Consider the following 288358-nt stretch of genomic DNA (forward strand, 5'->3'; position numbering starts at 1 on the left):
TCATCAACTGGCATTTGAAACAGTGTTATGAAGTTTTGTAGAGATCGCCACTGTAGACAATGTATGTTTGTCTTATTTTTTTGGCATCTACATCAACAATACATACAAAACTATTATTATTATTTACCGTTATTATTTGTACGGTTTACTTATTCTCCCAAGATGTTTTCAGTTCTTCTTTAACTGGAAGAGTCTCAGTTTACCCCCTAAGTGAACACCAGTACTCAATCTTTAGGTGTTTTATATTTCTAAAGTTCTTCTGCATTTCCACTGAGACTGTGAATGATCATATCCTGAAGGCTCCACATCCTGTTCCTAAGGACTGATATTTTATTCGTTTTTCATTTCAAAGAAGACGATGTTGATGCCAAATTGTACACTATTCTGCCATTATATATTACTGGTCTTAGGACTGTGCAGTATACTATTTTCAATGTTTGTTGACTTTTGTTGCCATTTGTCTGTTATTTTCTTTACGAGTGTTGCATAATTTCCATCCAAACTCCAAGCATTGACCACAATCTTAATCAATTTTCTCTTCTGATCTCAAGCTATAGGCAAATGACTGAGAAAGCATCAATCTGAAGCTGCATTTTTATGATATCATCATGTAGATTTTTTACAAAGTATTTTACATTATTTTAAAAGTACTATTTTGTATTTGAAATACATGCATCTGAAATACCGCCCATAGGACACTCCATGAATTACACGTTAATCCTTTGGAGGTTATTCAATACAAAAAGCAACAAATCCAGTTGTGCAAATCATACTGATTTGAACTCTTCTTTGTATTTATTTATTTTAATTGTTAATCCAATTTATTCAGTATATTTTAATGTGCCTATTGATCTTTAAACCATATCATTCAAAGAACCATTCTATTGTAGAAAAAGATTCGTTTTAGAGATTGTTAAATCATTCTTCACACTAAGATGTCTTTAATTTTGTTCTTATTTCCTTTTTGAACTCTTTATTTTTATGATTGTGTCTCTCTTCTGTGCATATTTCTTAAGCAGACTGCGTGTTTTACAAATAAATATTGTTTCCTGTTCAAATGACACAGCAGTCACATTGTTGTTGCAAACTAACTAATGTGTAATTCATCTCTAGGGCAGGATCGTGCAGTCCATTCCTACCTGGGTCCTGCAGAGTGAAACATTTCAGCATCACTTTCAGGAATATGTGAAGAACAGGGACAGAAGATGAGAGATGGCATTCTCAGACTTTATACTGTATATAGTATTGCACATTTGATATGTGTGTTTCTTTGCACTAATTAAAACGAAGCTGTGTGTAAAAAAAAAAAACGTAAGACTGGAAAAGAAAAATGACAGGCCACTGTTTTTCCATGGTCCTTCAAAATATGCTAAATCAGTGTTGATAATGGAATCATTATTAATGGTAATCATATCAGCAGACTGGAGATAGAGGAGTAGTACTGACCTTGATAACATTAACGGAAGGTCAGTTTCACAAAGGCCAAATCACAGAGTCAGACATGTGACCTTGTTGTTGTTTTTATTATGTTTTCTTCCAGATTAGAACGTGTTTAGGCTTATATATTTTCAAACCATGGTTGCATTGGAAACAACATCCAAAAACACATATTTGGCGCCACGCAGTGGTTAAATTTGGTTAAATCATCTTTAAAAGCTGATGAAATGAAATGTAATCATTTTGTCATTACACTGTAAAAACAAAAACAAAACAAAAAAATAATAAAAATAAATAAATGGGTTCCACACAATTAATTTGTGTTGGGGCAAAATGAAAAAAAAATTAAGCTAAGTTATTATTATTTTTTTTTTAATTTTTTTTTATTTTTTTACAAATTTAAGTTAATTGAATATGAAACAATTAAGTAGCCAACCCCTCAAAAATTGTGTTGTTTAAGTTCAATTTAAATAGGTAGTATGAACAAACAGCAAAGTGAAAGCCAGTATTTTACTTTCATGTGATTAAATTCTCTGTAGCCACTTGAGGAAAATGCAAACCCTTTTTGTGTAGTTAATTATATTATTAATGTATACCAACATATCATAAAGGAAAAAAGGATTTGAAGAATGACATTAGAAAAAAGAAATTCTAAATCACTTGAAATTTTCAATGCTAAATAAATTTTATCTACATTTAAATAAATTGGCACTTTTAAAACACAACATTAATTATAACATGATAAAGTTAAATTCTGGCGATTCATTCCGTTGTGGCGACTCCTGATTAATAAAGGGACTAAGCCGAAAAGAAAAGGAATGAATGAAAGTTAAATATTAATAACATAAAAGTTTCCACCAATGGGTGTAATGTTGAAATATTCAGTATACATTCTGTTGTTGGCTCAAATATAAAGACTTTAATTTTTCTAGTCTTTGAAGTCACAGAATTAAATGACTTATTGATTCAAAATGTACGTTTCTTGAGTGATTTATTGTGGCATGTATACATATACATATATATAGAAGTCAGAATTATTAGCACCCATTTGTTTTTTCTTTTTTAAATATTTCCCAAATGATGTTTACTAGAGCAAGGAAATTTTCACAGTGTGTCCGATAATATTTTTTTTTCTGGAAAAAGTCTTATTCATTTTATTTCGGTTATAAAAGCAGTTTTTATTTTTTATGAACCATTTTAAGGTCAATATTATTAGCCCCTTTAAGCTAATTTTTTCAGAACCATTTCAGAATTTTCTTCAGAACCATCGTTATACAATAACTTGTCTAATTACACTAACCTACCTAATTAACCTAGTTAAACCTTTAAATATCAATTTAAGCTGTATAAAAGTGTCTTGAAAAATATCTAGTCAAATATTATTTACTGTCATCATGGCAAAGATAAAAGATCTTTAGACTATCAGTGTTGGGGTAACGCATTACACGGCAACGGGAGTCATATAATATTATTATTTTTCTAAGTAAGGAGTAAAGTAACACATTAAAAATAGTAAAAACATTTGAGGTACTTTTAAGTTTAATTAATTAGCTTTTAAAAAAAATTAATTGCTGAATTAAAATGGGTCACAAAGACTCACACAGTCAATCAAAGAATGTGTTCATTATTTTGAACGCATCAAAGAAAATGAAAGGGGAAAAGGGGATTGTCTCAATGGACCGTGATTTTACTTAAGACAAATAGTACAAAAGTAGCAAAAACATTGCTTTAAACTTTCAATAATCCTAAAAAAAATGTTTTTGATGTGTTTTTTTTTATTAATCTTTTATAGGGAGTTTTCACCTTTAATTTGGATAGGATAGTGGAGATTACAGACAGTAAAGTGCAACATGGCACAATATGTCTGCGCACAAAAACACTAGGCTAACTGAGAATCAGATTTATTGCTAAGTGTGCTTCACACACAAGAAATTAGTTTAGCCATCAAGCTTCCAGTGTATATAGTGACAACACAAAAATAAATATAAGAAAAGCCGATTAAACATGAATCATTGGACAGATATGCAATTAGACAAAAGCTCTGAATGTTGAATTGTATGTACAGATTTGTTATAAATATACAAGTTAAAAAGGTGCTGTGAACAAATGCATATGAAGAAGGTAACTTTAAAAAGTATCTTTCCCCAACAATGTTAACACTGTATAGCTTGTATAGCTTTTTTATAAAAAAAATTTTCTATATATATATATATATATAAAAACACAGGGGAGGTGGCGCAGTAGGTAGTGCTGTCGCCTCACAGCAAGAAGGTCGCTGGTTCGATCCTCGGCTCAGTTGGTGTTTCTGTGTGGATTTTGCATGTTCTCCCTGCATGCGCGTGGGTTTCCTCCGGGTGCTCCGGTTTCCCCCACAGTCCAAAGACATGCAGTACAGGTGAATTGGGCTGGCTAAATTGTCTGTAGGGTATAAGTGTGAATGAGTGTGTGTGGATGTTTCCCAGAGATGGGTTGCAGCTGGAAGGGCATCCGCTGCATAAAACATGTGCTGGATAAATTGGCGACCCCGGATTAATAAATCCATGGTGGCAGGCCAGATTGACCTATGGCCAGTCCGCCCCTGCCTGTCAATCCTGCCTGATCTCACGAGGAAAAGTAACTATTTTACATATTGTCAGGAAAGTGGCTAAGTTGCATTACATTTTTAAAAAGAGATATGCCCACAAATCACACAACGTCCTCTCACTGGAGGCTTAGAAAATTGTGCTAAAATGTCAGAATGAGATTGTACAAGTTAAAACAAATTAGCCACTAAATAAAATGTTAGGAATTGTTGTGAGATTGGATCGGTCAATCACATGTGAAGAGTTCATTTGGCATGACCCTCAGCATTCTCTATATTGTGTATCTGTTGAGTCTGCATGTTGAATGTTGCAGTGCAGTGCTGGAATAAACTAGTACACTTGATACTGTCCACTTTGGTTTCAGACACCGTTGCAAATTTCCAAAGTAGCTGATTTTGAACACAGCTTATAAATCCATTCAATCAGAGCAGGATCTCACAGTAGAATAATTATTACTATTTATATTTTGGGCAAACATTATTAAAGCACTTGAAAGTATAGCAAGTTTTACCTGGAACCATTTATTATGTTTGAATTTAGATGTGAAAATTTGTAAAGTACATACAGAACCGCCTTTAAGCTACCCTGCAGTTATTTATTAGGCAAAAGCAACTAATATTGTACTGATTGGGTATTTTCTGTCAGGGTGGTCAATCTACCTGAAACGGCCAAATACTGACCCTCTGTTTTGAATGTGGCAAACAATTTCCTTCTTGATTTCCTGTGAGAGTCAGGTAGGCCCAATTATATCTCATTTATCTATAAAAAAGTGGTCCGTTTTTTCTCTAACTGTGAGATCGTCCAGCAGAGGGCAGGTTTTTGACCGCATTGGTGAAGAAATTGGAGGTCTTCAGCTGTAGAGATTGAATCTGTGTGTGGCGTCTGGTTTCAAAGATGTGCAGAAGATGCTGAGCAGGTAAAGAACACAAACAAGTGCAGTCTTTTGGGGGATTTCCATTTCACATGTAGCCCTTAATAAAGCGGTTCACCCTTGAGCAAGCCGTTCTGACTGAAATACAGCTGACAGGATAACTATCAGTTTCCGCACTTATTAAAGGTCCTTGTTTTTTTAGGACAGGGAATTTCCACTGATAACTTATAATGCTACTGTCTGCAACCGCAATGACATTTATACGGAATAAGGCTAAGGCATTGTAATAAACATTAGGAAATTATTGTGCTCAACATGCATTTTATTTTCTCATCATTCTGTATTTCTGTAAGTTAAGTCAACTACATTAGAGATTTTTGAAAAATGAATTCCAGTTAGCTGAAAAAAAATCTAATCAAATTGCAGACCATCCCAAACCAACCTCAAAATAACTTCCTATAATTAACATATTTACAAACTTCTTTGTGATATAATCCTTTTTTCTGTAATTTGTAACCATTTTGAAACAAAACGGCAAACTATTTGCATATTGTGTCTTATATAAAGCATGCACACCAGAAAAATTTGAAAAGTATTTCAAATAAATGTTAAGTGGTAAAGAAAAGAAACGATTTGTCTTTCAGTTTTTACTGAACTGTCATGACAGCAGTTGAAATCTAGTTTTTTTTTTTTTTTTTTTATAAAAATTTGATTGTTTTTACTTTAAAGTTAATGTCAAACAATACATTACAGGCAGGGCTTGACATTGACTTTTTTGATCACCAGCCACTGTGGCTAGTAGTTTTCCAACGTTACTAGCCCCATTTTCACTGGCCATAATTTTGTTGTTATGAAAATATATTTTCTATGCATAAATTTGACTTTGACATCGTACAATTATTTGATTTAATGTCCACATGCCTTCTCATTTATTTAACTTTTTTATGTTGTGATCTTGCTCAATGAGGATGAGCAAATGCGTTGGGGTTTCATAGTGTTGCATTGCAATTAGTTTTATTTCACATGACTTTTTAGGGCTCAACGCTACGAATTACCAATTTTCTTACTAGCCACACTAAACTAATTAATTCCTTGACAAAATGTTTTAATAATGTGTTAAAACAAGCTAAATATAGCTGTACACATACACTTTTTATATAAAAAAAAAGTTCTGAAAAAAACAATAGACAAATCAAAAAAATTATACACTAAAACTATACACAGTAGTTGTCCAGACTAAAGGTCCCAGATCACCAGTAAACTATACATAGATGGGAGAGTTAATCTCCTATTAAAACTATGTTATTGTAAAGGACGATAATTAAACCATATTAAAAAAATAACTGCAAGTAAAAGAAAACTGAAAAAACATTCTGTGCAACAGTGAAAAGATGGTCAAGTGCACATGGTTAATGTTAGGAACATCAATAATCTGTTCAAAGAATGGTTAAAGCGAAAGCGGCAACCGCTGTTGCTTACACTGTAAAAAAAAAATAATTTTACAGAAAATATCCTTAAATTTTTTACAGTAATTTTTTGTCATTTCACATTATATTCAAAACTTAGTAAAATGACAACCAATCTCTCTAAATTAACCGTTTGACATTCATTTTAGGTACTTTATTATTAAAGACAAATTACTGACATTTGTGTTTTTTATACAGGGAAATTACAGTATTATTTATACAGTATTTTTTCTGTTATTTTAAATTATATTCAAAATTTCGTAAAAATTACAAAAAATATCTGTAAATTAAAGGCTTGAATGTTATTTTATGTACTATATAAGTAATGACAAATTACAGCAATTTGTCTGTTTTTTTACAAAAAAATTGACGTATTATTTACAGTGTTTTTTCCTGTTTTTTAAGTAAATTTAAAATTACGTAAAATTAAAGTAATAAATTGTAATTACTTGCTCTGTAAAAAAATAAAAATAAATCGTAAAAAAAGGTCAAATGACTGGCAGCTACGGCTGCCAAACAAAAAACATAAAATTAAGGTAAAATTTCTTTGTTGAAAAAAAGTGCAAAAAATAATAAATCTACAGATATTTTCATTAAAATGTTTACAGAGAAACACTTATTTTAAAGACTTTTCCTAGATTATTACCCACCATAGCTGAAATCTACCCGCATTTGGTGGGTTGGCGGGTGTTAAATTCAGGCCCTGATTACAGGTAAAATAAATATTTGTGCTTTATGTTTTGATGACACAAACTAGTACACTTCATTAAATGAACAGTATTGTTACTTGACGCTTATGCTAGTGGCAAGTAGCCCTCTGTTGTCAAGAATTTTTCAGAGATTACAGGTTTAGCTCGGGACTCTGGGCGGCAGGTATTATTTCAGCTTCAAAAGACCACTTTACCCAATTAGCTATATATATATATATATATATATATATATATATATATATATATATATATATATATATATATATATATATATAGAGAGAGAGAGAGAGAGAGAGAGAGAGAGAGAGAGAGAGAGAATGTTTTTTGAAGCTGAAATAAGGAAAAAGCCAACGAAAACGGTCTATTTTGCTTGTACACATCGCTATTCTTTAAGTAAACAAATAATGTTTGATAGTTAACTCCGTGAAAAAAAAAATCTAATCAATGTTAGACCATTTGCTTTTGTGTTCGGAGTGGTAGTCCTTCGTTGACGTTAGTTGACGTTAGACAGAATATTCTAAACCATGTCTTCCTAACTCAGGGGTGTCAAACTATAGAACTATGGAAACTAATAAAAAGTATTGTGACTAAACTGTGTAGGACCGTTAGTTTGCTACAATGGAATGTTGCGCAAAAAGAAAGCCGTGCTCCTATCCTCAATATTTCATTTCAGTTGGAAGTACAACATGCTGAAATAAACTGAATACAGAAATAAATTTCATTTTAGTAAATTTTATGTTGTTTTCTGTTTTTTAATCTTCTCTGTCTATGAAATTATTCTATTTAAAGTCATATTCAATTTACAGCTTGTGGCACCGCAGTCTAAGCTTTTATTTATCATTAGCGTTGTCTTGCTCATGAAGAGAACAAACAACAGGAACCAACATAAACCTGATACCTTTAAGACGGTTTAGCAAACATATAAATAAAACAATCAATATTATACAACATTATATGTTAAGGGTTTTGTTTACCAAATTCTGCTACGTTTAACAGCTGCACGTAGTCACAGACCAACAGTTTGTTTTCATGTAGTACATTTTCTGCTGAAAGAAAGGAGCACAAGGCTTGATGTTTATATCAACGATAAGAAGATGAAAGTGAGACGTCTGCATTGTCATCATTACATCTGACTGCTCGCAGTCTCAATAAGCTTTTGCTTGTGTGGTCCGTCTTCAAGCCCTTCGAGTCCCAACACACATAAACAGTGGACAGATGTAGAAGGGCCGCGTGTTTACCGAGCTCTCAATTCTCTAAACAATAGATCAAATGACGCTGAACTCTGGCAATCAAACAGAGAATCTGCCTCATTCCCAAGTGGGTAAATATTTACCCTAATATATCAAAAAGTCCCTTTCGTCTTCACTTGGGACAGACGTAACACGCACAATTTGAACCCAAACAGCCTTTTATTGTGTGTTTGTGTCATTTTGCTGTGTTTTCTGGTGTTTATCATCTGAAAACATCATTAATAACACTGTCTTGAAAGTGGAAACGGTTGTTTGCTTACTTCAGTATGCAGCGAAACACTTTAAATTAGGCCAAGTAAAGAAAGGAGCGTGTGGGAACTCTTTCAAGGGTCAAACCTTCATTTCAAGTTGAAGTTTATTGTTGTACTGAATTCTCCAATGGTTTTGTGAGGTGTGATGTTCAATAAGTTACTCGTGTTACAGCTAAAGCCTGAGGGTTCACCTTAATTACTCGTCACGATGGAAACCACAGCTGCAGTTTACTAATGTAATTAAGCAGAGGTTGGGTTTATGAACCAGATGAGGTTAAGTTCTAGTACTCCACACTCATACTCCCTAAGTGATCAAACATTTATTTTATTATTATTTATTTATTTATTTATTTATGACATTAAAAGCTGTGTACTATATTTTCATTCATCATTTTGTATTAAGGAGATTTTCCTTTAAATAATATTTATAATAATCATCATGTCCTCTATCAAATATTTCAAAAGCAACCCAATAAAAGATTACAGGTTTAGTTATTATTTCTGCTTCAAAAAAAAAACAAAAAAAACACCAATTTAGCTGTGTGGCAGGGCTCAATGGAAAAAAACCAACATCTGCATATATACTGTGCCATGTAGCTTTATAAGATGCGCCATTCCTACATCAAAAAATATCACCAACCATGGCACTCCTAAAATCACCATGTGCCCTATCAAATGTTTTAAAAGCAACCCAACAATGCCAAATGTTCTACATGTTTTGAATATTTGTAATTATTATTGACAATATGCATTCATTTTATAAAACAATTTAATCAAAACACTGAAAACTCTAATGTAGAAGTGAAAATAATGCATGGCTATTAGCTGATGCTGATGGTAAGCAGCACTGTTTTAATCATGATGAAGCACTCTGCCGTCAAAGATTTTTTCAGAGATTACAGGTTTAGTTCGTGACTCTGGGCTGGCCATTTCATTATTTTAGCTTTAAAAAACTACCCAATTAGCTGTGGCAGGGTTTATTGCTAAAGGAAAAAAATAAACATCTGTATATATACTCTGCCTTGTAGCTTTATAAGAAGCTCCATTCCTACAGCAGAAAACACCACCAAACCATGACACTTCTACCATCATCATGTCTCTTATCAATTGTTTCAGAAGCAACCCAACAATGCAAAATGTCAAAAAAAAATTATATTTGTATTTATTATTGGCAATATGCATTAATTTGATAAAACATCTGAATCAAAACACTGAAAAATGTAATGTGGAAGTAAAAAATAATGCATGGATATTAGCTGTGGGACATAAACAAAAGTGTTACATTTGCCCCCTCAGGAACTCTTGCCATTTAGACTTGATTTAATTTTAAACTGAAAAAGATTGCAATTTTAAGGATGTGTTATTGTACTAAATAACCTGATCATTACTGTGATGCATGAAAAGAGAAAGAACTTGTGATAAGAAAAAAAGAACCGCTACAATAATTTACTTGCTGCAATTAAAAAAATGAAATGAAGTGATATTTGGCACCTCTGTCAAGGGTTGCATACCTAATGCGCTGTTATAGTCTGGAGAGTTAAGAGAAAATCACTTTGTTACTTTCATTGTGAGTTACTTTTGTCCCCGCTCTCAACGATTTCAAGGTAAAATAGCATAAAGTTTAAACTGTACTTCTCAAAATTGAAGATTTTAACTTATAAACTCACAATCAAGACTTCTTTGGTGTTTGAGTGAAAACTGCGAGATATAAAGGCATCAATTGCAATAAAATATTGGGCTAAAAAGCATTAATTGCTTTATTTAATCATTTAGCAGAAATGAACTTCAACATAGACTAAGCCATAAAATTATATATTTTTTTCTCTTCCTCCCATCTCGAGATGGTAAAGAAAAAAAGAAGAAATGTGTAATGTTATTGTATAATGGTTAGACAGAGGCTTGGGAATTCATAGTTGTTTTAAACGTAATCCGTTTCTTTTTTCCATGAGTTTTATTAACATTAGATGTTTTTTCTTTGTAGTTATCATTTGAAGTTGGAACTTGCATTATGGAAAGCATTTCTTACCCAGTATTTGATTCAAAATATGATAAAAAATGCAGTTTTTCAGTGGTTTAGCTGTTTGTGTGTGTTGCAGGCAGATAAAGTGTTTTTTTACAAAGTAACTTGACTACTGGCCTGGCATACATGATGTATATTAAAACATTTTAGGTTATCGCCATGGTAATATACACTTTTGAACCACATTTTTACATGATTTGTTTTTGCCTAAAAGGAGAGTTCACCCAAAACTAAAAATTGTCATCATTGAACTGTTAAGACTAACGTTTATTTATTTATTTTTGTTGCCCACTGTATTGTGTCTTGTTTGCCCCGCCTTTTTGTGTTGTTTTTGTTATCCTATTAGCTCTTATCTTATTGTGGTCCAGGCACTAATTGGCTGCTGGTCGCGGAGAGCTATAAAACAGAATTTTGAGTTCGAGGAGCTCATTTTGGATGTGACGGTTGGTGGAGAGCTCCTGAATTTCCCTACCCCTGTGGCCGTATGTTTGTATGTTGACTGTATGTTTAGAGAGGATGGTAAGCTTGCTGTATTTTTTCTTTAAAGACTTACAAGTTATTTATTTACTTTGCAAGAAATGCTCGCTTAAATTGATACCTTTTACTACAATAAATCTATTCAATTACTCCCAGCTGAGTGTCTGTCCATATAAATTTGTTATAAAAAATTTGTTATAAAATTCGAAATTTTATTTGGTTTATTAAACCCAAAGTTGTATTTCCCTAGACTTGGGGCATTATATGGACACAAAACAAGTTATTTTGAAAATGTTGGAAACATCTAACCAATGAAAATGTAACCAAGTGACAGTAACAGACTGTTAAATGAAAATTAAATAAATTCCTTAGACTCCAAAAAAAAAATAAATCTTTGGAGGATTGTTGTTCAATCAACACTTTCCCTCATCAGTAGGATTGACGTGAAAATGAAAGCTGCCCTTTTCATTCGTCAGAAAAACAGAGATTGGGCTTGTTTGCACTCTCTCGGATATCAAATCAAAATGTCCGTCGCCTGATGACATCGAAAAATAAGCAAAGTAAATCAGAGTCAGCAGGCCGATCTCATACGTGACTGCAGCCTTGGTTATTGTATCAGGAAAAACAAACAGCTTGTTCTACCTGCCCTGCACTGAACTGCAGTGCTGATGGAGGTGCTAGTAAAACAAGCACATTTCTGAATATCTCATTGTGCAACATGGAGAAATGACAGGACGAATGGTGTTATGTTTAATGGAAAGCAGATGTCATATACTTTTAATTCCTGAGTTTGCATATGGCAGAAATTGATGAAAGCGTTTCATTTACAATAGATGACATTCAACGCCACGGTAATCAGGGGTTCACAATCTTTATTGGCAACAGAGACTGATCTACATTATTTATTTAACTTTTGATTTCCTACTATTCAAAATATAGAAATAAATATTCATGAATAATGATTAGATCAATTTAAAACATCAATGTCAAATTACTGTGTCCCCTCAATGCCAATAGCCTAGTGGTACTGTGCGTTGACAGATAGCTGTGCTTACAGCCTTTGCTGATCCTTCCCCCCTCTCTGCTCTCCATGCTTTCCTGTCTGAAAGTTCCACTGTCCTATATCATAATAAGGGTGGAAACCCCTAAAAAATTACTGTGTGCCTTTTATTCATTCAATATATTTTAAAGGTCGCATAAAGTGCTTTAGAACGTGCAGTTTTATTACATGTTTGACGTAATTTGTCTTTAACTGAAACATGGAGAGGGTGGGATGTAGAGTAGCTCCTCCCCATTTCAAAAAACATCCAATAGTGTTTAGTAGGCAAAACGAAGCACATTTTGGGGGTAAGGGACAAGTCAGATACTAGAGATCGTTTTATTGGTCAATATTTGAAGAGATACAGAAAAAAAGTTGATGATCCTTTTAGGAGGAACTGACAATCTGCAAGCGTATTTTGTTTCCGAGTAGCTATAGATATCCTAACATCTTAAAAACTTTAACAGACCTTTAAAATATATTCATCCTGATTCTGCATGCGTTAATTTTATATTCATAAATGTAAATGTTTCAAAATTTGTCAGGATTAGTAGTTTTTTTTAAGTAGAATTTTGTGATAAGTGAAGACATAAGATTATAATTAATTATTAAACAGAAAAGTACAAAAGCAACAAGTTTATCCTTTTTTAGAGAATTTTAGTTTTATATTTTCAGAACTTCGACTCTCCTATTTGTCTATTTTTTAAAAAGTTTTCATTTATTTTATTATCTCTTTTTTGTATTATTTTATTATTAACTTTAATGTAAAGACGGTGAATGTTAATTGATTGTTATCTCACTCTTATTGTATTTTTCTATTCAGGTTATTCAATCATTCATTTTCCTTCGGCTTAATCTATTTATTTATCAGGGGTCACCACAGCAGATTGAACCACCAACCAACCTTTCCAGCATATGTTTTACACAGCATATGCCCTTCCAGCTGCAACCCAGCACTGGGAAACACCCATGCACACTCTTTCACACACATACACTACGGTTAATATAATTTATTCAATTCAACTATATGTTTATATTCAACTATATGTTTCCAGAGGAAACCCACGCCATCAAGAGGAGAACATGCAAACTCTCCAGAAAACAATTGCTTTAATAGACGTCTAATAGACATCTAAACATAGACAGCTTGGCTAAAACAAGGCTAAACTTCAACTGTCAGTGAAAATCTAGCAGACATTTAAGAATAGCTCAAAACTAGACTAGTCTTCAAATAGGCCGATTAGACAGACTTTATACGTGTAGTCATTCAGTCCCTTATCTGATGACTTGTCTAGTTTTGGCCTATTCTTAGACGTCTATTAGATTTTCACTGACAGCCCAAATTAAGCCTTGTTTTAGCCAAGGCGACTTTGTTTAGAAGTCTATTAGATATCTTTTAAAAACAAAAAATGCTTGCTGGATCGACAGAAACTCCAGCTGAGCTTGCTGGGACAGTGGCAGCAATGCTAACCACTGAGCCATCGTCTCCCCTCTGTGTTATTGTAAAAAAAAAAAAAAAAAAACGCTAATCAAATCTACAAAGCGGATTGTAACGTCTTCCTGTGAAGGACTCATTCACCGATGGTGGAAACTAAGATGGCAGTTAAGTGTCAAACGACAAGCTCTTCAAGCAAGTCACAAGTGTGTGTATAACTACAAAATAATACTAGAAATTAATGACTAGAAAATACCACCTGCAACAAGCAGCAGCATAACGAGCTGTTACGGCTAAAAATCAATGGAAGTGAATGAGACTGAATGACTATGCCCCGCTTGTACGTGGAGAAATTACACGTCATTTCTGTTTGACCTCACAGAAGTTAAGCGTCTTAACTTCTGGGAAGTTTTCCTTTTGTAGCCCCAACTTGTCCTGATTCATACTGATACTTATCAACACTGGCTAATTTCTTCATTTAAAAGGAGACCAAGATTGAAAATCCTACCGGTGTTCTCCCGAGAGCCTGTGTTTACTTCTGAGCAACGTGAGACAACAGCTGCGGCTCACACGTGTCATTTCTCTTAAAGTGCCACCGCTAATGCATTGAAGACTGAAAATGCAGCTGTACTGAAGATCATAACAGAGTCACAGCCATTGAGATCCGCACGTGAGATGAAACGAGCAGAAATGGCCTTAAGCTTCTATGAAAGACAGGCTGCGGTGAGAGGGATTCATGCCACTTCATCAAAGTAATTACACCACTTCAAAACTATTTATGCCACTTTTTGGTCTGAGGTTCAAGACCACCAACTATTTAAGTCATGTAACTGCCTGAAAGCAAACGAGAGGCACAGCTGTGTGGAAACAAAATTGCAACTGTGTTTTCAATTTTTATAAAAATACTGTGAAAATATTTAAGGAAAAAACATTAACGTTCAATGTTTCAAACACCCCATCTGCTCACTAGAGCTGGTGGTTGTTGGTTTGTTTATGCCATTACTCTTTTCAATGTAAAAAAAAATCCAAGTATTTCAAGTTTTTAAAATCTCTTTCCTACAAACTTTAAAACTATATTAACTTAATATATTATATTAAGCTAATAATTGTTTTAAAATTGGTATTTGGCAACCTTGTTAGTGCGCCTGACTACCATGCCAGAAACTCCAGTGCTAATCCCACTTGGAGTGGTTTGAATCCAGTCCAACAGTCCCTTAATGGTGCATCCATCTCTAAATGTCGGAGACAGCGGTTCAAATCCCACTCAGACCAGTAGACCAGGAGGGTATAATTAGGTGCCGTTAGTTGGGATTGAGGTTTAGGAAGGTGAGTTTAACTGAGGACAGCTAGTAGGAGCCTCACTTATCAGGCCTCTACAGGTACACTGGCAACTGATGGCAAAAGTTGCAGTCTACAGCATTATTTTCAGTGCACCTTACACTCATGCCAGGAAGGTCAGTTCTAATTCCACTAGGAGCAGTTCAAATCCCCTGTTGGTGCATGATGACTGTTTGACTTATATTTGGAACAGAAAAATAGAATTGAATGGGTTACATTGGTGCCGTGACCCACTTGGGATTGAGGTTTAGGAAGCTGAGTTTAACTGAGGCCAGCTAATAGGAGTCTCACACTGTAAAACCCAACAGTCAACTTCATCAAATGAAATGACTGTAGTTAACTCAATTTCCTGAAGGTTAATTCTACTCAATTCTACTCAGTTTTGAACTCAGTGTTGACGGTAATGAGTTAATGAAATACCTCATTACTTCAGCTTAAATGGAGTAAGTTTACAGTACTCGTATAGATTAATTTTTTGAACCCAAATGGTTTGTTGTAATCGGTTTCATCAAACGGTTTGAGTTGCCTTAACTTATTGGATTTTACTGTACTCAGTTGGTTTGAGTTCTCTTCATTTGTTGGGTTTTACAGTGCTCAAAATGTGTTGTGTAAAATGGATTTAGTTCACAGTACTCATTAGGATTAGTTATTAAACTTAAATGGTTAGTTGCAAACGGTTTCCTCAAATGGTTTAAGTTACCTTAACTTTTTTGGTTCTACAGTGCACATCATATCAGGCCTCCAAAGGCACACTTGTGACTGATGCTTGAGGCTGCATCATCACCTGACACCCATGCTACAAATGCTCATTCTAAATTAGTGCATGCGCATCTCATGGCAACTCAAACCAAATCTGGAGTTGGTTACAGAAGTGCCTTGACCCAGTTGGGAGATCTAGTGAGAGATTCAACAGGGTAAGTGTAACAGAGGCTAGCTTATGGAATCCTCACTTTCCAGGTCTTTAAAGGTGCACTGGCAACTGATGACAGAAGCTGCAGTCTATAGCATTATGTTTAGTGCACCTTACTCACATGCCAGAAAGGTCAGTTCTAATTTCACTAGGAGCAGTTCCAATCCCTTGTTGGTGCATGACGACTGTTTGACGTCTATTTGGAGCAGCTTTCAGAATCAAAGGAGTTACATTGGTGCCGAGACCCAGTAGGGAATGAGGTTAGGGAGGGGAGTGTAACTGAAGCTGGGTAATAGGAGCCTTATTTCTCTGATCTCAGAGGTGCACTAGTGACTAATGGTAGAGGTTGTGGTTTTTAAGGTCCTTATTAGTGTACCCAAATCCTATATCAGAAGCATTGTTTTAATTCCACTTGGAGTGGTTTGAATCCTCTTTGTACATCTACTACTTATGCTTGAAATTGTGATTTGTCTCCCACTTGGAGTAAAGGACTGAAACTTATGTTGGTGCCGCGACCCAGATTGGAGGGAGATTTTAGGGGATACGTATAAAAAAATACAGCTAGCAGAGACTGAAAATTAAACATTTCTGGCCTCTAGAGGTGCACTAACAATGCACACTAAAGTTAGAGTCTTGAATATCCTTTGCAAACCATGATTCAATGCCAGAAATGGCCTTTCAGTGGCTTGTGCATGTAGATCTGGAGGGGTAACTGTTGCCACAAACCGGATGAAAGGCTTAGGGGTAAATGTAATGAAAGTTTTCTTTAGGTTTTCATTACTACCCTTAAAGTCTGTGTGAAATTACTTACATTTACATTTAGCTGATGCTTTTGTCCAAAGTGACTTACAATTGAGGAGGTATTCAGCAATTCAACAAGCGACAATACATATGAGAAGTGCTAGTTATTCAGAACTTGTAACTTGTTTGTGCTCAGAGAATTTAGAGCTAGAGTAGGATTTTTAAAATATTTTTTAGAGAGACAGAAGGGGAGAGAGAAAGTGCTTCAATAGCTGGTTTTGGTATTATTCACCGGGGTTCAGGTGTTCATGGAAAAGGTGGGTTTCTAGTTGTTATTTGAAGGATACCAGTGTATCAGCAATCCGAATGGGAATGGGAAGATCATTCCACCAGCATGTAACATTGAATGAAAAGGTTTTGGAAAGTGACCTATAGCCTCTCTGCTGTCCTGTAAGTAAGCATCAGTGGTTTGAACTTGATTCGAGCTTCAACCAGTAACTAATGAAGAGATATACAGAGAGGTGTTACATGGGCTCTCTTTGGCTTATTGAAGGCCAGATGAGCTGCAGCTTTCTGGTTCATCTGCAGAAGCTTGAGAGTGCAGGATGGGAGACCAGCTAGAAGAGCATTGCAGTAGTCCAGGCTTTAAATGACAAGAGCTTGAACTAAAAGTTGTGCCGTGTTAGCAATATACTAATTTAAGGACATATGATCATCCAGCATCACTCCAAGAGTCCTTACCGAACTACATAAGGTAATGGTGGATGATTCCAGCTCCCAAATCATGGCGCGCATTGTTATTTTTTGGGTGAACAGGTTATTCTACTGAAATAAAAGTTTGTTTTGATAATCTTTACTCAAAGTGCGACCATTTGCTTCCACATTTGGAGGCGCCGACCATCTTTGCTGACGTCAGTTTGGTGCTTCAGCCACAATATTCTTAATCCTGCACTTCTTATTGTTAGCCTGCTACGAGGAAAAGATGTGCAGAAAAAAAAACAATTTCTGCTTTATTTTAGGAAACTGTGGGTTGTTTACTGTCTTTTGATGTTCATTGTATTGATATTATACTATTAAAATACATATTGATATTCAATTGGGCACATTTCTATTCGCTATACTGGTTTAGTTTATGCAGACTAAAAGTGCACTTGACTCCCATGCAGGAAACACTCAGAGTGGGTTGAGTATAACCAGAAATGTTATACTCTATATAGACGGAGGCTGTTTCTCAATTCCAAGAACGCAGAGAACGGACTTGTGTTCTTGTGGAGACCGGTCTTGCCAGGTGTCCTCGGAAGAACGAACTCAGGAGACCGCGATGGCAGAGAACGCGTCCTTTGAGAATTGAGATGCTGCGTTCTTCCTGATGGTCACATGACCTTCATGTGTTTTAAATGGTAAATTATTTAAACATTACAGCATTCATCCAACGATTTATTGTTTTTCCCCTTTTCAAAATATATACTTTGCATAAAAACATTATAAATATACTCTGCACAATATAAATAAAACAGATTTTAATACGAATTTCAGCAAACAAACACCCTTAATGTGTTTATTCCTTTATTAAGATGTCCATGGTAATATTTACTTTCACCGTTTCATTTAGGGAAACTCCTGAGGTAAATAAGTCATATCTATGAACTTTAATAATAAATCTAGATAAAATGCAGCGCTTCCCACCTTCAGTCGCAATGACTTCTGGGACTTCCAGAGCAAGTTCGGTGCTCAAGTCTGCATCGGTGCGTCCTCGATATCAAGAACACATCCGGGAAGTTTCACGCGTCCTCCGTACTTGCGGTCTTGCGTATTGGAACTGAACTTAGGCAGCTGATGATGACGTTTCACAAGAACACGAGGACGCAAGACCACTGAAGAACGCATATTGAGAAACAGCCAATGATTTTCGAACTATACATTACACAGTGTGATTAAGAAACGTTTATAGTTTGAATCTATAGTTTCTTTAGATTTCCAAAATCTGTAATCAACCAACAATTAACCACCTTTTGGTCAATTTTTTTGTACTTTATTGTTTTTTCTTTAAACGTTTTCTGTTTAATTGAAATTTTATGGAAAAAGTCTGTTTTGTGCCTTTATCAAGATACACACTTTGATAGAATTAAAACAACAAGATAAAACAATTACATTAAATATCAGCTAATTACAGTGTGCACAAAGTTTTAAGCAATCAATCAAATCTTACCTGAGAAAAATACAAAAAAATTCTAAAAGAACAAGAAATAAAAACACTTAAATAAAAAGCCTGTGATTGCAATAAAAATAACATTGTAAAGAATTATAAAAACATTGATTAAGGAATTTTAAAAACTAGCGTTTCCACAGGAATTTCTCATTTTTCTTCCACAGTTGTGAGCTTTCAGTTTCCCCATTACTCTTAGGCTTTGCAGAGACACTGACACTGTTACAGATCTTCTCCACCTCGGTCAGATCGGTTAGTTTATTGATGCTCTCCTCATTCCCCTCATTCAAGATGTCCCAGAAGTCCTTTCCTCTTTTTGGTGCTCTTTCTGTGCATGCAGATGTTTTGACATCCCTCGGTTGGTCTACAACTTTCTTCTTTGTCTTGAACAAGTCGTTCAGGATGGATGTGTCACCTAAAAGGTCTGTGATTTTGGAGGAACTGCTGGTCTGGGATGAGGTTGATGCAACACAATCATCTGTGGAGACACAAGCTGATCGTGAGGTGCAAGGTTGTGAGGAACTAGTAATGTTGGGTATACATTCTTCAACTGGTGCACAGTTTATTTGGGGAATGTTTCCAGAACTTGATGATGGGGAAATGTCTGTGGATGACTTCTTCATTTCTGTTTTGGTGAGGTCTGTACTGCAGTGAAGGTCAATCTCAGAAGCTTCAGTTTCACTGGTTTTCTTTTTCTTTGATGTTTTTCTTCGATCCTCGGCTTCAGGGGTTGGCACTTCGACGAAAGAGTTTGGGTGGGCTCTTTTTGAGGTAGGTTTATGTCTGGCTGCAGAAAGTGGTGGTGCATTTGGTGGGTTAGGCTGGATGTTGGGTTTCGGAAAGGTCTTTTTAATGATGTTCATGAGTTCAGGGCTTTTTTGGCTGTAGAAGCTGCGCAATCGGCCCAGTCTCTGATCTGAATCGCTCTTCAGAATCTCTTCTGCAAAGTCACGCACAGAGTTGAATCCAAAGAATTGAGCCATTTCTTCCAACTGCTGCCTGTGAGACCAAATGCAAATCAGTTACTTACAAACAACTAGCAGCAACAGGTTTAGGTCACAATTCATGTTAATATTTAACGGCTTATCACCTGCCTTTTATTAAGATATTAGCTGTGCATTAGAAGTTACAAAGTATAATCCATTTTCTGCATTCCTAATCCAACCCAGTCCACTACTGTGCTTACTCTGCCCACTGCTGCCCCTGATTGGCTCTTTGACTTGTCCTTGCTGCAACCAATCTCGTTACTGCTGCTTTCTGATTGGGTTCTGCTTCACAACTCTGCTCCAGTCCCCGCCAATCCCTGCATACCATCTGTCCTTTAATAGGTCTTCAGTCTGGTAGTTCTGAAGCAGACTCTCTGATTGATTCTTTGCTCTTTGTATTTTGGCTTGTTTATTCGGTTTGCTTTTGTGTTTGTTATTTCATAGTTTGTTATCCCCATTTATTAGTATTGTTTGTCTTTAGTTGATTTACTTTTTGTTATTGTTGTTTAGGTTTGTTTCTGTCTGTTCTTACCTCTGTGTTGCCATGTCCTACCTTCTGTTTCCCCGTGAGTTTAGAAAGACTGGTAGGTAATTTTGTCATGTGACATACATGTCAGCACGTAGTTTAACATTTGTACAGATACACCAGGTAAGAGGGTGTGTGCCAACCCATGTATTGTTGCTTCATTTGATAGTCAGCGTAGATTAGATAAGACGTCATTGACGTTGAAAAATTTTTTTTCATACCTTTTGTTTATTAGAGGGAATTTGTTGTGAACATTAATACGACTATTTGGTTTAATTTGGTTCTTTTCCTAAGCACCACTCATAGCCAGTACTTTTAACATTTCATTGTTTATTGTCTTCGACATTGTATATATTGTAAATATCTCACTCACTTTTTGTTAATGAATCACCATTATTTTGTATACTAATTCTTGTTGTCCATCTTTACTTTGTAACACAAATAACTTTGAGTTTTTGCGTAACCAAAATCCTCAGTTCAAGTGTATAAACCCCTCTCCCCTATACTGCCAGGGGTTGTAGCAAAACCTAAACCCAAGGTCTACCTTACAAACTATTAATAAACAGCTAATTAGTATCTTAAGCTAGTATTGCTAGTTAATGATTTGTTAATAGAATTAAAGTGTTACCCAAATAACTAGATGTAAACTCATTAGACTTGTATGCAGTAAAATCAAAACTTTTACAATGCACGCCTACATTTAATATTAAGTACTCTATAAATACCTGTTAGTTTTACACAGTTAAAAAATACATAAAAATCACACTAATCATCATTTTAAAACCTGAACTAGCCTTGCCTTTTATAAAAAGGTAAAATTATATATATTTTTAATTGTAAGAGACTTCTTAATCTGCAGGGACCCTAATATGGGCTCCACATATAACTTTGTGTTGTTATTTTTTACTGAATGTTAGTTAAAGTTAGACCACACAACTTCCAATTTAAAAAACTAAGCCTACTGCAATGTATTAAAGATAATTTTATACTTGCAAAATGCAGGCAGGGAGCAAGTTTATGACATTCTGTATATTATATCATAAGACCACAGCCCATAAGTTACAGCATAATAAAAACCAGATTTGCTTAATGCTGAAAGCTACTTCTAACTCACTCTTAAAGGGATAACTCACCCAAAATGTGAATTCTGTCATTACTTTCTCTGCTCCAAATCATTCAGTAGCTATTCCAGGCAATGTCTTTCTCCCATGAAATATAAGTTAAAGCAGTGGTTCTCCAACCTTTTTCACCAAGTACCACCTCAGAAACAAATTGTTTTCACCAAGTACCACCATAATGACCAGTATTAAAATACAGTAGCGTAGCAGGCCTAATTAAGCAGATACAGCTCTGCACAGTTCAAAAACATGGGAGATTAATTTCTATTATTATGAAAATGTATTATTGTCAGCCACTTTAAACATAAATAGTTTGAACATTAACACTGCACAGTGCCTACAGGTAAAAAAATTATGTTTAAATTAAAATATGCTTAAAAATTAACTAAAAATGGCACTGTTCTTAAAAAGTAAAAAGGGAACTGCAGTACTTAAATGTAAAGTATTACCAAATAGTAGCCTATTCATCAAAACCTGGAAATGATCCTTGGACCTCATAAATATAGGCTGTATGTCATCATATTCATATATAAACACTTTTTGAAAAATTTTGAAATATATGTTGCATGTATATATTACTTATTTGTATATCATTAAAATCTAAACATTAACTTGTATTTTAAATATATTATTTGGATTTATTTATTTAAATTATAAATTCGATCTGTCACATTGGTGTTATCGTATGCGTCAAAGGGTTAAAAGTGTGTTATTTTTAAAATTTAATTATTCAGTGATTACTCCGAGTACTACTAGAAGGAAGCCTGCGTAGCACTAGTGGTACACGTACCACAGTTTGAGAACCACTGAGTTCTGCCACTGAGTTGCATAGGGTCACTATGCAAGAAAATTATTCTGCTTCTGGTAGCTGGCACCCTCTGACAACCCCTTTAAGTAACCTAGTAAAAGTAAAAGCATAAGCATCATAAGTGTAACAGGACACTGAATCCATTGAGTCTCTTTAAAAAATATCTTGTCCTCAAAATGAAGAGAGTATCATCCAGACTTTGCAAAGACAAGAGTCAAAACAGCATATTATATCATTCTTTTGTGTGTCAACTACCCCTTTAAGATTGTTCAAGCAAACCCCAGGTTCCTCATTTTAAAGCTTAAAACAAAAAGTTTTTGGATCTTGAAGGAAAACCACTTAGTAATTCAAAACTGAAAGAACGTATGGTGCAACTTCTAATGGTGGTTGCCACCCTTTGTGGTTTAAAACCAAAAACTATCTATGAAGCAAGACCCTTAAGTATCTGTCTGTGTACAGATAAATCACATAAAAGCAGCTCTTCAAAGAAAAGAGTAACCACTTATATGTGTGTTTTCACCATTACATGAGCAAACAGGACACTTGTGAGATTCTACTGAGAAGAAAATCAGAATAAAGCGTGTTTTTTTGCTTAAGACTTGGGAAATGGGTGGGTGAAAGGCTTCGGGGTGGTCTTTTCTCAATCCTAAGGGGCCAGGCGAACCATAGCTGTGGGGAAAACTGGCACACAGCCCTGCGCTACCAGGAATTTCCTCTCACTGGCTTGCTGTTCTAATGTTTGTGTTTTTAGCCCAACTGACAACATTATTTGCTTTGTATGGAGATGATGTGTGAGTGAATCTCAAGGGAATCTGGAGCAGACATTTGAGTTACCTGCACATGCTGCTGGGTGTTTCGCCCACTATGACGGTGAGATTGTTCTGGCGGTGTGAGGTTTTGATGGTGTGTGTGACCGGATGCTCTATGTGGGGTCCGCTGCGTGTCATTGGTGTTTGACCTCCATTGACGTGATCTGTGAGAATGGGATCCGATGACTCTGTCTAAAACACAATAAATACAAGGAATTATAGGATTGGACTTTTCCCCAACATTATCTTGGTATCTCTGGATCAAAAATTCATAATCGGAATTAAAAATGACTTGTGTATTATTGAGGAAGCAAATGCAGGGCAGACAATCATTAGTACAGATGAGTGATAATGCTGTGTGTAATGATGAAAAAAGCATTGTGGTGGGTTAACAGCCCAAACAAATAGGATTTTGAACAAAAAATGGCTGAACTGGTTTTATTTAAAAAAAATATTTTCAGTCAAAATTTGATATGAAGACTTTTTTGAAGAAAAACGCAAAACACTCAAAAAAAAAATGTTTTTTTTTTTAAAACTGTCTAAAATCTTTGAACAACTGAGTTTACTGAATTGTAGCAGTAGTTGATTTACTTAATTCAAAGAATTCATATTCAGTCATGTCTTACAACAAATCAAATAATCAAAAAAAAATCTCACAATTTGGAAGTTTTTTGCAATTTAGATTTGTTTAACTTAGAATTGTGAGTTTGTTTTTTGCAATTTTTAGTCATGTTTTGAAGTTTTGGAAGACTTTTTTCTTAAAAAAAAAAAAAAAATGAATAGACAAATAGGGTGGAGAAATGGTCATGCCCAACTGAGCCTGTTTTTCCTCAAGGTTTTTTTCTTTCGCCAATTGATGAAGTTTTGTTCCTCGTCATTTGCTATTTTTCCATCCAAAAACGCAAATTACATTTAAGCGCAAAACTGGAATATCGCATAAAAGACGTGCGAATAAAGCCGTGTTTCTTTCCAACGAGTTAAAGCAAACAAAATCATGACTTCCTGATTAACTGGCACCAAATATTAACAGAAAAAAATGGAGATTGCTGCGATAGGTGAAGCAGCATGAATCTTTTCTTTATTTAATAAATGACTTGCGCCTCAAAAGACAAAATGAATGCCTGGTGGCGTTTAAAGGCATAAAACACAGAGCACTTGACAGTTCTGGAGGTCATTAATAATATAATATCACTAATACTGAAACGGTTAAGATGTTTTAGAATGACCAAAACAACATTTCAGATGTTTTACAGTGTCCTCAGCCTGCTGCTTTGTACATTTACAGACATTTTTGTCATCACATGATCTTTTATAACAAAATCACATGACCCTTTTTAATGCGCATACTGGAATTAGTTTGGTAAAAGTGTTTTCATTATAGTTTATGCACATTTACAAATTATATGCACATGTTGGCGTTTCCATCAACCGATTTTTTTTTTTAAGCATGTGCAAAATGTGCATAAAATATGTAAATGGGAATGAAGCTGAAGTCACCACTGGCTTGCTTGGTTTGGAGCTGCGCAGCGATGGATTTGCTCTTCAGTGTTTGGACTTTCAGCAGTGAAATTTAAGCCACACTTAACTGAACTGAACTGAAATTCAACTAAAAAATTGACTAAATCAGTTTCAATTTACTAGTTCTTCTATGTTAAGCTGATTTGACACAATCTACAAAGTAAAAGCGCTGTAGAAGTAAAGATGAATTGAAGTAAGTAATTGAAAAAGTTTTCCCAGAGATGGGTTGCGGCTGGAAGGGCATCCACTGCGTAAAAGCTTGCTGGATAAGTTGGCGGTTCATTCCGCTGTGGCGACCCCGGATTAATAAAGGGACTAAGTGAATGAATAATGAATGAATGAATTGAAAAAGTCTGTTCAATACATTTTTTAAATATAATTGTGCAACAAATTCTATAGCAATAAATCTTTAAAGCATTCCAAATAACTGTTAGTTGCGCTGCACCCGTTATTGACTGTTTGAATAAATACAAATGTAAAATGTGGTAACCTCTGATATGTCCAGAATCTGATTTGCAGGAAGCTGTGAGTGTTTATGTAGCTCAAAGACTTCTCGCACAGCAGCACGGCTTAGACGGTCTTCTGCCCTGCTTGAGCCCACGACCGTCTGATTAGAGTGTGTGTAGCCCACCTGCTGAAGCCCACCTGACAGACAAGATAGAATATAAGACAGAGAAATGAAACAGGTTGAAACTGCCGCGTCGTCTCAAGAACTGTTACATGGTTATTGATAAATGCACTATTTGACTTAAGGCTGCATGATATTGGTAAAATCTGACAGAGATATTTTATTGTTCTGCAATCAATATTGCGATATGAATAAAGTTTCACCAAATGATTTAAATAGCTTTTTTTTTTTACTTTTTCTGAGAAGTCTAAAAGTATGTACAGAAATTGAGTAAACACAATGTAAATTTCTTTGACCCAAATATCTAAAAATATATATTTCTCTTCACAGAAATAATAACTCAAAGTCAATTGAGTTTTCCTACAATCAAGCAAAATAATCTTGTTTTAGGTTTGAAATATAGATATTTGGACAAGAAACAGTTAAAAAAAATTCTAAGAACAATTTTGTAAACGTGAGTCAACATTATATCATCTTCATTGTATAAATAATTAAATACAATTGATCTTTGTTACGTCTTCAAAAGTCATAATTTCCTGTGCTGAATGTTTTAAACTCTTGAAATGCTCAGTCTCAGGCCTTAAAAACACATGCAAATGATAAAAGATCACTCTTTTTATGGCTAAACTTTGCAGTGACTCTAAAAATCATGTGTTTTGTGGCTTCTGCTCAACTATAATTCAGACTCAACTTTGTGATGTGACTATTGCGATATCGATGCTGAACCGATATATTGTGCAGCCCTAGTTTGACTGCACTGTGATTTTTCTTTATTCATTCATTTTTCTTTTGGCTTAGTCCCTTTATTCATCAGAGGTCACCACAGCAGAATAAGCCGCCAACTTATCCAGCATGTTTTACACAGTGGACGCTTTCCAGCTGCAACCCAGTACTAGGAAAATATTCTTTATATATATTATTTAAACTCAATCCTAAATTTAAAAAATGTAAACATGTAAAAATTTAATTCTAAAATGACAATTCTGTCATATTCTAATCACACTTACGTCAGTACTAACTTATGTGAAATGTGTTTATCTTCTCAACACAATTGAAGAGTTTTAATCAAATCTGAGATCAAATTATTGAAATTAATGATCAAATTATTTGTAAAAGATTACAAAAATCAATGTGGAGTGATTTTAATTTAGACAAGTCTTCTGAAGAGACATGATCACTTTATATGATGAACACATTTAATTTTTATATTTATTCACAGAGTAGTGGTGAAATATAATATATATATATATATAAATGAATCGCAATTCTCTCTTGAATTAATTGCGAGCTTAATTTTTAACAGCAGAGGGCGCTGTATGCTATGAAAAAAGCTGTACTCTGCTTGCATCCAATTCCATGCAATTACCACTTGAACCTAAAAAAATCATTAAAGTAGCAAAAGGTTTAAACAAATTACAGTTCATATAGTGAGCGGTGCTTACATTGAGATAGCCGAATGCACAAGTGCTCTTTCTCATGAGTGTTTGGCTAGAGCGCCATGTGCTGTTAAAAAAAAAAAAAAATTTAAGAGAAAAACCAATGTTCAAGGGTAAATGAAGTTTGAAAATTTCAGAATTGATGCCGAATCGATTTCTCGAATGATTTGTCGCCACAGCTCTATCAGAAAACAATGATAATAGTATTCAAATGTGTTAATGAAAGCTCAAAGAAGCTTGATTAATGCATGAGAACTAATAAGGATTTATCTTGCATGCCAAGCAAATTCTGTTTATGGTCACTGTTCAAAAGTTGTTTAAAAGGCTAAATTGAACAATTTTAAGGCATCAGAGTTTTGGGTGACAAGACAATGTCTGCATAACTCAGAAGTTCCTCAGACTTTTATTTGAGTATGTTGATGTACTTCCAACTGAAAGAACTTCATGCAGACTTTAAGATCTCTATATCCTCAATCCTTTTTTGAAGATTATTTAGTTACTAATATATGTTGTGTCTGCTTTTTACATATCGTCACTTTAGAATTTTAAGGTTCTATCTTAAATTTTTGTCAAAATTGAGTTATTAAATGACAATTTATTTACATTATGGGATGCTTTTTTATAAGTTGTTTACATTGTAAAACTTTTTATTTAAAAAAAAAACAGATGTTACACACATACTGTTTGCTATGGAGGGCAAAAACTTTAATGCTCAATATATCTTCAGAACGCAGATAGAACCTTATAATTCTAAGGTGTCGATATGTTATGTATAAAAGTTTTTTTTTTTTTGCAATGAATATATAAAATGATATTAAAATTCCATTTTAAGGTCCTACCTAATAATGAGTCCAGTGTTCCAGTGTATCCTTCATCTCTTGATTGGCTTTTTTTAAATCCTGATGTAGTGTTTTCCCTCCTGGAGGACTGTCTGTGATCTGATTCCTTTTCTTTCACACATCTCACAGCTTTCAGAAACCCTTCATCATCTGACCAAGAAAAATGTTCAATTTCATCTTCAGATCTTTCTGCAAACTTTACTCTTTTGCGACGATGATTCTTTCTATCCTTTGTACTGTCTTTGTGTGATCTTCTCTGCAGTTCACCGTCACTGACTCCTTCTAGTTCTTCCTCAGATTCACTGGACAGATCTTTGACTTTAGAAGTCTTAATGGCTGTGAGTTTTTCACAGTTCTCATCCTCATCCTGGCTTTCGCTACTCGAGTCCTCTTCAGTGTCTGTGTCACGCTGTCTTATCTCTGTCATTTGTTTCTGCAACAGATTACACAGGCCTGTATTGCCTATACAGGTATTACTGGCTACCATCTGCTCTCCACTGTGTGTTTCTGAGGGTCTCTGCTTGGAGCAGCAGGGATCTTCATCCTCACTTCCACTGCTGAAGTCCAAAACCTCAGCGGGTTTAATACAGACCCCTGCTGATCCTCCTGCTCGCTCAGTAGCAGCATCTGCTGACCAAGGATCCTGAGGTAAAACAACATGAGCTGTTAGTTATTTGCTAAAGGTATTTAGTTTAGTTAATTGCTTAGTGGATTATGTGTATTAAATATGAATTTTTTTTTTTTTAAACATGCTGTAATTAGTTTTTTGGTTCTTTATTTTGTGTTTTGTGTAATTTTGTTTTTCGTAACACTATGATTTAAAATAAAACAAACTTATAAAATAGAATATAATGTATAAACTTAATTTTATTTCAGCTAGTTGGCCAAAAAATGTTTCTCTTTTTTATTTATTTTTAATTGACAGAAAAATAAACACAACTGAAATATAAATGATTAAAGACTATAAAGACGTTAAAATTATTATTTTTTTACTGCATCATAAATTTATTACAGTTAACCAAAACTACATAACAAAAACCAAAAACATTGAAATAATTTTTTTATTTTCTATTTTTATTACTAAATACTTAACACTAAAACAATTAGTGCTTACTGAACAGCGCATCATCGATGATGTAAGCGTGCCTAGGCCAGAATGTAACGTGAGTGCGGGCCGTAGGGGGAGATGGGAGGGGGGACAAGCGTGCTTTGGCCCGGTTCAAGGCAACTACGGGCCTGGGCACGCTTACGTCATCGATGATGCGCTGTTCAGTATGCGCTTTCGCTCAGCACAGTGGAGATTTCTTTAGTTATATTTTTTTAGTCCTTTGAGATGCGATGACACGTAGCCAAATATTTTGCCGAACAGATCAGCCACTTTTAACGCTCATAAACAATCATAAAGTCTTCTTGCTGCAAGAATTAGGAGGTTTGCTGAAGGTGCAGCTGTTGTGCAGTGAGGCGTTTGCGTCTTTAATAAACTATGACAGTGTGTGTTCATTGAACAGTAAGAATGATTTATAAACACATATGAAACAGCCCCTTAAAAGTCATGTCTCGCTTTCATTTTCTGACTTAGGTGCGTTTTGCACTCACACTACAAGCTACTTCCATTAGCCCTCACATTTCAAAAGTTTCATGTTGCTGTGTCAGAATCCTTACTTAAATACAGCCATACTTTAGAAAGCTTAGTTTAAGCAAATTTGATGAACGCGATTGTGCGTGTTGATGAATCTGTAGGGATCCCTCCCTCGCTCACCGGGTCCGCTGTACTGCCCGTTGTCTGTGTGTTTGTGTGTGTGTGTAGTCCACTTAGAATTCAACAAAGAAATCATTTTTGTTTGTTATTGGCATTGATTGTTTTGAAATTCAAATGGCACTGAAATGCCTGTGTTTTTATTTCTGTAATAAATATGTCGTTTCGGGATTAATCATGATTAATTACAAAAAAAGTGTGATTAATTATGTAAATTTTTTTAATCATTTGACAGCCCTAAAACTAACTAAATGCAAACTACTGAACAATATAAAAGCGGAACAATTTAAGCTGGTGGTTTAAACTGAATGTGGCAAAAATAAAAGACTGACAGTAAAAAAACTGCAACAATTAAAATGCTCCAAAAACAAAAACACAGAACCAATAAAGCATCAGAGTTTTGGGTGATGCATCATTACTCACAACAATTTGCATCTCAAACATATTCATACCAGTTTTTCTTAATGTAAAACATCTATACTGCACCAAAATCATCTTTACCACATTCTAACTGAGAGCGACATCCAGTCTTGAATAAAAAATTGATTTTAACAAGCCGGGACGCTGCAGGCAATGCCCATCCAGTTCAGAAAAACAAAGTGTAAGTCTCTTTCCAGAAGAACAATTAGATAAGCCCTCTGCTGAGTAAATAAATGTGGTATAGATAGTACATGTCTGTGTGGTCTTCACCATTGGGCTTGATTGTGACCATGTGTTGGTGTCGTGGGAACAGATGGATGATGGGAAAGAGACACGGGTCTGTGAAAGGGGTGGATACTCACGGGTTCCTGCATCCTTTCGTCCACGGCTTGAGTTCTGGCCGTCATGATTCCCACCTCCAATTGGCCTTCCCTCTGTGCGCCCATCACGTCATTCCCATCATGTCAAGGAGAAGGAATTCATTTCATATAAACAGTTCATTAAAGGCATGTCATCAGGGATATGCATGACCCGCTGGGCCCGTACAGACAGTATATCCACATTCTCATCAGAACTTCTGCATCACTAATTCATAACAGATTCAAAGTTTGACATTAATATCACCAAACCAGAGACGGGAAAACTGGTCGATATAATATCTGTCACATTGGAATATTTGCACATGAGGTGGGCAAAAGTTTGGAGTAATTACGTTTTGTTTTTAAGAAGTCTATTCTGCTCACCAAGAATTCATTCATCTGATTGAAATCATAGTATTTATTTGTAACATAAATGTTTACTTTCATTCCCAGAGATGGGTCGCGGATGGAAGGGCATCCGCTGCGGAAAAAACTTGCTGGATAAGTTGGTGGTTTATTCCGCTGTGGCGACCCCGGATTATTAAAGGGACTACTCTGACGACGCTGCGCCATCTTGTGACTTAATAATGCTCCAGTTAGTGTATACTTCATCCATTGTTTTCATTTCTGTCAGCTTTGCGTTTTTGACGATTTGGAGCCATCTTATGATTGAACAATTTGCAAGTTAGTGTATACTCCATCAGTTGTTTTCATTACTGTCAGCTGTGTTTTTGACATTTTGGCGCCATCTTGAGACTGAATAAAGCGCAAGTTAGTGTATACTCCAGCTGTTTTCGTTTCTTTCAGTTTTACAGTTTTGACTGTTTGGCTCCATCTTGTGACTGAACAATGCGCAAGTTAGCATATCCATCAGTTGTTTTCATTTCAAAGGATTAATAAACTATTTCAGCTCAGAACAATAGGCTGAAGGGAATTGTCATGTTTTGTGCCAAGTAGTCCTGTATTAAGTGGGATAAAGTACATTCAGGACAGTTATTTTCAAGGAATAAAGCCCCTGCGTTTGCATTAGATAGCCCTGTTAGGCTTTATTCTGCAATGACAGCCTCCTTAGCATGTTGCCACTGTAACGGAGGCCAGCTAGTAGGTGCTGTGCAGGTAGACCTCACCTCTCTGACCTCTAAAGGTGCTCTAGCGACAGATGCTAGAGGCCATGGTCTTTAGACTCCTTGGTAGAGCAACCGACTCCCATGCGGAAGGTCGCTGGTCCAATACCAGCTCGGAGCGAGTTGGGTGGCGTAGGACCGCCGGAGTTACACTACCAGGTTTAACACTGGATTTGAAAGTTCGAATGTATGCCACTACAGAGTTTTTGTCTTCTTACCTCCAAGATGCGATGGGTAAGACATGTGCCATCAGTCTGCAGGCGGAAAAGGTTTCGGATGCCGAATAGTTCCCCTGCATAGCCATCGGTACCCTGAACAGCCTCAAAGTAGCGTCTAGCGTTCTCCTGGCCAATCACTGATGACTGAAGTTGCTGTCAATCAATCAATCAAGAAGAGAAAATAACTGGTCTCAACATTTAAGTTTTATTCAATCAGAGAAATGTGTGTATTCTTATACAACTGTACAAAACATATGTATACAAAACATCTACTAGTTACAGTAATAGTTCCTCCTAAAAAGCATGATTGGTAGCTCCTGCTTAAAATAATAATGCTGTTAATAATACTCTTGCACAGACCGATAATTTCACACAAAAAAATCTCAATGTATCAACACAGGTTGATACATTGAGATTTGTGTTGCCTTTAATGTTTTCTTTACTCTCAGTGTGCCTGTAACTTTTGTCTTGTATTTTATGAAATCACCTCAGATCACAGTTTCGGCTAAAAAGCTTCCACTACTGAAAAAAATGTTGCCTACATTTCAGACTGTACAGGTAATATAATAATATCTTCATAGACCCTTGCTAAATTGTTTTACATCATTTTATTTTATAAACATACCTGTTTGTAAACCTGACGCAAGTATATGATCTCCTCTACTGTTCCTAAAGAGATGAGTCTAAAAACAGTCACATCTCTGCACTGGCCAATACGATACACCCTGAAAATGAAAACAGAAATCAACACTGGTTCTATTGGGACCTTGATAAATTTCACACAACTTGTAAATATATTATGATTTTTAAAGGATTACAATCAGTACAATGTATGACAGTGAGTCTCTTCTGCTCAGCAAAACTATTCATTTATTTGAAGAAAAAAAGTGTGATACTTTTGGAGTATTATTACAATTCAAAATAACCGCTTTGTACCAAAACTAAAGTGTTACCATGGCTTTACTATCCCTTTTGACCAACTTAATGCACCCTTGGTGAACAAATGCAGAGCAGTTTAAACAGTATCCATATCTACTGGTTACTTCAACATTTTAATACTCCATATTTCTGGCACGCTGTTGTAAAATGTGAATCAGTAATTATACGGATATCTGCTTTCATAACTCGCCTGTCAATAGCCTGAAGATCATTGGCAGGATTCCATGTCGGATCAAACAATACAACAACATTTGCTCCGATGAAGTTGAGACCAAGACCGCCAGCTCTGCAGCAGAAATATGAAGATCAAAGTCATTGTGAGTTATGTTGCCAATCATTTAGTTCCTGCGATTATCAGCCATAATGAAATATAATAACATGCCACAGTCATATCACCCTGCAGCCCAAGACAGTTACTCACTGAAGCTAAGCAGGCCTGAGCCTGGTTAGTACCTGGATGGGAGACCACATAGGTTGCTGTTGGAAGTGGTGTTAGTTAGGCCAGCAGGGGGCGCTTAACCTGTGGTCTGTGTGAGTTCTAATGCCCCAGTAAAGTGAAGGGGACACTATACTGTCAGTGAGCGCCAGATCAGAGATGTTAAACTGAGATCCTGACTCTCCGTGGTCATAAAAAATCTCTAGCCACTTGTCATAAAGCGGTAGGAGTGTAACACCGGTGTCCTGGCCAAATTTCCTCCATCGACCCTTACCCATCATGGCCTCCCAATGATCCCCATCCACTGAATTGGCTCTATCATTGTCTCCCCACTTCACCTATAGCTGGTGTGTGGTGAGCACACATGTGCCGTTGTCCTGTGGCTGCCGTTGTATCATCCAAGTGGATGCTGCACACTAGTGTACCCCCCCCACCTTCCTCCCCCAAGTGCTTAGGGTATTTGGCCAAACACGATAAATACGCTATACAATTACACATTACATTACATAATAACATATGAAGCTAGACTCACAAGGTAGACACCAGACACAAGTTGACATCCCGAGAGCTGTTGAACTCTTTCACTATCTTCACTCGGTCTTTAGATTTGGTGTTTCCATCCAGTCGATGGTATTCCAGACCCTCAGCCATACAATAGCTTTCCAGAACATCTAACAGCTGAGAAAATGTAAAGACAGGTTATTTAACATGATTCAACAAACTAAAGACTGTTTAAACATAAATTTAATTACAATTCTTTTGGATATATAAATTTTGACATATATATTTTTTCATTGTTGGAAATTAGAGTTTTAAAGAAAATTTTAGCATTGTGAGATATGTAACTTTAATATTGAGAAAAAATACATGACGCTGAAACAAAACAAAAAATAATCTCAACTGTTATTAAACTCTGAATTTTAATGATAAAATTGTGAAAAAAGACCATCAGATATAAACACTGGTTTGAGAAAAATATTTTTTTGTATTTAGGGATGAAAACATTTATATATATTATCATAAAAAAGCCAAAATCGTGAGATAAATATCTTTTATATTTGTGTGCGTGTATGTGTGTGTGAGAGATTGAGAGTCTCTTTATTTAACAACCTACAGTATTTGTTCTGAGAAAAACATGTTCATTTTTCTATTTCATAATAAAAAAACAAGCTTCTGTAATAAGTTGGAACTTCTCAGTCAGAAGATAATCACAGAATTGGGAGAAAAATAATCAAAATAGCTGATAAAAGTTGACTTCATTTAAACATTTTACTTAAAATTACTTATTACTCCCAGGTCCGTTTATATGGAAGTTGATATTTATATTGTGTTTCGCAACATCTAATTTTTACAAGGTGGATCTTTAACCCAACGCTCAACCCCCAACCTGGATGACCAGGACATACACACATAGACTACGGACAATTTAGCTCACCCAATTCACCTTTAGCACATGTCTTTGGACTTGTGGGGGAAACCAGAGCACCTGGAGGAAACCCACACGAACACGAGGAGAACATGCAAACTCCACACAGAATTGCTATCTGACTCAGCCGGGCTGTGCGGCGACAGTGCTACCCGCTGCGCCACCGTGCCACCCAAATACTAAAGCTAAGTTACAAAAATATTTAATATAGAAAAAAAAACATTTTATATTCATAAATTGTTGTTCCCACCTTACCTTGGTGGATAGAGAGAAGAGTAGAACTTTGTCTTTCTTTGCGATAAAGTGATTTAGTAATTTCTGCATAACCTGAAACAGGAAGAAAAACAGGACACGCTTTATAAAACGATGACGGGAGAAAACAATCTAGCTTAACATACCAAGTTAAAACTCGAAGGATTTGATATAAACCACCATGAGAAAACGAGAAATAAGACGTCAGTCAGTAACCACTGGGAAGAAATTAACAGAGCGGGCTGTGTCTTTTCTTTCTATTGCTGATGTTTCAGAAACCAGCGGCCATTCTTGTGAATCGGCCAGTAACTCAGCATCTGCCAATAACAGCACCCTCAAGATGCTCCGGCTGAAGGGAAGGGGGGAAACCTTTGAAAGAAAGATTGAAGAAACCTTAAATACTGTCCTTGTTATTTCTCAAGGAAGTGTATCCACCAGGCTGTGAGGAAAGACAGCTCAGGGCCAGTGCGAGCCACAAGAGGGTTTATTAATCTCCTCATTGCCAGGGAAAAAATCCGGAATGGACTGGAAATGAAGATAACTTGGCAAGTAGGTATTTCTGGGCTGTTTGTTTGATGATGCGAGCACCCTCCATGCTAATAACTGTACTATCCAAACAGTAAACACTCTATTAAACTGAGGGCTTGTACATTCATTAGAATGCCTTAACTAATTAAAACAGCTTATTTGATATTTTGTGGTAAACTTTGCTTTTGTGTCATTGAAATAATGTTCAAAAATGCAAATAAATGTGTTAAACTTAAAATTAGTTTACACATCATATGCATATGTTAACCAGTAAAAGTGTGTTTATGTTTTAACAATTACATCTACCTTGTCGTACAGCGAATCTTCATTTGAAAAACAGTATGTTTCTCCACTCCGATAGCTGTGCAATTTTCTGCAATACCAGCACTTGTACAGCTTCTTCATCCTTGCCTTGTGTATTACTTCACCCACATAAAGTGACAGCAGATCAATAGACTCACTACAGTTTGACAAATATTGCTGCTGTTGGACAACATATTTTACTTTTGAGGCTTTTTTAGGTGAGAATGTAGTTATTTAGATTGCAACTATGCAGCTATTTTATAAGGACAGTGCCTATTATAGTATTTATAATTTTGGAGATTCATCGCATCTGCATCAAGCAGGAACCTCCTGCTCTTACTCGTGAAGCTAATATGGAAGTAACTGAAACTGCAATTCATGGAAATTCCTCTAGTCCTGGCTCCATTATAGAGCACATTTGTATTGACCCCACTGTTAAAATGGCTAAATTTACAGAAGAAAAAAAGGTGTTTACAGCCTGGTACAAAGAATGATTTTGGTTTATATAGGTAATATTACCCTTCATGACAACTGTAAGGAGGTGAATTTTTTTAGAAATCATCCGTTTCGTTTATATTAGGTTTTATTACATCTGCATAATTAAGGGCGTGGCCACTTGAGCTACAGCTAGGTCTCACTGGTCGACATCACCACCTCAGTTGATTCCGGCTGATTAGCCGCTGAACTCGACATAATCATGGTATTTTGTTTTGTTTTATGTGGCTTTACACAATCAGTTGCCTTTTGGAATTATTTCTTACAATTGTCTGATATGGCATGCTATGTGCACTGAATTTGTTTACAAACCATTCATGTGGCCTCCATATCATTTAAATTTGTAAATTTCACTCCAGAATCTGACAGATTGATTAGCTGTAGGCTCTAGAACAGTTATCTGAAATGTTGTCATAAAGTGTTATGCCTGGATTTTATAAATAGCCTTGCATTTACTAACACAAACTATATTTGAAGTATTTGGATGTAATTCGCATTTTCCTCCTGTAGGAAAACGTCATAAGAACAATGCTTAGTGGCTTAGTGTATTACAACAGTGGTTTTAAAAGTCTAAACACTTTATTGATTTAGTGTACAACCAAGCACATGTGGTCAGATAACAAACGAGTTGCATGTAATGAAATGTTAAGCGTTTCTCCCAAAGAAAAGCCCATCTAAGCCAAAGGATAGCAAGCGTCTGTAGGCTTCTTTGCCCTTGTTTGGTATCCCCTGGTCGGTATGATGACGCACGAACAAAATAGTGATGGTTGGCCAGGCCTACATGTAGCTTCTTTTGCGTTCTTCGGAGACCTATGGGTGATGTCACGGATAGTACCTCCATATATTTTACAGTCTATGGTCGGCATCCATCAGCCTGTCATTAAGCAGAGCAAAGATGGTTGATGTTCCGCCGCAAGATGGCGACAGAGACCACATAATAAGTCCTTATGGGAGAAAAAGGGCCCTATCATACACCCAGCGAAATGTGGCGCAAGACGCGACACAATTGTTTGCCACGTTTTGCCACACGCTATTTAAATAGCAAATCCACTTGCGCTCATATGTGCACCCATAGGCGTTCTGGTCTAAAAAGGAAGGCGTTCTGAGTCGCATTGCCGGCACGCTGCTATTTTGAGAAATTATAATAGATTTTTCAATAGACCAGAACAAAGCCGGTCTATTGTCCAGCGCAGAGCGTGTTAGTTGTGCGCCTCGCTTACACACTGCTTAATACACACAAGATGTAGAGCAATACACAAATATCTTTACATATGAAAAATAATTAAAATATTAAGGATATATATATATATATATATATAATAGGAATATATATAGGATATAGATATAAAGGATTAAAATATTACAAAACATATTATTTTCTAGCCTACATAAATTTAAAAACCATACTTTCATGCCGCCTTCATCTCGGGAGGCTTTTTCAGTTTATTCGTTACAATTTACTTTTGTATAATGTTATTATTATTAGCAGTATTATTTATTATATCCATATTTATATTTGTATTATTCAAAACAAGCTTAGATTTGCCCATCCGTCAGGTTTTAGACAATATGGGGCATAGCATGTGTAATTGGATATAACTCAGTTTATTTGACCACACTTCATTATTATTGTTCCTTTATTTGTTTGCTGGAAATTAGAACAGAATTTAGAAATAGTTTTGAAACAAATCTTTGCGCTTAAAAAACTAAATTAATTATTCATAGGCTAATAGATGTCTGTGAGTACAAGGTTACCCTATCCACGAGAGCGAAAGTGAAAGTAGATAATGAGAGGCTTTATCTCTCATTCTCGTGCTGCAGATGCTTTGTTTAACTGTTTTCTTGCTAGTGAAACACTCAGTTTTTCCACTTGCAAAGTCATCAGGTAAATAGCAATCGCACCATGGCGCGACACAAATGGCTCTTAAAGGGAATGGGAGATGAGACTCTGATTGGTTTATTCTCAAAACACACCTATTACTCATTAAAAAAATAAGCTCAACCCTTTTAGACGCAAAGCAGATACATTAGCAAAAGTGGATTCTGACACGCCCCTAATGCGTTTGCGCCCTTCGCTTTGCACTTTGCGCATGGATTGTCAAAAAAGAGCCCAAAGAGTTTAAGCTTGCGAAATTCTGTTGTATGGTGCAGTGAAAAGGGGCAGGGTTAAACAAGATGATTAGACATAAAAAAAAAGAGAGCGATTGCTCCACATTTAAAATTTCTGTCCAGAGAGGTCATGTTTAGATTTTTGATTGTGCAATCACGTGAGGCAATTTTGCAGGTCAGAGTTCACCAAACTTGAACTTTGCAACACAGCAAACTGCAAAACTTGACGCACGAGCTTGCGTTTCAGTCTGCTGCATTTGCATGCGTATGAATGGAAGTCTATGGGGCAAAAAGTGCAGTGTGACCACAGCTTAAGTCAATCTCTCTCTTTTGCTTTGTAGTGCTGTATTTATACCATAGTAATCTGGTAGTGTTTGCTTTAATTTGGCTTTTTTGAGATTAATTATTGTGACCCTTCGATTGCAACAGAGAAATACTGTGAATTTTTGTAGACTGATGGCATTTCATGTTGTTCAGCCTATTAACCTTAAAATAGGAGCAAAATCGTTTCACTTTAGACATTACGCTAGAGAATCATTTAAATACTAGCTTTAAAGGGACGTTTGTAAAGTAGCAATGGTTTTTGCTGTTCTGACGTCAGCAGCAGATGTTAATGAATGGTGGAAGAAAGTAGTTTCTTGTACAAAATTATTTTTGAGACCCTACGTGTTTGATTTTCTTTTTTATATACACAATTATGCTGTCGAACTGTTGTATTAAACACATTATCACACTCATAGCAGTGCAATAAGGCTGTATATTATAATTTATTTATTTTTATTTTATTCATTCGAATCATTAACATAATTTAGGTCTCACATTTACATAATATAAGCTGTCAGGAATTTATTACATTGAGTATCTAAAATCACTTGACCTGATTTCGCTTCTCTGTTTGCAATCAGATCATTTTAAGCCACTAAATTCCTGGAAAGTGTTTAGTACCAGTCCTAAAAAGCTTTAATTTAGAGAAACCAGGCTGATTACATCACAGATGGCAGACAGAACAGTTGCTTGTGGCCAGCTTTCAGTCAATTATTCATTCAAGTGTCTGTTTAGCTTAATAACATGAGAACTTTCATATTCAATTATTCTGTTTCCGAAGAGCGCAAACCCTTGTTTCCCACACTGTGGGAAATAACACTACAATAGACTGTTGAAGCACACAAAATAGAAAATAAAACTGTAATTTCTCTCCTTTCAGTTGTCATAAACATTAAGTTCTTCTATTGAACACAAAAGAAGATATTTTGAAGAAAGCTGAAAACCTGTAACTATTGACTTCCATAATATGTGGTTCTCTACAATCGATGTCAATGGAAACTAATTTTCTTCAAAATTTCGTCTTTTATTCTTTTATCTACAGAATAAAAAAGCTCAAAACATTTGGAACCATTTGAAGGTGAGTAAATTTCATTTTTTGGTGAAAAATTTATTTAATCTAAAACAGAAATGTCGTAAACGGTGTTTGCTTAGTTGCATGATAGATGTGTGATTAATCACAATCACATAACAAGAACATAAATCATGATTACAAATTTTAATCTACTGAAAAGTCGACTTTTTTGAAATTCTTGTTAAGGATAATGACTTACCTTCATTTTTCCACTGTACATGGGGTCAGACATTGCTTCAAAGGCAGCTTGTTTACATCTCTCAGTGAAATCTGGAAATTTCCTAAAAACTTGCTCGCAAATGGTTGTCACGTATTTCTCCTGTGGTCAAAAAAAGTACCAAAAAACACTTAAAGAATGGCAAAGATAATGAGGATGATGATACAGATATGGTCCATTTGAGCCATTCTAAATTTACTGCACGACGCCTTCATTAAGGTGTATTGATTCACTGAACTCAAGATTGGATTCACAATTTTGATTTCCTCAATAAAAAAAAAGAGATCAAATATACAGTTAATGAAAAAGTGACTTTTTATAAGACTGTTGCTGCAAGTTTCTTTGTAAAACTAAAATACAATAAAACTAAATTGAAATTTTAAAACCCTGAAAAACACTTCATATAAAGGGAATCACTGCATTATCATAATTCAAACAATAGTGCAGCTTACATGTAGCATTGGCTGTTTTTTAATGTAAATTAGACAGTATAATTATACAATCTAAGGAAAAAAGGGGTGGTCTGGTCTGAATTCATGTGTTTTTATGAAAATAGTTTCACAAAACTGAAGGAAATGACAGATGAGAACTAACTCTGCCAGCAGGTGGCTCTTGTGAACAGAAATCATACATTGTTTCCTGGGTTACTGCTGTAAACAAAGCACTGCTGCATTTATGAAAACTACTTTGCAATGTATAGTTCACAGACAAGATGAACAGAAACTTTTCTAAAGACAGTTTGGTACACTGGAATTTCAATGATATGCTCCTACTTCAGTTGTTTTGCATTTTGACAGATTTGAATTTTTGCATATTTTAATAAATTTCCAACCAGTAAGTGTTTTCTCATTACATCACTTCAACAAAACAATGAGTTAACAAAAACTACTTTAACAACGAATGGTTTTATTTTCCTTAACTATCATTAGCAAAGTATAAATACTGTAATAAATGTGATATTCATTATTTGATCATGCTAGTAAATAGATTACCATAAATTAAATGGAACCTTATTGTATCCATAAATAATTTTACCCATAAACTGATTGTCATAAATACACTTTTGTCTAAACCAGTGTTTGGACTCCCGCGTAGTAAAATGAGTTACGTAATATTATTACACGTCTAAGTAACGACTAAAAAATTTAAATATTTTAAGAAAATGAAGTATTTAAATAACATTTTAAAACCTGTACTGCTAGTTACCTTTTAGTTTAATTAATTAGTTTTTAAAAAATAAATTGCTAAATTGAACTTAGAGTAGTCTTGTTGAATTAAGCACTCAATGAAAGAACGCGCCCCGTGGAAAGAGACGAAGCTAGAGCCTTACATTTCTGTGATTGAAGTATTCTCATTATTTTGAACGTATCGAAGAAAAGAAAAATGGAATTGTCTCAAAAAGAAAAAAGTAGCACACACATTGCTTTAAACTCTGATTAATCTGCATATATATCAGGTATAGCTCTGGAATCAGGAACTTCTCAGAAGATAACTGTTATGATCTCTAGCGAACTAACGGACTACAATCCCGTCACCAATTGGACTACAAATCCTGCCATGCACTTCACCAGGGCTGATAGTGGAAAAAATTCCTGAGCCTGAACTTTTTTTCCTTGCTGTTTTAATTTAAACGCATTTATTTTATGTATTCGTAGTCATACTTCCGTACGTAATATAGTCATTTGACAGTACATGTCAGTCAAATTTATTGTGGCATGCTTATGTATGCCAGTAATGTCAGTGACACATGCCAGTGTCAGTGATCTTGTGACATGTGCCAGTAGGTGTCAGTATAAGCACGTTATAAGCACATTAATCTTATAAGTCTCTTTGCTTTAATATTTAAAAATCATTAGACAAATGACACCTGTTATCTTACATGCATATATGTTATGAGTTTTCAACATGCATTTTATTATAACTTATTAAAGGATATTATTTAAAATACCTTAAAATGAAAATAAGTTAAATAATAAAATAAATGAATGAATTAAAAACATAGAGAAGTCCATATTGTAGGGAACAAAGGAACTGCCAGGATGCAATAATATACAGTACAACAGATAAGTGTAACCCCTCCCATACATAAGCATGCCACAATAAATTTGACTGACATGTACTGTCAAATGACTATATTACGTACGGAAGTATGACTACGAATACATAAAATAAATGCGTTTAAATTAAAACATCGTGGAGTAGCTCAGCAAATAAACTAACTTGCGACGCGATAAATTAGGTTAAAAGTCGCGTAATGATTAAATATGGTTTTGCTCGGGTTAATTAATGTCATAAGCTTCGCCGGGTGTCGATGTCACAGCAGTGACATGCAGCGCGACACTCTGAGTGACACAGGTCACTACACATGCCACTAGCGAGTGACACATGACAGTGGAAAACCGGACGTGCCACCGGAAGTGTCACTACACTCAGTGGCATGTGCCAGTGTCATGTACGTCAGATGTCGTGTCACTCCATGTTAAAACTGCTACTGTGAATCCGCGTTCAAGCGCACACAATAAGCTAAAACTCGCCCCAAGCACCGGCAAAAACAAATAACAATGAATGTGTCGAGGAAAGAGTACATATCTTAATTATTTATTAATAAACTTATTCTGAGTCAGTGTCGCAGATCCTGACTGGCAACCTTCTTTTGGACTCGCCTTTACAGTGAAATTCATCTTTACGGATTACATGAAGGAGTTTTTTTGTTTTCGATTTGTTTTATTTCGTTAAGTAATAATTTAAAGCTTTCTATAAATATATTTATTATGTCTGTGAGGCATATACATTTTGCTTCATTTTGTTAAGCGCTCCTGTTCAAAAACCAGACGACAGAAAGCGCATAATTTTGGTTTTCTTTATTTTATAAAAACGCTGTAACGTTTTTTGATGTATTACTCGTACTTTGTGAGCAAAAATGACGGATAACTTTAAATTGCTCCCACTGAAAAAATGCAAGTGATTGCTCTGGCGCCTCGATGTCCTGCAAGCTTTTTATAAGCAAACTATGCGCCTAATAGCACACATTCTTTAACGTTTAAGCTACCATTGTTTTATACTTGAACTGTTTTATATCTTTTATTTTAGGCAAGTCGTGATGATCTGAGAAGGCAAACTGATCAAACAGACAATGATGGTCTTCCGCTGGGCGCTGTTCGTTAAAAAAAACAACAACAAAAAAAACTTATTTTTAACGAATAAAAAATGCTCCAAACGTTTTTCTAAATAAGCTGAATAAAAAACGAAACTAAATATAAACACTTTGCCATTAGGCTACATACAAAACTGAACTATTTCATAGCTGAAACACTAAGTTGTTTAAGGAGAAGGGGGAAATATATTTTTGTCCCGTCTATTGCTTCACCGTTATTTCGAGAATAAACCCAGCGTATATGCAGATGTCATTCCCAAAACATATCAGCTTATATGTGGCGAAAACGAAAGTTTCATACAAATTCTGAATGGATTATAGCCTGGAAAGTGCACAGCACGCTCCTGTTATTATCACTAAAAAGCGTCACGAATCTTAGTTCATAGAGCTCACAAAGATCCGTTATTTATAAAGCTCTCTAAATTACACAATCTTTTATTTACATGGCGTCTACACTCAAAAGATGATTCACGAGCACACGAAATGGCACTTAATAAAAACCAATCCGGCGCTTTCAGCAGTGAGTGAATTCTGTGAATCTAGAGAAATGACAGATCAATATCCGTGAACCTGATTTTTTTTCCCCCGCAGCCACAGTACGCCGGAAATCCGGCGTGGTGCCGGAACGCTATCACCCCTGCTTCACACAAACCTGTTACGGGTTTAAATTGATTGCACACACACACAGCTGGGAGCTGCTTAATGAATATATATATATATATATATATATATATATATATATATATATATATATATATATATATATATATATATATATATATATATATATGAGGACTATCTATTAACCACATTGCACACACACTTTGCTGAGTCTTAATAATCAGTTTTAGTGAGCATTACGCCGCGTTTTCCTTGCCCTGCCTAGCTGTGTTTGACCCTTGCTTTGTCTGTTTGTTTATGCTGCTTGCCGCCGGAACTGACCATTCACCTGTTTATGACTACATTTCTGAATTCCATGCATGTACCTGTTTGCTCCTGCTCTGATTTCTGTTTGTACGACAACTCTCTTGGATAGACCTGTATTTGGATCTTCAATTCCATTATCAGTGTCCTTCACATGACAATAACACTATCTTAAATCATCATTTTTAATTTAGGTAAATTAAAGTTATGCAGTGTGATGTTAATTGCAGAGCTCCTTGATCAGAAAAAAAGAAAAAGACCTGCACGTTCTGAAAGAGATCAAGCCTAAAAAGTACCTCAAAAGTAACTTAATGCATTACTTTCCATAAAAGTAATGCAACTACTTACTTTTTGGGGAAGTAACTTAATACTGTAATGCATTACATTCAAAAGTAACTTTCCCCAACACTGGTCTGAACCATATGAAAATATGAATGTATATTATATATGTATATAATATCGTATATAATATCGTATATATATATATATATATATATATATATATATATATATATATATATATATATATATATATATATATATAAGAAAACTTATTGAGCCCAAATTGTAAAATACTAAACATACCATTCCCACTAAACACAATGCCTGACCTGTTTTTTACTAGTTCCGTCTTTGGACTGCAGCAGTGCAACATGATTGGCCACTTTTCTGAGTATAGCCAGATAGCTGAAGTACAGATGTCTGACCGGCACACCGTCTGCGTTCAGTTTGTAGCAGCACTTCTTTCGTGGACGGCCACTGCTACAGGGACACTTTCCTGAGCTCTGCAACATCAGAGTCACATCATCCGAGTCTAGCACTGCTCGGTACACCGTCCGCTGGAAGTCTGTCAGAGAGCAATACACCACCTGCGGACCAGAGACAGTTCAGATCACAGCACATACTAAAAAGATACATCATATTAAATTGAAAGTTCACCCAAAAATAAAAACTATCCACTTTTTTTCAAAGTCTGTTGAGATTCTTTCTTATGTTAAACATAGAAGATGTTTTGAAGCTTGTTGGATACTGGTAGCCTGGTATTTATTTATTTTTTTTTTAAGTATTTTGTTTTCTACTATAGATGTCAATGGCTATTGGTTTCAACATTCTTCAAAATATCTTCTTTTGATTTACTCCATATTATTTGTCTCTCTTTTTTTCTAAGTCAAAAAGGTGTGCTATAAACTTTGTTCTAATGATTTGTTATACAAAATTGGACATTTTACAGGTTTAAACAGAGCTTGAAAAATTGACAAATTGCACTTGTGTTATGTGATTTGGGCTTCCGTTATATATAATTTTTTTTAAATTATGGTATTGTTTGTTATTTGTGTTTGTTTTAAATGTCTGAGTTTTTGTAAATTTTGTAAGTCTATTACTAGATTAGCTTGGTCAGAGGGAGTATTTACCAAAAGTAAATTAAGAAAGCAAGGATAACATAAAAATCAAGGCTTGTCCTAGTTTAATCTGTACTTCCTGGCTTAGTCTGTTGCACATTTGCTGAAAAAGCATAAGAAAGTTCCGCTAAGTAAAAAGCAGTAAAGATAGCTGGGATAAGTGGACATTCACAGGATTCTTAAAAAGACGGTACTGATCACAAAATCAGTGACGCAAATATGGATATAACTCAATGTGCCTATTGAGTTGCTTATAGGCAACTGAGTCAGGGCTAAATTCAGCCAGGATAGTTTGAAAATCTCAGCTTAATCCCTTATCTTGCTTTCGTGTAATACCCCTTCAAGTCACTCTTGTAAAAGAGATTTTAATCTCAATAAGTATTTTTAACTGTTGGTTTAACTAGAAAAAACTAAAATTCTATAACTAGAAAAAAAATGTAGTTCACTAGAAAAATTAAGTTGGAATACATAGAAAAAATGGTTGCAATAACTAGAAAAATTAAGTTGGTGCAACTAGATAAATTAAGCTCTGAGAATTAGAATTAAATTGGCACAACTAGAAAAAGTAAGTTATGAGAACTAGAAAAATTAAGTTATACCGGGTAAAATTTTTTATGTTGGTGCAACCAGAAAAATTAAGTTGCTTTAACCAGAAAAATTTAGTTGGTGCAACTAAAATAAAATAAGTTGTGGTAAGTAGAAAACTTAAGTCAGATGACCTACAAAAATGAAGTTGACAACACTACAAAAAGTAAGTTGCTATAAATAGAAACAATAAGTTGTGGCAGCTAGGAAAATTAACTAAATTCAGCGAGGATAGTTTGAAAACCTCAGTTTAAACCCTTATCCTGCTTTTGTGTAACACCCCTTCAGGTCACTCTTGTAAAACAGATTTTAATCTTAATGAGTATTTTTAAAATGGTTACATTAAATGAATAATAAAAAAATATATCTACTGACTAATGAACTCTCCCTTTGGCAACATCTTCTTTTGTGTTCAACAGAAAAGCCCATAATGATTTGAAACCACTTGAAGGCGAGTAAGTGGTCAATAAATATTCATTTTTGGGTAGACTATCCTTTCAAACCACTTTCTTTGACATGAACTCACTCTGTCATCCTTTTTAGGAAGTTGGTCACTGATGAGGGACTTGGTTCTTCTGAGGAACCAGCGTGAGAGTTTTTTGGCAAGTTCCTGAACTGCTTTCCGGCCTTCTGCAAGAGCTCTTTTAGTCACGGTGTGCTTCTGCCCCTTCTCAATGGGGTCTGAAAACCGGTTTTTAAAAGCTCCCAGGGAACCCAGGCATCTAGGAACAGCCCTGTGACACAGATGTGATTTTTAACATATGAAGGAAGAAACTATTATTATCATAAGATATATAGAGCATAATGGCTTTCTCAAAAAAGCAGGGACTGTTGCCCACATCAAGTTGAAGGTTAAAATCAGTGGTTCCTACTTCTCACCAGTTCATAACACACCACAGCTCCTCCAGGTTGTTCTGAAGGATAGTTCCTGTTAGTCCGATTCTCACTTTACATCTCATCTGCTTCATGGCCTGAGTGATCTTGGACTTGTGGTTCTTTATTTTGTGAGCTTCATCAACGATAACAGCAGCCCAATTTATACTGTTGATCAAAAAGCATTTTGAAAGAGTTGTTTTTTTGAGGTTTAATACAAAAAAAGCTCTATGGTTTAATGTTTTCCCAGTATTGGGTTGCAGCTAGAAGGGCATCCACTGCTTAAAACATATGCCAGAATAGTTGTCAGTTTAATCCGCTGTGGCGACCTCTGATAAATCAGAGACTAAGCCAAAGAAACAAGAATGAATAAATGGTTTATTGTTTGAAACCAAAAATAAATAAGACAAAATAATACAATTGTTTTTTTTACTATTTTTGTACATTTACTGTTGTTACATAATAATTATTATATCACTGATTATTAACAATTAAAACTGTTTTAACTATTATTAACTATTGCAATTATATATTTTAGAATTTATCATTTAATTAAATAACAACAATGATAATAAAATTATTATTCTTAATAATTTATCATTCAAATACCAGATCACTAGAAAGTAAAATGTTAAAATAAAACAAATAAAATGTTACAAAAGTTTTAATTTGAGTAAAATTAAGTTTTTTAGAATTAGAAAAATTGAGGGGTGGTAACAAATTAAGTTGCCGTAACCAGAAAAATTCTGAAACTGTAAGTAGAAAAATTAAGTTGGTTTAACTAGAAAAAAAAATATTTCTGCAACTAACAAAAAAATAGTTCATTAGAAAAATGAAGTTGGAGTAACTAAAAAATAATTGTTGCAACCTCAAAAATGAAGTTGCAGTAACTAGAAAACAAATTGGTTGCAGTAAATAGAAATATTGAGTTAATGCAACTAGATAAATTAAGTTATGAGAACTATAAGAATTAGGTTGACCTAACTGGGAATAATAAGTCATGAGAACAAGAAAAATTTAGTTATTACAACTAGAAAAATTATGTTGTGCAGCTAGAAAAATAAGTTGCTGTAACTAAAAGAATTTAGTTGCATCAACTAGAAAAAATGAGTTGTGGTAACTAAAAAATAAGTTTGCACAACAAAAAAAGTGTAATAACTAGAAAAGTTGAATTACCTACAAAAATGAAGTTGGTGTCACTACAAAAAGTAAGTTGCTATAAATAGAAACATTAAGTTGTGGTAGCTAGGAAAATTAAGTTAGTGCAACTAGATGTCATTTAACAGACCATTGAATAACTAAAGTTAACTAATAGAACCTTATTATTAAGTGTTACCAATACACCCATATTTAAAGTGAGTGAAGTGTCACAGTTTAACATTTTGCTCAGAAGCCAACAGTTAATGGACATCTTATACAGTTCTGAATGTTTAGTCTAAAATAGAGAGCAGTCAACTTTGTTGGTATGCAAATAAAGATAACATGTGAACTTATTTAATCATTTATTTTTTAGGTTGTGCATTTACATCACTTATGTATTTCTGGAATTATCAAAAACATCAATACTTGATAGAAAAAAAGAAAACAAACAGCACAGTAAACTACACAATAACAAAACCAGTACTCAGTAACACTACCTGTTGAACTGGTCCAAACAGAGTCTGAGGGTCTCAAAAGTTGTAAGGGCAATTTCACATCTTCCTCTCTGCACACGTGCTAGTTCTTCATCTTTCCTCACACCATGAACAACCACGACTCGGAAATGACCCCAAGTGTCTAACTCATCTTTCCAGTTGTAGAGAACAGAGAGCGGAGCCACTATGACAAAAACCTCAATGGAGACAAACAAAAACACTTTAATGCACAAAATAAAAGAAACATTAGCCATATGATGCTATCAGACTTTTTTGTAGCTATAATTATAAAAGCTTTTATCACAATATACAGTTTTATCACAATAGGATTGAGTAAACAAGTGTTTCCAAAAAGTTATGACTATTAAACAAACAAACATTAATAAACTCACAACAACAGTGAGCAATTGCAATATTATTCACAAAAGTTATGTTAATGTGAGTTTAAAATATTCAGCTTCGGTTATTAAACATTATCTAAAAAATAAACCACCTTAGATTAATAAATGCTTAATTGTTTTTATTATCAATTTAATTAACTAATGCTAAGAAATTGAGTTTTTTTTGTGATGTGCTAATTAGCAATAGGCTTAAGAATGGCATGTCGTAGGCCAGATTAACATGTCAAAATGTTTGTTTGAAAATAAATAGCCTATTTAGTCTTGAAGCATTTGATGCTGTGATGAACAACACTGCAAATAAAACAATGTAAAAAGGTATATAGTTTATGCAAAAAATTACGATTCACAGTATACTGAAGTGCACACAATAACATCATGAATAGTTTGCATGTTCATCATCACAATTTAACATATAACTGAATATCATCACATGACTAATTACAGGGTTCCCAAGCTACGAAACATGCTCCCAAATACAAACAAATTCCCGTACTTTTCCATGACTTTCTCTGACTAAAAAGCATGTGTCACCTTCTGAACTCGTTCTGATGGTTTTTGTGACAGCAAAAACTGAGGCCTGTTGTTCTCAACATCTTTCCATGTACCCGTTTTCTGCAGAACTGCAGCCAAGAAGCCAATGACCTAAAATCATATACTGTATGTTAAACAAAAAGCAGTCTTTACTATGTATACTCTTTAGAAAAATGTGTGTGCTTTTACCTGAACAGTCTTTCCAAGCCCCATATCATCACCCAAGATGCATCCTCTGGATTTGGCATAGTTTTGATAGATGAATTTAATGCCTTCTCGCTGGTAGTCCCGTAAATACCGATTGATGGTGTACGGAACTTTTACATCACTGCCTGCCAGCAGAAATGCTTCAGAGGGGCCTGGGGGCGTCTGGTTACTGTGAAAGAGGGGTTTTTCATCCTCAAAATGAGGAAGGGGTGTTCTGGCATCCTGGCACTTTGTAGATGAGTCTTTCTCTTCATTCATCTCCATATAGACAGCACTCACACCAAACCAAGTGCTAACTAAGTAATGATAGCATGTTTAGATGTAACCGACTTTTCCTTTGTTGCACTATAGATGAAGTCATTCTGGAGTTGTGTATCAACCTGCAAAACAAAGGCAGCAAAATATGTTTACAATCATGTTCTTCTTATATTGAGATCTAAAAAATGGTTTATTGTTGTCACCATCTACTCACCACTGTTAGCATGCTTTTTATTACAATGATAGTTGATGGTGACTGAGTCTGTCATTTTAATACCTCCAAGACACTGCAGGTCAAAAGGGTAAATAATGAACTAATAGTTATTATCCCCATACCACCACAGTTGATTGATTACTTTAGAGTCCACATGAACCACTGCTGCACGATATAGAAAAAATCTAACATTGCAATATTTTTTCTTATTCTGCGATATATATTTTGCGATATGAATACAATTTCACTTAGATGTGATGAATTTGTTTCTATGTTTATTTGTTTGTTTGTTTAAAACTTTATTAATCCCCTTGGGGCAATTCATTCTGACATGGTGGTGTTTCACATATAACAAGATGACACACTTAACAATAAACTTCAACACCTAACAACAGGTAAAAAAAAAAAGAAAAAACGCATACTAATCCATCGATAAACTACACTTATTACGTAACCTAACTGCTTCAGGCACAAAAGTAAATTCTATAATCACCATTGGAAAAGAATTGATCATTTTAGATTGATTGGGATGATTCTGTATAGTGCATAATATATATATATAGGGCTGCCCGATATTGGAAAAATCTAACATTGCGACATTTAAAGGCTTAACTAGTCTAATTAGGTTAACTAGGCAGGTTAGGTTAATTAGGCAAGTTATTGTAAACAATGGTTTGTTCTGTAGACTATCTAAAAAAAAAAAAAGTTTGCTTAAAGGGGCTAATAATTTTGTCCTTAAAATGTTTTTTAAAAAATTAAAAACTGCTTTTATTCTAGCTGAAATAAAACAAATAAGACTTCATACAGAAGAAAAAAATATTATCAGACATACTGTGAAAATTTCCTTGCTCTGGTAAACATCATTTGGGAAAAAATAAAAAACAATTCAAAGGGGGGCTAATAATTATGACTTTAACTGTATATTGCAGTATGATTATAATTTCACTTAGATGAGTTGAATAACTATTTGAAAAGAATGTATCATTTTAAATTGATTCTGTATAAAACTGCATAAAATATAGACAAATAAATAAAAAAGATACAACTTAAAAGATTTGTATTTAAATAAAGCGTTTTAATGTTTTTAATAGAGTTGAACTGTACTCGAATAATTAAAAGTAAAATAACACTGCATGGTCTTCTTTTTTAAACAATTCAATAAAATTAATTGTTGTTAATTTGACAAAGGTACAAACGGTAGTTTCTTAGGCCTGAATGCTTTTAAAACCTTCACAGTCTCAGGCCTCAAAAAAACACTAGCAATTAATAAATTCCAGACTCAACATGGCATTTACTCACGATGTGACTATTGTGAATCATTACATTGCGATATTGATGCTGAAATTATATATTGTGCAGCCCTAATGTAAACCAAAAGTTGCTGCAACTTTTATTTCAGCACAATGACATATTTCTAACTGAAATTGAATATTGAGTAGGGGGCGAGGTTTATTTATGTGCTCCTCTCATATTTGACTCACAGCAAACTAATGGTTGAAAGGGTTTGGTTAAGTGTATAACTCACACAAGCAGTCACCAGAGTGGATGAAAATGGTTACATTTTGATCATAGATTACCAAAAGAAACATATTTTTTCAGTGGATGAATTTGCACATATTAATTGTTATAATATTTCACCTTAAGATTAACAATGTGTGCTAGCAAAATAAATTTTGTAAAATTAGATTTTTATGCAGATTTTAAGCTTCAAAGTTTTGTTTTATGTTTAAATATGCAAATAAGGCACATTTATTAAACATAAAATACAGTATGTATTAAACTGTATACATAAATATACTATAAAACCCTGAAAATTTAAGGAAGTCAGGTTCAAATTTTGATTTAAGTGGCCTTGACTACATTGTACTTGCATAAAAAAATTCAATGTATGTACTCATTCAGAATGTACAGCAGAACACTTCTGGTGGATATACGGGTAGGGTTAGGGCCAGGTTTAGTTGTATATGTAGGTTTAAGAGTGGGTAAAGGTGTAAAGGATGGTCAACAATATAATTAAAAATGTAATTTCAGAAATTAATTACAGATTAAACTACATGCAGGTATTTAGTCAATCATAAGTACAATGTAAAAACACAGTAAGCACATTGTAACAAATGATTTATTTTAGTGTTATTACATGGCCACTTATAAAGAAGGACCAAAACTTTTTTTTTTATCTTTTCAATACTTTTTTTATGTTTTTGTTTATAGTTCTAGTAATTTATATCCTTTTAATTTTTCACAGTACATTTTCACAATTTCTTGGCATATTTAAATGTTATAAATTCAGACAACTTATGTATGAGCAATGAGCATATTCCTCTGTACAAACGGAAGTTTGATTTAAGGCTCAGTGCAGGTAGAAAAACCCTACTGCAATTGAATAATAATATTATTTATTATAATTAATTACCAACACAAACATACAATTTAACAAATAAGAAACAATTAATTGTGGATTTTGATATTCCATTAAACCAATACATAAGCAAATCAGGAAAAATAGAAGAAATTCTCAAAAAAGTCTCAAATCTCTCAATTTAAAGGAACATAAAGAAACAGCGTTTGTGTCGTCAGTGTGTCGCCTAAATGAAGTTAACCTGCTTAGGAACGAGTAACTTATGACAAGTCCTTAACGTAGCTAGCTGTCTCACTTGTGATGCTGTTTAGTCTGATATTAATCAAAATAATTGTGAACGTAAACCGACAGCATGTGGTAACGTTAAATTTGTTGTTGTTTTATTTGTTGTAATCACTTTAAATCGCTAACGTTATTCAGAAAGTCATAAACTGAAAGTCAGTATGTCTTACCATCATCAATTGATGTTAGCCTCGCTGTTGTTCCAGTGGTGATCATGTATTTCTGGTGCCTGTAATGTAGGATATGAAGGTTTCTGAGTGACTGTGAGATAATCAGGTATGTTTTCTTCCAAGGAATTTGATTTCATTCTCATCAGTTTAGCCATATGCTGCACGCAGTTTCACAACAGAGACGTTTATTTACCTATCAGTGAGTTCAGAGCAGCACTTTCCATACTGACGTTAAGCGTGAAATAGACTACACGGTGTGAATGAAATGAAATTAAATAGAAATAATAAATGATGTCATTTTTTTCTAAATAAAATAAACGTTAACTAAAATATTAAATATTCCAGGCTGGTCAAGCTGGTTTAGCCTTAGCCTCAACTAAGACCAGCCTGGAAATGGCCAAAAAACCTGTAAAACCAGGTTTGTCTGCCAGCTAAAACCAGCCTAACAGTTGAGACTCGTTTAAGTTCGTTTATATTTAGCAGGGATTATTGTTATTTTAGCTAGTTATCAAGGATATATGTAAAATTTCTTATCTAAAGTTAACATAAAAACAATACATATTTTTAAACGACAATAAAAACATAAAAATTCAATTAAATGAATTAATATAAATGTAATATTTAATTTAGTTAAGACCAAATATTTAGTCAATTAAAGATTAAATAATTTACATCTCCTTTAAATCATAAACATATTTCAACTAGTTTAAAAACAAAGTAACAAAAACACAACAAAATTAGCCTACTTAAACCTAAAAAATTTTATGAAAATAATGTTTAAAATAGGGAGTCATGGTGGCACAGTGGGTAGCAATATCGCCTCACAGCAAGAAGGTCACTGGTTCGAGCCTCGGCTGGGTCAGTTGGCGTTTTTGTGTGGAGTTTGCATGTTCTCCCCATGTTCACGTAGGTTTCCTCCGGGTGCTCTGGTTTCCCCCACAAGTCCAGAGACATGCGCTATAGGTGAATTGAATAAGCTAAATTGTCAAAGTGTGAATGAGAGTGTTTGGGTATTTTCCAGTGATGGGTTGCAGCTGGAAGGGCATCCACTGCTTAAAACATATGCTGGATAAGTTAGCAGTTCATTCCGCCGTGGCGACCCCTGATTAATAAAGGGACTAAGCTCAAAAGAAAAATAATGAATAAACTTCTCTACAGTACAGTATACACAAAATGTTTTATATATATATATCATAAAATAATAGGAAAAAATGTCTAATTAGAAAAAAATGCATGAGCTACTGTTTGATGTGAACTGAGGCATCATTGTTCTGTCTGATGCAATGAAAAAAGAAAGGAAAAATCTTCTACCTAAGCACCTGATCAATCATATGCTGACAGCCAGATCTTCAAATCACAATATTTTTAATTGCAGTCATAAACCACAGTTTGAGTCTGGTTATCCAAACCATGACCAGTCTTTTAGCACAACAACACCAGCCTATGACTTCACACTGGAAAACTTTCACTCATTTGTTTGTCATCCTTCTAATGCACTATATCTGCTTTTCACCATGACTAGTCCTCTCTCATGGCCCTCCGCCAGATCTGCTAATTATGGTCAAGGAAAGCGGTTAATGGTTTCATACTCAGGGGTGGTCTGTATCTCTTTAACACATTCATTCAGACTGACCTCACCATTACCACCCATCTAGGGAGTTTTTTTAGCAGGCAAACAGAACCATGCGTTTCAGTGTTATGTGTGACCCAGTGCTGTGCCCACTGCTGTGTAAACCGTCTGTCATGACTGTTTGGGCTTCTTTACGTGAACATCTGCAGCAGCTGCCCTATAAATTTTCAGCGTTGAGAGAGGAGGAACAGAAAGTCATTTTTGACTTGCAGTGTTCCATAGCCGAGCGGACAGAGCAGACATCCACGACTTCAGCCTCTTCTCCAGCTCTGATAACAGTGAACACACGCTCTGTTTTCCTTCGGTGTAAAATATTTGATTTATTTTATTTGATTCCTGAATTGTACCTAATTAATGTAGTTATGGTTAGACACTGCAGGCGGAAACTGATTTTTCATGCAGCTTTGTAATTCTCACATGGTCACCCACTGAAGCTAAGCAGGGCTGTGCCCGGTCAGTACCTGGATGGGAGACCACACAGGACAGCTAGGTTGCTGCTAGAAGTGGTGCTATGCCAATCGCGTCAGGCCCAACTTCAGTCACGCCCTCTGTCAAACGTTGAAGCTGAAGCGCCGTGTGAATGGGGTGTTATAAGGCCAGGGTGCTCAATTTGTGGTCTGTGTGGGTCCTAACACCCCAATATATTGATGGGGACTCATATTGCTCAGTGAGCGACGTCTTTCGGATCAGATGTTAAATTGAGGTTAATCCCAGGCCAAATTTGCCCACTGGCCTCTGTCCATCATGGCCTCCTAACCATCCCCATATAATAATTGGCTTCTTCACTCTGTCTCCTCTCCACCAATAAACTGGTGTGTGGTGTGTGACTGTTTGGCACAATATGGCTGCCGTCCTGTCATCCAGGTGGATGCTGCACACTGGTGGTGGATGAGGAGATTCCCCCCAAAGAATGTGTAAAGTGCTTTGAGTGTCCAGAAAAGCGCTATATAAATGTAAGGAATTATTATTACCTGTCAGTTTTAATGATAAAGTGTTTTTTTAAATACTTCAAACAAAAAATTAAAGCATCCTCACCATTTACTTACACTGGCTTGACATTTTTATAAAATTAAAAATCTTCTGTTGTACACAAAGTAAACAATGTCTGCTTTTCATTCACAATATCATGAAAGAACACTGTAAAAATATGAAATCAGTACAACAAAAACATTCATTCATTTTCTTGTCGGCTTAGTCCCTTTAATAATCTGGGGTCACCACTGCGGAATGAACCGCCAACTTATCCAGCACATTTTTACACAGTGGATGCCCTTCCAGCTGCAACCCATCTCCAGGAAACATCCACAAACACTCATTCACACACACACTCATACACTACAGACAATTTAGCCTACCCAATTCATCTGTACTGCATGTCTTTGTACTGTGAGGGAAACTGGAGCACCTGGAGGAAACCCACGCGAACCCAGGAAGAACATGCAAACTCCACACAGAAACACCAACTGAGCCAAGGATCAAACCAGCGACCTTCTTGCTGTGGGGCAACACCTACTGCGCCACTGCTTTGCCACACCACAACAACAACAACAAACAAAGCATAATCCTAACTACTTTTGCTTTTTCTTGTTCACTCAACTTTTGAAACATCAGCTGCACTGACCTTCAAATTAATTGTCAGTAATACAAAAACATTTAATTGGGTTAACATAAGATTATTTAGTTTTCTGGAGAGGTGAACTACTTTGTAACAAACTTTTTTAGTTGTGCCAACTGAACATTTGTCTGCAGAACTGGAATGTCTGAAGTTGGGTGAACAAAAAAAACAATCCTTATTTCCTTTAGTTTTTTCTTGAGTACTCAACTTTTTTTCACTTTTAATTGATAGGACAGTAGAGAGTATGGACAAGAAAGCATGAGGAGAGGAGAGAGGAGAAGGATCGGCATAGGACCTCAAGGCAAGAATCAAACTGGAGTTCCATGTGTCAACACACTAACCACTACACCATTGGTGCTGACGGACCAAAAACTGTTGAAATTGGTACTTAGAAATAATACCTTATCAGAACAAACAAACATGTTCAACTGAAAAAAACAGGAAGGCATGCTCCACATGTGAAGCATTTCAAAGCATTTTTCTTTGTCCTGACATGTTTTGATCCTTTGTCTTGTGTCCTGTGTTCAAGGTGACCTGAGTTCGATTTTCACCTCAAGGCCCTATGCTGATCTTTCTCCTCTCCACATGCTTTCCTATCTATACTTTCTAATGTAAAAAAGCATGGAGTACTCGAAAAATAAGGATTATGTTTTTCTGTTTATTTTGTTCACTCAACTTCAGGCATTCCAGTTCTGCAGACAAAAAATGTTCAGTTGGCACAACTTAAAGAGATTTGTTACAGAGTAGTTCACCTCTCCAGAAAACTAATAATCTTGTTAACCCAACTAAATGTTTTTTGTATTCCTGACAAATACTTTTAGGTCAGTGCAGCTGATGTGTTCAAAAGTTGGGTGAACAAGAAAGTGAAAGGAAATACGGATTATGTTTTTTTGTTATTGTAGTGACTTAAATTTTTTCAGTGAACAAAATAAATTCCCAAAAGTTTAACGACTTGTGTAAGTAAATGCTGTGGAAATTGTTATTTTTTTGGGTGAACTTCCCCTTTAAAATGTCTATTGTTGCTTTAGTTGTAGATTTCAATGATATATATTTTAAAGGACATTTTCTCAAAGTTCGTTTTTTTGTGCACTAAACCAAAACCTAGATCTGCATTTCAGCAGAACTTTCCTGATAGTTTACTTACAAACATTTGTGTTTTCCCTCTTTTTCCCTCTGCTGTTTGCAGTATTTGCTAAATTATAGTTAAAAGAGATTCCCAAAATCTTTTCTGTAAAAACAAACTTTATTCCTAAAATGTAAAAAAAGGGAAGTTCTTTGAACCATATTTCTATACTGTTCAGATTTTTGTGCTAGAAATGTATGCAAATTAGCTCATATTTAATTAAATAATGGATCATTTGGATATGTAAACATAAGGTTTTATAAAACCTGCACCTCTGTTTACTATTCAAACTGAAGGGCGGCATGATGGCTCAGTAGTTAGCACTGTTACCTCACAGCAAGAAGGTCACTGGTTCAAGTCCCACTGGACCAGTTGGCTTTTCTGTGTGAGTGGGCACGTTCTCCCCATGTTGGCGTGGGTTTCCTCCGGGTGCTCCGGTTTCCCCCACAATCCGAAGACATGCTGTATAGGTGAATTGGATTAGCTAAATTGGCCATTGTGTATGAGCGTGTGTGATTGTGATTGTGATTATGATTGTATGGTGTTTTCCAGTATTGGGTTGTGGCTATAAGGGTATCTGCTTTGTAATAAATAAGCTGTAACAATTGGCGGTTCATTCTGCTGTGGTGCCCCCTGATAAATAAGGAACTAATCCAAAGAAAAATGAATGAATGAATGAATGAAAGAAAGAAAGAATTCAAACCGACTATTTGTACTTGAGTACATTTCTGAGGAAGAAACTTAAGAAATGAAGTATACTATATTACACCTTACAACTTTAAAGTTTTTTTTTTTATAAAATGCACTGTACTGTCCCATGTGGTCGTGCAAAGGTCATTTTTATCAGCAGTTTGAGAGACCACTGAAGTTCCCCCTCACTGCAGATGCTGAATGGGAGATTTGTGCTCTTCTTTTTGCACTGAGCAAATGCTCCATCTGTGTCTCACAGACTTTCTCCCATGAGTCACTCGAACTCAAAAAGCCAAAACCAATTACAGTATGCCAAAAACGACAGTTTTTACATTACAAGAATTGATTATGGAAATTTTAAAAATGAAGGATTTCATTGTTGTTATTGTTTTTATTCCTGTATAAGCTTGCACTATAGCTACAAAGATGTTTTAAGAGGTTGTTGAACACACAAATGTCACTTTCATACAAATATAATAACACAGTAATAACAACATTTCACTATATTTAGTGTGAAATGTCAAAAATGAAAATAGTAATGTCAAAAATAATGTATGTATGAATAAATGAACCAAAAAACAAGCAAATGTAAAAATGCATGAATTGATACAAATAAATGCATAAATGAATCGACGAATTAATGAAAACATAAATTATAAAAACAAAAAGATACTAATGAATGAATGAATAAATTATTAGTATAACAAGTATAATAGAAATACTAAACTAAATTAATAACTAAATTAATGAGAACAAAAAAAAAAGTGAAAGCCAGAGCCTTATCATCCCACAGCCCAAGAATCAATACTCAACAAAACCCAAGCAAGGTTGAGCCTAGTTATTATCTGGATGGGAGACCACATGAGAAAACTTGGTTGCTGTTGGAAGTGGTGTTAAAGAGGCGAGTAGGGGGTGCTCATCCTGAGGTCCATGTGGGTCCTAATGCCCCAATATAGTGAGGCGACACTATACTGTCAGTGAGCATCATCTTTTGGGTGAGACGTTAAATCAAGGTCCTCTCTGTGGTCATTAAAATCCCATGGCACTTCTAATAAAGAGGGGGATGGGGGATATAACTTGTATCCTGGTCAAATTCCTTTTATTGGCCCTTACCCATCACGGCCTCCCTATAATCCCAATACACTGAATTGGCTGTATCCTTGTCTCTCCTCTCCACCTGCAGCTGGTGTTGGGTGGAGCGTTGGCATCATTGTCCTGTGGCCGATGATCCTCACCATGCCCGGTCTTTACTGGTGACTCTCACCATGCCCAATGGCTGCCGGTGACCCTCACCATGCCAGGTCTTTGCTGTTGATCCTCATCCTCCCCAGTTTTTACCAGTGACCCTCACTATGCCCAGTGTCTGCCGGTGACCCTCACCATGCTCAGTCTTTGTCGGTGACCCTCACCATGCCGGTGTCTGCTTGTAACCCTTACCATACCCAGTCTTTGCCGATGACCATCACCATGCCCAGTGTCTGTCGGTGATTCTCACCATGCTCAATATTTGTCAGTGACCCTCACCATACCCAGTCTTTGCCGGTGACCCCCACCATGCTCAGTGTCTGCTGGTGATCCTCACCATGCCCAGTCTTTGTTGTTGATACTCACCCTGCCCAGTTTTCACCAGTGATCCTCACCATGCTCAATGTCTGCCGGTAACCCACACCATGCCCAGTGTCTGTTGGTGACCCTCACTATGCCCGGTCTTTGCCGGTGACCCTCAAAATGCCCTGTGTCTGCCAGTGAGCCTCACCATGCCCAGTGTCAGCCGTTGACCCTCACCATGCCCAGTGTCTGCCGGTGACTCTCACCATGCCCAGTCTTTGCCAGTGTCCCTCACCATGCCCAGTGGCTGCTGATAAACCTCATCATTACCAGTCTTTGCCGTTGACCCTCACCATGGCCAGTGTCTGCCAGTGACCCTCACCATACCCAGTGTCCGACAATGACTGTCACCATGCCCAGTCGTTGCTGGTGACCCTCACCATGCCCAGTGTCTGTCTGTGACCCTCACCATACCCAGTGTCTGACAATGACCCTCACCATGCCCAGTCATTGCTGATGACCATCACCATGCCCAGTGTCTCACAATGACCCTTACCATGCCCAATCTTTGCTGGTGCCCATCACTATGCCTAGTGTCTGCCAGTGTCCCTCACCATGCCCAGTCTTTGCACGTGACCCTCACCATGCCCAGTGTCTGCCAGTGACCCTTACCATGCCCAGAGTCTGCCGGTGACCCTGAACTGGAATTTTACAGGATTTTTGACAATTTTGTGGTTGAAACATTCAACCAAATCTGGCAACACTAAAACAGAAATCACTCGGCCGGATAGTGGAAAAGTGACTATTGTTACATTACAATAATAATAAATGGACTGTAGCCTGTAGCACTGTAGCCATGTGTCTATCCTCCCATTCATACAGTAAATGTACATAAACAAGCAGTCTACCCTAGAAATTCATCACAAGTAACTGCTACAATAATGTTTTCAACGTTGAATGAAAAGAATGATTGTAAGACCCTCTGGGTTTTGTGTATCCCTCCATCCCTCACTAATGCATCCCCTCATATCAGAAGTCAAGACTACAAAATCTCTTTTCTGTCAGGCTAGAAGCTTCAGCTATGTGTGAGGTCCGTCTCTAGCAGATTCCAGAAGTTTTGCGTCATTTCCCCACGTCTCTGTTTGTGTGGTCAGCATCACAGACACACCACTGAATCTTTCAAACAGTCTGAATGAGGTGTCTGATAGAAGCTTAATATTTTTACCGGCCCCTCATCCACAAGGCATCCGTCTTCTTTTCCACACAGATTCATGACAGTGTAGGAAAGAGGCTATATGTAAGAATTGTCATGAATTAATTGCTGTTTGTCTTGCCAGTATGTGAACGAGTTTGTCTGTAAAGGGCCATAGACTGACTTTTATCTGAAGGACATTTTTGTAGAAATCAAAAGGTTGTGACAATGAATTAAATGCTAATAATTCCCTTTCCTTCGGCATAGTCCCTTAAGGTTTGTCACAGCAGAATGAATCACCAATTATTATTATTATTATTATACAACTATAATTATTATTAGCATATGTTTTACGCTGCAGTTGCCCATCCAGCCGTAACTCACTATTGGGAAACAATAATACACTCACGCATTCACACACACTCATACACAATGGCTAGTTTTATTTACCCAATTTACTTATAGTGCATGAACAAACTCCACACAGATATGCCAACTGGCCCAGCCGGGACCCAACCAGTGACCTTCTTGCTGTGAGACGGCAGTGCTAACTGTGAAAGAATATATGTGTTTAAATGAACTATTAGTAAAAATGTAAATGATTAAAATGGGAGTTAATCTAATAATTTTCTGTCAGGATATGTTAAATAATATTCATTTCTTGCTTTGCCTGTTTTTGATTAGCATGATAAGCCTCCTGCCATTTCCTACAATATTTATTTTACAGTGCACAGTGTCAGTCTTAAAGTGAATAATTAATCTATTGAAATAAGCAGTTTGTTTTGATAATCTTTAATAAAAATCTAACAATTTTCTTCCACTTTGAAACATGAGTCTTTCTCTGATGACGTCAGTTGATAGCTTGGGCAAAATACACTTAGCTATGCCCCTCAGACTGTTAGTTTGCAGCGAGAGGAAAGATGAGAGGAGGAGCAGAATAATAACTTATTTATTGTCCGGTAGCTCGACATGTTTGTCGGCAGACTTGAGATGCAGAGAGGAGTTAAGTGTTATGATGGGGTTCGAGTCCGTTGAAGAACGGTTCCAGAAGGCAGGTAAGACGAAAACAGAAGCCAAAAAATAAAATCAAAAAGTAAATAACAGTGTGAGAATGTGGTAAAATCTTAAAACATGGTCAAGATCAGATTAGGGCTTTTCTTTTTCTGGGTTGCTTTTTAAAACACTTCGGTTGGATTTAGGTAAGTGGTGGGCGGCTCAATCGGTGCTTTTTAAAATACTATTGGTTGGGTTTAGGGAAGGGGGAGAGTGGGGGATCGGTCGATTAGTCAGTCAGTCAGTCAGACAGTCAGTCAGTCAGTCAGTCGGTCAGTCAATCGACAGCGGCTTCTAGTAGACTTACTTAAGAAAAGCAGGTGCGAATGGCACTCACAAGAGAAATATGAGATCTGAAAAAGCATACTCAACTACCTCTGGAGGATTCGCGAAAACAAAAACAGCAAAAAAAGCGTAGCTCCTGGGAAATATTTTGCTCTCTCCAGATCTGTATATAAGGGAACGTAATCAGAATAAGCCTTTATAAATAAATAAGGGTTGTTTTAAAACTATAAGGATACACACATTCATTCATTCATTTTTTTTTCGGTTAAGTCCATGATATATGAAGGGATGTCACAGCGGAATGAACTGCCAACTAGGATGCACACAACTAAAACACTTTAATGTGAACTTCTAGCATGTTTCGGTGAGACACAAGTGTCTGATTTATGGCTGAGTTCACCAGCGCCTGATGCCTGCAGAATAATCCTAGATTTCTGGAACGAGTACATAGAACTTTTGATTTCTTTGGACCCGGCTTTGGCAACATGTGCTGCATTTTGTCAGCTATTTACTCTCACTGTTAATTTAAAATGTCACATGGCCCAGAATATTAATGCCTCCGGGGTGGAAAGGGCTTTCATTTTCTTTTCTTTCCTTTGTTTTCGCACCCTTCGTTTGTATATAAACCCAACTGTCCACACGTCAACAGTAGTTACTTTCGAAATTGTTTTCAAATCCGCTATCAAAGTTCTCGGCCACATCCAAGACAGCGACAAATAGAGTGCTGCCATGCGTTTCAATGCAGTTGTACAATACTTGAACATTCTCCAAGCTTCTTGAACTAAATCCAACCCCTTTATCCCTCGTTCTTTGTCTCCCTCGCAGGCAATTATACAACCACAAGCCCACTTTTGAAAAGCGCACACTGATCGTCTTGGAGTGGGGTCTGTCATGGAAAAGCACAGAAACTAGCTGAGGAAATAACAGAATTACTTTACAAAGTGCACTGTTTATTTATTTATCGTCTGTCCCAATCACTGGCCAGCATTGTCTTGAAGCGTTGTGGCACAAATGATTTAGCTCAGTGAAGTACATCGCCAAATTCAAGGGTGACCTGAATTGGATGGGCTGGTCCTTTTGTCCTGCATTGAGATGGAAAGACTGGATGAGAGAGAGGAAGAAAAAAAAAAAACATATTTACAACTGAAGCGGCGCTCATTATGCCGGGACCCCATAGAGGGCCCTTTTGTTTGTTGACTTGAGCTACAATAAACACATCAAGCGTCCAATGTAACTCTCTCTGTTCTTTATCCTCTGTCATCAAAAGGGCCTCTTACTGGTCTGAGACTGATTTGATAAGCAAACAAACTGCAAGAGCGGTGAAAAAACCCGCTGGTGTTGGCATTTTTGGAGAACTTCGATACAGTTGGTAGGAATCGCCCATTCATCCCTGCAGCTAGACGTTCTCCTGCCACCGTCAGGCACTGGCACGGTGGCATGGGTTTTGTGTGCCATCACGGCCCAACAGTGATGCATTACTGGACAGAAAAACAAAGGCTCTGTGAATTGTGCCAGCTCAGCAGAACCTAATGTCCACTGGCACGTATAGCCACTCGTTTCACTAATCATTCTACTTCAGAACAGAGGAATCATTCCCTCTTGCATTGAAAAATGTTTACACTTGGACAAATATAAATTTAAACATTCATTCATTCATTTTCCTTCAGCTTAATCTTTCATTCATCTAGGGTCACCACAGCGGAATGAACCGCCAAATTATACAGCATATGTTTTAAGCAGCAGATGCCCTTTCAGCCTCAACCCAGTACTGGGAAACACGCATACACACTCACATTCACACTCTATGGTCAATTTAATTCATCCAATTCACTTATACTGCACATCTCTGCACTTGTGGGGGAAACCGGAGCACCTATAGGAAGCCCACGTGAACAGGGGGAAAACGTGCAAACTCTACACAGAAATGCCAACTGGTTTACATTTTTAAATAAATGTTACTGTCTCAAGGCACATTCATACCAAAGACAATAACAATGTTACCGTAATAAATAATGTCAGGTCATTGAGTTCTTAGAAAATAATGCACAAATATGCTGTCACATCGGATCTGCATTATATTCAAAAGATTTTAATGGACAGGAGTAAAAAAAATTTTCCCTTTTACTATGGTTTCTGGGTGGTGCGGTGGCGCAGTGGGTAGCACTGTTGCCTCACAGCAGGAAGGTTGCTGGTTAGAGCCTCGGCTGCGTCAGTTGGCATTTATGTGTGGAGTATGAAATGTTCTATCTGTTTTCGAGTGGGTTTCCTCCGGGTGCTCCAGATTCCTGAACACACTCCAAAGACAAGTGCTATCTCTGCAGGCACAGGTTGTCAACATAACATTATGTTGACATTTTACCCCAACGCCGTGGGGACCATGGATTTTGTTTGGAAATGAAAATCAGGTTGATATCAGAACTCAATGTCAGGCTGACGTCAATATCCAATCTAAAACCAACCAAATATCAACGTCTAATCATGGTTCATCTTGACGTTGTGTAGACTTTACGACCATGACATCTATCAGACGTTGGATTTTAGATTGTGTTGGATTCACTTTTCAACACAACCGAAAATCAACCAAATATCAACGTAATCCGACGTCATTATTGGACATCAAAATAATGTTGTCCATAGACGCTGGCTAGACATTAAATTTTGGTCACTTGATATTATGACATAAATCTAAACTTGATTGCGAGCTATGGGCCAAAGGTAAATATACCAAACTGTATTACATTAAAGTTGCCATGCATAGGTAATCTCCAAAAGTATTTTGTAATATTTAAAATGAACAGAAAACATTACTTTAAATAGTACTGACTAATGCAGTATAGTTTTATTTTATCATGAATTTACAGTAAACACATCAACAATCAAATTTACAATTCCCATTTGAAGGGAGCTTAATTTTTACTACACTGTAAAAAAGCATCATTTTTATGCTGGGGTGCCATATAAAAAGTTAAACAACGGCCATTAAATTACAAATATTTACTGTAAAAAAACAGAGGCTGAATTACAGAAATTTACCAGAAATTAAAATTTCTGGTAATTTAATGTTTATGATTTTACGGTAAATTTCTGTAATTTAACGGCCGTTATTTCACCCCAGCTGCCGGAAATAAATCGTAAAATTACGGATTTATTTTTACAGTGTAGTCAAGCTGGACCTGCCTTGATTTGCTCAAGTGACAGTATTTTAAATCTTTAAATTAATTAACAACATTTCATTAAAAAATTTTAATTTTATTTAGCTTTTTTGGTGGATCAGCAATAAAATAAACAAATGGTTGAATGTCTGTCAAAGGCTTTGACCCAACAGACCTCCCCATCATTCCCCTTCTTTTCTCAGATGGGATGGTGGGTCAAATCTAAGGTTACTATGGGCCAACTTTGGCCCTCAGGCACTTTGGGCATCTTTAGCTTAAATCATTACATTTTTATTGTGTGCTTTTTTATTTAAGCTATTCTTTTAATTATTGGTCATAAAGTTGTCATAAATTTATTATGCTGTATTTAAAAAAAATTTATAAAAAAAAAAAAAAAAAAAAAAAAATATATATATATATATATATATATATATATATATATATATATATATATATATATATATAAAATGTATAATTTGATTTGATTTTGCAAATGTTAATTACACCACAGAATTTGAGCAATCTGAAAAAAGATCTGACCTTGTAAATTATTTTGGGATATAAATTTTTATTACTCAACCAGTTAATGGAATATTTGTCCCAAAATAAAAAAAAAAATTTGCCATCATTTACTCCTCCTCTTCTTGTTCCAAAGCTGTTTGAGTTTCTTTTTTTCTGTTGAACACAAAGGAATATATCCTGAAGAATGTTCTGACTTCCATTGTATTTTGTGTTCCTAATTTGGATGTCAACGGCTGCAGGTTTCCAACATTCTTCAGTATATATTCCCTTTTGTTCAACATTAGAAAGAAATTCATATGTTTAGAACCCACATTTAGGGAAATTTTGGTTGAATAATAACTTTAATTTCTAAAATGTAAAAGTCCAAGGAGACTTTAGTGCCCACAGCTCCGGAAATAGTCCATCGTTATAAAGTATATTATGCACATGTTGCAGTGAGTGTCTGGCATCAGAGCACACCACACATCGCCATCCTCAATGACCTCTCACAGCTCTTTCTCACACAATCGCCACATAAGGGAACTGTTTGGAACTCACGCTATGATTCTCTCTCTCCCTGTTTTCCTCTTCTTTCTTGGTGTGTGGCCCATCTAATAAACCCTCATTTAACAAAGCCTATAATCAAACAGAATTGCAAAACAAATTATCATATGAACACTAACAGCCAGCAAACTCTGTATACTTTTTGTCTTTATTTGTATGTGCATAACACATTTATATAATCAATATTGTGAAATACAATTTACATTTGGAATAACAGGTTTCTAAGTGAATATATTCTAAAATTTTATTGATTCTAAGCTGAATTTTTGACTTTTTTTTTACTTCAGTATTCTTCAGTTTCACACAATCCTTCAGAAATTATAATATGCTGATTTGATGACTATTAAATATTTATTGTTACAAAATGTATAACTTATTATTTGTGAAAAACAAACTTATTTGATTCTCTATCTTCATTATTAATCATGGACACATTCAGTTGATCAAAAGTGAACGTATCATTGAAAGTAATAATAATATAACTAAAGCTTTTTTTTAAACTGTATTTCTATTAATGATATGATGGTATGAGACAAAGAATTTTATACAACAGTTCTGTCTGGTTCTTGAATCTGATTGGCTGATAGCCAAGTGATATTTTACAATAGAAGCACTTGAACAGCTTCATCACCCTTGCCTTGTGTATTACTCCCCACACATAGAGTGACAGCAGATTAATAACTCACTACAGTTTGACAAATATTGCTGCTGTTGGACAACATAATGTACTTTTGAGGCTTTATTATACGAGAATGTAGTTGTTTAGATTGCATCTATGCAGTTTTTTTATAAGGACAGTGCCTATTTTAAATATTTATCATTTCTGAGATACAGCGTCGGCGGGCATCAGCCTGTCATTGAGCAGAGAAAAGACAATTGACGTTGTCCATCCACTAGATGGCAACAGAGACCTCATAATAAGCCCTTAGAAGAGAAAAGATTGCCGTATTTTCAAACTACAACAGATCAAAACTTTTTTAAAATTGGTGAGTGACATTCTAAGCCAATCTCTCTCTTTTTTTATGTTGCAGTGCTGTATTTATATAATAGTAATTGTTGTGAGAGATGAGACTTACATCAGGAATGTGTGTATTTTGTGTTGGCCACTCTTTGTATAACCCTTACTTTTTAGTTTGCCACCTGTATCTAACGAGTCTCCGGTTTTCGTTACTGCAGACTTGTTCAGTAAAAAGAAAGAAAGAAAAAATGCTCGCAAATGTTTAGCGTCTTTCCCTACTGCAAACACAACAGTAATCTAATAATGACTGCGTTTCTTTGGCTTTTTCGGGGCTAATTATTGTGATATCTCAATTGAAACAGAGAAATACTGGGAAATCTCTGTAGACTGATGGCATTTCATGTCGTTCAGCCTTAAAATCTTAAAATATCAGCAAAATCAGCTGTTTTGTCATAACTTTAGATAATACACTAGAGAATCATTCAAACACTAGCTCTAAAGTGACTTTGTATATTAGCAACGGTTTCTGCTGTTCTGACGTCAGCTGCAGATGTGAACGAATGGCGGAAGAAAGTAGTTCCTTGCACAAAAGAATCTTTAGACTCTCCGTGTTTGATTTTCTTTCTTGTGGCTGTATACCATCACTGGTGGGACACTAAGGCGCGCATCCCACCAGTGCCAATATACAGCCACATCGCACTGACACTCATGTGATATTGCTCATATAATGTACCTGTAAGAGTCATAATTTGATTTAATATAATGTATTATTAGTGCAGAATCATGTACAGTTTACACATGCTGATATGTTTAGTTGTGTGTATTGGCTATTTCACCCCTTCTCCTTTCTTTGGAATGGCTTGCTCTGCCCTTATTGGACTGTTTTAGATTATCTTACGAAATTGGGTAGTGAAAGAAAGAAAGACGGAGCAACACAGTTTTATGAACGGAGTTTATTGTTATGATGCTTGAGAATTCAGTAAACATCTTTAAATGGAAAGAAACCTGAGTCAATGTATTGCCCGACTGATTTTTGAATTTCTGACGGTACAGTACCTTTTAAAAAAGGTAACACCTCACTAACACTGTACTTATATTTCTAAATTTAAGATTAATGAATATGACTTTTGATGAATTGATGAATATTGTCTTTAAGAATTAATTTTTATCCCGTTCTGCCACTAGGGGGAACGCAAACAGCAAGCAGTCAGCTGTGTTCTCTTTGTGATGTTCTCACTGTACTCAAGTTCATCGCATCCCGCAGAGTCTTCCTGGGGTGACCTTTCTGAAAACACCGTCCCTCACACACACAAACACACGCACACACACACTGACTGGCATTGTGGTTACACATGCTTAATCTGCACTGTGACCTCACTGACCTCCGGCTACACAAATACACTCATGTGGGTGGTCATAAAGCAACAAATATTATAATTTGTCACTGACTTTCAGAAGTTCATTTCATGTTTCGGGTCATGTTTAAGCACTGATACCAGATAGCAAGGCGTTCTGCCTATGAGCAGTAAACTAAATATCGCGTGGTGTGTGGTCTGTACCTCCCAGGCTTGTTCCGGGGAGTTTGAGCTCCTCCTGGGCTCCAAGAGAGGAAAAAAGTCCAGCACAATAAGAGGAATGTTCGTCTTTACCAGAGAAATCATGTGTCTCAGTTGAGTTAAATGAGGATGCGAACACAGACATGCCTGCTTCTAGCTTTTCAACACAAGAAGGGATTTGAGGGGAAATATTTGAGGTTTTGATTTTGACAACAGTTATTGAGACCGTTTAACTCATTGAACACATCACATAGGCCTATTTACAATGACGTTTTCATAATGTTGCATACGTGTGTAATGGTACACTGACATCACGGTTTGGTGTACATCGAGTTTGGGGTCACAGTTCGAAATGTGTACAGTTCAACAGAAATAAACACCAGAATCTTTTTTTATTTTAAACAGGGGGAAATGTTTTGACACAATCAACTACAGAACTGAAAATCTTCTTGTGATTCAAAAATTCATAATAAATAGAAGAATAATAAAAAATTAAATTTAAAATTAGGATACTGTGTTAAACTTTTAAGTTTGGGATTGAGTGTTGTGCTAACGACACACCTCTTTAAAAAAGTTAGATGTTACAAAACACCAACATAATGCTGCTCAATATCAACTTCAATATAAATGGCACTGGGAGTAAGTAAAAGTAAGTATTAAACTATCAAAAGTAAAGCTCAACCTTCTCCAAAACAACATAGAAAAACTTTAATTGTGCATAGATTCCGTAAGCTTTAAAACTGAAATCTCTTCTAATGGAAATGAAAAGTGGACAACAACTGGTCAATCTTATGTATGCACATAGGGAAGCAACTTTGATCTGCATGTGTACAAGATGAGATAGAATCTTAAATTCCATTTTGTTATGTAAACGTGCGCAACTTTTTTAGGCCACGTGTCAAAACAGTTTCAGCTTTTACACTTTTTTCAGCTTTCAACACTCATTACTGTCAGCTGCAGAGCAGCAAAACCAATAAAAAGAAGACAAAGGCAGGACAAGGGTTGCACACTTCTGTTTACGGTTATAAGTTACAATAAGTTGGCATAACAACTGCAACATAGTAGAACCATTTCTTTTTTATATAATTATTTATTTTAGGGTGAGAGTTACGGTGAGTGGGTAGCACAATCGCCTCACAGGAAGAAGGTCACTGTTTCGAGGCTTAGCTGGGTCAGTAGGCATTTCTGTGTGGAGTTTGCATGTTCTCCCCATGTTCGCGTGGGTTTCTTCTGGGTGCTCCCGTTTCCCCGACAAGTCCAAATACATCAGGGGCTTAAACCCCCCCTCATTGTCCTGCGAGCCCCCCGAAGGGTCCAGACCCCCACTTTTGGAGCCATTGGTTTGCACGAATAACCGATGCTCCATGTTATTGGGATGTGACTTGTGACATGACATCAAGAGTGAACTACCAGAGCAATCGGAAGATGTCACGTGAGATGAGGTGATCGCGCTTCATGGGGTGTTTTTGTGTTTTCAAGTGGCTTTTTTTTTTTTTTTAAGACGACACTTTTTTTTTTTTTTTACAAAATTACCCATGTACATGTGGACATAGCCTTGATTTGTATGAGAAAGTATGTTTTTTGAAAGGAGGTATGCATCTTTTTCCAGTCTTAAATTATTGCATATCTTGAAATGTAGGTTACAGGTTAAAGGCAATACTATGTTTTACTAAATGTAACAAAGCAGGACTCGATATTGGCAGATCCTCAACATTATGCTGCAGTCACACTAGAGTTTGTGCATTCAAAATTCTGTTGTATTAAACAAGATGATTAGATATAAAAAAAGCAGGCGATTGGTCCATGTTTTAAATTTCTGTCCAGAGAGGTCATGTTTTGATCTTCGATTGGGCTAATGTGGTGCGATTTTGCAGGTCAGAGTTCACCAAGCTTGAACTTTTGAACTTGAACTGCGAAACTTATCGCATGAGCTTGCGTTTCCGGTCTGACGCATTCGCAAGCGTATGAATGGAAGTCTATGGGGAGAAAAGTGCAGTGTCACCACAGCTTGAAATGGATTAAAAAATATGTTTTAAACAAGAATAACTTGCAGCTATGCACACTGTGAGAATCCCAAATCCTAACAGATTCATAATATTTAATAAGCACATATATGTAAACTGTAAAAAACTCTAAACACTGTAAATAGTGCAATAGAATACATCTTTCTTTTGAGATTAGACCCATTGATATAAAAAGTTGCATTTGAACTGCAGTACATATACATGCAAACTACTCTTAGTTCATGTCGGTGTTAATCAAGAAAGTCTGAGCGTAATTCTGACTTGTGTTTGTATAAACCACCTGTCAGTAACAATCCTCGTAATTTCAGCAAAGACCTGCTTGCCACAGACATGAACTAAACGACACTAACACAGGGTGACTTTTGGTTGTGCAAAGTTGACCACAATCAGACAAAAAACTAAACCAAGGAATACATTCTTAGATATTGGCAATGATTAAAGAAAATGTATGTAGTTTAAACAGTCTTAAAGAGTTTTAAACTAAATAAATGAACCTCGTTACAAACTAGATACAATTATACATGCGATACATGAGTTCTCGGATATCTAAAACTGGTGCCAGTTCTCTTTTTGTGGGGCCATATCAGGATTGTTCGTTGTGCTTACAGACTGAAAAAAGACAGGCATCTGCTTAACAAATACAAACGTATGAATTGTTTATTTTCCCAAGATTTTCCTCTCGGTTGCTGCCACGTGCAAACACCCCTGCAGCACATGTGGCCATACGTCTTTCTGAATGCTGTGTTTGACAGTCAGGAATAATCACTTTCATAATACAAACAAGTTCTGGCACCGGCGTTCTCTGTGTAAGCTATCTGACCAAAAGACAAAAGGTACGTCAGTGAAGGTTTCCAGGTGTTCCTCTGAATCTGTGTCAGTCCTGCTCCCCACATTTGGAGATGAACTCGCACATAAGATGAAGACACACATGAAAAGAGGTTCATTCATTCTGAGCTGTCTTACTGCTCGTTATCAAGTGATATGCTTGTATATGATTAACACCTGGTGTTGATTTAAAGATAGTTTGAGAAGAAACGGATTTCTGCTCATTCCCAACCTTTTTTAAAGATTGAGTCAGTGAAGAAGATGTTTATCTGTGGCACTTCATTTATAATATTAGACAAAAAATACCAGATCAGATTTTCTCACATCTTACTCCCACCATGATAAGAAATGACATTGGAGGTTATGAATGAGCTACTCCCAATGGAGGGAGAATCACGTGAATGACATTGTTAAGAAAAAGTTACTGATGAATTACATTCAGTGAAACAAAGTAAGGTGGTCTGACTATTAAAAAAAATTCATGAAATGCTCATATCCAAAAATCATTCATTCTTTTTCCTTTGGGCTTAGTCTCTTTATTCATTATGGGTCGCCACAGTTGAATGAACCACCAACTTATCCAGCATATGTTTTACACAGCGGATGTCCTTCCAGCTGCAAGCCAGTACTGGGTAACACCCATACACCCTCATATATATACAAATAGACTTTACCGCATGTCTTTGGACTGTGGGGGAAACTGGAGCACCTAAAAAAAACCCATGTGAACCTGGGGAGAACATGCAAAGTCCACATAGAAACACCAACTGACTCGGCTGGGACTCGAACCAGTGACCTTCTTGCCAATAGGCAAGTCACCATGTCACCCATCTATCCAAAAAACAATAAATACAAATACTCATATACTTTTCCTGAGGTATTTTGGTACCTCCTTCAGCAACATGCAGTTTATTATCTGTGTTCACTGCTCTAAAACCCAATGGGTGAAGCAATTGTTTGCAGCTGAAAGCATTGAAATAATGAAATGGCAGCCCAGAGCCATGAATTGAACCTGATTGAAAAATTCTACCAAATCCTAGGGGACAAAGTTATGGCCATAGAAACTATAAATTTGCTAAATTGTGGAAGAGACTGAAGAAAAGCCATGCTAAACACAAAGAAACAAACAAAAAACAACAACAACAATAATGATAATCATGTGATTATTCTAGCTATAGAAATAATTACAAACCATAAAATGTTAGCCATTAAAACCAATACATTTTAAGTATTTTTATAGCCATGAATAGAAGGAAAACAGTTACCAGTAGATTAGAGACTCACAGGACCAATGTAGTTTCCATTTAAACCAATAGAATTTTCATTAAAAACATTATAGACATTACAAAACCATTAAAACTTCTGTGATTTACTTTCTTTTTTACCAACCCAGGCTCATTGGAAATGCATACCTCGACCTACATTTTTGTAAATAGGCTATGTATGTTTTCATGTCACACACATCTTGCAGTTGTGTGAGAACAGTTTACAGTAATAAAGAGGGAACCCTATGGATTTTAGTCAAATGAAGCAAACTTTCAACACTCCTAACTTACCCCATGTCTTTCTGCATTCATCATTTAGTCTCAAAATGAATCGGTGCTCGTGTAACTCTGTGAACTGATCTTAATGTCAGAAACCTCCATCCAAATATCACCCTGCTTGTTCACAGTCCTTGTAGACATTCATCTGGAGCTCAACATCTGCACCACACCTCTTTCCTTTTCTCACCCAATCGCTCGATCAGTAAGTGATGTGTTTTCCCCAAATTATTTCATAAGTGCTAACAGGCTCTCAGAGTCACCAACGATTGTGCGTCGACGAAAGAAGGCAGTAAATCTACAAGGAAGGCACTGATTGTAGCTCAAAAAAGCTTTATTGTGTCTGTATATACACCACACATTTTAATAACCACGCGAGAGGACTGCATACTTGACGTTTTATAAAGTGGCGCGATGAAGGGATAGCAAGTCGCATAACAAAGATATCCAAATAACTAATGGAGTGCGGAATTTTGCTCGCGCTTCGTCCCAGAGTGCATAATCCAAGCATGGCCTGCGCTAAATGACTGCAGATGTCTCTCTGTCATATGTCAAAAGTAATAGTAAACATGATGAATAATATGTCAGAGCTTGAAGACATCAGATTTGATTTAACACGAGGATGTAGACGTATTCTCATATGCTCATAAATGCCAATGATGCGCACGGCTCTCTTTCAAGTTGCACGTCTTAAATTTTTGGTGCTGGCGTGCATATTAAGCACATAACCATAAATGATGTCACATCGGTGACAGTTCACATGGATGATGTGTAAAACAGATAGCATATGTAATATTGGCAGCGAGATTCAGTTTAGAATAATGCAATTAGTTAGGAATAAGATCTCTGTCAGGAGACTGCAATACAAACCTGTCCGGACAGATTCTACATTCTCCATTTCTCAATAAATAAAGGTTTCTTTATAAAGACAGTGCTTCCTTCTGAGGAGCTCAATCAGCTGCAGAGCTTTGTATATGTAATACTTTTTTCGTATTTTTTTGGCCTAAATGATCATGATGCAGCCAGTGAATTCACATATATTACATCCAGCTGTGTTTACTTTATAATTGCCAATCTGAAAATGCTTCAAGGAACAGAGGGTCCTTTAGGGCTCGGAGCCACAGAGTTGCACACAAGCTGTAGGTACTTGTGGAAAGCCACGTCATCATATCATTCACTCCAAAATGACTCTGTTTTTTTGGAGAGTATCTTGACTTTGCACTCCTATACAGTTTTTTTTGTTGTTTGTTTTTTGTTTTGTAAAACACAGAACTGATTAATCAGTTATAAGCTTAATACAGTCCTTGAGAAATTGCTGGAACTACAAATCATCTTTTGGCAGGTTTTTAAAGTGATGGATATAGCTCAAATATGCTAGTTAAGAAACACATGCATATAGAAAAACATTATCAAAAAATTAAGAAAATATAAATTTACAAATGAAAATACAGAAATGTGTGGCTCATTTTGAAAATGCAGCCCTATAGACGAATTACCAGTTTGTAAACATTCAGGATGTGTGCTCATCGAATTTGCATTAAAAAATGGGAGCGTTGGCATTTACAACAAGGGAATGACATCCGATGCGGTACATTTGTTGTTGTATTCTTGTACATTTTGACAGAAAAAAAACCCTCAATAATTAAAAAAGTAATAATACCATGCGTTTTGAGAAAAGCACTCACTTTTAAGCTGCAAATAAAAAACAAATCCCTGCAAAATCTGATAGAAATTGATTATCAAATTTTATCCACAGCCCAACAATCTAAAACGTGAGCTAATGTTGTTACATTCACCAATTTAGCATGCACTTTAACAAAGAAGAACATCAGAAGCCAATCATACTAACAAAAGAGCAACAATATAAACTATAGACCATTTTGAGGGATGTAAACAAAAACAATGGTCCCAATGTATTTCCTGTTTTACATGTTTCATTTCTCTAGCTTTCGAGAATCCAAAAAGAGCATGAATAATGTTTTAACAAAGATTTGTTTTAACATGAAGTTTTGATTAAAATGCCTCTTGTTACAGTTATGAAGTAGTTTGATAACAAGCAGGAAATGTTCATGGGCTAATAACATCCCCACATTGAAATGGTCTACATTGATGTAAATGTACCCTTAGTGGATTTGAAACACCAGCAATTTATTCTAAAGTGGTAGAAGACAAATATTCAGAAAGATATCTTCCTGAGTGCCAATACGATCCCTGGTTTCTGTTACCTGCATTGTAAGAGCTTTAAGGTCGCACTGCACTTCGTTAATCGCCTGGAGTAAACCATCAAGTCGCACAGCAAAGTCTGATTTCAGTGAGAGGATAGCCTCAAGAATCACATTACTGGCAAACGTTAGCACCTGATGCTCCCTCTTTACCATTTGCCTTGTTGGATTTTGTATCGGACTCGGCCTTTTTTTAGGTACAGTCGATTTGCCTTGTTTCTGTGTTGCTTTAATTGGTTCTGGTGGCATCTTGTAACGTTAAGATGTTTCCATGTTTAAAATAGAATCAGTCTGTCAACTGGACTCTCATCATTCTAAAGGGAGTCGATAATGTAAATAATTTACAGTTTATTTGCACAGATTGATTATTTTTGTTGATATTATGTCAATGTATTGCCAGAAGTCACAGGTATTCACTTTATTTTGCCTGTAAATGTTTTTTTTTTTGTCTTTCAAAGTGTCTGCAATTGATGTGCATTTTGTAAATCACCAAGGATCACAATTTAGGAAAAAAAAAACCTTTAATGCTCTACTGAAGAAAAAAGTCACTTACATCTGGATGGCCTGAGGGTGAATAAATTAACAGTTCATTTTAATTTTAGGGGTGAAGTATTTCTTTATTATGTTCTGTCCTTGTGGACGGTATTTGAGAGGCTGTAGATTAGAGCAAACATTAACAGCTGTGAAGCAAGACATCCACAATATCCAAGGACCTCTCATGAGGTATAGAAATGATATTGTGTAATTAGTTAATAAATGCATGAGCTTTTGCATGCCGGACCACTAGGGAACGACTCACATCTTGCTAATGAGAATGGAACAGTTAATTTTTTCTTATTGGAGACTTGGATAAAACCAATCTCACGTTCACATGAGTGTTATGTTTCTGTGAGCTGCTGAGGACAGACAGACGGTGCTGGAAGAGAAAGGGTGTATGGTGGATTTCTATGGTGATAAAATGAAAACAAAACAAAAATCAGTGCATACTTTGGATTTTTTTTCTCCTTTAATATGGGAAGGGAAAAGCTTAAGGCATAAAAAATTGATTGCTAAGACTGTAGGCTAAGCATAGAGCAAGATATGGGCATTGGACAGCCAATCGCTCCACAGAGATTTGCAAATATACCACACAAAAAACAGAATGTCAGAACACTACTTTGAGTTTAAAAATGATTTATAGTTTTTTCATATAAAAATACTTTCCACAGGGCACAATGTTCTAAAGCACACATTTTAAATAAATGAATCAATCAAAATAACCAGTGCCTCTTGCAGTATCAAATAAAGCATATCATGTTGCATAGATGACAAATCAGTACACAGCAAATTTATCAGAGTTAAATTCTCGGTGTTGAAGCATTTCAGAGTGAAGTGTTGACGTTAAAGAGTTAAATTTTGATAAATGAATAAAATAAGAGTTAGAATTGATTTTATTCAGTGCGAAATCAAGGAGTTATCTTTTCAACACTTGGTGGTGTTATTTCCAACATACGGGAATTCATGCAGCCCCAGTCACTGAAGAATTTTCCAGACGCCATTTTCCATCTGAGGTTTAGAACAGCAACTGGTGAGTCAAACTACCTAAATGTTGGTATTTTACTGACTTTCTTTAAGGAAATACAGTTGTAAACTTATTGTTAAGTTAATAACTTTAGAATGGAGTGACAATTTTAAACTTCTGCGGTTCATTCATGGTCGTTTGTGTATCTAGCTTAACTGCACTACTATTCACTTCTTTTCAAGAATGTTTTTATATATGCTCACGCATACAAAGTGCATTAAAACATCAAATGTACATGTTCAACGCATTTCTGTCACGCTTAATGCCATTTTGTGCGTTGTTACTCATCTGTAAAATAAAATCGACACTTCTCCTTTAATTCGAAGCAAACTAGCGAGGGAATCCCCGGAGCCGCCTAACGTTAGCCTACTCTGCCCGGATGCTAACGGCAACACAGGATGGTTTCCATAAGCTCTGGAGAGTTTCTAAAACATATCTGGTGAGTAAATCAACACATGCTTACTTGTAAAAGGCTTCCAGACTAAAACATATGATTGTTTGTTATTCGTGTACGTTAATTTGGTTATTTTAAACACCGCGGCCCTTTTAAACTGGTTCATTCGTGGCCGTCCATATACCGTTAGTAGTCTCGTGTGATAATGTACGCTTGAATTATATTAAGTGTTGACAACCATTAAAGTCGGAATGTTAACATTGATGTCTTTAAATGACCGCGTTTGCACTTTCTCGGACATTTAACGTTACAGAAGTCTCCCGGAAGTTGCGGGACTAACGTTAACGTTATCCCGCAAATGCACAGAGACTCCCAGATGCCCAAGTAGATGCCCGCAAATGAATGATAATCTCCCGGAAATCGCGCGTCTCCCGCCCGGCCATTAAACACTTTGCACACCCCTCTCCACCGCATCCCTCCCAGCTCTTCAGGTACGTCGCGCGCATGTCACCCGCACCGCTCTTTAAGTACGTCGCGCGCAACGCATTCCATTGCTCTTCAGGTTCTCATCTCTCCCGCTACCTCCCGAAAATTAACTCTGTATCCCCCGAAAATGACTTTTCCCATCTCGGGATGTCTGACGGTAGTAAGTTAGGCTATTTCTGTAGTCAGGAACATCTTAGTCAAACTTTTTCTCCCGCATGATATTGTGCTTATAGACTAAACCTAGCATGTACACAACATTTCCGTTTTATTAAAGACAATTTAGTGCGTTGTAAACAGCCACCTGTCTGTAAAATTAATCAACTGATTCATATTTGAGCAGCCTAATGATGATACAGGTTTGATTTGTAGATTTATTATCAATAATCAACATCTGAATCAAAAGATATCTGAAAAAGTGTGAAGCATACTTTGATGTTCATCTCTCTTTTTTATCTGAAGGTTATGCATATGTGTTAGATACTAATGTGTTGTTGTTTTTTAACAGCCACAGTTCTCTATACAATAACACAAGACCCTGTGACGGTGGCTGATTAGAGACGGATGGTGTATTTCCAGAGTTGGTGAAATGACCAAGCACACCTTCTTGGTCATATGTGGTGATAATAATGAAGGTATGTTTGATAAAGTTCTGTATTTGTTTCACAATAAGCTGAGAGGGTATTAGAGCATTAAAGAATAACAAATGACATGAAGGTGATAAGTTTTGTATTGTGGGTGAACTGTTACTTAAATAATGTTTTGCTCTTTGCTTTGCACTTTTTCTCTTCTGCTTATCCTAATATTTTAGATTATATTTGGACCTGAAACATCTGCTAGACTCCAAGAAAGGTGGCGTCAATACTGGACCTGAAAGGGCCTAACAAGTTGAATCTGGTAAAGAAACACACACACACGCACGCACACGCATGCACACGCTTACAGAAAACTGTAAGTTTATGAATATTTTTTACACTGTGGCCAATATTTTGGGGAATTCAGCATCACTAAATGATATAAAAGATTTTAAGCTCCTCTAAATTTTGCTTCAAGTGTTGTGTTCAATTCAGGATTCTGGACAGACAGCTGCCTGTATTTCCAGTTCTAGTCATAGTGGTTACCCTAATTGTTTTTGGAGATCCAACAGTGATGTATGTGTTTTTTCTACTTTTCCATATCCTGTCACCTCAACCAGCTGGGTGAGTCATCATGAAGATTTTCAAAAGGTGAGTTTAGATTTCTTGAATGTTTTATTTACTTTAAATGTTCTTTTAAATATCATAGAATTTGATTGCAATTTGTTTTCAAACATTTTTCTTAGTCATGCTGGAGTCTTGAAGAGTTCTAAGATGAGCATCACCCTATATCCGTGCATCAGGAACCACCAGACGAGCGATCAGCAGCTATTACATTGTCATGGTTAAAAAGGTCATCCTGTGGCTGGGAAGCACTTCATTCACAGGACATGCTTGATGAGATTTCCTAGCTCCAGTTTGTTTTCACACAAGTTTACAGCATTTATACCTTCATTTAAACTGCTGTGTTTGATATGGAGGACCAAGGAAACACCAGAAGTGAAAGATTTGCACGCCAAGTTGTTTAATGTAATTTCAGAAGAAAACTATGAGTGACGCTATATTGAACTTTCAAATTGCACTGATGAAACATCAAGTTTGGACTAAAGGACTGAAACAGCCTTTTTGAGCACTTGTCATACATATTTTGTTGATACTGTCTGTACTAATAAAACATTTAAAGCATATTTGACATTGTTGCATTTTAAAAACTGAATGAATTGTTGAAGTGTTGAATGTTTTCAAATAAAATGTTTTTTCTTTTGTTATTTACAGTCTATTTGACCTTTTTACCATATTTACACTCAAGAGAGTTGAATAAAATAACAATATATTGTAGTAAAAAAATTACTACCAGGCGGTGTTAAACATAGTTACATTTTTAACTCTGCCCAAAGTTAAAATTAACCCTTACTTCGGTGTCAATGTGCCAACCCTTTTGAAAGTGTTGATTTAACTCAGTTTTGAGTGGACCCCATGAGACACTTTCAAAGTGTTGAAATTAACACCCATAGAGTTGTTTTGGGTCCCCATATTTTGCTGTGTACAAACTACTACACTGTAAAACCCAAAAAGTTAAGGTAACTCAAACCATTTGAGGAAACTGATTGCAGCAGTTTGTCTTGACCATGTCCACATGCCTAAATGCAATTTGCTGCCATGTGATTGGCTGATTAAGAATTTGTGGACAGGTGTACCTAACAAAGTGGCCGGTGAGTGTATATTCAATTACTGTCACAATTATTTCAGCGTAAGTATGCCATTTAATTAATTAAAAATGTTAATGTATATATTTTCGTCTTCAATTTTTTTGTGGTAAGCCCATTTTATTTCTGGGAGCATTTAATATTTCTGTGGTAAACTCAAGACCGTGATGTTTTGTGAGTAAGTCAAATCTGAATTTGTTTCCAGTCTCTTTGCTTTACACCCTTCAGCCATGACTTCACAATATAGCACAGCCACTGATATCTTACTGCTTACTTTAGCATTTGTTAGCATTTTATTTGACCACCTCTACCCAAAAAACAAATGCAGCATAAAACGTTTCCATCGTTGAAAACTTCCAGCCTCCGCACAAAGGTAAATAGGCAGTTTTATGAAGTGCTCTCCTTTCTCTGGTGTCACACTGATTATACAAGAGCCACACAATCGCAGAGGAAATTGGAGAGTGTAAACACTGGCAGAGAAGTGCTCAGAGCTGTCAAACACATCTGTGTGATTGAGCACAACCTTGTGCTGTAGAGTAAACATGGCAAAAGTCATGGGTACATCACTGCTAGTGGGAGCCATGAAAAACTATGGCAGACTGTCGGGAGAGATTGAGTGAAACATAGCACTCAGGACAGATCGTATAGCTCAGAGAATCCAGAGGAAGTTAATGAGTAATGGTCTCATTTTTTTCCCTTTCTAGAGGAAAATAATATGGCTGTAATAATTTCCTGATGGTGGGGTGGGATAGGAAATGGATTCTTCATAACGATGTATCTCATTTTCGTACTAATGTCAAGGCTTTCCTCCCATAGTCTCCTTAACTGATGACATCACCCGTCCTAATCATCGTTAGGTGTTTATAGCATTATACATATATATTATTTTGTGTTGAATAATGTGCTTTTTGTTGATAATATATTCAGTAATGAAGAGGGAAAATAATTTTGATGAACTGCAGAGAAGAAAAACGTTTCTTTCTTAAAAGACAAACTATTTTGAATGCATAGTATAAAACCTATGTAACAAAGGTTTGATGAAGCTTGCTGGAAAAAAAGGGGCAGCAAGACAAGGATTTCCCATGTTTTGGCACAGATCAGTTTAAAACTGTAACCCACCTGTGCACTATAAAAGACAACCCTCATTAATTGCATTTTTCCTTTGCCCTGTAGCCAGGAGTCAGTGCTCTAGGGATGGCCAATATCCAAACTGCCCAGCTGGGACAGCGAAAGGGAAGTCAATACAAGAAAAGTGCGCAGTTACTTACAAGTCTTGTCTACAGTTTGGCATAGGGCATGAATAAATCATTGAATTTTATTTTGTGAAATGTATTTTTTGCTGTTTTGTATCTGAAACACAACGACACTAGCAATAGCGAGAAGGGGAGTTTGATGTGAACGAAACAAGAGAAACAAATATTTCATGCAATTTACATAATTTTGACTGCCAAATACAATTATACAGTGCTCAGCATATATGAGTACACCCCATTTTGAAAATTTATATAAATAAATATATAAATATATATATACATTTGAAGTCAGAATTATTAGCCCCCTGTTTATTTTTTTACTCAATTTCTGTGTAACGGAGTGCAGATTTTTTAAAACATTTCTAAACATAATAGTTTTATTAACTCATTTCTACAAACTGATTTCTTTTATTTTTTGCCATAATGATAGTAAATAATATTTGACTAGATATTTTTCAAAACCCTTCTATACAGCTTAAGGTGACATTTAAAGGCCTAACAAGGTTAATTAGGTTAACTAGGCAGGTTAGGGTAATTAGGCAAGTTATTGTATAATGATGGCTTGTTCTGTAGACAATCGAAAAAATATATAGCTCAAAGGGGCTAATAATTTTGTCCCAATTTTTTTTTTTTAAATTAAAAACTGCTTTTATTCTAGCCAAAAAAAACAACAACTAATAAGACTTTCTCCAGAAGAAAAAAATATTATCAGATATACTGTTAAAATGTTTATATATATATATATATATATATATATATATATATATATATATATATATATATATATATATATATATATATATATATATAATATTTTGTGCCTTTATTATGAAAGGAGAGTGGAAAATTCCGACAGGAAAGCATTGGGAGCAGAGAGAGGGCAAGGGTCAGCAAAGGATCTTGAGCCAGGAATCGAACTCAGGTAGCACGCTGGTGCTATATGTCAGCATGCAGTACCACTAGGCTACTGGCGCCAATGAAAATGAAAATTTTTCAGTGAATATGGGTGATATATATATTAGTGTGTTTGAACAAAACAGCTTTATTAAACAGAAATATTTATACATTTATTCATTCATTTTCTTGTCGGCTTAGTCTTTTTATTTATCTGGGGTCGCCACAGCAGAATGAACCGTTAACTTATCCAGCAAGTTTTTACGCAGCGGATGCCCTTCCCCAACCCATCTCTGAAAAACATCCACACACACACACACACCCATACACTACGGACAATTTAGCCTACCCAATTCACCTGTAAAACATGTCTTTGGACTATGGGAAACCGGAGCACGCGGAGAAAACCCACACGAACGCAGGGAGAACATGCAAACTCCACACAGAAACGCCAACTGAGTCAAGGCTCGAAACAGCAATCTTCTTGCTGTGATGTGACAGCACTACCTACTGCGCCACTGCTTCGCCCTAGAAATATTTATTAAAATAATATTTTAGTCACAGAACATCTTTAGAAATGGAAGGAAAAAACATTTAAATTCATGCAAAATATTGCAAAAAAAAATTCAAATGACAAAATTTGAACAAAATTCTATATATTTTTGTTTCTCTTGGTTTTTGCTATTTTCTAAAATGTTGTTTTATATTTTCCCTAACATATACATTTGTCATTTTTTTAAAGATTTGTTTTTGGGCCATATTAGGACAGTATTGAGACAAGAAGCAAGTGAAGTTGGAGAGAGAGAGGGATTGGGAATTGTTCTCGCGCTGGGATTCAAACTCTGACATGCCAAAATCTGGAGCTTATCTAACAAAATAACTTAAAATAATAGTTGTAAAATTAGTAAGCTTACTAATTTTACAACTATTATTGTAAGTTATTTTGTCAGATAAGCTCCAGATTTGGCTTCAGTACAGACTAAACTAATGTATATGCACAATATAATAATGTAAAGCTTTCTATAGAAAATATTACTTTAAATGAGATATTTGTGGGGGTGTACTCATATATGCTCAGCACTTTAGCTGTATTTTTAGAAATTGCACTAATAATGCACATTAACAGGCCTGTAAACGTTTGTTTTTCTAGGATTGAAACAATAAAATTTAATAGAGCTTTAAATGTTACTCTTTTCTATCTGTCCCATGCATTTTGTTTCTGTGTATGGCATCTTTCGTGATTTACAATTCATACTGTATGTTGGCATTTTTAAAACAGGAATCATTTGATGCCATATTAAAAGACTGGATCCCAGTTTGTAGCAGAACAATATTGATTGTCATTTTAAATGATACACTTTTCCACAATGCTACAAGTTTTTAAATTATTAATCACATATAATGTGATAACTTATTGTTTTCTATATTTTAATAAGTGCAGGTCAGAATGTTTTTATTTCTTTACAATTTAAGTACAATTGAAGTCAGAATTATAAGCTCCACCCCCCCCCCCCCAAACCCCCGTTTATTTTTTCCTCAATTACTGTTTAACGGAGAGAAGATATTTTCAACACATTTCGAAACAGAATAGTTATTATAATTCATTTCTAATAACTGATTTCTTTTTTCTTTGCCAAAATCTTTGACAATACACAATTTTTTTGATATTTTTCAAGACACTTCTATACAGCTTAAAGTGATATTTAAAGGCTTAATTAGTTTAATTGGGTTAACTAGGCAGGTTAAGGTAAATAGGCAAGTTATTGTATAACGATGGTTTGCTCTGTAGACTATAGAATAAAAATATAGCTTAAAGGTGCTAATAATTTTGACTTTTCAAAAAAATTAAAAACTGCTTTCATTCTAGCCGCAATAAAACAAATAAGAGTTTCTCCAGAAGAAAAAAAATATTATCAGACATACTGTGAAAATTGGCTTGCTCTGTTAAACATCATTTGGGAAAGATTTTAAAAAGGAAAAAAAAAATCAAAGGGAGGCTAATAATTCTGACTTCAACTTTATATAATCTAAAACTTTAAGCCATCCACAAAGCTTACACAATCTAGGTGGCGCTCAAGTCTTTAAAATGTTTTAAAATCTTAAATATTAATATAAATACATTAAAATACCATTGAATCATAACTAAAAATTAACTGTTTACATATGTATGTAAATGTTCTTGCACAAACACTGAATGAAGTTCTGAATGTCCGTTGTGCAAATTAAGAGCAAGAACAAAAAGAAGCACAATCAAGAAGTGTCTAAGAAAATAATGTGTAGAGAAACAAATTAAAACAAAAAGAAAAATACACTGTATGTGAAACAGTAACACTTTAAAATACACAGTTAACCATGTTTTACACAGTATTAAACTGTAATATGAACAGCATTTTACTGTAGGACAGTTATGCTGTATGCTACTGTGTTTTAAAGTTGTGTTATGAAAATTACTGTATATTTTGAAGTAATACTATAAATAGATTACAACAAGATAAATGGTGCTGTAAATGTAAATACAGTATTTTTGTGGTAAATAATTTCAGGTGAACAGTAAGTTATGGTACATTCTACAGAAAATTGGTAACTGTGTACATGAACACTACTTATTAATGATTACTGCATTAGCACTAAACAAACATTTTATAAGATTCATAGATTAAGAAATGAATCTATTAGTCATATAGTACTTCCGATATAACATGTGATATTAAATTATGATGAAAATGTATGAATCTTAATGTATGAATCTTCATCATTTGTGAAGGTATCGTAATGTGTATTATGACAACCTTCTGAGGCACAAGACTAACAAATTGTTAGGTATTTCATTGTGGTTATGGATTTTGAACTTCTTGACAAGTAAATAAACAGAATAATGATACCTTTGCATTCTAATATATGAAGAGTTCAGATGTGGGCGGAGCAGTGGCACAGTGGGTAGTGCTGTCGCCTCACAGCAAGAAGGTCACCGGTTCCAGCCTCGGCTTGGTCAGTTGGCATTTCTGTGTGGAGTTTGCATGTTCTCCCCGTGTTCGTGTGGGTTTTCTCCGGGTTCTCAGGTTTCCCCTACAAGTACAAAGACATGCACTATACACTGTTAGACCTTACCAGGTTTTTTTACAGTAAAATACTGGCAACACTGTTGCCAGCTACTCACTGTAAAAGTTTGGTTACAGTAAGTAACTGGCAACAGTTTTAGAAATCTACAGGTTATGTTGAAGGAGGGTGGGAGCTAAACTCTGCTGCGCTGCATTTCTCCAGGAACTTGGAGTTTGCCCCCCATGGTATATTATATACTTTTAAAGCAACTGCCAACATTTATCACAATCACATATCCAATAACCACCCCCCCCCCCCCCACACACACACACACACACACACACGCACACACATACACAAAGTGCTGCAGTGAAATGTGTTACTCTCTCCTCAATGCTGACCATGCAAAACAAAAAAACTAAAAAAACTGAACGGCAAAAAACACAAAATAATTATTTTAAATGTTAAAGTTTTAAATAATTTAAAACTGTGTCAACTCTCAATAAAAAGTTTAAAATAATTATAAAAAAACAAAGATAAAGTTAGCAACACCGAAAAACCAAAGGATCCAAACTTTTGTTAAAATTATTATTTACTTAAAAAATCTCATGACCAAAACCTTTTCTATTGTTTCTAATATAAATTCATAGGTGGAAACACAGCTCTAAAAAATACTTAACAACAAACTCACAATCTGGGACCTGAAAGTGGAGCTTTTGTGTGTGGATGGCTATGTGTATCATGTTTTTGTGATTCCCTGTGATGATGTGCACATGTTCCCTTACTGAGATGATGGAATTTAATTTTGGCTTAGTTGCCAGAAAGATACATGAAACTGTTAGCATCTGTACATTATGGCAGTATGCAATATCCAATAAATACACATACTTAAACAAAAGTAATGTAAGACGTTATATGAGGAAAGGCCAACTAGCTAACAATGTAGCTTTTAAGTACACAGTTCAAGATAACAACAATATAGCTTAAAACACAGCCTTATTTTAGAAACCCTCAAAAACATTTGAACACATTTTATTTACTCATTGTAGATTCTTATTTAAAGCCTAAAACATATCAGACTCTACATCTGAATTGATGGACAGAGAATGAAGCACACTCAGCAGTAAACAAATCAAACACCTGGCTCCCTTAAAGGGCCAGCATTTTCTGAAAACTCTTTCTAACACCTTTGTGTTAAGAAAAAGACAGACAGCCTGTGGGAGTGGTGATGCCTAAATCAATATTTTCTGCCTTTAAAATGCACGTCTCTATAAATAGCAACATAAACCGTCAGAGAAGATGGGACAGTAATGGTTGAACAGTAATTTGCTATTTATTGTCAGTTACTTTATGTAATGAGTACATAAAGTAAATTACTGGAATTTATTCTTTGCACTACACAATTTCATACAAAGTCTACTCCTTTTACAGTAAAATAATATGTGTTAATAAATAATAAATGTTTCCTTTTATTACAGCAAAACACTGGCTATTTTACAGTTATTTACTGCACAATCTACAGAGTAACAGTGCAGTTATACTAATTAAACACACCTGATCAAACTAAATCTAAAGGTAGTGTGTTGAAGCAGGGCTGGAACTAAATTCTGCTGGGCTGCAGCCCTTCAGGAGTTCGACATCCCGTGTACCTAGCATATTTTCAAAGGAATTGCCTACATTTATCACAATCATGTACATATCATTGAATAAAAACAATAAAAATATAAAAACTTCATCCAAAGCAAATAAATAAATAAATAAATAATCTGATCCTCATGTTGTTCCAAACCTGTAGTAATAATAATAATACAAAAACAAATAACCTGATTAATACATTTATTTAGGAAAGTCTTTATACTATACTGTTAATGCCATTTTTACCTACTTCATTTGAAGTTTTCCAAACAAATTCATTGAGTCTCTGCAAAAATGTATGTACGTGCTGTTTAAGATATTTTTTAAATAACACATTTTTATTTAGCAAAATACTAATATTCAGCTTAAAGTGCAATTTAAAAGCTTAACTATAGGCTAAACTAGGCTAATTATATTAATTATAGAAAAGTAACCAAAGTTATAAAAATGATTGTGATAATTTGGTTGCTCTGTGTGAATATTTTTGCCTTTAAATGCATCTCGTCGATATCTTTACCTTTTAATTAGCTCTGTGACATTGACATTGGTTGACTCCTGATACTCAATGTTAAAAACATAAAAGGAACCAAAGAAAACACAGAGATGGCTGCAGAGAAATTTAGCTTATCAATGCATTGTGTCACTTTCTCCTCAATACTGACCATTCAAATACCAAAACTGAACAGAATATATATATATATATATATATATATATATATATATATATATATATATATATATATATATATATATATATATATATATATATATATACTGTATATATAGCAACATAAAGCATCAGAGTACATGGGGTAATAATGGTGGTTGAGCAGTAATTTATCATTTATTATCACAGTAATTATCTGTAATGGGTACATAAAGTAAATTACTGTAATTTATTCTTTGCACTACAAAATTTCATACAAATCCTGCTCCTTTTACAGTAAAATACTGTTTCCTTTTATTACAGCAAAACACTGGCTATTTTACAGTTATTTACTGCATAATCTACATTAAGGGTTAACAGTGTAGTTGATGTGTTTATTAACATAACAATGGATAATACATATATTACAGTATTATTTTTTTAAACCTTTGTTAACATTGGTTAATAAAAATAAAGTTGTTTATTGTTCACTGTACACAGCATGAATTTGGATGTTGATGCATTAGTAAATGTTAAACTATGATAAACATATGCAGTACACGTATGGTTCATTATTAGTTCACGTTAATAAGTGTATTAACTAATGAAGCTTATGTATATGCATATAATTTAAATATGTCAAATATTTATAAATAATTTATACAAATTTTAAAAAGTTTAATATATAAATTTAAAATAAATATAATAAATGTAATATATAAGAAAAGCCTGAAAAATAATTTAGAATAATAGTAGCCTTTATAATATAAATAAAATATAAGATAAATAAATGTAATATATCTTATAACAAACAATAAGAAAGAAAGAAAGAAAGAAAGAAAGAAAGAAAGAAAGAAAGAAAGAAAGAAAGAAAGAAATTAAGAAAGAAAGAAAGAAAGAAAGAAAGAAAGAAAGAAATTAAGAAAGAAAGAAAGAAAGAAAGAAAGAAAGAAAAAAAGAAAGAAAGAAAGAAAGAAAGAAAGAAAGAAAGAAAGAAAGAAAGTGCTGTGTCTGTCCTGTCTCCAGAAATAAACTCTCCTCTTCTTTGCTCTCTCCGCTTCCTCCGCGCGCTCGGAGTCGGACTGCGCTCTTGCTCTTGTTGGCCCGCGCGCCTCGGTCGGACCCTGCAGAAAGTGGGCTTTGCTTCTTTAAGACTCCCCTGAAGTTTGAGATGCACACACGAGGGCTCTCGGCTTGGGTGGTCTCTCTACTTTGGTGAGCTGTTGCTAAGCAGCTAATAATAGTCGTGTTTGCTGAGTAATTTTTGCCCTTCTGGAACCAATCAGAGCGCAGGAACCCCGGCCATCTGACAGCCCCAGGGGCGGGCTCTCGAGCGCTTTGGCCACGCCCCTCCTCCTCTGTCTCCGAATGGAGAGTGATCTTTTTTCACATCTATTGAATCTCCCAGAGATCGCCTTGTCGCGCGGCCTGAGGAGGGACCACATAGATCACAGAAATGCTTCAGCCACCGAGGGATCGACGTTTGCAGAGCATCCACTGATCGCGCGAACTTTCCAGCGGACGCCGTGAAAGTGGGCAATTGTTGGAGACCTCCAGATTCGCGAAATGTTGCAATGGAAGGCGCAGACTCTGACTCGCCGTCTCAAACAGGAGTATGAAGTGCTTCGCGGATCTGGGATCAACGAGAGACAAACTTGGTTTTCTTCGGATATCACTAAACGCTCGCGGGGAAATACACTAGCGCGGATACCGAGACGCTCGGCGCAGACCTTGCAACATGGCCTCGGCTGTTAATGTCTCCTCCGAGCAGGAAAACAGAGACCCCGATCGGCCGAGGGTAACGCGGAGAAATAGGGGCAACTATCGGACCGCCGCGGCGGATTTGGAGTATTTGCAGCGGCCGAGCTATTGCGATGCCGCCTTTGCGCTGGAGCAGATATCAGAGGTGCTTTTATGCTTGCCCTGTTGGATTTTGTTGGGAATGCGCTGACAAAGTGCTCAACTTTAGTGAAGTCGCTAGGTAACGGGATAGCCACGGGACCGATGCGGGACCAACCTGTAGCCGCAGCGTTTGCGCTCCGACCAACCTAACCTAGGCTATCTGTCAGAAGCGAAGCTGAGCTTTGAAAGTGAAGCGGAGGCTCTTCAGATTTGTTGGTCAAGTTCGCCCTGACCGACTGATTGAAGCCCCCCTCAGATAGGATCTACACGGGGAGTAGTTTTCGTCCCGCACGATCCATGTGGCTGCCCTCTTCCGTTCACAAATATTGTCGTAACTCCCTCTGTGATGGCTGCAGCACTTCCCAAATCGCATCACATCGCGTCCCTTCTGCTATGCGACCCACGTGCATCTCCGGCTTTGGATATTGTAACCTGTTTCTGTGCTACAGTGTCCAAAGGATGCAGTCTGTCACATTGTAGCCATAGTCAGTTTAATGTCTGATAGTTTGTGCGTGGGTCTACAACTCATTTGAATTATACTACACAGCGAGAGAATAGGAGTAGTAGTATGGCAAGCTGTTTTCACATTCATTCATTACAACTTGGCAGTAGTTGTTTTTGTGTGTCCAATTTCATTAGCAGAAAGATCCTCTTTACACATGGTGTGCAGCTTTTTTGATACAACAACTAGCAGAAAATGTTAAATTCAATTGTCTAAATGGAAGCAAGCACTTTCAACCTCTTCTAGAGGTTGTTAAAAACACATTCAGTTGGGTTGTTTGAATTATTTGGAACAGCCACAAAACATGACCTGCTCTTTTGCCAATTGGCCTAATGTTTAAACACTTTGATGTGTTTCTGACATACACGAGCCAGATGGGATTTAAACTTTGCCTTTTCCAGTAAGTTTGGGTCGAAGGCAAAAAAGCACAATGGCATCAACAGCGCTCTGTGTAGATTTGCAGCTATGAGGGCAGAAAGGAAAGCTGCTGCTCTGTATCATTTTTGGTAGCCTCTCTCTGCTAAATTGTTCAATATTTTTTGTAACATTAGATTGAAAGTTCAGAAAACCTTCATTTGTGCACACACTCAAAATATCACAAAAGCAATTGAAAAAGCCTAAACAGATTAAAACACCAGGTGTGAACCGGAATGTGTCATCCTGGTCTACTGGTTATCCAGGGGATAAAAACTCAACTTAATATTTGGCCAAATAGCAGTTACCACAGAGATGTGTTTTGCTTTTGTGATTCATATTAGACTAATATATTTTACCAGTGTTATATATATATATATATATATATATATATATATATATATATATATATATATATATATATATATATATACACATATACATATATATATATAATTTTAGTGTTAATAAAAAACTAAGATTATCCTAAGTAGTTTATTCAGCTTGCCATAGTTCTTACTCCTTTGCTAAGTCACAATCAAAATTTTGACAAATATGTATTTAAATTATCGGTGGCAGTGGCTCAATATGAACTACGAGTTTCCATATAGTGAACATAGCAGCTTTTCAGGCATTTATAAGACAACTTACAATGTAAAAAATGCAGGGTTTCACGCTATTCCTTCATGTTGTTCCAACACAATTCGTTTAAGTTTACTTGATTGTTTATTAAAAATAAAGTGGATTGAACATAAAACTATTAAGTTGTCCCAAAAAAAGCCCCAAGAGTTGCATTGAGTCAGCTCATTTTAAATAAGTCATTTGAACTAGTAAAAAAAAAAAAAAAAAAAAAAATATATATATATATATATATATATATATATATATATATATATATATATATATATATATATATATATATATATATATATATATATATAAATACAGTTAAACTAGTTACAGGAATGACTATGTATTTTGGCTAAAATCTTACTGACAAATGAATCTGATTGTACACTAGTGACTAATAAACACAAGTATATAATACAGGTGCAAATGGAATAGACTGTAGTAAGTGATGGTAGATACTAGCAACTAATGAATTGTTACAGATGAAACTGAAGTTGGACTGATGTCTGAGTATTTTGGGAGACCACTGACACTGGTTATAACAGGGTAGTTACATACTATTGAAATAGTGACCCTAAATTATTATATTAAATAGTTATTACAAGGAAACTGTCACATAAAAAGATACTAGCCAGTCACTATTAGATTATTCACTAGTAATTACAAAGTACTTGTTATGTAAATATAGTATTAAAGAATAGATGTTTAAATGGCTTGCCATATGACAATGTATGCATGTTTCAAGGCTATTTTTAAAATCTTATGAGTGGAATAGTAATTACATAACCCATAAAACCTAGTTGTTTTAAAAATACAATCACTTTAAAGGGATATTTCTTATAATTCTGTTATTAAAGTACCCCACATGCTATTTCCACCACCAACTATGCATTTTAGTCTATTAAAAAGCAGTAAATATTTAATAATGCATTTAGCAAAATCGTATAAAAAAGTTGATGAGAGTGTAATATTTGCTCTCTCTTGTCTTGTAGGGGAATGCGACTGGGAGGAAAGCGCCGCTGTGGTTGAGAGCAAAGTTTCAAAGACTTTTGTTTAAACTTGGCTGTTACATACAAAAGAACTGCGGAAAGTTTTTAGTTGTGGGCCTTTTAATATTCGGAGCTTTTGCTGTTGGCTTAAGGGCAGCTAATCTGGAGACGGACGTGGAGAAACTCTGGGTAGAAGGTAAGAAGCTGTTTTCCTCAGTCTTTCTAATGCGTTTTCCCCTCAAGTGTACTCTAAAGGCAGACCTGAAGCTGCGGGTGGGGGGTCTGTCATGTAAGATGAAGGAATTGTTTATTGTATAGAAGTCTGGCAGAAATCCAGGTTAAACTTGAATAGACCGTTTTTCGCTTCGAATTGGAGTCGCGCGCACAAATGCCGTGTGTTTGCGGGACATATAGCGCGCGCGCGCCTTCCGATTGTTTTCAAGTTCGATACATCACTGAATTGCTGATTTAGACAGCAATGTGAGTGTTTTTAACACGAATAGCCGCCATTTTGTGAGTGTGTGCGATTTGTGTGTGTGTGTGTCTGCCTCCAGCAGTTGAATCTGATCCGCGCTGCTCACAGAGCCTGTGTGTGGTCCTGTTTTGGACAGCGTTCAACTTTCCAAAAAGATTTGTCTCAGAGTTTCAGCAGGAACCGAGCGAACTACAGGCAGAAACGTGCACTCAGACCCGACACTGTCTGCAGCTCATATGCAGCTTGAAGAAACTTTTGACAGAAAGTTGGTTTATTTTATGAATAAGTCAATTGTGAGTTGTTGGGGCAGTAGTGTGGGTGGTGATTTTTTTTGAAGGGGGAGGGGCGAATACTCCTTTTTGCTTTGATCTGCATTCCTGAAGTTTAAAGATCCTTTGATATGAACAGAGATGATATGAGGGCTTTCTTTATTATTGATTGTACAGTCATTATTTTGATATCAAGTTATTTTAATTGGTTGAGTTGGCTTTGGCTTTTGGACTTTAAATACATGGTATGTTATGTACATCAAGGACTGATATTAAAGTCAGTAAAATGTGCTTTTAAACCGAAAAACTGTAAACATGAAACACTCTTTACAAACATGAAACACTAGTAAAGAGATATAGATGTTTATAATAACGTGCTTTACATTTTAAACATTGTATGTGTGCTATTCCAGCATTATGCATGTGACTTTGCTGTAAAAACTTAAAACATAAACTCACACAGACAGTATATGTTAACATTAAATTAAAACATCTGCTTATATTTTCCAAAACAACTTACCACATACTTATGGGAGCAGAAAAATATACATCTGTAAAAAATTTTATATTTTACATTAGGAAATGGATGTGACCAAAAAAGTTTACAGTATACAACATACATTGTAGAAATTCTGTGAATTAACCTACACAACCCAAAAGAAACAATGCTCAATTTTCACTATAAAACAAAAATGTTTATTACGTTTATTCCATTTGACATTTTTGCATTTATGAAGAAAAGGCTCCGTTATGGATGCGACAGATGTGAAATTGGCACTTGTGTGACTTTTGTAAATCAAATATAATTCTTTAAAAACATTGACAGAGACATTTTTAAGTATTTTTTCAGTACTGTAAAATACAAGCCTACACAAAAAACATAAATATGGTTTCACTATTTTGGTGAAAATTAAATTTTTTTTCATGGCAAGGTTGACATTTGCTAAAATTGCTCATGTAGTTGTAGATCAAATTATTTCAAATATAAATAATAGCGATGTCGTTCATTTACAACATTTTGACCAATTAGTTCTATTTGCAGGGCGATAAAGATCACAACAGGAGGCCATTGTCACAATAATTGACAGGTCATAGTAATTAGTAATAGACTTGTGAATTTTTGCTAGTTTTTCTCATGATAACATTTCTTCCAAAATTTAAATACCACACATTGTTCTTCAATGTTAATATTGCTTTTACCGCTCTTTTTGTTAATAAGAATAACAAATGCTTTCAATTGTTGTGAATGAAAGTGAAGGTTATTCTACTATATATAGATTTTTGAACTTTTCTGAAGTTAAAACATTGGTGTTGTGCTGTCTAAAATGAATATAAACACACCTGACACATTTTAAATTGAATATAAAAAAATGCTAAAAATCATTTTCGTTTCAGATTTGGAATAAATATCATCAGTAGTCTGGAGATTAAAAGAAAAAGGTTTACTCAAACACCAAAAAAAAAAAAAAAAACTAAACATGAAACACTAGTACCAAGAGATATATATACATATATATATATATATATATGTTTATAATAACATACTTTGCATTTTAAAAGATTTTAAACGTTGTGTTTAGTTGTACATAAAGTGATTTCAAATAGAAATAATATTGATGTAGTTCATGTATAACATTTTGACCATTTAGTTTTATTTATAGAGCTGTAAAGATCATGTGAAAGTCTGAAAACTTTTCCTCCCAAATTCAAATACCACACATTGTCCTTTAATTTTAATATTGCTTTTTGCTACAGAATAAAACAAAAAGGTTGCCCCAAACATCGAAAATACTATTAATCATAAATTATTTTTTTGAAATTGTTAATATTATTATTATTATTATTATTATTATTATTATTATTATTATTATTATTATTATTATTATTATTATTTTATGCCCTTTAAATGATTATTAATCGAATTTATTATGCTCAAATTGTTATCCAGTGATCAGGTTGTAGGTCAGATCCCTCTGGAGCAGCTTTCATGGTTACTCGTCTACTATTGGAGTGTCAGTAATATTTTGTAACTGTACAGCCAATTGAGTGTGAACCTTAAAACAAACACCTTGCTAATCCAGAGCTGTATCCTCTCTGCACTTATTTTTTTTTTAACTTTGTTGCTTACTTCCACTCTTCCTTTCCAAGAAGTGCAGGAGGTTTGCAGATGAAGTATGACAGTCGGTTGCCGGACACACACTCGCTCACACCTCAGTCGTTCCCATGTCGAAGCACATGACAGCTTCCAGATGCAGTAACATTGAGATCTGTTTGTTTAGATTAAACTCCACAGCTGAGGGATAGATTAGTTCAGGTTGGCCAGGTTCTGCGCTGGGAGATGTCGGCCCAGCGTCCATTAGGATGCATGTTTATGTTTCGTTTGGAACAGTCCTTTGCTAGCGACCTCCGAATGACCCTTCGTCGAAGCTGTCTCTCTTACTCTCCCTTAAGTTCAGCTTGAATGGGATTTCAGTGTGATCTCATGTTGGCTTTCATCACTTGCCATTGAGGGCTGTTACGCTCCAACCATTATAATTTGTTTGGTTGCTCTACAGATTTTCAGCGTTATATGATTGATGTATTTAATGTTGTCATAGCTTTTCGAGTCACTGGCCGTGTCCTCTCACTGATCTGATATGAATGTGGCTTTGATGTTTTGGACGCAAATTTGGACCTCTAGCAGACGTCTTTAGATGGAAATTTCCTGCAGAAAGAGCTATATAAATATGCTGCTGTCATGTGTGCAATTTTTATTTGTTTTAAATAGTGGACGAAATGAGTAGGCATCTAAAATCACAGACTCCACCACAGAAAATACCAACGCCGCCTGAATTTAATTAAAACAGCTTCACGTAAACATTCGCTTTCCTGTACGCCTTCCCCTCCTGGCCACTTTTAAGAAAAAACGCTCTCGCAGTGAAATCATTGAGATATCAGCGTTTGGGTTGTCCCATTCTCTTGTGCTGGGGGGGTGGGAGGGGTAGCATTAGGCTTGAGGCCACAAGGCTGCGTCCCTTAGGACCTGAGGTCATAGAGTGGAGACTTCGCTATTTAAAAGCTCATCTGATACTGGCTACATGACCCGGGTGCAGAGTGAGGGGTTCCAGCTAACGCCAGTGATGATGAGAGAAGGTTTACTCTGCTAGCCTTCCTGTGGAATAGGAGCTCAATCAATTGAAAGGCATTTAATGATTCATTTAAACCAGCAAGAAACTTTTATACACCCAGCAGGGGGCAGTGTGATTTTATTGGATGAGTGATTAATGTACTGTAAATCTGAGTATTAAGGAAGACATTTAATTTAGGATTGTTTCAATTGTTTTTACATTAATAATCTAAGTATAATTACGTTTTTTTTATGATTAAAGCATTTTATTTATTTCTGTTTCTATGTTCTTCTTTAAAGTTTGAATTGTAGTTTGGAAATGCCTTTACATTCAATAGCCGTAGACATATTGACAAACTTTCTCTGGTTTCCCAGCGAAAACATGTGGACGATTAAGAGCTTCCAGTGCAGAGGAGTATGTAACCTGGAGTGCATATTGGGAAGAAGTCCTCTTTTAATATGAAGGAAGTGGCTGAAGAATGCGGCCTCCCCACATTGTGGTGCAGAGATCGGGATCTTGTGGAATTCTCCCTGTTTAGATGTGCTCGGAAAGGCTTGGACACACATGGCTGAACTGTAAGGGATGCATGCGGAGCCCTGAGGGCTTTAGGATATAGCTGGTTTGAAGTTTGAAGCAGGTTACTCATGTGGGCCTTGTGTGCCTGTTCTTAAACCCTGTAGTAGGACTCATTTTAAAAATATAGTCAAAATAAAGAAGATTGCTCAGGATAGTTTAGGGTTGGGCGATATGACATAAATGCAATCTCGATAATTATTTTCCATATTTAACGATAACGATATATATTTTTAAATCAGATTTAAAAGAGTACCCAAGCAATGACTAAAGCCGCAAAAATTAAAGGGTCCATTAAATGGCATAACCTATTTTCGGCCTATAATTTTTAGTGGCTGAAAATTCGGTACATCTCCAATATTACCACACTTTTAGATTTCCATTGTTGCACATTTCTGCTGTACAACACATAGAGATCAATATAAAGTAAAAAAGTCCAGAGCTTATTATTGTTATTGACATGAAAATTTATCGCGATACGATATAATATCATTTATTGGCCCAGTCGTAGGATAGTTTGCTAATAATCCCTAAATTAACTTAGTGATTTTTTAGCTATCGTTGTGTGGATGCTAGGCTGTTCAGTGTGGCAGGGTTTTCTACATGATTGCCAGGTTATTGCCAGGCTTTCACTTATAAAAGTAAACCCTGGGTCATTCGAAACTTTGAGTAAACACTAAACAGAGTCTTGGGTTAGGATTTAACCTGGGAGACATGGCGAAAATGCAACTTTGATAATTAATTTCCATATTGAACGATAACGATATATGTTTCAATATAAGTTGTTAATGCTTCCAGATTTAAAAGAGTACCCCAACAATGACTGAAACCACAAAAATTAGAGGGTCCATTAACTGGCATAGCGTTTTCGGCTGATAAATTTTCGGTGGCTGAAAATATTAACACATTATTAAATTCCCATTGTTGAACATTTCTGCTCTGTGATTAGCTCTTAGATCAACACAAAGTAAAAAAATAGCTTATCATTGCTATTGACATTAATTTATCATAATTCAATATAAAATTGTTTAATGTCCCAGCCCTAGTTAGGATTCATTTTTTTTTCTGCCTATAATTGGTGTAATTTATCATTTGAGTTTAACAATTACATTGGGCTTTCATATGTTGAAATTCATGCCATACATACCTAAATCCTGGGTTTATGTCATTGTACGAATGCAACACACAACATGTTTACATAAAGGCTTTAGCATCGGTACTAAAATCAGTGCTAACACATTTGCTTTTAAATACAAATGTGAAATGTTCTACCTGGGGTTTATAAGGGAAATATTTTTATGCCTGCATGAGATTGCTGTATCATTGTGTTGTATTTCGGCTGTGTATTTAAAAATAGCGCTTGCAATGTTGTCATTAACTTGTCTTCTTGGATGCAGAAGTAACAATTCTCCGTAAACCAAAAGTTTTAAGTTTTTAGAATGTAAAACCCACTTTGAGCAATCAGTTTAGCTACACCCTTTTGGTAATGTGTTGTTGATCTACGTACTCTTACCAAAGAGTGGCAAGGTACGTTTACTATTTTACCTTTAACATTAGAAACAGACGTAAATGTGTACCACACTGTACTGAATTGCACCATTTTGTGGAAATAGACCAGTAGTTCTTAGGGAACTGCCCTGTTCACTTGTTCCTATTACTTAGTTGCTACTAGGGCTGCATGTTATTGGAAAAATTTGACATTGCAATTTTTTGTTTTGCTGCAATATAAATTGCGATTAATACAATTTTACCAGAAAGCTGGAGTAGCTCTATTTGTAAAGAAGTCATTAATTTAGACTGATTGGGATTATTCTGGAAGATTATTGGGATTATTCTGGATTATTATCGGGAATTTATTTTCATTGTATCATTGTATACATAATTCAATAAATATAACTTTTAAGTTACAAGCAGTAGAATTTCCTGTGCCTCAATACTTTAAGCTCTCGTGCCTGAACACTTACACATTCACAGGCTTTAAAAACACATGCAAATGATAAACTTTCCCTCCATTATGGTTTAGCTCTTCAGTGTCTCCTAAAATCTTCTGTGTGGCTCCTGGTAAACTATCATCTCAACATATAAACTCAAATATTTCTGCAATGTGACTATTTCAGATGCGCAGATTGCGTTATCGATGCTGAATGGATTCATTGTGCAGCCGTAGTTGTTATTATGTAAGTACCTTGTATGAAAGTCCCTTACTATGATGGACTGGTCCTTTCTATCTTTAATGAAACTAAATAAATAATAATAACAATAATAATAATAATTAATTTCATTTGTAAAAACCTTTCTAGACACCCAAGGTCGTCTTACAACAATCATCAAGAGCCATACTAGAACAAATTAAAACAATAACAAAAATTACCAAGCTAGCAATTTTAAATGCATGTAAGTAACATGAAAATGTGAAAGCTAGATGGTCTAACTTGTGCACGACCCTTACTATGAGTCTAGTCTGGTCTTTAGATATGCCTTGATATGGTCATTTCTCGAGTGCAGTTCAATTGGAATTTTTCTGTTTTTGCCAATAAGTGAAAATTGTAAGTCCGATCATGTAAAAACATAAATATGCACCTCTTCTAATAAAATTATACAATTTGAGGCGCCATTTCTGTCAAAAGACCAAACAGTGCATTACAGGGTACACACCAAAGTTTGTTTAATATGTTGCAGTTGCCAAATATATGTTTGATTATTCTATTTTACACTATATAAATCATGATTTCTTCAGCGGCAGCCTTGACAGTTTTAAAACTGACGCAAGTGTGTGGAAGACAGATACGAATGGAGCAACTCCCATCCACAACCGGCATCCTGACAGCCCTCCAATTCGCGTGTTTATATTCTGCATACCTCCACTCCGTGTTATTCAAAAAACAGAGACACCGAAATGACGGAAAAGACTTGCACTCTCTCTCTCACTCACTCTCCCCTTCCCCTCGCTTTTCTTCCGAAAGGTTTCACTGCACTTCAGTCCCCCCTGTTCTCCACTCCTCACACTAACACTCCCCCCCACTTCCCCCACCTTCACTTGGGAGTCCAGCCCTGGGATGCCAGATGTATTACAGAGTGAAGCGCAGCAATGTAAACACTGAGTCCTGCCATGGATGCCGGGTGGTCCGTCCCTCCCCCTTTCCACCCTCCCTCTCTCTGGCCGAGGGGCGGAATAGTTCAACGAAAGAGAGTGAGAGGGGGAGGGGAGTGTAGTAGCTGAAGTGTTATTTGTGTTTTGGCTAGAATGACTGTTTTTCTGCAATCTGTTGCTTCGGTAAATTCTTCACAAGTATGGACCGAGGTGCTACAAGAGCCTACACCTAAACTTCTTACAATTCTAGTTGCAAAGAATAGTTTTGTAGATTCCTTGTAGACTGTTTAAACATGCTTGATGTGAAGTGTTGCTAACAATACGAAGTGTTGTTAACAATGATGTGTTTTATAGGCAAACAAGAAGGAAACTGATTCTTGTAAAGGGTTGTGAGGTTGATGAACAGACTGAGGAAGCAGTCGCAATATCAAAGTATTTGACCACAGACTCCTGTAATCAGCCAATCAGATACCATTTCTCTAGAGAGCCATGTATCAATAAATAATGTATTTTTAAAACCCTAGCAAACTGGAAATGTCCCAGTGATATCTTATTTTGTTGGAGCTCGCTGAATGTTTGGGTAGGTGTGCACACAGAGCCACCTCCCAACCTTGAGCGTGCACGAACCCACATGCTCACACACTTTCCCCCGTGCTTTTTGTTGGAGTGCGATCCAGTTCATTTGAATAGTTTTTTTCTTAAGGGGAAGGTGCTTGAATGAAGCCAGCAACGTGGAAAAATCTACCCATTCAGGCCCCTCTGAATGTACATCTCTGGATTGCAGTAAGCTGTATTTGTAGGCAGCGGACTGCTAAATACATCCATTTTTCGTGGTGCAGATCTGGACAGGTGATTAGCATAATTAGAGGAGAGCTGGCCATACATATGGTAATGTGGTGTGGAGTAAATGGCAGCTGCGGTGTAAAATTTGTGTCAGGGGTCGAACAGGCTGCTTGGGGGCATTGTGCTACAGCTGCGGGTCAGGGACTCTCTCTCTCTCTTTCTCTCTCTCTCCCTCTCTCACTTTTTCTTTTTCTTTAACTTTCACTTTCCCTTGTTCCCACCCTTCGTATCTTCTCTGCAAAAGTGCATGATGAAGGTCAATGCATGAATTCACTACAGAAAGGGTGTCCAAACTCGGTCTGGAGGGCCAGTGTCCTGCACATTTAAGTTTCAACCCCAATTAAACCCACCTAAACCAGCTAATCAAGCTCTTTCTAGATATGCTAGAAACTTCAGGGACTGTTGAAGGAAGTTGGAGCCAAACTATCCAGGACATGGTTTGCTGTATTTAAGGATATTTGGTATTGACGGGTTGAAATCAGAGAATTACTTTCCTCCTGAACCCCCAGATCATCTGTGTCCTAAACTATTTTTGAAATCACAAGGCAGCTTGCTGGCATAGGTGCAAGCTTGTTGGTCAGTGGCATGTTCAAACTGGTCCATTGCTCACAGCGTCGGTGAGGTGTTCCTCTGTTTTTGCCTAGAATCGAGTGGGTTGTTTGAGGGAGAAAGTTCATGCCGCTATGACCCTGTGCAGAAACTTCCGTGCAACCACAGGGGGTCTCTCTGAGTTGGAGTCTAATCCAGCTAATCCCGCCTGCAACACAGTCATAAAAAGTGCCTCCCTGTGCCGGCATTGCCACACACAGCCCCTTCCTCTAGCCCCCACCACCACCACCTAAAAAAGCCGCCATAAGCCATACCATCCCATCACAGAGAGTCCCCAGCAACCGTTCCCCTCGGCACTCCAGCCGTGTGATTGGCGTATTCGGTGGGATGAAGTGGTGGGCGGTAGGGGAGCTTGCGGCAATGTGGAGTTATGTCATGATCTTGAAGGGGTTGGTTGCAGTGGTTTTGACGGTGGTGGTGGTGGGGTGGGGTGTGGGTGGAACAATTCTTTTGTACCAAACCTCTCACACCCCTCCGAAACGAGCCACTCAAAAGCCACTCTGCAGCTGAATGGCGAGAATAGCAATGCATGGCTTGAAAAATCTGGGCACTGGGAGAGTCCTTCCAATGGCAGCTCCCCCTGTTCGTGAAAGGGAGGTTCAAGGGTTAATGTTATGCAACAAAATCAATGGGCCCAGTGGAGGCACCAACACACACTGACATGCACACCAGATTCAATAGATGCCCTGCTGCAGTCCATACCCCTTACATACCTGTGGGTTGTAGATAAATCTGGAGGATTATGATTTACAGTTGTTTTAACTACACATTAACAAATTATCTAAGTGAATTTTGAATTTCATGACCAAATCCAATTGTTGATTTTAATTAATTGACTGGTTCCAATACATTTTGTTGATTTTTTTTAATGTATTTAATTTTCAAAAGCTAAAGAAGAGATACAGTTTGAGTACATGAAGAAAATGTTTAATTGGCTCTGTTACAGGCTGAACTATCTGTGGCCTAAAGGCTAATTTATACTTCTGCAACAAACGCACACATATTAGGGCTGAGCGATATGGGCAAAATATCATATCGGGTATTTTTAGGAGTACGATAGATATCCGGTATTTTCCCATAAATGGTTATTTAAGAGTTAAAGCCTTTGTTAAAATTTTATTAAACATTTTTTTGAGCAAAATAAAATTCAAGCACAGGGGTTTCCCTCTCTGTTTACAAATAAACAGCTGCACAAAATCTTTAATAAATAAAATACAATACAGGTTTTTCTCCTGTTTAAAATTATGAGTTGCATAACATTTCAAATTACAAACAAAACCTTTGATAAATAAATACAGTGCAGTTTTTTTTCCTGCTTAACAGTATAGACAGCTGTACTGTGCTGTTGTGCAAATAACAATGTAAACAGAACCATAGAAAACAGCTACATTGTCAGAGCAAAAAGATACACACTTAAATAGTAACACAACAAAAAGAGCTGCGAACCCATTGGAGTGAGTGTTTACAAATGTCGAATCCTGTGAAGGAGCTCTAGATGTAAACTTTTGTTTTGTGTTTACCTTATGGTTAATGTTGTTGTACATCCGGCAATTCCACCTCCAAATGAACAAGATTGAGAAACTTGTACTGTACATTAAGGTAGCATTAAGAAAAATCAAAACACCTGTGAAGAAACTTAACACAGAAGAACATAAAACCTACTGCTAGCTAGCATTTCGGAAGTGTTTTTGCAGAGCAACACAAACAGCACGCAGAAGTATAAATGCACAACTATGTTCAAGGCAGGCGCTGAGGGTCAAGGTGATCACTTGACGCAAAACTATTAATCAGCCTTAAGGGGCTGTTTATATGACAATGTTTTTAGTAAAACCTGGAAACTTATTTGGTGTTTTGCCTATTTATTGACACGACAACAGAGTTCTTGGGACTAAAAAGGTTTGGAAAAAGCAGCCATTGTCATGTTTGTGTCAGCACCTAAAAACAAGCTTGAAAAGCATGACATCATGTGCGTGTATAGTACAAATTTAGGGAGTTGTAAGTTAAAGGCAAGAACAAACAAACATAGATAACAATGGTGGAGTAAATAGAGGGCTGTTGTTGTTGTATAAGTGTTTGCTAATGCTTCATCAGAAAAGTTGAATTTACTTCACATTACAGCCACAAGCAGAAAGGCATGTTACATACATGACAAATTCTGCATACACATCGTAACCACCTTACAGACACTGTTTACTAAAACAGGAATAGTGGCAAATACTGGTCTGGTATACAAAATATAGTGTTTTTGGTCAGGTCATTTTGAAAACATTGTTATGTATGTAAAACATTTTTTAAATTGCAAGGGAAAAATGTTTTAATTTTTGGGTACATTGTTGTAGCCTAAATTGTTAAATTAGTCGCAGCTCCAGCATTTTGTTCATGATCCAAAAAAAAAAAACAGACTACTTATGAGGAAAGTAACTTTTATTGCATTACAGTATGTTTACAACCACAATTCTTGTTTTTTTTTTTTTTTTTTTAGGAGATATTGTGTTGTTTTCTCAGCAATAAGAATATATCCTCACCTGTTCTGGTTAATGCAGCTCTTGTCCTTTCTTCTCAAGATTTTATCCTCAGAATGAGACAATCTTGCTGGGTTTTCAAAGACTTTAAAAAACACCTGCAGTCATGTTTGACTGAATTCACCTCTTGTTCTCCACCATTCTTTCGCCTTTTCTTCGGTGTTAGTTTCACACCTGAGGCAAGGCCATTTGTAACCCCACAACCTGTGCATCTCTGGAGGGGTGTTGAGTTCTCCAGGGTTCAGGTCGTAATATGACATTTCCAGCTATATTGCAGCCTTTCCTTGTGAAGTGAGCACAATTCATTGTTATAGCTCCTTCCTGTTGCCTCTGTAAGAGTCATTTATGACTTGAAGGTGACCCGGTTCACCGTAATCTAGAGTGAAGACTTTTCTGATTGAAAAGCTGACATCTGAGGTTATTTCATGCTGAAAACATGTCGGTGTTCCCAGGGCCTCAAAATCTGGAACATGCTAAGCTTGTTTGGGACGTAATCAACCTGGTCCCAATAATCATGTTGAAGTAAAGCTCAGGCTCGCTTGAAGCTGCAATTAATGAGGGATATTATAAACATACCCCAAAACAAGATCAGATGTACGTTTGGGCCCGGGAAAAAAGAAATCCATTGCTTTCTCATAATGCTGCTAGACATTTCCTTCATTCTCAGCCTTTTGCACTAGCTGGGTGGTCTGGCCCTAGAAAAAAAAAAAAAAAACATGGTTATTTTCAACTTTAATAAAATTACAACAGTTTAAAAATATTCAATGTATGTCTGTCTCGTGATTTGAAAACCATTGTTAAATTGGATTATAGCTTATAAGTTGTTACAGATTGTTTTACACAGCCCTTCCCCCAGAGCTGGAATAGTTTAATGAGAAAAAGACATTTTCTTGCTTTAGTTATAAGGGATGATAGATGTTTTTGTTATTTTGAAGTTGCAGTGGTTTTGAGGGGACAGGGGTGGGGTGTTTGGGGGGCATTCACAAAAGATGAATTGGTTTCAAATTAGTTTTTTTTGTTGTTGTTTTATGCTTGCTTATACTGCGTGAAATTGAGACCATTCTCACACATGTTCAGAGTGTGGAAAAACTGTGAAGAGCTTATGTCTCGTTGCCACACACAACTAGGTGGGAGAGGACTTAGGGTTTAAAACCTGCTAGTGCAACGTCCTAAAAAAACATCAGTAATCACTAACATATGATTCTGACTTCATTTCTCTTTGTCCATGTCACTGTAAACGTGGTACAAAAGTATGAAGCACACTAAATGTTGCCTTTTTGGAGTTTAGGGTCACATCATTCATTTTTCTTCAAGTTAAAGAATATTTTTTTTTGTTACAATCTGTTCTGAATCAGACTTTAGCTTATTCATCTATATGAATATAATTTATGAGAGATCATATGAGTGCCATAATGTTTAATCTCTATAATATATATGTGTGTGTGTGTGTGTGTACAGTTGAAGTCAGAATTATTAAGCGCAAAGATTTGGTTCAAAACTATTTCTTAATTCAGTTCTAATTTCAAACAAACAAATAAATGAAAAATAATAAAGAAGTGTGGTCAAAAAAAGAGTTATATCCAAACACACTTCCTATGGCCAATATGGTCCAAAAATATAAATATGCATATAATAAATAATACTGCTGATAATAATAACATTATTCAAAAGGAAGTTGAATAAACTGAAAAAAGCCCCCGAGATGAAGAAGGCATGAAGGCAATGGTTTTTATATTTAATAAATAAGATCATGATAACTTAATAATGATAAGTTCTTAAAATAGCAACGCGCCAGCAATGCGCCTTAACACACTTCCTTTCTAGACTGGGACACCCATGAATCCACAAAGTTTTCAGTTGGTCTGAAAATAAAAAAACAAATCATGCCAAAGACATCTTGCGCCTCATTGCAGCGGATGTACAATAGAGCCCGAGGTTTTAAAACCACTGAGAATTTTGATTATACCGTTTCTACAATATGTGTACGTTTTTTTTTTTTCAATGTGTTTTTCATGACTATATTATTGTTTTTTTTAGGCAAGTAACAGTATCTGTAGCAAGTAAAGTAAAGTAAACCAACAACCCAAGCATGCTGTAGGCCTGAACAGTGCATACTGAACAGTTATACTGTATATCCAAAGAAAAGAAAGATATCCAAAAATGCCTTTTCAAGTTGTAAAGAAATGTAAATCGAAACTAATGAAGACAGCAGAAGTCAATGATTCATTTAATTATGTAGCCTTACATGTGTACTGTTACAAAATATTTTAAATGGTTCTTAAAACAAAATATATTGTTTATTAGGGGGGAAAAATGTTTTTTTTTATCCAGATATAAAAAAAAAAGCAGTTATCACAATGCCTTGAAATCGTGATATTTTTATCCAAGGTTATCATACTGTCAGAATCTTATATTGGCCCCATGGCTAGTAAGTTTACAATGATTCTTTGAATAAAGTATTAAAATGAAGTAAAACCTGATGAATTTTTGATACTGGTGAAGCTGTCATTTATTTAATTTTTCCTATTTTTTTCACACAGTTTTTATTGTTGCTTTGTTTTCAAAAGTGTAGTAACTTGCTGTTAATGTTAATTTTCTACTCCAAATTACACACTTATGAACTTACTTAATAACACTTACTATTAGGATGGGTGTTATGAACAAAATTCTATTTTAACATACAGTATGTGTAGTTTTATTTTATTATCAACAGAATACATTTTATGATCAACAGAAAATTGTTATAATGATTAAAGTTGAATTTTTCAGAAATAAAAAAACACCATAAATTTTTTGTCCTTTTTATTTGGACCTTGTTAAATAGAGTTGGATTTTTGCCATTATTTTCGTACTCCTTTTGGCTGAGCTGTTCAACAATATCTGTTCTGTCTTTTTGTTTTTAAGAAGCCTTAATTTACAGGTTAAATTGCCGAGTCAGGTTTGCGATCTTTATTCCCCAGAAGTGAGAGCTTCTCACAATAGATTAAAATCAGACTTGTGATTTTATGACCCCAGCTGATGCTTTGTTCTCAGATAAAACTAACCTTTTTCTTTAATTTCCACTAGTGTAACACAGCAGCCTCTGAATTAATTTTTACCATGGGGCAGGCTCTAGGACACATATTGTAAAGAAAAGTGATTGATAGAGCAGACATTGAATTAAGCTCTATATGACTGGTGTCACAGTCAATAAGTCAATAATTTTTTAATATATTCTGACCAATGTTTTTTGTGTATTTTACTTGAATTTTCATAAGGCTGTGAAATGCAGCATGTGGCTTAGTGGTTAGCACGTTGCCTCACAGCAAGAAAGTCGCTGGTTCAAGTTCTGGCTGGACCAGGTGACATTTCTGTGTGGAGTTTGCATGTTCTCCCTGTGCTCATATGGGTTTTCTCTGGGTGCTCCGGGTTTCCAAAGATATGCACTGTAAGTAAATTGGATAAACTAAATTGGCCGTAGTGTTTGAGTAGTTTGTAAATGCGAGAGTGTATAGGTGTTTTCCAGTACTGGGTTGTGGCAGGAAGTGCATCTGCTGCATAAAACATATGCTGGATAAGTTGGCAGTTAATTTTGCTTTGGCAAACCCTTAACAAATCAGGGACTAAGCCAATTAGGCCTGGGGGCTGTTAGTCAGCAGAGGCTGTAGTGCTACTCAACTGGCTGTTTAACTTAATGAGGGATATTGTACACAGAGTTATTCTGTACTCACATTCACAGTTTCAAGTCTTTAATTCAAAACAGTAATTTTAAATCAAAGGTAAAAGTTCACCTCAGATTGCTGACCTAATCTTACTAAGTGCACTCCAGTCAGAACTTTCCAGAGTTTCAGGCTCATGTATACTTGCATGTGAGCTAGCTATGCCCACTTATTTACATGTTGCGGTAAGCATGAAATAAAAAAATCTAACATGGTTGACTAATTATTCCCTGATATCGATACCCCCTAGCAATACTTGCCATCATTTTTAACTGTTAAACAAGGATTTTATCATTGATTCTATCGCAAGTGGTTTGCGAAGTAATGCTTTATCATTTCTATCTAATATTAGTATGTCCAGCTGTGCCAGTTGTAACAACTTGAGTTGAGATTTTACTGAAATTCTTTACTCATATTTGGTCTCTACCTTATTTTTACAGTTATGCACAGTGTGACGCATGAGTTCTTTAATAAATGAAGCCATGTTACGTGGTTTATGAGTGGTTGGAAATTAGAGGTAAAAATGAAGATGGCAACTGCGATTTGATTGGAATCGTGGTGCTTTGGTATGAGAATCTTGTTTGGTGCATTTTCATGACAACACCAAGATGATTGCATGTTTGGTGAATAGGCAGAGAGTAAGTGGTCTTTTCGTCTTTGACTACCTCTGGAAGTGGTTGATGTGAATGACTTTAAAACGTTTCAGATCTTGTTTACATCTGTATTTTGTGTTGTCCTCTAAATCAGCCCACATCTTGATGCCAGGTGTAAACAGGGCCTTTTATGGCCAGTTGAACCACTATCATGTGTTGAGAAAAATGTTGCTGAGCAAGTTAGTCAAATCTTTATAGCTAGCTACCAGGGCATTGCGATATTGAGGGTAAATATCCTATGCATTATTTTGCTAAACGATACAATATTCGATATATGATAAATTTTTTTTAATAATTTATAACCAACCATTTTTTTTTCATTTTATTACAGGGAAAAGAAAGCAAATAATCCTGTTTTACTGTTGCATAAAACAAATCAGAGTATCTTATAATGTAAACAAGCAAAAGTAAATATCACTAACCGCTTGTATAGTTTTATCAACCTGAAAACATCAAGAATAGTCTGAAAAACAGAAACACTTGAACAGTGTGGAGTAACTTTTATTCCATGGCTTTGATAGCTTGGTCGTACCATATTTAAGCGTAGAAATACATAAAAAATTTTACTTGGTAAAATTTGCATTTCAGTTTAATTTTCAATTTTTATTCCAAATGTCGTGATACATATCGAATCGTGAACATTATATCGTGATACACATCTTATCGTGAGCTGAGTGTATCGTTACACCCCTAGTATATACTAAACTCATACACAGCCGGTAATTAAACTCTGGTTGCCACAAGCACCTGGGTGCTATATGTCAATGGGCTAACCACTAGGCTATTGGCGCCAACATTATTGACATCGATTTCATCACGATTCGATATAATATCGTTTATCGGCTCAGCCCTAACCTCATTTTTGGTGATACAATATACATCGCCCATACATAAAAGCCAATTCTAGCAACATTTTGGCTGATTGTGAAACCTCTTGATTTTTATAGTATTTGCTATAAATCACTATAGAATATTTTCATGTGCATGACTAACTGAAAACAGATCTGGAAGCAGATATCGCAGCCTCTGTTACTTTTTACTTTGCACTTTTTTTTGTTAACATTTATTATTATTAAGGATATGCGTTTTCACATTCTAATTCCAATGCCTAATTATTAAATTGTTAAAACGACTATAATTATATTAAATTTTCTTAAGAATAATGTATTATGCGTTCTTTGGAAGAATATAGTTGCATGTTGTTGATATTATATTGTCATTCTGGCATTATATAATGAGTGGTATAAAATGGCCTTAAAATGACAATAATTTTGTTTATCGCAATATACTTCAATGCAGTATATTGTACAACAAAAAATAGATATCGTGACTGGCCTTAATTTTGGCATATTATTTCTTAAAACAAGACAATATTTAAGAAAATGCTCTTGAATGAATCATTTTAAAATCTGGACTAGATACAAGACAAAAACTCAAAGTAAGAGAAGCATTTTTTGCAGTGTATACATCAAATCAGTAGATGCTTTGCTTGATTACGTTACAAGCAATTGACAGATTACCTGTCTGAGACTGTATTACCTGGTCCACACTAACTGTGAAGTCCTTGTATACCGCGTTGCCTGCCTCTCTGAGGTGCTTGATCCTGAAACTAGAGAAGTCTTCTATTCTCTGAGGTCAGGTAAAGAGCGCGTGAAGAATCGACAGCTTTTGAGAGGTGGACTTGGACTGTGTTCAGCAGGACGCTTTGAAAGGCTGCTTTTGTAGCTGTGAGGGGTTAGTCTTCCTGCGCGAAGCTTAGGTGTGCGCCACACAACGTCTCCACTGCTCTATTGCAATTGCTCTAAAGCAACCAAGGTGCATATATACACACATCGTGTGCACATGCAAACGCACTTGCTCATAACTCATAGGCCTGGATTTGAAGGCTGTGAAGAAGACTGCAGGTGTTAAAGGGTGCACTGAAAGGCATTTTGAAGTCAAGTTAACAGGACAGATGGGAGCCTGTACATGTGTTAGCGTTTCCTTTCATCGAGGCTTGAGGATATGATTGATTACTATGAGACTGTGCATGACCCTGTGGGACGGTAGTAAAAGTTATGATTGTTTGTTATTGAAGATTGCTAAGTCTCTTGTTATCTCAGTTCTCTGTTCTTTGTGGGATTTTCCAACTGTGTGTTGATTTTATTAAGTACACAGAACAATGAAGTTTTGAAGATTGAGTAATAGTTTTGACTGTGAGCTTGATAAATTGAGTGTGATGATATAACAAGACTGAACTGGATAATAATGCCCGGAAAATACATATTTCAAATTAGCTGTTGGGGGATTTTTCCATAACAATATTTAATATTTTAATCGTGCATATCCCTGACAGCTAAAAATGATTCTCTCTTAAAATCGTTCTGTTTCTTAAAATCACATATCGATTTGCTTCTTTTTGATAAATCGCTTGTTGCATTTCTCATTTTTGATTTGCTTTGGATTAATGTGTTAGCTAATTGAATAAATGTAGATGTATAATAAAGTGTTGATAAACTTTGAGGAATCCTTTTTTACAAATACATATTTACATAACACATCTACATTCACTGGCCACTTTACCTGTCCAACTGCTCGTTAACGCACATTTCTAATCAGCCAATCACATGGCAGCATCCTAATGCATTTAGGCATGTTGACAGTTTAGTTGTGGAGCTGCGCATCGATGGATTTGCTCTTCGGCGTTTGGACTTTCGGCAGTGAAATTTAAATCTGCTGCAGTTCAAACTCAGTGTCAGAAATAGGATGAAAGGTCATTTAAGTGACTTTGAAAGTGGCATGGTTGATTGTGCCAGATGGGCTGGTCTGAGTATGTCAGAAACTGCTGATCTACTGGGATTTTCATGCACAACCATATCTAGGGTTTACAGAGAATGGTCAGAAAAAGAGAAAATATCCAGTGAGGGGCAGTTAAGTGGGAGCAAATGCCTTGTTGATGCCAGAGGTCTGAGGAGAATGGCCAGACTGGTTCGAGGTGATAGAATGGCAACAGTAACTCAAATAACCACTAGTTACAAGCAAGGTATGCTGAAGAGCATCTCTGAAAGTGTCCAACCTTGAGGCTGATGGACTACAGCAGCAGAAGACCATATCGGATGCCACTCTGGTTAGCTAAGAACAGGAATATGAAGCTACAATTCGCACAGGCTCACCAAAATTGGACAATAGAAGATTGGAAAAACGTTTCCTGGTTTGATGAGTCTCGATTTCTGCTGCCACATTCAGATAGGGTCAGAACAACATGAAAGCATGGATCCATGCTGCCTTGTATCAATGGGTCAGGCTGGTGGTGGTGGTGTAATGGTGTGGGGAATATTTTCTTGGCACACTTTGGGCCCATTCGTACCAATTGAGCATCATGTCAACGCCACAGCCTACCTGAGCGTTGTTGCTGACCATGTCCATCTCTTTATGACTACAGTGTACCCATCTTCTGATGGCTACTTCTAGCAGGAAAATGCTCCATGTCATAAAGCGTGAATCATCTCAGACTGGTTTTTGAACATGACAGAAGACACTGTACTTAAATGGCCTCCACAGTCACCAGAACTCAATACAATAGAGCACCTTTGTGATGTGGTGGAATGGGAGATTCGCATCATGGATGTGCAGTGACAAATCTGCAGCAACTGTGTGATGCTATCATGTCAATATGGACCAAAATCTCTAAGGAATAATTCCTGTACTCTGTTGAATCTATGCCATAAATGATTAAGGCAGTTCTGAAGGCAAAAAGGGGTCCAGCTCGGTAACAGTAAGGTGCGCCTAAAAAAAGTGGCTGGTGAATGTACACCAAGTACCAATGTACCAATGTAACACACAACATATGTGTACAGTACAACACATCCAAAATGCTAAAATATGTAATCTACTTCGCTTTATTGCAACATTGCATTCTTTCTGGCTTGAAGTTAGCTGTCTTTTAATTTAGCTAATTAGTGTATTGGTCACTCTACATCATGTGATACAATTTTTCAGGCCAGAGTTGAAGAAATTTGAACTTTAGAATGCAGTGAAATGCCAAATAACTTTGTATGAGCTCTCATTTCCAGTCTCCTGCATTTGGCATGAGTATTAATGGATGTCTTTTACCCTTAAAGGGATCAACTGTGGGTCATTTAGTGCTGGGTTGAAATGTGTTGTAGAAAATGCAATACTGTTTCAATTATTGTGTGACATTGAAATATGGAGTTCATGTTTCCCTTTTTGCTCCATTGTTTTCTTTAACCTATTGACTTTGCTTATAGGGTGGAAGATCACTATTTGAAAGTCTTTCCTCTCTGTTTCATAGTGGGTGGCAGGGTGAATCAGGAACTCAAGTACACACGGCAGAAGATCGGAGAGGAGGCCATGTTTAGTCCTCAGCTCATGATACAGACGCCTCGTCAGGAAGGTGCTAACATTTTGACCGTAGAGGCGCTAAAGCAGCACCTCGACTCTGCCATAAAGGCCAGCAGAGTGCACGTTTACATGTACAACAGGTATGGCTTATTTGCTAGCCACTCATAGACTCATCGATATCAGGATTTCATTTTAATGATTGTTTATCTAACTGTTGCTTTTACAGGCAATGGACATTGGAACATTTATGCTACAAATCAGGAGAACTTGTTACCGAAACCAATGTTGTGGACCAGGTGAGAAAGAAGATTTACGATATCTTTTTAGAAAGCAGTTTTATTAGAAATTTTTGATACTTTAATGAAGGACCTAAAGGCTGGGGATTGTAATAGTGCGTATTTCTTGTCAGATCTTAGAAAAACTGCACCCTTGTCTTGTCATCACTCCTCTGGACTGCTTCTGGGAAGGTGCTAAGCTACATTCAGGAACATTCTATCTCCCGTAAGTTACACATATCTTTCTGTACTTACTTGGACACTGTATTGGTTGATTCTTTCATGGCTCTTGAAATCATACTAATTATTAAGGAAGACAATTTTTATACAGTAAACACTTTTTAGCAAACATAATTTAAAGAAACACGATTTGCCTATCTTATGCCCAATTTACATGAGGCTTCAGTGTCAACACTTGACAGTTAGGGTACCTAAAGTTGGGGCTGACGCAATTGTCATAGCAGCCCCAGCCAATGGAATCAGTCCGCAATCGGCTACTGTCTGAGCTGGGGTATTTGAAATTTACAACTTCTGTATGGAGAGGATCCACAATTCAGTTCGGCAATGCTTGCCATCACCCACTCAAAGTGAATTGGAAGCGTTGATGCTGACGCCCCATGTGAATTGGATGTTACCAAGTGTGGTAAAAAGAAATTTATGCATAATTTATTTATAAATCAAACATAAACCTTGCACTAATTCTTTTAATCTATAAAGTTAATGAAAGATGTTTTATTAATAAATTATCTGTTTACAATACTATAATCTGTATTCTTGAAAAAATTAGACAGTATTGCATAAAGAGTACATGCAAAACTTATTAAATGTGCTATATGCAAGGATTTTATTATACGAATTTTTATAAGTATTTTATTGCCAGTGTTTGAACAGCTTGTGATGATTTTTCAAGTAATGATTTTCATGTGGAAGATTTTAGATATTTTTATTGGGAAAGTCGTCAGTATATAACATTTATACATTATTATTGTTATACTGCTACTTATTTTTACTTCTAATCAAAGAACGGAATCTAATTTAGAATGTTGAAGTATATTGTAGGGCTGCACCATATTGGAAAAAATTTACATTGTGATGTTTAGTTTTTTTTTGCGATATGATTTCACTAGATGACCCTATTTAAGAAAAAAATCCTAATTTTATTTTGATTAGAATAATTTGTAGGCAGAGCTAGATTACCACAAGGGCTTGGTGGGGCTGAAGCCCCAGAGCCTGCAAAAGGAGGGGCCCTTGATTGGCTGAAGAATTAATTTGCACCCTGAGGCAGGAAACGCCTCTTTGTGTTATGTTGTTCTCATGTCGATAATGTGAAGAATTCTTTTTGGCTCACTGTTGTTCAAAAACAGTGATGCCACCAGGGTTGCACGATTAAATGAAAAATTCAGCCAATTATATTTTCAAGGTCAGGAGAGAAGTGTAAAGGTGGTAGCACAAGTCTTCACATTATTTTATATACGTTGCCCAGCAACGTACAGTTGACACCTTAAAATGGTGGCTGTATTTATAAGGTATTATACACCCCAAAATGTAATTTCTGTCTTCATGTAATGATGTATTCATGTATTATAATGTAAAAAAATAATTAAACACAATTTATCTTTTTTTAAAACAGTAAATTTCATAAATTCTTAGATGCATAGATGGTTTCATTTTATCAGATAAGAGTTAAAAAATTGTAATGACTCATCACAAGTTCTGAACCAGTGTTGGTTCACTGGTTACTTTTGAAAATAATGCATTACAATAGTGAGTTACTCCCCAAAAAATAACTAGTTGCATTACTTAGTTACTTTTTATGGTAAGTAATATGTTACGTTACATTTGAGTTACTTTTGCGTTACTTTTTATTACCTGCCTGAGGCTTGATCTCTTTTTCTTTTTTCTGTTTTTCTTTTTTCTTTTTTTAATAGAGGAGCTCTGCAATTAACAATGCAATGTATAACCTATATTTAACTTTAAAAAAAACACATCAAAACTTTATTTTAGGAAAATGTTATATATATATATATATATATATATATATATATATATATATATATATATATATATATATATATATATATATATATATATTATAAGATTAAAGCAACATGTTTGCTAATTTTGTACTATATGTCTTAAGTAAAAATCGCTGTTCATTAAGATTATAATCCCCTTTTCCTTTTCTTCGATGATGTCTCTCATTGACAGCTAGATCCATTGTGACTTATTTGATTCAGCAATTTATTTTTTAAAAGCTGATTAAATAAACTAAAAAGTAACTCATGTTACATTTTCAAGAAAAGTAACTCAAATATTATTACTTACTTAAGTAATGCGCTACTTTACTCCTTACTTTAAAAAAAAAGTAATATTAATATGTAACTCACGTTATTTTTAATGCATTACCCACAACACTGTTCTGATCTGTGTTTTCTGGTTAATTATAATCATAACTTCAGATTGCAGATTCTATGATGTGACTGTTGTTGATCCGAACATTGGGATATCGATGCTGATTGTGCAGCCGTAATATACTGTGACATTGAATTACTTTCAGTCTGTTGTACGTTACAAAAGTCAGAGAACGAGCAAAGTTCTTGACTGCAGTTCACTTGATGACAACCAGTGTTGCTAAAATGAGCGTTCCTAAATTCTACATGCATCACCTTTAAATGAATCACGACTAAAAACTTAAATCAAACGGCAGCCCAAAGTGGTTCTCCATACTCTCCGGTGGTGTTTTCTCAAGGCCTTCATTGTGATGGTGAATCGCTCGAGGCCTCGCACAATGGTTCCACTTCTGCTGCTAATGGCTGCTCGCAACAGTTACACTCCGTAGACAACCACCAAGTCTGCAAAAGTTTTTCTGCCCTCCCTTTTCCCTCTCCATCATGGATGGTAAATAAGGATTTTACTGTGTTCTGGTTGGGGGACTTGGAATAATGACTCAAGCCTGGTTAGGCACATACAATGTGGTCTGAACCGCTGCAGGCCTGCCAGAAGAGAAAGAGAGAGGGGCGAGCTGAAGGAAGCACACATACAGGAAAAAAGGAAAGAATGAAAGCGAGAGGGAGAAATGAGAGAAAGATGGTGCAGAGATGGAAAGGCGGAGCGGATTTGACAGAGGGCGGCTTACAGAGGCAGTCAGCGGAGCGGTGGACGGATGATAGAAAGTGGGAGGGTGAACTTAGTGCGAGGAAGGCCGTCTGAGGATAGACACAGGAGTAAAGATACAGCAAGATGAACAGGCCTCTGAAAAAAATGAACAAATGAGACTAGATGGCAAGCAAAGTATGGGAGGTTTGCGAAACTGCTGCGTTGGGCTGTTAGTTGTGGGGAGATGCCAGGCCCGGAGCAGGATCACCCGGCACGCCAGTATAATTAGAGGGGATAAAGATCAGATGAGCGGATTGATTCCATTTTCTCAAAGCTGTTATTATGGAGGCAGGCTGAAATCCAATCCCAACTACATTTGTGCTGCCACCGCTGTGACGTGCACCGTCCATCAATCCCTAAGCCTTCGGAATTCCATCCAGTCACCCTTCATGCACTCCCCGTAGTTATGCTGTACCACTTTAACCACGTCCAACATCCCATAAGCAGGGCTCAGTCTGTGCTTCTCCTTCATGGTTAAACATGGTGTTTAAACGTTTGGGGCCAGCAAGAAATCATTAAAAGTTTCACTAAAAAGATTTATTAAGAAACAATTTAAAGTAAACCGTTCTTTTAAAGTATACATTCATTAAAGGATCTTAAAAAAAATTGCCAAATGCATTGTTTTAAGTGTGGGTTTTAAGTAAGTAGTACTTTTTAAAGTAAGTAATGCATAGTTTTAAGTAAGTAATATTTAAACGTTGCAGCATGACGAATTAATAACTTTGATCTGATAGTAAATATTTATGCAAATGAGAAGTGTTACTAGAATTAAACTAAGTTCTCTATTCTATTAAATGCTGATAATTCTCTGTTTTATCAATTAATTAGAACAATAAATAAAATAACATATGTATTGGCATTTGGGCAGTGTTTCCCCCACAACTTCACTTCCGGTCCAGCTATCATCCTAATAAATCTAATACATATTTCAATGTGTTTTGTTTAATTATCAACCCAATAGAATGTCATACATTTCTAATGATTAACATTGCATAGATGCTGTAATGATTAACATTGCATATATGCTGTAATACCAATGGAAAAGAGTGTAACATTCCAAACTTTCAAAATTCTCATGGTTTTAGTAGTTGTGGAGCTGCGCATCGATGGATTTGCTCTTCAGCTTTTGGACTTTCAGCAGTGAAATTTAAACAACACTGAACTGAACTAAACTGAACTTCAACTCTGAAAACTGGACTGGACTTTACTAGAACTTCTATGTTAAGCTGCTTTGACAATCTAAAGTTGAAGTCAGAATTATTAGCCCCCCTTTGAATTTTTTTTCTTTTTTAAATATTTGCCAAATGATGTTTAACAGAGCAAGGAAACTTTTACAGTATGTCTGATAATATTTTTTCTTCTGGAGAAAGTCTTATTTGTTTTATTCAGGCTAGAATAAAAGCAGTTATTATTTTTTTCAACATCGTTTTAAGGACAATATTATTAGCCCCTTTAAGCTATTTTTTTTCGATTGTCTACAGAACAAACTATCATTGTACAATAACTTGCCTAAGTACCCTAACCTGCCTAGTTAACCTAATTAACCTAGTTAAGCCTTTACATGTCACTTTAAGCTGTATAGAAGTGTATTTACTGTCAACATGGCAAAGATAAAATTAATCAGTTATTAGAGATGAGTTATTAAACTATTATGTTTAGAAATGTTATGAAAAAATCTGCTCTCAATTAAACAGAAATTGGGGAAAAAAATAAACGGGTCTAATAAATTAAATTAGGGGGGCTAATAATTCTGACTTCAACTGTACATTGTAAAAGCGCTATAGAAATAAACATGAGTTGGATTAAATTATGTCTATAGAAGTTAATGCACCTATATATAGGCCTTTCACAGTAATCAATAAATCGAGTTATCGCACAGTACATGTACATAACCTCAATAATTTTGGTGATGCAATATATATCTCTCATATATGCATAACCAATTCTAGCAACATTTCAGTTGATGGCAAAACCTCTCTATCTTAATTGGGGGGTCAGTGTCAGTATTAGGGCTGAAAAATATATTGTTCGAGCATTGATTTTGCAATGTGTGTATCTGCAATAGTCACTTTGAAGGATTAGATTTATTAAAGATTAAAATATATTAAATATTATTTTCAGATATTGTATAAAATTATTTATACAGTGATGACCATCTTATTTTTTTATTTAATTGTTCAATTTTATGTATATGAATACTGTTAAGTCCATAAAACCATAAAGCAGTGTTTATGTCACTTTTATTTGAACTTATTTAAATTTATTTAAATGCTTGTAGTTTATTACATTTTATGCAAATCCACTGCATAGAAAAAGACTTATCAACCCAGTCTATCTAAATTCATAAAATCTTTCTGAATAGGGCTATTTAAATCATCTAGTGAAATTATATACATATCGCATCTTAGTGCAGCAAAACAAAATATCGCAATGTCAGATTTTTCCAATATGATGCAGCCCTGGTCAGTATGGTTAAAAAACATTATAGTATTTACTATAAATTACTAGCGTATATTTCCATGTGGCTGTCTAACAACTGAAAATAGATCTGGTAGCAGATATCCCAGCCTCTTACTTTATACCTGCACTTTTTTGTTAACATTTATTATTATTTATTTGTTTAGAATATACATTTTCACAATCTGATTCCAATGCCTAACTATTCAAATGACTGTAATTAAATTAAATATTCTTAAGAATAAAATATTATGTGTGGTAATTGGAGAACTTGCATAGTGATAATATATTGTCATGCTGGCACTATATAATGAGTGGCATAAAATGGTCTTGAAATGACAATAATATTGTTTATCGGAATACATTTTGGTGCAATATATCGTACAACAAAAAAATAGATATCGTGACTGGCCTACCTATATAAACCTGCCTTATATTCAGTTGTGTTCAACAAAATGCAACAGTTTCCAACTCTTTCCTGTGTAAATGTCCTTCTTTGTTTTAAAACTCCAAAATATTTTCTTTTCCCCATAGTGGCAAACCCCCATTACAGTGGACCAACTTCGATCCGATGGGCTTCATTGCTGAGTTGAAGATGCTGAAGTATCAGGTGGACAGCTGGGAGGAGATGCTGGTTAAAGCAGATGTGGGTCAAGGTTACATGAACCGGCCCTGCCTGAATCCTGCAGACCCCGACTGCCCATTATCAGCTCCCAACAAGAACACCACAGGGGTGAGCTTAGTCAACAAATCACATGCGATCATGTGTTTATCTGTGTCAAATGTCTGTTCTCATTTTGCCTAGTCATTAGCAAACAGCTAAAGATTTGGCAATTAAAGTGATGTTGTTTTGCATCTCAAGCGTGTCTCTAATTTATGATCTGTCTCCTTCTTAAGCCTTTTGACGTGGCTCCTGTTCTGACTGGTGGCTGCTATGGGCTTTCCAAAAAGTACATGCACTGGCAGGAGGAGCTTATCGTAGGTGGGACCAAGAAGAACGACAGCGGCAAACTTTTGAGGTAAAAAAACATTTTAACAGGCTTAACGGAGAAATTCACTATCAATCATCTTGATACAAACCTGTATGAGTTTCTTTCTTTTGTTGAACACTTTAGTTTAAGCATCAAGTCCTACTATTAATCACTAACTTATTACCTGCCTACCCTTAATATATTGACTGTTTATTAGTGTTTATATAAAGTATGATCTTATTCTATATCCCTAATCTTACCCAATACTTAATCCCAATTACTACCTTACTAAAAAGCAAATGAGTTGAAATTAGTTGAAGTCTAAAGGCAGGCTCACTGTGATTTTTAATAATCCTAAACGATTGTAGCATGTCAGACTGCACAAACATGGCTCCCATGTCACACTGTAAGATCTCAGCTCTTATAATGTCAGACTGAATGACAATGAACATGCGCTAAAGGCAAAACGAAAACTCACCTGGAGTTTAACGTCATCCATGTGTGACACTTTCACTCTCCATCGTTCTAAAATGATTGCTTAAAGCAAACATAAAAATTGGACAATTTTGCACACAGCGTGCCTAAATAATAAAACCAGGAAGAAATAAAAACATTTTCCTGTGGTCATTTGAATTGCCAGCAAGGTCATCAGATTCTGCGCTCCTATTGGTTCTTGGATTGACGCTCGTCGAAACTGTTGTCACATAGCAGCAAAGTGTCTGAAATCTTCTGACATTGCCAGAACTTCAACAGAGGGAAAATATGATCACAACAGCCATTAAGTGGCTGTCTGTGAACATGTCCAACCAAAGATCAAAGATCACATGATTTCCTAAATTTGTCTTAGATGACCAAGTTGTGGCTGAAACGTATCTGAACAGTTGATGGTCAACATTGACTTCAATAGTTAGTAAAGTTTCGGATATACTCAAGATACTGGCAAAAATAAAGTTTGAAAAACGGATTATTTCTCATGTGTGAAAGTTGTAGAAACCAGACAGCTAATTGTTCTTTTAAGGGCACCGATGATTAAAATCATCTTTTGGAAGCTGTTTGGACAAAACTGTGTGTATAGTGTATCTAATGTCATATTGGGGTGACATAAAGACAAAAAGTCAGTTTTTTAATTAACTTCTCAAAAAATTCATCAAATAATCATTGGGACATCAAATAATCATTGGAAAAATGTTACATGAGATCTGCTTCCATGTCTGTCACTGTGCTGTTTATCTGACGCAGGCGAGGCAGAAAGTGAGGCACACACTGACAGGCACGTGGTAATGGTGGCCGGGGTGAACTATCAATAAAGGCACAGGCCACAAAAACAGCTACATTGTGTTTAGAGCAGAAAATCCAATATTCCGAAAGTTAGAATAAATAATCTGATTGGTGTTTTGCGCTGAAACTTTACAGACACATTCTGGAGCCAAAATATTAAATTTTAAAAAAGGGGTAAAATGGTGCCCTATATAATACTCTTCAATGTCAAAACTCTTATATTGTTGGCCAGATGATATTTTTTTATAAATATAAGATATATTTTATAAATTTGAGGCACAGTATTTAGATATATTTAGGAAATTATAATAAATCTATTATAATTATGTATAAAAATTGTATAAAACAGAACTTTGAGGACACGAAGCAGATGAAAATGTATGTTCATTAAAACTAACATCTGTAAAAAAAAAAATTCTATTTAAATATTCTGACTAATTTCCTAATGTTTGGGTCTTATGTAGCTATGGATAAAAGATCGCTATGTCTTTCCCTCTCTCTGACACACATTTACAGCGTGAAGTTTGTTTTTGTTTCCTCTTTGGCAGATTGTCTTCATTAGTAAACTGCATATTAGTATTCATTCCCACAGACTGAATGAAAGCCCACACCTTTTACTCCAAGAGTGAAGTGTTTTTGGCTTAAATGAGGACAGAATTCTGTATTGGCGTTATTAAAGAACAATGTTGTAAGTCACAACATCAGCCGTAGAGGAAAATATTCCTAAGTGGCTCCGGAATCGGCTGCTAACATTTCTAGGAATCTTTTTTTTTTACTCACTAAGGGTTTTCTGAAAAGACAAAGTGAAGGGTTTTTAGTTTCAAGAAGTGTTCAGTTGAACAAAAGCAGGTTGACAGTCCACTTGAGGGAGTCTGTACTCTATAGTTGAGGACGTTTTAGCCTGTCTGCGTAGTGAATTATAAACTGCTGTATTTCAGCATGTCAGTGGTTCTTTTTAGGGGTTTTATCCTCAAGATGGGACAGAGGAGGTCAGTATGGGATTTGCTGGAGGGTTTTGTTTTCGTAGCAGCCATCATCACCTCCTCACCCCCCGTAAGAAACTGAACTGTGCTAAACCATAATGATGAAGCCAGCATCCTTTTAAAAGATAACAAAACAAAGGTAAAATATGTTACACTTTGGACATACATGTTTCAAGAGCTTTATTGACACACTAGTACAAGGAAATTCCTACTTTATTCACTTCACTCGAGAATGACAAGGTCGAAAGAAAACAAACATAACTTACAACAACACAAACTATGTAAAACTTATTCTTTTAAATAGCTTTTAAATGATTTCTTATGTCTTATGTAAGATGTTAATTTGTCCTTTTATTTGGATGAGCTAAATTGGCCATAGTGTATGGGTGTGATAGTGAGAGTGAGAATGTTTCCCAGTACTGGGGCATCAGAAGGGCATCCGCTGCATAAACCATATGCCAGAGTAGTTAGTGGTTCATTTTGCTGTGGAGACCTGCAAGTATGAATTATATAAAGAATATAAAATAAAGTAGTATCAGGGTGTCCGCGGGCTCTTAAAAAGTCTTAAATTCACTGAAATGTTGTGTTGTAGGTCTTAAATCTTTTAAATAGGTCTCTGATCTCTCAAGGAAATCTCGACAACTGACAACTTTTTTTAATATATATTTAAGTTTTTTATTGCAAGAGATACAATTCAAAACAGCTAATCAAGGAACGAAAACTAAAGTAACACATCCCTTTACATAATCTACCATTAATACAAAAACTGTATACAGAAGTATCTGGGTTATTAGAACAAATCATTTGTGCAAAATTCATTCATATTGGTTTTAAAGGGGTCTTAAAAGTCTTACACTTGACTTGATGAAACCTGAAGAAAACTTGAGTATGAACAAGGAATAACAATAAATATACTAATAATAATGAAAGCATAAAAAAGAAAGTAATGAAAGAATAAGAGGAGAGCCTGTATACAAAATATTTTTAAAAACACTCATTCTCACTTACTTTCCCTGCTTCGATTATAGAAAAACAAAAAACATAAATAACAAAAAAAAATATATATATATATATAAAATATATATATAATATATATATATATATAAAATAACTTACATTTGACAGTGTTCAACTGTCAAAATGTCATATTTTTTCATAATCAAAAATAGGATTCTATAAAATTCCTTTAATCAAAGGTTTTGAAAACTACTCCTAAAACTACTCAACAATGCTCATTCTTGTTTTAGGACAATTTTGAAGCACTTTTTTGATCCACTTTAAATTTTGACTACCGTATGTGACCATGGGCCACAAAAGTCATACGTGCCCATATTTTTGTAAACTGAGATTTATCTATTACCTGAAAGCTTTCAGATACACTTTGCACTGATAAATGGTTTGGACAGTATTTGGTCGAAAAACAACTATGTGACAATCTGAGAGTCAAAAAAAATGTAAATACTGAGAAAATCGCCATCAAAGTTGTCCAAAAAATAAACTGTTGTTAGCACTAAAAATTACTAGTAAAAAATACTTATTGATATATTTACAGTAAGAAATTTACAAAAAAAATAAATTGTGGAATCTTCGCTTAATTTTAAAATTATGTAATTTTAAATGATTCAGACATTTTAAGTCATACAGTAAAATACAATTGGCAAAAATATATCTTTGCAACATGTTGTTTTGTGGTATACACAGTATACGTTGGGTTCCACACAATTCCTTCATGTTGTCCTAACACAAATTGATCAGCCGCTTTGAATGTTATCAATCGATTGAATGGGCATCATCAGTAGTTATCAGCTGATATGGGCCAGTAGGAGCCTTCTGCTCCCTCTGGTATGCTTAGAAGGCTGTTAACATCCATCCACATGATTAATCAGTTATAGATCTCATACCGCTGCAGTCGGAAGTTAACAAGAATTATTTATATTATTTATAAAATTTTTCATTAAGTGTATTTTATTTGCGTCTACATCAACCCTAAACCCTAAACCCAACCGTCACAGTATTGTAAAAACAGATCTGGATTTGAAATCTTATCTATTAGGACAGCTGATTACCCATGTGGATGGATGATAACAGCCGTCTGAGCCTACTAATATGCGCAGAAGGCCCCTACTGGCCTATATCTATCAGCTGATAACCACTGAAAACGGCCATTCAATCAAATGATACCATTCAAAGCGGGTGAATAAATTACATTAACTAAAGCTTTTTTGTACAAAGTTAAGTGGATTCAACAAAAAACAATTAATAAATAAGTAATTTGAACAAGCAGTGAAAGTCATTATCTGAGTGTGGGGTCACATATACTGAGCATAATTTCATAATTTTACCTCTGTGTTTTTCTCCTTACAGTGCACAGGCCTTTCAGACCATGTTCCAGCTCATGACCCCAAAGCAGATGTACGAGCACTTGAAGGGCTACGATGAGGTTTCGCACATCAACTGGAACGAGGACAAAGCAGCTGCCATACTAGAAGCCTGGCAGAGGAAATACTCTGAGGTAAATGGACGTCTCTCATCAAGGATCATCTAAAAAAAAAAAGCATGTATAGATGCCCTGTTGATGCTCTCAGACTGCGATCTACTTCAGCAGATTCTGTTGTAGTATTTCTTGGTAATTCATTCTTTCATCGGGTTTCGCTTTGCCTCAAACTGGATCTTGTTATGAAGCGTTTAGGGGGCCCGTGTCGATTCATTCCTCCGCTCGAACGTCGTGTTTCCTGGAACGAACACTCGCGTACATGCAGTCATGCAGTGTGAAGGCATTCATCTTGAGTCATAAGTAATGCATACATTCCAAAGGCGCTGTGTCTCTTGAGATTTGGACCCAGCTGTTTAAGTGCAGTCCTTCAAAGGCCTAGACTTCCCGTTTTTTCCTCTGCTTCATACTTTAAACGCTCAGGTTAAGTGTGAACTTGGAAGACGGGCCACATCTGTAAGGTCGGGAAAGGTCACGATGGCACACTGTAGAAACGCGCGCACTGAACTCTTCACATGTATTCGATGCATTAAGCTGCAGCATTGAAAATATGTTTCTGTAAGCGAAGGATTTTTTTATCGCTATATCAGTTTTTTTTTTTACACTTTTAGGTTGTAGGGTTGTCGCAATACCATAAATGAATCTTACGATACTATACCAGCGGTATACCAAGTAGTATTGCGATACTGTAATTCATTGCTCAAATTATAAAGAAAAAATTTAGCAATACTATATTTTATGTTATAATAGGCCAACTTAAATTTACTTCATAATTCACTTAAGGCCTAAACGTATTATTTGCACCTCTCTTTACCTAAAATGTATTCAATCTTTTAGTTTATTTTGTAGCTAACTGACCAACAAAAATACATTAAAATAAAGTTACAAATTATAAAAAATGAAATTTGTTTCAAAAGAGCATTTTTTCCAACAAATTTAGGCTATATGAAGTGGTCAGATTTTGTTTCAATGTTTCCTGTTGCTATTTTGGGTTTTTCATCTTTATTTTTTTCAGTCTTATCAAGTAACAATCCAAAGTAATTTAAAATTTCACTTTGTGAGTCGTTCTTTTACGAAATTGTTGCGATTGTTGTAGCTACCAAATCACATTAACAAGAACAGAAATGAACTGATTCAGATGTGTGTTCGAACTGAAGAGTTAGAAAATGTGCAACAGGCTAACACAAAAGATGCAAATTCTATTTAGTTTTTTGACCTTAAAGGGCTCTACAGACTATTAAAATTGTTGCACAAACATGTGAGCATTTCAGAGACTTCCACATGCAACATTATCTATTGTAGATAAACAATTAATAACGATCCTACTGTTTACAAAACTACAGTGGCACTGCCAGTATTTGGGAGCCATAGTATTGCGATACTACCATAGTACCGGTAAATCGTGCAACCCTTTTAGGTTGTAAAATTTAAAGTACAAAAAAAACCATTGCATTATGCTATATGAACTAGTATTATTCACTACTGGACAGTTGCATATTTAACAGGGTATCAGTGGGCACTTGAGAAGTATTAAAAAGTCTTAAATTTCAAAAGCTAAATTTTTGGCCTTAAAAAGTCCTAAATCTACTAAAGTATTGTGTTGTAGGTCTTAAATCTTTTTTTAACAGGTCTTATTTTTCCTTTGTTCATGTATAGCTACCCATTCTGGCCATTAACACCCATACAATCACCCACAATCCCAATACCATAATCCCAATATCTTTCCTTACTGTAACATTTGTTTAAAAGTTCTCCATTTATTTACCACTGCATAAAAACATGCTGGATAAGTTGGCGGTTCATTCTGCTGTGGCGACCCTGGATTAATAAAGGGACTAAGCCGAAAAGAAAATGAATAAATGAATGAATGACCTCATGCATTAAATAATGTTTAAAATGCAGCTGATTTTAGTGTTATAAAAAACATTTTAATACCAGACCATGTCCATTTAACCTAGCACAGTCTGTTTTTTCTTGTGTGTAAGTGTGTGTCCATTGAAGAATCAACCCCTCTTGCTTCAGTGGCCCCAGCACTTGTGTGTGTGTGTGTGTTTGTGTGTGTATGTGTGTGTGTTTTAGCGTGTGTGTGGTATCTGTGTGTGTGTGTTTGACAGGACCGTCTGGAACACATTAACCCGCTCAGCGCACAATCTCTTTCACAGCTGCCGTCCCATTGGTGGCTGGTGTGTGACATCATCTGCTCTCTGTTTTGTCAGCCCTGACCTCCGCTTGGCATAGGGTTTCCTTTTTTGCAGGGCTGAACATGTGTGCGTTTGTGGACGTGAGCGCATGTGAGGTTTTTTGGGGGGGGGAGGAAGGGAAAGTTTGGCCGCCATATTAATTTCTTAGATAATTGTGCTGCTGAAACATTTGTGGGACTGTGATTTCCACATGATTTAATTACTTTCATTGGCCCGAGGGAACAGACAAAGCAGAAAGAAGATGATAGAGAGGGTGTAAGTGAAATGAAGGTAAACAACTTCTTTTTTTTCTTCTTCTTCCTTCCTTCCGTCCTGTGTGTCCTCAGGCTGTCCAGCAGAGTGTGCCGGTAAATTCCTCTCAGAAAGTGCTCACGTTCACCACCACCACCCTGGAAGACATCCTGAAGTCCTTCTCTGATGTCAGCGTGATCCGGATCGCCAGTGGCTACTTGCTAATGGTAAAAACTCAACCCTATATCCCCAGTCTGAAGAGCTTTAGGTTTATCTAGAATTCCTTCCTCTTTTCATTAAACACTTCCCAGTTTAAGATCGTTGGAGTTGCTCTTCAGCTTTTTGACTTTCAGCAGTGATATTTACACTGAGCATAACTTCAACGGGAAAAAAATGGTTTGAAGCAGTTACAATTTACTAGAACTTCATCTGTGTTAAGCTTCTTGGACACAATCTACATTGTAAAAGTGCTATAGAAATAAAGTTAAATTGAAAAATATTTTAGCTGAAAGGACTTACCTGAGCACCGTGGAACTCTGCAATGTGGGTTCTTTCTATGTAAACATCATGGGAAAGGGATCGTTTACCCAAAAACGAAAATTTACACTCTAAGTACTCTCCCTCAGGCGGATCTAGATCTTAATGAGATTTTTTTCTTCTGTTAAACACGAAAGAAGTGATTCTGAAGAAAGCTGAAAACTTGTAGCCAATAGCTATGTTTCCATTCAAAGATAAAAACAGTGTTGGGCAAGCTACTTGGAAAATGTAGTGAGCTAAGCTATTAGCTACTCTACTTAAAATGTAGCTTAACTACACTAAAAGCTACCCTCTGGGAAATGTAGCAAATAAGCTCAAAGCTAGTTGGCTAAAGTAGCTTAGCTACATCTAAGCTACTTTTGCCATGTTCATTTTTAAATCGAAGCAACCTAAATCCAAGTCAATCATACCTTAGTGATCAATAAAACTGTCAATGAAACATATGAGGCATAATAGTTCAGTTCAATTATTCACTGCAAATAATATACTGTACCAAATGATAGTATATAACAGCAAAAACAAAAAATCCAATAAAACTGGGTGTTACACATTTAAAATACTAGACTAATTTACAGGGGAATTATTTAGTAATAAGCATTATATTCTATCGTATATTTACAACTCCAAATTAACGAAGTACACTACATAGTGTAAGTATCATTAGTAACTGTCATGAACTAATAGTATCTACCATAGTATACTTTAGCCTTTACTAGAGTAAACTATATATCCGCTTGTTAAGTGGTGACGTGTTGATGACGTATGTAATACTGTATCCGGGTCCGAGCCACCACTCATTTGAATTGAGAAAATATTCATTTATGATCACTTTTTATTCAAATAACACATAGAGAATTTTATATAAAGTCATAGTGTACACAACAATCTCTGGGCTTGCTGCATCACAAATACCAAAATTTAAACAATTTATAAAAAAATTAATCAGTTTCTGGCCATTGGATATTAGGCATGGACATATATATTGTGATCGTGATTTTCGAAATTATTACAACACTTAGGCGCAATCCCAGTTCCCTTAGCCCTTCCCCTTACCCCTACCCCTCGCTTTGCGCGTGCCCATGAAGGGGTATTGGTGTCCCAATTCTCTTTAACTTGAAGGCGTAGGGCTAAGGGCAAGGGGTAGATACCCCTTCAAATGAAGATTTTTCAGGACCACACTCAAAACAAAGGGGTAGGAAAAATTTCCCAGAATACACTAGCTCCAGCTGCACCCTGAAGTAAGGAAATCCACTAATTAGTATTTTTGGTCCTTATTACAAACTTTTACAATAAACAAACACACGTTTCATAACTGCGTTATAATATATTCATAACCGCGTTCATGTTTTACTGTCATGCTTTTAAAAAAAACGCTAAAACAAAAGCAGCTAAATTTCGCGATCTATTTCGATCTGTAATCCCTAATTATAACTCCTGTACAGCAGTCCCACAACATTCTGACACTCAATGACACTGGAATACCCTGTCAGAAAAGTCTAGTGGCTGGGAATGGGCTTTTTACAGTGTCTGCTATAATGGTAATGTTGTTTTTGGTGTGTTTACATTAATGAATATGACCACTGTGTAAATGCACTGTTACAATCTTTTGCCACATTAGATGGTTATGATAACATAATACATGGCTTCAGTGATTTCCTGAAGATAAATAGCAAAAAATAACACAACTGGAATAACTACAGCAGTCGCCATCATCTGATCTCATATGAAGCAAGAGATTGCGATGACATATGATGACGTGTGCAGGTGGTTTAGTGCTGTCCCAATTCTTAGGGTTAAATTTTGAAGCCCTTCCCCTTAACCCTCAGTTGCAAGGTCTAAGGGGAAGGGGAAGGGGAAGGGGAAGGGGTACAAAAATTGAATTGGGATTGGGTCTTAGTAAATGTTATTATTTCATGAGTCTCCCCATACAGTTCCATAGAGCGATTGGACCCGGAAGCCACTTTGCGTGACATCACACCTATCAAGCAGATAATTCCTCAGACATCTTTTTATCAAGAAATTTCTCATGTTAGCCTGATTGGTTGGCGCCATCACCGACCAGAGCGAGAGGTGGCAGTAATGCACAAAAACGTTTGTTGTTGAACCGTAAAACAGAAAGAAGAAATCGTGATTCTCACCATCATATGGATTTACTTTCATCAGCTAGACACCGGCCTCAGAGCTCAAAGAATGTCTGTGCTGTCACTTATTGATTCGCAATCTGTAAATGTAGCTTGTGTGGACGCTACTGCGAATGTATATATGATTCATTTACAATAAAGTAATATTAGTTATTAAAATAATAATAAATTAATATTTTCTGTCTTTCAGTAGATATATTATATGAGAGACTTGCTTTGCTTACTAAACAAGTGAATGTATTTGGATTTGCATTGTAAACCTTAAATGAAAGTTAAAAAGTACTGGTATTTTTTATTTCATGTTTGAAGTTTTTAGTTACTCTACTCCCAAAATCATTTTAAATAGTAAAAATAGAAAAAGATGGGATAGGAAAAGAAGATTTAAGATAGGAAAACTCATATTCAGTAAGATATATTTAACCATATAATGTAAAATAGATGTAATTGACCACAGTGGGATGGAGATAATTATGTAAAACCGACATAATGCTTATTCTAAACTGTATCTAATATATATATACTATATGTATTACATTTTAAATGATAAAAAACCTCTTGATGACAAAACTAAGAAGTCTGACTAATAGTGGCGAAATATAGATTAAAAATTACAATTAGAAAATTTTTTTTGAGTTGCATTATGATCTTTTAATAGACTCATTTATTATGTCATAAAATCTAAAGTCAGATTTTTGTTGATGTATAAACTATTGTTAAATTTAATCACATGTTGTGGTTGTCTTCTGTAAATCATGCTGAAAATGTATTATCATTTTTGGCTCAGGGAGACCAAATAAAATAAAACAGCACATTTTCTATCCCTCAAAAGTTAGTGTCAAAAATGTAATAAAAATGTCGCCAAAAATGCTCAGAATTAAATACTTAGGCTGTAATGTGTGAAAGAGTTTATTTTATTTTTTTCTTTTAATTTTCAAGTTGTAAGATGTTTTTCATGAAATCTCAGACTCTGTGTGTGTACAGGCCTAGTGTTAAGTTACATGCAGCTTGCCAGTGCATGCCTGACCCTGCTGTGCCGTGACCGCACACATGAGAACGGCACTGCGGTAACGTGATAATGTCAGATTAACGCTATAGCTGTGTGTTATCTGTGCGCAGCTTGCCTATGCGTGTCTGACCATGCTACGGTGGGACTGCGCCAAGTCTCAGGGGGCGGTCGGCCTGGCTGGAGTCCTGCTGGTCACTCTTTCTGTTGCCGCTGGATTGGGACTCTGCTCGCTTTTGGGGATCTCCTTCAACGCCGCTACCACACAGGTACATCACACAAACATTGACTCATTCAGTAGTGTCATATCTTTCACAAATTGTAAAACCTGATTATTTTAGATTATAAAAGCATATGTGGAAACATACAATTTGTTTGCATAAACGTTACACAAGGCCTCATTTTACAACTAAGATTTTGTTGGTGACGTTTATTAAAGGGATGGTTCACCCAAAAAAAATGCTAATTTGGTTATCATTCACTCATATTCCATTTTTGACTGTCTTTTGTTGAACACAAAATAAGACATTTTGAAGAATGTCGTAAACCACCCAGCAGGCACAGAAAGTCAATATGTCGTTTGATTGAAGTTGTACCCGAACGTCATGAGGAGTTTCATTTTGTTTAGAAATGAAAATCAGGCTGATTTCAAAACCCAACGTCAGGCCGACATCAGTGTCCAACATCTAACCTAAAATCAACAGCTTGACATTGTGTGTATGTTGCCACTATGATGTCTATCAGACATTGGATTTTGGTTGCCATACCTGACGAATAAATGTCAGTATTTGACATTAATATGACATTGGATTTAGGTCACTTTCCAACACAACCTAAAATCAACCAAATATCAATATCATTTGATGTTGTTATTGGACGCCAAATAATGTTGTCTTTAGAAGCTGGCCAAACATTGAATTTTGATCACCTGATGTCGCAACCTAAATCTAACCTAATATTTACATCTTATGATATAGTGTGCCTGCTGGGTAGTACCATTGACTTCCATAGTATGTTTTTTTCCTATATGGATGTTGATGGCGACCAGTCTTCATCATTCTTCAAAATATCTCTTAACAGTTTGGAACCACTTGAAAGTGAATAAACGGATGATCTTTCCCTTTAATGTAACTATCAAAGAGACATGTTTTTAGTTGTGGATCATGCACTATATATAAGCCCATTCTCATCTAAATCACAAGCATCACTACAATGGTAACCCTACAAAGATAAACACAACAGAAACCTTGATAAATCCAAAAATAGCACAAAATTACAATTACTTATTTATGTTAATCTATGTTAATGTTGGTAAAATGCTTAATTTCAACACTTATTTTCCATATACTGTCTAATGCAAAGCATGCTGGAAACTGCAAATCTGTTTCTAATCAGCCAGTTTATGGGTATAGTTGATGCAGAAATTAAATTCTGCCATCTTTCCCTCACTCTTCCCTTGTTTTAAACCTTTATGGGTTTTTATCTTCTGTTAAAGAGCCCCTATTATTGATATGAATTTATTTTTACCTAATTATCCCAGCGACTCCCATAAGAATTGTTCAGTGATTCAGTTGTTCCCAAACCCTTCCTTAGCGCAAAGCAAATCTGCTCTGATTAGACCGATGACAGTCTGTTGCGATTGGTTGACAACGTTCAGCGCGGGACAGAGTGAAATGCGGCGATGGCTTATCAACAATATTGAAGTAGTCAGAGTTCATAGTGTATATGTGAGCATACCTGCCAACACTCCTGTTTTTCCCGGTAGTCTCCCGTATTACAGACCCATCTCCAGACACACACCCAATTTGTTATTTATATTGGAAAACTCTTGTAATTTAAAAAATAAATCAATAAATAAACCTCAACCAGTGACTCTTCACAGTTTCATTTTTGGGTAGAGAAAATAACACTAACTTTCCCCTCACACTTCCAATAATATCCAGCTGAGCACAGCGTGACTTGATTTAACCGGCGTCAGCTAAAGTTCTTGTCTTCCTCTTTTTCTTTGCCACTGTTTTTGTGGGCGGGGCCGCAGGTTTAAATTTTCCCGGGTTTGCGCGTGCAACAATTGGGCGGGGCTTAAGTTTCGTATTGACGTCACCCGAAATGGCTAAAGACTCGTTATCAAGATGATTGATTTGAAGCACTTTGAGTCGACTCTTTTATAGATGAATCAACAGTTTTAAACACTACACTTTCAGATTTAAGCCTTAGCTGGGTATTTTACTTCACTCAGAGCTGTGTTACACACTCCATGGAAGGTCATTTTCAAAAACCCATAATAAGGGCACTTTAAACACATATTTTGTATGGTATTCCTGTAACCCTTGACTTCCATAGTATCTGTTCTTCCTACAATGAAAGCCAATGGTTGCAGGTTTTCAGTTTTCTTCAAAATATCAAAAGTAAGAAACTATTAAAGGATTTTGGAACCATTTGAGAGTGAGTAAATAGTAAGTACATGTTAATTTTTGTGTGAGTTGTCCCTTAAAATTTACTTTCGAGTTCACATAACTTATTTTCTTGAGTACAATTAATGTTTTAAAAAATATTTAAATGAAAAACTAATTTCATCAAATTTCATCATTAGGTTTTACAGTGCATATACCATGATTGTGTGTTTTGTGTCTTCAAAGGTGTTGCCGTTCCTGGCTCTTGGCGTCGGGGTGGACGATGTCTTTCTCCTGGCTCATGCTTTCAGCGAAACCGGCCAGAACAAGAGGATTCCTTTCGAGGTGCGTTATCTCATCACACACGTCCTGAAAAACAGGGACACTACTAAACAACAGTGGTTTTCTCATGTGTCAGACCCGCAAAAGTCACTACACATCCAAAGATAGTGTCAAGACAAGGCGGTCCATTGAGAAATGAGGGAGCCAGTGCGTTATCAGGAGGAAGAGGGTACTGTATATCAGAGCGTTATACCCTTATGTTATCATTTACCTGAAGGAATGTGTGTGTACCTGCCCCGGCCTGTGATGTAACTTCAAAAACACTGGCATACTTTGATCTGCTGAGGGCTACACTACACGATGTGACTTAAGACATTTCTCCCACACAACATTGAGGAAAAAAACAAACCATTGTACTACTGTCTGTTTGTTTGATTCACCATGTGAATAATTGGGTTCTATGACTCTCTAAACTAACAAATAAATGAGACTTTTTACATGTTGAAGTTAGAATTATTAGCCCCCTATATATTTTCAACAATTTCTGATAAATGAAAAGATTTTTTAACACATTTCTAAACATAATAGTTTTAATAACTCATTTCTAATAACGGATTTATTTTATCTTTGCCATGATGACAGTAAATAATATTTGACTAGATATTTTTCAAGACACTTCCATGCAGCTCAAAGTGACATTTAAAGGCTTAACTAGGTTAACATATTGTAGAAAATACTGTGAAAAATTCCTTGCTCTCTTAAATGTTTGAAAAAGAATATTTGAAAAAGAAATAAATAATTTCTCATGAGAGATAATGATTTTGATTTTAACTTTATGATACAATCAACTTTTTATGAATTGATTCGGGTTTACGATATTAGAACAATCTAACATTTTGATATTTTTTTACTCTGCCATATATATTGCTATGTAAACACAGTTTCACTGGATGACTTTAATATCTTTGTTTAAAAATAATTAATGATTTTAGATTATTATGTTTCTGTAAGAGAGTGCATCTAAAAATTGTAATTGACAATCTACAATTATAGATAAATTCAATAAAGGAAAATACAAAAATAAAATAAACAATGTTTAATTGTTTTTCATGGAGTCTTAACCCTATTCAGGAATATACTAAATGAATAATCAAATGTAAAATATTATTGCTTGGTCTTAATAATGAATTAATCATTACTTAAGTTACAAACGGTACAATTTCTTAGGCCTAATTGCTTTTAAAATCCTCACACAGTCACATGCCTCAAAAAAACTGTTGCAAAATGATCTATTATAATGCAGACTTTGCAGATTCATCGATGTGATTATTGCGGAGACTCACATTGCGATATCGATGCTGATACGATATATTGTGCAGCCCTATTTCAACTGTATATATGTCACAAATGTTACTTGTGCCACCCCACATGAACAAATAATATAGTGTTTTTTAACTATACTATAATAAGGTACTTGAATTAATCTGTTTAATTCGTTTGGGTTTCCTCCGGGTGCTCCGGTTTTCCCCACAGTCCAAAGACATGTTCTATAGGTGAATTAGTCAAACAAAAATTGGCCTTAGTCTACAAATTCTAGTGTATATGGGTGTTTCCCAGTACTGGGCTGCAGCTAAAAGGGCATCCGCTGCATAAAACATAGAGTTGGCGGTTCATTCCGCTGTGGCGCCCGCTGATAATCAGGGATGAAGGAAAATGAATAAATGGTTCAAAAACTAGTGTTTTACTATGAATTACTATCGTATTTTTCATCAGGGAGACTTGCATCATTTAGAAATAAGAAAAATGTGATTTATTTAAAGAATCTGCTACAGAATATATCATAAATACAAACGTATTAAAATCAAAAACATTATATATGAAAATATGCAAACAATTAAAAAATAATTCAAACCAGTAATTGCTTAGGATTTTGAACGGTTCTTCTTAAGAACCAGCTAATACAGTAAGAGTTATTTATAATTCAATAATCATTTTGTGTCTTTTTAAGTATATCAGAGAAATGTGGTATTACCATTTTTCAAATCATCACTTTGTAATTATCAATACTTTTTGTAAGGAGACAGAAATAATGGAAGTTTATAGGTTGTTAGCTTTGTACAATGGCAGTCATGTGTATATGATTTATTTGTATTTTTTGTGTTTCGCGTTTGCGTCGACTTATCTAGGCATATCTCTGTTTAGCTTTGGTGTGCGTGTATGTGTGGTCGTGTTTGAGAGGTGATTTAGATGACTCTCGTGCAGACGCCGGAGCTCAGGCATGTATTTGCTTGTGTTTATGTGAGATTGCGCAGCGTGCAGCGACACTTTTGTGTGGAAAGTAAACAGTTCCTCTGTATTCCTCCTGTCTCAAAGCTCTCTGTGTGTGGTCCTGCACGTCCTCAGACACACACATACACACACACACACACACACACACACACACACACACACACACACACACACACACACACACACACACACACACACACACACACACAAACACACACACACACACACACACACACAAAAATTCCCTCTTTCTTTTTGTCTCCTCATCTGTACCTCTGTGTGTTCAGAGGTGGAGTTTGGAACTGTTTCTTCTGCGTTTTGCACCCTGAATGGCTTTGAAACGAGCTTATCCTAACAAGACAGCGAGCCAATCGTGTTTCTGCACCCCGGGCTGCTTTGTTTAAAAGGATATGTCCTGCCTTTGATGGAAAATATTTCTGTGTGAGTGAGGGATAAGTAGAAGGGAGGGAAATGAATCTCTTTTTTTGCGTTTTTTTTTTTTCCTCTTTCCAGAAATCCACATAATAGCTGGAAGAGAAAGGAGAGCTTTTCATCAGCGGTTGAGCTCATTAAGTTGTCATGGGAGGCTGTGTGATTATCAGCTCTTTTTGATGGAAACATCAGCGCGGTTAAATACAAGTTAAACCTTGGTGGAAGTCATGACGAGTCAGGGATTTATTAAAAGTAAAGAGTTTTTTTTTCAAAAAATGATTTCTGTTTTGATAGTGTTAAGTGTTGCATAGATTGACTGTAAATGCTTTTTTTATTTTTTATATATATACAGTTGAAGTCAGATTTAATAGCCCCCTCAGATTTTTTTTCTTTTTTTAATATTTCCTAAATGATGTTGAATAGAGCAAGGACATTTTTACAGTATGTCTGATAATATTTTTTCTTCTGGAGAAAGTCTTATTTGTTTTATTTCGGCTAGAATAAAAACTGTTTTTAATTTTTTTAAAACCATTTTAGGGACAAAATTATTAGCCCCTTGAAGCAATTTTTTTTTTCGACTGTCTACAGAACAAGCCATCATTATACAATAACTAGCCTAATTACCCTAACCTGCCTAGTTAACCTAATTAACCTGGTTAAGCCTTTAAATGTCACTTTAAGCTGTATAGAAGTGTCTTGAAAAATATCAAGCCAAATATTATTCACTGTCATCATGGGAAAGATAAAATAAATCAGTTATTAGAAATGAGTTATTAAATCTATTTTGTTTAGAAATGTGTTGAAAAAATAAGAGGGGCTAATAATTCTGACAAATTTTTCTGAGTCATGTAAAATATTAAAGTTTACATTTAATGACAGCTTTAGAAAGCGAAAGCAAAAGCCAAATCCCGGTCATTTTAGGAGATTTCAAAACTCCAGCCGGTTGCATTTTTAAGACCCAAAAAGGCCTGACTGTGTGTGGTAGTAGTGCTAATAATTCTCGCAAAGACAGTACAAAATGGAGAAGATTTTCTAGTAAACAAGAGAAGATTTTCTACTACTTCATCGCTCGTCGATGTTCGGTTTTATTGGACATATAAAAAAGTGTAAAAGGATGATAATAAAAGCGAAAAAAAGGTGTCACTAAATATTAATATATATTAATAATATGTATTAATGTATATTAATACATATTATTATATATATTAATATTAATATACCTGGGTAATCTCTGTATTTCCACTTGAAGAAGCAGCCACTCTCATATCAAATACACTGACTTTAGTAATCAAATTACACAAATTTAAAATGTAATTTAGTACATTACTGCGTTCCCCAAACATGTAACTAGAATACAGTAACATTACCGAGGAACATTACACCCAACTCTGCTGATGAAACTGGTGTCAAAATCATGCAAACTTACTAACATAATAATACCAGCATTTGCATATAATTGCCTTATTCAACAACTTTGGAATGGTATAGACCCTCATTTCATCATCATGCAAACAGCCAATCACAACAGTCATATATCTACACGAGTCTGATGTACAGTAGCAAACTGCTAGTTTAATTGTTAATATATGAGAGAAAGGGAAAAATGGACACAAATTTGGATGTAGAAGAAGTGGAGTGGGAAGCTACAAAATACTTGCTTTGTGTTTGATCACAATGTCATGGTTTTTCTCTGTTTTAATTCCTCAGGACCGCACTGGTGAATGTCTGAAGAGAACTGGCGCTAGCGTAGCTTTGACCTCCATCAGTAACGTGACAGCGTTTTTTATGGCCGCCCTTATCCCAATACCAGCACTCAGAGCTTTCTCCCTACAGGTTTGTGTACACTTTTTAAATTGTTGCTCTCTATCAGTACTTGAGTTTGTTTATATGACCAGGGGCTGTTTGTTGAAGTTTCCATGTCCATACCAGCTCGCTCCTTTTGCATATGTGTGTGTTCTACATCTTCATTGACTCCAGATTTCTCCACGTGACATTTATTGATTTCATTCATCAAACTGAGCGTGTGACAGGTTGAGAGAACTGGCGTGGCCCATAACCCCCCCTGTGGCGTGTGATTAGTGGTACGGCCCCCTAAGTGTGCAGATTGTGGGCATGTAACTCAATCTGGGAGTGGGGGTGGGTCACACGGATTGTTGTTCCACACATCTGCGGTTTATTTACGACCACAAGGCTATGGAAGCGACGTAGTAAAGAGGCCGAGCAAGAGGTCTGCCCACAACCTGTTCCTGACTTAAATCAGGTTTTAATGGGACAGTTGAAAATTCTGTCATTTACCCACCCTTGTGTGTTTTTAAAATAGTATGACATTTTTTGAGGGACAAGAAACACAAAAAAAATTTGGTCAGATTTTCAGATTGATGCTAGACTAAAAAAAGATAGACAGCTTGTCTTCACTTCCTTCTATTGTACAATACTTAAGTCAAATTGTGTCAAATACAGCTGCTGATTCCATTTGGAGCCTGAGTCTGTGGAGTAGTGGTCATGAAGTGGATTTATAGTATCAAAGTCAACAGTTAGTGACTGCTAGTTAATGCTCAACTGCAATTTTTTTTTACAAAAGGCTAATAGGAAACAACATGTATATACTAATTAACTTATAAAACACAAAATTAATTGATAAAATGTAACATTTTTTGTGTCCATTGGATGCCTTTAACTTTCATGAAAAAAACAGTTGTTGAAAAAATAAAGATTAACAATAGCTATGTTTTCATAGTATTTCATTTGTATGCGCAATTTGAAGATGCAAATAAAATTCGGTTGATGGAAACAGAAAGATGTGCAAACATTTTTAAAATGCGCAAAAAAAAAACCTTAAATTTACTGCAGTAAATTCTGTTTTTACTTTTGATATTTGGCTCCAGTTAATGAGGCGTGACGATTATGTTCTTTTTGACTCTTTGGATGGAAACGCTGCTTTTTAAAATTGCATTGGGATTTTTGGATGGAAACAGCTACTTTCCACTGCAGACAAGCTGTGAAAACGTTGTCAATTTTTGTTGTTTGTTTTTTTAAATTTTGAAACATTTAGAGGCCAATCACTCCAAACAACCTTTTCATCTCTGAAAATGCATGGCAAATTGCACTGCTTTTTTCTTGAATTTAGAAATGATCAGTGCACTGTGTGTCTTAGTACTGGAGTGCATGACGTCAGGTGTTTTTTTTTGCACAGAGTTTACCTTTCTCTGCTTGCAGGCGCACAGAGCACTCTGTCAAAAATGTAAATCGACTCTGTCAAAAGAAAATCATTTTAAAAAGATACCTCTCATCGCACAAAAAGTGTTCAGTATGATTAGGGCCTGATTGTGCTTTTCAACATTTAAAAATTCCATGCCCTCTTTATTTATTTCTTTTCTATTGCCATTGCTTTTCTAACAATGAAAGTCATTTCAAGAGTTCACACTTAGATATTGCTTGACACTATTAGCAAGTTTGGCATGCTGTCCCAGTAAAGAACCATGAGCTTGGAGATAATTGAGCCCAGGGCTCCCGCCTGGTCATATAAGGGGTTCCGAGATCAGGTAGGTCTCGAGAGCTCCCCCTGGTAAAGGAAGGAAAAAGTATGTTTCCAAGTATGTTTTGCTTCAGGCTTTGTTTACTTTTCTGGCTCAGTTTATCCACTTTGTTTATGCTTAAATTTAAAATTAATTGATCACAACTAGATTTATAGTTTGTCTGGCTTAATAATTAATATATTTGAAAATATATGCATTTTCTGATGCCTTCATCATCTTTTTTGTCCCTCATGACATTTACTTTCTTACTCTCTTGGGAAAATCCAATTAAAATGTTGACCCATCTTGTACTATATAGATTTTTGTCCAATTAGATGATCAGGAAAGAGAATGGCTGCGTCTGAAATCACCTACTACTCAGTAGGTTATACATTTGAATTTGAATTTAGAAAAGTACGTTCCATACAATAGGAACGTATCTCATAAAAGACGTGCGAATAAAGCAGAATTTCAATCCAACAAGTCAAAGAGAACAAAATCGTCACTTCATGTTTAACTGGCGCCAAATTTCAACAGTAAAAATGTAATTTGCTGCAGTAGGATAAAGGAAAGAACAGGAGGAAATGGGGTGGAAGGGGGAATTCTTCTAAGGCGAAGATAAGGCAATAGGGCGAAATCTGCCTATTTATTGTAAGCTTGAATCAATCTGATTGGATGATTGCTAATTACAGATGACAGACCAGCCACCATTAATCATGTCACGTGCTACTCTCAAAATTAGTTTGTAAAACTTCACTTCCATACATTCTGAATACCTACATTTGAACCTGCATAGTCAGTCTTGCTTTATTCAGCTGAAAGATTTTTTTTTTACTATTGAACATCTAAATCGTCATCCCCCTCACATGAAACACACACAGACTGAGAGCTTGGGCTACTTAACCCTTGAACTATAGGTGAAGTAACCTCGCCGTCATCCACATAACCAGCACAGCTGCACGGAGACAGACATAGGCAGAGATTTACACACTGATGCCTTGTTCTGCTCAACAAACACGCTCACACAAATCTCAGCCTAAATCCTAAAGACAGCCTCCCTTTTTGTGGGACGCTTTGATCCATAAAGCAGAAACCAACCATTGCTTTATATATCTGCAAGTGTAGTGTTTGTGTCTGGTTAGAGATAATATTTTGAGGGAAAAGATGTGCAGGACGTGTCTGCCGACCACACGCAAGATGTGACTCACGCCTAAACTCGCACACGCACTCGTACAGCGCTGTAGATCTGGTATTAGGATGTGTGGATTGATGTCTCACACACGTCTGTCAGACACACACGCTGCAGTCCAACTGGCACCTGTTCAACGGTGCCTGAAAACACTCATCTTTAATACCGCTCTGAACAGACACACACACACACACACACACACACACACACACACACACACAAACGTACATCAGGGTGATACTGCTTTGGTAAACGTGTTATTTCTTGCTGTAAGTTGTCCAAATGAGTTTACTTCAGCATTTAATATCAAATGCTTTATATTTTTGCTCAAAGTATGGTTACTTAAATGTTTGTATCCAAGTCTGTTTTACTTCAGGCTTTATTTAATTTTTTGGCTTAGTTTATCCACTTTGTTTATGCTTTAAAATGAATTGATCACAACTTGACTTGTTTTTTGTTTGGCTTTATTAATTAATATATTTTAAATATATACATTTTCTAATGCCTTCATCACCTTTTTTTGTCCCTTATGACATTTACTTTCTTACTCTCCTGGGAAATGCAATTAAAATGTTGACTACTCTTGTACTATATAGATGTTTTTTCAATCAGATGATCAGGAAAGAGAATGGCTGCGTTCGAAATCGCCTACTACTCAGTAGGTACTGCATTTGAATGGGAATTTACTACTTGGCCGTTTGAAAAGTACGTTCTATAGTATGACTGTGAGTAGTATGAATGGAACTCGGATGTACTACATCCGGCGTTTTGCCAAGATCACGTGACCTACCTGCGTAAGTTGCATCGTTTCACTCCCATTCATGAATTCTCTCGCGCATAGTGTGCATCAGATGCATACTTCAGAATCTCGCCAGAACTAGTTGGTCATCCTGGTACTTCTTGCATACTGTTTTTCGAATTTGATGAATTCGGATATACTACTCGGCTTGCAAACTGTTTTTAGCGTACTATATAGTATAAAAGTATGGGATTTCCGATGCAGCCAATGTCCCTCCTACTTACACCTCGTCTTTAATGACAATAATATTTCAACATTTATTGGATTTTATTTCCAAATAAATTAGTATTTTTGAAAAATTATTATATTTAACAGTTTGTTTATCAAAGAAGCCTTCAGATGACTTTCAAAAATGTGTTTTATGCATGTGTTTTGCATTATTCTGAGGGTAAAACGTTTGTTCTCATAATTTTTCAATGCAATATAGTAAATTGTTGGAACTACTTAACTTTTTTATGTAATAGCATGACCAAAGAAAAACAAAAATCTGAAGAAATATTTTCTTGTTGATCTTAAACTGCCTAAATATCTTGTTGTAGTTTAGACTGTGTTCTGATTTTTTCTGTCTGTGTTCTTTTGGCACCACACTTTCTTTCTGTGTTTTTCCTCCTGTTTCTTTGGCAGTACAAAAGCATACACACATGTCAAGCCCAACAGATCTCACTCGACATTTACTCACGCACATTCTCTCATCTGTTCTCTCTCTAGGCCTGACAGATTCCATATTTTGTTGTCTAATGCAGTAACATTCACACATTTTTTACTGTCTCCAAATTCTTTTGGAGTCGCTGAATTTCGAACACACGAGTCTCTCTCTTTGTGTCTTGGCTCTGTCAGGCTGAGCTGCTCACTGGGTGGTCTGGCAGTTTGACATGGTTCCAACCTCCACCCATAAAAAATACACCCTAACTAGGGCAGACGTGCTTCAATCTGCCCTCACTCTCTCTCGTTCTCTCTCACACAGTCTTACACTCATTGTGATGTCACTTTTCTTCATCCAGTTACTCTTTTCACACTAGTTATTCTGTGAGCTTCAACCAAATATATCAAGATTAAACGTTTCCAGTCACTCATTAGTTGGTAAGGTACTCTTGGCTCTGTGAAGTCTTTTTAGTAACTGAGTGATATATTGACTCTAAAAAAGAGTGGCTGGTTCCCATGTCTAATCCAACTCTGAGAAAGTCTCTTTTTTTGTCATTGGTTTGGACAACAAAACCAAAGTTCATAGTCATAGTTCATAGTTTTTCACATTGAAGAGTGTGGAATGAATTTTAAATTCAACATTGGTGCGATTTATGCTAAGAAATGTCAGTCGATTTTATTTCAAATTCAGTTTTCAGATGGCAAGCGTCGTGCTGTTATTCGTCATTCATTTGTTCTCAGTATAACTGTGTTAAAGTTTAATTTGTTGGCCACCACTGTATCAATGGTCTTTGCACTGGAGTGCATGACATCAGGTTTTTTTTTTTTTTTTGCACAGAAATAGCTTTTTTTCCAACTGCAGGTGAACAGAACTCCTTCACTGAGCGCTTGAGTTACTTAACCATTATATCGCATGAGAAACAAGTAATTGAAATGTCAAATTTCAAATAAAAATACTTTCATTTGCAAAAAAAAAAAAAAAACTTTTTGCACTCACTTGAAGTGGCTCTGTTCTTGGACAAAATGGGGTTAATGCGAAAAATTGGAAATGGAAATGCATTTCTATTAGGCTCACCTTGTTTACTGTTGGTTACTAGGCTACCAATACTACAGTCAGCTGCTCTGACAGCTTGATGCAAATGCACCTAATAGGCTTTTGGGATTTTTTCTTATTAGATAAAAATGACTTCACATTAAGATGGAAACCTGGCTACTTTTTGTGATTATTGAAGAGTATATGTGCTTATTTTTTTCTTTTTCTTTCAGGCGGCAGTGGTGGTGGTGTTTAACTTTGCCATGGTGCTACTCATCTTTCCTGCCATCCTCAGCATGGACCTGTATCGCAGAGAGGACCGCCGCTTTGACATCTTCTGCTGCTTTGTCAGGTAATTCACATATTCAACTGGCTAAATAAAGGCTCGATATAAACTTCTATTGTTTTGGTAACACTTTATTTTGATGGTCCATTAGTGTATTAGTAGACTGTCTGCTTAATATCCATTCATACTGCTCTATCAACAGACGTTTAATTGACTAAAAGAAACTTTGCAAATAAATGTGACCTTACACTAAGCCTAATGCCAACCTAATCTACTTATAATCTAATGAAAATTAGTTAGCATGTAACTTAAATTCAACAAACAGACCATCAAAATAAAGTGTGACCTTGTTTTTAAACTAAGCAAAGCATGGGCTAATGTGTCTAGTTGGTTGTTGTTACAGAACAAACTCAATTGGGATCTTGTGTCACCCTGTTTTTTTCACGATAACAGTCGATTGGATGCACGCAATAGCAGTTATTTAAACAGCTACTTCCTTCATAAGTAGATTATTTTATTCCAAATATTGAATTGATTAAAAATATTTTATTTGCTTCCTGAATGTAAAGCTTCAAGGAAGAAAACAGTAGCTAGCAAATGGCAAGTTTAAACCAGACAAACATTTATGGTATACAGCATATTTATACCACTTGTAATAATGTTTTTGAACATGTTGATTTGAGATGAAGCTTGTGTTATTATTAGTTATCAGTTTCTATTGAGAATAACAGACTGCTTAAATAACCAATCAGAATCAAGTATTTCAGAAAGGCATGTAATAAATACATTTAATACACTTACACCTACACTAATGAATAAATAAAAATAAATAAATAAAATCTTGCAGTTTTAGAAGAAAATAATAATAATATTAATAGTAATAATTATAATTTTTACCTTTTATCTAGATGTGTTCTTAAAGACTTTTAGGCTTTTATAGGTACATTTATCTCTTACTTTGGTCAATTTTCTGAGTTCAAATACATGTATATATATTTTCTTCAATATCTCTGGGAAAATGTGTATCCACAAAATGCAGATAAAAATGTACAAGAATTAATGTTATCTGAGCTTCACATGATTAATTTCTGAAGGATCATGTGGATTGATGGCTGCAGAAAATTCAGCTTTGTCATCACAGAAATAAATAAGTTTTTAAAGATGATTATAGTTCAAAACAATTATCTTAAATACACATATAAAGTTATTGAAGGTATTTTTTAGAAACGTGTTAAGTTAAATGTGTTAAACGTGTAAAGTATAGCAAACACTAGCACACTTTTCTTCATTTGAGGACCTCCCAACAAAATTTTTTAAGATGTTTTGTTAAATTTGTGATGATGCCTAATAAAATGATGCCATTGAGGTGCAAGTAGCATGCACCAATTTTACACTAAATAATATACATAAAGATGGTTTAACTAGAGAGAATTTAATTTGTTTTATTATAATTGTTAAGACCTTTTCACATTTTGATAGATATTTGTCTCTCACAATTATAGCAAAACAAGCACAGACAGACTCGCACTGCCATAAAGCCATCCATCACCCATTCTCTGAGGTCATGGATATGATTTTGGGAATTTTCTTACAAATCAATTCTATATGAAAACATACAAAGCACAATAGGCTCTTATTACACTGATTTCACTACAAACAACACTATTAAGCAACAACCTGCCTTAACTTTTATACTTTGTGTGGATATACGTGCATATTGATGTTTATCTCTGTCTGTGGCCCCGGGCCCTCAAATAAGACATGCTCTTGCCTCTCTTTCTTACTGCAACATTTAATGGTGTCTAATGAGAGAGAGAATGAGAAAGCAAAATCAGGCTATAGGCAAATATTTTACCTTCTTAGTCATACAGCCAAACTTCTGCAGGAAATTAAACCTGATGCCTAAACTTTCACCATGGTTGAAACGCTTGCTTTCTAGTCACTGGCACTCACTCGCCTCTTGGCTTTAAATGCTCTTGACTGGAAAGCTGATTGCGGTTGTATTTACATGTATTTGCATGAGTGCTTAGGAGAAACGAGTTGCCACATCTGAAGGATGATCACTAGCTCACACGCTAACTTTGCCTCCAACTGCACAAGCTTCCTATTGCCTACATTTGCCTAAAGCTTGATTTATACTTCAGCATTGGGTGATCACCGTACCACACGACACATACCTTGCATGTTGCCAATGCTGCTGTGAGTGTTTACATTTCATTCATTCATTTTCTTTTCGGCTTTATTTATCAGGGGTTGCCACAGGGGAATAAACCGCCAACTTATCCAGCATATGCTTTACGCAGCGAATGCCCTTCCAGCTGCAACCCATCAATGGGAAACATCTATACACACTCATTTACACACATACACTTTGTACAATTTAGCTTATTCACTTCACCTATAGCGCATGTCTTTGGACTTGTAGGGGAATCCAAAGCACCTGGTGGAAACCCACGCAAATATAGGGAGAACATGCAAACTCAATACAGAAACGCCAACTAACCCAGCTGAGGCTCAAACCAGCGACCTTCTTGCTGTGAGGCGACAGTGCTACCCACTGCCCGCTACTCACTAATCTGACCAATCTGTTTATCACTCTTTACTCATACCAGATTCCTCAATGAAGCTAATCAGGGTTGAGCATTACCAATACTTTTATGGAAGACCTCATGAGAAAGCTAGGTTTGTGCTGCTCTGCCAATAAGACCTCTGAAACACTAGTAGGCAGTGGAGTTTCTTTGTTTCACTACGTCCAGTTTCTTTGTCAGTGTTTTGGGTAATGACAGAAATGTGTGATGCTAATGTAGAATGCTGCTCATTCACAAAATATAAAGTCAGGAACCAGCAAACATTCAAGAACTTTATTCATAATATATACACAAAACAAAAATATCAATCTGTAGCTCCTGCATGGGACTCGAGACTTATTAAACACTCATGTGAGCCCTCACTCCACTACCAAACCAACCAATGGCTGAGCTTGCTCCATTGCAGTGTGTAGTTTCATTTTTTGAGAGCTATTGTCAGATTACAGCAAAGGGTGTGCAAAAATTGGCATCGGATCTATCTTGTGCACTCAATGCAGAATTATAAATTGGCCTTAAGGTATTGTACTTACTGCCAATATGGTTTAAAGGATTCTGCAATGACATACACTTGCTAAAAATGGGACTTCAAACAGGAAACTCGGTTAATTTCAGCAGTTTGATATTAGATTGTTGACATAAGATACATCCTTAAAATCTATAAATTCTAATCAGTGGCTTAGAAGGCGGAACTAGTGACTGACTTAAAACTAAACTACAAACTTAAGCATAAAAATATGACATGTTTTGTAAAACGCCTAATTAGCGTTTCACTGTGGTGACTCCTGATAAATCTGTGACTAAAGGTTGATTTATACTTCTGCGTCAAGCACAGGTGTATGGTCCGGCGGAGCCTTTGCGTGGTCAAATAACCTTCGCCTTGGCAGACGCTGATGCGCACCTCTCAAAAAATGTAACTAAAGGTTTTGTGATTGGTCAGCTTGGTAGCACTGATGAGCGTAGGTGGTGCTGAGAGCCGAGAGCCCGATGGAGTAATTGTTTACAAGTGTCAAGTGCCGTGAAGGAGCTCCAGATGGAAACTTTTGTTTTGGGTTTACCTTATGATTAAAGTTGTTGCACGTCTGCTGGTTCCCACCTTGAATGAGCAAGTTTTAGCTACTTGTAGCATTCAGAAAAAACAGAACACCCGTGAAGAAACTCGACACAGTGGATTATACAAACTTACTACCAGCTAGCTTATCGGAAATGCTATTGTCGAGCAACACAAACAGCAGGCAGAAGTATAAATCCACATCTATGTGGAAGGCAGGTGCCGTGGGTCATGCAATTACTTGATGCAGAAGTATAAACCAGCCTTAAGCCGAAGGAAAGTGATTGACAGGCCCTCACTTCACTGTATAACTGCAACAAGCATTACCATTGCATTGTCTCTTATTAATTTCTGCATGTTTAAATGAGCTGTGTGGAGGTTTTGTGCTCTTAATGGTGAAAATCACAGATGTGACGGAACCTGTCATAGGAAACCAAAAAAGATGAACATGCTTGTCTTTATGTCAGGACGGTGCAAAGTTTCCCAGATGCATTGGTTGTCTTATACTATGACATACTGCATGAAATAAAATCATCCAACCTGTGACCTTGCAGGTTTTGCTTTCCCTGGGAATCAAATCCACAACCTTGGAGTTGCTGGCATCATACTCTATCATTTAAGCCACCCTACAACAATTGCCATTTATTATGAAATGGATTAGGCAAAAATTGACTGATATTTGTTGTCTATGTTAGTTTATTCTGTGCAGGCCAGTTTTATCCAGCTCTTCTATATAATTTCCTGTAATTTCATGATATAAATTCTTATTGCAGGAAATACCTAGTGTTGCATGGTGATTTTGTGTTACTGAAAAGCACTTGCCTTTCTCTCTCTCCTTTAGCCCTTGCGCTAACCGAGTGATCCAGTTGGAGCCACAGGCAGCGTATGCCGATTCCTCAGCGGACTCGAGTCGCTACAGCCCTCCACCCTCCTACAGCAGCCACAGTTTCGCCCAGCACACCCAAATCACCATGCAGTCCACCGTACAGCTGCGCACCGAATATGACCCCAGAACACAGGCCTACTACACCACGGCTGAGCCCCATTCCCACATCTCTGTCCAACCCTACGCCCCCAATACAAATCCTAACCCCAACCCCAACCGCAACAACAATAACAACAACTGCACCAACAACAGCAGCAGTGCAGTGCCAGGAGTAGCCACTGATACAGCATCCTGCCAGAGTCCAGATGGCGCCAGCTCCACACGAGACCTGCTATCTCAGTTTGGGGATTCGGGTATACGTTGTCTGGATTCTCCGTATTCAAGATGGACTTTCGCATCATTTGCTGAAAAGCACTACGCACCATTTCTGCTTCAGTCTACAACGAAGGTAAGGCTAAAATGCTTTTTTTGCAATTGTGTTATATTTTGGAGGCCAGCAATGAGCTAATCTCTTGGCGTTTAATGAGCTTATCTTGTTGAGTTGTGTAAGTGTTATTTTGTGAGTCAAGGCCTTCTGAAAACCACAAACACCTCAGAAGTTTGTCATGAAATATTAAACAGCAGCAGCTTCAGATGTGGCCAAGGCCTGACTCATACCTTTGTTTTTGTGTGTGTGTTTCCTATCAGGTGGTGGTGATTTTCCTGTTCCTGGCACTCCTCGGGGTCAGTCTGTACGGCACCACCCGCGTTCGGGATGGGTTAGAGTTGACTGACATTGTGCCACGGGAGACGGGTGAATATGACTTCATACGTGCCCAGTTCCGTTATTTTTCATTCTACAACATGTACGTGGTGACCCAGAGGGCGGACTACGCACAGATCCAGCCTCAGCTCTATGAGCTGCACCAGCGCTTTGGCTCTGTGAAGTACATCCTGCGGGAAGAGAACGGCCAACTCCCGCGCATGTGGCTGCATTACTTCAGAGACTGGCTGCTAGGTAATACATCCTAATAAATACTAACCCCTAAACCCTAACCCTAAGGTGGAGCAAGCTTATAATTGTAATGTGAAGTGACACTAACAACAGTGAGTAAGGATCCAAATGCAGGTTTAATTATGCAGAGAATGGTCAGGCAAGTAGCAGTCAACATAGGAGCAAACAGATGTATACAGGCAATCCAGAATCATAGTCAATAAGCAGGCAGGTGTTCAAAGGCAGGCAGTAGACATTAATAAGTAAACAAAATAAACTTTTTTACACAGCGCATGTCCTTCCAGCCACAACCCATCTCTGGGAAACATCCACACACACTCATTCACACACACATTCCTACACTATGGACAATTTAGCCTACCCAATTCACCTGTACCGCATGTCTTTGGGCTGTGGGGGAAACCGGAGCACCCAGAGGAAACCCACGCGAACGCAGGGAGAACAAGCAAACTCCACACAGAATGACCATCTGAGCCGAGGCTCGAACCAGCAACCTTCTTGCTGTGAGGTGACACCTCTACCTACTGTGCCACTGCTTCGCCAGTTTTAGAATTTTCATTATTATTATTTTTTTATTTCGTTTTGACTTTTTTGTTTTCAAATAAGTTTTAGTTAGTTTTAATTAGTTTTTAGAGGTAGATTTAGTTTTTTTTAGGTTGTATATTTGGTTTCTAGTTTTAGTTTAGTTTTTACTAGTTTCAGTGTTAGTTTTGTTTTTTTTTGTTTTTTTTTTTGTAAATAAGTGTAGTTGCTTGGTGCAAGATTCAAATAATCAGAATAAATATTGTAAATTAAAAAACTTAACCAAAAATACATTTTTGAAACATGTATTCAGAGGACACTTGAACACTACCATCTACCCATCCTTAAAATCAAGTACAAAAGCCCACAAGATAGCAGCCCTAAGTACAATATGTGTGCAAGGCTGCTTCTACAGTTAGATTCATAGTAGTGATGGAAAGTTTAGATCTTTAACGCAAACCAGATCTTTTTTAACAATCTTCCCAAGTTAGTCCAACATACCAAAAAATGTTCACCAGTTCTCGAATCTGATCTCTGTGTACTGTTCTAATAAGTGAATAACTTAGAAAATTTGCTTATTTTGAGTCAGATGAGGTTATCAGGCATGTTAAAAAGTAGTTTGTGGATAAGTGCTTACTGGAGACGTGAAACGTTTCAAATGATTCAGTTCGATTTGGTGAACTAGTTTAAACAACTGGTTTACTTAGAACACAGGTGCCAAGTCCAGTTACTCAAGGGCCACAGCTCTGCACAGTTTAGTTCCAACTCTAATTAAACACACCGGATTAAACTAATTGAAACTAACACAATACACTTTCAGTTAGTTCTAGTTTTCATTTTTATTTTAATTAGCGAAAATGGTTTTAAAATTAAGTTGTTTTTTTTGTGTTTGTTTACGTTAACTATAATAGCCTTGAAGTGGAGGTCTAGTCTTACAAATAGTCTAGTCTAACAGGCCTACTTCCAAAATTGCTAAATCCAGCGATATTGCAAAATACAGCTTATTCTAATTCATAACTGCTCATTTAAACTGGAAGAAATTGTCTGACTGGCAAAGTGAAGTAGATTCATTTAAAAGTATAACATTTATTGGTCATAAATTAATTTTGTCCAATATCTGAACAGTACAACAAGGAAAATATAAAAAATATATATATATTATTGCCAACTATGTTTCGATAATTTATTTAATATTTTAATGACTTTTTTATTTATTAAAATTACTTTTTCCAAAAAAAACATCAAATAGGGAAATGTTCTTTTTTCACAATTTTGATCATTCTACAAAAATATACGAAATAAACCTTACAGTCCTCAAAATTTAAAATGGTAGTTTATATTTTACAGACTGTAGTGATATCTAGACAGTGCCTCGCTTCGTTGGAGACGACTTTTACTTTTAATGTTACCATCAACAGATCATCTGTTTCTAACAAACATCAATCAAGCAGCTAAACCTCCAAATCTGTAACACATTTAATGTCTTTAAGACGGATTATGATCCGAAAATGAGATTTCAATGGAGGGATTAAAAACAGAGAGCAAAAATGTGAAGAAAACAAAAGTAGAGGAGAGACAAAAAATGCAAGGTGAGAGTGAAAAAACCCAACAAGATTGAGAGATAAAGGGCAAGTCTCTGCAGCAACTTTCTCTTTCCACAGTGGCTTCTTTCCACCAAATCCATGCATCGAGCACTCAAAATGCCGTATCTAATCCCAAACTCAAAAGCAAACCTTGTTTTGCCCACTTTCTTCTTTAGAAAGGCATACCTGTCCATCCAGATGCAGTTTTGGGTGGCATGTTCAGACTCGCTCAGCTCGGCCAACCAGAACCTCACTGGCGTTTTTCATTGCTTTTGTTTAAAGCTTTCAGCAAACTCATTGGAACACATGTTTTCATTTGTGTGTGTATGTATGTGGGTATAGGCTTCAGTAAAGAGAGGGTGGAGAGAGCTGTCTTTAATATTGTGGTTTGAAATGGGTCGACAAATTGGTCACAGACAGTGAGGCGAAGGAGAGAGAAAACATTGTGCCCTAGAAACGGACCACTGGCGATAACTGACTGAGAGAAGAGGTTAAAGCGGTTTATGTTTTATTGAACAGGATCTTCAATGTAATGTGTGTGTGTTTTCTGGCAGGTCTGCAGGAGGCGTTTGATAAGGACTGGCAGGCTGGTAGGATCACTCAGGGGAACTACAGGAACGGCTCGGATGATGGTGTTTTGGCCTATAAACTCCTGGTGCAGACCGGTCGCAGGGAAAAAACGGTAAGCATCAATGCCAACCTGATTTCACCAAGTAGGACGTGTTCTTGGATTAACATTTATGTTAATCCTGGAACAACATTCCAATCAACCAATCAGAATTAAGGGATACATGTACCTTTTAGGCTTATGGTTAGATTTACACATTTGTACATGATTGTTATCCAACTATTATTCCCCTCTGACTTTGGGAATGGTTTACAGTTATGGTTGGGATTAGGGGTAGGGAATAAGTATGGATTACATTTTCCAACAAAAATGATGCTCCAGGATCAACATAGATGTTAATCCAAGATCATACCCGGCAAAATCATGACGTGCAAGAATCAACCTGCTAAGAACAAACTTGAGTTAAGCCTACAGTTCTACGCTGTCATGGGTTGTAACAAATGTTGATCAGAGAAATGATAGAGCCCGTCTCTACCTGAGGAAGTGCATCCACCAAACCACAGATCTCACCTATATACACTCTAATTAAACGCACGCTTCAGTTGCTGAAATTTTATTTTATTTTATTTTATTTTATTTTATTTTATTTTATTTTATTTTATTTTATTTTATTTTATTTTATTTTATTTTATTTTATTTTATTTTATTTTATTTTATTTTATTTTATTTTATTGAATGTGGAAATTGACAAAATTTCAGTTAAAAACAATATTTACATTTGTTGGATTCATATGACTTAATTATTATTAGGTAATATAAAATTAATTTTTTATTATAATTTCATATTTGTATCTAATTTAAAATCGGTTATAATAATAATAATAATATCAATTTGTTTTGAATTAGTTACTTAATTACTACTACTACTACTAATAACAATAATAATCGATTGACTGTTAATAGATCATATATACTGACTGTTATTTTGTAATATAAGAAATATACAATTTATTATCAGTGTCTTATTTATGTATTTTATGAAATTGATTATAATAAAATAATTTGTATATTAATAAAAAATACAATTTTGTAAAATTACAATAATATTTATTATTATAGCCATATATATATATATATATATATATATATATATATATATATATATATATATATATATATATACACACACAATGAAATTGCTAGTTATAATATTCATTCATTCATTTTCTTGTCGGCTTAGTCCCTTTATTAATCTGGGGTCGCCACAGCGGAATAAACCACAAACATATCCAGCAAGTTTTTATGCAGCAGATGCCCTTCCAGCTGCAACCCATCTCTGGGAAACATCCACACACACATTCACACACACACTTATACACTACGGACAATTTAGCTTACCCAATTCACCTGTACCACATGTCTTTGGACAGTGGGGGAAACCCATGCGAACGCAGGGAGAACTTGCAAACTCCACACAGAAACGCCAATTGAGCCGAGGCTCGACCCAGCAACCTTCTTGCTGTGAGGTGACAGCACTACCTACTGCGCCACTGCTTTGCCCCTAGTAATAATAATATTCATAATTGTAATAATAAAGTTTTGTTATAATCTAAAAATTTTTAATATTTTATAATGAAGCCATGAAGGTCATTTTTTAGTTTTGTACGCTAAAAATATCAATACATAAAGTGTCCTGGCCTCTTCTGCTCTTACCTGATATTTCCTGATTCTCTATTTGTGTGTGTGTAATATTCAGTGTATGACAGAGGGCTGCTGGCTTTTTTGAGTGTTGTGTTTAGCATCAGCGTCAGGGTTTATGACTGCACACAGGAACCACACCTGGCCTCTGACTGTCCGTCCTCATTCTCTCTCTCTCTCTCTCTTTCTCTCTCTCTCTCTCTGATTGCTTTACCAAGCGCAGGAATTTAAAGCTCTCGATGGGGCCGCAACTCGCCTCTGAAAAAGCAATTAAGTCTTCATTTAAACCATTTGTTCCACTTTCTTGCTGCAGGCCTAAAAGCTCTGCCTGTACATCCTTTTCAGGACTCCTTCAGAGCTGCATTGACGAGAAAGAAACCCCTGCGCAAACACACACACACACACACAAAACATAACAGGTTAACACATTAACAGTTTCCAGTTGCTACCCAGCATGAAATGTCAGGAAGAGGAGAGCAAAAATATGAAAAATAGAAAGCATACCACATGCCAGAGGGGTGTGTGTGTGTTGTCCTGTCGGGTAAAGGCATACATACTGTAAGAGCAGAAAAGATTGCTGATGTTTTGCCAGGCGAATGGAAAAGAAAAGCCAGCTGCTGATGTTGGTGTGCGGCCGTGATGTCATTTCCTCTCCCTGTGAGGGAATTTTTGTAGTTATCGGCGCACTTCATTTGTCTCATACTTTTTCGTCCAGATTTTTTTGCTATAAAATGAAAAGTGAAGACCAATAATCAATTTTTTCTGTGAACAATATTGTATATTTTGTTATTATTTAGATGTTTATTTTATTTGAGGATATACATTTTAATAAAAGTGATTAAAAAATAAAAGCAGCACTTTTTCATATACATTAACAAATAATGTGCTGTTTTTTTATTATGTTTGTGGTCATATAGTAAATGTCAGTTGATTTTTTTTATTTATTTATTTATTTATTTATTATATTTTATATACACTCACCGGCCAATTCATTAGGTACACCTATCCAACTGCTCGTTAATGCAAATTTATAATCAGCCAATCACATGGCAGCAACTCAATGCATTTGGGACATGGTCAAGATGATCTGCTGCAGTTCAAACCAAGCATCAGAATTGGGGAGAAAGGTGATTTAGGTGACTTTAAACATGGCATGGTTGTTGATGCCAGGTGGGCTGGTCTAAGTATTTCAGAAACTGCTGATCTACTGGGATTTTTACGCACAACCATCTCTAAGGTTTACAGAGAATGGTCTGAAAAAGAGAAAATATCCAATGAGCGACAGTTCTGTGGCTGCAAATGCCTTGTTGATGCCAGAGTTCAGAGGAGAATAGCCAGACTGGCTTGAACTGAAAGAGTTACTGAAAGACAACAGTAACTCAAATAACCACTCGTTACAACTGAGGTCTGCAAAAGAGCATCGCTGAACACACAACACGTCCAAGTACCTTGAGGCGGATGGGCTACAGCAGCAGAAGACCACACTAGGTGCCACTCCTGTCAGCCAAGAACAGGAAACTGAGGCTACAATTTCCACAAGCTCAACAAAATTGTACAATAGAAGATTGAAAAAACATTTCCTCGTCTGATGAGTCTCTTTGTATCAACTGCCTTGTATCAACGGTTCAGGTTGGTGGTGGTAGTGTAATAGTGTAGGGAATATTTACTTGGCACACTTTGCCACATTCAGTACCAACTGAGCATTGTGTAAACGCCACAGCCTACCTGTGTATTGTTGCTGACCATGTCCATCTCGTAATGACCACAGTGTATCTTCTGATGGCTACTTCCAGCAGGATAATGTACCATGTCATAAAGCGTGAATCATCTCAGACTGGTTTCTTGAACATGACAATGAGTTCATTGTACTCAAATGGCCTCCACAATCACCAGTTATCAACCCAATAGAGCACCATTGGGTTTTGGTGGAATGGAAGATTCGCATCATGGATGTGCAGTTGACAAATCTGCAGAAACTCTGTGATGCTATCATGTCAATATGGACCAAAATCTCTGAGGAATATTTCCAGTACCTTGTTGAATCTGTGCCACGAAGGATCAAGGCAGTTATGAAGGCAAATGTGGTCCAACCCACTACTAGTAAGGTGTACCTAATAAAGTGGCCGATGAGTGGATTTTTTCTTTATTTTTTATAATTGTATTACATTTTTATTCATTTCCGATCGTTCAAAAGAGCAAAAGTGATTTGCATTTTTGTTGTGTTGAAGTGGTCATTATTGCGCTCTGAGTTTGTGTGCGGGCCCTGATGTCATTTCCTGTGCCTGGAGGCCTGCAGCTTCACACTGTGACAGCTTGAAGACATACAGTTGTTGCTCATCTTGCTGCTTAATGCAATCCAGATCGCTGGAATCCAAGTCCGTTTTGTTATTTTCTCTCCCGCCTCTAACTTATTCCCTGCTCTTGGATCTGCTGCTGTCCAACTTTCAGTCAGTAATACGGAGGCATGAATCACATGCTGACGCTCACATTATGGTCAACTTAAAACTTGTGTGTCCTTTTTTCCTTCAGCTCATGTACATTTATATATTTTAATATTATAAATAGAAAATCAACACAATAAAAAATATTAAATTAAATTTTTTTAAATAGGTTTTGATACAAATTAGTTTCAAGATTTTTGTTCATTCTGTAATAGGGCTACACAATATGTCATTTCAGCATGGGTATTGCAATGTGCGAGTCCACAATAGTCGCATTGTAGAGATGTGCAATGTAGTTGGGATTATAGCTTACCAGACATTACAGTTAACAACACAGTGAAGTCATTTCAAGTTTTAACCTTTGAGTGAAAGCTTATTATTTGCATGTGTTTTAAAGAACTGACTGTAAAAATTTGAAGCAAACAAAAAATATTTGGGCACAATAAATTAAGCGTTTGTATCTTAAAGATTAATTGAACATTATATAATTATTTACTCATTTAAAACGATAGTGTTGTTGTTGTTATTATTATTATACAGTATTTATTTAATTTACGCATCTGAATACAGTTTGACTTCCCAGAAAATGATAACATATTGTTTATTTGCATCTTTTGTCTGTTGTATTTAACTATGATTGTCATTTTTTTAATTATGTTTTATGCAGATACACTCCCCTACAGAATCATTCAAATTGATCTAAAATTATGTATTCTTTACAAGCTATTCAGTTAATCTGGTGAAATTATATAACATATAATTATATTAAATTATAGTAAATATATATTAAAGCTATAAGATTAAAGATGAAAGCCATTAAAGACATTTATCGCACTATATATTGCATTGAATGAAAATTTTCCAGATTTTCAAATATCATACAGCCGTATTCTGTAATAATGTTCAAACTATATTGAATTATTGTTTATTATATTTTATTGTATTATTCTGATCATGATAATTCATTTTTATTATCACATTAAAAACCAAAGCTGTTTTTCTTAGACTTCTTCCTTCACATCGAATATTTCTGTTGCCTTTCCATTTGTGTTTTTATAAAAAAATGAAATAGATGTAAAATATATGGTGTAAATTATACAACATTATTAGAGCTCGGGAACATCTATGTCATGGCGAGTGGTGGTCAGCCATGTTCATGGACAAACGCAGGAGCCCTCAAAGTAAACAGATGCAAATCACTAGAGAAAAATTACCCTTTTATCGTAATATTTTTTGAAAACCATCTCATAAACATTCAGAATAAAATGGTTTGGCGTGTATATACCTTTATAAATGCTCTTTGTGTATCTGAGAAGCTGATAATATGCATTCCATAACATTCTGTGTCCAGCAATGAAGGCACAGACACAGATGGGGCGGATCAGGAGTAGATCAAATAAATGAATGAGTTTATCTATAACTGACAGGGCATCAATGAGCTGCTGCAAGAAAACATCTCCATATACAGTATGATTTTTTTCATCACCTGTAGTATGAGCACTTGAGTAAATATATTTTACAGAAAATCAATAGAGATCAATAGGAATCAGGCTCCCGTGACCTAAACACCCAGAGCCCTATCATACACCCGGCGCAATTAGGCGTAAGACGTGTTTGATGCACTTTGTTGCTATTTTTAGACCAGCGCAACCCTAATTTTTACATTTTGCACTACGTTGTTTAAATAGCAAATCCATTTGCGCCACTTTTGCGGACATATGGGTGGTCCGGTCTAGAAAGGAGGTGTGTTAAGGCGCATTGCTGGCACGTTGCTATATTGAGGAACTGAAATTGACTGGGCCATTGAACAACTGAAAGCTGGTCTAAAGTCCTGTGCAGAGCAAGTTAGTAATGCACCTATGCAAGTCCAAAACATGTATACAATGCTTAATACACACAGGATGTACAGCAATACACAAATATCTTTACATATGAAAAAACAATTAAAGGATTCAAATGTTACAAAAATTATTGTTATTTATAATTATTTTTATTATTATTTACACATCTCTGGGGCTTTTTTCAGTTTATTCATGACAGTTTGATTTTGTATAATGTTACTATTATACAAAAAGTTATTATATGCATATTGTCAGGGTTCAGGAAGGATGAGGGAGCGAGGACTCAAGTGCAAACAGGATGATTTATTGATAATAAAAATAAAACAAAATTAGAACAAAAACCACCCCGAGGGGGAAAGACATAACTATAAAACAAACACTCAAACAAACTTGGATGGGCTGGCAGGACAAACAGGACTGGATAGCACACGACATGGAAATAACGACGACGACGAACAGGCAAATGACTGAAAACATGAGGGGGATTATAAAGCAAAAAGTAAATTGACACACAGGTGAAGATGACAAACTAATAATGAGTAAACAAGGAGGGTGGGACTAGACAATAGACGGGAGAGCGCATGACACAGAGAGACAATACAAGCCATGCGCTCACATAACGCAACACTGAAGCACACGACAAAAGCACGTGACCACAATGTAAACACCAAGCCACGTGCTTTGACAAGAGACGCAAGACACGAGCACACGATAGATAAATACCTTACCGTGCGCTCACACATAAGCAACGCGCATGCTTCATCTCAGCGCCAACCAAAACTGAAACCAACTAGACGGAGGCGCCGAGAATAAAGCAGCGCGCTGCTGACAGAACAAACACAAACACTAGTACAAGAGCGCGCGCGTCTGAGGGACGCAGAGCGTGCGCGGCCACATCAAGTGGCAGCGCGCACACTCTGCGTACACCCACGACGGCGCGCGCGCGCACACAGAGACAGAAACAGGACCAGACGTGGAGTAGTGTCAGAGCTCTGCCACCAAAACAAGAATTTACAAGACCAAAGTGGCAGAACCCTGACACTAGCCCCCCCCCAAAAGGGACGCCACCTGGCGTCCCTAAAGGGAACATCCAACAAGGTACAAGACAGACAAGAAACACTACAAGACAACAAAACTGGCAACATCAACAGACACAAGACAGGGAGGTGAACAGGCAAGACGACATGAAGGGGGGGAGGGAGGGAAGCCAAGCCAGACCCAAAACGACAAACAAGGGAGGGATGGGAGGGCAAGACAAGGGAGGATCAGTCCAGGGTGGGACCGGAGGAACTGTCCAGGGTGGGTCCAGCGGGTCAGGAGCCCCAGCAGGGAACCAGGGTGGAGCCGGTGGGTCCGTCCAGGGTGGAGGAAAGGAACACCAGGGAGGAGCAGGAGGGACGACCCAGGGAGAGTCTATCAGGGGAGACAAGGCAGGAGGTCGGTGGGGAGCCGGCTGGGCTGGAGGCCTGTGGGGAGCCGGCAGGGCGAGGCGCCGGGCTGGGACCGGCAGGACGAGACGTCTGGATGGGGCCGGCAGGGCAGGGTGCCGAGCTGGGGCTAGCTGGGCGAGACGTCTGAGTGGCGCCGGCAGGGCGAGACGTCTGGGTGGCGCCGGCAGGGCGAGACGTCTGGGTGGCGCCGGCAGGGCGAGACGTCTGGGTGGCGCCGGCAGGGCGAGACGTCTGGGTGGCGCCGGCAGGGCGAGACGTCTGGGTGGCGCCGGCAGAGCAAGGAGCCGGGCTGGGGCCGGCTGGGCGAGACGTCTGAGTGGCGCCGGCAGGGCGAGACGTCTGGGTGGCGCCGGCAGGGCGAGACGTCTGGGTGGCGCCGGCAGGGCGAGGCGTCTGGGTGGCGCCGGCAGGGCAAGGCGTCTGGGTGGCGTCGGCAGGGCAAGGAGCCGGGCTTGTGCCGGCAGGGCAAGACGTCTGGATGGCGCCAGCAGGGCAAGGAGCCGGACTGGGACCGGCACTGAGCGGCGCTCTGGGGCTGGAGCCGACACTGGAGGGCGCTCTGGGGCTGGAGCCGACACTGGAGGGCGCTCTGGGGCTGGAGCCGACACTGGAGGGCGCTCTGGGGCTGGAGCCGACACTGGAGGGCGCTCTGGGGCTGGAGCCGACACTGGAGGGCGCTCTGGGGCTGGAGCCGACACTGGAGGGCGCTCTGGGGCTGGAGCCGACACTGGAGGGCGCTCTGGGGCTGGAGCCGACACTGGAGGGCGCTCTGGGGCTGGAGCCGACACTGGAGGGCGCTCTGGGGCTGGAGCCGACACTGGAGGGCGCTCTGGGGCTGGAGCCGACACTGGAGGGCGCTCTGGGGCTGGAGCCGACACTGGAGGGCGCTCTGGGGCTGGAGCCGACACTGGAGGGCGCTCTGGGGCTGGAGCCGACACTGGAGGGCGCTCTGGGGCTGGAGCCGACACTGGAGGGCGCTCTGGGGCTGGAGCCGACACTGGAGGGCGCTCTGGGGCTGATGCAGCAGTTTGGGCAGCCCTCTTTCTCTGCAGCCTCCGTTTACTCGACCGAGTCAGAGAGAGGTCATGAGCTGCACTCGTAGAGGAAGGAGGGGTGGAGTATTTGCCACAATCAGCTGGAGGTGGTGTGAGGATCTGCCAATCCTTGCGGTGGTGGAGATAAAGTGAGAAGCCCCAGAAGTCCAACACCCCAAGCTGATCCATCTCCCACTGTGGCAGGGGTTCATCGAGACAGAGATTAAAAGCTTCCTTCAGAGTGGCGTCATCAAACTCAAGCCCCCTAGCGTAAGTCCAAAAAAACTGGGCAAAGCTTTTTACCTCCAGACCTTGCTGGCGGGCCGACACCAGCCCCTGAAGGCGCCTCTGTCTCTCCTCTGCTGTGGTGGGTGGAAGGATAATTATGCTCATCCTGTTGCTGAGTCCTCTGTTTGGCCTGTTCGTACTGTCAGGGTTCAGGAAGGATGAGGGAGCGAGGACTCAAGTGCAAACAGGATGAGTTATTGATAATAAAAATAAAACAAAATTAGAACAAAAACCACCCCGAGGGGGAAAGACATAACTATAAAACAAACACTCAAACAAACTTGGATGGGCTGGCAGGACAAACAGGACTGGATAGCACACGACATGGAAATAACGACGACGACGAACAGGCAAATGACTGAAAACATGAGGGGGATTATAAAGCAAAAAGTAAATTGACACACAGGTGAAGATGACAAACTAATAATGAGTAAACAAGGAGGGTGGGACTAGACAATAGACGGGAGAGCGCATGACACAGAGAGACAATACAAGCCATGCGCTCACATAACGCAACACTGAAGCACACGACAAAAGCACGTGACCACAATGTAAACACCAAGCCACGTGCTTTGACAAGAGACGCAAGACACGAGCACACGATAGATAAATACCTTACCGTGCGCTCACACATAAGCAACGCGCATGCTTCATCTCAGCGCCAACCAAAACTGAAACCAACTAGACGGAGGCGCCGAGAATAAAGCAGCGCGCTGCTGACAGAACAAACACAAACACTAGTACAAGAGCGCGCGCGTCTGAGGGACGCAGAGCGTGCGCGGCCACATCAAGTGGCAGCGCGCACACTCTGCGTACACCCACGACGGCGCGCGCGCGCACACAGAGACAGAAACAGGACCAGACGTGGAGTAGTGTCAGAGCTCTGCCACCAAAACAAGAATTTACAAGACCAAAGTGGCAGAACCCTGACACATATTTATATTTGTTTTAATAAAAACTAGTTTAGATTTGTCCACCTGTTGGGTTTTGGAGATATATGCATCACCATATGGGGCATTAGAAAAGGACTCGTGTTTGGATATAACTGTTTTTTGACCACACTTTGTTCTTATTGCTTATTTATTTGTTTGCTGGAAATTATAATTGAATTTAGAAATAGTTTTGAAAAATCTTTGCGTTTAAACTGAATGAAATATGTAGGTGAATGGATGTCTTCAGTGGAGTGAGTTTTCATCGTTTCCTTACTCTACGAAAATAAAGGAGTAAAGAGTAATCTAAAGAGAAAGTAAAGAGACTGAATCAAGGAGACTTATTTAACTTGTTTAACTGTTTTTTTTTTTTTGCTAGTGAAGGGTTCAGTTTTTAATTTAAGTGCACCATGTAAATAGCAAATGCGCCATGGCGTGATGCAACTGACTTTTAAAGGTAATGGGAGATGAGTGTCTGGTTTAATGCACGTTATGCTCAAAACGCCCATAACTCATTAAGATAATTAAGCACAACCCTGTTAGACCGTGTGCAATGTGTATTTTTTTGTTAAAATAGATCCCCCAGAATGCATTGCGTTGCTCTATAGGTAAGGAACAAGTTAACGTGGCAGCAGGTTTCACATAAATTAAAAAATTTCAGCTAAATAATAATAATTTCATAGAAACAGTTTTGTTAGTTGTTATTTCTGTTAAATTGGAAAGCAGGACAGTAAACGTTTTCTTCCAAGATGCTCAACTAATTAGCTGTAGTACAAGTTTCTACTCATTTAATTTTTATTAGCAAATATCACAATGTTTTTCTCATTCCAGCCCATTGACTCTTTTTTTTTTTTTTTTTTTTTTTGATCATTGAACTACCAAAAGTCCCATTTTGCTTTGAGTTGTCTGTGGCGCCGGGCATTCTGGGTATCCATAGGGGTCAGGAGAAGCAAGTGTTTGCAACATTTGTACAGATGTTGTGTTATTTTTATAGCTTTCCTCCATTTGCTGGGTGGCATTTCCTCCAGTGTTAACAGCAAGGTTAACTGCACACAGACGTGCTCAGGGACTCCGGCCAATTTTTTTATTGTTACACTAACTCAAGCAATTTTTCTCTCACTCACTCTCATTTCTGCCACACACACCCAACCCCCCCGTAGCACACACACTTACACACACACACACTCCAGTACACACTGACCCTCAGCTCCTGACTGAGAGACTGTAGATTTATTTGCTCCAGAAACATGTATGGCATTGAGTGTGATGCCGTAATGACTTCGCCTTCACGGGAGGTAGCAATGCTAAGCGCTAGGCCAGTAGTGTTTAGAATTCGCTGGAGGGCATTAATGCTACAACCCTTATTCCGGGATAGTTGGGAAGCTTTATGAATTGCAATAAAATTAAGAATATGTGATTTGTTTTAGCATGGTCTCACATCAGCCTTCCTTTAAATTACAGTAGTTAATTGTTTTGAACTCGAGAATACTTCTAATGAGTATAAACTAATAAGTTTTACAAACAATATTTTTAGCCAATCTGATACCAGACTTCAACTGCTCTCTAGTTTATGAGGCGCCATTTTATGAGGCGCCATTTACACGACAACATTTTCAAGCAAAAACAGAAAAGTTTGTATACGTTTTGCCTGTTCGTTTACACAACAGTGTCATTTTCTGGGACTGAAAATGCAAATGCGAAATGGGTTTCAAAGTGTAAATGCAGCAAGACAATGTTTTCAGGCAAAAACAGGAATGTTTTTTATACACTTTGCCTGGTCATTTGCATAGCAAGTCATTTTTTGGGAAATGCAAATGCGTAATGGTTTTCAAAATAGACGTTTTTAAAAATGTAGCAATTGCTGCATTATATTATATTGACGACAAGTACTAACATATACAACAAAGGCGATGTGGTAGTCAACCGAAGTTGGGTTTCATTGTCATTTCGCTACATGTGTGGACATACACAGTGGAACAAAATGTTGTGTCTCGCTGGACTTAACTTGACTACAACAACGCCATTGTTGTATATTTGTGTTTGTGCTTGCCGTTAATCTCGCCTATTAATCTTGCAGACTTTTGATTTTGGGTGTTGATATGGACACAAAAATTGCTGCATTTTTCAAAAAAGTGTTGTTGTTGCTCAAGTCTTTAGCCCCTTTCACACATACACACCTTTCTGTAAAATTACCGGCCATTTTCCAGAAAAGTGTGTATGTGTGAACAGGCTCTTTTTGAAAATACCGTTAAATTCGTTCTGGCTATTTTCCGGAAAGAGAAGTTGTAACAATACCGGTAATTTGCCGGAATGCTGCGCTGTGTGAACGCAAAAGGAAGATTGCCGGAATAAGCTCATGCACGTCTAGAACGTGCTGACGTGAGATGTCTGCTTTAGCCAATCAGAACAGTCAGACACAGTCACGTTCGCGCGGTTTATGAGAATAAAAGCCTTTGAATATTTTTCCAGACACATTTAGCTGCAAGAAATTAGTCAGATAACGTTTATATGTTCACCGTAATGCCAACTGTGTAATTAATTATCGAGAAGATGCTTATGATAAGCTGTTGTTTGTTTACCTTCAAGCTTTGCGTGTGCCGATAAACAGTCTATGAGGGCCAGCACACACACATATCATGTACATCTCGGCATACGAAAATGTTTCTCTATATGTTTTCATGGAAGTTGTTCACAATACTGATCCATCCATAGAGTTTGTGATGTAGTCAAATGTTTACAAATACAAGCGCAGCCGTTTAGAGCTCATTTCTGGTTAATGATGTCAGAATTACCGGTATTTTGGAATGGATGTGTGAATGCTCTTTTCCGGAAAAATTCCGTAACGTCCTCGCCTGTTTGAAAAGCGCTTTTTTGAATTTACCGGTAAAGTCATTCTGGAAATTTTCCATATATTTACCGCTATCACTGTGTGAAAGGGGCTTTTGTTAACACTTCATTAGCAAAATGTGTATTTACATCCCGTTACAACCAAAAGCAGTGACAAATTGTACACAAACTGCAAATGATATATAGACACAAGGATTGAGCTGCCTATAGCACATTGTCACTTCCCTAATTGTACTGTTTACTAACAGTGCCAAATACTGGCCTACGTGCATAATACAGCCATTTTTCAGCCATTTTTGAGGATATTTGTAAATGCAGATGGTTTTGAATACATTGTGTAGAAGTGAAACATTGTTGAGACACTACGGAAAAACGTTTCATGGCACTGAATATGCTGTTTTAAAAGAGAGATCTGAAGTAAAGATGTTTTTGTTAAAAGAAAGTTATGTTTTTTTTAGTAGGAAGTTGCTAGGCAACAGAGGCTCACTTATTTAAAGTCACTGGCAAAAGTAGCAGACACTGAAATACATTCATTCATTATGACCACTGTGGTAGTACTAGGTTGTTTTTAGCTACATTGTTGCTGTGTAAACCAAATCTGATTCTCGTTTTCATGATGGCCATGCATTTTCAGTCAGATCTGAACTTCAGGCCAGTCAAGCACATTCACTCTGTGTCTAATAGCCATAGACCTCCAATGAAAGATGTCATCTTGATAGCAGGTTTTCTGCCTTGCCCAACATAGTCCAGAAATATTTATCTGAATTCTCTGCATATTTTTCAGCATAATATATGTTAATATATCTCGGTTCGCTAACATAGTTCTTTGACATTTTGCATTAAGATTTTCTTTTATTCTTATTTGTTTTATAATTCTCACAATACCATTGGTTCACATATTGAGCAATAATCCAGGTTTTGCTTGCTTCAAACATGAAACCTCTTGTTTTATCACTTCATCTGCTTGTTGTGGACCGTTTCAAAACTGAAATATAAATATTCTATTACCTTTTTGCTTCTGTCTTATTCTAACTTATTAGGAGTATGTTGCTGCTATCAAAACTTGTTTATATTTCCAAACTATTTTTTTTGTATTTTTAATCAATTAAGTTGTTTAATGTCCCACAAAATATATGAAGTTTTTAAAAAAAATTGGGGTTGTAAATGCATTAGAGAAGCAGTTTTTTTTCTAGAACTTATCAAGATATGAAATGTTAATCAACGTTTCTGATTTGGCTTTTTTGTTACCAGATTACCAGACAGCGGTTGGTGAGCGCAGATGGAATAATCAACCCAAACGCTTTCTACATTTATTTGTCTGCCTGGGTGAGCAATGACCCAGTGGCCTACGCCGCATCCCAGGCCAACATCCGTCCACACCCTCCAGAGTGGCTCCATGACAGGACAGACTCCATTCCTGCCAGCAGACTTAACAGTGAGTAATTTCACAATCATTCTCCCCTGTCCAGTGGAGAGCATCATGACTAGGGTTGTAACGGTATGAATTTTTCACGGTATGATAATCGTCTAAAACAATACCACGGTTTGACGGTTTCGCGGTATACGATATGTTACAAATGTTACAAAATAATAGAACAGTGAAGCAAATTTGACTTTTTCCAAATAATATATTTTTAGTTACTATAAACAACACCACTTACAATGAACAAATAAAAATAAGAAAATAATAAATAATGTGTCAAAGTCCAAATAAACATGGTGCAAATCCTCAGTAAAAAATAGATATAAATATTTACTATACTATAAATAGTTACATAACGAAACTAGATTCAATATGGAACATCCTTAGGTTTTATGTGCCAGCATGGATATGGTTGTCTATCGATATGGATTTGGATATGGTTGTCTGCAATGCAGACAAACAGCTGCACCTTCATTTGCGTCTTTTGAAAACAGCAAGAGCAGCAGTTCGTCTTTGCCGTGTCACTGTTTTGTCATGTTTCTGTGCTGCTGTGCATGCAAAAGTACTTAGTATGAGAATTATTTCATGAAAAACTTTTTTTTTTGCGTTTTATTTAGCCGCGCATAAATGTATGCCTATCTCTCATTCCGTGTTGTTCAAAAAGCTCATGTTGGTCCACAAACAAAAGCGAAACCTATGCTTATTGGTTGTGATATAGCGAGTTTGAACCAATCTGGGCATGGAGGAGGGACAATGCATCAATGTATCATGTCTGATTTGTCCGGAGACACAGTGACGAGCGTTTCTTTGTCAAATCAGTGTTGTCAAATGTTGATGACGTATGTTATGTGATACAGCACTGGGAAGCTGAGATTCTCTTCTTTATGCCAATCTTTGAATTGTATGAATCGGATCAGCGGATCAAAAGTTATTAAACATTTAAGAGCAATACTTATTTTTAGCCGCGGGCGGCTATCTCGGTCTTTAAGGGTTAAAACCGTTGATATGCAATTGTTCATGGTATGATAATCGTGCACGTTCAAATCGTGGTAAACCGTCATACCGGTATATTGTTACAACCCTAATCATGACAATTATTATGATTGTTTTCTTCCTAAATTTGATATGCCATAAATCCTTTTTTTAGCATATTCATTTATAGATTTACACTACCGGTCAAAAGGGTGGGGTCAGGTTTTGTTTTAATTTCATGTTTTTTTTTTGTTTTTTTTTTTTAAGAAAATTATTCCGTGCATCAAAATATGCTGTTATATATTTATTAAAATGTTAAATAACTGGTTTCTTATTGTATGTAGTTTCAAATAAAATTATTATTAATAATAAAAATAATAATAGTTAATATTAGAGTGATTTCTTAAAATGTGACTGAAGACTGGAGTAATGAGGCTGAAAATTCATCTTTAAATCACTTGAATAAATGATATATTCAATTATAAACTACTTTTAAGCAATTATTTTATAGTGCAATAACATTTCACAATTGTACAATTTGTACTGTATTTTAGATTAAATAAATGCAGCCTTGGTGAGCAGGAGAAGCTTATTTTAAAACATTTTTAAATCATACTGAGCCCAAACTTTTGACCGATAGTGTAAATTATAGCATTTATAGATTTTATACTGTTATCTTTATCTCCTGTTTTTGTGAACACAACATTTTCAGCCCAAATAGATTGGGTTTGTTAAGATCATTTCGCATTGATAATTTGGATCTTTAGATGCTTCAAACCTGCAAATAAACTTGCTGACCTTTTGGAGATTATTTAATTTTATTTTATTCAGAATATAAGCCTTATTGTGTCTTAAAAACACTAATGTCAACATTGTATTTTAGAGCAGAGAATTATATTCAACTAAAACTAAAGCCACAAAAGTGAAATTAATTTAATGTATATGAAATATAGGGTGTATAAAAAGCAAATACGTAACAAAATAGTGCTATTAAAACTAAAATAAAAGACATTTTTAGACTAATTTTAATGACAATTAATCAGTGCTTTTTTAAAATAAATAAATGCATATAATCATTATTTTATGATTAAAACTAAGCACTGATAAAAGCATGCAATTTAGAAATGTAAGTGTAAAAGATGTATTGGTAAATGCATTAGTATTCTAACACCATTGTTACCAGTATTACCATTCTTAACCTGAAGTTTGACAATTGATTGACCTTACTTGACCTTGACCTTGATGTCTATTTCATTTACCAAGTTCAGACAGTGAGGGGATTCAATTTGTAGTCATATTTTAAAGTAGACAAATGCACCAATCCATTCTATGGTTGCACAATGTCTGAAAAAAAATGATATTGCAATATTTTGTTTTTCTGCGATACATATTGTGATGATGTTTATCATGAAGGACTTTATTTGGAAAGAATTCATCCTTTTACATTGATTGGGGTAATTTTTTCACTGGAGTGCAACTGCATAAAATATACAAAATTATACAACAAAATATTTTTATATACACAAAATTAAATAAATTAAAGTCCAGATGAAAGTTTGGAGAGTCTTAACATTCTTGAGGTACAGAAATTCAATAATTAAATGGAAAAACAGCACTCTTTAGTCATTATTATATAAATAATTAAACAATCCATCTTTGTTAATGTGGCAGACTTTATAATGTCCTGTACAAATGGCTTAAATTCATTCGAAATTGCTTGGCATCTGTGAGATGTGACTGTTGCAGATTCGCACATAGCGATATCAATGCTATAATGATATATTGTGCAGCCCTAGACTGTAAACTGCGTACTGTGTACATTGTGTGTGTGCAATACACGGTGGGCGCTCAAGGGAAAAGTGACTGGATAACAAGCTGAAACGGCCTCTCTGAGTCGGAGCCCCCGCAGCAGCCTGGCAGACGTCCAACTCCCGTCCTGATGGAAATTTATAGTGGAGATTATAACGGGGCAAAAGCATGTTTAGCAAGTGGTCCTGCCTGACCCCTTCAGGCACTGGAACACACACTCTGAAATTCATTCCTATCACACACACACACACACACCTCTAGAGCGCTAGTCATTCTGGGTCACATTCTTCTGATTTTATTTGTGGTTTTAAGACTGCTGCTTATCCAAGTCCAGTAGCTGGAGTGATGAGTCATTGCAGGCCTGCTGCTGAAAGCCCTGCAGTGCACACAGCCTTTGATGACAGGTGATAACTGTCAGCATGAATTTGGCAATGCTCAGACGTTTGTTGGTCGTCCGTATGTGTGTGTGTTCGTTCAGGAAAGAGAGGTAGGATATTTCTCTGCAGATTTTTGACAGCATAATTACAGCGGATCACCATCAGGATTGACACTCGGCTGCTTGTCGAGAGTTGATAGCTTGTAATTTAGTCACCTTTTACTTCCCGGGGCGGCAAAACAAAAATTGAAGTGTTTAATAGGTACAATCTGTCACCTCAAGAACATTAGACATCCTTTATGTGACTCTCTAAGGTTAAGTTTACTGTAAGTTCTAAATTACGATTTATTGTGTGTATTTGGTTTATTTACTTATTTATTTTTGTAGTAATATGTTATTAAAGCTGACTTGTACCAAAGACTATAGAATTCATAAGAAATGTCACTCGTGTAGTTTTGAATGGGGAAAATTCATCAAAATGGCTTGAAGAGGTGGTCTCGGTACGCTTTCAAACGAACCCTGGAGCGGTTCGTTTGTTATGAGAATATGATCCAAACTAAAACAGGTCCAACCGCTAAAAGTACTGCGCGTTTTGGACTAATTCAGCTGCTGTAGGCCGATGCGCAGTGCATTATGGGATATAGAGGAAAAATATTTGTTGACAGCGCTTTACCAACAGAGAGAGAGAGAGAGAGGGGAAAATATTACCTGATCGATCGTTGGTAATATTTCAGCAAGATGACCATGTCGCAGTTTAGCTAAATTAATTCACGCCTCCTCCTGAAGTGACGTGCGATGCATTAAAACACTGTTTTCCAGCCGCGGCCGCGCTTCATTTTCGTAATGTATAGTTTGTCTAAAGCAGGGATACAATCAGTCAGTGCAGTCGTCCCTCCTGAGTAAAAAGCAACATTTTTTGTCTGCCGGTTTGTTTACTTGCGGGAGTTCATTGGCATTTTCCCGCACGTGAATTCTGACCAATCAATAAGCAGTTTAGGAAATACTTTCAACAACATCTGGCCAATGAGAGATGTGGATTTTGTAAGATGACTGCATTTTGGTTCGTTTCAACTGGTTCGGACCAAAGCCAGCAGTGTGGTATAAAAAGGACCCAAAGACGGCAGAAGATGCAACAATGTATCATGTATTACCCTTGGTCCAGACCAAATGAAGCAAACTACAGATGTGAAAGCACCCTAAAAGAGCAGCGCAATCAGACGAAGCATCATTCAGAGGATGATTATATGTAGAACGGCCACAAATGAAGTTGGTTTCGAGATCACGTTGCTTTCAAGTGCACATGTGCATAAACTCGGGCAACCTGAAAATAAGCTGATTTTGTTTAATTCAGATGTATAGAAACAAAACTTATGAGAGTTGTTGTTTAATTTTATTGGTGGCTCCAAATATGTAATGTAATCGTAAAATTCTGCCCTGGAGGCATTTCAGAGATGGCCGCCGAGTGAAATTACTTGCCTTAAAGGGACTTTGCCTGTACACACAATAAGTGGCCATTCAGATAGAACAAATTTTCCCATTCCAAAGCGCTATATTGTCATTGTTTTTCTATGTTGATGGAGGTGCACAATGTTATACATGCGTCTTACGTCTTTTGTAGTGCCTCACACATGAGCGCCACGTTTTTAGTAAATCAAGTTAAAGGATTTAAAAAATTTACACAAAGCTCTGCTCATCAGCGTCAGTTCAAAAGCTGTGGACAAATCAATTTTCAAGCAATTTCACATGACAACTGTTAATACTAGAACCACCAAGGAGATCAATTTGACAGTTTTTTAATTTTTGCAATTGATTAACTTTAAAAAAAACACACATATCTATAATTCCCAGAATTTTACTAAATATGTGTATGTTTCCTTCTAACATTGTTGTTTTAATACATTACAAAACACAAAAGAGTTCTACCATACTACCATAGTGGTCCAAATGACTGCATCCATTTCACTGTCTGCTACTTTTCCCAGTGAACTTAAATATGAGTGCCTCTGTTGCCTAGCAACTTCCTTTTAACAAAAACAACTATACAGTACTTCAGAAATGCCTTTTAAAACAGCATGTTCAGTGCTGCGAAAAAGCCTTTGACTTTCTCTGCTTGAGAAAGTGAAAATGAAAGTGAGGTGCAAGACCTGGTTGGTCTGACGTAGCCTAAAGACTGATTTATACTTCTGCGTCAAGCGCACGCGTATACAGCCTTTGTGCGGTCATATAGCCCTCACTGTGGCTGAGGCTCACACTGACGTCTACTGGTTCCCACCTCTGAATGTGCGAGTTTTACCTACTTGTACATAAAGCTAGCAATCAGAGAAAAACAAAACACCCGCAAAGAAACTCGACACAGAGGAACATAAAAACATGCTCGACACAGAAGTATAAACCAGCCTTAACTGTACATTTATAGGCTGTATTACCAAAAAGGTTGTATTTATAGAGTGATTAATTAAATATGATGTCATTCAAAGCTTAAGTTTAATATCTCAATATAAGCTTTGAATGTAAATACGACGTGACTATGACGTTTTTTGTCAGAATGACTGCTATGGTAATTCTAATAGTATACTAGTTCTAGTGTTGGCGGAGGCACTTTAAAAAAAAACATTTCTAAACACTGCATCTCACATTTTTTAGATGCAGATGAGTTCTGTGTGAATGGCACTTTAGAAAGTGAAAAAAAAGATAGCATTTGTTTATGACTATGTGGATGTTTGCATCAGCTTTGCACTTTGACACTTTAGTTTATGTTTATTTGATTAAAAGGAAGCAATTTACTGTATTAAACATGACTTTTTACTATAATCTTAATAATCTTTTTTTACCTGTGGACTTCTGAGTGTGATGGGCAAAACTGAGGAAATAAATTGGAGATTTATTCAGTCAAAGAAGACGGAGCTTCAAAACTACACTCTCCTAATTGTGTAATCAACATGGATCCAATGGCATTCTACCATGCCAGCTACTATTTTCCACAATGACCAAATAATCCTTTGCTTCAGTCATCATTGAATTGTGATGAATTTGTCAGTGAGCAGACATTTGATGGTCGTCCATGTGTGTATGTGTTTGTTTCGAAGAGAAGTGGTTGGTTATTTCAGTCAGATTTTGACAGTGTAATTACATTGGATCACCATCAGGATTGACACTCGGCTGCATGTTGGGATTGAATAGCTGGTAAATTAGCCCCCTTTTTCTTCCTGGAGCGGTAAAAAAAGTTGAAGTGTGTAATAGGTACAGTCTGTCACCTTGAGAACATTAGATGTCCTTCAGGCTAACTGGGAGTCGCTAAGGTTAGGTTTACAGTGATTGCTTGATTATGATATTTTGCTGAGATTTCATTATATGGATTTTAACTGTGGCGTATCAGATATATATGATATCTGGTTCCAGTAGGCTAATGAAATTAACAATATCAAAGGAGGGAAAATGCTGTTAAAAGGAAACCAGGGTTTTAGAATGTGAGGGCTAAATGTAATGTAAAGGATGTCTCTTACCGAAATATGTAGTGGAAAACCTACAAAAGATGTGTTATTAAAAAAATCCACATTCATTTTGAACAATGGGGGTCACCATTTTGTGTGTAGTTTTGGACGTGAAAATGATTGCACTCTGTGAACTACTGGCAATGCCTGATACTATTTTTATGGCAACACAAGTCAAAATATAAAATACTGATATGATGCCACACATGTGTGACTGTCGAACAAGTGCAGCAATAAAAGTCTTGCTATTATAGTTTTCCCACAAGGAATCTAAACGCACCAGGATATTGAGTAAAATCCATGCAAGTAAGCTTGAACTTTCTCCTTCAATGACTGTAGCATCATGATAAGCATCAATCAGCATGTTTACATCCTGCCAGTTTTTATAAATAGGCAAAAAACAGGCAATTTTATCTGAAAAATGCATTTGCTATAAACCATTTTAATTCAGAGCAAAAGAGATTGCCTTTTTGCATCTGTTTGCTCACAACTGATTGATTGCAATCTCTGATAACCCAAATAAAAATATAGCTACAATGTAATTCGTTCTTACTTGCAAATCCATAGCAAAAGACACAGTTTTTCAGAGTATATGCAGTGTGGGTGTAGTATGTAAGTATGGGTGCTCCAAACATCCATGCTAAAAAGATTATACTTTGGTCAGTGTATGAGCTTTTTCTGTCCAAATGTTATGAGCAATAAAATGTCTTTGCATTTAATATGTAGTTGCAGGTCTCTTAAAATCCTCTCACAAAGATGAACACTGTGCACTTGTGAACATGTGCATCTGTTTTTTATTGTATCTACAATTACATGTAGTTCTGACTGAAATAACTTTAAGGTGTTGACACCTTAAAGACAAACTAAATAGTAAATAAACAATTCAAGCACTAGGGATGTACTGATTCACCTGACTCACGATTCGATACAATTTACGATACTAATCTTACAATTTCATTTAGTCACAATTTTTTAACAAAATTAATTAAAACAAATTTAAGGAGAAGAGCCCTTGAATTTTTTTCTTCAACGCTGCACATTTTTGCTATGGAAACACTCAGAAAAACAAAATCCATAGCATTCGTCAGAGCAAGCGGGCTGCAAATCATCCAGACCATGTGGTTTGGCTAATTAATTGTTTTTTGTGTGTGTATAGATGTCTGTGACAGTAGTTTTTCACTGTGCTGCATCATATTCGTCGTTCTATTAGTGCAAGTTAACGTTTTTTTGCAGTATTTGCAGCACATAGTTTGTGTTTTGACTGGTGCACTTCACCGCTGTCATTTAACTCCCCCCTTAGCGCCCTACCTCATGCTCGCTGCTCATGTACAGGTAAAGCGAGTTTACGCCTGTAAACACAGCACCCCCTCTGTTCAAAAAATGTATTGCGATTCGTTTAACATTTCTACGCTTTGAATCGTCACATATTTGAATAGATTTTCACCAACTCACGGTGAATCGTTACATTTCTACAAAGCAGGTGTCCATACATTTTTAAAATTGAGGAAAAAATTCCCTGTGTGTACTTTACTGAGGATGAAATACGTCACATCAACAGCATGCAAACATGTAAAAACCAAACTATATATTGGGTTTAATAGTGAAAGACAAAGTGGCTTTTTGTCTTTAAAAGTGAAACTGACTTTTTGATAATTTTTCATTTGTATTTATATCTGCAGTTCCTGCCGCTGAGCCCATCGAATATGCACAGTTTCCCTTCTACCTCAACGGGCTTCGCGAGACGCCACAGTTCGTGGAGGCCATCGAGAGCGTTCGCGCCATCTGCAACAACTTCAGTCGCCAAGGTCTTCCCAGCTACCCCAACGGCTACCCCTTCCTCTTCTGGGAGCAGTATGTAGGCCTACGCCACTGGCTCCTGCTTTCCATCAGCGTTGTGCTGGCCTGCACCTTTTTGGTGTGCGCAGTCTTCCTGCTCAACCCCTGGACTGCCGGAATCATAGTGAGTTTCTTCTTTACATTTGTTTTGGCTTTGTTTACATGCACATCCATCCATCACTAACTTGGCTCTGTGTAGTGTGTACATACATTTAAAGTACAAATGTAATCAAAACTAACCCTATGATTTTATTATCTCAGATTACCAGTTTTGAACAATTCACCTGTGCATGTCTTTAGGAAAAAATTAAATCATTTGCCCCTGTTTTCTTAAAAATTTGTTATATCTGAAAATGCACTTCCTGTTTGTTTTCAGTTAAATTCTCAAATTACGTCTGTCTAATGTATTAATATACTTAACCACGCCCCTGCTACTATCAGTTTCTAGAAAACAAACAGAAATAGTGCGGATGAGTTGTAATAACTCTCCCGAAACACTTTTCTCAATCTTTCTGAATGAAATGCTTTACCACATCCAATCAGCTCACAGTGGAAAAAACAAGCCACACCCAGTTTTCTATTTAATATTCTATTTCTCTAGAAACTACCTCACAATACAGAAAAATAACTGCAGCTTGCGTTTCATGCTGGCTTTAAAATCTGTATGTTTTGGTCAAAACTTCATTTATAAAAAATCTAATTTATAAAAATCAACGAATGTTGCCAAAATGGGAAATTTCATAAAATCTAAATGTTTTAATTTAAAGTTTGGCAAAAAGACTACTTATAATGTTTAAAAATATTGTTTGTTTGTTCTTTTGTGGAATTTAGTCACATTGGCATGTGTGTAAATGCTGTAGTTTACAAAATAAAACAAAGTTTTACTTTAAACAAGCAATTATAAATCATTTTTAAGTAATAAAATAATTTTTTAGCTGTGTATCACAATTGTGACCCTATATTTCAAAATTAGTTCTAGTTTTAAACTGAAACTGAAAAAAAGAATAAATAGTAATACCACTTTAACAACTCAATATTGCACTTATTTCTTTTACTGCAAACTGAATCTGTCATTTTTGTCTGTAATTTTCGCACTTTAAAAAATAAATTCAAGTTCATGTTGTGTCAGTCATATTGACACACTGCCTCCGAAACGGTTATAAAATAATTTGAACCGGGTTTGTTTTTTTCCAATTTTCGCATCTGAAAAAGTGCTTTGGGAGGTGTTTTGACAGTTTAGAGCCACCACACAAGCGAAAAGCTAAATACAGAATGCTGTCACAGTGACAAACACAGTGCATAAAATAAAGACAGAAGGTGGCGGACAGTTGATAACCTGTGACTGGCGTCTGTCAGATCTCTGCCCATCTCTGGTGTGTGTCCGTACATTTTACGTACAGCCCTTAGACATTACAATAGAAAGCATGGTCCTCTTTCAGACACATTAACGCTGCCGTCATCTATTATAATGTCTATAGGTGCTACTCTACCAGTCTCTGTTCAGAATTTGTTTACATACATGAATGTGTGAAGTATCACACACAATAAATCAAAATTCCACTGATTTCCTAAAATAAACTTTGCATGTCTAGATAATCTTGCGCAGCTCTTTGATATTGAGCTGAACTTTCCTTTTTCTCCAAGCAGTTAGTATTGGATGAACACAATATGCTGCCTATTTCGTTTTTTTCTTTGAAGAAGAGAAGAGAACAAAGTATCACTGCTTGTACAAACTCCGAAATGTTGTGCATTTTTTGTAATGGATTCATTCATGTGCATCGGACTCAGTGTGCAAGGTTTGTTTATGTGACAAGATTTTCGCATATAAATATAAAAAAAAAAAAAAAAAAAAATTAAAATTTTGCACTTCAGTGTGCAAAGACTTTTAGTTGTGACTATGTCTTTTTTATTGTTAGTTTACTTCTTAATCTCTTTAAATAAACAAGTTCTTTTTAAAAACCTCTTTACATAAAAAACTATTTTGTCACAGTTTCCTTTATATATTTTTTTCTACACTGAGGTAGAAACAAGCTTTCAAAACATCCTTGTCATTCCTCTGTGAAAGACTGTGATGCACAAGAGGTTTGGAAGTAATTAAAAGTGCGCAATTTAGAGCAAGGCAGGGGAGGGCAAGCAGGCAGGCAGAAATAGCTGAGGAGAGGCTGTGTTTTTACAGCCCTGCGCTTTGTGTTTATTTTATACTGTCAGAGCCAGTTTGTTTAGTCTACACAAGGCTTTTTTCAGACGTTTCTCTAAAATAAATGGGGAAATGAAAGGTTACCACAGCAACTATATCACTCCACATATAACATAGCGCTGCTGTTCTTGCTGAAATGTGCGTATGTGTGTCATTTATATCATTCACAAGGCCTAAATTTCTTTCCCACACTTTGTCAGTCCTTTTTTTAAGGTTTCTGTTTTATTAGGGCCAGTGTTTAAGCCATCTGACTGATCTAACTCTGTCTGACAGGATAGCGGCTTCATCCTTTTGCTTTACTGGACACTTGAAAGAGAAAGTTATAGCCCTGCTTCAGCTTTTACCGTTGCGCTTTTGTCCCAGACCACCAGCGGCCCCCTTAAACTCCATACGTTCCCCACTTCCGCCATGCTCAACCCCCCTTTTCATTTGCCAGCCCTCCCAGCCCCCAAACTCCCCTCTGTTGGCCCTCTTTCTGTCCTCTTCATCCGTCTTCAAAGGCCGCTGGGCCCCCCAGTAACCCAAGACTCATCAGCTGATTATGGCATTTACTTAACCAGTTCGTAGCCCGAGTTCAGCTCCATATGAAAGCGTCGCAAACAGGCCCTTCGGAGAAACAGATATTTTCCCACATTCCTCTGCGCTTTATCTAAGCTAGCCCATCTAAACCGAGTTGTACTTTGCTTTAAATAAAGCGTGCCCAAACTCAGTCCTGGAGGGCCAGTGTCCTGGAGAGTTTAGTTCCAACCCCAATTAGACAAAGCTCAAGCAACTAATTAAGCTCTTTCTAGGTATACTAGAAATTTCCAGGCAGCTGTTAAAGGAAGTTTAGGCTAAACTGTGCAGGACACCAGCCCTCCAGGATTGAGTTTGGGCACACCTGCTTTAAACTATGTAAAGTATGGCCGCTTGTGTGTGTGAGATGACGGATCTAAGTTTGCTGGTCTTCTCCCACAGGTGTTGGTTCTGTCTTTAATGACAGTAGAGCTTTTTGGTATGATGGGATTGATCGGCATCAAGCTCAGCGCTGTGCCTGTCGTCATCCTCATCGCTTCCGTTGGCATCGGAGTGGAGTTCACTGTTCACGTGGCACTGGTGAGTTGGTGTGCCAGTCAACATTCTTCATCTTTATATCTCAATTGCTAGTGCACTCATTATTCTTACAGAAGAACCATGAATGTAAAATATTTGAAAAAATCACACGTGAAACACACTTGAAACACATGAAATAACTTGTTTTGGAATAAAGTCTTTTTCACATGAAAATGTTTCAAAATGTGAAATGTTTCATGTGTTTTGGATATGATCTAAATGTGTTACCACATATTTTGAAACATGCAATTTTGGAACATTAGCTGCATCTCAAATGGCATACTATGCACTTATGTGCAATGTACTTATGCAATTACACACTCAACTGCATAATATATGTATGTAGTGTCGTCCCAAATGGAACACTAATGTGGAAATTCAAACCGTTTCCCAGATAACCTTTGATGGTTGCCAAACTAGTAAAATAAATGAACAAAGTACCAAATAATACCTGCCTTGAGTATAACTGCATTCACCATCGTGAGGCGCTATAATCACTCTCGTAGTAGAATACTGCTTTCAGAATTCAAAACAAATAATGTAATCCAACATGTGCGCCTGATAGCTCCGCCCCTACGTGAGCTAAGCAGTGGCTGTTGAGTGCATGAAGTGTCCATCATTCAACACTTTACCGAATGAATGAGTGCATCATGTGGGTATTTAAAGTGCACTTATTCTTCTAAGAGTTTTCAGTGTGAATGCACCACTTTCACTATTTACACTACAAAATGGCGTAGAAAAGTGGAGAAGTATGCGATTTGGGACGCATGTGTGTTTTACCTATGTTCCAAATGTGTTCCACTTAAGTTAAAATGTGTCATTTTGGAAGATCATGTGTGTCCCACATTTTCCAGATGTATAGATGCACATTTTCCGTAGGCATACAGTATGTTGGAAAAAATGTGTTTTTTGGAACATTGTGTGTCTCACATGTTCCAAATGAGTTGATGTATGGTTTTGTTTTGCAGATCCATTTTCATGTGGGGGGAAAAGTGATCACATCATTTTTTTTTTTCACATGAAAATGTTTCATGCATTTTTGAAAAAGTTTGATGGTTTACATGTAATTTGAAGCTTGTGTGATTTTTTTTTTTATGTAAGGGTAGGATAATTACCAGATGTCATAACTAAGTGATTCATTTTGATCATATTTGTCATATTTTCCTATCAGGCATTCCTCACAGCCATCGGTGACAGGAACAAGCGAGCCGTTCTTGCACTGGAACACATGTTCGCCCCAGTGCTGGATGGAGCGTTTTCTACTCTGCTAGGAGTCTTGATGCTGGCAGGGTCAGAGTTTGACTTCATAGTCAGGTAAAGACTGAAGGCTTGTATTTTGAATCGTTTTCAGCTTCCTGGATTGTAGTACATTTAGGGCCAGTTTTTCGAAATAAGTGCGAAATTACCATTTTATAAATGTGCTGATAAGACTTGAAAGTTGTTTGTGTAACCTTCCAATCTTTGGACATTTTCATAATGTCCAACACAGCACATAAAATAGCACAAAATAGGTTGCGAACAATCTGGCGATAATAATGTGTGTGTAGTCTAGTAACAGTATGGAGTGCAGAATTGATTATAACATGCTTTCTTAGGTGTTAAATAATGGTGTAAATAGCAAATACTCTTATATAAATGTTGTGTCCGAAAGGGAAACTCCTACAAATGCATGTGCAAGAAGATCAGCTACAAAAATAACTGTCTAGCCCTTGTTATTGCTAAGGTTTTATTGCATGTTTTTTGGAAATCCTGACAGTAGTTTTAATGTCAAAAGAGCTGACCCAGAGCTGCAGTAAGTCTGGCCCATAAAATGTACTCTAGATTAAATTAAGATCAGATGAAAGTTAAAAAACGAATGCATATTTTTCTTGCTTAATAGTCATTTCAGATTTCTTAAACACTAACTGTGTTTACATGTGCACCAATAATGTGATTCCTGAAATAATGTGAAATTCCTGTAATCAGAGAAAAGGTTTTAATAACACGAATGATATTTACATGACAAGTGTGAACCTCACTTCACTCCTGTTTCATTCTAATTATTCGCTAAAATGTGTGGTTGTTTTTGCAACCGTGCTTCACACACATTCAGAGTCTACTTGCATGGATGTACAGGAAGGTGTTAGGATGTACATTACAATGCTGTAACTAGTTGTGTCTTCACCACTTCTGAATACAAAATGGTGCCAAAACTATACAGCAAGTAGTGTTGATGGAGTTCAGTGATGCAGAAGGAGGGAAACTTCTGAATAGAGTCAGCAAGTTTATTCATGAAGTTGTCAACAACACGCACTATCCGTGTATGTCTGAAAACATGAACACTTTGGTCAAAACACTAATAACGTGATTAAGGTGTTTGGATGGCAGTTTATTGTGATTTTAAATGCGAATACACCACATAGTTTAATGCAATTATGGTTATGATTATGAGCTTAATAACATAGGTGTGACCAAAGTGTTATGTTTACATGAAGTCAAGTTTAATTGCCGTATTCCCCAAATCACATTATAATCGCATTATGAGGGTGCATGTAAATGTAGTTATTGTTAGTATGAAATAGCTGATATTTTTCATGCTCTGATGAGACAAGATGTGACTGTTCGATTGACTAGCAAATTTTCTGTTCACACTGAAAACTAAAATATTTATAATAAATCAAAATATAAATTAAATTATATTTTAGTGGCACTTATTATGATTTCCAAATGCTAGCCTTGTTCACCCAAAATGACAATTTTATCATTATTATTTATTCTAGGATTTATTTTTTTTATTTGCTTTATTTTGAGGGATGTAAATAATAACAATCACAACGTATTTCCTGTTTTACATTTTTAATGTCTATAGCTTCCGAGAATACAAAAAGAGCCACATGCTGATAAATAACGTAATGAGAGCTGTTTTAACATGAAGTTGAATTTATTAACATTGAATTACCTCTTGTTACAGTTATAAAATAGTTTGATGACAAGCAGGAAATGTTCATGTGCCAATGACATGACCACATTGAAATGGTCTATATGAAGCAGTTGTGCTTTTTTTTTTTTAAAGCATTTGAATCATTTGGATTCTTTTTAATAAGATAATGAACTTTCTGAAGCATCAACATTTTAGTAGAATAGAATTCCAGTGGGGAGACAAAACTTTCTCAGTTTTGATTATAAAAATCACTTGCATCTTAAAGATGAATGAGTCAGGGTTCCCACAGGTCCCACAGGTTGACATGCACTTGCAAAGTTTCTTATATCAACCTTCTAATAAACCTTGATTTAAATAGAACTTCACCACAACCATGGTTGACCAAAGTGCTTTTCACAATTAAAAGCAAATTATACAGCACAACTAACATGCAGACAATGCAAAACAATACAAGAAATATTTAAAAAAATACAACAAACATTAAAACGTGAAGAAATGTCAGTGCCATGCATTAAAAGCCAATTTAAACAAGTGGGTCTTGCATTTGGCTTTAAAAAGTGGCAGATCAGTTATTGTACGAAGCTCAGTAAGAAGGGTATTTCAAAGTTTAGGACCTGCCACTGCAAAAGAGTGATCACCCTACTGATTGCATCTTCAAGCAGAAGTTGGTCAACAGATCGCAAAGCTTTGCAGGGTTTGTTAATGTGCAAAATTTAGCATAAATAAGTAGGAGCAAGGCCATTGATGGCATCAAAACCATACATCAAAAGTTTAAAATCAATTCTAAACCTAACAGGGAGCCAGTGGAGGGAGTAGAGAATAGATGTAATGTGTTCACTTTTCCGACTGTTAGTTAACATGGGAGGAGCAGCATTTTGCACAAGCTGCAAACGATGAAGCCATGGCTGGTTAACTTCAACATATGCATTACAGTAGTCCAAACGTGGCTTTCTCAAGATCAGCCTTGCTTAGGAAGTCAAATGTCTGTTGTCAGTTAAATGTCTGTTGAAGGAGCAGTATCCACAGCTACTAATACTCAAATGGACCATTAAAATAAAGTGTTATCGATATATTTTCCTTATTGTCTGCTCAGTGCTCATTGTAGGTCGTGACAATTCAGCTTTTGAGTCAGTGAAAGTCAGGGAATTTGACATTTGTCTTAGAGTGGAAACCCTGATGAATCTAAGATGATGACAGAATTTTCATTTTGGGTGAACATACGCATCTAAATATCAGGTATGAACAGGAACTAATATTTAAATGGAGTGTGAATGAATAATAACATAAACAGAAAAAAAATAGAACCCAGCTTACAAAATGTGTCACTCATTAATGGTTTGTACAGGAACTTCGATTCAAACCTGAATCTTTTATCGCGTTTGTCACATCATGCCTGGTTAGGACATAAAATAAATGTTTTCCTAACTCTCCACTCAGCCCTAACCAACCTCCCTTCACTTTCTACATGAGCACGGATCTCTCTCGTCTTTCTTCACAAACCTTGAGGCTCTCCTGTGTTTTTTGTAATCTTTTTTTTTTTTTGCTAGACATTTACAAGCAGAGTGCAGAGAGGGCCTGGGGCTTATTTTGCAGCAAGTTGAGGAGTGGAAATGAGGAGTGACACACACTGCTACTTAGAGGATCTAAATCAGTAACTTTGCAGGGGCTTTATGTTTTATGCGCACAGATGAGTCCAAACAAGTATGGTGATTTATTCTTTCTTGGAGTGGTATCGAGAGTGAAATTCAAATCGCACTTCTTCTTATTTCCGAGTGAGTCATGGGTGTTTGAGTGATATGTTTCTAGAGGAGGGAAGGAAGGAACGAATGTCTGCAGTAGCTCATTCTTATTAGAGGACTGGAAAGCCACCACAGCCCTCCACCCTCAAATCACTCTGGATCTAAAGTAGCACGCCAGAAAAATAATGCACACACACAAGTTCAGAGCAATCACACACACAAGCTCTCTCTCCACAGACCACATTGGGCCCCAGTCCCTCTCATGGGCTCCCATTGAAACACAACTACTGTTTTTTCATCAAACAAAACCCCCTGGCCTCCGAAGATATGGAAAAAAACAAAAACGCTGGCTGTATTTTTATAGCCTTGCAGGAATAAATGTTTCCCTGACTTTGCTCCGTCAGGTCTGCTAATGTTTTGAGACCAAACAGATCGGACGGGTTGCGAGGCGAGGTTTCGTGGCTTTCGAGAACCGCTCTCGGTTCACGGACCCTTCACGCAACGTCTTTAGAGTTCGAAGTTGAAGAACATAAAACTCTTTTGTTGCTTTAGCTAGTCTGAAAAGCACATCGGCGTAAATCACTCGTCAATACCGGCGTTTAGTTTGGACCATGCGACTTTCAGAGCAGATTGAGCAAGACGATGTTCATTTGTCATCGGCTGTTGATTTGTAGCTATTGATCTGTTTGATCTAGAGCAGTTGTTCTTTTTTCATCAAGTACCACCTCAGAAAAAAAATTCTCTTCACGTACCACCATAATGACGGCATATTCATTCCTGTTCTAAGGCCCCATTTACTCTATTAGTTTTAGTTTTAAAACAGCATTTTAGAATAAAAACGATCCCCGTCCACACTGGTGTTTCACCTAGCGTTTCTGAAAAACTCTCCGTCCATACTACACTGCACATTACGTGACCACACACACACACTCTGGCATGTACTGCAGCGTTTGGACGTCTGAGCTCCAGGCAGTCATCTACACAGATGAGAGCTGTGCACGTCGGACTGTTCATTGAGGATCTACCGCTGGATCTAATCTCACTATATTTGCTAAATGTAATATTTAATTATTCTTGTTCTCTATATCTAACTACATGTTCCCCGACTTCGGTCTTTTGAATCAATTGTTCTCAGGTAACATGTTTTGGCTGAGAGCAAAGATAAGTTAATTAATCAATGTAACCACGTACACTGATTCTGCACCTTTGATTGATTACTTTATTTCCTATAATATATAAACTTATTGCATGTTTTACTTTAATAATGGGCATTATTGATTATTAAAACTGATATTCAGCAAAAAAAGGGGTATGTTTTGTATTTCCAATGCGAATGAAAGAAGGAAGTAATTTTATAGGCTCTATTTTCTTTATCGTAAATATGGATAACGTTACAGTGAAGATGACGCTCATATAAATATGGAGCTACACGCCGTCTCAACATTTTTGCCATCTGTTAAGTTAATATCAAAATGAAAATAGGCAGTTCCTTATATCATGTTTTCATTTAATTGTTTAAAAGTAAAAACATCGTAGCCAGGAGCGATGTGAATGAGGTTATAAAGTACACTGTTCCCTTTGAATATTTACCCAACATGTCCTCGGGAGTTTGTTTTTCCATATCAAACTTGTGAAGTCTGAACTTACAAGGAGAGGATGCAAGACTGAACTGTGTGTTGGCTGCTTAATATTGAGGAAAAATCCCCAATCAGAGAGGCGAATATCTGCAGCCCTGCCTCCGTTTCCAGATGGGTTTATTTTCCACATCTACACTGACACAGAGCAGCAGCTTTTTAAAATAAAAATGGCCTCAGTTTTCAGCACTCGAAAACTCCGGCGTTGTGTGGACGGATGTCGTAACCCTAGAAAAACCTATGGGTTTTAAAACTAAAACGTATTGGTGTAAATGGGGCTCAAGAATATTTAGTAGTTTGGATTCGTGGAGTTTGAGTTAACCGCACACAGAGACTAACTTTAATTAGGCTGTATTCTTGCTCTAAGCTTTAAACAAGGCAAAGTTGCTTAAGTCTATGTTCTTTTATTACATTCAGATAAATTTACCTAAATCTGAGGTAACAAATTAATCGAAAGCCACACTGCTTTACAAAACAAATAACTTTATATATCAAAAACACACATTATTTTAGACAACTACGAACACACATTTAACACATTTTGTGATAATTATTTTACCAATGATGCAGCATGGGGTAATTCCTGAGTTTGCAATTACTGAAATGCCAACACCACAGCACTGGTCTACAAACGCACTTCTCTAGCGTGCATCTGCTCCGCAAGTACCGAGCGCCTCTTTTTCTGGCTCTGATGATGTGATAAACTAAAGTAAACATTCTAAGCACACCAATGTGATCCTACACTACAGGGAACAGCCGGTGCTGATCACATCAGTGTAATCGTTCTCTCTAAACAGTTAAAAGTGTGTCATTATTATTTTTTCTTTCATTATTCAGTATTTTTCTGCATACCACTAGAAGGAAGCCCATTACCACAGTTTGAAAACCACTGATCTAGAGCAAGAGATGAACGCAAACCCAAAAGTGCAATCGAGTGAGACTCATTTGATGAAATACAGACAGAGTCTAAGGATTTTTCCTTTCCTATAATGCAAGCCTAAATAATGGTAGGCTGGCTTGTCTCTCCACTCTCTTCCCAAACAAGTGGCGTCTGCTTGGTTAAACACTGTGGTAGCTCTTCCCTTGAACCAGACCCACGAAACCTCCCAAAGGACATAAATAACATGAGCGTGCTTAGAAAGACACCCAGGTCTGTGGCTCTGCGGAGAGAAGCCCACCTCTTGCAGCCATTACAGGACATTTTTTTTCGAGTCTGAGGAGCTGCTTGTAAACCTTTGGAGGCCGAGCATGAGCAGCATCAGTTATAAATGTGTCTGTGAGTTTAGTCTGAGGCACAGCTGTGCTGCATACCAGCTAGCGGGCATTTGCTAATGTACCCACTCTCCCACATGTGCATTCACACATTCATTCCAGTTTAAAAAGGTTTTAAGTGTGTATTTTAGCCATATCTTGACATCTTTGATTTCACAGGAAATAAATTTTTCCATTAACAATAGGTGCACAATTTTAAAATAGGAGACATTTATATTAGTAGCAAAATTGTGGACTTTTTTGGGGGGGTTAATACATTTATGAATAGACTTTATATATTCTATATGTTAACTTTAGGGTGGCTCAGTGGTTAGCACCGTTGTCTCACAGCAAGATTTCTTGTTTGGGTCCCGGCTGGGTCCTGTGTGGATTTTACATGTTCTTATGTTCAAATGGGTTTCCTACTGGTGCTCCGGTTTGACCCTCAATCCAATGACATGCACTATAAGTGAATTGGGTAAACAAAATTGACCTTAGTGTAGGAGTGCAAGAGTGTATGGGTGTTTCCCAGTACTCAGTTGTGGCTGGAAGGGAATCCGCTACGTAAAACATATGCCGGAATATTTGGGGGTTCATTCTGACCCCCATGTGGCGACCCTTGATGAATATCCCTGGAAAAAGTGGCAAAGTAGCCAGAAGTCATTCATTTTAAATAGGAGCTGGTGTTGTTCAGAGAAACGCACCCCTGCCGCAAAATGCACCCCCTCATTGACTTTCAATAGCATTCTCAGTCTGAATCTTTTTTAAAAATGAGAGGCCATAATTTATTAAAATGATTATTATTTTGATGGATAAAGCAAGAACAAGAAATGAAATACATTTTAAAACGCACTAGACTTACTGTACAAATAAATGTAAAATAATCATATTGACAGTAGTGTAGCCTAAAATTAGGCTATTTTGTGGGTTTTAAACAGACATTTAGGCTACATGAAACATAGAAAAAGTGTCGTTGCTGTTTAGAACTAAACTTTGGTTCTGACAGTGTTGCCAGACGTGCGATAATTATTGTATTTGTATGATAATTTCGACCTCTGTACGATGCACAATCAATTAAAAAAATCCTATAATGTGCAATAATTTCAGCATTTTATGGCATTTAATATTTATTTCATTGTAATCTTAGAGCTTCTATACCAATGACTGTAAAAAATATGGACGACGCGACAGCCCTTTTTCCCATTGAACGCCTTGAGGGCAAAACGCCTGCTTGACGGGCACAAACTGTCGCAAAAGACTGCTGAAATTGGAGCCAGACATGCGCAGAAGGACTGTCTGATGGAGCCAGAGGAGGAGCCGCGAAAATGAGCAGAGTCGAGCTTCCAATCAAACGCTTTATGTAAAATCAACTACGCCCCCCGAACTTCTCAGCATGCGTTTGCTGTCATATCAACACAAATGGATGTAATAACGTTAACAAATATGAGGGTTTTATATATTCAATCGCGCCAGCTCCAGGCCGCAACACATAACTTACTCGCGGCGTCGCGGGCTGATTCCGGCTCGCATGCGGCAGCGCCTGCTCGCTCGGCCGCCGCATCTGGCTCGATTGACTCGGGCTGGAATTGGGTAGTGAGTCCAGGCATCCGGAGTAGGTCCAGCAGAGGTAACGTTAGTCAGTCTGAGCTCTAAGAGATAAGTCTCCGGCAGGCGAGAATCTAGCCGGAACTGTGTTTTGCTATCTAGGTGGCTAGGCGTGTATCAGCAAACTAATAAAGCCCGAAAAAAGCCCTGAACTTAGCGAATAAACAGTGTTCCACCAGGATCATGTATGTCAGAAACTATAGTTTACTGCTGAACTCATTTTGTCATGGTAAAATAACACAGAAATCGAATAATAACATTTCAGTCTACTTCAGTCTCCTGCCGAAGCTCAGACGCCACGCTTTGAGAAACTGTCAATCACAGCTGTCAATCACGATGACACGCCCAGCATTAAATTACTGCTAAAAACAAACTGTTTACAAAAATGAAGATCTGCACCTATTTCAGCACAATAACCAGTGCCTTAATCGACCAGAACTATCTTTCGGGACATTTTATTGCAAGTGTAATATTTTTTTTTATTTGGGCTCAAGTCTCCTTCATTAACACGGAGGAGGCGGGCTTTATGACTTGTACTGCAGCCAGCCCCCAGGGGGCGATCTAACGGCCGAAACCTTCACTCAAACGTAGGCTTGCGGCACACTTGTTCTATACTCATTGATCTAGCTGCATCTTTTGTCTGCTGTCTGTGAGGTGAACATGGAGATAGACACGCTTTCTATCTCATCTTACGTTATATTTTCTCAACCAATCAGCGTGGAGTATGACTCTCTCTCATAAGTTAACATTCCTGCCGTGGGCAGCCGTGCTTAAGTCAGTTATTTTCAGGTTGAGGTTGAATTTTAAAGCAATAAAATGTTAAAAAGTAGTGCTGAAAAGGAAGGTGAGAAGGATGGGAGTTTGTTCTTTATGTTCTTGTTTTCCCCCATCGAATGCGTCATGTGAACGGCTCATTACAGATTCTCTGAATAGGCTCGTGCACACCTCAGAGTATGTTAAAAATTCGGGAAGGTGCACTGCTTTCAAGCCAACCAGCACTATGTTGCAGTCCATGACGGCATCCAATTTGTACCCTAAAATGAATCCCTTAACATCTGGCAAGAAAACGCAGGACAGCGACCCAGAGGTTGAGTTTAAACCTTTCCACTAAGGTGCACCTAGTTTCTCTCCATTTGACTCTGTTTGTATGATAATTTTGCTCCCAATACGATAATTTTGATGTTCTGCTACTATACTTTGACAATTACAATCTGGCAACACTGGGTTCCAACCACAGTTGTTCCTAAGGGTTTGATTATTTCGGTCGCCGGATTTCCAATTATTTATGATGTTTTTTTACAGGGAAATACATTTCATAATGTTACTGGCGAGTTACTGATGTGAATTAATATTCTTTTTTTTCTTTAAAAAAGCAAGAATCTCATCTTAACTATAATGACAATACAAACCAGTATTCGCTGCTTCAAATTATTTCAGACATATGGACTCATTAAATAAGTAGAGCAAAGCCACACCACACACAACAACTTGATCTTCCATTTTTAAATACATTTGATCAACAACATTTTCACGCTAGAAAGCATGTTTTTATGTGGGAATGTAACTGATTTGCTGCATCGGCCTCTTTAAATACAAGATCCAGTGTAGAATTTTGACACTCTCGCTGGTGGAGCAGTAAAAGAGAGAGCCTTGTCACCTTCATTGTAAACGTACAGTCAGTAAGGGATTTATATTTTAATCCGAATGTTCAAAATTTTACATAAAATCTAATAATCTGAAATCAAATGGAAATTATTATATAAATTTATAATAATAGTATTAAGCAAAATTCGTTATTAGAGTACATAAAACTTAACATTTTGTTATAAAGAGGACATCAACCAAGGATTTTGTTATCCCCCTTGTTTTTGAGATACAAGATGGCAGCTGCAATTTGAGCCATGGCAATTAACACAGATGCATTGCTGGAGTAGCGAAGGAAGCAAAGCTGACCATAATGAAGAAGAGAGAAAGAGCGAGGGAGCGAAGGTGGACAGGAGGGAGGGATTTGTGGAGGAGATTGGGGGGTCTTACCTGATACTCTGGAGATTTAATTAGAGCAGGGGATTGTGAAAGGCAGGGAAATTTCACAGGGGCTTAGCATAGAAAGAGTGATCGAGAGAGTCGGAGAGAGGAAAGTGAATGTGCTTGAGGCCAGGCGAGAGGGGCCTGTAGTCTTTCCTCTCTTCCTCCTAGACTAAATTGTTTAAATTCTATACCGTTCACTTCATTTGTTTGCTTCTGCGTTTTTTTTTTTAAGAGCAAGAGAGGCCCCTGTCCCTTTGTGCTTTCCCTCTCTTCTCTCGCAAGCCTGTAGTCCACATTCCTCTCCGTTTTGCTTTTGCCTGTGTTTGCTTGTACTCCACTCACCCTAAAAGAAGAAAAAAAGTGGTCTTTTTCCTTCCCTATTTTCCATGCCTTTGAATTAACCAACTAATTATGTCCTCTGCTTTTCTGTACTGCTTTCTAAAAGACCTCTTTGGAGACTTTCTCTGGCACAAGGTAAATTTAGTTTCAAACCAAACCAGAGTGTGTTTTTGTGAGCGATTGATGTATCTTTTGCTCATTTCTAGCAGTGAAGTTCTCTTTTATTCTGACAGCTGTTTTTTGTTGTGTATTTGCAGGTATTTCTTCGCTGTTTTGGCCATCCTAACAGTGTTAGGGGTCCTGAATGGACTGGTGCTGCTCCCAGTCTTATTGTCCTACTTTGGCCCTTATCCTGAGGTAAGAGGATTGCTCCTGCTACTTTATCAGGCATAACACCTACATACCATACATAGAGATATGCAGAGTTAGCATATTTTTTTTTTTTTTGAGCTTTTTTCTGAAATTAGTGTTTTATATGCTTTTGCCAGTTTTAGAGATTAAGGTTAACTCTGCGTCAACTCATTTAAAAGTGCTGTATGTCAGTTTTTGACTCTTCTAAAACTTAAAAAATACCATAATATGTTTGCAGATATTTAAGAAACATGCCAACTAAACAGCTTCAAAAATTTGTTTCAAACCGGAAGTACGAATTTGCTCTAATTAACGCAAAAACAACCAATTTTCACTTTTTAGTGAAATATATGTCCTAATAATGTTTTTAGCAGTGTGGGATACATATATGACAGCTCAAAAAATGTGTTTTGGTGTTTTGTAACCCTTTAACTACACTTTACACTGTTAATTATATTTCAGAGTTACTGCCTTTTTTCTCCTTAGACCACTTTCAGTCATTTTATAATGTCCTCTCTCAAAAAAGGAAATATTGATGTTTGTGTCGTAATCACTTCAGGTATCTCCAGCGGATGGGCAAAGCCGGCTGCCCACCCCGTCTCCAGAGCCTCCGCCACAGGTGGTCCGCTTCACCATGCGTCCAAGTCACACGACCCCTGGAGCTGGTTCAGACTCCTCAGACTCAGAATACGGCTCTAACACAACTGTGTCCGGAATAAGCCAGGAGCTTCAGCAGTACAACCTCCAGCCCAACAGGGGGCGATCAGCCAGACTGGAGGAGGTGCGGATCGCCACAGCAGGACGACAAGGCAGCCGTCAAGTTGAACTGCCAATGTTTCCTTCTTGCTCAGTGAGTTGAGCTTTTATCCACCTTTTTACACACATTCAAAACATGGGTTGCTCATTTTCAAAACATGATCTAATTTTCAATTTAATATACTGTCATTAACCACACAAGAAATATTTTCCTTCACCTTTAAAAGTATTATCTGCACAGGAAAATAACATATCAATTATCATCATTCACTTGTTCATGAAACGTCAATGCAATGAAAATTCATGATTCAAAATATTATAGCTAAACAACAAACCATTAAAGAAACACCAAAAGGATCCATTCCTCATTTATTCCTCTTGGTGTTAAGGATTTTAATTTATGAATCCAGAATGCTTCTCTTTGTAATAATCTTTAATCAAATTACCTCCTCTATGTGACTCATTCTAGTTCTATTCATACATTCTAGTTGTTTAACGTCATGTCCAAAATCTATAGCTGCGTCCCAAATCGCATACTTATGCACTATTCTACGCCATTTTGTAGTATAAATAGTGTAAGTAGTGCGTTCACACTAAAAACTCTAAAAATAATAAGAGCACTTCAATTACCCGGATGATGCACTCATTCAGCCGCTAAAATGAAGTGTGGAATGATGGACACTTCACGCACTCAACGACCGCAGGTTTGCTTACGTAGCGGAAGGGGCGGAGCTATCGGACGCACATGTTGAATAACTTTATTTATTTTGGATGGTGAAAGCAAAATTCTCCTACGAGAGTGATTATAGCGCCTCCCGATGGTGAATGCGGCAATACTCACGGCAGGTTTTATTTGATAGTTTGGTCATTTATTTCAATGATTTGGCAACCGTCAAACGTCATCAGGGAAACGGTTTGAATTTCCGCTTAGTAAAAAACATTAGTGTGCCATTTGGGACAACACTACATACATATACTTTCCTGTTGAGTGTGTAAGTGCATAAGTACATAGTGCATGAGTGCATAGTGTATAGTGTGCCATTTGGGACGCAGCTTATGTCTTGTTACTGCTGATGTTATATCTTGTCGTTGTATACTTGATTTATGTTCACTAATTTGCAAGTTCAATGATGACTTCCCTATATATATCTTTTGGCACAGACATTTTAACATGTAGATTATATTAGAGCAGGTAATACAGGTGTTTTAGTTTTAATATTTTTAACTGTTACTGGATTCGAAAAATCTTACGCTTTACTAAATTCTAACATGCAGCACAATTTCTGCACGGAAAACAAACTTGTATGAAAGTGGATTTCTAATTTCTTCTATATCTGAGTTAATCTTCATATCTGCTAAATGTTTCTTATTGTATTTTCTAAAATACAGTAATATCATGTCCATGTCCAATGTCCAATATTATTACGGAAAGTCTTGTTTAGTATTTTTGTCGTTATCAAAGGTCTAATAAGTTGTTGTTTTTTTACTTCGATAGATGAATTATGATACAGACACTGGTGTCTACAGCAGTGATAAGCATAAAGTAAATCAATATTTGTAAATAATTTGACGTTGTGAACGAATATTATATAATTTCAGTTGTTAGTGATGAACAATTCTTAAAAAATGTGTTTGTCATTGAATGATTAAACTGCTTCATTTAAAATGCTGATTCATCTAGTAATGAAGTGAAGTGTTTATAAATACACCAAAATGCCATACAATACAGCTTTGAATATATCTATAGCCAAAGCCCTTATGTGTTCATTGTGTTTAGTTCCTCCAGATAACTTTATGTTTGTATTGCCTAAAATACAGTATATTCTTCATGTTCATGTTCAATATTATCATGGAGAGTCTTGTTTATAGTGTCATTTATGGTCTAACAATTTGATGTTTATTATTCAATTGATGAATTGATTTTCCAGAGATGGGTTGCGGCTGGCAGGGCATCCGCTGTGTAAAAATGTGCTGGATAAGTTGGCGGTTCATTCCGCTGTAGCAACCCCAGATTAATAGAGGGACTAAGCCGAAAAGAAAATGAATGAATGAATGAAGGATGAATTATGAGGAGAATAATGACACCTCATTGCACAAATTGCTCAAAGTTGCTCCATTCATTTACACAAAGCATTATGGAGCATATTTCTTTGAATTTTACATGAATTAACATGAATTTTTCAATGTTTTCCATAGGATGACTCCAGACAGCAGCAAATACAGCAGCATTACAGGTCCAGTTCTCACGATGCTGCTCCTCAGCCGTCAAAGCGATATTGTAGCAGGGACCCTAAGAGGGACTTTGGGAGCGGTCACCCGCCTCCTCCTCACAGGCCTCGCATGGATGCTTTTGAAACCGCTACTGAGCCAGGAGGCCATTCAGGCCCCAACCACCGGGACCGCTCAGGGGCCCATCGCCCCCGGTCCCACAACCCCTACAACCCCCACCCCTCCCATCCGTCCACTGGCCCCAATTACTGTCAGCCCATCACAACGGTAACGGCCTCAGCTTCAGTGACAGTCGCCGTTCATTCAGGAGTGCCCAGTCAGAGCCCCGCGTACCCGTCCTACCCCTCCAATGACAGCTATCAGACTTCAGGAGACGTCCACAATGACCCACACTTCTCCGACCCTCACGTGCCCTTTGACGAGAGCCACGACAGCTCGAAAGTGGAGGGCATGGAGCTGCAGGATCTAGAATATGACACTGCCAATGTCTGCCACACAAGACCCTCCAGCTGAGGTCAGTTTGCTGACGTTAAACACAAGTACAATTCTCTACATCATTTGTCCACATCAGCAGATGAAAACAGTCTAGGAATAAATAACGATTTATGATGTACGCGAATGGTTAATCGTTAAAAGTTTGAAATCTTGATTCAAATATTTTAGTAGATCAAAACAAAGTAAATCAGCTTTTGGAAATAAGTTAATGCTACACATCAGGGGTCACCAATCTCGTTTCTGGAGGTCCGGTGCCCTGCAGGGTTTAGCTCCAACTTGCCTCAACACACCTGCCTGGATGTATTAAGTACTTTATTAGGTTGTTCAGGTGTGTTTAATTAGGGTTGGAGCTAATATCTGCAGGATACCGGACCTCCGGGAGCAGTGATCCCTGCTATAGATAAAGATTGTATGAATTAAATCAGTTGGTGGAGACGAACAACAGTAAAATATGTGATCGTCTGATTGAATGATTCAAGTGCTTCCTTTAAAATGCTGATTCATCCAGTAATGAAGGAAGTGAAGTGTTTATAAGTACATCAAAATACCATACAAAGTCTGCATTAAATTACTTTTATGTTAAAATAGTAAACAGTAAACAGTTTTTTACTGCATGTTTTATGCTTTTTAATTGCAACTTATGGTAAATGGTGGCAGTGCTTCCCATACGTTTGAAATATACTTGTGGTGATGGACGGATTGAAACTCATCATTTACCCACATCACATAAACAATTAACTATATGCGACAAACAAAACATAACTTTTTTTTAACAATTTTTAACAATTCATTCATTTTCTTTTCGGCTTAGTCCCTTTATTAATCTAGGGTCGCCACAGCGGAATGAACCGGCAACTTATCCAGCACATGTTTAACGCAGCGGATACCCTTCCGGCTGCAACCCATCACTGGGAACATTTTTACCAATAATTTTATTCATTGTGGCGGTTTCTTTTCAATGGCTCAAAGTAAATAAAAGAAATCCACTGTTTCTCTTTTATGCTGTTTAGGAGTCATGAACACCCACTGACAGGTCAAATCTGCTTCTCTCTCTCTTTAAAGTTTAAAGCAAACTTGAATGCCAAAGTATTTTAGATATGCATATAAAATAGCCTATGTAATATAATAACATCATCAAATTAATCAAATAATCAGCTAATGAGAAATAAATGACCGAAAAGTTAATAAAAACAGATAATAAAAACGTGTTGATTATTCAAATAAGGCACATGCGTTGATTAACCATTACTAATGGTGTACATATATTTTGCAGCCAGTCATTTCATCCTCTTCGAGAATAAAGTTTTCGCATTGACAGTTTTGCGCCTGAGAGCCTCCAAGTGCTGTCTACTGTAACTTCAGCAGCTCCGTGCACGTGAATAAAAGTGCCGATCTGATTAGTGGAGAAGGCTTTGAAGCATCAAGCATGAGGCGTTTTTTTTTTTTAAATGACGATTTTGCGACTGGCGTTTTGCGCGTTGGAGTGCACAATCACATTGATGCTCTTTATTTAGTCACGAGGCGTTAAACGTCGACGAAAAACGTGAGCAAATAATGTCTCAATGTGCACGGGCCTATAGAAATTAAAAGCAAAAGTTGAATCCCGGACATTTTAGGAGAAACCTGGGACAGATACATTTTTTTACGCCCCTAAAAGGCATGTCTGTTTGTGGGTGTTGACAGGTCTCACACACAAAAAAAAAATGAAACGATTTTACTAATTGATTGTGCAGTTAATCGATTTTGGATATTTGATTATATGAGGCAGATACAAAAGAAGTGTTAAAGGATGATAATGATAGTAATAAAGGTCACTAAATATACTTTTATATACCCATTACTATACCCGGACAGTCCGCCTGAGTAAAGTCTATGTGTGGAAAGCACTGGGTAGTGTATATACTGATTTGGGATCAATTTGTAATAATATATTCAATCACCCAGACTTATTCCATTACATTTAGATTCATAATTAAAACAGTTACTAACTTTTTTATTTAATTTAATTAAGTGGACTTCAGAATCAGCCTCTGTTATTATGAATTATAATCCATATTTAACTGCTTTTCAACTCTCTTCTCTCCCTGTTTTGTCTTCTCAGTGGTTGAATGTTGAAGCTCAAACAGCCAAAGATGGGACATCAGTCTGCCTGTGAGGCAGAAACATGGTGCTGCATGACGGGACACTTTGACCAGCGGCACCATCTCGGTGCTTGACTCTGTTACTGTATAACCCTGGTGTATTATTGTTAGATATTTCTATAAGTATTTATGTGTACACAAATGTAAATAACGAACGAGAGTAGCTATAATTTGACCGGGGTCAATATCAGACTTGTGTGTTTCAAGTGCCCACCCATCGTTTGTGTGTATCTGTGCCATAAGGAAACTTCACTCTTGACAAACATTTCAGCATACGGTCGTTGCTGCTTATGATATTCGTTGTGATGTTTGTATAATGCTATGCAATTATTTCCTCTAATTTTATAGAACTGTGCGAATGAGAGAGTGAAAATGTCGTATGTTTGAGTTTTTATATCACGTCAGGCCCTCTAGACCCCTCAGATGCAGATTAGTTACAAGAACAAACACTAAGTGACCTACCATAGTATGATAAATGTTTTCCATTGCACTTACGGTACACTTCTGTTCAAAACACCAGTACAAAACTGCACACTTTCAGAGGACACGTTCAGGGAAATGATATGCTAGATGATATCTCCAGTTAAGCATCAGATGTTTAAGCGTGCGTGCGCGGATGTTTGTGTTTTATGTATATTGAAGCGTTAGAGTTTATGCTTTTTTAATGTTCATGTGCTTATCACAAACCTGTGGTAGTTGAAAAAACAAAACAAATACTGTTTAACAATGAAACACGCTATGCGTGAGAATTTAGCTGTGCAGAAATGAAGAAGGAAACGAGTGTTTGTTGGGTGACTGTGTCTGTTGTTCTGTCCTTCGTACTGAAACTCTCTCTGCTCTCTTGTACCTTCATATTCCAGGTGTTTACTGTAAAATGGCCGTTTGTGGCCACCCTGAGTTTGCTCGTGACTCATTAATTGTTGACGTTATGGTTATTTCGGGTTTGCATTGTAGCGTCTTTTTATGTTTTGTTTTTTTTACAGTATGGCATTATTTTGTAGTCGGATGGTGGTTTAAGCTAATCATTACTGTTACAGTGATATCCGCTCTGAAACTTTTGGTCTCCTATTTGTAATAAGCTAAGCTAATGAGCATTCTCAAGGTGGCCGATCGCGACTATGGCCTTGACCTCCTCAATGACAAACCGCAACTACTGGCCCTAATTTAGGCAGAGTTGCTCTCTGCGCTGACCTCACCTCATAAAAACCCACAACAGAACACCGTTCCCCCTCGACTGCCAAATGGTGCATGCGAGTGCTTTAAGGGTCAGGGGTCGTCGTGTGTGTGTGTGTGTGTGTTTGCTGTGAGCCCCTCATCCACATCGACTTCCTGTCAAACACATGTTTGTTCTTGACAAAGACTTTGAGAGCTCTTCTGTGTCGTTTGTTTGTTGCGTTTGTTTGTTTGTTGTGTTTGTGTTCTCCTACATGTCACATTGGCAGAAATGGGAGAAAATCATGGCTGGCAACTATTGTAATGTGTTTGTTTATATATATATATATATATATATATATATATATATATATATATATATATATATATATATATATATATATATATATATATGCTGTTTTTTAAACAATTGTTTTGCAGTATTTATATTTTTGTATAATAAGATGTTTTGTTGTTCAATAATGGTCATAATGCCAGTTTTTAACAATGCAGGGATTTTTACGTTTGTCGGAAAACACTATTATTACAGTTTCTTTGTTACAATAATGGATTTTGATCTGTATAAAGTGCTTACTAATGTTAAATAGGAAAAAAAAGAGTATATAACATTTACCTTACAGATTCATCATAGCTCTTAGAGGATTTAAAAGGAAAATAATCAATGATTTTTTTTTTTTACAGACTGCCATTATTTTTCTTGTTTTTGGTTTGGATGTCGTTTTTCAGTTACAAAGATAAATGTATGCCATATAATTTATTTATATGAAAATTTATTTTTGTAGTGTAAATAGTAGTATGTCAAGGTACATTGACAGAAGTATATTTTTAAAGAGTTTATATGTAATGCTACCATTTTTTTGTGAGAACATAACTGAGAAGACATTAAGATGCACACTTTCATTGCTAACTTGTTCTCGGACAACTAAAGTTCCCCTGTTACAGTGTTATATAGACGAGAGTGAGTCCAATCTGAAGACTTGTTTTTGGGTTTTGTGAAAAGCTAGCCATGAAAGTAGAACAAATGTACTAGCTCTCTAAATAATAATGTTCAAACACTGATAGAATTCTAACAAATAAAAATATTATAACTTATTTGTCTCTTTGCTATACCTTTAATAAATGATTCTTCAAACTGTAGCATTAGCCGTGACTGTTTCTTTAGCGTAATCTTGGCAAATCAACTGCTGCATGAAATGTTTCATCACCTCACACTCAGTTATTATGATTTTCCATACTTTCAATCATTAAGCTCTGACTTTATTTCACAAAACCTTTATATATATATATATATATATATATATATATATATATATATATATATATATATATATATATATATATATATATATAATTGAAAGGTATGAACTAATAACTGTGAGGGAGAAAAGCAAGATTTTAAGTCTGACAGTTTTCCCGCGCCTCTGAAGTATATAATTGTATATTGCGCTTGTAAGTTAATATGTTTTTGCACAATTTTATTTAGAATTGTAAGATTATAATTTATTAATTAATATTATTTTTGGAATATCACATTTCTGATCCAATTTTTTTAAAAATGTTACTTCATTTCTTGCAATTGCAAGTTTATATTTTTATTTTTAATTCTGAGTATATCTTGCATTTCTAATATTGTCCCAGGCTTACAAGGGGGAAAAGTCAGATTTTTACCTCCAAATTGTGACTATTTACTGCAAAAGTTTTTTTTTCTTTTCTTTATTTGCACAAAAATACAAAAGTATAAAAAACAAACAAAAATAAATGAATAAAATATATAAGCCATAATGTGCAGGAAGAAGCAAAAAGCCCAAAAGGCTTATTTATGCCTCTACCTAAATAATAATAATAAAAAATAGCAAAACAATCACATTCAAAAAATGCTAAATTACAATTTAAGTGAGTAATAATACACACAAATAAAAATAGAAACACACACAACCATAAAATAAAATTAAATCCTGCAATAAAACAGAATTCTTACAACATTAAAGTGATTCCTTATGCATCTCTTAATACCTGTTAAAGAGAAACCATTTTTTATTATATGAGATAAACCATTCCATAGTTTAAAAAGCCCCTATTATGCATTAAAAAGGGTCATATTTTTATGTCTCTAACAACAGCCTGATATGCATGCAAGGTCAAAAACACTTTCATTGTCTTATAATATGCATTTATTTTTACCTAATTATCCCAATGACTCCCAAATGGTTCAGCAATTCATTTGTTTCCAAACCCCTCCTTAGCGCGATGCTAATCTGCGCTAAGTGGTCTAATGAGCCAGTCTATTGTGATTGGTCAAATGCGTTCAGCGTAAGAAAGAAAGACATGCCCACCACGGCTTATCAACATTGTGGATGTAGTCAGAGTGCAGAGTGTATGTGTGAGCCCAGTGCAGGAGTGCATTAAAGCAATGCAGTTAAATGCCAAGATATTACTCTTAACCATGACACTCGTTCAGTATTAATCCACACAGTGGCAAAAGCTGAACTATTTTAAAACTTGTAGGAACAGCTGACGGTGGCCATAGCAATGACAAATGGCAGTGGATCGCGAGCTCACAAACGCATTTAAATCCGTAAACAAAGCAGCACGTGTCGCATTTTTCATATGGTTTAAGACGCGATATGAGAATATAAAGAGTTAACCAGACACAGTACAAACAGTAACAAGTAACAACACAATTAAATGCATAAATTGCAAGCTAGATAAAACAAGGAAGCAATCATTTTAATCACACTTATTTACACTCGTGAAATGGAGGAAGAAACTGATCCATGAACTGTGTAAAGTTCCTGTCAAGCTCTGACAAAGTCCCATACGTCAATAGTCTTTTCTAATCCTTCCTTTAACAAATGGTGAATAAATCCCCATTGTAAGCATGTAGATTGCTGAATCACTCGTCAGAAAAATGACTAGAACACAGCACAAGGCTGGGCCTTTAATGCTGAGGTATTTTTTCAAAAATAAACTTCAACCACTGACTCATCTTTGGGTATAGATAATAACATTAACTTTCCCTCACACTTTCCTGGGTCTGTGCGTGCAACAAATGGGCGGGGCTTGAATTCCGTTGTTACGTCCCAACCAGTCTAGGGTTGATGGGAACAATAACAAGAGTGAAAATAAATAAATAAATTAAACTTAAATACTCAATTTAGGGTTTTCCCCTTTCTCCTGTCCCAACTCACAATGAACGTTTATCAAGAAGTAACAAGGTTTATTATTTTCTTAGACAACAAAGATGTAAGAAGCATCTCTTCAGAAGGGAATCCAGGCCAAAATAATTGACGTCACACCGACACGGCTAAAGAACGGCTAAAAAGGACTCTTTTTAGAGATGAATCAATAGTTTTAAACATGGCACACTTTCAGATTTAAGCCTTAGCTGGATATTTCACTTGACTTGGTCATTTTCAAAAAAAAAACATAATAGGGGCTCTTTAATACCCCTAAATTTAATCTAGTATTGCACTCTACTTGTATGAACTGTGGCAAAATGAAAACTGATGAGTAAAATGACAATAAAGCTTTGAATTTACTTTAAAATACCTTCTGAAATGATCTGGTATGTTACCTTCATTTGAGAAAATCTTATACATAAAGACATATATTTAAAAAATGTTAATATCATAGATGGAAAGAAGATGGAGTAAATGAATTTGATCGAGTCGCAATCTTTACAAAATGCTTCTGAAGAAAAAAAATATTTTGAAGAGTATAGGGAAAGTACTTGCCCAAACTATATTACAATATGGAAGATACAGCTGGTCAGAATTATTAGCACACTTTGAATTTATTTTTTTATTTAAATATTTCCCAAATTATGTTTAACATAGCAAGGAATTTTCACAGTATATCTGATAATATTTTTTCCTCTGGATAAAGTCTTATTTGTTTTATTTCAGCTAGAATAAAAGCAGTTTTTAATTTTTTAAACATCATTTTAAGGTCAAAATTATTAGCCCCTTTAAGCTATATTTTTCCCCTGATTAGTCTACGGAACAAACCATCGTTATACAATAACTTGCCTAATTACCCTAACCTGCCTAGTTAACCAGTAACCTAGTTAAGCCTTTAAATGTCACTTTATGCTAAATACTAGCATTTTGAAAAATATCTAGTAAAATATTATTTACTGTCATGATGGCAAAGATAAAATAAGTCAGTTATTAGAGATGAGTTATTAAAACTATTATGTTTAGAAATGTGTTGAAAAAATTCCTCCAGAACAAAAATTTGGGGGGGAAATGGTGGCTAATAATTCAGGGGGGCTAATAATTCTGACTTCAACTGTATAAATAAACTGTTATACAGTGTAAGAACATATTCTGTAGTAACAACATGACCCTCCTTAATTTAATAGGCTTTATTGCAATTAAATTTATTTTAACTTCACAGTACTGAGTTTAATCTATCAATTCTCAATTTTAAAAAGACAAAGTCACAATTCCAAGAAAAGTCAGAAGTCATACATATAGATTCTGAATTCAGAGGACATATAATTGTAAGATAAAATCTCAGAATTACCTCCATTAAATTCTGTGACAGAAACAAGCCAAATAAATAAAAGTCCCTGACCTAACCGCTATCCATGTCAAATGGCTTTATATAAAAAGCCTAATCAATTTGCTTGAAGTTTACAACAGCATTATCTCGCAGTGGATTTGGACTTGCTGACATCTGGCTAGAAATTCAGCCTCCTTCCCCCCCGTCCAGGCAGCCATGCTCTCTCCTCCGCGCTCGGCTCTCTTCTATGATTCTGATTGACAGTTTTATAGACTGCAAGGAAATTGGTTGTAGTTACAATACAGCTGGTGTGCTCTAAGTAATGAAAAGGGGCATATGGCCTTAAAAACAGAGTGATGGAAACTGATTCAGGCTGCCCCTTCTAACTCCTCTGCATGGGTGGCAGCCATTTATTATTCATATGCTAGAGTCGCCGAGCTTGTTTCAATCCACGGTAACCCTTGATAAACTGCACAACTCTCTCTCTGAATACATCAACTTTGTAATTGCTCTTAAAGCCAACCAAAAGAGAAACCTACCTTTTTCCACAAATGACTGCTGGATTCAATATGATGGGCTGCAGTTCCTGTTTGTTGAACCTTTATTCAAACAAAATGAAATACACACACAACCAACTCAGGCTCATTCTGAAATATGTTCCAGGAGCTACGTTCCTTTTTGCAATTATTGTTTTCATGAATCCATTCGAGGCCGCTGTGTATCTCAAATTTCTCTCGCGAGTGCCATTCACGCTTGCTGTTCTTACGCAAATCCAGCAGAGGCCGCTGTTGACTAACTCACTGACTGACTGACCAACCGACAGATACCCCTACCCTCCACCACCCCTTAAATCTAACCAATATTATTTTAAAAAGCACCTTCTGACCCGCCCACCTCCTTCCCTAAACCCAACCAAGTGTTTTCAAAAACCCTCCGCCTTCCCTAAACCTAACCAATATTATTTTAAAAAGCACCTACTGACCCGCCCACACCCTTTCCTAAACCCAACCAAGTGTTTTTAAAAGCAATCCAAAAAACTTAAATTTTTTTGCCTTCTGTTTTTGTCTTACCTTTCTGGAAGCGTTCTTCACAACCCAGGCTCATTCTGAAAACGTAGTCCACATTTCTGGAGACCGCGAAATACGTCCCGACATGTACTCATTTTTGCAGTTGTTGTTTTCGCGAATCCATGAGAGGCCGCTGTGTGCGCTTTTTCGTAACTCAAAAGTCTCTCCAAGTGCCATTCGTGCACGCGCTTTTCTCACGTAAACCCACCAGAGGCCGCTGTTGACCGACCGACCATCTGTCTGACTGACTGAAAGGTTAACTGGGCGACTTACCCACCCTTCTTCTTCCCTAAACCCAACCAATTTTAACGATTGACCTGATTCGCTTAAATAATTAAATGCAGTCATACATACCTCTGGCTACATAATCCGCATTTCCAGAAACGTCCACGGAACTGTTTTCAGAATGAGCCTGTGTTGGTTCTTCACCAGACTCGAACCCCATCGCCACAGTCAACTCTACTCTGCATCTTAAGTCCTCCGACATATGTGGGGCTACCGTACAAACTGGTAGCAGCGGGAAAGCTGTCCACATGCAGGTAATCGGTCAGCTGGTAAGCAAGAAAAGGAACGCCGTCATACCGCCCCGTAGCATTTGTTAGAAAGAACAAATGTCAAATGTCAGAAATGAACAAATGCCATACATAGCTCTGGCTACATAATTTGCGATCTCCAGAAACTTATATAGGGTTATGTTTTCAGAATGTTGCACAAAACAAACATCGAATAACAAAGCTGAGCCACTAATACTCCATATACTTAATTAAACTTACTGAGAGATGCAATTGTTCTTTAATTTTTGTTTGTCATGACTCATGAAAACAGACACTTGTTCAACTTTTTCTGTAATGTTTTCAGTAGTTTGTGTAATAGTCTACAAACTGTATGCTTCAATAAATCAAGATTATCTTTAATTCTATTACATCCTAATTTATTAATCCAACTTATTCAAGTTTTCATAATTTTAACTGATATTTAGAGAATTCTGACCAACAGTAACCTGATTAGCGCAAATTGTGAAAACAGCCATTTGCTTTCTGTACGTGATCGCAAGTTTTTTATGTGAAGTTAATGTATTTTAAATTAAACAAAGTAACTTAAGATACCTGTCACATTACATTAATACTGCTATAACTTCAGATATCTACAGATATCCCAGGTGTTTCATGTATGATCACTTTCATAAGACCACGTAATTCCACGATCACTGAATCCGACGCAAAATCAACATAACTTTACAAATTTTTGCAATCCTGCAAAATTCTTAATTCAAACGCAAAATAATCGGAAATAATGTAAATAATATCACAAAACCTCAAATTCCAAACTATAGAATCAATTTATATTCATTTCAGTTTGCAATTTATTGTTTTACATTACTTGTGTTGCCTGTGCTGTACATGTGACATGTTGGAGTGTCTCTCTAAAGATGGCGTGTTACCTGCGCCCTCACAATCATTACATTACATGGAATGGCAGGTGGGGGAGTTTTCAGCTTGTGCAGTAGGCAGATGTAAATGAAAGGCGCCAAGCGATGTACATGTGAAGTTAAAACAAAGATGCGATTAGACAGGCTGTGGTGCGTTTGTGAATTGAAGGACATTATTTGTGCTTTACATGTACAGTATGGCTAGTATTATGATGTGCATCAAATTAATAAATATTTCATTTACCTCTTTCCCTGCAATTAACGACAGAAAACACTTCCCTGCCACTGACGAGTTTTACGGCAATCCATCTTAAGGAGTATTACGTTTCTAGGAATTACCGCCACAAAAAAATTGCGCAAAAAACACAAAAACTAGGGGGTCTGTTTTATATTGTTTACACTAACATCAGATACCTGTCCTGATCCCAGGTGTTTTGTGTATGATCACTTTTATATTGTTTAACATCAGATACTTGTCCTGATCCCAGGTGTTTTATTTATGATATGAGGGGTAGAAGGGTGGTCAAGTCAAGCATTAATTATTTTGCTTCATGATTTAAGAATCACAAAAATATCTGTGGTCAAAGCACTTTTAAGTTCACTGTTTCGTACATTCATACAATATAGGAAACAATCTGTAAAAAAATAGGCAGAAAGGCTTGACTCGAGTTTGGGGCATTATTCATGGACTGCTGAAAGTCATTTATTTCTAATAAGCCTTTTATTGCCTTTTAATATTTGATGGATTAATTTTCAACTATGCAGAGAATGTCACATCATTGCACCTGTTTTTTTTTTTAACACATTGCTAATAGCTTATAGCAGAACTCACTCCCATAATTCATGCATGCAACATCATTGTGCTGGGGGTAAAGGGGATTTGACTCCATTTGCCAGCTAATCAAGACTTGTCCATAAATATTTATTGCAATGATTAAAAAAAAGATTAAAAAAAAGGACTGAGCCTAAAAGAAAGGGAAAATGTGACCCTGAATAGGCTATCTGAATAGACAGTCAAAAATTTAGATTTATTGTCTCTGTGTAAATTACAAAACATGGAATTTAGATTTAGAACTAGCCTGATGTGACTAAAGGTTTTCAGTGTTTTTTCTTACATGTCTGTGAACAGGAGCTATTTAAACAGCATGTTTGTCTGCACATGAACCTTGTGCCTTGGGAAAAAACGGAATTTTGTCCATTTTTTAAATAAAACATCTTGGGGCTTTGTTATAGGGTATTGACATGGATGTAAACACATGAACCTGTGAACTATTCGGCAAAACAGTTGTGAGGTAATAGGAAACATACAGTAACTCATTCATAACATTTTTCAGGTTTACTTGCATTGTTGGTTTATTAGTTTGCGAAAGAAATTTTTTTTGTAAATTATCATCAGTGTGCTTGGTGTCTTAATATGATATAATATACTGTAAATAATTGTGATATAATTATAATGGCTGCCCCATTAGTGGACCATCTCTGTTTAAAACAAAAGCACTAGGCTACAAAACCATTAGGCTACAAATTTAACTGGAACAATCTCAATCTAGTACACTCAATTTGAAATTATTGTAATTTCCAAACAATCTTTTAAAGAAACAATCTCTCTTTTTTTGGAAATAGTCTAATTTTAATACATTTTAACACTTGAGTTTTATAAATTTTGAATACATTCAGCTAGTCTCTGGGTCTGGCTTAAATCACTGAATCAGAATATAGACCATTAGTATCTCGCTTATTTGATTTCAATACTTTTCTTTTTTAAAGCTCAACCCTTCTGAAGTTACATCACTTCTGCACAGGCACTGATATTTTGCAGCACCCAAAAATAGTCTAAAGCCTGCTAGCTAACAGCACTGTGTAATATCATTGTGCCTGCTGCAGCCGTGTTACAGTCTCTTGAATATTGCGCCAGAATGATAGTTACTAGACATATCAGCCAAGAAAATAGCAATTGGTCATTACATTTCTTAGTACACAATGTATCTTCAGAAGAGTCAAGCTTTAAATGAGTAAATTTGCAAAACTTTTGAAATTTTCTGGATGCTAATGGTCTAATCTGATTTAATTATATATGCTAAGCTAAGCTAAAAGTGCTCCTGGATGAATTAAAAAATGTTAAAACTCAACTGGTTTACTCTTGCGCATCTGTAAAATGAAAAAAGGGAGTTTTTCTTTAACTTCGTAACATGGAAAACCAGTTGAATGAGTAATAATGACTGAATATGCGTTTTTAAAAATTCTACAGTCATACAGCTGTCAAGCTGAGCTCCACATTGGTTCTCCTGCCGGCGTTGTGTCTGAGAAGCCCTTTAGCAGGTCTGTCAGCCTGAGTGTCGCAGTCCCTCTTTCTAGCCTCTCAGTGCTGGAAAGCTGGGAGTCATTAATGGAGGAATTCAGAGGCCCTGAAATCACACATCTCATCACCCCTCCCACTCCAAAAAAACAAGGCTACAGAAAAAAGGGACAGTAGAAGAAGAAAATGAAAAAGGTGTTTATTTTCCAGCGCTGGAAGCCGTTGAGCTAGTGATCAGCAATGGCAGGCTGACATTTCAATGGTAACACCCAGAGGAGCGTTACGTTACAGTGACGGCTGCCATCAGCCCGGAGCGAGTCCAGTTTAGAGGCTTTAATGCAGTCGTCTGGTGCCAGAGAGTGATGGAATAACATCTATCCTTGAGAATCAGCTAGACTACATGAAAAAAAACTGGCAGGGGTGAAGGACAAAACAGCCATTGTAATGATGTATGCTGGTGGCGATTAAAGCGAGTAAACGAATTCATTTGTTTCAGCAACCATATGCGGTAACTACGCTCAACACATATGGGCCATATGGTAGTAAAAGCAGTGATAACAAAAACGTTAACTGAAGCATTTCAGCATCTCAAGACTGATGTTTAGAAACAGGATTACCTCACCAGCCAACGGTGAAGATATTCAAGCTGATGGCCCTGTTTATACCTGGTATATGCATGTGCTTTGGTTGATCGGATCACATATACACATTCTTGCATTTTTTGTGGGGACAACTTTATGTTTTATGTACAGTCTACTTAAATTTGTAAAAAGAAAAAAAAAACAAGATATATTCCATTTACATCTGGTGTTTTAATCCGTCTCTTTTGGACACAACCACTATAGTGTTTTCTTTGAGGGCTCTAGGAGTTTAGTATGCAGTTAGGGAAAGTTACTTTAGAAAGTAATGCATTAAAATATTAAGTTACACCCCAAAAAAGAAGCATTACTTTAACGATAAGTAATGCCTTGCGTTACTTTTGATTAACTTTTGAGTTACTTTTTCTGACCTGGCTGAGGCTTGGTAGTAGCTTTTGTTTGTGGATTGGTTCAAATGGTTTTTTTTCATGATTTTTTCAGTCACTTTATTTTAAGGTAGGGGAGCGCCGGGCACAAAGTAACACAGGGTTAAATGTAACATGCCGTTTTATGGTATTTGCTCAGGGTTAACCATAGCATGCTTCCAAGGTTTTTACCACAGTGTCGGCAGACGTCTTCCTGCCAATTATTGAAACAGTTTGGCGAAATTTGGATAAGAAACACAGGAGAAACCATTTCTGCAGCATAAAAGCAAAACTGCTAGCCAGTTTTGAGGAAAACATGACACAGCGGGGTTGGTTGTAACAGGGTGTTACAATTAAGCCACACACACTGGACACCAATTAGGCTAACAAAATAATTGTTTGAATTTTGAGTGTAATGTTGAGAACTTTTTAAATAAAAATTGGATAATAATGCAAATAGATTCAAATGTGTTCATCCAATAAACAAATAAATAAATAAATAAACATACTGTGCTATGTAGAATGAGAAAAGAAATGAGCCAATTACTGAGGAAATATAGCTACCATTTAAAGTAAGTTAACTATAAATAAAAAGTAAAAATAATTGTGTGAATTCTGCCACGAAGTTCGCAATCATAATTTCAGAGATCTTTTTTTAGAAAAGGCTTGTGTGTTGTTGGTAAAAAAATAAAAATAAAATAAAAAATACTATATATATATATATATATATATATATATATATATATATATATATATATATATATATATATATATATATATATATATATATATATATATATATATATAGGGTGAATTTGGGTAATCTGGGACATTGGATAATCTGGGACACCTAAGCTTCTGTGTGTTAGCATGGACTTCATGTGAGTAAAATCACATGACTTCATTGGGGTGTTCCATAGAGGGTGGGCAGGGCACTCTTCAATCAAGAAGCTCTCATCAAAATTGGATGACAACTTGACAAGGTCAGTAACATAGGATTCTGACTAGATTAATGTTAAGGACATAAACCTGTCATAAATAAGACAATGTTTCCAATTGTTGTCAAATTATGTTTGTGATCTATTCAAGTAACAAAATATGTATCAAAGTGTTAAAAATGTTTTTTAGATTTTTTTTCTTTCAAACATTTTTTTGTTGTCCCACATTATCAAATACGATTCTCAACTGGTTTGGCCATACAACCCACATTTTTACATGGTCATCAAGCCGCCGCCCAAATTTTTAGGAACTATAATACAATTTTAGGAATTATAATAAATTAGTATTTATTTGTTAACATACACAAGTAGTGACGGATAAATCATAAGAAAATCACCAAGACTTACAAATAAACAACATTTTATTGCTGTCATTTAACAAAATGTATCAAATTATAGAAATATTACTAAGTAAAAATGACAAAATACTGTTAACAGTGGTTAGGGTAAGGAAAGGTTCAGTTACCATGAACTAAACTGAACTGTTAATAAAACATGTTGTCATGGTTTCATAATCTCTTGTGAGAGCACCTCACAACATATGAAAAACTGAGGCTTTAAGTCTTTTTTGTCGTCAAAATATGTGAATCCAAGCTTTACATATTCGGGGTCGTACTTGCGCTACGACACATTTGTTGCTATAATTAGATGAAATTTCACATGTCAAATGGTAGGGTTTTCACACATGCGTTTCAAAATAAAAGTCCAGTATAAGCAAAATAAGTTCAATTAAACTATTGTTGTTTTTTTGACCACACACTCCGTGACCCACTGAAAATGTTCCTATGACCCACTTTTGGGTCGTGACCCACCAGTTGAGAAATACTGAATTATCCTATCAGACGATCCTTAACTCACTATAAATAACCAGACTTTTCTCAACTCAATATTTTCGTCTTGAAGAACCAGTCTTGAATACTTCCCAGGAGCTATAAGTTTTTATATTCGCAAATCTGCCAGAGGCCACTGTCGACTGACTGACTGACCGATTGACTAGGCCCACCCTCCTCCTTCCCTAAACCCAACTGAAAGTGTTTTCAAAAGCACCCACCGACCCACGCACTTACTTCCCTAAATCCAACCTCAGTGTTTTCAAAAGCAATCCAAAAAAGAAAAGCTCTCACCTGATTATTATCACATTTTAAAATTTTACCACATTCTCACCCTGTTATTTACTTGTTTTTTTTTTTTGGGGGGGGGGGGTTTTTGGTTTGTTTCACTCGCTTTCTGAAACTGTTCTTCACTGGACTCAAACCGCATTGTCACGGTCAACTTCACTCTGTATTTAAAGTACGCCTATACGTGGTGAGGCACTGGACAAACTGGTAACAGCTGAAAAGCTGTCCATATGGCGATAAGTGGTCAGCTTGTAAGCGTGAAAAAGAACAGCGTCATCCCGCCTGGTAGCATTCATTTTAAAGACAAAATGCTGCCATATGTACCTCTGGCTACATAATTTGCGATCTCCAAAAATAGGGGTATGTTACGGTGGTCAGGAAGTGCAAAACAACATCACAAAGTGTTAAACACTTTTACAAAGCTCAAGACAAATTTACATTTTGAAAAACATTTTTACCTATCACTAAGACGAACGATTTTACCACAGACGAAACAAATTTACATTTCAGAAAAAAAAATAATAATAACAAGACGCAAAACACTTTTACCAGTCCTGAAACAAATTTACATTGATTTACAATGACCGCAGTTGATGTAGAATGTACCACACACTGAAAGTGATGCCGGGAAAAGTGTTGCTGTCGTTGGTGGTGAGCGCGGTAAATTTGTATTGTGAAGTACATGGCGTAAATAAAGTTTATGGTGACCGAACATGGATCGGTTACCATACCAGTCACGAAACAAATTTACAATGACAGATTTTTTACGGAAAGGGAATGTACCATGCACTAGAAAATATCAGCTAGTCTGTGAATTTGTAGACACAAATTAACACGAGTACAAAGGCACAGGTTAAGTCTACAACTATAAAAATCATGGTTTGACCAACTGCAATAAAATATCATTTTGTCATTTAGAGCTATTCTAAGAAAATATCAGCGTGAGAACAGGGTTTAATTGGTGTCGGAACACTCCGGATGTGGATCCTCTGAAATCTAATCCAGCACCTGATATTAAAAATCCTCCTCCTCAGGTTGAATTTTACTCGTGCTGAACCTTTTGACTTGGGTTCGAATCCCATTGATGATGTGTAAATTAATTATTTCTTTACATTAATTTTGGTTACTGTTCTGCCACACAAATAATAAAATCAATAATGTTTACAATGACACTGACACCAAGTAATAAGAATATTTAATTTGTATGGGCATGTTTTGTTGCTGTGAAAAAGTGACGAATCTGCCAATCTGCAAACATGGATAGTTTACTGTACATCTGCAAAGGATCACCAGTTAACACAGACACTAGTCAAATCGTGACACCGGCTTAGTTCAGTTTACATTTTAAGAGTCCTCAATTAGATGTTTACACCGTGTAGACTTGACATCATGTCCACGATTACAACGTACAACCGTCCCTCGTTAAAATATTGAACACATTGATGCAGTATGTCTGGTGTTTCCGTATATTCTGCGTCTGTTAGAAACTCCAAACATCAACCACACGTAAAGCAAAACCGTGTTAGACAGCTCATGGCATAACAACCCTCGATCACAGTCAGTGTTCGGTCACCATAAACTTTATTTACGCCATGTACTTCACAACATGAATTTACCACGCTCACCACCAACAACAACAACACTTTTCCTCGCATCACTTCCGGTAAGTGATACAATCTACATCACTTCCAGTCATTGTGAATTTATTTCGGGAATGGTAAAAGTTTTTTGCATCTTGTTTTTTTTTCTTCTAATATTTAAATTTGTTTCGTCTTTGATAAAATCGTTTCCTGTATGTTATTGTGTCTTATGATATGTAAAAATGTTTTTCAAAATGTAAATGTGTTCTGAGCTTCGTAAAAGTGTTTCACATATTGTGATGTTGTTTTGCACTTACTGGCCACCAGACATTTTCACAATGAGCCTTGTGATCTCTAGAATTGTATATATGGGTACGTTTTCAGAATGAGCCTATGTTTTAAATCAAGGTGCCCACTGGAATGTCTTTGCACAGTTCTCAGCAAAACAGTTTTCCAGATTCAGAAACAAAGCTTATGTTTTCATTTCAATTCACTATATAACCCCCCTTATCATTCTGTTATAAGTAAGGCAAACTATTTTGGCACATATAGGTATACAAAGGGGCTCTGCAGTTGAGGGAGGAGGCATGTGAACAATTACTTTGTTTACTTTGATTTCATTTCGCATCATTTATTTTGCTATTTACATTTCTACCCCAGTGATTGTGAGGCACAAGGCAAGGCCAAGATCTCTCGTAATGCTTACACTGAAATCAATGTCTCTCTGCCTGCTTTCCAATCCCAACCACATGTTTACACTGCTGTGATGTAGATGTGTTTATTGTAAAGATGACAAACCTACGCTACATTGCCACGCAAGATTTTTTTCAACCCCAGCAGAGCCCTAAGTCGCCTCCCTAAAAAAAGCTTTCCTCTTTTGTTTAACTAGTCTGTCCTTGCCAACAAATATGCAGCGATATATGGAAACATATGCGTCATCTAAAGGGCGAGGGAGAGAGCCGTGAGTGTGAAGGTTTAGGGGGAAAAAAAAAAGTTAAATGCTTTCATGTGTATTTGAAAGTGTTGTGTGAACAAAATATTCTGCTAATCCAAATAAAATTAGGGCATTTGATTTCACAAGGCTGGGATGGATGTATGGATGGATGGATGGATAAATGGATGGTTGGAGGGGGGAACTATAGCTTTTTCAGCTTGAGATGATGCTGAGGGTGGGGAGAGAGTAACGAGGAGAGGCCTGTGTTTGTAAATAATTAGAAATTCGCTAATGTTTTGTCCATTCATAAATGGCAGTACGTTGTTTTTTTTTGTGCTTTTTTTTATTTTGGCACAGGGACAGAGACCTAACGAGAAACAGGTGTTGAGGTGCTCATACTCAGTCTCTCAACCTCTTATTTACTCTCACTTTGTCTCTTGTTTGTTCCTTTGGTGACCCCAAAAAGGGTTTGGGCATAAAGGATACTTTTACATCAAGGGTGTAGATTCGCTCTTGGCATTGGGGACATGCATCCCTAGAGCGCATGCATTGTGCTTTTAAAAACATGAAAAATGTACTTAATAATATAGAATAAACAATAATATAAACACTTAATAATACAAATAACCATTAATGAACCACGTACATGCTGCAAAGTTAATTTACACGATTTTACTGAATCTGAATCTGGCTTTGAGGACGTATATGTAGGGTTGATGGAGCAATATTTTATTTTGAAGTCAATTAAATTATTGGTAGGGACATTTCAGCAACTGGTAGATTTTGGTGGGCACACTTCCCCTCCATCCATGCCATATCTATGTCCTTGGTTTACATCACTATTTTCAACCTAAATTTACATGACATGAGCAATTTGGTGGCTTGAGTGTTTCCCGGAAATATGTTTTATTCATTCATCCATTTTCTTTTCAGCTTAGTCCCTTTATTAATGTGGGGTCGCCACAGCGGAATGTACTGCCAACTTATCCATCATATGTTTTACGCAGTGCATGCCTTTCCAGCCGCAACCCATCACTGGGAAAGAAATCTGTTTCAATATGCCAGCATTTGATATTAACTAAAAACTGAATTGAAATGTGGTTTGTTAAGTGAATGTGAATAATGTGTTCATTCTATATTTGTCTCTTAACAACTTAATATCGCCAACTAGTAGTTTTCACAAATAGGAAATGTTCCACAATTTTTCATCTGTTTTTAAATAACCAAATTTTTGTTTAGAATAGTGTTGTTATGTACTTGTTATCCTATGTTGAGCTTTAAAGTGGAGTTTTATGTCTTGGATCTTCATGACACTGCAGCCAATGCACAAGATAATGCCCACAAACACAACAAATATATTATTTTTGTTATGGTACTAACATCACAATTCTAATGTAAAAAGTGTCATCAGCAACAGTTTAAAATTATTATTCATTCATTCCAGCCACAACCCATCTCTGGGAAAATTATTATTATTATTATTATTATTATTATTATTATTATTATTATTATTTTACAGTTGTAATATGCTGTAAAAGGTGCCACGGTTGCCTTACAGCAAAAAAAAAAAAAATCACAGTTTCTTGTCCCAGCTGGGCCATTTGGCATTTCTGTGTGGAGTTTGCATGTTCACCCTGGTTTCCTCGAGGTGCTCCGGTTTCCCCCACATGCGGTAAATGTGAATTGAATAAACTAAATTGACCGTAGTGTATGTGTGTGAATGTAAGAATGAATGGGTGTGTCTAAGTCCTGGGTTGCAGCTGAAAGGGCATCTGCTGTATAAAACATATCCTGGATAAGTTGGTGGTTCATTCGACTGTGGTGACCCCTGATGAATAATGGGACTAAGCTGAATGAATGAATGAATGAATGAACGAACTGTAAAGTTGTTTTGTTTTCCACCCTAGTATTTTAGATCAGTATGTACTAGTTGTGCAAGTCTTAAATAAACAGTCTGTAAAGGTTCATGCTGTAAAGTCATGTCTAATCGAAGTGTCAAAAACAGACTGATAAAACAGAACAGGACTTTGTTGCAATCTACAGCACAGCCTGTTGAAAGAAAATGATCAAAATAATAAATAGTCCATAACCTATAGGTGTTAATGCAAAATCAAACATGTAACCTGAGTAAAAATAATGTTTGTGTTCTATCATATTATAATTACTTACTTTATGTATACATATTTTATGTAAATAAAATGTGAGCTAACACAACTTTGCAGAGCCACCTTTATTAACTTTAATGTTATAATAAATAAAAATGTTCACATTTACTCTTTGTATACTATTTGCTGACCAAGAATAAAACTCCTTAATGCAAAAAAAAAAAAAAAAATTAAAAAAGTACTACAAGGACTGTAAGTGTATCAAACACCAAACTAAAAGATAAACAAGCTTACATGCTCGAGTATGTCTTCTATTTACTTAATGGAATTCTCAGTGTAATGTCTTATAAGCAAACTGAAATGGTCAAGGGATAGTTTGACCTCATCAGCCTTTAGAATTGTTACTAATTGTTACTACTGATGTCATTTAAAACATTTTGTAACATTTGAAGTTAAATCCACAATTCTAAAATAACAATTCTCAACGGGTCACTTCTCAACTTTTAACAATTGTAAATTTCTGCAAAAAAAAAAAATAATAATAATACATCAAAAAATACTCTATATAATTCAATTACATTAAATATAGAAAATATTCAAGCAATTAAAAAAAAATAAAAATCATGTCATCATTTATTTATTGTGAAACTCAAGACATTTCTTTAATATAACACACACACACACACACACACAAATCACACACACACACACACACACACACACACACACACACACACACACACACACACACACACACACACACACACACACACACACACACACACACACACACACAAATAACAGATACAGTCATTCATCCACTTTCTTTTCAGCTTTGTCCCATTATTAATCAGGAGTCGCCACAGCGGAATGAACTGCCAACTTATCCAGCGCATTTTATGTTTTCCAGCCACAACCCAACACTGGGAAACAGCCACACACTTACACTACAGCCTTGGACTGTGGGGGAAACTGGAGCACACGGAGGAAACCCGGGCGAACACTGGAAGAACATGCAAACTCCACTCAGAAACATCAACTGACCCAACCAGTGCTCGAACCAGTGACCTTCTTGGTGTGAGGTGATTGTGCTACCCACTGCACTACCCACAATAAATACATATTTATTTATAAATAATTGTCTCAGAAGTATGTAATTTATTTTGCAGTCTGGATGAACTATCCCTTTAAGACAAAAAAAAGTATTCCGGCTCTTTCTGGTTGTCAGATGTTAGTAGAACATGTTCATAGTTAAAGTGATGAACTACACCTGTGCTAACTCTGCTACAACACCTGTGTGAACCTGAGGGGAACTGACTTCAGCCACTAAAATCAACCTTGGGACCAGTTGGTTAAAAGCAATTGCACATATATAATACATTTTTAAGTGTTGCTTTTTTAGACAAATACACATTGGGGCCACTGTGTATTAGAAATGTTCTTGAATTGTTCAATAGTTGGAATCAGCTCACTTCTGATCTTGTTGGTCTGACAAATGTCTTACATTACATTCATATTGCAGAGCTGGGAATTATGTCATATCCGAATACAACAAGAAACAATATCAAAATGGATGCATGCACTGGTAGAAATACCAGTCAACAAAAATGTAAATAAATATTGAAAAATGGCTTGTATGCATAAAAAAGGATTCCATTTGCTCATAATTGATTATTCATATTTATAAGCAGATTCATTCATTCATTTTCTTTTTTGGCTTAGTCCCTTTACTAATCTGGGGTTGCCAGTGCCACAGTGGAATGAACCACCAACTTATCCAGCATGTGTTTTACGCAGTGGATGCCCTTCCAGCTGCAACCCATCTCTGAGACACATCCATACACACTCATACACAACAGAAAATTTAGCCTACTCAATTCACCTTTACCGCATGTCTTTGGACTGTCGGGGAAACCAGAGCACCTGGAGGAAACCCATGAGAACACGGGCAGAACATGCAAACTATACACAGAAATGCCAACTGACCCAGCCGAGGCTCGAACCAGCGACCTTCTTGCTGTGAGGCAGCACTACCTACTGTGCCACTTTGTTGCCTTTATAAGCACATTTTAAGCATAATACACACCTTGACTCTTAATGATGGTATTTTTCCCCTTCCTCATTAACTTTTTAAAGTAAGACATTAGTCATCTTGACATTCTTCAATTAATCACAATCTATCAAGAAAGAATAAATACAATTCAAGAGTTCACTATGAAGACTATGGTTATTTATAGAGATGTAGGAATAGTCTATTGGAGAATCATGTATTGGCTTATGCGGGTCCAGCCATGCTCAACCATAAGCATGTAATGCTCTTGAAATTAGTTTATGAATAAAATTAACTTATATAAAACGTCTAGTTTCTTAACAGATTTTTAAGCAAAAGTTTATAGGCCTAGCAGACACAGGATGTCAACATGACGTCAGATTGACGTTGTATCCAAAATCAGGCAGACATCAATGTCCAACCATTTCAACATCTAATGATTTTACAGCTGAAATTGTGTGGATGTTACCAACATAACCTCTATCAGGATTTTGGTCACTTTCCAACATTGAATCAACCAACAAATCAACGTCATTTGATGTTGAAACCCAAAGTATGGTATGCTGTAAGTATATTTGTCTTGTTCAACAATATTTAAATATCTGCTTTATGCAATCAAATGTCAATTTCACTTAAAGGGCCATGACACCCCCCACTTTCAGTTAAAGTCTACTTCAGCATTTTTTCAAAAGATGCATGATTAATGGGCGTGGAGCTCCGCGAGCATCGGGCAGGAGTGGGCGTGGCCAGCAGGGGAGAACGTGAGCGAACGAAGGTAGCTCACAAAATGAGACAAACCGTGAGGAGACGCATGAGTTTATAGTTTACAAAGTTAAAATGCAAAGAAATGAACAGTAATTTACTGCCCTGCTACATTTGTTATTCGTAATTTCATATACACATAACCACAATTTATATCATTATAAAGATAAGTGTGTTCATGTAAACACTATAAATGAGGACTTCTCCCTCAATCCCCGTATCCAGCAGACTCTGTGCAGCAGGTCTCCTGACCTGTCCATTTTAACCATTAGCCTTGCTAGTAATCTGGAGGATTTAGGCAAACACATCAGCACAGTGATGTGTCTGAATGTGAACGAACTCCTGATAAAAGACAACGTCCGCCATTCTCTAATTCTCGTGCTGCTCTCCCGACAAAAATGCTTGCAGCACACACACAGCTTTGCTGTATGATCGGCCCTGACAAGATCACGGGGGAAAACATGCAACAAACCCCGTGGATCATGAAAACAAACGCATATGAGCGTTCATGAACGGCTAAATACTGTGTGGCGTGGGTCCGTGTCTCACAGCTCGGGCTTGACTCTGGCAGGTCTCATGAATAATTAAGCAGCCGGCTCTTCTCACAGGATAAGAAAACTCTGCTATGAATAATAATGAGAAACCGAGGCGTCATCATTGCACTTGCAGTGCTGCGCTACGTCGCCGATTTTGATCCCGCCCCAAAAATCATTTTAAACCCGGAAGCTGAAATTAGCTGACAAAAGCTCAAAATTATCCAGTTTTCCCCACAATTAAAGCTGACAGGTGCTAACATTGTCTTAACTGATGCTCAACATACACAAATCTGTTAATATAAAAAAAAAGTTCTCCAGGGTGTCCTGAAGCTTTAATGATGGATCTATTTATGAATGATTCTAAGATTTTAAAATATAAGCCAGATGCTAAATGTACTGGGGATGATGAATGCTCTGTGATGATGATGTTCATGATAAAATCATCTGTTAACTTACCCATGTTGTAACATATCTGGCTTCTGTCATTCCCCCGATGGACCCTTCTCACAAAACTTTAATGACGTGTTCAATGGTCATCAGCTTCTTAAATCCTTGAAACTTTTCAATATTTAGATATAAAAAAATGTAAGTACATTTATATATATTTACATATGTATTATATCCTTAAATTACAAAAAACAATTGACCACTTATGTGAGGTGTTTCTTAGTGTCTATGAGTGAGACGCTGAGTGAGAAATTTGACGCTGTACTCCCTTGTGGCTGCACGTATCAGTCTCACACTATTTTTTTACTTTTTCTAAAAGCCTTGCTGCCTTGATAATACTATTGATGGGGTTTTTTATTATTTGACTAAAAAGGATTGTAAATTTTTTTGTCATTCATTGCTCTCTAAGTTTACCCAACTATGAAAACTTCTGCTGCTGAAGAACTCTTCACAATCTCCAGAATACTGACTCTCGACCTCGGACTCCATTTCGCAAAACTCTTTGCATTGATTACCATTCCTGCTGTTAAACATCACACAGACTTGATGGGTCATTCTTGAATAATAATTTTCCAGAGCAAACCCACAGGAACACAGGGAGAACATGCAAACTTCCACACAGAAACGCCAACTGAGGTTCGCGAGTCGAGGTTCGAACCGGCAACACAGCGACCTTCTTGCTGTGAGGCGACAGCACTACCTACTGTGCCACTGCATCGCCTTTGTGAATAATAATATCACTTATTATTATTATTATTATTATTATACGCATTTTTTGTGATTATTATTTTTTTGGTTTAAAACTCTGCTAAAGGGAATATCATTTCATTTAAAAAAATCATAACACATCTTAATACAATTATTTTGGCAAAATAATGAACAAATTTGTATATACGGCTGTTTAATGAACGAACAAATTGTAAAAATCATCAAAATGTGAAGATATCAAACAGCCTGGAAATTTGGTCCTGTCTTATGGGTCTCATGTCCCCTCCCTCGGTCATTCTGTGAATCACTTTGACTAAACATGACCGGGACTGAGCCAAGGAAAGGAAACAGCGGCAAATGCCATCATGCCAAAAGCCAACAGTGTAATTACTGAGAAATCAGCTTGAAACCTTGGACCTGAGAGACCACACCACACTGGCGGCAGTGTTCCTCATATACGTGCTGACGTTTACCCACAGCACACGGCGTGCCAAATATCCAGCATTAGCTGGAGACACTGGGTGGAGGTACAGTATGTGCGCAGTCTGCCATCATGTTCTCCATCAGCGGTGCAGAGCTCGGCGTGGGTGTGAAACACTCTCACATAATTCTTGTTGAATCTTTGGTACTAACTGGAAACATGTGGGAGTCAAGGTTTTGGTCAGATGTTAATAGGATGTGCACAGGCGTGGCTGTAGTGGTTCACTTTCATAATACAACACCTTCAATGTACAGTAAGAGTGATGGTGAATTATTAGACTACATTTATATTAGCAACTCTAGAGATTAAAACATTAAAACATAAAATTAATGGCTTGGACAGGCATGCCCGATCCTGTTCCTGGTGATATACCTTCCTACAGATTTCAGCTCCAACCCTGATCATTCATTCATTCATTCATTTTCTTTTTGGCTTAGTCCCTTAATAATCTGGGGTCGCCACAACGGAACGAACCGCCAACTTATCCAGCATTTGTTTTATGCAGCTAATGCCCTTCCAGCTGGGAAACACCCATACACACTTAATCACATGCATACACCATGGCCAATTTAAGCTTACCAAATTCACCTGCATGTCTTTAGATTTGTGGTGGAAACCAGAGCACCTGGAGGAAACCCACACGAACATGGTGAGAATATGCAAACACAGAAATGCCAACTGACCCAGTCGAGGCTCAAACCAGCAACCTTCTTGCTGTGAGGCGATCGTGCTACCCACTGTGCCACCACTTCGCTCCCAACCATAATCAAACACAACTAAACTAAGTCAGATTTGATCAAGGTTGGAGCTGAACTCTGCATCTCTAGGAACAGGATTGGGCACCCCTGAGCTAGGATATGGTAAGTAAAGGATAATGTACATCTAGCCGGTTGTTCTCAATGCAAAGCAGGGAGCAGTTGTATAAGACTGAAGTGCTTTATTTGGGAGAAAAACCACAGACTCAATTACCCATTTTATTACCTACATCAGTGCTACAAAAGTAACATCAAAATACTTTGTTCTTTTACTAATCGACAGCTTGATATGTGTTAAGTAACAATCACAGCGTCTGGCCAAGAAGTTGAAAATTAAATCTGAGGGATTTATCAACCAATGTAACCCCACCGGTCCTACACCACTCAACCCGCTCCAAGCTGGGATTGTACCTGCACTAGCTGGCCTCTGCTACACCCACTTCATAAACTTCCTCTTCATCCCAGACGAACCCTTACTTGTAACCCACCGGTCCTACTTCACCCAACCTAGAGGCCTTTGCCTTTCATATAAGCCACTTCTGATGTCAAATGTTTAACTAGAAGTCAAGTTACTATTTGTTCAACTTAAACTTAAATAGGCAACAAGACTTTTGTCAGGTAGTGTATACTCAAATGTCTCAGTACAGGCTGTTTGTTCTGTAAAGGGACTGTGAAATCATGCATCAGTGCATCATGAACCTACGCAGTATTAAGCATTTGATAAATCACTCAGCTCTAGTTATAACTGACATCAGTTAAGTACAAGCACTAGTATAATTATTCATCTTTTCACAAGCAGCTTTATTCAATCAGGAGAACGTCTCTCAGTGCCAAGCAATATTCCTCAGCACTGTTTGCCACTGAACTGTTAAGCTATTTGTTTGAAGTGTTTGGAAACTTGCATGAGCTTTTGCTAATTTAGTGTGACTGCGCCGTGCGAGAGAAGCGGGACTGTGATGTTGAGAGTGCAGTCATGAATGAGGATCTGCTCGTATTTTGCGCTGCAAGTTGTTTCTCTCTGATTGCTCTGTCAGTTCATCTGTGTTTTGGCATAGACTCTCGGCTCGTGCTTGTTTGTGTTAGGCCAATACGTTTACTTTAATCAACGAGCATTCACTGCAGCTTCACTGATTGAATCCCCCCTTCAGCCCTTATAATCCACCCTCACCCAACACACACACATAGACATATTAGCTCTTCTAGAACATAGGCTAAGATCTGATCACTGCAAGATGTTCTAAAACTGCACATTTTAGTTGTTTGTTAGATCTCAAACTTTATTATGATCAATTTAACCCTTACGTGCTGATGGGGAATCCACTCTGGGTGATTTTGAGTCTTAATTTGGCCACAACTTTTTCTGTGTTTCAGCAAATGGACTCATTTTGTGTGACTGATCTTATTTTTGAGAAAATACTTTAAAATTATTTAAAAATTCAACAACGCACTGGGCAAATTTCCTATCCTTTTGTAATGTTTGTGTCTGTTTTTGTCCCATTGACTCCCATAATAATGATTTTTTAATTGCAAATCCATACCACCATATTATTATGCGTTCTTGATTGTTGCTGGTTTTCCCTGTTGAGAAGAGGTAAAACGACAATTTTTTACTGTTGATCATAAGTTGCTGTGCAAAAAAAAAAAAAAAGAAGTATAGTGTGTGTGGGCATGTGCGAGTAAGAGAGTGACTTAGCTTGTTATGTATGGGTATTTAAAAAATAAGCAAGCACAGCTCTCAAACCATAGTAAACATGAAAATTGTATTTATGCACGCACGCTATAATTTGCTGTTTTACTCAATAGAACTCCATATAAAAGTCAGAAAGTTTTTTGCACAGGCCTATCTAAAGGGCTGGTGCTGCAAACTGAGGATCAACAGTAAAAATTAAAAGTTTTACGTCTTCGCAACAGGAAAAAAACCTAACAATGAAGAATGCATGATCATTTGGTGTCATGGCTTTGCAATGAAAAAATGTTGTTATAATGGAAATCAATGGGGCAAAAAGAGCCACAAAGATAACAAAAGGGTAGTCGATTTGAATAGATCACAGGGGCTAACAAACCCCATAACAATTTAATAGTGAAATAACAAAATTTAATAGTGGATTACAAAATTCTCACGACTGATGATTTAAAAAACAAAGTTTAGTTTTTTTAATTGATGTAAATTAATTATTGTATTGAATTATGTCTTGACTGACAGCTGTGTGTCTTAAAAGTGTTGTTTTAATATAAAAACTAACCAAGATGTTAAAATAACACACATTAATGCTTGTGCATGTTCCAGCTGTACCTCATAACTGATATAAAACTACGTTTGCAAATTAAAAATTTTGGTAATACTTTACTATAAGGTTGTATTAGTTAATGTTAGTTAATGCATGGGTGAGGAAGTGGCGCAGTAGGTAGTGCTGTCGCCTCACAGCAAAAAGGTCGCTGGATCGCTGATTCGAACCTCGATTCAGTTGGCGTTTCTGTGTGGAGTTTGCATGTTCTCCCTGCTTGCGCATGGGTTTCCTCTGGGTGCTCCAGTTTCCCCCACAGTCCAAAGACATGCGGTACAGATGATTTGGATGGGCTAAATTGTCCGCAGTGTATGAGTGTGTGTGTGAATGTGTGTGTGTGGATGTTTCCCAGAGATGGGTTGTGGCTGGAAGGGCATCTGCTGCATAAAAACTTGCTGGATAAATTGGCGCTTCATTCCGCTGTGTCGACCCCGGATTAATAAAGGGACTAAGCCGGCAAGAAAATAAATGAATGAATAAATAGTTAATGCATTTACTAACACGAACAATACATTTATTACAACATTTGTTTGTCAGTTACATTAGTGAATGAAAATACAATCATTCGCTGTTAGTTCATGTTCAAGGTGCATTAACTAATGTTAACAAGCATGAATTTGGATTTTATTAATGCATTAGAAAATTTTGAATTCTGATTAATCAATGCTGTACAAGTATTGTTCTTAATTAGCTCACATTAGTAAATACATGAACTAATGAAACCTTATTGTAAAGCGACTGAAATCTTTTATTAAGGTATCTGTAACCTTACATGTTTTTGTATTTTTACTACTATTATATTTTGACATGAATGTTGTCATTAATTATACCTCAAACCTTTCAATTAGAGGTTTACTATCACTTTTCCATTGGTCTTTAATGAAGCAGACAATAAGAAACAGTAGATTGTGTAACTTTTATAGTTTCAAGAGTTCACGCTTAGCACAGTTAGGGCAAGAGGGGGATTTGAGCTCAGGTAGATCTTGAGAACTTCTGCTGTAGCTAATGAACAGATAGAGATAGCTCTTAAGAGATAACTACTTACTAGGAGCATGTCTATGGTGCCAATTTGGATTTGTCAATTAACTTAAGTTGCATGTTTTTGGATGGTGGGAGGATACCGGGGAACCGGGGGAAACCCACGTGAGCAGGTGGAATACGTGTAAAGTCCACACAGAAACGTTGGCTGGCTTGGTAAGGACTAGAACCAGTGACGTTCTTGCTGTAAGGCAACAGTGCTAACCACTGAGCCACCATGCAACCCATCTAGGAAGAAAGGAGGAGTAGGGGTGGAAGGGGGGATTCTTCAAAACAAAGATGGCTGTTATATGGAACTTAAGTATTTATAGGTGCTTAGGAATTGTCTGATTAGTGAATCATAAATTGAAAAAAGTAGGACCAGCCGCAATCAATCGTAAGCATGTGATCCTCTCGAACTTAGTTTATAAATAAACATCACTTAAAATGAATACAGTTTACATAATGAGCTAGTAAATCCATAATTTACCCTCCAAAACTTCATTTTGTCTTTTGCAGAAACAGAAAACACTTTAACTGTCATATGTTAGAGCTCTTGAGACAATTTCCAAACACACGCACACACACACACAAAAACAAGTTGATCGTTAATAGTGAATGAGCAAGAAAATTCAACACGCTCTCGCTGCAATTTGTAACTTTTTGATTTAGTGGCTTATTCGCATTAAATCATTTGATCTCATTCATACAATTTAGCACATATGCTTATCCTCCAATGACTGTTGGGTTTAAGGGTGGGGTTGGGTACCATGTCTCCTTTTTTAAATAATACATTTTCGTACAACTGAACTTGTACAAATTTATACAAATTAGCTATTAAACTGACGAAACGTAAAATAGTTATGTTTCCTCATGAGATCAGGCTGGAAATTTTGACCAAATAGCTCTGCAATTTTAATTCACACTGCACTGAAAAAAAATGTTGTCAATAAAAGTGATCTTGACAATAAACGTAATCTTAGGTGTTTAAAGTTAATAGAAAGACTTGTTAGAGTTTAATCTTTACTTCAGATTGAAGATTTAGAAGTGTTTCATGTATTGCTTTGAGACTTTCATGTATTGTTTTGATTTTTGAGATTACCACCTAGCAGAAGCACCCATGCTTTGCCTGTTGGCAGCTTAATCAGCAAAAATGCAGTTTGTTGCTTTGCTCGGTGAGTAATAACTGTCCTGAAATTAGTTCTGAGATCAGTCTCAATCAACTGTATGTGTAACCAATATGCTTAAAAACGTCTCTTAGTTCTTTTAGAATAACTTCAAATAAAACGAAGAGATTTCGAAATGTACAACACATAATAGACATAGATGATATTATCAAACCTTTGTGTTTGTTAAATAAAAAATACAAATAAACTCTTATTTGATAAAATTATGTCGGATCAAATCAATTGCATTCAATTGTGTAAATATGTTTTTAGTTGGTGCCAAACAAATTAATTTGATGAAAATCCTGCTCTTAAAAAAAGTTCATCCAATGAGTTATTTTTGAGAGTGTAAAGAATTGCTTGGTTCCACACAATCGATTTGTGTTGGGACAACATGAAGGAATTAAGTTAACTTATTTCTTAAAAATGTAAGTAGATTGAACATAAAACAATTGAAAAGCATATAACAAAGATGAAAAATGTGTTGTTTCAGTGCATTTTATATAAGTAGCTTGAACAAGCAGCAAAATATATTATTTTGAGTATAGTTTATAACATTTTAATAAATAATTTATAGACTCACACCGAAGAGAGATCTTAAAAATATTTTGAGACAGCACAACCCATCAAGAATACCCTAGTTGTTACCATATAGCAACACCTGGGCAACCACTTGTAACACTCATAGTATTTTTGTCTCATAGGCAAACATTGCAAAATATACAATTAGATTTGTACATATGAATGGCCGTACCTTAAATCATTATCAAGATTACACAAATAAAAGACCACACTGAGAATCTCTGTCAAAAAGAAGAGTACAGTTGGGGTTGTAAACAAGAATATAAGCATTCTCTGTTTCAGATTGGTCACAGAGCATTCCCTTCTTTCCCCAATGAATCCCTCACTTCCTCACCAGGCAATGAAGGACTGTGCTGAAAAATGTTTGGAATTGCAGTAAAGAGGTTCAGAAGGTGACCATCTCTAGTCATGAAACCTTAGGCTTTCTCAATAACATACAATAGGACGCTAACCACACAGAGACCATGGAGATCTACCAAACCACGTCTTTAAAATCTGAGGGTCTCCATAAATTTTTTTATGAGGACAAGCTCTTTTCAAAGGTGTTTTTTCCACACATTTTACACGTCTGAGTTTACTGAATGACCGATAAGAGAATGTCAATGTGTATTTGTTAACTTAGGCATCATTTTTTTTCAGCGGGTGTCTCCTTTTTGACCTTTCAAAAACAAATCTGAAAACTTCTCACATTTTTGATTTACATGGGTTTGAGTCTTATCTGGACCGCATGGCTTTTCTGTGTGGAGTTTGCATGTTCTCCTCATGTTCATGTTTCCTCCGGGTGCTCCGGTTTCCCCCACAGTCCAAAGACATGCGCTATAGGTGAATTGGATGAACTTAATTGACCATAGTGTATGAGTGTGTGTGAATGTGAGAGTGTATGAGTGTTTCCCAGTACTGGGTTGTGGCTAGAAGGGCATCTGCTGTGTAAAACATATGCTGAAATAGTTGGTGGTTGATTGATTCAGCTGATAAATATGGGACTAAGCCAAAGAAATTAATAAATGAAGGATTTGCATGTTAGGAATAGACATTTCTTGAATTGAGAGGCTGTTTACTTAAGGAATAATTGACAAAGAGCCACTAATTTATGTAACCCACCAAACATCAGGGAAATGTTCAGTTCATGTCTGTACAGTATAGCGTTCAGCAGTTCAGACCCATAGTACTGCATGTTTGAAACAGGTTTAATGTTTTTAAGTCTTATTAGGGACCACTTTCAGAGATCACTGGACTGCCTTTAGACATTAATGCTTTGCAAAACGGGTTTGGTTTCTCAACATCTGATTTGTATGGACCGCTGCAGGAATCAGAGGACTGCTTTCATGGCGGGAAAGGACAGGTTTGTCGCTTAATGGGTGAGCAGGGAACAAAAGAAACAAAATTTATTTATATTAAATGTTTTATTTAAAAGTTAGTAAATACAAAAATAATGAGAATTCGTTAGAAATTTACATGGTCTTAATCAACAGATAACTGTTAACTAGTTAATTATTGGTAAATATTGCGCCCTGAGGTGGTGATGCGGTAATGACATGAATCGGAGTGTGCATTGTTTTCTTATGATCCAGTGGACCTGAGTCAATTATTCCATTATACCATGGTTACCGCACATGAATTTAGTTGGCTATAATGCAATTCTTTTATTCCAATAATCAACTATGAAAATCGTTCTTTGTTTGGTCTGTCGGATTTGGTCCAATTATAGCCTAAAAATCGACATTGAATATTGGGCTTGCTTTGGCCATTGGATTGGGTCTAAAATTTGCCCAACTTTGGACAAATACCCCTTTATCCCAAAATAAAGGGTGGCAATGTGCATACATGAAATTGTGACAGAACCAAAACAAGTTTTAAATTCAGGATTTAATATGAAAAGGTATGCTTTAAACGGTTTATGTTGTTCTAATGTTTATTTATGTACATGCTGTGTGACTTTGAAGTGTTGAATAGATGTAAGAGACACATTCATACATTGGAGAGGAGGAAGTAAACATGGAAATGGGGCATCAGCAGTCAACTATCTCTTATAGTGACTTACTGGCAACAGTGCTGCCATTATTGCTCTGTAAAAAAAGCCTGATAATATCTTACTTATAGTGTAAGCTAGCTAAAAGCTTTGCCTTTTAATTACATTTTCTGGTTTTGATGGTGTTTTTTGTTGTAATCAAATAGGAATTTTTAGCATCAGTTCTCCAGTCTTCAGTCTAAATCGATTCCTCCAAACTCATTAAAATATGCATGTTTTCTGTTGATCAAACATGACTGTTTCGGAATTCATTCATTTATTCAGGATCCATTGATGCATCCTTGCTAAATAAAACTGCATGTGTTAAAATATCTCACTGACTGCAGTGCATTCAGCTTTTAAATATGGTCTTTCCATTATGACTGTTCTAAATGTTTTTCTAATTGTATTTACCTTGACCTCTCTGCAGATACTGTGCAAGGTGACTAATTACAATTCAAAATCAAAGTCATTTTGCTTTCCAGTATAGCTTTACATAGGCAAGTTGTTTCCTTGTTTGAGTTGGTTTTAGTTCTGATGGTGACTCTGAACATTCTCTGAATGTCACAAAGATGGCTATATGCAAACCTTAGAACAGAGGTGTCTCAACAAAGTAACTGGAGGGCAAAGCACTGCAGAGCTTAGTTCCAACTCTGCTTCATCACACTTACCTGATTCAGGTAAACCTGAAAGACTCAATTGGTTTGACCAATTATGTTTAATTAGGGTTAAAGCTAAAATGTGCAGAGCTGTGGCTCTTCAGGAACCATTCCAGAAGTTTGACACCTCTGCATTAGTGGAGATATGCAATATCGGATAGATGTCCCCAGTTGGCTGGATAGTCAGATGTTTAAATACCAAACCTGTTTTACATGTTCACTGATGTCCAAAAGCAGTCCTAATGAGACGTTTAAATACCGAACCGTTCTTGCACATCTGGTGTCCAAAAATATCCCAAATCATCTATGTTAGATGTTCAAATACCAAAGAAGTTTTACATGTCCTCTGACCTCCAAATGCAGTCCTAACTAGACAAACTACCAAAACGGTTTTGCATGTCCACTGACATCTAAAAATGTCTCTCATCAGATATTTACTGTACAAATCAAACTGTATTTATGTCATCTAACATCCAAAACATCCCTAATCATACATTCAAATACCAAAGCTATGTCCACTGATGTCCAAAAGCAGTCCCAAGTTATAACGTTGCAAAAACTTTTTGTCACTTGGACATTAATAAACATCTAAAAAAATATGTTGCAAAAATGTTCCTTTTTGCTCCTCAGTAGACGTCTTTTAAGCATTCACTGGTTATGTCGCCATGACAGCTGTCGCAAAAACATGTATTAAAGCTCCTCAGTGGACGTTTTTTGAACATACAACAAAGACATATTTTGAAAGTGAAACCTGTTTTGTATATGATGCTCAAAAACCAAATGCTGAAGCTGTTTTGCACATTTTTAATATCTAACAAGGTCTCAAGTCAGACATCAAAATATCAAACCTGTACTGCATGTTTAATGACATTTATAAGCAGTTCTAGTGAGATGTTCAGATAATGAACCTGTTTTGTATGTACAGCAGACTTCTAAAAAAGGTAGTCTGATCTACCGGATGTAAAACAGCCATGATCTGATCATCTCCCAGACACAGTACATGGGCAATGTTTATGTTTAAGTTATATGTTGTTGTTTTTTTTTTATTATTTATCTTACTTATCTGCTGCCGCTTTCAGAATGGCTATAAAATGGTGTTCAACTTCAGCACAGCACATAATCAGTACCTGAGGTAATCACTTGTATAAATGACAACAATGTCCCAAAGAAAATATTTTAAATTTATTCATGCTAGGCTAGTAGTTGGAAAACCACTTTTATTCCTCAAAATGCTGTTTTTGTGTAAACAAACATTCAAAACACGTCAAACCTTCCAGATTTACTTGAAAATGGTGTCTTGTAAATGCCACTCTGGGAAGAAGAACCTCATACGATGCATATTAGCCCCAATCTAAAGACTAATAAAGTCCTTGGTGCAGATATAAACGAAAAGCAGATGATCATTATTCATCCTGGTGTGCTAACCATTAGTCCTCAACCAGTACAATCCTCCTCTGATCCCTGAGAATGACAAGGAAGGACAAAAAGCCATGTAAACACAATTAACTCAATAGCCGACAAAAAAGACAACAACCACACCTTATTAATTTTCAGCTCCGATGATGGCATTACAAGAGCATGAGAACACAGACCAGCTTATTTACACATGGCTTAGAGATCAGAGCTCTCATAAGTCCAACAAACAGATCAAATAGGGGGAAATTCATTTGAAAGTGCTTGGTCGCATGAGAGAAATTACCAGATAAAAGCCTAAGGCCTCCTTTATAAAGACATGTACATGATGTCAGAGCATGAAATGTGCTTATCATGATGATTTACAAAATGCTGTTAATACCCAAAGATGTTTCTAAATGCATTACTCTTTATGGTGGCAGTTTGTCTTAAATCCAAGTGCTATGCGAACCAGTACATCAAAGCCCATAAACATGGTATAAGCCTGTTACTTATTTCTGCTAAATAGTTGATATATAAATGCATAATACGATTGATGGTTTCTATTTACATTTTCAGAATCAGTAAGATTATTTTAATTACTGGTAAATGAGAACATTCTATGTACACTCATTTTCACGTTACAGTTTTACCATAGGATGAGATCCAAGGAATTTAGGATCATGCATTTTAATTATTTCAAAGACATAACACCAATGAACACTATATACTGTATATCATATAATACAATAATAATAATAATAATAATATAATGTCCAGTAAAAAGTAAACTAATATAATTCCCTGTATGCCCTAGCATTTTATTCTACATTTTCCACTTAACATAATGAGTTTTGTTTAAATGACTCCTATAAATGTGCTTAAGCTCATGAAAGATTGATACTATCATTTTTATAATATTTGATATTTCATGTGCTCTTTTTACCACAATATATTAATAGTAGAAAAGAGATTTTAAAAGATGTGAAACCTGTGAACACTGACCACTGAACAGTTTTAACAGTATTAAAGTTTGATCCCAAAACCTTAAGCATGCTTGATGCATAAGAACCAATGACGTTTATTCTTGCATGTCACATAGGATAAATTACTGTATGTATGAATAACTGGAAAAAAACAACCCAGGGTCATTACTGATACATTCTGCAGACCATGAAATGCATCCCAGAAGTTACATCTTTTTGCAGTTTTTGTTTTTCACAAATCCACCACTTTGCACACTTTTTCAGATTTCAAATTTCTCCCACGTGTGACATTTGCACCTGCTGTTTTCATGTAAATCCACCAGAGGCCGCAGTCTACTGACTGACTGACCGACCAACTGACCAGTCGCCCCACCAACCCACCCCCTTCCCTAAACCTGACTGACAGTGTTTTGAAAAGCAATTCAGAAAAAGAAAAGCCCTCGTGGTGATTTTTACCACAATTTTAGATCTTACAATGTTCTCACCCTGTTATTTACTTGTTTGACTTATTTTTGTCTCTTGTTTTTGTTATACCTGTTTTCTGAAACAAATCTTTGCTAAATTCGAACCTCACCGTCGCAGTCAACACTTCTCTGCATCTTAAGTCCGCCGACGTACTCGGTGAGCTACTGGGTAAACTGATAACAGTGGAAAAGCCATCAGCCATACTGCCCTGTACAGTTTGGTTTAAAGACAAAATGCAGCCATACATTGCTCTTGCTACATAATTCCTGCTCTCCGAATTGTATATGGGGTATGTTGTCACAATGAGCTAAAAATTAATTCTTACAAAAAAAAGTTCTTACACATGAAGCAGAGATCACTGTAAAAATTGCTGGGTTCCACACAATCTATTTGTGCTGCGACAACATGAATTAATTAGGTTAACTAATGCAGGGTTCCACACTATTTCTTCATGTTGACCCAACACAAATCGATTAAGTTAACTTAACACTTTTAACAAATTTATGTGGATTGAACATAAAAAATTAAGTTGTCCCAACGAAATCTCAAGAATTGTGTTGTTTCAGCTCATTTTAATTCATTAATTTGAACAAGTAAAAAAATTGAGTGTGAATTGAATTCAAAACTATTAAGTTGTCCCAAAAAAACTCAACATTTTGTCACGTTATAATTATAAGGTTCACTAAAAAAAGTGTTGCGTGCAGAACTGTTGCAAACAATTTATTTGTGTTGAATTTAAACAAACAAATTAAGTTTAATAATGGTCAACTTAATTTGTTTGTTTAAATTCAGCCCAAATAAATTGTTTACAACCACTTAACGTAAAAAAAAGAATAAATTCAAGGAATCATCTTTAAATATTTTTTTTCAGTGTTTTATCTGACATTTTTTTTTGTCAAAATTGAGTTATTCACATATTTTTATTAAATGAAAACTTATTTACACTATGTGATTTTTTTATAAGTTGTTTACATTTTAAGACTTTATTAAAAAATAAAAATATCTTATCCACAAAGTCAAACTTTAGCTTGACTCTTTAAGGTTCTTTCTGTGAGCCAACCAGCATTTCGAATGCACACATGAGGGCGTTTCAGTCTCAGCTTTCTTTGTCATTCCGCCGGACTGCTCCATTGCCAGTGGGAAAGACCAGAAAGAAACAAAAGAGAAACTCGAAACTAAAAAGATGTGTGTAAATGTGATGATTCAGAAGCATTTTTTGACATTGAGATGAAATGTTAAATTTTACATTGTTGAAAAGAAAACAGTTATTAAAAAAATGTAATATATTAAATGTGAAATATTTTTATTTGTTTATATATAGTCAGTAGAAGATGTTTCAGTGTTGCTCATTGTCTGTTTTCTTTTAAAGTTTTTAAATTTTATATTACGCCTTGAAGGGCAAATATGAATTTAATTCATGGGGCACATAATTCAATAAATATAATTCAGTAATTCATATAAAGCATACATTTCAATTAATTATTCCCATATTACCAATATTACCATATTAATTACATAAAATTAACATATGCACTGGACAAAATATTTTTCATATGCTTGTACGCTTAATTAGAACAAGAAAAATAATATTCATCCTAAAACATGCAATACATTTTTAATTTCTCAATTAAATGAACATTTTTCAAACATCAACATATTGTTACAACACCATTTAAAAAAAACTTTTACACAACTGTTACACACATATTGTTTGCTATATGAAAAGCAAAAACTTTTAATCTCAATGTTCTCAAAATCACTTAGAATGCAGATAGAACCTTATAATTCAAGGTGACACTTTGTGTTTATTCAGCGTTCAGTCAACGTTACTTTTAGAGTGATGGTTGACCTTTTGTTTATGTTTACTGATCAATAATTATACATGAACAAAATCCCATATTAAATTTGCTCTCTCTGACTTAGATAAATTTATGTATTGCATAATAGTTGCAAAATTTTTTTGTAGTTTTTTGTAGTTTGTTGTTTTAGATAACTCTCAATTTAGAGACAGAAATATCTTAGATTTGATCTAAAAATCCCTTCATGTGAGTTCTGAAGATGAACAAAGCTCTTACAGGTTTGAAACATTGTGAGGGTGAGTAAATGATGAGAGGATTTACAATTCGGAGTGAACTCACTCTTTAAATGAATGCTCTATCATTTCAACTCAGACACCGAAAAGAACACAAACATAGACTCTCATTCTTCAATCTCACAGCACCGTTAATTCATCATGGGATACTGAGCAGGGATTTTAACACAAAGCCCTTTCCCACATGATCACACTATTGAGTAATGAGGAGTGTGTAGTCGATTGCTCCCCCAAAAAACAGACAGCAGATTCCTCCACGCAAGATTTATGAATTCTGAGCAAGACAGGACATCTGTTTTTTCATCTCCCGTCTGAAAGATGTTCCAGTCTCTTGATACCATTTTTTACTGTCTAATTGCTTTTGCTCTCTTCGAGTTGAACTTGGATATTACTTTCTGTATTTAAAGCCATTAAACATTTGTTCCATGTCCAATGCTAATTTGTCATCAGATGAACATAGTAGCCTCCACATTGTGACTCTGACTCTCTTCCGACAGAAAATTGGGTTGCGTCATATTTTGATTCAGTAGCACTAGTAGTATTCACTGCACTAAATTAAACTGGCAACCTCTACTGATCCACTCAAAGTGGTCATGACATGAGAAATCAAATTTACCTTGGTCTTTTGACACATAAGATGCCTTTGTACTACTAAATCATTCTAGTTTAGCTTTAAACGTCCTCATAATGTTAACAAAACATTTATTTGTCAAAAATGAAGGAACAAGTGGAGTTTTAAATAAATATTTTTAAAGATTTTAAAGATGAGGCACATACACTGAAAAAAATGATGTCTGCAAAATTGTTGCAAACAATTTATTTGTGTTGAATTTAAACAAACTAATTAAATTGAGTAATGTTCAACTTAATTTATTTGTTTAAATTCAACATAAACAAATTGTTTACAACACCTTAACTTAAAAAAATTAAGTAAATTCAAGGAATCATCCTTTAATAATTTTTTTCAGTGTAGTAATGGAGAAAAGTTTTACTTTACTTTTATCATATATTAGTGGGAATATTAAAGGTGCCACAGAATGAAAATCTGGATATACATACTTACTTATTTCCAGAGTTTATTCCGCCAAAGGTCGATCTCCCGAGGTATCTGTCCTGTGCCATTCTTTCTACTTGTAACCCATCCTTGTGATGTCTACCATTAGGTCACGTCCAATTTCTTGGATGTCCTCTCTTTCGTTTCCCTTGAGGATTCCATCTGAAAACCTGTCTGGTGATGCTAGAGAGTGGTGTGCAAAGGGAGTGCCCAATCCAACCTCATCCTCTCTTCTAGATTTCTGCTTCTGATAAGGGTTGACAGGTCCTTCCCCATAGGTTGGTGTTACTGATCTTGTTGGTGTAAGCGAATGTTTAGACTCTTTCTGAGACAGGTGTTGATGAATGTCTGGATTCTCCAGGTTATAGTTTTGGTTGTCCTCCAGGTTTCGACCAGTACACCAATACTGACTTCACAATGGAGTTAAACAGATGAGTCTTGGTGGTCAAAGTAAGTTCTCTCGAAACCCAGATGTTCTTGAGCTCGGTGCATATTTTTTCCAGAGGTTGTTAACAATTCTTGCCTGTGTTTTCATATAAGTTGAAGCCACAAATCACATCTCTGTCAGCACCTTTTGTTATAATGTATCCTATATTTCAATGTAGGGCTAAATTCTAAGATTCTAAATGGGCTTGTAAAACATTTTCTGGAGAATTTTAGAACATAACTACACAAACCACAAACTGTACTATGTAGATATCAGAGAACAATATAACATATTGTAGCAATGTGTCCTATAGCACTTTTAAAACAGTACACTAATTGCTCTTGGTGTAAAAAGCTTTAACTTTGTTTACTTTTGTCAAATTCCAGTAATTTAGGAAGTGGCGTCTAAAAGCCTATTTGACTAAAATTTGCATTTAACAATGGCATTGGCTTTTAATAACTTAGTTTAAATCTGTGTGCTGACCAGCAGAAAATATAAAGAGTGTTCACACTACCAGTTTGGTTTCATGTCCATATCTATTGAGAATATATGAAGAGTTAACAAAATATGAAAGGATCCAAAACATCAGGAATACACACACACACGCACGCACGCACGCACGCACACACACACACACACACACAAAGTTCTGCTGCAAGAAGATCAATTTCTGACAAGTGTATTGAGATATAAAGGGCAACATAAAAACACAGATACACTTAATTATAATTTTTATGGGCCCATTTTCTGATACAATGTTCCATTTAAATGTCTTTGGTTGTGTACAGTTAAACTACAAGTAAAACTGCACAAGACTGACCCATCTTTTCAGTGGTTTGAATGACAGCTTACAGACTGATTCAAATCAACCAGTTTTGAAGTGAATTGAGGCCAATAATTTCAGCATTCACACTTATTCAAATGCAGTGTGGGCTTGTTTAGAAGTGGATTGAGACCCATTCCAGTGGTTTGGCAAATAAGATCACACTTATTCAAGTGAATTGTACAATGAACAGTGTTTGTTTGGAAGTGGATTAAGGACAAAATATTAATTGTTCACACTTATTCAAATGAATTGTTCTAACACAGTTTGTTTAGAAGTTGATTGAGACCCATTTCAGTTGTTCAGATGGCAGAGTTTAAGCTCAGTTAAATTAAATGCAATATCAGTTTATTTAGAAGTGGATTGAGTCTCATGTATTCAGTGTTCACACTTATTTAAATGCATTTTACTAACAGAGTTTGTAAAGAAGTGGATTGAGTCCCATCTTTTAAGTGTTTATACATAACCAAATACATTGTACTAACAGCTTGTTAAGAAATCAATTGAGTGGTTATCAGTGCTTGAGATGGCAATGTTCATTCTCATTTATATCTACCACATTAACCATTTGTTTAGAAGTTCAGACTAATCTTTATGAAACTTCGTTTAAAGACAATATATTTTGTGTTAAATCCATAAAGAGTCATTTAAGTCTAATTTGTTGTCATAGTTCATTTCATGCCATTTTGCTCAATCAAACATTTTCATGGCTGCACTTGATCAAAATTAGGGCACCGGTGATAAAAGTGTCCAGAAAAGTCCATTGCCATCCAAAGCATGGTAACCTAAGCAGAGCCAGGTTGGTCTGGCCACACCTTGTCTGTGAGCTTCTGTTCTGTGTGAGTTAGGATCCATTCTGAAGCCAGCTGGCTCCGATTCTACTTCATGTGGGCGGCAGTAATGCAGGCAGCCAGCACATTTTCATTCAATATAAATAAAAAGATTGGAGGGAACTCTGCCGTCCTGTACAGGCGGTCACATATTCAACGTGTAACCACATTGCATGTAAAACTACAAACCTAGATTTTAGGAAAAAAGAACGTTCAGCGAAAAAATGCTGAAAAAACTCTCATTTCAACCCCGTCGGGCAAGAAGTGGTTAAGAGACCCGCTGCCAGGTACAGAAATGAAACTGGTCTGGATCTAAACTGAACTAATTTGTCAGCACTACCATCTGTGCGGCTCTCGGTCTCTGGCTCGCAGACAGGCTTCAGCGGTTGACATCCTACCCCTGTCAAACTGCTTGGAAGATATGAGTGTTTCTCATGATTTGGCCAAGGGGAAGCTCTGCACCTACCACCCACTTAGTGATCTCAGAGCTGGACATGGCAGGCTTCTGCCAATACCCCTCTCCATCATTTCGACCCCCTCCACCCTGACTATTTTCTCACTTCGACTCCTTTTTTTCCCACATTCAAATCTCTTATATCCTCCCAACTCTTGATCGACCATTTTGAGCTCAGGGAAAAACACACATGCTTTCTAACCCAGGCATTAAACCGCATTTTTCTGTGTGTTCTTTATTCCTATTTGGATGACCAAAGACGTTCTGCACAGACCAGATGTATTTTTATGTAATGACCAAAGGAATCTGGCCTGAACTGACCTAAATTTACTTTGGACACACACGTACACACAATCACAATGCGTTTATTCCCCCCAGTCAGAAATGCAAGCATATTTATGTGATTTCATTTTTTACTTCGCAATTACACTATGGTAATTACACCATCACTATCGGAAAAATCAATTGCCTGATGCATTATGATAGAAAATTGCCATAAATCCAAGAAAAATGTCCAAAGTAGTTGTGTTATTGCAGAACGCTTTATATGCATTCACACACGAATGATTAAAATGAATTATTGCAATAAATATTTGTTTGACTTGGTAGTGCGCATAGAGGCTTTTCTGTGCAGCCTTTCCATTTGGTGAGTGAGCCAGAAGCACCACCCAGCTCTAAGAAAAACACACACATGCACACACACACACACACGTTTGTGTGTAGAAAACCACAGGGGTAGTGAGCTCTAATCTGGAGCCACAAGCCCACTTTAAACACATTCCCCAAGTTATAGCCTCTGCTTCACACCAACCTCTCCCTGAAACACACAATCTTTCCCTCTGTTCCTCTTTCTCCACTTTGCATTACAACATACATGTCACAACCCCCCCCCCCTCCTCCACACACACACACACACACACACACACACACACTCACATACACACACACTCAAATATGGTGCTATTACCTCTGTTTAAACAACTGTTGTAATTCGTATGCTGGGGCGGCCTTGAGGAAGCTCTGTTCCCCAAAAGCAGGACCTCCGTGCATTTGTTTTTGGTTCCAGACCTCTGATTTCTTACTGCTGGTATGCGCTAGACTCCAGATCCTGCTTTCTGCTTACCTTAAACAGTCTTCCCATTGTACGAGGCGCAGAGCTTATACCTCACTGTGATTGCCCAGTCACTAAATGAAATGTGTGCATAACATCATCTAACTGTCCTGCATGTCTGAAAGTTTTGGCCATGGTGGTAAGATAAGGGGGCTGAGCAAAACACACACATTCAGCTGTCAAGTAGAGTGATTACAAAACTTATATTGTATGCATAAGCAATACAGATCTATGGCCATACAACGTTTGGTGGATAAATTTCACAAAACCTTCCAAAAACAAGGGTGGTTAATAAAATGAAATAAAATAAAATAAAATGTAAATTTTGGTATTGTGTGGTAGAATTTGTTTCTCTAGAAAATAGTGCTATTTTAGTTGTAAATATGAGTTTTCATTTTTATATTATTCATGTTAATTTTAGATAAAATTTGCAGATATTTGTTGATTTTTATGTTTTTTTTTTTTGTTGTTGTTAATTTCGGAAGAAATATATATATTTATACAACAGTTGTCTATTTCTCGAATCTGTTTGGCTGATAGCGGTACAATATTCTGTAATAACAGCACTTGTACGGCCTCTTCACCCTTCTGTATTACTCCGCACACATAGAGTGACAGCAGATCAATAAACTCAATACAGTTAAATATTGCAGATGTTGGGCAACATATTGTACTTTTGAAGCTTTTTTAGGCAAGAATTTAGTTGTTTAGATTGCAGCTATGCAGTTTATTCATAAGGACAGTGCCAATTTTAAATATTGAAAATTTTGGAGATACAACACATCGGCAGCCACCTGCCTGTCATTGAGCAGAGCAAAGAAGGTTGACAATGTCCATCCACAAGATGGCGACAAAGACTGCATACTAAGACCTTAGAGGAGAAAACTCAGCATAATTTCGAACTACAGATGATCAAATTAATATTAAACTGGCAAGTGACTTTCTTTGTCAGTCTCATTCTTTTGTATGTTGTGGTGCAGTTTTTGTACCAAAGTCTGGTAGTGTTTGCTTTGACTTTTTCAGGGTTAATTATTGATATCCCAATTGCAACAGATAAATACTAGGAAATCTCTATAGACTGATGACATTTAATACCGTTTAGCCTTATAATCTTAAAATGTCAGCAAAATTAGCAGTTTTTGTCATCACTTTAGATATTACACTAGAGATTCATTCAAATACTAGCTCTAAAGTAATGTTTGTGAAGTAGCGACGACAGCTGCAGATGTGAATGAGTGGCGGAAGAAAGTAGTTACTCTTGCAAAAGGATTTTTTAGACTCTCTGTGTTTGATTTTCTTTTTATACACATGATTATGTTGTCGAACTGTAGTGTAAAATGCAATACCACACTCGTAGCAGTGTGATATCATTTAACTACAGCCATATTGCACTGCTACTCATGTGATATTGCTCATATCTAAATATATTATATATAAATGAATTTTATTTCTCATAATGCTGTGGGCATGTTATAAAACAACATTTTACTATGAGTATTATTATATGTATATTTTTAATGACCATTTTAGATATATAACACTTTAATGCATGTATGCCATAAAGCAAAAAAGGTCATTAAAGTGCAAGTAAACAAGCAAGCAATAAAGTAAGTTAGTAAATAAGTAAGTAAATAAATAAATGAACATCTCTTTCTCTAACAAACTCATTTTAGCTACTTCGGCAATAAATCCAAATTTCTCCATCAGTTCCTGTTTAACATCTGTTATTTTTCAATGCCAGAACTTTTAACATCAAAGATGCTAAATCAGTGTTATACTTGTAAAAATTCTAAGAACAGCACATAAATAAACTTGCCTCGTCCTGCACTGCAGCTCAGTGTTGAACTTAAGTTTAACCACACACATCCACTTGTGTCCAGGCTGCAATAGATGCCTATGAATCCCTTCTATAATCAGTCTGTTTGACAGATCAGAGAACTGTGAAGCCCTGACAACGTGTTTTTTCCGCAAATTACGTTGCAAACCAGGAATGTGTTCTTGTTTGTAAAACTTTTCAAACAACGGAGTGAAATGAGAATTTGAATGAATCATAACAGTGTTCAGGCCAATAGGATTAATCTTCTATCTGAACCACTTTACAGGAGATCTAACTAAATCTGGACAGAGCCCTGAGGTCCTGTAACAGTAGTTTAGAAGTGAACTGAGATGTTCAAACAACTTTAAACAGTGCCACCTAGAGGCCAATGTTGTAATAGTCCTGCAGGAGGATGTGTGAGAAGTGTAGGAAGGATCGAAACTACGGTAAGCTAAAATAAATGCAAACATATTCCAAAATGTGCTTAATATTGTTTAATTAATACAGTTTTAATAACATATTTAAATTAATTTAAGAAAACACAGAGCATGTTAGAGGGAATTGGAAAATAGCTGGTAATTTTCTCACCTTCAGGACAGGTCATCCAAGATGCAAGTTATTTAGGCTAATCCTTCAGTAGAACGTCAAATAAGACTTTTAACTGATATTGTGGTCCTTGGTGTCTTTATATATTACACATGACTTCTGATGAAACACCGAGGATGAAGAAATGAACATTGTTTACAAGTTAAACTGCCTTGTGGTGTCAAAAAAGGGAATTAATTTGATTTTACTCGCATGAGTCTTCTTTTTCTTCTTTTACTCTCAAATCTCGATGTGTTTGTTTCAGCAATATATATATATATATATATATATATATATATGTTAATTTGTAATAGCGTTCATATATTAGTAAAATAAGTTTAAAATATAAAAAGAAATGAACTATTTTTGCTATGAGACGTAAGGACCATGGCCTTAAAGCCTGCTACAAACAACAACACTTTGTGAATATTGGGGTTAAACTGCCACATTTATTTTTCATTTACATGGATGCATTTTAAAATGTATTTCAAAATGTTTGCAAATCATGTTTTAAGACAACAGGATGGCTAAAATATCTTCTTATTTGTTGTTTCATTGAAAAGAAAATGTGAAAGTGTACCTTGACTGAGATTAAACAACACGCAGCTTTGATTACTGTACCCTCTGCTCTTTGGCGCGCTTCACTACACGCTGCGCTTTTGTCCCGCCCTTTTTTAGAGGCGCGCAACCAACCAATAGCAGATGACAACATCCGGTTTAGTTTTCTGAGAGGGAAGTTCAGAAAAAGATTTTGTACAGCCGCGAAAATTCATATTGCGTTCAGCAATGTTTTGTAGAGTTACTTTAGATCATAGAGAACGTATGGCAGTAAATGAATGTCAGCAGAAAGCCTGAACTAAAAGCACGTCGTGATAGTGAGCGGCTGCAAAACACAAGGGCAGTTTGTCCTTGCAGACATCATCCAGTCGACACCCTTCAGCCTGCCAAATCAAAAGGTAACGTTAACTTCTAAAGTTTCGTTTGTTTATTAGCATTTAAATACACCTTTAGTCGGACTGTGTGTGATTGTTATGTAGTTTAATCTGACGCATTTTTAAGAGCGAGACCTTGCTCATGAATATTAATAAGATGACGCAAAACGCCAGGAATTTTACTATTCATGACCATTCTTTTTTATTTATTTCATTTTAAATTGTGTTTTAGCAATACAATCATATAAATAACTATGATATTGGATGGCATCAAATACAATAGTAAAACAGGCAAACAATGTAATTAATTAGTAATACTAATAATAATATTAAAAAAGCAAATTACAGAGGCAAACATTTCTAATTATATAATATTTACAAAGTACTTAAAAAGTTTCACAGTTTTTACACTTTACTGTAAACATTTTGTAATAGTAATTAAATAATTTGTCACAAAAATAATTCAGCAAAAGCTAAATTGGCCGTAGTGTTTGTGTGTGTGTTTGTGTGTGTGTGTGTGTGTGTGAATGCAAAAGTGTATGGGTGTTTCCCAGAGCTGGGTTGCAGCTGGAGGGGCATCCGCTGCATAAAACACATGCTGGATAAGTTGGCGGTTCATTTTGGTATGGCGACCCCAAATTAATAAAGGGACTTAGCCGAAAAGAAAATAAACGAATGAATGAAAATTCTGCAAATTAGGTAATGGTGTAGAAAGTTTACATTTGCGAATATAATATTTGCCCATTAAAATAAATAAGTTGCATATATGGTCTATGTTAAGTTTGTTGTGAGAAAAGTGAAAAGTAATGCACACAGAAAAATCAATGTTAAGAACAAGAATAAGTGAAAGAATAAGTAAAAAGAACAGATAAGTTGGACCAAAACACTTGTGCGCTAATTCATCTTTACAATCTTAGGTTTTCCCCAACCCAAAATTCTGTTCAAAATACATTCTGAGAATCAGCAAGTAGAGGAACAGGAACAGATTTAAAGAACAGTTTAGTGTTATTCAGTCCATCAATGTACATGTATTCTGAACTCGTTTTGAGAGGAATATTAGTGATGCTAACGTGAGCCCCTGTGTCACCCAAGGCTTAACATTGCCGGCCTCCTAACATTGCATGAACAAATGGTCTGGGGTCAGCTACGTCACAACCACCTGAGGCCGCTGACCCCTATTCTTCACCCACCAAAGAGGATAGGTTTGTTCTGTGTGTGGTAAATTCCTGTTCATAGCTACTACAACCTGTATATAATGTTCATAATACATCCATCTGTAAATATTACCCATAGTTGTTTTTATAATTGCACTTTATAACTTTTACCTATATCCTGCGCTTGCTGCTACTGCACTCTTGGTTAGACCTAAACTGCACTTCATTGCCTTGTACTTGTACATTGTTTAATGACAATAAAGTTGAATCTAATCTAATCTTTCTATGGGGCATTTGGCAAAAAGATGATCAATCAGTCAATCGATTCAAGACTTGAGTTACAAAATACACAAATTAAATGACATATTATGTAACTCTTTGTAATTGTAATTCTTGAATTTGTTGTTTTCTGCAGTGTTTTCTGGTTTGCTGAGGAAAAGGTTAATTAATTAATTTAATTAAGTTTATAAAACAGAATGCCCCTTTTTACTGTTATATGTCAACTAAACAAAACAAACAAACATTTTTAACCTGGGTTTTTCTAGGGCTGCACAATTATTATCACCATTATTTTATTGTGATAATAATCTATGCAATATAAATATTGAAGACGTGTGATGAATTGCATTTATGTTATTCATTGATTGTTTATCTAGATTTGACCAATCAGTTGGGGCATTACTATCTCTCCTTTAAATACTAATGGCAGGAGCCGATATGAGAGGAAAAATGACAACAGCTGTTTTCACTCATAGTCGATTAAAGAATAAATGTTTGCACCGTGACACAGATTTTTTTTTTCTAAATTAGAGTTAGTTTTGTTTTAAGTTCTGTTTAACAGACAGAAGATTTTTTTCAATACATTTCTAAACATAATAGTTTTAATAACTCATTTCTAATAACTAATTTATTTTATCTTTGCCATGATGACAGTAAATAATATTTTGCTAGATATTTGTCAAGACAAAAGTATTCAGCTTAAAGTGCATTTTAAAGGCTCAACTAGGTTAATTGGGCAAGTTAGGGTTGTTAGGCAAGTAATTGTATAATGATGGTTTGTTCTGTAGAAAATTCCAATAATATATTGCGTAATGGGAATAATGATCTTGACCTTAAAATTGTTTTAAAAAAATGTTGAACTGCTTTTTTTGTAGGCAAAATAAAACAAGACTTTTCCCAGAAGAAAAGTAAATATAGTAACTACTTTGAAAAATTCTTGCTCTGTTGAAAATCATTTTAGAAATATAAAAAAAAAGTTACAGAAGGGCGAATAAGTTTGACTTTTGCATATTTTTAAGTATCATTCAGCCCTTGCTTTTATTCAATGTTCAGATTTCTATGCTTTAAATATAAACACAAATAATTGAGTATTTATTTAAAAAATATTTTGTTTTCTAATTTAAATCAAGCATTTCTGAAAACTTTAAAACATGTGCAACTTCTAACTTTTTCTATTTAAAAAAAAATCGGATGTAATCAATCGGCTGGTAAAGTATGGACTCTCAAGATTTTTTTGTGTGATTAAAAAAACACATATACTTAAGCATTCTGTCCTTTTTCGGTCTTGTTACATCATGTCTTCCTTTTTTATTTAGATGTTTTTGGTCTGTGTTGCATTAATATTTCATAATATCTTTTCAATGGCCCCCTGCTTGTTTAGTGTTTACCTGGTTTTCTGAAATGAATTGAACAGAAACACAGCAATCGCACAAGAGCTCATTTTAATCATACTCAAGACACCCTCAGTCTGCTAAATGTACCCCTCGCCCTCAATCAACCACAAGCTCGCATTTAGCTCTGACTCTGTTTAATCAACCACTGATGAATAGAAGCAAGTACTGTTGATGTTTTCATTGTGCATTAATAATAATAAGAAAAGATCTGCGACGATTTCCTTTTCACCACAACTTCATTAGCATTAGATCAGATCATTCTAAATATAAAATGTCGACCCTAAAAATGCTGAAACATACAAAGAAAAATTTATTATCAAACAATAGTGTGACTCTGAAAATAGTAGAGACATCACATGCAATCAGTCCACCAAAAGATCAAATCATCTGAGCAGAGTTTATTATTGGGACTTCAGGGATGATTAAATAATGTGACATTGTTGAGTGGAGTACAAAAACATGTTTGCCCTCCAGCTAAGAATGTCAAATCCATTAGCACCATGGTAAATGGAGCTTCAATAATAGCTTCACTCAGACACCAGCTGTCTGAGCAGACATTTTTTATACCCCTTTATTTAATTTTGGTTTTAACCAGCCAACCAAACCAAATCAAACGATTGTCAGGCAGACCTGTTTTACTCTGCTCTTGACTGTTGCTTGTCAGGGGCCTAATTATACATTTGTAGTCATGTTTTTTTTCTGTCTGGCATACAGTCAGGACATTAGTATGTGTTGGTACGTGTCAATGTTGACACTCTCCAGCGCATAGCATAGCCCAAATAATTTTACACTTGTACAAATTCAGCTAGCGCTCTACCAGTATTCTGTGTTGAAATTACACCCATCTTGGCCGTGGCAGTTTATTGGCCAGGCGTCTGCGTCCCCCGAAGGACTGGTGAAAGCTGTGAGGGGATGACAAGTCAACAAGAAGCGTTTGTTCATAGTTTGGTTTGATGAAAAAAAAGGAAAGAAAGGCTAATTATATATTTACATTGTCTCACCCAAGGGATTTTTCCAGCAGGGGTGATGGCAAGACATTAAACGACTCCGCCGTTACGAGCGGATCATAAAAACACTCCCTTGTTGTGTCTTTCACAGACCTGTCATTAAGACTAAGAACAACAATTACCCACAAACTCCTGCTCCTGCACACACAAGCTGTTTGAGCGCTTTTTCTACCCCGTTACGCCATGGCCGCGGTGTGAGAACTTCACCTCCCAGCAGGACACAGATGAGGATGTGTCTCCATTGATGGTTTCAGTACTGTTAGCTTTTGTTTAATTGTCAAAATACTTCAGCGTTGAGTTAAGAGCATTCTGGAAGTTTACAATGAGGTCCACGAAGACTTTATTGCACTACCCAATGCCTCTTTTATAATTTTTTTTCTCCTCTGTTTTCAAACTGGCCGGCTCATGAAATACAGGCTGATGACAAATTAAGAGCCCTCAATTGGGTAACACATTTTCAACTTCCCGTTTCCTGATTACAACCCTTGTCATCTCAGACTATGTACAAAAGGCATCATTATAACGAACTCTGCTACTTTTTTTGAATTGAGAAACACACTTTTAAAGTACAGTCGCTCCGCTTGCCAGAAAATCAAGAGATTGCAGCAATGGCAAACGACAGTAATCCGATGAGACAACGGATTCCTGATGGACTACATTTATTTTTGTCCTCTATCTGTCTCGGTTTAGAATTTTAAATGATTACAATTTTTAATTCATGATGTTGACTTTAAATAAATAGTTTACCAATTAAAATTCCTTGTATTTTTCCTGTCGATTTGTTTTTGCAGATTTGAGAAGATGGCGGGTGTTTCTGAGACTAATGTGCAGTTTTGGATGAATAAAGCAGTGAACTGGGGAGAGGCTTCATCATGTTCAGCTCTTCTGGACACTAGCAGACACCTTGGCCCTCTGAGAAACTTTCTCCAGCAAATTCTGCAGGGGTTGCAGCAAATGGTAGGAAAATGTCTGAACATTAAGTTTCACACGTATAGGATTTTTAAAAATATAGGTAACGATTGAGCCTTGAAGTTTCCTATTCAATTTTGGGAACCAGTTGTATCTTAGTAATAAAAACTGTAATTAAAACTATCAATAAAAACTACAATAGCTCTGCTGTGATACTAAAAAAAACCCTGGGCCAACTATCTGGTCAGTGAGGTTTGATTATTGATTGTATAATGATTTTAAATTTTGTATTGTTTTGATACAAAGATTTTGTTTGTTTGTTTTGTTTTTCTCTATTACTGACCGCAAAACATAATAATGATTTTGCTCATTAATTTTTTCCCCCAAAATATATTTATTGGGTTTTGTTTGAACTACAAAACAAAATACATAAAGACAAATGGTTAAAAAGGTGAAAATAAATATGTAAATAAATTCAAATAAGAGCAGTACATAATAATAAAAAATAATGCATTTCCCAGCTTTCAATTGTATGCTGATTAAACTAATTTGTTAATTGTTGGTGAAATGTAAGACATCTGAACAATACTATAAGACACTAACAAGGGTTTAAAAGCACAAACATCAAAAATGTTGCATGGTCCACCTGGTTAATCTTGTAATTTTCCTTATAGCATTATAGTAGTATTTTCTTACATAGTATTGTCGTTCTTTATAACAGTGTATGTCAGCTCTTCCAGAGCAAGATTACTAGTCATTTCTGTAATCCACTGACCACAGGATGTCATTTGAGTTTTTTTTTTTTCAATTTAAAGCAATAACACGCTTTGCTTGGAGTAATCTAAAATCTAATAGTTTGCATTTTTTTGTGTTCAGATCCAAGTTTACAGGGTATATATATGAAATGGACATAATTTAGGAACCAAATGTTTATTTTCTTCAATTAATTTACCAATCATAATAAGGGTCTCCTTTTGTCTTATTGCGTTACCATACACAATGATAAAGGGTACCCACTTCTCCATTACATTTTGTACAACTATCAGGAGTATTTGGGTTCAATAAATCATTTACTTAGTTTCATTTCATTTTTTGTTTAAACATTTAAACATTGCTTACTTAATTTTTAGAATTACATTTATGTTTTAAATGAATTTGTTTACAGTATTTATAGTGCATTTAAAATTTGAGGCCAATACATTTTGTATGCTTTTAAATTTACTGAAAACAACTCCAGTCTGGGACAAGACAACAAAAAATTGACTGTCCCTGAAAAACAGGAACATCTGCTCACCTTGAGCTGTAGTGTTGTTTGTTATTTACTGTAAAGCTTTAAATAAGATACATTAGAAAGACGCAACTGCCTGAAGTGAGTTTTAGCCTGCTGACAGCATGCTGTGCTTTAATGTGTTAAAATCTAAAAAAGTAAGTAAGAAGGATTATATAGTCGATTTTGAAAATATGTATTTTTCTTGCATCATCACAGCAAAGTTCATAGAATTGGCTTTAAAGTTAAAGTCATAGTGCTTTCACTAACTCTTTTAGCACCTCTAACAGAAGTTGCTCTGTGTGGATGAATGCTGGACATTGGCACAGCACTGGTGATGATTTAGCAGACTTACAACCACCCAGGGACTGCCAGCGTTAACCTAATGTATCCCTGCATCAAGTGTTGCAAATTTGGAAGCGGCAGCATGGGCTATAGGACGACTCTGTGAAGGACCAGTGTTAAGAAATGTTCTGCCTCCCACTGACTCTCGTCACCTTGAAAGAACCTCTTTATTCATCCTGCATAGGCCTTTTGCACTAGCAGATCCCCCGTTGGCCCTGTGCACCATGCTGCTTGGTGCCCGGCATGTCGGAAAAGAAAACAAGATCTTGCAGGCTTTTTTATTTCAACCTACAATGGCCACCCTGCCAAAATGCAATCACGCCTTCTGTTTCCATCACGGTCTCCATGCGTCAGCCTCTCTTGCAGCATTTAGCAACGTGACAGGATCGGGATTTCTTAATTGGCCCTAAACCGTATTCCCGGCAGAGCCTCATAAAAACGACCCGAATGGAGCAGATCTGAACAGCAGCGCTTGGATGAGTTAAGGATGTGGCTCGCGCCTAGAGATGAAAAAATGTCTCGTTTATATCAATTTCCTCATTTGCATTCCATCAGAACCAGTTTTCCCACTCCCTGCTTGGTACTGCTGGAAAGGGGAGGTTTCACAGTCCCGTAAACGATTTTCTTTCTTGGACTGGCACAGTTGGGTGCCCACTGGCAATGCGCCCGCGCTCAAGGGGAAGCTGAGAGGTGTATGCGTGTGAACACATTTGCTGAATTATGAATTTCTACATAAGACTTTTGCCCCCTTAACATACATAAATCTCATCTCTGAGACAAATTTCCATGGACTCTTGTGATGGGCATGGATTTAAACTTTTGAGATGTTTATGGAAGGTCAAGTGAATGGTCTTTTCAAACTATTTTTCAGTCTGTAAAACTTAAATTGAATGTAGGTAGAATAAAGGTAGAATACGTTTTTCTCCGGCACTGGGGCTTGCATGGGGTAGGGCAATCATAGAGCTTGGTTGTGGCAGGATGTAAAATGAGTTATTTGTTTATTTTACTGTGGCGACCCCTGATACAGTAGGCAAAAAGCTAAAGGAAAGCCTGTCAGTAAGGCCTAATCTCAGTTCTATTGTTGTAACCCTAGCCCTTCCACTTGGCCCTTGAAACAGAGTATGAAGGAGAAGGGCTTTAAAATTTCCCCCTAAAAAGTTGGACACCACTACTTATTTGCCGGTAGCTAGCTCTCTGCAACTCTCACATGGTCGCCCACTGAAGCTAAGCAGGGCTGCGCCCGGTCAGTACCTGGATGGGAGACCACATGGGAAAGCTAGGTTGCTGCCGGAAGTGGTGTTAGTGAGGCCAGCAGGGGCCGCCCAACCTGCGGTCTGTGTGGGTCTTAATGCCCAAGTATAGTGACGAGGACTCTATACTGCTCAGTGAGCGCCGTCTTTCGGATGAGACGTTAAACCGAGGTCCCGACTCTCTGTGGTCGTTAAAAATACCAGGATGTCCTTCGAAAAGAGTAGGGGTTTAACCCCGGGCCAAATCTGCCCACTGGCCTCTGTCCATCATGGCCTCCTAACCATCCCCATATTCAATTGGCTTCATCACTGTCTCCTCTCTACCAATCAGCTGGTGTGTGGGGTGCGGTCTGGCGCAAAATGGCTGCCATCGCGTCATCCAGGTGGATGCTGCACACTAGTGGTGGATGAGGAGATCCCCCCATTGTGTAAAGCGCTTTAAATGCCCAGAAACACGCTATATAAATGTAAGGAATTATTAATATTATTATTACAACACCCGCTCACGTCATCATGTCATCACGATCTCTTGCTTCATATGAGATCCACGATCATGACTGCTGTAGTTAATCCAGTTGTGTTAATTTTTGGTATTTATCTTCAGAATATCTTCATTTTCATAACGATATGCCGATATAGTTTTTGGTAGGGTGCTGGCGCGTAACAATATATGTTACTGGTTTCAAAGTAGTTTTCATTTATACACATGTAGATCATGATATGAAATGCTGTGTTTTGGTCTCAAACCAGTAGCATGTATAAATCGCAGCCTGTGTAATGTGACAATTGTGTAGCGTTGTGATTATTTTTTATTTTGCAGCCCTAGCTCTTAGTATCAAGATTTTCAGACCTACTGTATGAGCTTTTATGTCTGCAAATTGCAGTTCCCTAGCTGCAAATAATTAGTTTAATGTGTTCTCTGTTCGTTTTAATTATTTTTTTGGCTGCCACCAGGTCTTCTGTGAGGCTCAGCGTGTTAAAGTTCCTCTAGAATTGTGTCATTCTCTTTATGCGTGCACTAAAATCATTTAGCATCCAACAATGTATGTGCCTATGGAATGTAAAAAGGCTCAGATCCTTTGTATGGCTTCCAGTGTACAGTAAATTGGCAGGGCACATCTTGAACTGATGCGAAAAGCTGTGATCCTCAACATGCCTTTGCATTAGCGTGCTGGTTTTCATTAATTACGTAACTGACTTTAAAGAAGTGATCAGTGAATCTCACCGTCTGTCTGCGTGGGAATAGTTTTATGAAAAAGCCATCAAAGGGTTTTATAATATTTGGCTAAAATACTTCTTTGAGAAATACATATTTTTTCTTTCGTATAAGCTAATTGTTCATACTTGTGATGTCAGCTAGCTAGGCAAATGGGGTACATTCATTGTGTACTTAAACTGTCAGTATTAATTACCAAAGATTTTTTTGACCACAGCTGATGAGTTGAGACAGGATCTGGTGTTGACAGTTCATTTTGATGAGAAAAATTCTAGGCTATATAGTTCTGACATAAGAACATTTGTTCTTGCTGAGCTCCTCTCCACAACCATCAGACCCTCCTTAATGTACCCCAAAATAATTCTAGCAGACAGTACTTTAAAGAGCCCATATTATGGGTTTTTGAAAATTCCCCTCCATGTAGTGTGTAACACAGCTCTAAGTGAAGTGGAGTATCCAGCTAAGGCTTAAATCTGTTAGTGTACAGTGTTAAAAACGGTTGATTCATCTAAAAAAGAGTCGACTCATAATGCTTCAAACGAGTCGCCTTGATACGGATTCATTAGGTGTTTCGCCATGACGTACGAACGAAACCAAGTTATTCACGTGCACGCGCAAACCCGGGAGATTTCAAACCTGAGGCCCCGCCCTCTGACGCAGAAACCGAGACACACACACACACACACACCCACAAACACACACACACAAACATGCCGGTCGATTGAAGTCACACTGCAGATGGATATATTGAGTCTCTACCCAAAGATGAAACCTCAGCATTATAGCCAAGCAGTTGGAAACTACTGGAAACTTCTGGAAGCTACATGCTACAAAGAATACTTCATCAGCGTTTGTTAAAGGAAGGATCAGTAAAGAGTAACTTACTGATAGACGTCAGGATGGGTTTCTTCCTCCATTTCTCAAGTGTAAGTACGTGCGATTAAAGTTGCCTCGTTGACTCTAGCTTGCAAATGTATTTAGTTGTGATTTGTTACTTGTAACCGCGTGTACTGTATCAGGTTAACTGGCTATATTCTCTTATCGTGTGCAAAGTCACGTTAAAAACGCGACGCGTGCTGCGTTAACGGAGCTCCGTGGACGGGGAGTAACGTTAGTGTGTGTGTCTGTGTGTGCGTGCGCGCGCTGTCGTCCGGAGGTGTGTGTGTTTGTGTGTGTGTGTGTGTTTGTGTGTGTGTGTGTGCGCGCGTTGTCGTCCGGAGCAGGGTTAAGTGCGTATGTGTGTGTGTGTGTGTGTCTGTGAAAAGAGCAGAGTGAGAAGGAGATCTCCTCAACTGTTTTTGGAGTTTTTGTTCAATAAAATAGTTAGTCGTCTGTATTTTCAAGTCCATAGTCTGTATTTACATTGACCCACTGGCAGCTAAAATCCACGCCTACACTATCAAGCGTGTATGAACTGTGATTACTTTTATATTGCTGATTAGCTGTTTGGCATTTCACTCTCTCACTGAAGGCAGTCGACCAATCGCAACAGACTGTCATCGGTCCAATCAGCGCAGATTAGCTTCGCGCTAAGGAGGGGTTTGGGAACAAATGAATCCCTGAACGATTCATACAGGAGTCGCTGGGATAATTAGGTAAAAATAAATGCAGATTATAAGACCATGAAAGTGTTTTTTGACCTTGCATGCATATTAAACTGTTGTTGGAGACCCTTACAACCAAGATATGACCGTATTTCATGTATAATATGGGCTCTTTAAAACAGTTCTTAATGCTGCATTACAAAGGCCTTTGTAAATTGCAAAAAAAGGCCACCAAAGGAATTGTCATTTGTGGTAAAAGAGACATCTATTTTAAAGTACTTTAAATGTGTGTGATGGTGTGAAAGCAGTGTATGCTGAATCTTCATGCAGCCAATGCTGCTGTGGTCATCAAGGAAGCAAGTACAGTAGAGGAAATGAAAATGGTCCTAAGACACATCCTTGTGGAATGCCTGACAATATGAGTTCACTGGGAAAGCTGTCATCACTCAAAAGTTTTTGGCTACATTTAGAAGATAGAGTGTACTAAAACTTTAAAGTTTTCCCTTTAAGCTTTTGAACAGTTTCAACATTGATGGCAACATTGTAACAATTGTATTCATCACAGAATGGCAATTTGTAATTGTCACAGATTTTTTTCTTTTAATTCTTTATTTTATTAAGACATGGCGTTGAAGTCAGAATTATCAACCCCCCCCGATTTATTAGCCCCCCTATTATTTTTTTCCCCAATTTCTATTTTATGGAGAGCAGATTTATACAACACATTTCTAAACATAATAGTTTTAATAACTTAATAATAAAATGTAATAATAAATTTCTAATAACTGATTTATTTTATCTTTGCCATGATAACAGTAAATAATAATTTACCAGATATTTTTCAAGACACTTCTGTACAGCTTAAAGTGAAATTTAAAAGCTAACTAGGTTAATTAGGTTAACTGGGCCGGTTAGGGTAATTAGGCAAGTTATTGTATAACGATGATTTGTTCTTTGGACTATCAAAAAAAGTAGCTTAAAGAGGCTAATAATTTTGACCTCAAAATGGATTTTAAAAAAAAATTGCTTTTATTCTAGCTGAAATAAAACAAGTAAGACTTTCTTCAGAAGAAAAAATATTATCAGACATACTGTGAACATTTCCTTGCTCTGTTAAACATAATTTTGGAAATATTTAAAAAAGAAAAAAAAGAGGGTTTAATAATTCTGACTTTAACTGTACCTGTTTGTCAGTTGCAGAGTCTTGCGTTTCTGTGGCCTCTTAAAAGTCAAACCAGAATGACTAAAAGTATAACACCAACAGCCAATCTAACAGTGTAATGTGGTAATACTGTCATATTGTCAGTTTAATTAGACATATATAATCAGTGTCTAACTGTAATGTTCCCTAATTTCTTTATACAAATCCAGAGTTCTTAGATTTAAATATAATAAACTTTTCAAGTTACTGTCAACTTTTACTGTTTAACTTTTTAATTCGGATTAATAAAGTCAGTACTTTAAGTGTCAGTATCATAATCTATGATTTGATTACATTTGAGCAAGAGAGGTTTTTAATTCAAAGATTTCTGCACATTGAGCTTTAGTCGTTAGTTTGAATCCAGCTTGCGATCTCAATATTGTTCATCTCTCGTTTTTCCGTCATCAGTATTAATGTATCCTAACTCAGGGCTGGACGATTAATCGGAAAGTAATCGAAATTGACATTCAGAACCTATAATTGTTCTAATTTTTCCAGGTCAATTTTTTCTACAGTTACTTTCACTACCATATGTGGAGTCACGTGACCCTGCTCTGTTAAGGCAAATTTATACTTCTGTGGCAAAAGCACCGGCATGGTCCGGTGCAGCCTTCGTACGGTTGCATACCCGCAAACCTCTCGAAAAAATGTAGCTGCACGTCTGCATCACATTGACGATGATTGGAAACTGTGCCAGAGATGCCTAGAGACGGCATATTATTATTACAATAAAATTGTTATATAGATTAAAATACTTGTTTACAGTATATTCAAGAAGTGAACTGTTTAAAATATTAGTCACAGAATAAACAAGAGTTGTTTTATTTAGAAGAGATACTGCTTATTTTCTTCTTTTGAAAACATTGAAAACAATTAGTTTTGTTTCCAAAAGTGCAACTTTTTTGTTTTCAGTTATTTATAAGGAAAATGTTACTCTTTGTTTTAGGCAGTGTGTGTGTGTTTTAATTTCAGTTTTCAGTGTTGATGTTCAATAAATAATCATAGATGGTAGATAGTGTGTGTTTCCTTCAATTATTGTAAAATCAAGTAATGTACCCTTAATTCAGAAATCTCTCTCTCGTAATATGTGAGCATATTTACAGTACAAAACCTGTCGGTGAACTGTGAGGGCAAAAACATAAAATAAACAAAGAAATAATTATTCATTAGTCATAATCGAGTTTAGATGTTCAATAATTGAGATTTTGATTTTAAGCCAAATCCCCCAGCCCTATCCACACTGTAAGAGTCTAATTATGTGGTGTCATTATGCATTATTCATATGCAGGTTCTTGCTATTTATGTCTCAGGCATTTGTGTGTTTACTGTATAACAGAACTCCACTAGTGAGGCCATGAAGACGTTTCCTTTTGTGGGCCAGTTCCTGGGAAGACTATGTTGGAACTCATGTGTTACTGCGGACGGTAAATTTACGACTCTTCTACACTTGGGGGTGTGTTTCCTATTTGAGACCAAGAAATGTGTCTGCATGGGTTGGGTATTTACACTAATTTTCCAATGAACCCTGTAGAGGCCTGCTGGGCATTTGTTCTGTTATTTGGCTCTTTTTAACTCACAACCCCTCTCTCATTGTTCACCGCATCCCTTTCCTAAAATTTCATATCAGACCTGCTGTATTGTTCACATGTAGCATTAAAAATGGTTTTAAACGAATGTGATTTATTGCTGCAATTTTTATTCCATTATATAAAGTAAGTTCCACAAAGTCTGGAACTACTAGTGAGTGCTTCTATTTAGTCTGCTAAAAAAATTTTAAAAGAAGATTTATATTATAAATGTAATTTAAATGTACACTTGTAGCCAAAAGTAATGTCTGGCCCTGTAAATCTCATCTCTTCGCCTTTTATCTAAACATGTTATTACACCTATGTCAGTTTACTGAGCGTATTGTGAAGTTTTGATTGTATGTGTAGTTTCAACTGTGGTAAAGCAAGAAAATATGGTCATCAAGACATGCACAAAAAAATACCAGCAAATCAAATACAAGGAGAACTAGGTAAATAATAATTTACATGGTTATTGTAGTCAGTATGCACGTTTTTGTTTTGTTTTTTGTTAGTTTTTTCATAGTGAATTAAAATTCATATTTCATGATTTTCTTGCCAAACTGATTTTGTAATAAATGCCTTATTTAGTTTTTTCCCCCTTATATATAATGTTCCTCATATATATATATATATATATATATATATATATATATATATATATATATATATATATATATATATATATATATATATATATATATATATATAWTTGCAAACAAGGAAATCTGACTTTTTGAATGAAACGCATCATTGTTTTCCCATTAGAGATGAAAAACGTGGCCATTTTCACATCTTATAAATGGCATTTTGTCTTGTGCTCTTGTTTATGTATGCTCAGAGAGGAGCCAGAAACTCCTGCTGCGATGTTTGAGCTGCCTGTACAGCGCTGAGCCACTGAACGCTGTCGAACGAAAAGCCAACATGTGGATCAAGGTAAAGCCAACATTTTACCTCTTTTCAAACCCTCCAGGTTAATGCACAAATAGTAAATCACCAACATTTTTTTTAACAAATTTAGATTCTGACAGATATCAGGCATGTTTTATTTATTTTTATTATCAGTTTTTTTTTACTGTATTCTGGTATATTTTTTCAAATTGTCTTTTCTGTTTTTTTAGTAACCAGAAAACATGTTAGTTTAATTCAAATTCATTTGTTTTACCATTCATTTATTGAGAGTTGAACAAAATAATTGTTCTGCTTGTCCAAAATAAGTCAAAATAAGTCCTCTGCTTGTCACTGTATGTGGGTGGAGTAATACACAAGGGTGAAGGGTGAAGAGGCTGGATGAGTGCTGTTATTTGAAGAATATCACACTAATAGCCAATCAGATTCAAAAACCACACAGAAGTGTTGTATAAATCATAGTTGTAATACAGTATATCTGTCACAATTCAGTACACTAAATTAAATGGAGCCTTTATTCACACGGACATGCTGCCGCCTTATTTATTATAATTTTTTTTTGCAAAGACATTTGGTCATAGGTTTATTTGGGCCGTACTCACACTAGGTACAGTTGCCAGTATACCCTGGATTCTGTTTTTTTGTTTTTTCACGGTTTCGGAATTCACAACTCAAATCAGAGGACCACAACTGAATGTCTGTAATTTAGTTGTATTTATTTAAAGTGTGAAGATGCAGAAAAATAAGTAAATAAATAAATAAAACAAAAGTGTGAAGACGTTATATTTAAATTGTCAAAAAGTAATATAACTGGAAAAATCTGCCTTCTCCGACTATTTCAAATTCTGTGCAACATTGAATGTTTGGAGCCATTTTGTGTTTGTAATGTACCTAATAAATGCCATGCTCTTCCAGACCCCTACAGTTTTCCAACTGCCAAAAGTGTTTTAGAAATTCCCAATGTACACTTTTATATTTAAAGAGATGTAATCAGGGTTAGGAGAGCGGAGTGATGAAAAGGAACTCAAATAATTGTACACTTTCAACTTTTTACAGAGTTCACACAGATGGTTTACCATAAGCAATACAGAACCCCTCGCGTTTCTGCCAGATTCGAACGTGTGTGTATTCGTTTGATTATTTTTTTTTCATCTAATAAAACATTGCGCTAATTAAAGCAGGGCTTTTAAAGTAAACTTTTAATTTGCCAGATGTTTTTTGACCTATACGAAGGGAAGTGGAGTCAGAGGGAGGTGTGGGTTCTCTGTCAGGGGTTGAGACATGGTATTTAATCTTACATTATTTATTTACTTAGCTAACAATCCCTGGTGCTCCAGCAGTGTGTGTACGTATGGTTTTTGGGGAAGTGATACAGGACACGGTAGGGATTAGCACTCGCTTTGTGTTAGGATGTTACAGATTATAGACATGTGAACATTTACTTGATGGATGAAACTTAGGAGGAGGAGGAATACCGTCTGTTTTGTTTTCAAATGCCTGACCTACAGAAGGTTACTTAATGGTAGGCAGGTCAGTCTCCTTCTGCTTATTTCTACTTAAGAATTATACCATGGTTTTTCCAAGGAACATAGTTTTGTTTAGGAATGGGTGCTACGGTGTGATTAATTTTTGCCAATAACAACAATAAGTATTAGTGGTGTAACGGATCACAAATCTCACAGTTCGCATCACACTACAAATTTTGAGTCACAGCTTGGACCATTTTTCGGATTACACAAAAAGAAGACATATGTCTTTTGCTTTTCATTAATACAAAAATATTACTGCGTTGGTTTTACAAACATCACTTAGAACCTGTAATTTTAATAAAAATCAAAAAAGAACCAGCTGAAAATAGGAAAATATTCAATATGAAAAATTATCTTTGCTACTGTTGCTGATAATACTAAATATAGAAATCTAACATCTTGTACAACATATCATATTTATTTTCAGTTACTAATTCAACAATTTACACATAAAACTTCATGCTTCATTATAGATGGATAATTTTTCCAGTGACATAATTTTGATGGATGTCTGTTGTTTACACAATATAGTTGCTAAAACATTCACCAGCATCAAGTTCCATTAAACAGTGATTTTAATCTTTACCATAAACATCAATGTTTATATCTGAACTATGAACTGTTCTCACAGTACTTCTTTGTTGTTTAATCTTTTGTAACTAACTGAAAAAGTGTAAAAACTGAATCTCTCTTGATCAAACACAGATTTGAATGCAACGATTCGAAGGATTAATGATCATATGCAAATTATTATCATTGATCATTCATGTTGTGCGGATTTGTATTAAGATCACAATCTTTAAATGTTTAGTCATGCATTTGTTCACAGAATACATAAATTCAAGCTAAACAAGTAGTAACAGAAAGTGACCCTAAGACACTCACTAACACTAACTTAATAAAAGCATTTAGGTAGGTCACTACGCAACTTTTTCCATCATCGTTGTATTTTACAGGAATGCCAAAATGCTTTCAAACACTTAATTTGAATGATGTGGAAGAGGATCTCTCTGGAATTGTTTACAATGCATAAGGCTTACGGATCAACCATAATCTGTTACACAACTTATAGATATAATGTTTTTGCCATATCACCTAGATACATTTTTCTAGTTGTTTGCTTCCCTGCATAGTACCACCATACTATTGTAAGGCATTTTACCAGTTGAATTTTCATGCAGAAACCACTATTGACTTAAGTTTGATTGCTCTGGGGTCCGTTCTTCATACCTCGCTTAAATGATCTAAGATGATTTTGCCGATCCTGGATCTTTTAATCTTGATAACTGATCTCTGGCTAATTTGGTTCTTCAAACAAGTTCGTGGATCAGATTAGAATGTTTGGATAATCTGATCTGAGATCGCTGCGTGTGTTGTGAAGGACAGATCTATCGATCCTCGAAATCATGATCAGCAATGCAACGATTGGCTGACGAAACAGCAGCGTAATGACATCATCTGATTAATATTCAATTATCCATGTGAGCAAAATTACATCATATTAGCAGTCGACGGTTTGTTAAATATGACACGCAATAACTTTCCACATATGTCGTGAACTGCAGGCTTTACACTTTCATGTGTTAAGAGTATTTATCATGTATTTCAATGCATATCAATGTATTTAGTTCTACATTTAGAAAATATTTTCTTTATTACAGTAGCCGTTTTTTTAATCGCTGTATGGAATAACTGGATGTTTACAAAAGCATTTTGATATTGGTAAAGGCGTCTGCAACTTTTGTGAAGCATAATCACTGGCATATTTACTGTCAAAACATGTTCATGACTGCATTAATGTATTATTTATTTTTTAAAAAAAGTCACATATTCTGCATTTCTATTATCATACACAAATTTTACTAAAGCGATCTAAACAGTTCATATCAATAAATTTTCTCTTTGTACTTTCATTTCGAGGGTACAGATTGCATACGTTTTGTTAATATAACTTTATTTATTTTATTAATAACTATAACTTTATATATATAGTTAATTTTTTTAAACTATTTTCCCAAGTGTATATAACTACTGTAAGAAAATATAATTCGGTACTTTCTCTATTATCTTTGCTTGAACTGACCCGATCTAATCCTGTTTATATGAATTGAACCTGCTTCCGATCAGGTTTGAGCTAGCAGAACTGTTGCCATGACAACAACTCTCAGATCAGCTTTGAAGAACGAAACGATCCTGGATCATGTCCAATCGTCAATATCCAAATCCAGCTAGCTGAGTAATCCACGTACGAAGAACGGACCCCTGGTCTGAAAGGTTACCACTTTTGTTTATTGGTGGATCCCATTTTCTGTTTCTGTTTCGCTGTAACCTAATTACTGTCCAGTGTCTTTGCTCTCTTTCTTCTTGTGTTTTAGCAAATTGATTTGGTTTGAGTTCATTTCCCGGGGGTCTTTCTTCTCATCCCAGCCTGACGTGTTTCCTCTCCCAGCAAGCCGCTGATCTCTTATTTTTCCATCCTCGTGTTTGTTGAGCTCTTAATGGACTGTGCATTTTTTCCATTTGCTCCATCTTTGTTTGTTCCGAGCGCTGTTTACTGTAACTGTCAACATGTGAAGCCTCACCCATCTGAGAAAGCCTTCATGTTGATCAGCATCGGTTACAATGTGAGACTCATCTGGGATGATTCCAGCCAGTGTTTCTTTAGCCACTCTGCATGAATAAACAAACAGTCCTGTCATTCACAAAGCCAGTTGGTTTGTGCTCTTCGTGTGGGTGGTTTAGCACAGAAGAAGAGACGAAGAAGAGGGGTTCTTCTTCAGAGCCATGCACTGATGTTTTTGTGTGTTATTAAAGAGCCTGTTGCCCATTCTTCAGTGATCCTTTGCTCTGGAGCGCCAGCTTGACTCGCCTTCTCCACATCAGAGAGACCAGACGGTGTCTGTCGGCCCCTCTGCAGCTTCAGGGCTCCTGGGGGTCTGGAAGCAGTCCTCGGGGAGACTTGTGTGGTCTCTTTAAGCACATTTACCTCTGCAGACACATTCAAAAGCTATTTTAGACTGAGCAGAATGACCCTGTCTTTAATATCGCTGTCACTTTGTCTTTTTATGTCTCTTTTTAGCTTTTGTTCAAAACCATAAGCCTATCCGTAGTGGATTAAATTTTGCACAAAACAATGTGAAGTCCTCAAGCCCCATAATCTGAACACATTTGCTTAGAATTAAGGTTAAAAATTCATAATGTAATTTTACTATGTTAAAAGTATAATTTGTCTGTTAAGTAACTCAATTAAGTCTCAGCTGATAGCACCCGATCACTGTAGGGAACATGTAACCTTCTTATGGTAATTTAAAATCAAGTTTTGACACGTAAAAGTGCTCTTACACTTGATAACGACACAAGAGTCCATCTAATTCAGTGTATCTTGGTTTATTTTTTACATCAGACATCCACAGGTGCAATTTCATCACAGACCCCTCATATAAAACTTGTTTGTTCCAGTTTGAGGTATTCGGACGCCAAGTTTACACTTTTTACGGTCAAAAGCTTGTGCTCTCCAACTCCTGCGCATCATAGTAACAACTCGCGTGTGCCACAAAACATGCATACTAAAACATCATAATACACATGAGCTGGAGAAAAGTAACAAAGTATATGACATACAAATCAACAAGAACACGTTATATAACACAAAAAAGATACTTACCTTAAAAAGTAAATTATGAAATATGGCTTTTACAGTCACAATGAATCATGATGAAAGGTTAACCCCAGTAAATTAAACCATCCGATGTGCTCAAGTCCTCAAACCTCCTAATCTGAACTCATTTGCATGGATTTAAAGGTTAAAAAGGTCATAATGTATTTTTATCATGTTAAAAGTATGATTTTTCTGATAAGTAACTCGAGCTGATACCCCCTAGATCACAATGAATCATAATGCAAGGTTAATTAATCTGTTTATTTAATTGTACTTTATTGTTAAAAACCTTAACTTCTGGGTCCATGATGTCATTTACTTTCGCATTCTTTAAATCTTAAAGGTCCGTACTGCCCCAATACCCCCATTAGTGGTTCTGTTCTCTCATCAGCTGGAATAGAATAACTTTTACATAGATTTTACATAGAGACATTTTTCTTTTTATCTATGATTACTGGCGTGCAGGAACAAACTAAATTAATTAAAGCAGCCTAGTCCACACAGAACCTAAAAGGTAAGCTTTCAAATTTGAGTTTACCAAAAAAATAGTGCCTCTTTTGTAGGTTTTTATTTTTATTTTTTATATATAACACAGACAACAAATACAATTATTTTAATTGCTTTCAACATTGTTTTACAGAAATTTAAAGGGTTTTCTTTAAAATGATACCAAACTTTTGCATTTATACTTCTGCATGTGGATTTGGAAAGCTTTTTTTTAATTTGGGTAGGCAAAATCAAGACAGAAACCCCATAATAGCACTTGACTTTAAGAGGTTAAAATAAACATTCATTCACTCTCAGGTGGTTACTAAACTTCAAATTTAAAACAAACACAATTTTTCCCATGTTGATCACAAAAATAGATGGTTATTAGAGGATTATTACAAACCAGTAGTCATTGTCATCCTTAGTAAAAAAATTTTAATAATAATAATAAACATGTATGCCAATGGCTACTGGTTTTCAAGAGCATGCTGTTAAATAAAGAAACACCTAGAAGTTTAGTACGAGTGAATGGAGAGTTAATGACAAAGTTTTTCAAACTAATTTTGAGAGGAGCATGTGATATGATTGATCACGGCTGGTCTCCCATCTGTAATCAGTAATAATCTAATCAGATTCATCCAACCCTAGTAAATATACAGATTTCGCCCTACTGCCTTATCTTTGTTTTGAAAGAATCCCCCTTCCACAACATTTCCTCATTTTACCAGGATGAGCTCTCAAGACCTACCTGATCTCAAACCACCTTATGTGCTTATTGACCAGGCGGGAGCCCAAGGCTCAATTATCTCAGAGCTCAGGGTTCTCTCCCGAAACAGCATGCCAAACCTGCTAATAACGTCAAGCAATATCTAAGTTTGAACTCTTGAAAAGTAGATTTTTGGCAGGAGTAACCCTTTATATATATTTATAATATATATAATAATGTATATATTATTTTTTTTAAATGACAAGTTGCCAGTTCGTTTGAATATCTTGCAGCTATAATAGCCATGTGATTCCTTAAAAACATCTGAGAAGTGAATACTTGCTCCATTCTTTTTCGTTTCTTTCATTTTAGGCGTTTTACAAGTTGTTTCGATTTAGCCAGTTCACCCATGTGGTTTAGTGCTGTCTAAATTGCCACTTTGAAGAACCAAAAATTATTATCATGACCAATTCCATTTTTCTCCACCCCTAGGTAGAGAAACAAACTAGAGAATATGGAAAGGCTGTGTTTCATTGGTCTTGCACTGTTGTCACAACCCAGCTTACAGTTCTGTGTGATCTGGAGTGTGTTTTGCTGTTCAGATGGTAGTAATTGAGCCTCTTTGGGTCTGTGGAGGACATCTTAGCATACTGTAAACCTAAAGAAACCACATGGCCCCACCGCAAGCAGACATGTTTTCTGTCAAGGCTTAAACTTTGCGCTTTCATAAACAGACAGGCCTAGCCACCCGATCCATTGTCTTTTTTTTATTTTTATTATTTGTGTGCAACATGGTGATGTGTTTATGATGAGCAAAAGCTGTCCAGTTATGCACAGACGAATCAAAGCAAAATAATATGCAGTTGTTTGATGGTGTGTGATTAAATGTCCGCTGTAAATGGAGGGTGTTGTGTTTAAAAGCTGTCATCAGCATTGTTTTCTGTTATGTATCTGTTCTGGACAGAATATGTTGTGTCATCTGATCTCTGAGGAGGAGGGCAGTGTGGCTCACGCTACAGTAAAACATGCTGGATCAACCCCGATGCGATACCACACAGAGGCTCTTCAGAAGGTTTGGCAATTAATAGTTAATATTATATAATAATTAATATTGGTCTTTGGTATCTTTTTTTCGGGTCTGTTGGTGATTTTTGAGCACCTATCTTTTCCCCAAAACACTGAAACTGCTGTTTCTACTAAACGGTTACTACAGCCAAGTAGATTTCAAATGTTAAGTTTAAGAATAGGGAGGGGTGTGCAGTACTTAATGTCTATGATAATATCTTAATTGTCGTTTTAACGATGTGTGAGCTGACATTATCAAGCATGTCAACTCGCTTAGCCAAAAAACAAACAAAAACATGTTTTTAGAGTCCAAAAGCATTCACTGCATTAAGCCTATTTGAATGCGGTTTGAATAACCGTATTCCAGTTATGAAAGCAATACTTGTATTATATGTGAAATAAATACACATTTCTATGTTTTTTTTAGATACTTAAAATATATGGTATGGTTAAGAAATATCACACAAATAAGAATGTCAATTTACTGAATATCAGCTTGATTGTAAAAGATTGATTATTGATTAAAATCGAATATCGATTATCAGGGTGTCATTGTAAAAACAATAAAAATACATCAATGTAGAGAAATTTAAGGCCTCTAAAAAGTCTTAAATGCTATTTTTATTTTTATTTTTTTGGGGTTTTCACCGTTATTGTGGTAGGACAGTAGAGATTTAGAGACAGAAAAGCATGGGGAGCAGAGATAGGGGAAGGGTCGGCAAAGGACCCCGAGCCGGGAATCGAACTTGGGTCGCCGCGAACACCTCAGTGCCATGTGTTGACGCACTAACCACAAGGATATGGGCGCCGACTTAAATGCTATCTTGAAAGGCGTTACATTTTCTATAATTTTTAATATGCAATGTGTATGCTAAATTTTGCCTGAATTAAATCTGTGAATATCAGGATGCTGTGAAGTTTATGAAATCCTACTATCTTGCTATCCATCTTGCTGCTTTGTTTAGTGCAGTAACCAAGGCAACGCCATTATTTCTGCAATTCTGTAGGCGCCAACCTGCTGAATTAGCAAGATTTAATAGATTTGTATGCAGTATATGAGTAATGTTTTTAAGTTTTGGATTAATTTCATACTTTAATATTTAGTAAATAAACTGTAAGTTAAAGTCTCACCAGTGTTTCTGGTTGAAAAGTGGTTATAAGGTCTTAAAATATATGGAAAGAGTATTTAAAAAGGTCTTAAAAGGTATTGAGTTTCACTCCCTGGTTCTTGTATATACTTGGATTAAAAATCTACACCAGGGGTGCCCACACTTTTTCAGCATGTGAGCTCCTTATAAAATGACCAAGTCAAAATGATCTACCTAATATAAAAATGCATAACATATATATTTTTATAAACGTATTGAGAATTCTGTAATTGTACAATATATATTAATGTACTTTGCATAACCGTATTTACCACTGTAGCCTACAATTCTGATGACTTGCACTAAATGGAATCAACCAGGGAAGCATAGTCCGGTCAGTAGCTGCTGATAGCCAGCCTCAAGCATGCTACCAAATAATCATCAGTCATGATGGAACGATTTTTGGACTTAACCATGTCAACTTCCCTAAGTGCTGCTATAGTTTTGCAGCACTTAACGAAGTTGGCGCGGTTGTACGCGCATGCGTGGTTACCCATGCGTCAGAAAAGGTCAGATATCAGACTGGCTGCTCTGTATGTCAATTAAGCGACAAATTTCAGAGAGGATGGATGATAGGCTGACGGCTATTTTTTTAATACCATGCAATCCATCCACGCTACCCTTGCCTTTGACCAGTAGATCGAGATCAACGTTTTGGGCATGTTTGGGTCAAAATTATTCACACTCTGTGAATTTATTTTATATATAAATATTTCCCAAATGATGTTTAACAGATTAATTTTTCACAGTATTTCCTATAATATTTTTTCTTCTGGAGAAAGGCTTATTTGTTTATTTTGGCTAGAATAAAAGCAGGTTTAAATATTTTGAAACCTATTTTGATAGCTCAATATTATCAGCCCCCTTAAGCAATACATATGGTTGATTGTCTGCAGAAGAAACTCCTGTTATACAATGACTTGCCTAATTACACTAATTAAGCCTTTGAATGTCACTTTAAGCTGAAAACTATTATCTTGAAAAATATCTAGTAAAGTATGAACTGTCATCATAGCAAAGATAAAAGAAATCAGTTATTAGAGATGAGTTATTAAATCTGTTATGTTTAAACTGCTTCAAGCATCTTCACTTCACAAACACTAGCTACAAAAGTCCTTCAGTCAAGAGCAGTGATGGATTTTCTCCATTTGTTGTTTGATTAATAATAAAGACAGTCGGCAGAAGGAGTATTGCGCGCTGATAAATTAAGAATAGTGCGGCTCTGATATGGTTTCTCTTTCACGTGTCTTTTGACTCTCAACTCGTTTGTTTATTACACAAATGAGGGTTAATATGAATAATCACTAAACACCGCACAGATGTGTGTGCTCTGCTCATCTCCGAGCCTGTTCGAGGCTAAACGCGGCGCGCGCACACACACACCAACATGCCCTCTTTTGCGCTTTTAAAAATATGAGTGATTTGAATGTTCATCAATGAATAATGCGCATCCTGTGCTGCAAACGTTGTATTACAGTACGTGCTTTTTGTCATTTTCATGTAGAACTGAGCTTTGATGAGCAACAAATGTGTACAACTGGTGAGAGGGCAGTATATGATGGAATAATCGTTTATCTCGATTAATGGTTTTTTCATAATCGTTAGAAGCCAAAATCGAAACCAGATTTCCGATTTATTGCACAGCCCTACCTATAGTGCATGTCTTTGGACTGTGGGGGAAACCCAAGCGAACACGGGGAGAACATGCAAACTCCACACAGAAAACCCAACTGACCATGTCGTGACTCGAACCAGCGAATTTCTTGCTGTAAGGGGATCGTACTAACCACTGAGCCACCGTGCCGCCCCAGCAGAATATTTGTTTAAATCAAAACTTTATTAATGTCATTGACAATGCAATTTTTAAGTCATAAGTAAACTGTGTACAGTATAACAGATATATAGGCACTTGTATAAAAAGCACAATTTTAAGAACCACTATACGTTTACATCTGTTTCCATTACTTCACAATCAGTATTATATATTGTTTACATTCATAGATATTTATATATTTACATTTCATAATTATACTTCTTTCACTTCTGTGTATATATGTGTATGATGTGTATGTTGTGTATGACTTCACTGTGGACGGCAAAGTAAGAATTTTTTATTGTACAGCGAAACGTGTTTCCTTACTGTGCACATGACAATGAATGAATTGAATTGAATTGAAATTGAATTGAATATTGAATATTGAAATGTGTCACCCTGCACATTTGTTTTATCAGGTTGTGTCATTGATGGTAGAGGAGGTTTCTAAAAGCTGTGACTGCTTGCCGAATGCATCAGCAAGGTAATAAAACTTTAACATCACTTTTGTATACAAATATGCAATTACATTTCTAAAATAATTATCCAGTTATTACTCCACAACATTTTAAATTAACTGAAACTGGCAAATTATCCACTCTCACATTCATTTTATTTTTCATTTTGTTCTTGAAGATGTTCCAATAGCAACATTCACACCATGTCCACAGCATGCATTGCGTTGGTCACATGCACTCAGATGGCTCCTCTCATTGGAGCTCTGTTGAAGCATTCAGAATCATGTGGCTCTTCATGTCTCAATCAAGAGTTCATCAATGAAGTCGGTGAAGCCTTCATCAGGTAAGTGTCATTATGATGCACCAGAGCAGAGTGAATGGTGCACAAAAATGCTCAGTGGACTGTGTTTGCTGTCATTCAGTAAGAGACTGGTGTTGGAGGACGAGGCTGTAATTTCTCTGTGGTGTCAGAGCGCGTTAAGTCTGGAGGGGGCAGCAGTGAGCTTACTGGAGTCTGTGCTTTCTGACCATCAATTAACGACCCAGAGTCTGGACAAGCATGTTAATGACTCATTACTGGTAAGCTTGATTTCTGACTGTTTGAGAGTCTTCAGTTTTTTTGTTTATTAGAAAGTGAAAATATGTTTTTAAAAAGACATATTTTATCTTTCTAATGAGCAAAAAACTTTAAAACAACATGTGATTTATTTATTTTTCCTACTTTTCATTTTTTAAATTGTTATTCTTATAATATAAAACCAAAGCTTTTTCACCGGCGCTATCAGTCTTTTTGATCTGTGGTATGCTGTATAATTGCACATTGTCAAAATATTAATAGTCATTACTCTTTAAAACCTGTAGATATATCAGCACCTTGCATCAACACACAATCACCGTGTTTATTAGCAACAAGTTCACTCTGCTATGTTTGATGGCGACTAGTGCCGTGTGTCATAATATTTGCTTCGGTTGCTAATTAATTTCCTGCTGCCGTGTTGATAGTAAAACTATGGCAGTAAAGAAGGAATTTGATGGTCTGTTGTTCGTATGGTACACAGTGTGTTGAGATTAACGGCACTGCATGATACGCCGGCCTCTTTTTCAAAACACACGCAAACGGCGTGACGCGAACCAGGCCTGGCAGTCCATACACATCCGAGGTCTTTTCATTCCTGCTTAAAGAAATGTAAATGACTGAAATCAAGGCCTTATTTACATGTCTGTCTGAGGACGTCAAACAGTCCTTATGTTGCTGATGTTTGAGGTTTGGTTTTGATCTGTTTAGCGTCTTAAACGGAGAAGTACAGACAGGTAAAATGAGGCCCAAATGCAGCTGCGTTCAGCTCTTATTTGTTTGTGTTTGTGAACAGATTAAGCTGTGCAGTGTGTTTACGTTGCAGGAACGAGTTGTTTAAACTGCAATCAAAAAGGGGAAACAAGAAATTAGTTTCACATTTCTGTTTTCATCCACCTTCCTCAAAGCTTAGATCCAATAACAATAAACAGCATCCTCCTGCGTCCCACTGCCAGAAAGGGGATGTTTTTGCCATGCTGTAATTGACCCTCCCTGAAGTGTTAGGAGAAGGTATGGATGAGTGTTTGGAAAGCCCATCTGTTTTCACTAGGGAGAGAAAGCTTCAGCCTTCATAAAATATAAAAGCAGACAGTTGTTTCCTACACCTTTGTCATGTGATCTCTTATTCTAGATTTTTTAGACTTATGTTTTTGAGCTATTTGTTTTCTATTTCTATTAGTTTTCTCATTCTCATGTTGTTCCTAAGCCTAGCCTGTTCTGTTTTATCTCTTTAATGCACAAGCTGTAATTTAGAGATAGAAAAAATAAACTTAAACGGGTCACTTTAGACCCATGTAGAGGATTGAGGGTTTAAAACACAAGTGTTTATTATCTATGTTTCCATCCACCTATTTTTTTATACACATTTTGTATTATTGCATAATGGAAAGACTAACATGCGCATTAATTTTTAAAATGCACTTAAAAAACACATGTGCACAGCTGAGTAAGTTAAACTTTTTATCTGATAAGAAACTATAGAAACACATTTTAGACATGAATTCCAGCATGTGCATCTAAAAAATCGTGGATTTTGTTTTAACAGATTATGTGATACTGTAACAGAAATAGACATGATAGGATGGCATTATTAGACAAACAAGCGCACAATCACATTGCACAACTTCTGAAATGTTTTTTTAGTCATTCTGAAAGGATAAAGATTAGCCAAAGAGCTTCATCAAAATGGTTTGGTATAATTACTTCTCAGAAAGGTCTTGAGCATCTGCGCTCCCAAAGAGCAGTCTCACAACCTCGGGAAAGCCACTGCACATTCTTTGCATCAAGTCTTCGTATTCTGCGGTGGAAGTAACTATAGAAGAAAAAAACACTGTACAGATCGCAACAAATTCAATTTTTCTTTTTGATACACTTCATTAAACATGCACACATAGACATCACCTATTGCTATAAAACTGAAGGTTAACTATGTTTATATATAGTAACGCATTTTTTATGTAACTTATAAACTTGATTGTTAACCTTTTGTAAAGCTGCTTTGAAATAATAATTATTTTAAAAAGTGCTATACAAATAAGCTTCAATTGAATTGATATTTGGGATTTGCCAAATATTGGCAGATATTTGGAAGTGACAATTTTGCTCTCTTCAACTCATTGGATGGAAAAGCTGCTTTTTTATTTTTAAAGATTTTGTTTTATATTTCTTTTTTTCCAGAACAACCCCTTCCCCAACAATTTAACCCCATACAGATGAGGGGATAATAAAAAAATATATATATTATAAAAACGTAAAAATAAAATAATAAAAAATATAATGCAAAATAAATTAAAAAGTACTGCCTTCATAAATACTTTTCAGGGGATACATTTGTACATCAAGTTACATTGTGTTACATTGTAGTTACCTCAGATTACATTGGAGATGGGTAGGACCAGACAGAATCTGCTGACATTTTTTGCTATTTCTTCGCAGAGTTTTGTAAAAAAAAAATGTGCAGATTTATTCAGAATGATTTTGGGAGTTTTGTAGCTTTTATGTAATGTTTACAATGCGAATCCAGTTAGTTCCACTTATTTGCTAAACAAAGCAAGTCTCTTATTTAATATATCTACTAAAAGACAGAAAATATTACTTTACAAACTGTAATGTACATAAATCAAATGAACACTTTCATAATAATCAATAATATTACTGAAATCAAATTAAAAACTGAATAAATATAAATGTACACACGTTTCAGAAGTAAATAAATAGACCCAATGATGGGCTAAAACTCGGATGGGATTTTGGATGGGCCTAGTTTTGGGTTAATTAAACTCTAAACCTCTAAATCTAAATATGTTGTAATACTTTTTTTCGCTTCTTCAGAAAAAAATATCAGTCTTCATTTGTAGACTTGCAGTCATTTTTTCCATTACATAGACCTGTTTAAGTCTCTAAATCCACTGAGCCACCTTTAGAGAACCTTCATCCGTCCAATGTACTGTTGCATGTATAATTATTATTATTTTTTTTGTAACCAGTAATAATATCCTTGAAACAGTGCTTTATTCACAATTGTTTCGCATATAAATCTTATTTGCATCTTTGGATGGAATCATAGTTATTCTCATGCATTAAATTTGACCAAACGTGAGAGCTCAGGTGGGCCTATCATCAACGCTTAAAAGCTATCATCAACCCTCCTGTACATGCTCTGGAAGTGATGTTACATCGACACCTTCTCAAGTTACCCAGAATTTCTAAACACCATTTACAACTTGTAGTCAGATTTTAATTGGTCAAAATTAACTTCATGAACTTGAAGCAGCACCTATTGACTATGAATAAATCATTAATACATTGACTCAATTATTTGTTCAAAAGCAGATTCAATTCAGTACCAAAACACCACAATGTTGCTTTAAGACTTAATTTTTAAAATTTATTTTTTTATTTTTTTTATTAAATTGAATGTTTTGAAAGGTAACGTTTGGCTGTTCAATCTCAAGTCAGATCAATCTAATACTGGAATTTTGGCTCGAGGTGCCTCTGAATCTGTGTGAAAAAATGCTAGTGATTCCAGGCATATTGTTTCGTTCATTAGTTTTATGAATTTGGCAATGAGTTGGTAAACTATTCTTCCTGTGATCTCTGTTTCTCTCTTGTTTCCATCACTGTCTTCTGTTTCTGAGACAGGATTATACCATCTAATGTTTGTTGCTCAAGTGCGTCTCTTTTTATTAGAGCAGCAAATTGGCGGCTTTTGGCAAGCGTTGAATAGCTGGGGTTACGGGAATATCTGAGATGCTTTTGGGGTTTGAGGGTCTTTGGTGGAGGGGGTGGTGTGTGTGTGTGTGTGTGTGTGTGTGTGTGTGTGTGTGTGTGTGTGTGTGTCTGTGTCTGTGTGTGTGTGTGTGTGTGTGTTTGTGTGTGCGTGTGTGCGTGTGTGTGTGTGTGTGTGTATGATGAGGGTGCCTGTGGGCTGGGTGTGGCAGGCGTTTTAATAGTCCCAAATGAAGGAGAGAATCATGAGGCTTCTCCCTGTGGCCTTAACACAGACACGCACGCACACATGCACACACAGACAAATGCTGTGAGGATCAAAGCCTGCAGGGGCACATGTGGGCTTTCTGGAGCACTGATGTTTTGGGTCTGGGTAAAATGTTTTTATGACATTCTTTGCCCATATGAACTATGGGTATATTAATGAAACCTGTTCCATTAAAATATGAGCATGTAACTTTACGCGCTGAACCAGACATGTGTGTACAGCTGCTTGGATCCAACTTTTTTTTTTAGGATCTTTATAATCTTTTACATGAATTTAAAACAGATGATATTGCTGTATTGTCAAGCAATGTGCATTTTGTTGGTATGAAACTTGGCCGTTAAACTTTGGATTTGTAGGACTTTGCTAGCATTATTATTGTATTATTATTACAGCACTGCCCTCTAGTGGGTGAGAATGTTTATGACAAGTACACATTGTGTTTAAAGTACTGAAGTGTTGTTATTCCCCCCAATCAGCCTCAAGCTTCAGCCCGTCACTGTCACATCTTCCTCACAGTCAGCGAGATTTACAGGTGAATATTGGATAATTCATTTATTTATTATGTTCTTTCTGAACTGTACAAAATCTGTGCTCATACATGCCATAAAAATGCCTCTGATTGTTTAAAACCACTCTGCCAAGAAGCAAAGTAAAATGGTAAGTTGATTTTTAGATCATTGATTATTCATTAATTCGTTCATTTAGTTTTCAGCTAAGTCATTTTAATAATCAGGGGTCGCCACAGTGGAATGAACCGCCAACTTACCCAGAATATGTTATTACGCAGCAAATGCCCTTCCAGCCACAACTGTACTGGGAAACATCCATACACACACATTCACACACATGCACTACAGCCTATTTAGCTTACCCAATTCACCTATAGCGCATGTCTTTGGACTGTGGGGGAAACCCACGTGAACAACATGGTGAGTACATGCAATCTTCACACAGAAATGCCAACTGACACAGCCAGGGCTCAAACCAGCAACCTTCTTGCTGTGAGGCGATTGTGCTACCCACTGCGCCACCATGATGCCATCATTGACTATATATGACTTATTTAGGATTCATATTATAAGAAGTTTACATGTTTAAGTAAATCAGGCTGTTATATCTACCCCATTGCAAATGACTTTCAAAGTAGTCACGGCATAGATGTTTCCACACTGCATGACTATTTAGGGTAGCGTTCAGTGACTACTGTGTTTATACTGCAAGATGGATCGGCACTTTACATTAGGAAGAATCTCCAACAACTTTGTCTCGGTCTGCAAAATACGGCTCGAAACCAAACACACGAGAAGTGACATGGAAACGAGGCTAGGTAACGTTGCAGATATTTTGTTATTAACTACATAATAAGATTCCCAGAGATGGGTTGCGGTTGGAAGGGCATCTGCTGCTTAAAAACTTGCTGGATAAGTTGGCGGTTCCTTCCGCTGTGGCAACCCCGGATTAATAAAGGGACTAAGCTGACAAGAAAATGAATGAATGACTACATAATAAGAAAGAAGCCTTTAAAGGGGTAGAAAAGATACTTATTTTGCTCACCTGGGTTTTGAAGGGAATTTGCAATTTCTCTTAAACTTCAGAATGTTGTGGTCTTGCTCAGATGATACGCCAAACAGACATGGGTGCCAAATTTCCTCTAGTTTTTCCTCCATTTTTTTGTGTCCAAATAGACCAAAAAGAAGCCCTTTTAATTTCTACCCCAGTCTTCCGCTGGCCTGCAAATACCCAAACTAGAAGATGTTGCTCTCTCATTGGCTTTAGGTGATTACCGATGTTATATTCAATCAGAACACATTTCACACGGCATGATGTGAATCGCCGACAGCTCAGTTCACACTGTTTGATGGTTACTCGCGTGAACGAGCAACGATTTGCCTGTTTTTTCAGGCAATTGTCTGCGATTTCTCAAAACCTGTCAGTGAGTCAAAATCAGGCCTAAAATCATGCAGTCTGAACTCGGCATTAGACTAAAACTAATATAGATCAATAATGTCTGTATACTTGTTTATGGTACACATTGTGAGGACATAACACGATTAGTAAAATAAAGAATAAATACATTATTTTTATTTGAAAGTGTAAAATAGTGTAAAAAATGTTTATTTGGAAGTAGTGATGTAAAGTATTACAATTCTCATGGTTTGGATCATGTTATGGTATTTTAGTCATCAGAGGATTTTTCGGATCAGCTAAAAATAGATGACAAATGTAATTTTCTTTCAATTTTATTACAAAAAGGGTATTAGAAGAAAGGTTTGGTTTTAACAAACAAAACTGTAATTTTATTAAAAATGAAATGAAGAAATAATCAGCTGAATAAAAATAAAATATTCAGCACTTTGAAAAATTCACTGCCATTACTACTGTTGCTGATAACATTAAATGTATAAGTCTAACATTATAATTTGTACAATCCATATTTATTTTTAGTCTCATTTTTAATAAATGATTGAGTTATTCACTCATAAAACTTCATGTTTCATTGTTTGATGTGTAATTTTTAAAGAATCATTCAGTGGCATATTTTTGATGGCTGGTTGTCACCTCCTATTGGTTAAATAATGTAATTGCTGCCTACAACCTTCATTTTTGAGTATATGACAGTGATTTTAATCTTTACCATAAACATCAGTGGTTTAATCTAAACTATATACTGTTATCCCAGTACTTCTGTGTTATTCGACCGATTGTAACTTTATAACTAACTCAGATTTGAATGCAGTGTTTCGAAGGATTAATAAACAAATAGAAATCTTGATCATTTATAATTTGTTACATGGGTGTTGAGATCCTGATCTTTTAATGATTAATTGTGTAGCTTACATGGAATGCATTGATGCATTTAATAACTAAGAAACCAACCACATCCCAAATAACCCACCACGACTTCTTCCGTCATCATTATATATTAAAGGAAAGTCTAAATGCTTTCATGCATGGGATTTAAATGACACAAAAGGAGACCTCTCTGTGATTGTGACAAATTTAGGATTATTCTACAAGTAAAAACATTTATGAATTTGTTGGTTCCCACGGGTTGTCGTCCATACGCCCTTTACACCCCTAATTAAAGTGTTAAAAAAAAATATTTTTAGTTAGGAGGAAATTTAGCAGTAGTCTTGGGTTTATACATTTTTATTTATTTATTTTTATATTTTGTGTGTGTAGGAACGTGCTGACAGAGATTGATGAGAATCTGGCTATAAGAACCCTCATACAGGTTTTCACTGTCTGCTTCCTCCAGAGACTGACTGGACAGAATTCACAGGTACAGGCTGACTTCCAGAAGGCTAATGTGTAATTTCTTTGCCACAAGCAACTAGCACAACCGAATCACAAAAAAATAATAATGATTGTTTCCAAAAATATGGAATCCCACTGAGGCCACAAGCAAGAGAAAACAAGGCAGAGAAATAATCATGCTCGGCCTCTGTGGAGTTTCACATGATTGGCAGGTCTGTTTGGTGTCACTAGTGGGGCTCTAACGACACAAAATGATATTTCTAAGCTTGACTTGTGATATTTGTCTGCATATATGATTTGTAGGATCGTCTGCCACTGAGAGCCTTCTTCCCAAATGTGATGCCTAGTTTACTCTCTCCTTTACTGACAGCGCCATCAGGTAAAGCATCACGTACTACTGTCTGAGAATTATAAGTATTCACTTCACAAAAGAAAAACAGTTGCAAAGCTCTTCTAAAGCCTCAGCAGTTTATAGCACAGGAATTTATAGGGGGAAAATGCATCATCTCTGCAACTTTATATTTAAATGGATAGTTCGGCCAAACATTAATTTGTACTCACAATTACTATAAACCTTTATGAGTTTCTTTTTATCAAAAAGTAATGTGTTTCAAAGAATTTTGGAAACCATTGTAACCATTGATTTCCATTGTTGGAAAAAACAGGACTATAGTTTCGAAGTTCAGTGTTTATCGATTTTTTACACCAAAAAAAAGATTATTTCTTAGCCCCAATTTTTAAATGTCAAAATAAGCTAAATATAGCTGTATATGCTCTTTTTAATTCAACAAAACTTTTATTAAAAAAAAAAAATTGACATTTAATAAATAATTATTGTTATGTGTCTAAAATATGCACTGTAATCTGTACTGGCTAAAGGTCTCAGATCACCAGTTAACTACACATAAAAGGGGAGTTAATCTCATTTTAAAGCAATGTTACTGTAAAAAATGCTAATTAAACTATATTAACAAAAATAATTGTAAGCAAAAGACAGCAGGTAAAAATCATACCGTGTGAGATAATGAAAGGATGTCTGCGCTTTTTTTTTTTTTTTTTTACAGTCGCGCGCATCACATCATCTGTGAGCGTGAGTGAGTATCCTCTCATTCGGTATTTACCTGCTTTTCTTTGCTCGCGCAAACACATTTATTTTTGTCAGTCTTGTTGCTTCTCGATTCTAAGATCACATTTGCACAAATATTAAGCCATCTTTATTGTTGAACCCTGCTTTTAAGATAAGTACAATTTTAAAAATGTTTCCAACCAGCTGAAGTGGCTAGTGTAAGTGTCTGTCTAACCTGCCACAGTTGAAATCTGCCTGCATTTGTCAAGCTCTGGTAATAGTTAATAGGTATAGTTATGTATACATATAGTTATAGTGTTATAGTTATACATTTTTAAAAGAAGAAAGAATCTCAAGCTGACTTATTTTTGATTGAACTATCCTAAGTATATATCAGGTTTATATACCAGGGTTATTTCTGTCATCTAAAATGAACTTATTTTCAAAAAAATATTTGGGTGGTGAATTGAATTGGCACAGATGATATATTTATTGCACATGTATTTTTTCAGTTTATCTTTATAGAGAAAAAAAACTATGGAAATTGCAAAAACAACAACAAATGTTGCTCAGATGTAAAATATGCCTACAATAAATACTGTTATATATGAAATATTATTGTAAAGTCTTAAAATTTGCCTCAACTAGGCCCACATAAACGAATAGTAATCTTCACATGCAGAATTTTTTAAACCCATCGAGTTTTTCTTTTTTTACCTGTATACTGTACATGGGTTTAAATATATATAGTTATTCAGTTTTTATAATAATTTAATTAACATTATTGGGTAATATGCAATTTTGTAAAGTAATATTATACAGACTTTAACAGTAGTTGATATATTAGAAGAGACTTTGTTTACCAGTCTAGTGGATCTAATTAGATTTGGATTGTAAACTTTAAATAAAAGTTAAAGTTGTTATTTTTATTTTAACTTTTTTGTCACTATTCTCTCAAAATAATTCCACATAATTCTGCATTTTTTCCCCCTCAAAATTCTCCAGAGATGGCAAAAAATATCCGCAGGTTCTGTCCTACCCTGTTGATAACCTGCTGTATACAAATGGCCTTTTCTAAATACATGTCGACTAATATTATGCGGGCATCCTAGCATAAGAGGAAACCACAGCTGCAGAGTAGTCTAATTATGTCCGACCACAAAAACACCTAATCTCTTACTTTTACTCATACACCAACCACACCCTCTTATTCAAAACCATTACCTCATCAGCTGACTAAAATATTCAGCATTGTCTCAGCGAGTATTTAGAGTTTTATTTTTGAGACCTTGATCCTGAACGTCCACCGTCGGAAGTTTCCAAATCCTGGTTTTATCTCGCTCCCTCCATCAGAGCAGTCCCACACAAACAGGCTCCTTCCTCCTGTAGCCTCCCTCTGATATCTATCTCTGGCTCAGCTCCCAAAGGACCCCGGGCTCTTCAGTGCCCCTTGAGCTCCAGAGGAAACCCTCACAATGCCAGCTATTCTATAAGCAGCACAGCAAAAGAATAGCTGCAGAACTCGGGTGCCTGCTGCACTAGGAGCTCTTTAGTTCTTTGCTGTTATTTGTTTGCACTGGTTCAATTGTCATTATACCTGGAATGGTTGACATGAAGGTGCTGTGGTCTCTGAAAGGAGACCTTTGAATGCCGGAGTTAGTTATTTACCTCTCTGAGCTAAACGTAGACTATGGTGCTTTACAGGACTTGCATGACGGTTCATCCATCTGACATGACATGACATGACATTTTTGTCATTTACTCACTTGTTTTTTTTTCTCTTAAAATGATAATAGGGTTCAATGTTTTGGGATTTTCATGAGAATGTTTATTTTTGATGCCAACTAATAAATTGGATATACTGGATTGTGATCTAAACATTTGAAACTCTGATCACTAAAAACACATGTTCACTGTTTCTTGTGAAATATTTTACTTTCCTATTCTAAGAATAAGAATTGCAAATCTTTTGAGAGAAAAAAAACTGAAAATAATTATTTACATAAAGCATCATTTTAAGATGCATTAAAATTAATACTTAAAAGTGTATTTAAGTTTTTTTTTCTGCTAGCCTGAAACAGTGTTCACAGTTTTGCTATATCAAAAAATTACAAAAAAATAATAATAAATAAAAAAAAATAATACTAAATTACCAAAATATTTTTTTTTATATATAAACAAGTCATAAACTACTGGTCCAAAGTTTTAGAATGGTAACTTTTTTTATATGTTTTCAAAGAAATCTCTTCTGCATTTATTTGATCCAAAGAATAGCAAAAATCTTCTTTTTGAATAGTAAAGGTGTCTTGACCAGCATATCAGAATGTTTTCCGCAGAATCATGTGACTAATAATTCAGCTTTGAAATCACTTGAATAAATTTCATTTTAAAATATATTTAAATAGGCTCAGTGGTTTGCACTGTCAACTCACAGCTAGAAGGTCACTGGTTCGAGTCCCGACTGGGCCAGTTGGCATTTCTGTGTGGTGTTTGCATGTTCTCCCCGTGTTTAGTTTAGTTTAAAAACTTTATTAATGCTCAATTAAGGCTCAATGCTCAAGGAAAATGAATGAATAAATGAATGAATGAATATATTTAATAGAAACACAATTGTATAAATATTGTGTGTGTGTGTGTGTGTGTGTGTGTACAGTATATAACTATAAGAAAAGGAAATCTATTTTTCATTGTTTTGTTCCCCTTACATTAAAGTGCAGATAACAAAAACTTTTAAAAAAATTATAAATCAAAAAATGCATTTTATTTAGTTTTGTTTTTATTACTTTTTTTATATACATCAGAACAAGTAGGCAAAAAGTTTAACACCCAGTGGTTGAACTAGGTATTGCACTCCTGGATCAAAACAAACACAAGCACAGGTTACCAGATTAAGGACAGGAGCAAGTGATTTATACCATGTTCTAAATAAAAGCAACGGCACCCGATAGAAGGAATATTTTCCCTATTAAAGGGAGTTTTTGCCCTAACCAACACCACAAATGGATTTGTTTGAAAAGCTTCTATTTCTCACAAGTGAACAACAGAAAACTATGACATGGATCACCTCAGGTACACCTCATGTGCTTTGTTCAGTGTTAAATGATAATATTGTGAGTTTGAATGCCATTTTAAATGACATTTAATGCCATACTACTAAAAGCAGCAGCAGCAGATCACCTCAGATCTTGAAAATAAAATAAACCATTTAAATTGTACTTTAGAACTAAACACAAATGAGTGATTCAGCATGTAGTTTACATTTAATAATGTTAAAGTGTATTGAATATGTATTAAATACACTATAAACCTTATTTTGTGAGTGATTGCAGATTCTGTGCTTCTGAATGGCTGTATGTAAATTTCTGTCACGTTTCGTCTGGTGCAAACAGCTAAATTGCTTATCACTGCGTATCTCGTCACGAAGCATGTTGTTAGGACACGCGGTTCAGTGTTTCCTCTAGGATTTTTTCCAGCTGTGGAGGCAGGCCTTTTTACACAGATCTACCGACTGCCTGTGGCAATATTTCAATGACAAATGTTGTGAGCGCAGTATTCAAGATCGCATTTATGTAATAGCCTACGAGCATGGAAATCACTTTGCTTGCGCGCCGATTTCCTCTGCTCGTGCACAAAACTTCTTGCATGCCCCCTCAAACTGCTCAAGCGCAGATCTTCTTGTGCGCTGTCAAATAAATCCTGCTGAAGTGCGATTTAGTACATTTATATATAAACAAGTCATAAACTACTGGTCCAAAGTTTTAGAATGGTAACTTGGTAACTTGACCAGCATATCAGAATGTTTTCCGCAGAATCATGTGACTAATAATTCAGCTTTGAAATCACTTGAATACATTTCATTTTAAAATATATTTAAATAGGATCAGTGGTTTGCACTGTCAACTCACAGCAAGAAGGTCACTGGTTCGAGTTTTAGTTTATTATATGCATTTATGTAATAGCCTACGAGCATGAAAATCACTTTACTTGCACGCCGATTTCCTCTACTCGTGCACAAAACTTCTTGCATGCCCCCTCAAACTGCTCAAGCGCAGATCTTCTTGTGCGCTCTCAAATAAATCCTGCTGAAGTGCGATTTCGTGCATTTATGTAACAAGTATGTCTTTAACATTTATAAGATTTGCTGGGAATATTTATAAATGTCTCCAATAGACCTACAGAGTGCGCCCTGAAGTAAAGTGAAATGGCGGGATTAATTTTGGCATGCGCCCCACCATGGAAAAATTAATGTAGCGAAAACCATGCCGTTACAACGTAACTTGCTCACCTGATGTTTACGTTCATAATATTTATATCATTTGATAATTAATTCTGTGTCTCATTTTGAAGCCTGCTACTGTCCACCGGAGGTTGCATTTCGGTCGCTTGCATGATTTCAGAGCCTTTCTTAAAGATTTGCATGAATGAATAAATGTAATGCGCTGTTTTCCACCAAGGTAACCCAGTGTGCTGAAATATAATTGGCTAAACTAGCATTGGGCAGGTTAAAATTACAAAACACAGCTTTCCGGCACGTAAAATGCATTTTCAACGCAGAATATCTGACTTCAGCATTGTTTTTTAGATAATCAAGTATGCTCACTTGGCATGTTTCTTAAATATTTGCAAACATATTATGGTATTTGTATGCTTTAGAAGAGATTCACATCACCTTAAGGATAATAATTTAGATATATTCATAAAGACCAAAATCTCTAATGACAATATAGCAGGCAGCAACATTTCCATACGTATCACTGGCCAAATATAATTTAAGTCTTACTGAAGGATTGGTACATTTAATTCAACTGCAGGTTTGTTATCAGTGAGTAAGTTAGATATCCAGCTCCAAATCAATTTCAAAAGTGTCTCATTTCTGCACTTCTCATTTCACCGTCTTTCAGAGGTTCCCAGGGAGGCCTGGCTGGATCATCTGAGCTGGATCACAAGTTTACTTCAGAGCGTGACGGAGAATGAGGAGGAAGATGTCAGGTGAGATGAGCTTTAAGACACTCTACACTTCATCGCTCTCTTATCATCCGCAGTGCTCTTAGTAGAGAGATTTGATCCTGTATGTTTCTAGGCAGCTCAGGTTTGACACAGGAGAGCATTTGGACACAGATGAACAGATTTTCAGTGATAGATTTTCACTTCAAGTACACAGCTCCTCTTCACAAATCCTTGTCCTGAAAAAAGCTCTGTCCACGTCGAGACCAAGTATCGTGTTTAAATGTCTTGAAAAGCTTGAAAATTGATCTATTATAATTCATGAGGTCTTTTGTACTGTAGATGTTACCCTCCTTTCAAAGCCCCATTCTAATAGATGTGCATGTATAATATATGCACATAAGGATGAAGTATGTTATAAATTTAGCAGGACAAATCAGGTATATTAATTTAAACTTTGATGTGTATAGAACTATTTATGGTAATTCTTTACACATTTAGAGATCACTAGGGATATCCAGATCCAATCACATAATCGGGACCGGACATAACCTCCCAATCAGAAGTCGAATTAATATATATATATATATATATATATATATATATATATATATATATATATATATATATATATATATATATATATATATTAGTGCTGTCAATCGATTAAAAAAATTAACTAATTAATCGCACTTAAAAAAAAATTAATCGTGAAAAGACTGAAGCTTAATGTAAAATTAATGTAAACGCAAGACAAATACTGTTTTAATTCAAAATATAATTCATTATTAGAATTTTTGTTTAACTTGTAACACAGATTTCTTTATGTAAACAACATACCCACAATAAACCATCATATATATATGTATATGTGTATGTGTATATAAAATCTATATTTGCTGAATAAAAGTAATAATAATTAAACACAACAAAAACAACAACAATTTGGCTCTCAGCCATAATCGTTTCTTCACAATAATAATAACTTTCATTTTCAGTGCATTTTATAGATTTTTCTAGTTATAGCCATTGTTGTCATATGGTCTTTTGCATAAAAGTGTGCATATTTTTATATTTATTGCAAAAGTGTCAACTGCAGGTGTCATCAGGATGATAAACTAGAACATGCATCTATCAGTCATGAAAAAAAATCTCTTTCTCTTAACCAGAAACTCACTCAATCTACTCATGCCTCCACATATGTAACAGCAAATAACAGTTCTGTTTTTCACTGTGTTTGGATGGATGGTGATTTTCTAGGGCGTATCAGCCTATGTTTGAGGCTTGGTTCCTGCTGGTGCGTTGTGGGTATTGGGTGGACACAGCCGTCGAGCTGCTTGTTCTGGCAGCGTCTGGAAACACGGAAGCGCTGCTGTGGCTGCTGACGTTCTTCCACCACCCCACCAACAGAGGGCACCAGCGCTCCCAGCAAACCGTAAGAGATCTAATTATGGCAGCGCAGCCAGTCCACCCTACGTCACAAGTTAAAAACAGCAAAGTGAAGCAGACTGGAAAATTACTGATGGCTTCCTCCTCTTTGTCTTAATCTCAGGCAGTGGCCAGAGAAGCCTGGACTCATCTGAGGATGCTGTTTCTCAATCATCCTCCTCCTCCCAGACACCTCAGTGCTGTGAAAGAGCTGTTGTCCTCCTCCTCCATTTCGGCAAACCTTGTCTTGCATCTGTTTTCAAACTTTGCCGTCTTTTCCCACGGACCTGTTAGCATTATCACTGAAATAAGTGACAAGGTGAGGTCTTCAGTGAGTCAGTTTTAGCACACTGTGAAATTACATTTACGTCTTCAAATGCCAGGGGTTTGCTCATGCGAACCCGGTGGCCTATTCAAGACGAGACGAGGGCTGCGCGGAGCCCAATTAAGTTGTCATCAGTGCCTTTATTGACCCTACGCTAGTTCTCGTGGTATGCAGAGAACAACAGAATAAAACGGGCTGCTGGCTGTTTACGACACATTTAAAATCAGAAGCGTTTCAGCTTCATGCACGCACACACACACACACATACACACATACACACACACACACACACACACACACAATGATAAATAAAAGTCTGCAAACAAAAGCTTGAATGCAGAGTTTTGATAGTCCTCTCAGCTTTGGTTACTCTATGATTTATTCAGAATTGGTATTTTATGTGGTATTTAATATAATATTCATGCACATGCAACAATTCATAGTGACCACAGGCTGTTAAAGATCGAAACTGAAAAACAGAAACCATAAAAGCACTTTGGATCATTTTAAAATCCAAGATTTCTAGAGTCCTCTGCTAGATTTGAATGAGCAGCAGACTGAGATTTAAATCATTATTCATTTTTGATTAGTTTTTTTTGCTGAAACTCAAGTCAGCGGTTTGAACTGGTTCAGAAGGATGATTCATTTACTGATGCAATTCTTTAGCAAGCGAGTGGTCTGATTGCAGTCATTCTTGTGTTAACAGCTCACTGCAGAGGAAGGTTTTCATTGACTTATTTACTTCACTTTTTTGTTTTGTTTTCTTTATAAAAAGAGCCCCCAGCAGTTTTTTAGGTTGTATTACACTACCACAATGTCAGTCCAATGTGGTTTGTAAAGATTTTTACACAATTAATTAATTCCCTTATCCTATTTAATAACAAAAAATAAATAAAACTAATCCATTCTCTTTTAGAATTGTCTGGTAGATATAAAACAAACTTAAACTTTGGTTTATCATCATAAAAAGTGTTGATGATGTTAAATTAATTTTACTCATGATATAAACGTTCTGAATTGAAATAATTTAGACTTTTTTTTTACTCGACACGAGTTTGTTCAACTGTTGCACTGCCATATAATTGATTATTAAAATAATATGGAAGGTTCTAGCCCTGTCATGATAAAGAATTTTTGTAGTGCCATATATTGTCACGTTTATTGTTGTGATAAGCGATATAATTGTCATTTTGAGATCATTTTATGCCTCTTATTACATAATGGTTATATAACGGCATAATAATGAAAATAGCCATGAACACTTTACATTACTTAGCATTCTTAAATTTATTTCAATTCTATAATTTGATGTCAAAAAGGTAAAAGTCCTATTATATATACACTATTAAATGTTCTATTAGGTAAATGTACAGTTATAAACTTAGATACCGGGGAGGGCGAATGGAAATGTCATCGTAAAATGGCTCAAACATTATTTGTGAATTTGTAAATATACACACACTGGCCACTTTATTAGGTACACCTTATTAGTACCGGGTTGGACCTCATTTTGTCTTCAAAACTGCCTTAATCCTTCGTGACATACTATAGATTCAACAAGGTACTGGAAATATTCTTCTAAGATTTGTGTCCATATTGACATGATAGCAGTTTCTGCAGATTTGTCAGCAGCACATCCATGATGCAAATCTTTCATTCCACTACATTCCAAAGGTGCTCTATTGGATTGAGGTCTGGTAATTGTGGAGGCCATTTGAATACAATGAACTCATTGTCATCGTGTTTAAACCAGTCTGAGATGATTCACGCTTTGACATGGTGCGTTGTCCTACTGGAAGTAGCTATCAGAAGATGGGTACACAGTTTCTAAAATACTCAGACCATCACCAACAACCTTACCACGTTCAAAGTCACTTAAATCACTTTTCATCTCCATTCTGATGCTCGATTTGGACTGCAGCAGATGGTCTTGACCATGTCTACTACCTAAACGCATTGAGTTGCTGCCATGTGAATGGCTGATAAGAAAGTTGCGCTAACAAGCAGTTGTACCTAATAAAGTGGCCGGTGAGTGTACATTGCAATGGCAAAAATGATTAAGGTCATCTCCAAATATTGCACGATAAGTTGATATATTGATTATTGTGACAGGCCTAGAAGGATCTCTGTGAAACGTAACTTAAAAAAGCTAAACTGATGTGGAACTGATGGTATGTTTTGGCTGACCTCTTGTGATCACACAACTGAAAAAAAAAAACAGCATTAAAAACTAACCAAAATGTTCCCTGTGTCCAGGCAAAGAATGGGAGTAAATAATGACAGAATAATATACATCACTCACTTCACTAGCTCATCTTAATAACTGTATTAGTTTACTGGACTTCTATGATGACCGTTTAACCGCGTGTGTGTGTTTTGTGATGCTGGCAGGTGCTGACTGAGACTGCTGTGAGGCGCAGGGCACTGTGGATCCTTGCCTCCATTCGCTGCAGACTAAACAGCGCTTCCTCACGGGACGACAGGGTTCATTCCAGGCTGAGGACACTTCAGGACACCCTCCTCCAAACCTGAGAGTCTCGCGTAAAAACTCCCAGCTTCTAGTGCTCCAACAAAACTGTTTATTAGGAGAAGGAATCCTGGCGTGGCTCGGTTACGCAGCGAAGCGTTGGGTGGGACGATACGGCATTTATAGAAGAGAAGCGCAGCTGCCGTTTTTAACTTGAAAAGCAGTGGGTGTTCTCCCCTTAAAACCCAAGAACGGGCCTCTCTCCGCACTTGATGTATTGAGCCAAATAAAAGCAACACATGTATTTGTATCTGTGTGTTTGGATGACATCAAACGCGAATGGGAGAAAGTAAATTTCCAGGGATGCGACTGCTGTCAGATGTGCGGGTTGTATTTCGTGAATGTTTGGAATCGGCGTCTTTGTTGTTTGACTGTGAAGCTCCGTCTCGCTAACACGCCGTTTATCTTCGCTCTCTGTCCTCCCACACACTCTTTTGACAGGAGAGCATGCCGGAGTCCTTCTCACCACATGAATGCTCAAGTGTGTGTGTTTGTGTTTGTGTTTGTGTGTGTGTGTGTGTGTGTGTGTGTGTGTGGGGTGGGGGGGGGGTAATCCCAGTGCACGGCCTCCTGAAGAGTTTAGTGTCTGTGTACTGTACTTTCTAGACTTCATCAGTGCTTCTCCATGGGTCTGGCTCTCCCTGTAGGACTATTTCCCCACGGCTTTTTCATTATTCAGTCTCTCTAGCATGTGTTTATCAATCAAAACTAGGTCATTCTGAATTTACAGCCTCACAATCACTATGCTTTTATTTGAAAATGACTGGTGTCAATAGGGGTGTTAACAACACAATGCAAAGATGCAGCATTGTGTGTTACACTTAAACAAGGTGTTGAACTAACTTAATTTACGGAAAACTTTTCCACTTAATTATTTCAACTGATCTTTTACATAAATTGAACCCACAAGCAAAATTCATTTGGAACCAATTGTCAAATCATGTTCATTTGAATTACCAGAACTTTCTGTTGCTTATTGCAGTTCAACCTGCAACTGTTTTAATAATGCCTCCAGTTGACTGAGATATCAGAACTGGCATTAGCACAGTTGTGGCCCACTGAGTGGTCACTAGAAATATTGTTATTAATGAAGCTGCCAACACCCAATGAGGGCTGCTCTTCTTCAAATTGATAACCTCAAAACCTTCTAAATCAGGCATGCCAAGCTCTATTCCTGGAGGGCCGCAGCCCTGCACAGTTTACTTCCAACCCTAATTAAACAAACCTGATCATACTAATGGAGTCCTTCAGGCTTGTTTGAAACCTACAGGTAAGTGTGTGGGAGCAGGGTTGAAACTAAACTGTGCAGGGCTGCGGCCCTCCAGGAATTGAGTTTGACATCCCTGTTCTAAATCTTTTAAGTGCAGATTAAACTCTTAAGACAGGGGTGCCCAAACTCGGTCCTGGATGGTCAGTGTCCTGGAGATCCAACATACCTGCAGGTATGTTTCTTAAAAGCCTAGTAAGAGCTTGAGTAGCTAGGCCAGGTGTGTCTGATTGGGGTTGAAACTAAACTTTGCTGGACCCCAGCCCTCCAGGACCGAGTTTGGGCACCCCTGCTCTTAGAAGTCTTTTTCTTTTTAATTTAAACAGGCAAAGATTTATTTATATAGATATTATATGCTTTTCAATTTTTTACACGTCCATTAACCTTGTCGTTACACCAACGCAATTCATTCATGTTTGAATGTCATTCAAGTGGATTGAACATAAAACAAATGAATTGGCTAAATAAACCTGTTCGACCTTCGTTGAATAGATGTGGAATCGAATTGAAAGTATGTGTTTTGACGAAAGCTATTGATGTCAGTGATTACAGGATTTCAGCTTTCTTCAAAATATGTTCTTTACAGTTTAGCAGAATGAAGAAACTCATCGAGGTTTGCAACCATTTGAGAGTAAATAGTGTGTACATTTTCATTTTTTTGGGTGGTCTATTCCTTTAAAAGGCTGTGACAGCTACTAGAAATGTTCATTCTTTCTAGCAATAAAAATATCTTTTTGCAGAAATCTTTTAATTCCCTCTCTAAGCACTTGTCAACATGAGTGTCTGTTGTTTTTGCCGTCTTGAATAGTTTATTGTTCTATCTCCGTTTCTTTTCAGACTGTAAATCAATTGCCTGAGACAGCTGGTGCTTATGATACAATATGTTGTAATAAACACAATTTCAAAATGATAGTACTTGATTTCTTTTCTCCAAGTCCTCAAATTATACATTTCTTAACCTTAAAATAAGGGTATCCATTCATCATCGTTCATATTATTCATCATCAATAGCCCCGTCCCTTCCGTTACATCATTAAACCTGCATTAGTTGAGTGTATGAAGGTGTCCAATTTCAGAACTTTTATTTATTTATTTATTTTTGGTTGTTAAATAAGTGCATCAATAAAGGAGACAGAACAAGAACAACAACAATCTACTGAAGATGCAAAAACAGTAGAAGCCCACCTTGATAAGTGCTTGTGTAAGGAGATTAAAATATATCTGCAACTCTGCTTTAAACAAAAACAAAGACATTTAATCACTCATAAAAACTGCAGACTCTAGATTATAGTGAATTCTACTGCGCATGTCAGGCATCTGTTTATGCACAATATTAAATAGAGTACACACAGAATGCTGTGCATTTAACTGTGTAAACAAAACAGTTCAGACTGTGCCCCACCATTGCTAATTTATTGCTTATAAAAGTATTTTGTTCATAATTTTTCAGAAATATCAATGTTATAATTAGTGTTGTGACCTTACAGTATTGGAAGATCTGCATTGTGTAACAAACAAAATTACAGCACAAGTTATCAGATTCGATACTAGAGTAACTGCAGGCCTAGATGCATCCCGATACTTCCAAAATTGTAAATCCTGCCATCATTTTCTCACCCGTCTCATTCCAAAACAGTTTGAGTTTTGTTGAACACAAAAGAAGATTTTTTTTTTGAAGAATGTTGGGACCATTGACATCCATGGTAGTCTTTTTTTTTTTTTTTTTTTAACAGTCATTTGTGGATTGAACAAAGCAAACCCTCCCAAAAAACTGAAACAAAGTAGGAAAAAGTAGATTGAACCAGCAGTAAAATGAAGTGTTTGTGTAATGGCAGAATTTTAATTTGGGTGAATCCCTTTAATATTGATTAACAAATAAATGATTTTTATGTGTAACCACAATGTAATGTGAAAGATATTTACTGTGTCAGCGACAGAAATGACCCTGAATGTGTTCAGTTTAGTAAAAATGCCAACATTGAAGATAAGGTGACTTGTTTAGTGTGCAAACATGCATGATAATCATATTTTTACCACAAACATTTTCTTCCTATCTGATCGGGACTTGATGTGATGGGCATAGGGTGAACAGGTTCACGAAACGCTGACTTGCTTCATCGTGCATGAAAACAGGGTGCGCCTCAGTATGGAATTTCAGGTAGTCACTCTCTGACACTTTACAATGACACCGATATTTGTGTACCATCTTTTTATTTCTTTATGACAATACAAAAATATGACATTTGGCTTTTATTCCATGTGTTCTATACAGTAACTTGAATGTGCAGTGATGGAAAACAAAGCCCTAGTTATGACAGGGACTGTGTTTGTGTGCATATTCCTCTGGTTGTTCTCTTTAAAGCACCAGTGAGCAGATGACAGCGGGATCCTGCTTGACTTCCCTCAGTTGAACATGTGACTAGAGAGCAGACAGTTCTGAAACCTGCAAAAGAGAAGAGCCAGAATTATTACCACTATGAATTGTGGTCTTGGCATCAGAAATAATGTATCAAGGTATGTTTATTTTTATAACAATGGTAATTCATGTTCCAAAATGAATAGATCTTTTTGTTTTAGTGACAGCCCAGTTTAATGAAAAACTTTTTAATCTTTATCCAAGTGCCTTGGAGTATTTAATTATTTTTTTTTTTTTGTATAAGATTTTCCTCGAATTATTAAAATAGTGCAACGATGACTATGTAAAGAGACCAGTGCAGCACTCTTGTTTTTTATTTTAATTTTTTAAAATAAATAATTATAACAGAAAAGAAGCATTGCAATTTTTTTTTTTTTTTTTTGCATAAAATAAAAAGTGTTGTTTACAGTCATCATAAATTCACTTTTAAAAGAACTATAGAATGCATTGATACAATATATAAAAATGTTCTCTAATGTCTAGGTAGGTGCAAAAATTGTCCAAACTACTTTACAACCCTAGGAAATGACCCTAACATGATATGGTATGGTATATTAGGGGTTCCCAAACCTTCAGCCTGTGACCCCCATTATCTTCTGAGGTGGTTATAAATATAAAAACCTTGCACACAATAGGGCACACATACCAATAGGCCCAAGTCCATTCATCGTTTAATTTTGAAGAAAACCACTCGGAGATCATCCTCCATGTACAGATGTGGCCTGTATTCATTTTTAATGTATGTGAGTGTCATAAAGGTGTTAAAGTTCAACCTTGTGCCATAAAATCAGTGTGCTGTGTATTTATTATAACATAATCACCCCAGGGGTCGCAAAAAAAAGGAAAGGTTGGTAGCTTTTTATTTGCATGATGTTTATGTAACTATTAACTACTATTTGTTTCTTCTGTAGGTTATGGATCAAATACGGTAATTCTAATAGTTTAATAAAATGAATTAGATTTTTGGAAGTCACCAGGCAACCCCCACTTTGGGAACCAGTGTGGTATATAATATATTTGGACAAATTGAGTTGATTCTTTGTTAAATGAGGCCATGGGCAGCTGTTGCTTAATGGTTAGAGTTGTTATCTAAAGGTTTTTTTTATTCCCATTCTGGCACTGATTGTAGGTGGGGGAGTGAAAAAAACACTCTCCTCCACCCTCAATACCACAGCTGAAGTGATTCCCTTGAGCAAGGCACCAAACCCTCAACTGCTCCACGTGTGTGTGTTCAGTGTGTGAGTCACTTTAAATAAAAATGTCTGTTAAATGCTAAAATTAATGATAATCTTTTGACAAAAATATGACAAGCTGAGTGATATGATACGAATCACATACATGCATTATAAAGCTGAGTAATTAAATGTGTTTGTTGCCTCATTTGAATGTGTACATGTGTCTGTTGCCTCACTACAAACATATCTGGCAAATTTCACCATATACATGTTAAACTAACAAAAGATGCATTTCAATAGACCTTATTCCTCTTTGGGGTGGCACTGAATACATCTGTATTCCATATTTCCCACATTTTGCATTCTGACACACTGAACAGATGAGTTGCTTGCATCAGAGAACTGCTCCTCAGCCGTACTCTTTCTTAAAGCCTGTCACTTTTTTAAAATAACAGCCACACATACAGTATGTCGTAAGTATAATGCAAGCTTAAATCATCTTAAAATTAAGAGGAGAAAATATTGTGAATCTGTTGTTCTGGTTGGGCTGTTTTTCAACAAGATTTTACTCTCACTGTATTTACATGAGGATGGGGAAACAATGAGGTCCATGATATATCATTTTCATGTACTGAACAATTAATATTGTAAAGCAATGTGCAGGTATATCCATATTCTCATCTTATGGCACCTTTAAACAACACAATACCAATGTTTTAACTTCAAAAGAGTTAAGAAACCAACATTCGGTGGAATAACCATGATGTTCATTCAAAAAAAGTGTAAATGTGTTTATGTATAAAACTTCTGTTTTACTTTTTTGTACTTTTTGTGAAAATTCACATACTCCATGTATAATAAGACATTCTGCCAAATTTTAGTCAAAGTATTTAAATGCATCTGGAATAGTTTTAAGAGTTCACACTTAACTCATGATTTACAAAAAGCTTGTTTGGCATGCTGTCCCCAGAGAGAGCCCTGAGCTCAAGGGATTCTCGAGTCCAGGGCTTTCTCCCTTTGCGGGGCGAGGGGAGATTGAGCTCAGGACGATTTCAAAACTCCCCCGCAGCTAAGGCCAAGGTGAACTTCCTGAGAGCGAGACATCTGGTAAAAGAGACTTAGGTTTATTTCGTCTATAATGTAGAGCACATTTGGGTGTTGGGAGGAAACCGGGGAACCCGGGGAAAACCCACACAGACACGAGGAGAACATGCCAGCTCCGCGCAGAAATGCCAGATGGTTCAGCAAGGAGACAGAGCCATTGGTATTCTTGCTGGTTGATGGGCCGCCGTGCTGCCCGTTTTGGATAAAGGTGGAAGAAGGGGGGGAGGGGGGTTTCTTCAAGACGAAGACAGTTGTAGAAAGAAAAAGAGGATATATATAGGAACTTAGGATCCTTTGATTGGAGAATCGTGATTAGCTAATTTGAGCCAGCTGGGTCAATCATGAGCACGTACTCCTCTCGAAATTAGTTTAATATATTAAACTTCACTTATTAGTACTATGAGATAACTCATAGAAAAGGCCAGAATTTATTTGAGCAGAATCGTTATTAGACTTCCTCCATGAAGGGATTTGTCATCATGACAGCTTGTTTTTTTTTTAAATTGAACTGTAAATGAACAAGATACATGTCTCCCAGAAGTCATGTTCAACTATTGAGGCTTAGACTCCAGTAAATTGTCAACGGAACATCTTTACGTTACGAACATCTAACATCCATTTTTCTCTTAACAGAAAATTGATGACGCAGGCGTGTGGATGAGGCTGAAGCAGCAGTGTTTGGTGGAGTTTGTGGACCAGACTCCTGTTCCTGCTGAACTGAGCCAGTGTTTGCACAGTACTGTAATCAGCTCAGTAGGCACGGGAGGCCAGCTCCATCTATCTCTCATATGACTCCCGTTCAGCTCCAGCCACTCAACAGAAGGATCTCACACGCTCTTCAGCTGAAGGTGCTTAGCACTTCATTTCCCACACAATATCTCCTAATGACATTTTAAATACGGCCCGTGCAACTAATTCCATTTTTACTAGCCTCGGATGGTAATGCATCTTTAAACAGCTTCTAAATATAGTCATTTATGGCCAGCTTCATATTTAACTCGTACATCTGTCATGACTTAGGAGGCGGTGTGCTGGCCCGCTGGCCGTCCGCTAACTCAATCTGCAGAGGTCCTTTTAAGCACAACTTCCTGTCTCGAACGCT

At 36.4% G+C, this 288358-nt stretch overlaps 6 protein-coding genes, 2 long non-coding RNA genes and 1 other non-coding gene across 39 annotated transcripts in view; 5 read left to right on the plus strand and 4 right to left on the minus strand.

The window, feature by feature from the left end:
- Positions 1-2409, plus strand: part of hsd17b3 (hydroxysteroid (17-beta) dehydrogenase 3) — a 23159-nt gene extending 20750 nt beyond the window's left edge. For 14 of the 15 annotated variants that reach the window (XM_073909225.1, XM_073909223.1, XM_073909227.1 and 11 more), the window contains 1 exon segment: positions 1114-2409. In XM_073909225.1, coding sequence (XP_073765326.1) covers positions 1114-1157 — 44 coding nt within the window. In that variant the 3' untranslated portion in view covers positions 1158-2409. 15 annotated transcript variants of the gene reach the window in all.
- slc20a2 (solute carrier family 20 member 2) overlaps positions 1-14095 on the minus strand; it is a 117650-nt gene extending 103555 nt beyond the window's left edge. Inside the window, exon 1 of the mRNA XM_073909551.1 lies at positions 14047-14095. The gene's annotated coding sequence lies outside the window, so the exon portion shown is untranslated. The remainder of the gene's footprint in view (positions 1-14046) is intronic.
- A 4317-nt stretch (positions 14096-18412) lies between these two features.
- Positions 18413-52620, minus strand: ercc6l2 (excision repair cross-complementation group 6-like 2). 9 transcript variants are annotated; one of them, XM_009304064.5, is made up of 20 exons: positions 52565-52620; positions 52372-52430; positions 49561-49633; positions 49071-49468; positions 48882-48992; positions 47953-48146; positions 46322-46483; positions 45969-46176; positions 44069-44326; positions 39362-39481; positions 34335-34406; positions 33186-33331; positions 32408-32503; positions 31904-32003; positions 31279-31431; positions 29940-30011; positions 27402-28044; positions 24989-25143; positions 23006-23172; positions 18413-19732 (listed from the first exon to the last, which is right to left on the minus strand). In XM_009304064.5, exons 4-20 carry the CDS (start codon positions 49350-49352, stop codon positions 18862-18864), a joined length of 3810 nt encoding a protein of 1269 aa, XP_009302339.2. In that variant the 5' UTR covers positions 49353-49468; positions 49561-49633; positions 52372-52430; positions 52565-52620; the 3' UTR covers positions 18413-18861.
- A 23759-nt stretch (positions 52621-76379) lies between these two features.
- LOC141375652 (uncharacterized) lies at positions 76380-79136 on the plus strand. The gene is made up of 6 exons (XR_012384430.1): positions 76380-76417; positions 76738-76850; positions 77797-77923; positions 78100-78185; positions 78484-78514; positions 78610-79136. It is a non-coding gene; the product is annotated as an uncharacterized lncRNA (long non-coding RNA).
- Positions 79137-88385: 9249 nt separating this feature from the next.
- Positions 88386-193613, plus strand: ptch1 (patched 1). Of its 2 annotated transcripts, none has more exons than NM_001305542.1 (24): positions 88386-88942; positions 91477-91669; positions 111605-111794; positions 111881-111950; positions 112064-112155; positions 118077-118275; positions 118440-118561; positions 123139-123286; positions 125793-125924; positions 129492-129647; positions 132015-132113; positions 136479-136604; positions 142183-142301; positions 146713-147205; positions 147445-147754; positions 150411-150538; positions 164205-164388; positions 172704-172984; positions 176015-176152; positions 177321-177463; positions 187923-188022; positions 188576-188866; positions 190969-191515; positions 193598-193613. In NM_001305542.1, the coding sequence occupies exons 1-23, from the start codon at positions 88775-88777 to the stop codon at positions 191512-191514; spliced, it is 4428 nt and encodes a 1475-aa protein (NP_001292471.1). In that variant the 5' UTR covers positions 88386-88774; the 3' UTR covers position 191515; positions 193598-193613. The 2 variants fall into 2 exon arrangements, 1 of the variants encoding a protein (NP_001292471.1); XR_001800065.4 differs by lacking the exon at positions 193598-193613 and adding an exon at positions 187772-187800 and having other exon boundaries at positions 88425-88942.
- A 12761-nt stretch (positions 193614-206374) lies between these two features.
- Positions 206375-209618, plus strand: LOC141375525 (uncharacterized). The gene is made up of 3 exons (XR_012383934.1): positions 206375-207948; positions 208233-208671; positions 208712-209618. It is a non-coding gene; the product is annotated as an uncharacterized lncRNA (long non-coding RNA).
- A 27334-nt stretch (positions 209619-236952) lies between these two features.
- fancc (FA complementation group C) lies at positions 236953-281544 on the plus strand. 6 transcript variants are annotated; one of them, XM_073909837.1, is made up of 16 exons: positions 238038-238293; positions 239362-239471; positions 242895-243060; positions 251172-251259; positions 252242-252336; positions 259656-259763; positions 263137-263201; positions 263354-263518; positions 263598-263754; positions 268223-268278; positions 270930-271029; positions 271308-271383; positions 276972-277059; positions 278275-278449; positions 278567-278761; positions 281159-281544. In XM_073909837.1, the coding sequence occupies exons 3-16, from the start codon at positions 242905-242907 to the stop codon at positions 281297-281299; spliced, it is 1665 nt and encodes a 554-aa protein (XP_073765938.1). In that variant the 5' UTR covers positions 238038-238293; positions 239362-239471; positions 242895-242904; the 3' UTR covers positions 281300-281544.
- A 3211-nt stretch (positions 281545-284755) lies between these two features.
- The window catches only part of aopep (aminopeptidase O (putative)), a 161539-nt gene continuing 157936 nt past the window's right edge, over positions 284756-288358 (minus strand). For all 3 annotated transcript variants that reach the window (XM_073909595.1, XM_073909594.1, XM_005167175.6), the window contains one exon: positions 284756-285004. The gene's annotated coding sequence lies outside the window, so the exon portion shown is untranslated. The remainder of the gene's footprint in view (positions 285005-288358) is intronic.
- Positions 287919-288060, minus strand: mir24-3 (microRNA 24-3). Its single transcript, NR_030026.1, has one exon. It is a non-coding gene; the product is annotated as a microRNA 24-3 (primary transcript).

Source organism: Danio rerio, chromosome 8 (assembly GCF_049306965.1).
Source record: "Danio rerio strain Tuebingen ecotype United States chromosome 8, GRCz12tu, whole genome shotgun sequence".
Classification (NCBI taxonomy): Eukaryota; Metazoa; Chordata; class Actinopteri; order Cypriniformes; family Danionidae; genus Danio; species Danio rerio.

Excerpts from the sequence above, each read along its gene's own strand:
- fancc (XM_073909836.1), top strand. The coding sequence starts at position 242,905 with ATGGCGGGTGTTTCTGAGACTAATGTGCAGTTTTGGATGAATAAAGCA. Across the intron at positions 252,337-259,655 it reads AAGCCAACATGTGGATCAAG|AATATGTTGTGTCATCTGAT; the intron begins GTAAAGCCAACA and ends TGTTCTGGACAG. Across the intron at positions 263,202-263,353 it reads TTGCCGAATGCATCAGCAAG|ATGTTCCAATAGCAACATTC; the intron begins GTAATAAAACTT and ends TTGTTCTTGAAG.
- ptch1 (NM_001305542.1), top strand. The coding sequence starts at position 88,775 with ATGGCCTCGGCTGTTAATGTCTCCTCCGAGCAGGAAAACAGAGACCCC. Across the intron at positions 91,670-111,604 it reads GGAGAAACTCTGGGTAGAAG|TGGGTGGCAGGGTGAATCAG; the intron begins GTAAGAAGCTGT and ends TCTGTTTCATAG. Across the intron at positions 176,153-177,320 it reads TCACTGTTCACGTGGCACTG|GCATTCCTCACAGCCATCGG; the intron begins GTGAGTTGGTGT and ends TTTTCCTATCAG.
- ercc6l2 (XM_073909478.1), bottom strand. The coding sequence starts at position 49,352 with ATGGAGATGAATGAAGAGAAAGACTCATCTACAAAGTGCCAGGATGCC. Across the intron at positions 46,177-46,321 it reads CTGTGGTGTGTTATGAACTG|GGCTGTTCCTAGATGCCTGG; the intron begins GTGAGAAGTAGG and ends TCTGTGTCACAG. Across the intron at positions 30,012-31,278 it reads TTACCCATCGCATCTTGGAG|AGGGAAGGCCAATTGGAGGT; the intron begins GTAAGAAGACAA and ends ATGGGCGCACAG.